Below are 288,358 nucleotides of genomic sequence, written 5' to 3'. Positions count from 1 at the left end.
TTTATAATATTATCATCCACTTTTATAACATTAATTTATTGTTGTTTACAGATGCAGTTTGTCCCTTAGTTTGATATTACATGGCTGGGAGAAGAGATACTGCATTTGGGAGGTGGCCCCGTGCTACAAAACGTGCATGTTCCTTAAAAGACAACTTCGGGGGCATATACCTAAGATTGCCGACATAACATGGACTCCCGAAGGAAATATTTATTGCATTGATAAAGAAGCAAATATATATTCAGTTAGTCTTATAATCACAAATATATATTCTGTTAGTCTTCTAATCACAAATATATATTCAGTTAGTCTTCTAATCACAAATATATATTCAGTTAGTCTTCTAATCACAAATATATATTCAGTTAGTCTTCTAATCACAAAATTGAGACCATTGAAGTTATTTAAGTTACATATAAAATAATCTTTATGTAATCGTAACCGTCACGCTGTAATATTATTTTAAGTACCTAAGCACTGATGATGGATGTGGGATTACTTCTATTCTAATCTGCTGCTTAGAATAGAAGCTGTTTGTTGACTGACCGGCTAGTAGCTGAGTTGACAAATGTGTCAGGTTCCCATTGTGGCCTCAATTCCCCGGCTATCTATGACCTCAATCATTGCTCAAGCAATATTTTCGATTATATTAAATTATTATGGTATTAGGAGTTTTTCAAACATTGTCAGGTTATTTGTAATCCGGGACTGTTTCAAATATTGTCAGGCTATTCATAATACAGGACTTTCAAATATTGTCATGCTATTCATAATACAGGACTTTCAAATATTGTCAGGCTATTCATAACACAGGACTTTCAAATATTGTCAGGTTATTCGAAATACGGGATTGCTTAAAATATTTCAGGTTATTTTTAATCCGGGACTGTTTCAAATATTGTTAGGTTATTACTAGTTGTTTCGCAGAAATTCACGTATGACAAAGTCATCGAAAATCCATTCAGTTCAATTCTGTTTTTTTGACAGTTGAAAAGTTTCCGATAAATGTCGATTAAAGCCAGTGTCGCTTTGTTACGCTTGTTAACTTATACCAATTTGATATAAAGCTGAAACGCACCTAGAATCGGCTTTTAACTGGGACCTCTTTAAAAAAATATATAAAATGGCACTGAATAGCCAACATAATGATACATTTGAATTTCTGCGAAAACAAGTGAGCCTAAGGACGGGTTGTTTCACAGAATTTGAACAATTCATCAAGTTAAAATTCAAGTTCTGTGAAAGTTTTATTATTAATTCATCATGGGCCGGTTGTTCCACAGTATTTAGATACTAACAGAATTTGATTAGGACTTTAATATTAGCTTTGAAATTTGATTAATAATTGTAACTAGTCGTCTTTCTTTTTAAAGAAAATATCTGAGGTTGGGAGAGTAAGTTGTGAAGTTATTTATTTGGGTAAAATGTTGTTTCTAGATATTAAGTGATGGTATCGGAATGATAGTGGTAAAAGAATGGACAGCAAGCGGGATTGGTGTAATCCCTCCCTCCATTGCGTACTTTAAAAATGGATTGGTCGTTTACGGACCTGAATTAGAACTAAAGGTAACTAATTACACTAACATAAGCGTATTATGACTAAAAAGCAGATATCTGTTTATTTGTCTGAAGGAGCAAAAACTTTCAAACGGTGGAATTCAATTATTTTTAGCTTGCATAATTATTTCCATCATGAGCCACAGAGCTTTGAAATTTTAATTAAATTGTAAAAAAAGAAGCCATTTGGTTTATTCCATATTTTGCAATCGTTCAATAGGAAAGCAGATAGTATAGTAGCAGTAGCATGTAGTAGTAAAGGATGTTGTTGTGGTATTTTAATAAAAATATTTCTTTCAGCATTTTATAAAAGTCAATAAGGAATGGGTTATAGATTGGAGTTATTCTCCCGAAACTACCGTATTGAAAATGACTGCAGGTGGCCTGGGAGAGACTTTAGTCATTGTTTGCAAGAGTGGAAAGGTTCTTCAAATTGATTACGATCATGATAAAGTAACAACTAAATTACTATTCTTTCGGCAACGGTTAGAAAACCTTCTCTTTTAAAATAGTATTTGCTAAGCAAAAATATTATTATAATTTATCAAGGTTAGCCTGTTTCCAACTCCATCCCATTTGATGCCGTCAAATAGACGATCAGCGCCATTTTGATTTTTTGACATTTGAACAGTCTGTCTTAAATGCAGATTCTCGGTCCGTTTCAGCTTTTGTTTTGGGAACCGTTCAATTATGATCGTCAATTTAATGGTAACAAAGTGTGAAACACTTCTACCCAATAGTGTATTGTTTTGAATTGTTTTAAAAATGTTTTCTGTTATTGATTTTCTAACAAGGTTATTTTTTAGGCATATTAGGTGGATTGGAATTTTAAATCCTTTTGGAAATACCATTGTGACTGTTAACAAATTCCACGTTATATGTTTATGGAACTCTATTACCGGCCAAGTGGTAATTATTTTATTATACAGAATATAGTTATTATATAATATTATCATTCATCTCATCTTATTTCATCTTCTTCCCCTTGTCATATTTGGGTCGAATTTGAGCTACTTAAGTGGCCTTCTTCCATTGTAGGCCCGACTTCTTGTGTTTCTTGAGGCAGCCCACTGGACGTCTTCCCTATAGAATTACAATACACGCAGGATCAATAAAAACCTCAAATGCACTGTGTTAGGTGTTAAGTATTATCAGCGCATTGGATCCTGGCTCCTTGGCAAGTCGACGCCCGGAGTGGAGTCCTCCAATTGCCCTGCAACAACCGGCCCTGAGTACAAATATAATAACATATCGTTGACAGGTCGGCGGATGAGTTGACATCGCGTTTGGGTCCCACCCAGGCGTAGTGTGTTCAGTTCCTCAGCTGGCTAAATCCTCCATCACAACACAAACAACATTTTCCGCTTACTGTGGTGGTATTAGGAGATTTTAAAATATTGTCAGGTTATTCGTAACCCGTGAGTGTTTGTCTTTATATATATTATAAACTGTGTAACTCCGTTTTTCTCGAACATAAGATTTTTATGCCATTAGTCCCACTTCGAATAGTAAGTAAGTGTCCCTTGTACCATTTTGTAGAATTAATTAAACTTCCTAACTCCGTTTTAAAATAGAAAGCCAGTTAACTTACAAATGTTTAATGATCGAAAATAAACAAAAAAAAAATTGGTTTTTCTGAACATAAATAAAAATTATTTAACTACAACGTTTTTTGGGTCTCCTATAAAATTAAAAAAATGGTAGTTACGAGTTCTACGAATTAAGCTGACGATATTATACATTCTCATTACTCTAAGATTCAATGATTACCAACATTGGTTCCCATTGGCTTCAAATTGCTTGTAATGATGACTGTGGATAACACAACGTAGGCTCTTTAACTGTGTCCAATCAGGCTAACTATACGAGGAGATACAAAGACCAATTGGCCACTCACGTAACATGTTTTTTTCTTTCACTTTGTAATATGTATTTTGTGTTTACGTATTTAGTGATTACTTTATAATGTGTAAATTGTTAACCTCGATACTTGCTATTAGTCATAGTGATGTGAAAAATTATGGTTTATCTTTTATAAGAAGAAATAAATAAATAAAAATAATGTTTATTCCAGTTTTCAAGAACACAAATGAGCAATCCAGTTAATTGCATTAGTTGTTCGCCGGTTGCACCTCTGATTGCAATGTGCATCAGATCCGTACAAGACTATGGAATTTGTATTATGCACGGTGAAACTCAGCTCAAAGTAATGTGCTCCAAAAACCTAACTGAGGAAGTTCTGGACCATGTGGTTTGGTCTGCTAGCGGAAATGAACTGGTTGCTTCAGCTCTATCGACTGGTCAGATATTCTTTTTGAAGGTAAATAGATGGTCCTATTATATTAGCGCCTGATAAATCTTCATCATAAAATACCTATATTATATTACGATTCTTTAAGATTTTTTTTATTTTTTTTTTTTATAGTGAATACCTCACAAGAGTCCCAACTGCTCCCGTCTGGAGCCAGTGAGACTATGGCATCCCCAATTGGGGGATGTTGTGAGGCTGAAGGTATGTGGGGAAGGGAAAGAGGAAGGTGGGGAAGTACCTGGCTATTCAGATCTAGTCACTAAACACGGCTAAAGCCATTTGGAGCAACGTTTCAATTCTGAATGGTGGTCTTACACCAGGGCGATACTGGTAGTATCTTCCACTCTGGAACGTGCCGCAAATATACTATATATTATTTTAATTAATTAATTGTGAAATAACACAAATTAATCAAATTAAATTTATTTGCGCACGCCGGGTTCGAACCCGCGACCTTCGGAATGGCAGTCCAATGCGTTACCACTGGACTATGCCGGCCGTCATAAGATGGTCATAATGAAGGTTAATTTTCAAACCGATGACCTACCGAATTTTTAATGTTGTGTTTATAAAGCTACATATACACACAAGGAGTATAATATGTGGGCGTGGCCTATCTCATTGTATCGATGGCCATACAATCCTGAACGATATATCTGCGATGGTTGTATGGGATTTTATAGCTACACATACTATTTAAAAAATGGTGACCGGATAACTCATCAAAATGATAATTCATCACATCTTTAAAAAGGTATATAAAGTAATGGAAAATTATGAAAAAAAAACATTATTAACTGGGTTAAGTAGGTTAGGTTAGGTTTAAATTTATTTTTTTCATCGTCTAATGACTTTATATCACTTTTTAAAAGTGTGTTGAATTGTCACTGTGTTGAGTTATCATGGAACCTTAAAAAATATATTATATCCCTCGTGTGTTAAGCTACATGTACATTTTTAATGCATTATTTTTTAATTATTTTAGTACAAGAGCCCCCCAAGCATAGATATTGTGAATATGATTAATTTTAAAAACAGTCTCGTAGACTGCTGGACTATGCCAATTGGGAAAGAACTATATTTCATGGGTCTTGGATTGATAGTTAATGTTTACACAAATAGTAAGTTTGAATCAATCTTTTTAAAAATATACGTAGTTAGTTTGAAACAAAATCTACACATCACACACATAAGAGGTCGAAGATGCCCAAGGAAGACATGGCACGATCAAGTGAAAAAAATACTTTAATTACAATACAATACTATCATTTCCATCTTAAAAATACACCCAGTTGTCAGGTACTCTAGAATTCACAACCTCAAAACTTTACCCCGAACCATTTCAGTCCCGCTGGGTACACGTTAACTAGTAATATGTATATATTTTCTCTCTTTTAACAGTTCCAGAAAAAGTTTTGATATGCTATAATTTTGTATCCTGTAAAGAAATGTCTGTTTACGGAAGAATTGAACTAACATTGCTGAAAGTCGTTCATCTGGAAAACAATTTGATGATTGGAATAAACACAATGCCGAAGGAATTTCAAGTCTTCAGTGTCAATTTAGAGGTTTGATTTCGACAATACATATTTGCAACATCGTTTTATTAAGTGCATATCGCTGATATTATAATAAATACATATTATATTTTCGTTTTTAACAGGAGGCGTTTTTAAAATTGAGCATTGACAACCTCATTCCTCTGGGTTTCGAAATTTCAGGAATCTCCTTTGTAAAAGATAAAGGAGGTGTCCTAACATGGGGAATGGATGGGTATATACTTTACAAAGTGTCTATTTTTGAACCAGATTTGAGTAAGTAGATCAAAGTACATTGAATTTGACAAAAATTCCGACCCGTCTTACAAGTTTAACTTAGAACTTTATACAAAAATTTACATTATTTTGTTCTTCGTAATGCAAGATCATTTACTAACAGAATCGCAATACAAAGAACATAATATGAAACCCTTGTTCGGAGTATCCTTGAATATAGCTCCATTATTTGGGCCCCTTCTGAACAAAACCATATCCTAGAAATTGAAAAGTACAAAGAAGGTTTATGCGTTATCTATATACGATAGAATATATTATGTACTATCCATTCCTATATCCATCCTTGTTCTTAACAGGAATGCTCGATTTAAACACCTTAGAAGCACGCCGAAAAATATTTTTGGGCAAACATTTATTTAAACTAATCACTGGAACTATACTTAGGACGGGTTGTTTCAAATAATAATTCATCAAATTTCAAAGTTAATTTTCAAGTACTGTGAAAGTTCTTTTCAAGTTGTGTTATTATTTAAGTTCTTTCAAGTAACTGGCCTATAATTATATAAAAACATAATTTGAATAGGACATTCACAGAACTCGAAAATGAACGCTGAAATTTGATGAATTGTTCAAATTCTATGAAACAACCCATCCTAAATCCACTTCTATTAAAAGAGTTTAACTTATAAGTGCCTAACAAGTATACTCGTGGAAGGTCCCCTGCACTTTTCCATACTCCGAAAGCGAGGACTTCTGCCTAACAGAATGCGCCAATCAACAAAGAGACTCAACTGCTTAACGTTTCTGCATTGACCATCGACATTTTCAAAGTCACTTATAGACAGTTCTATCTTTTGACAAATGTCACAAAACAGTAAGACTGCCCCCATGACCTTTTACACTTAAATGTATCCCAAATTTGTGATCTTCTCCGTAATATACTAGTGCATAACTGTTTTATGGAGAACATGAATAAATAAGCAAAGGGATAAATAATATATTATGTGTGTACTTCACCTTCACACAAGCTTCACCATTTGAAATTTATAATAATAAGTCTCTATGTAGTAACTATAATATTTTTAGCATTATCAAATTTATTTACTAATTGGGTTGCAAACATACATATTTACAAAACGCAATTAAATCTTTTCCAGAGTTCAAAATAAAGGCCAAACATATTTTTGATGAGGGTTTAAGATATGTCTTAATGGATCCTCAACAGAGGTACGCTCTCTCTTTGACCTACAATGGGAACTTAACAGTTCACAATGTTTCTTCAAATGTCAATGCCAAACCTGCTGATCTATCGGGCAAGTTAATTATACCTGAACAAACTACTATGGATGATATCTTCGAAGATTCTGACGGTATGTATATAAAAATAATACAACCCATTCAGTAGTTGGTTGCGTCGCTGTTTGAAGACACATCGATAGTTCCTTTTTTGATGGTAAAATTAGCAGGATTCTGGACCCAGAACGCTCCTTTACAAACCTAAGGACTCCCTGTCACTGCTGGGAGATTATAAAAATCTTTAGCACCTCGCGTATTATTATTTTTCATGTATTATCTTTTATTATTAGAAACATGGATACACCGTATGGAACTAATAAAGAAAAACCAGGAAACTTCTAAGTGGGCGGAGCTAAGAAACGCTCTTCAACGAGACTTTGACACTTTACAGCGGAAACTGTTAATTTTACTGGAAGATAATATTTCTGCTCCACCAATGCATCAGCTGCCTTTGAATATATTTAATTTGCATATTGATGCGCAGACTCAAAGGGAAAAAAAAGTATGCAAATATCGTAATTTTATTTTAATCTTTACCTCAATATTTAATTACATTCAATTGACAAGCTCCATAATACAATGGTGAGGGCTTTAACTCTGGGGCCAGAGAAAGTAATATGAATAATAATATCATACTTTTTACCCACCTTCACCACCAGAAATAATAATAACCTGGGAATGGTTGGTGAACAAAAGACTCCCAAAATTGTTTTTAACCCATCCCATTCGCAGTTATATTTAGTGACACTGACCATGGCAACTGAATTAATTGATGTGCGAACGTGTCTTGAATTTATTGATGTAGTAAAAATAACATTCCTCTTTGTTTTTGGATTTATTTAATACAAATATATTTTTTAATATAAAACAAATTAAATTAATTTTTTAAATTAAAAAAAATTTACATAAGATGGCAATGCATACTACATTTTACATAAAAAAAAAAATACATTTTATCGAGAGGCTTAAATTATGGCAGCTCGGAGGGAAGGCCTTCTAAGACAGCCGCCCTAAATTGTGGCGGGCCAGACGGAATGGGTTAAACGTGCAGTAGGTAAATTACTATTCATAACTGTACTATCGCATAATATTATTAGAGCGGGTATCTCTACTACCTGATTAAAATTAAAATTAATATTTGAAATTCGAAAATATAACATTAGGCGGCTGAAGAACGTGAGAGGGTTCGAGAAGCGACGGAGGAACAAATCAAAAATCAGGATGCGGTCACCGCTTGGATCAAAGCCAAGTGTTGGGATACAATGGACATTGTCGGTAAAGAATTGCACGCAATATGTACACCGGATTTTGTGGAGAACTATGCTCTTAATCCACAAACACACGCAGACAAGGCTGCTGGAACCATAGTAGAAAGTTTAAGGCGCATTGAAACAATGAAGGATGATAATGTATTTAAGCCATGGATACCTCCGATTCCTTCAGAAGTTACGTGAGTATTTGTGGGAATTTTTAACTAATTTATTTATAAGGACGGGTTGTTTCACATAATTTGAACAATTCATCAAATTTCAAAGTTAATTTTCAAGTTCTGTGAAGGTTCTATTCAAGTTCTGTTATTATTTCAGTTTTGTGAAGCCCCTGGCCAATAATGATATGATGATAGAACTTAAATAGAACCTTCACAGAACTTGAAAATCAACTTTGAAATTTGATGAATTTTTTAAATTCCGTGAAACAGCCAGTCCTCAGTATTTAAAAAAAAATTATGTACTTAAATCAAAATGAATAATGATATTATTTTAGTTTTTTATTATTGTGACAGCTGTTTCGGCGTTCAAGGCCATTTTCAAACTGTTCGAAACAGAGAAGAAGAAAACTCAAATTTACAAGTTGTCTTTAACCTAGTGGTATAGGTGGGAAACTGGTGAATCTACATCACAGAGTACACTAAATATTATATTTATTTGACTGAGCATTTTTATTTAAATTTTTTTTTTAAACTATTTCGTTTTTTTCGGCAACTACAAAATTTCGGAGCCGGGTCTATGCTTCGACATATTTAAAATTACATTTATTTTATATTTCATCATAATTTACAAAGAGGGTCGGGCAAAATTATTTTATTAAATAAGTATAATTAACTCGCAATATGTAATTGCGAAAGTTGCTTCTAAAATCATGACTTCTGGCCTATCTCTTAATAGTATAAAAAAAAGTCGCTCTCCGCATCTGTCTGTTTGTGCACTTAGTTCTTCTAAACTACGTAACAGATTTTGATAGGGTTTTCACTATCATTTAGAGATTTTCTTCCGGAAGGTTTACATATATGATACAAGCATATAATAATTATGGAAAGTTGAGAAAAGTCGATGTTATTCAAGACGTAAAAATATATTTTCTTTATGGTATAATATGTCTATATTCCAAGGATAACCCTCAGCAACTCCAGGTACACGTCAGCTAGTATTTTATAATCTGAAACACAATTAAATAAAGTAGAACATATTATGTATTTGCTATACTTTTCAGTAACAAAATAATTATTCAGTGTGGTCAAGTATTTTGGCCTCAATCCAAATTTATGTTTTATATTAAAGAGGCCGCGCTGCCTTTCCTCTTAGTTGAGCTTACAATAATAAATGCATTGTTTTGTATCTCACAGGTTAGTTGAATCGGAATTAAGCGTTGAGAAGAGTGAAGTAGTAGAACAACCAGCTGATAATATCTCTGACGAGTTGAAAGTTGAGGTCAGTGAGACAGCTACGATAGAAGAGTTTATTTACCAGATAACTGGTTCATCGGCTCATTTGTTCATAACGCCTCTACCCCACAGCTACGTACAGATGCTCACACAGTCCAATTTACAAATGAGATGGCAAACCACAATGACGGAAGTAAGTCTCGTTAACCTTTTGTCTCTTACCAGTTGTTGACGTGCTTTATTGCTGCACCGGAATTGGTGTTCTTGTAAAGAGTTTTGTTGTATTTCCCTTGAGATAATTGTATTACTAAGTGGCGCTACAGAAAATTGAGCATTTATATATAGATACATACATACGCAATTCGTTTTGTTGACTGAGTGTTTGTAGCAAAGACCTGTTTTAACTCGACCATTTGACATTTCATATGTCTGTAAATTTGTTTGTTACGTTCAAGTTCCGGTCAAAATGGTGGCAGCTTAGCTCAAAATCATTTTTCTGTATATAAGTAGCTATTCTGGATTGATTTTTTCGTATTACTACATATGTGATATTTTTTTATAGCAAATCACTCACATGACTAAATTGTGGTTCAATAAGCAGTTCAACGAAATGATGTCGAATAAACAAAAGGAACTTGGAATGATAGAAGATAAAAATAAAAGACTGAATGTCATCATATCAGGTGAGTTTTTCACCTAATTTATTGGTTTAACATTTCAAACACGTAATAAAATTTATGGTCGATGGATTGATATAATCTGCCAATGAGAAGTTATATATTTAATTATGTTTTTAGAGTTAAACATATTGTCTTCGTTGAAAGGGAGTGATGATGTGATTGATATTTATATTAACGATCCACAATGGGCTCAGGAAGAAATCCCAACTAAACTTATAACTGTAGAGGAAAATGAGGTAAAACTTCAAATAAAAATTCAGCAAAACAATATTATTTGATAATACAGAAGAAAAGACTACAAAAATGATTTTTTTCAGGTTGATATAACTCCATATATAAGTCCAAGTCAAGTAGTCATACCGCCACCGGATTTAGGGCCGAAAGATGACTTCCGAGAAAAGGCTCTCATGTATATGATGGATGGTGTATTGGAAAAGCTTTGGCATGAAGAAATTAAAAAGCTGATTCCTAAGCCCCAATGCATGGTAAAGCATTTCCCCTTAAAATCACAATCATTTATGAGTATATGTATGTTTGAGATCACTCAATCGTGATGGATGAACAACTTTTTCTTGTAGCTTACCAAAGAACCAGAAGACTATGAAGAAGAAGATCTCAAACTGATAATGGAGTGGGAAAAGCAGGTTGAATTCCGCAATGAAGAACGTGAAAAGTACCGGAAGATGTTACGTTCAGAATATGGGAAACTTTCTGCAGCTTTGAATGAAATGATCAGTAGATTCAATCAAAAAGTCAAAGATTTTTATCTCCTTAAACTGAAAGTTGAATCTGCCATAGGACAAGAAAATTTGAAAGTTATGCGTTTAAGAGTAGGCCATTTGGACCGTATAGAAACCACTGAAAAAATGCATGAACTGGAGTAAGTATAAAAGTATATCCATTATAAATAAGTAAGCACTCAATTCATAGACCCATTAGGCCATCACCCATATTTCCGCTAATTCCCTTGACAGTAGCGCAGTTAACGAAGTTCACTAGGGCTGCCATTGGGTGTTGGATTCATAAGTTAAGTTATGTGTATAATCTAGGCTTAGATAAAGCTCTTTCTTGCATTTTAGACTCCAGATGGCTAATAATGAAAAAGATTTGGATAAAAATCAGAAGGATATTCAAGACATTCAAACCCAGCAGTCAGATTGTATTGCAGCTTATGAAGGACTGATGGCCCGCGATCGAAATCTGGATAAGAATTTCAAATCCAGCTTCAGCGATGTTTCTCCTATTGTTGCAGATTTGTGTTATAAACTTTTTAAGTGTGTAAATTTCTATAATAAGGTATTGCTTCAAAGTAAACAACCAATAGCTCATCGATTTTATTTGTAGGAAGCGTCCAAAATGGCAACAGAGGGCTTCAATGACTGCCGGAGTTTTGTATGAAATGGCATATGCATGCTTAACTAAGGAAAAGCCAGAGTTTTTGCACATCGATTGTCATGAGTTCTTAAAAGGGCAAGTGGTACTCAATAAATTAATATTATAGTATTAAATACTAATGTTAGTTACACTTTTATCTTATTGTTATTAATAATACAGGCTAGATCAACTGGATTTGATAAGTAACATGCCGCCGGTACTGGATGAAACAGTTTGGACTACTATGTGCAAGCTCAGAAGAATTAAAGTTGATAATGAAATCAAGGTAATGGCTTACTAGATTTTTACACCATTTTTAAATATTCTCTCTACAATACTTTCTGAGGCCGACGGTAAGGGGTGGAGCAGCAAACAAACATTAAATCTAATTAATTATTCGAGGATGTTTTTTAACATATAGATAAAAGCTTCGTGTGCAGAAACAGCTGATGTTGAAGCGACTTATGCATTATGGCAAAAACGCAGCTCAAATTTGAAACTAGCTGGCCAAAGAATGCGTCATGAGTTGACCCAGCATCGCATCAGTATAGAAAATGCTGCAAAAAATATTTCAATACAGGTAAATTATTTCAGAATCCTACTTACATTATTTGATCATACATTCATACATGGATTATGTTCTATGTCACAAATTGAAATCTTTAATACCCTTATTAAAATACTCCCGGTGGGAACGGTAGCTACCTTTTCTTAAGCCGGTCCTATTTGAATGGCGGAAAAGGCATTGATGTCCGATAATTTTATATCATCTCTTTGTAAGGGTCCCAAAAATATGTATTTAAAAATGTGTATCAAGTGTTCATTGAGGAAGAATATTTCATCAAAAATAAACTAATTTAAACCCGTAGAACGGGTAATACATCCTTACACTTATCGCATCGGAGATGCGGAAGTTTTTTTTAAATTGATTTTAACAAAAAATAAAAAATTTTATAAATTTTTTACAAATGAATATCACCTACATGGCCCAACACTGACTTTAGCTTCATTATAACAAAATTAGGCTTTAATTTCAGAAAGTAAATTTATAGTTGGGATGTGGTGAGTACTACGTAAAAACTTTCATGCAAATATACACATTATTTTAAAAGATCTGTTTAAAAAAAAAACAATTTTCTCGAATGGGACCCTTGTTTTCGCCCGCGTGAATTTTGTTAATAGAAATATTTCAAAACGTCTTTCATAAGAAGCTATCTCGGTTAATATTATTGTCTTATTTAAGATTGTAATCAAAAGCGGATTTGTCGAAACGGAAACATCTGGACATGCGGAAGATTTTGACAGTGCAGTTTTAATAAAGCTGGATGAAGTTGATGCTGTGAATGTGAAAATATTGGTATCAATATTTTATTACAATTTATTATTGCACATATATACTCATTTAGACAAGTGCTCATAAAGTAGTTAGTAGCGTTATTTCAGTCTATAAAAAGTAAACTTTTCCAACTCTTTACAGTAATATTATTTCCACCTTACCCAGTTTTCAGGTACATTAGGATTCATAACTTCAAAACTTTACTCCAAACCATTTAAAACCCCGAGCAACAGCTAGTAGGAACCAAGACTAATTTATTAAATTTATAAAAAATTAATTATATATTTTAGGAAGCGGGTCAATCAAAAATTAAAGCCATGCGTGCGACAACAAGCTTCAAAAAGCACATTTTGTCGATGGAGTGGGAACACGCTAGACTGAAAATGAAGATACGCCATCTTCAGCAAGATCTCTACGACTTGGAAAGAATTAAAGTAAATTATTGTACATGTAAATACATATTGGTCAAGAGCTTCTGGCAAACAAAAATATGTCTAGTTGTTGGAACCTTCATAACATTAATAGCACAACCGATATGTTTACACTAAGGCCTAATCCTAGTTTCTTTTCCAACCTTTTGGAATTATTATCCACAGTTTTTTGGTCAAAAGCTTATTCAACTCTTTGGAAAGCAAAAGTAGGTCTAGTTGTTTGAACCTCTTTGACATTAACAGCATGACTGTTATGATTACACTAAGGCCCAAGTTTCTTTCTCAACCTTTCTTTGGGATGTATCTAATGTGTTTTCGCAGTCAATATAATAGTAGTACATTGTTAATTTAACAAAAAAAAAGAATAATTTAAATCTATTAAATACCAAATTTCGCATTTCAGGTGACTAAAGAAATCAGGAGTTATCTTCAAGAAAAAACCAAAAAAACTCTTTTACGTAAGAATAATGCCAGTATTGAGAGTAAGATGGAAAACACAAAAGTGTCTTTCAATAATCAGGTGTATGGTTATATTCAGCGGGTAGAGGAACTAGAGGTTCGCATTTTACATTATTTGTTAAATTAGTTACTTCTTTTAGGTTAGAATAAAAAAATGTTTATCATTCTTTATAAATTTGGGTTTTCTAAAGATGAAGGTGGGCTCGTTCAGAACCAACATTCAGAACACTGATGAATACATTGAACGTTTGAAGATAAAGGTATCTGAGAAACACCACGCCGAGGATCCTGCAGCTACGAAAAAGAAACAGAAGATTCGAGCTACTAGGTAATGTAAAATCCCTTTGAATTTATATACATACTGAGCCACGCATTGCCGTGGCTCAGTATGTCCGTGCAAATAGAGAAACAATAGGGTGTGTTGCTTTTACGACCAACAGATGGCGCTGTTTTCCAAAAAAGCATGTTTTTACCTGTCACAGGTGATATCTTTATAATAAGTTGTGTCGAAATTTCAAAGTAATCAGTGAAGCACTTTTGGAGATTTAAGATTTTGAACAAATGAACATTAAATTTTTTATTTATATAGACAGATAATGAACAATGGTTTCAAGCACTTTTCCTTTTTAGGCAAATTTGAAAGGAAATTGATGAGGTTTATTTTCAAATTTACTTTCGAAGAAGGTAAATAGTTTGCAATGACTGAATTAAATTATTAATTAACAACATTTTTCTAACGTAATATAATCATCTACCTAATGGTAGTGTATTATTACAGGTAGTATTAAAAGCATTTTAGCCAAGATGTGAATTATTTATAACAATAAAATGATGTTGTTTTAGAATGGAAGTCATGGTGACACGAAGCAAACTATTGAGTGATGTACAGAAACAGCACATCGCAATAGTTTTGTTACAAACGGAGTTGGAACTTCAGCGCTTGAGGACCTTCCCAACCTTGACCATAGCCAAAAAGTGAAACATATTATGTAGTTTAGTAGATACGTAATTAATCATAAAACAATCTGTTTATAAATGCGGGCAGTAGGAGAAATCTGAGCAACCACATAGTTTTGTTACTGTATAATGTATAAATGTGTGGGATAACTCAGTGACCCTCTTAATTAGGATGTGTGTTTTGTTATTGTCATCATGTATAAATGTATGGGATAACTCAGTAATTAGGATGTGTGTTTTGTTACTGTCATAATGTAAAATATGGGATTACTCAGTGACCCCGTTAATTAGAATGTGTGTTTTGGTTGCCATTTAGGCATGTCGAAGATAAAAACAAGTATGTATTAAATTTAATAATTTCATTTATTTAATTGGTTTCTTGTATCGATTTCTTACTAAAAATTGCCCTAAGCCAAGACATAATACATAACTAAAACAGGAATAGAATGTTCAGATTTACATTCATAGAGTATGTTAATAAATGTGTTTGATAACAATAATAATTTTTAGTTTTATTACTTATATGTTTATTAACTAAGTATTTGTGACAATAATCATAGTTTCGTCTTACTAGGATGTTTAAAAAAAAGTACTTTTCCACATGCTCGCTTACACAGGTATAACTGAAACTTGATGATGTAGTGTAAATACAGAGTGTCACTTTCTAAGAAAATATATTTTAACCTCTTAAGGACCACGCCCGAGTATATGTACTCGGGCGGCTATTATGTGCCAGAATTTGGAATTCATACTAAAGAAAATTTTTAATTATTTTTTCACACTATGCACCACAACATCAATATTCAGTCCCATTTTGGGCCCGAAATGGCTTTTATATGAGGATATATATTTTGAATTCATTGATAAAAAAAAGGTGTTTTTTTTCCATTTTTAATTTTTAAATGATTACTGAAGGGGTTAAGGAAATAAAAAGTTATAAATACAGGTGGTGTGAACCTCGAGTTTTATGCGTTTACAATCTACACCGTAAAGCAAAACAATTAGTATTGTTATTATTAAATAAATAAAATTTTGTAGGACTACAAAAAATATTATGTTAAAATTCTAAAAAATTAGTTAATAATTTTAATTGTATTTAATCTAAAATGTGTAACTGCTGAAGATGCGTGTAAGATGCGTGTACCTCATCAACGATTCATAATAAAACAAAATGGAGTATTGCAACGGGGATTTCAGGCCTGATTTTATGAGCAGAACACAAAACATTCTATGGTAATGTATAAAGATTGTTGCACACATATCACCCCAGCACCAGATCAGCATCGTCTCAGCTCGAGTCGTTCCAAATTCTTTGTATAAAACTCCACACTAATCAGCATCATAACGGTATCGCCTCGCCTTGGACAAGCTAGTGAAATGAGGCGAGGCGGGGCCAATCTAATACCGAGCTGATACGTGAGCGATAAAACCTTAAATTGGAACCAGGTCAGCTAAAGTTTATAATATTTGGCATTGTAACTAAGATTATTTATTTATACGCCAAAGAGGTCTTTTACCTAAAAGTGATATGTGAAAGCATAAGTGTGATATTCTCGATATTAGTTTATGAGCTCACCCATAGAGGGCCCTAGATTAGTCTATTAGGTTACCCATAGATAGAGATAGCTAGATAGCTGTCGAGTATTGTAGAGACCGATTGGATAATAAATAAGGTGAGAACTTCAAGGTCGGGGTTCATATTATTCCTGCTAATTAAGTGTTTTGTTGAAGCCGGAGTTATATAATAAGAAAGTTTGTGAAAAAACCCTGGAGGCACAACAATAAGTACACAGGAGTGTATCTGTATTATATTATAAAGTAGAAAATTAATAGTAGTAATTAATAACAAACTTTAATTTGTTATTTTTTTATTTCTGGTGGAGACCAGTCATCAAATTGGGCAAATTTTATATTTTTGTATGGCAAAAAAAAATTCTATTTGAGACCAAATATTTTCATTCAAATAATAATAGAGGTACATACAATATTATTAAAAAGAACAGTGCTATAATTTTCCTAAAATAATAGTATTTTAATGTATTGATTTTAAAACAATTATATTATGTTTGTTAGCTTCGTCAGGAAATACATTTCAACTTTTTAAATATAAGGGATTAAAACAATTCTTAACATTTTAATACTAGCTTGTATTATGTCAAATAGTTTTTCTTGTTTATAATCTGCTAATTAATGTAACTACAAATTAACATGAAAAGTATTTGTTGTAGCTAATGATATTTACGATAATTACTTAGGTATTACATTTCTGCATTATTTTATCTGTATTATGTCTGTAAAAGCCCTACGGACATTCAATAAATGAGTGATTATTATGAATTACATATTTATAAAAATAAAATTATCGAGTGATAAGTCCCCTTTTCCTATTTGATAATTTTACTGTTGTTTGGAAAATGTAGTTTGTTCCCGTCTGCTTTACGGCAAATACTCCTTAACCTAATATTTTGTCTTGGCTGTAACAATACTTATAAGCTAAACTATTGTGTTTCTTAACCGTTTGAGTGCCAAAAAAATTCATACAGTTGCTTGTAAAATGCCACCAAAAAAACATTATTTTTTATGAAACTATATATTTTTTAAAACCCCATAAATTCTTAGAATTTTCAAGGATTTCAATGATTTTATCGGTGTTTTATTAAAGAATATTGGTTTAGAATCACGCGGAGGAGGATCCCGAAGTCCAGGCGTTTTGAAAAAATGAGAATTTTACGTACAGACGTACGCGGGAATCAGAACACGACTGACGCAATCGACGGAAATCGACGATTGGCAATCTTCGTTAAAACACGAATCGACGAAAATCGACGATTGGCACCCAAACGGTTAAATAAATTGCAGATGACAACACTCAACCCTATTTATGGAACAAGGAATAAATCATTGACACCACTTGTACAGGGTGGGTTAAAACAACATAATTAATTATTATATCTAGTAAATTTGACTTATTGTATACTAAGTATTGTGTACTATAAGGATATAACATAAAGTGCTAATACAAATATTACCTAATTGCAGTTTAAAATTGAGCTTAAAAAAATTGTAAACGTTAAGAATTGTTGTTACGAAAACTATTGTGTTTTACATTATGCTAGCATATTAAAAAAACTACCTACGCTATATGTTATCCAACAATCTAAATGGATAAATGGAGACACTTCAGAGGGCAGTCCTTTCGTCGTACACGATGACGGCGTCTGCGTTAAGACACTGGCTTTGTGATTTGCTGAGCGCAATGACGGCCGCATCGTCATTGCGCATGCGATTTCTACGCTTTTTGCTGAATTTCACCTAGAATTGCAGACATTTCAATAAGAAGTCAAATTATTAAAATAATATAAATAGTGAACATAGATTTTTACATATTCTTCTTTTTCCATCTTTTTCCACCGATTTCATGGTGCTCGTATGTTTTTAATAAGACCCATTTCATTCCACTTTAAAGTAATATAAATAAAATCAAGGAAAATAATGCATCATCTAACAAAGATAGGTATTATTAGGAAATGACCGAAAAAATGATATTAATTTAAATATTAAAAATATATAAATTTGTATATGTATTACCTTGGCATAAAGTTGATACATGTCATCCTCAGTTGAAAGTGGACGCTGTTTGGAGCGCAAGAATGCCGGCAGTGACCTGGTCTTCAGAGAATCTTCACTCCCGGCACTAACCATATCATCCAACACTGAAATCATCCTATATTGTTAATTCCTGTAGACTTGTATGACATATTATTTTCTATTCAATGAAAGTAAAACTGCCATTATCCACCAATGTAAAATGTTCAACATTAAACAAAAAACTAGTTGCATGTATCCTAATTCATTTTTAATTGCAAGCTTGTACATGTTGGTATAGATTAGTTTTATCAAATCAATCATTTTTAGATTTGTTTCTGCTCTAAAATCAAATGTATTTTGAATAGTGGCGGTTTGGCAGTTCAACATGTACTGTAACTATTAAAAATTAGTCTTGAAAAACGTTTGGTTTTGATATTTCTATGTCCAAACGCAGTTGGTTAATGCCTACAATAATCGGGACGAATCTTTCATACACTTGCAGTACCGCAAATGGCCGAATTGAGTTTCTTACATAGCTACAATTTAGTGTGGGTTTTTGGCAATGTCCTTATGTGTGCTTTTGGACGGTCTCAGTGAAGAAATTTCATTTTTTTAAATTTCAAAATAATGCATCTTGATGTGAAATTATTCTCTTTCATGCTTGCGTAAAATGAATATTTTGAAAAATCGTTTCTTTGAATACAACTAGCTATTCTGGAGAAACTACCTATGGTAGATTATTATTATTTTGTAAATATATAAACACATTATCTGGTAAGATGGTGAAATTTACAAAAACCTATTTTTTTCAAAAACAAGTCGGTTATTACGAAAATAGAATCAGCTGGCGCATCACGATAATTTAGTGCCGGCACATAGAGTTAAGTAAGAAATGTGGCTTGTGAAATGACGGAGGAATATTTAGCTAATAATTGATCCCACATCTGGGTGGGAACCTAATGGTTTAGACCACTCTGCTACTATCCGGAAATTAATATATTTGTATAAGAATTTGACTCACTATTGCTGGAAGCATATTGCGCCGTTATTTCAGAAATGGTTGGCGTATTGTTCATGTATCCATGGCTCACTATGTGCTCTTGGCTTCTATCCTGATGCATATTATAGGTGGGTATTTCAGAGTAGTACGGAGTGATGTTGGTGTGGCAAATGTGACCGGCATAGCTAACTGGCCTCGCCGGTGGTCTCGGTATCTGGAAATTTTAAATTTTATATGTACCCACCAAATTAAATTAATGGCATTATACGTATTTCTGATTTGGTTTTATGTACACATAAACATGAAAAAAATACCTGTATATCTGGTGCGTGATACATATTCCAATGTATTTCTTTAGAACTTTCCCTATGATTACAAGGCTCCACTAAAAAATAAATTTCATTGTTTTGTATATTATTTAATAAATGGATTAATTTTTCTTTTTTATCGGAGAAAACACAGATACAGAGAGTAAAAAACATTGATTGGAGAATTCGCCTCCTTCTAACTATTTCTCAAAGATTAAACATAAGTTTTGCTGGCTCGCAGCAATTATTATCTCATGGAGTGACGTAGGCCAAAGAACAAATCTTCATATAATAATATAGGGAGGCTTGTTCTTTGGTCTTAGTCGCTTGTAGTATATTACTAGCGCAGACCTGTGAAAAATAAAGCTTTCTTGAAAACAAAAAAGCGCAAACCCTTGAAAATTCTTAAAATCAGACTTTACTTGTCAAGATTAATCCTAAGAAATTTAAACAAAAGAAATACACATTTCAATTATAGAATGAAAATAATTTTCTGGTAAAAGAATTATATCATAGATAGGTAGTTCATCGCTTGTTCCAATTTTGAATATTACATTATAGGTAGGTACTTCCACCTGTATTAATTCTTGACACAACGAGTTCCAATTTTGAAAACGACACTTATTCAAAACAAATCTGATTTCATCGAAACAAAGTTACAATCATAGACAGACAAGTGAAATTATTATTTTTGATGATACTCCAGCTGGTCATAATGAGAAATGATGTGAATCAGATAATGTGGATTAGATAATAATTGTGTGATGGGGTGGTAAACGTGATTCCCCGTACTCACTGTGAGGCTTCTGGTTCTGGTGGCGAGGCATTAGGCAGCAGTAACAGATAACGAGTAACAGAATAATGACACCAAACACTCCTCCACACAGCCAAACTAACCAGACACCAATACCATTTATGTCATCCTGGAAACAAAACAAAAAACATTTCAGAACTTGTTGATTTAATTACAAAATAATCATTTAATTCTGCATGTACATTCCATGCACTTCCATACTATAGTAACTATAGAACTGTTCTACTTATATATTTAATAATTACTATGGTAATAATGAAAGAAATTTCTATAATCTGTAAGTATTCATAACCTGTGGTGGCATTTCAGAACTCAATAACGCTGACGTCTGGAAGACGCGGATATTCCGCGAATCCCAGAATGGTACATTTTCTGCAACAAAACCCCTCTTTAATTATTATAATAATTGGTATCTGCTAAATCGAACACTAAGCAATTAAAATAGGTATGTAAGTAAAAATCGATTCCATTATAAAGAGATTGAAGCGAAAATTGGAAACATATCACGGCTTTCCGTTTGTTTGTTTCTAATCAATAAAACAATAAAGTAATGATGATAAAATAAAACTCACACTTTGTAAATGGTGGATGTTTTTATCCTGAATCCATAAAAAAGGTCGGGTATTTAAACTATTTGCGTCTATATGCACAAAGGCGTTCAGTCTGTGCATCCATCTATACTCTATCCAGTTATTAGAAATGAAATTAAATTGAGTCGCGCATAGCTGACATCGCGCATGCGATTTGATGCAGATCACGCCAAATGTCAAAATCAAATGAAGATAAAACGCGCCATTGGTGCTAACTGGTTGCCAGTACTAAAAATACTTTAAAAGGAAATATTTTGTAGCAATGGAGTTTAGAGAGAAAGCATTTTGTAGCATCAGTTTACAAGGAGTATAAGCAGCAGTTAATGTTACGGGAGCTATTTTAAACATTTTGAAAAGGCAGTCCGTAAACATGACCAAGGAACCCTTGGGAATAAATATACTCAATAATTCAAAACTCATACAAAATTCTGTTTTTCCTCCTTCATATATAATCCGGGTCTCTTTAAAGGTGCCTGTAAACGATCAAATTTGTTTGTCAAATTTACGTGTTTGTCAAATTATTTGAACGTTTGCGGCCTTGTTTGATGTGCTTGTCAAACAAACTACGTGTTTGACGTGTTTGTCAGAAATTCTGATTGACGGAAAGTTTGAACGATATTTGACAACATGTTTGAACGTTTGCGGGGGTGTTTATCAAACAAACGTCAGTTTCTTCTGGTTCTGTACGTAATATATCCCTAAGCAAATTTTCATGGGTATATTTAGCTCTTAATTTTAGCCATTCTCTAGACCAGGGGTCTCCAAACTTTTCAGCCGGAGGGCCACGTTGACTACTCCAGTGAGTTCGAAGGGCCAAAACCGTTTTAATTTCTAGACACCCGTATTTTCTGTCCTAGGGAAGGGGGGAAGGTAGACAATAGAATTTTCAGGGATGAAAATATAGCTTTAGATAACGTAGCTTTGAAGATAATTTTTGATACTCGTTTCTCAGACCTTGATATCATTGCGAATCAAATAAAGATTTTTCAAAAAAATCCTCTTGATATATTCGCGCGATACTTGTGGACGCAATGTATTGGTGCCAAGTACCTCGCCAACGAGCATATTTATTAATTTGCACGAAAAAATTCGCGGAATTTTCGCCCCTTCTGAGCAAGGTCTCAGCCATTAGCTGTCGCGGGTCCTTGATGACACTGGTCATAAGATGTCGCGGGCCGGATGGAAGACACTGGCGGGCCGGATACGGCCCGCGGGCCGTAGTTTGGAGACCCCTGCTCTAGACCAACACCTTCTTTTTTTCTTTTTAAGACACAGAGCTAATGTCTACGCAAGAAATGCTTTGTCCGCATCCGTCATTTTTAACAACACAAAATATTTCGCTATTCACCCCACTTCAGACCGGATACAATAAACGTCAAAAGACAATTCCCGGCGAAAGCTGTAAATAAATGAACTAATATTTGACAAACTTCATTTGAACGTTTGCGGCCTTGCCAGGCCTTGCTCATCAAACACGTGACGAGCAAACGTAAAATTTGACAAACAAATTTGATCGTTTACAGCAGTGCTCCGCAACCTTTTCTCACCTACGACACACCAAATTTCTTCCTAGAATTCCGCGGCACACCAAAAGCTAAAATATATAGATATTAAATTGATACACAAATTTTACAATAATTTCTTGTTTTTTATTTGAAAAGTATACATACATACACATAAATATAACATATTTATTTTTAAGCAATCTTAACAATTATTATAAAATAATAATAAATTAATGAGCGATTAATTGTTAAATTAACCTGCGCTTGTTTCAATGAACACAAAAGTTTTATATTCGGCTCGATTTTTGACAGCGCAACCCGAAGTTCTTGGTCAAGACCTTTTAAGCATGACCGCTTATCATTTTTAATTAATACAAGCGTTGAAAAACTTTGCTCACATAAATATGTCGTTGAAAATGGAAGTAGTGTTAAGAATGATTTGGCGGAAATGTGAGGATATTCTTTTTTAACGTAAATCCAGAAAACATCTAATTGATCTTCGGAGAAGTGAAGTTTTATTGTCATGTCATTATTTAAATCTGTAAATTCCACTCAAATTTGCAGAGGCAGTGCTTCCGTAGAATTTATTGCATTGGTTGCAAAAGGATTTCGATTCCAATCGTATTATTCCGTATTAATGGAATGAAAATATTGACCAAATTTCTGCTGAAGCGTACTTAAATGTTGTTGGGCCAGATCCACAGTTTTCAATTGTACTAACCTTGATCCTTTGGGCTAACTTTAGTACTAACTCTTTCTGCCGAAGTTCGTTATTAAGTTCATTCAAATGCTCGAATATATCAGCCATGTATGTATGCAAGTTTGGCTATCCAGTAATTATCATCGAGGTGCTGAAATAGTTTGGGCATATTTTGATTTAAAAGAAACTCGCACACCTCGTGACGAAGCTCAAACAATCTAGCCAAAGCTTTGCCTCGGGATAGCCAACGAATTTCAGTATAAAACAATAAGGGTTCATATTCGGCTCCCATTTTTGCACAGAGTATTCCAAAGATTCGCGAGTTTAGGGCTCTTGATTTAATTTTGTTTACGATTTTAATGCATTCATTCATCGTGTTCAAAAGTTCCTCCGGTAAATTTTTGACCATCAATGCTTCTCGATGTATGCAGCAGTGTGTAAATTGTAACGTTGGATTTTTTTGTTTTACACAAGAGACAAAACCCTTTTTATTACCCGTCATTGCCGCAGCGCCATCCGTGCAAACAGCAATGCAATTGCTCAAATCATCGGTTACTTGAAAAAATTCTTCACCGGTAGTTCACTCTGGAACCTCCTTACAAAATAAATAATGTTCTTTAATAAAGTCCTCGTTAACGAAAAGTACAATAGCTATCAACTGTGCTTTATTTTTAATATCGGTTGTTTCGTTGATCTGAAGTGCAAATTTTTCAGCCAATAACAGTTTTCTAATCAGTGTTTCTAATATATTGTGAATAAGTCTTTTAACAGTATCTGCAGACAATGAAAAATAGACAATATTATGATAAATATTTTGTCATTGTGTATTAAATACATAATGAAATATTGTAAAATGTCAAATACATTGAATTTGACCGCGGCACACCTGTGTCCGGCTCACGGCACACCAGTGTGCCACGGCACACCGGTTGCGTAGCACTGGTTTACAGGCACCTTTTGATCCGCATGAATCCTTTCCTACAACCCCTACCTTAACCCGCCTCAGAAGGCTGCCCAACCGTGTGACGACATAGCTTCCCTGCCCATACAATGTAAATGTTTTTTGAACATCAATATTAACGATGATTAATATTACAATGTAACACAAAATGCTACATGGAACCAACAAAGCTTTGCTTATTTAACCTTAATTTTTTATATTTATATTTTCATAGTTTGGTTTACGTTTTACATAATCAAGAATAAATAAATTCAATTTGCCGCCAATGAAAGCAATGTCAAAGTCAACATGCTACACTAGCTTCCTTTATCTTTAGAGTTGTTGACATTGCCACTATACAACTGAAATTGGGCTTATTATTAATGTTATAGGGTAAATAAAATGCCAAAAATCTATTTAGAATGCGATTTTTATGCAAAAAATCACTCTTAAGAGAAAGGTAGCGCGGATCTTTTTCATACACACTTGAATTGAAATTAAATTTTTGGATACCTAGGTAAAAGTTATGGTCTGAAGTGGAATAAACTCTGAAAGGTAGCATTTGTGGAGAAATTTTCTTATGCGTACACATGCCAGCTTGGATTCAAACTTTGAAAGCCATTTTCTCAGATACCTACTAAGAATTATGATCTGAAGTGAAATCAATGACAAAATCTCAGTAAAGTAGCAAAAAAGTGGAACAACCTTCATCCTCACGGTCACAAATGCATGCTTGGGTTCTAACGTAGGAAGCGGTTTACTCAGGCTCAATGGGTCCGAAAGGATATGTTGGATACATACCACATATTATACATTTTTGTGTGATAAATATATTTTTTTAAAATCGTCCGCAAAATAAAGTCGCTTGCTTTGAAGGGACGATGATATATGACGGGATTACAATGTCTAAATCACTTGTATAAATATTAAATAATAGTGGACTGATTACAGACCCCTGGGGTAACCCTTTCCATAGTTTACCCTTCAATATTTTTGAGGAAGAGTGGACAGTAGTTAGCTAATTATGTAAGTTGATAATAAACTGAACTGATTTTATGGGGATTTTTATTTTTATTAATTTTTCTTTAAAAAAAATCAATTAATACATCGTCGTAAGCTGACGAAAGATCGATAAATGTGGCAAATGTGCAAAAGTTAAGGGATTGAGAAATACGGATATCTGTTGTAAACACACATAAATTATCAATAGTTGATTTCTTCTTCCGGAAGCCGTATTGATTAGGAGAGATATAATACTGTGATTTTCAAAAAACCATTATAATCTGTTCTTTGTAAATGTTCCGCTACTTTTATTAAGCCCGATGAAAGAGCAATAGGACGATAGGATGAGACTTCTGACGGATTTTTCCATGGTTTTACAACCGAGAGGATTTTTTGAGCTTTCCAGACATTCGGAATAAATCCTGTTTATTAATCCTGACATTAACAATGAATGGATCCGAATAGGACAGAGAATAAGTTAGTTCAGTACTTTTAGTTGCTGATATTATGGCATCAGAGTTTGAGGTTTCATTGGATTGAAAAAGAGATTTAATTTTGGGTACATCGAGACCGAACGATGGTCATCGTTTTCTGGAAGGAAGTGTTGTAGAAACATGACTAGCATCAGATTCATAGTTATCTCCAATATTAAATATGGATTCGGGGTCAGGAGGACGACTTTCGTCCTCCTCCATTTTTATAAATTAATTAAAGAAAATAAAAATAATACAGTCTATATGATTGACTGTACACACAACAATTTTTTTGTGTTGAAGCCGGTCGTACTATTTTTTAATGTGAAACCGCACAAGAGTCCCAACTGCTTCCAACCGTCTGGAGTCAGTGAGACCATAGCGAATCCAATGGTGGTATGATGTGAGGCTGAAGGTAGTGGGGAGGGAAGAGGAAGGTGGAGAAGTACCTGGTTATTCAGATCTGGTCACCAAACACGGCTAAAGCCATTTCATGCAACGTTTCAATTCTGAATGGTGGTCTTACACGAGGCCGATCCTGAGTATTGTTCACTCTGAAACGTGACGCAAATATACTTAATATTTTATTAAATTAGTAAATTGTGAAATATACAGGTACTGTACTGTAGTACTGCTGACCCTGCACAGATCGCAAGTGCACTGTTGAAGTTGGCATCCACCTCTGTTCTGGAGCCCCAAAATAATTTTCACGAAAAACCCTCGACTCTGTGTGGAAGCGGACGGTCCGTTTTATAGATTTCTCTATCTTAACTAACCATAACACCGTTTCAATGCAGGTATGATAGACCGCCACAAACTTGTACCTTGGCACACACTCCTTGCTTCATTTACATTCAGATCTTAAGTCATACATACTACTTTGATACTATCATCACGTTTACATTAGCCTTACATCCTTTCAGGATCTGCAGTATCTGTACGTTTATCACAGTTATACATGGATTTACAACTCGTAGGTATACCTCAGGGATCTCATTTCCAGAGCGTTCAGTCTACTTGCATAATTTCTCTGCCAGTTTCATGCCTCACTGCCATACATCCGAGTTGGTATCAGCACTCAACTCAACAACAGACGGATTAGTGATTGGTTTATTTATGGTCATTGGATCACGGACGGCAGATGGGAATGCTATCCATGTCCTACCGGTATTTCAATGGAAGATGCCCCGTGGTCTTAGCGGCACCGGTGCACAGTCGGGAAAATAGCCAAACGCGCGCCCAACACATGTACATAGTGTACAATCTTTAACAGGAGACTCACGGGTCGCTCTATGACTGGTTCTTGTATTCAACGGCTCGGCTATCGAATGATTTATTTCCTCCAAATCATCCATTCAATCCAAATCCTTGATTCAAAAAGACTCTTCATACAGCAATCTTTGGTCATCTTTGGGGATGCTGTGTGAATTTTATATATTATATTTGCCACTTGGTCTCCTGTGTGGAATTGTGCACGAAACATTATCACTGTACGCAATACTGATAATTTATTAGTATTGCGTACAACGTATGTCGTGTCACGATTTGTATCTACGATTCTTCAACCGTATTAAAAAAAATTAGCTAAAACAGGCGCAATAGCTAACTACTATCTGAGGAGAGTTATAAAATATGCTAATGTAGACACGGAGCTAAAACAGGCGCAACAGCTAACTACGAGCTGGGGAGAGTTATAAAATATACTAATGTAGACACGGAGCTAAAACAGGCGCAACAGCTAACTACGAGCTGGGGAGAGTTATAAAATATACTAATGTAGACACGGAGCTAAAATAGGCGCAACAGCTAACTACGAGCTGGGGAGAGTTATAAAATATACTAATGTAGACACGGAGCTAAAACAGGCGCAACAGCTAACTACGAGCTGGGGAGAGTTATAAAATATACTAATGTAGACTCGGAGCTAAAACAGGCGCAATAGCTAACTACTATCTGAGGAGAGTTATAAAATATGCTAATGTAGACACGGAGCTAAAACAGGCGCAATAGCTAACTACTATCTGAGGAGAGTTATAAAATATGCTAATGTAGACACGGAGCTAAAACAGGCGCAATAGCTAACTACTATCTGAGGAGAGTTATAAAATATGCTAATGTAGACACGGAGCTAAAACAGGCGCAACAGCTAACTACGAGCTGGGGAGAGTTATAAAATATGCTAATGTAGACACGGAGCTAAAACAGGCGCAACAGCTAACTACGAGCTGGGGAGAGTTATAAAATATGCTAATGTAGACACGGAGCTAAAACAGGCGCAACAGCTAACTACGAGCTGGGGAGAGTTATAAAATATACTAATGTAGACACGGAGCTAAAACAGGCGCAACAGCTAACTACGAGCTGGGGAGAGTTATAAAATATACTAATGTAGACACGGAGCTAAAACAGGCGCAATAGCTAACTACGATCTGGGGAGAGTTATAAAATATACTAATGTAGACTCGGAGCTAAAACAGGCGCAATAGCTAACTACTATCTGAGGAGAGTTATAAAATATGCTAATGTAGACACGGAGCTAAAACAGGCGCAATAGCTAACTACTATCTGAGGAGAGTTATAAAATATGCTAATGTAGACACGGAGCTAAAACAGGCGCAATAGCTAACTACTATCTGAGGAGAGTTATAAAATATGCTAATGTAGACACGGAGCTAAAACAGGCGCAATAGCTAACTACTATCTGAGGAGAGTTATAAAATATGCTAATGTAGACACGGAGCTAAAACAGGCGCAATAGCTAACTACTATCTGAGGAGAGTTATAAAATATGCTAATGTAGACACGGAGCTAAAACAGGCGCAATAGCTAACTACTATCTGAGGAGAGTTATAAAATATGCTAATGTAGACACGGAGCTAAAACAGGCGCAATAGCTAACTACTATCTGAGGAGAGTTATAAAATATGCTAATGTAGACACGGAGCTAAAACAGGCGCAATAGCTAACTACTATCTGAGGAGAGTTATAAAATATGCTAATGTAGACACGGAGCTAAAACAGGCGCAATAGCTAACTACTATCTGAGGAGAGTTATAAAATATGCTAATGTAGACACGGAGCTAAAACAGGCGCAATAGCTAACTACTATCTGAGGAGAGTTATAAAATATGCTAATTTAGACACGGAGCTAAAACAGGCGCAATAGTTAACGACTATCTGGGGGTAGTTATTAAATTTTATTATACTTGGATATATTGTTATACTTGTTATATAATCTCAATAATTGAACAAAATGCAAAATTATATCGTTGCTCAAAATAAACTCCCTTTCAACTTCAAAATCCCCCAAATTTGGGAACTTCTCCCCAGACATACCATTACTGAGTGGTGGTCAGTGTTGGCAGACGTCAGGTGCGAATCCTGTCCTTGTTCTACAGGTGTTTCGATGGAAAATGCTCCGAGGAATTAGCTACATTGAGCTCTTTGGAACCGGTGCACTGTGGGGAAACATGCAAAACGCATGTCCAACATTTGTACACGGTTAATTTTGTCACCGTGGCAAGTGACGCAAATACACTATTCATTATTTTACACAAATAATTTGTGAAATTAAACAAATTGATCTATTAACCCGCGCGTACCGGAATTTGAAGCCGCGACCCCCGGATTGCTAGTCGAGAGTCTCGACCACGGAGGCCGTCATTAATAGATATCATAAAGTATACCACATTCTTACAGTTGAAAAACTGTATTATATTTTGTTTTTATGTGAATACCGCACCTGTGCGGTAAAAACAAAGGTTGAGAGCTTGAGAGCGAGGTTGAGATAGAGTCCAAATCCCAACCGTCTGGAGTCGGAGAGACTATGGCATTCTCAATTGGGATATGTTGTGGGCTGAAGGTAGTGGGAAGGGGAAGTAGATGAGGAAGAGGAAGACCATGGTTATTCAGGTATTAATTATTGCAGGCTTTGGTTCGATCTTTGAAAGTTGTTTTCTACAGGATCAGAATGACATTTTTGATACCAAATAAGAATTATGAGTTATATAAGTGGAATCAATGGTAAAACAAAATAGCATAAGTGGAAAAATCTTCATTCTCACGTGTTTGGGTTTGAAATTTGCTAGCCGTTTTCTCCGAGAGGTCTATAGCGCAGAAGGACAGCACATTTTGGATACATACGAAACGGAATCAATGAGATTTTTCTATAAAAGCAGAAATTGTTGAAAAATCATCATTCTCAAGGGCATGCAAGCTTGGGTTCGAATTATGAAAGCTGTTTTCTTTCACTTTAATGGGCTGAACGGACTGAAATGTTGGATTCCTACTAAGAATTATCCTCTGAAGTGCAATCAATGTTAAAACCTCGATGTAGTGGTATTTGTGAAAAAAATCATCAATCTTTTATTTTATTTTTATTTTTTTATTTTATTTATTTGGGAAAATCAACAGATTATTTACATATATAAGAATAAACTAAATAATAAAGATAAAATCCAATAACATATTTTCACTTAAAATTATAATAGATAATAATAAAAAATATTAAAACAAGAAACTAAGGGTTCTGTACCCGTGGCCTGAGAAATTTACAAAAAATACAAAATTGTAAATATTAAATAAAAAATAATAACAGATCTAGGAACACAAATAAATTAAAATTTAAAGTTAACTGATATACTAATATACTAATAACCAGCTAAATTTCAAAAATTTAAATTTAACTGATATACTAATAACCAACTAAAATTCAAAACAAAATGTATTGTAAAATTTCAACACAGCAGCAATCAATAAAAGCACTACACAATAGCAATAATAACAATATAATAAATGTATACGTACAACTAAATTGAACACATGAGTATAAATTGGAAGGTAAGTAACTGGAAAGGATTCAAAGCAATAACATGATAACTTCAAGTAGAATATTTAAAATTATTTAATGTTAGTTATTACTTAATGATTAAATTTAAATTATTTAATGTTAGTTATTAAAAGTAAAGGTTCCTAAATTACTTGAGAATATGTCCATATCATTAAAATTCTTATTAAATATACTACAGGCTCTGAATATAAACGCATGTTGTCTTATATTAGTAGAACATTTATGGAGATGAAAAAGTGATTTTTCTCTAGTTCTAACGCTCGGGACTCTAAAATTAATTTCAGACAGAAGGGGAGAACAATCAATAAAGCCATTGATAATTTTATGGAGATATATTATATCTGCGGAGTCTCTTCTAGTTTTTAATGGCTTAAGTCCATAAAGGTCCATCGAGCTGTTTACGTCAAGGTTTGAATTTAGTTTGAAATTTAAATGATGGACAAATTTTCTTTGGATGGCTTCAATGCGATTTATGTAAATATTATATTGAGGATTCCATATGGGAGAAGCGAATTCAAGATGACTGCGAACATAAGAAAAATACAATATTTTAAGTGTTATGATATTATTAAATTCTTTTCCAATACGGAATAAGAATCCTAGCATTCTAAGGGCTTTCTTAACAATCATATCAATATGAGCCTCAAATGTAAGTTTACTGTCAAGTATAACACCTAGATCACGAATTTAATTTAATTTAATAAAATCTTACGGGCAATAATGAAAGACTTGTGACCAATTTAAAAGCAATTGCGCAAAATGGGCTGAAATTTTAGAATCGTGATAAGAATCACGGTCTAAAGCGAAATCAATAAGAAAATCTGCATAAAAGAACTTTAAAAGCAATTTTTCAGGTTCTATGGTGCCAAATTGGCTGAAATTTCGGAATTGTGTTAAGATTCAAGGTCCAAATAGAAATCAGTAGTAAAATCTGCATAAAGTTGCATTTTTGTAAAAATCATCATTCTGAAGGACGCTATTTCAAGACTTGGGTTTTTTTTTTTTTTTTTTTTTTATTGGTTTTCAAGTTACAATCCCGTTAAACTTCAATAAAGCAGTTTGTCAACAGGATGTTAATGATCAATTACATACATACACACATAATATTATTACTATAACCATACAATTAACACAACTAAATTAATATAAACTATCTCTATTTAGTAACCATTGTTTCAGCATATATCTCAATCTATTTGTGGAATCGCAATTTTTTATATTAATGGGTAACATGTTAAGCATTTTTGGCACGTTAAATTCTAGGGTTCGCCGTCCGTATTTATTATTATATTTTGGAACAAGCATTCCGTCATTCTTTGTAAACCTTGTATTATATTCATGTTGCACTTTCCTTTTATAATCAGACTCAGATATATGTTGGATCAATATTTTGTACCATAATAAGGCCTGCACCGGTAATATTGTTAAATTTCGATACAACAATGAAATGTTTCGTCTCTGTGAAAAAATATGTTTTTGAGCTAATAACTTCACCATAGAATTTTGTACTGATTGCAGGTGGTTTAAATTAGTTTTACAAGAGTGACCCCAAGTAGTTAAACCATACCGTAAAGTTGATTCTGCGAGTGATAGGTAAATAATTTTTAAAATATTCACCGGAACGAAACATTTTAGTTTGTATATCCTACCCACTATCGCTCTCAGCCGCTTGCAAGTTTTGTTTATTTGTGAATCCCACTTGAAATGACAATCAACAGTCACCCCCAAATAAACGTATTCATTTACCAGTTCAATACTTTCACACATACATGGCTGTAGAATGTTTTGATGAATACATATAAAGTTATGTGAAATTATTTTAGGCATGATCTGAAATGAAGCATGTGGAGACCGTATGTGCATCAATTTAGTTTTCTTGGTATTAATGATTAGACCTGCGTCATGTGACCATTTTATCAGGGACGTAAAGTCATGTTGCATATATTTAATCGCAATGGATAATTGTTCATCAGATATGACAAGAGCAGTGTCGTCAGCATATACAAAGTGTCTTACATATTTAAATAATTTTTTCATTATTGATACAAATATAATATAAAGGGTTGGACCCAAAATCGACCCCTGCGGGACTCCAGCACAGATTTTTTTTCTCCCACTCATTTTTTCTAATATTTTTACACATATATGTCTATTAGATAAATACTTTTTAAACAAATTAAGTAGGTTACCTCTAATTCCAATTGCTTCTAAGATTTTTAATAATTTTTGTGGGTCAATTGTATCAAACGCTTTGGAGTTATCTATAAATAGTACTAAAACATGTCTTTTATGGTTTAATTCATTATTAATATAATTTGAAAAATCCTCTAATAAATGCTCTGTGCTTTTTTTCTTTTGAAAGCCATATTGTTTTTGGTCTATAATGTCAAATTTTTCTAGGTATTTATTTAATTTTAAGGAAATATATTTTTCAAAAATTTTTTCAAGTGCAGGCATTATACTGATAGGTCGATAGTTTCCTATTTCTGAGTGCTTTCCTCCTTTGTATATAGGTCTAATAATAGCACATTTAAGATCATTTGGCAATTCAGCTTCTATAATAAGTCTATTAACTAAGTGCGTTATAATAGGTCCTAAAATATCTATATGTCTTTTTATGTCGTACATTCTTATGTTGTCCATTCCCAAGGATTTTGAATTTTTCATTTTCTTAACAATATTTTTTATCTCAGTGAGAGTTGCCTTTGGTAAATACATACTGTGAGGTAATTCTATTTGATTAACATTGGATGCCTTAAAATCACATCTGTGTAACATTTGGCTTATACTATCTGAGAAATAATTTACATATTGGTTTGTTACATTTTCCACCGTCTGTTCCTTTAACACATATCGTGAGATGACTTCATCACAATTACTTTTAGTTTTTCTTCCCAACAATTTATTTATTTCATCCCATGTTTGCTTAGTATTATTGAAACTACGTTTGAATTTATCTTTAAAATAACAATTTTTTCTTTTAGTAATTAATTTGTTGACATTATTTCGCATGTACCTGTATTCATTTTCATAAGTTTTATTACAAGGAGAATTTTTCCATCTTCGAAACAATAAATCCCTTTTTTTTATTAACTCTAAAATATCTGTAGTTATCCATTTTTTGATCGCATGTGGTCTTTTGGTTGGTTTTTCAAAAAATGACACAGTGCTTTTTTCATATAAATTAATGAAATTATTTTTAATTTGATGATACAAAAAGGTACTTTCTTGTTCATTGAGTAAAGAATTCCAATGTATTTCTCGGATGTGATTATCAATATGTTTTTGGGACAAAATTGTTATCTTTTTCATGTTTTTTAATGGTTCTTTTTGCACATCATATTTAATATTAACGGCTGTCATATAGTGATCTGCTATGGAAATCTCGCATACACACGCTGATAGCGAGTCCATTTGTTTAAGCCCGTTACTGTACCTAACGTATATATGATCTATGCATGATTGTGTTATGCGCCCGCTAACAATTGCTTCACGCGTCACACCGTCTATGCATTTGATCAAATAATTGCTTGCAAGAATATTTTCATATGAGTTTACTACAGGATCATTAAAATTCATTAAGTTTATATTAGTGTCCCCAAAGAACAAAACATTGTCTCGAAGGCCTATGAAATCCGTCAGAATAGATTCAATTTCCCTGATAAAAGATAGTTTGTTAAGATTCGGTGGTCGATATATCGCTAATATACTCAAACTTTGTTTATTTGGAAGAGTAATTACACCAAAAACATTTTCAAAATAATTTGATTCTAGTGGTGATTGTTTAAATACCATACTGTTTCTTATATATAGCGATATGCCCCCACCTGATTTATTATTACGACAATAGTTGTAATTTGAATAGCCCGGAATCTCATACATATTAATTTGGTCAGCTTGTATATTTGTTTCGCTAATCATTAAAATATCTATACGCTCCCAACAATTTCTTAAATAAACATGCAAAACATCCCAATTCTTACATAATGATCTGATATTTACATGAATACAAATTAATTCCCCTACATCACTTTTTTTAATATTTATCCACTGTTGTAGATCGTTAGTTCTTAAAAAATCTACTTCATTATCTTCTTCTAGATAATTACTTAAAGCAATGTTTTATAAAATAATTAGTTCAAATTCTGTGCTATTAATATGATAATTTATTACAACCTCTCTGGTTACTATACCTAAGTATTTATTTGAGTAATGATTGAAAGGTAGGTTTACATATGTCATTTTTATATTTATTTCAATTTGAATGCAGTTTGTAAGAAATATTGGGTAATCTAAAATATTAACAATAATGAATTTCTTCAGAATGAGTACTGCAACACCTCTATTATTATTTTTGTTTATTGTCGTCTGAATATATTTAAAATAAGAGTGCTGCCGCTGATAAGCAATCGGCAGTGACTCATGATTTGTAAATGGCTTGTTTAACACTATGCCGTCAGGCTGAATATTTAAATTATTGATTTTAATTAAAATAGTTAATTTATTCTGCATTGTAATCAATTTTTTGTTTGGCAACTTTTAACATATAATTTCTAAACTTACATGCTATACTATTTGGTAGGTGATCCGTAGGGAAATTTTTTTGTTTCTTTTGATTAGAATCCCAGCAGTTGGCACATTTGGGGGGGCAGTCCAGAGATTTGCATTCCCGGTATTGGTGAGCTCCGGCGCAGTGCATACATCTTGGATCCTTTATTTTATCTAGGCATTTATGTGCAGTATGGCCAAATCTTAGACAATGGTAGCATTGCGTTAAAGGGTAGCAGTCTTCAACATATATCCTCAAGAATCCTAAGTTGACACGTTTTTTTCTTATAAGGTAATCTCTCATGTTTCCATTTGTTTCGACAATTATATTGTGGGACTTATTTCTTTTGTTGTCGGTGATAGCTTTCACCTGAAATATATCAGGATTTTGATCTGTCATTATTTTAATGTCATCATTTTGGAGACTTAAGTCTGTTAAAAATTCTTCTTTTGTGTAATTTGTTTGTATTCCTTTGAATATTACACACGGTTTTTTTCTTTGTATTTCTTCTGCCGTAATGTCTTTTTTTGATATTTTGTTTATTTCATTTTTCAGTTTGGTTGCATCTTCTTTTTTAGGGCAAGTTATAATTAATCTGTTGTTAGTTATTTTTTTCATGCTGTTTACTCCGATGCCCAGAGCAGATATTTTAATTTTATTTTGTATTGTTTCCTTAAGTTGGTCTTGATTTTGGTTCGTATTTAATGATGTTATTATAATTGGAAAGTTTTTTTCTTCAATCTCTTCTTGGTGATAGTTGGTTTTTACTGCTGACGCGTACGTTACTCTTTCATTTTTCGTTTTTAGCATTTCCTTCAGCATTGTATTTTTTTCTTTCAGTTTTGCTAGGTCTATCGCCATATGCGAAATATTTTCCATAATAGAGCTAATTTTTTTCGAGATTTCTATTTTTGTTTCTTTTGTGATTCTTGATTCATCGAATAATGCGGTCATTTCAGCAATTTCTTTCTTAGCTTTGGATATGTAGTCATGCGGATCAACTTCTTCCTCCATCGCAACGTTTTATTTATCCTGTTTTGTATTCGGGTCTCAACGTGTTAGTGCGACTAACGTATAGTTACACGCGTCCGTTGCCTGCCAGGTTGCAGACTGTACTGAACTTTAAAAGCAATTTTTTCAGGCTCTATGGTGCCAAATGGGCTGAAATTTCGGAATCGTGTTAAGAATCAAGGTCCTAATCGAAATCAGTAGTAAAATCTGCATAAAGTTGCATTTTAGGAAAAATCATCATTCTTACGGGCACTATTGCAGGACTTGGGTTCGAACTTTAAAAGCAATTTTTTCAGGCTCCTTGGTGCCAAATGGGCTGATATTTTGGAATCGTGATGAGAATCATAATCTTAAGCGAAATCAGTAGTAATATCTGCATAAAGTTGCATTTCTGAAAAAATCATTATTTTTGCGGCCGCTATTTCAAGACTTGGGTTCAAACTTTAAAAAGCAATTTTTCAGACTCCATGCTGCCAAATGGGCTAATATTATGGAATTGTGTTAAAAATCAAGGTCCAAATCGAAATCAGTAGTTAAATCTGCATAAACTGTTCAATGCCTGCCTCATGACCGGGCATTTTCCCCAGATTTGGAAATCGGCGACCGTGTTGCCCTTCGCAAAGCCGAATAAAGACAGAACACAGCCGACAAGTTACCGGCCGGTAAGCCTATTATCTACGTTGAGCAAGGTATTTGAACAGATTATACTAAACAGGCTTGTCCCACACCACGACGAACACAAGACTCTGCCAGACAAGCAGTTCGGCTTCAGAAAGAGGCACTCCACGACCCACCAACTAACCAGAGTAGCGGAATTCATCGCAAGAAAATTCAACGAACACCGCTTCACCGCCGCTGCGCTCATCGACCTAGAGAAGGCATTCGACACCGTTTGGATAGACGGGCTCGTGCACAAGCTGCACCGCACTAACACGCCCATATACCTAACGAGGCTGGTACAGGAATACCTAAAGAATAGATCCTTCAGATTGTTCATAAGGAACGTGCTATCTTCAACGCGTGAGATTCCAAAAGGCGTGCCACAAGGAAGTTTACTGGGACCATTCCTCTTCATTCTGTTCACCTATGACAACCCCCGAGACGAGAGATGCAATCTGTCTATCTACGCAGATGACGTCAAACTTGACGTTTCCTCGCTGAAAGCGAATATGGCCGCTATTTACCTACGTAGGGCACTCGACGCGCTCGTATAGTACTACAAAAAATGGCGCCTGAAACTGAACGAGGCGAAAACCGAAGCCATCATGTTCACGAGAAAACGTGTAAATAGAACACCTGGCTTTAACATCGAAATGTGAGGACACAGCATTGAATGGAAAGATGAAGTGACATATCTGGGCCTGATCATGGACTCCCGCCTCAACTGGAAATCTCACCAAGCCAAGATGCACACGCGCACGCGACAAGCGATCGGCTTGATGAAGCCAATTTTCAACAGACGGAGTTCGCTACTTCCCAAAACCAAACTCCTCATCTACTACTCGCTCATCCGCCCGGTACTCTCTTATGCGATTCCCGTATGGAGCAGTATCTCACACACAGACCACACGAAACTACAGACACTTCAAAATCTCTGCATTAAAATCACATACAACACGAGACTCAGAACAAACCTGAAGAGATTACACGAACGAGAACAAATTCCAACTCTATACGAATTCACACACAGACTGACTGAACGCTTTTACAAATCACTCAGACTGAGCAAAAACACACTCATACGAGACATAGGACAATACAATGCCCGAGCGACTTGACATTCAAATACTCACACAGACTACCCAAACACATCCTCATGAACCATGACCACATATGGTTCGAACCAGACTCAGACGCGGACGAATAGCGAGCAGTAGGTATTTCCTAAACTCCCGACTTCCTTCCTAAATATATAATGTTTATATATCTTTTTATATATATTTATATAATATTTTATAATGTGTATGTATATGTATGTTTATTCTCTATCTTCCCATAAGTATATATTCACATAAAAACAGACACACACACACACCTCAAAAATGCAGGACATCATATACCGATGTTACTGAAGGCCGCATACGTTTCAAGTTGACTATCGGCCGCTCCTTCCTGGGTAAGGTTTTCTGCGGTTTCCCTTACTCCATCAGGCAAATGCGGAAGGATTCCCACAATAGGACGCAGCCGAATTTCCCCCCCGATCCCAACACAACACAAACAGACACGTATGTAGTATATGGCCACCGTTGGTCGCTGGTGATGCTGATGCTGATGCTGGACAATACATGCAATTTTAGTAGGGGTCTTAGGTAACAAATTTTTTCCCTACCGAGAAAATACAAGGCCTCTAAGTCTATAAAAGCCAGGTAATATTTGAATAAACCCATATGAGGTAAAAATTGTGAGGCGCATATGACGCCGTTCTATTTGTATAAAGAACATTAACTTTAAATTCAGTAAATTTAAATGACTCACCACTTCATGGAATATAAGAATCTAGAAAATCAAAAAAAAAACTGAATAAAGTTGCATTTTCGGAAAAATCATCATTCTTACGGGCACTATTGCAGGACTTGGGTTCGAACTTTAAGAGCAATTTTTTCTTGTTCTATGGTTCCAAACGTGCTGATATTTTGAAATCATGATGAGAATCGTGATCTTAAGCGAAATCAGCAGTTATACCGCAAAAAGTTGAATTCCTTAAAAAAATTTCATTCTGAAGGGCGCTATTCAAGACTTGGGTTCGAAATTTAAAAGCAATTTTTTCAGGCTCTATGTTTCACTCCATGTTTCACTCTATGTTTCGGATCCACATTTGGCATAATATCAGCCCATTGGCTGATATTTAGGAATCGTGATAAGAATCATGATCTTTAGCGAAATCAGTAGTAATATCTGCATACAGTTGCTTTTCTGAAAAAATTATAATTTTTACGGCCGGTATTTCAAGACTTGGGTTCGAACTTTAAAAGCATTTTTTTCAGGCTCTATGGTGCCATATGGGCTATTTTAGAATCGTGATAAGAATCATGATATTAAGCGAAATCAGTGGTAATATTTGCATAAAGTTGAATTTCTGAAAAAATCATCATTCTGAAGGACGCTATTCAAGACTTGGGTTCGAACTTTAAAAAGCAATTTTTCAGGCTTATGGTGCCAAAAATTGTGAAATTTTGGAATTGTGTTAAGAATCAACGTCCAAATCAAAATCAGAAGTTAAATCTGCATAAAGTTGCCTTTTTGTAAAAATATTATTCTGAAGGACGCTATTTCAAGACTTGGGTTCGAGCTTTAAAAAGCAATTTTTCAGGTTTATGGTGCCAAAAGTTGTGAAATTTTGGAATTGTGTTAAGAATCAAGGTCCAAATCAAAATCAGAAGTTAAATCTGCATAAAGTTGCATTTTTGTAAAAATCATCATTCTGAAGGACGCTATTTCAAGACTTAGGTTCGAACTTTAAAAGCAATTTTTTCGGGCTCTACAGTGCCAAATGGGCTGAAATTTTGAAATAAGGCTAAGAATAAAGATCCAAATCGAAATCAGTAGTAAAATCTGCATAAAATGGCATTTATGGAAAAATCATCATTCTTACGGCTTCTATTGCAGGACTTGGGTTCGAACTTAAAGAGCAATTTTTTCTTGCTCTATGGTTCCAAACATGCTGATATTTTGTAATCATGATAAGAATCGTGATCTTAAGCGAAATCAGCAGTTATATCGGCAAAAAGTTGAATTTCTGAAAAAAATCTTCATTCTGAATGGCGCTATTCAAAACTGAGTAGTAAAATCAGCATAAAGTTTCATTTTTGGAAAAATCATCATTTTTACGGGCACTATTCCAAGACTAGGTGTTCGAACTTTAAAAGCATTTCTTTCATGCTCTTTGGTGCCAAATTGGCTGATATTTTGGAATCGTGATAAGAATCATAATCTTGAGCGAACTTAGTAGAAATATCTGCATTATGTTGCATTTTCGTAAAAATCATCATTATGAAGGACGCTATTTCAAGACTTGGGTTCGAACTTTCAAAGCTTTTTTTTCAGGCTCTTTAGTGCCAAATGGGCTGATAATTTGGAATCGTGATAAAAATCATAATCTTAAGCGAAATCAGTAGTTATATCTGCATAAAGTTGTATTTCCGAAAAAATCATAATTTTTACGGCCGCTATTTCAAGACTTGGGTTCGAACTTTAAAAAGCAATTTTTCAGGCTTATTGTGCCAAAAGTTGTGAAATTTTGGAATTGTGTTAAGAATCAAGGTCCAAATCAAAATCAGAAGTTAAATCTGCATAAAGTTGCCTTTTTGTAAAAATATTATTCTGAAGGACGCTAATTCAAGACTTGGGTTCGAGCTTTAAAAAGCAATTTTTGAGGCTTATGGTGCCGAAAGTTGTGAAATTTTGGAATCGTGTTAAGAATAAAGGTCCAAATCGAAATCAGTAGTAAAATCTGCATAAAGTTGCATTATTGTAAAAATCGTCATTCTGAAGGACGCTATTTCAAGACTTGGGTTCGAACTTTTAAAGCATTTTTTCAGGCTCTTTGGTGCCAAATGGGCTGATTATTTGGAATCGTGATAAGAATCATAATCTTTAGCGAAATCAGTATTTGTATCTGCATAAAGTTGTATATCTGAAAAATTCATAATTTTTACGGCCGCTATTTCAAGACTTGGGTTCGAGCTTTAAAAATCAATTTTTGAGGCTTATGGTGCCGAAAGTTGTTAAATTTTGGAATTGTGTTAAGAATCAAGGTCCAAATCGAAATAAGTAGTGAAATCTGCATAAAGTTGAAATTTTTGTAAAAATATTTTTCTGAAGGTTGCTATTTCAAGACTTGGGTTTAGATCTTTAAAAGCATTTTTCTCAGGCTCTATGGTTCCAAACATGCTGATATTTTGGAATCGTGATAAGAATCATGATCTTTTGCGAAATCAGCAGTTATACCGCAAAAATTTGAGTTTCTGAAAAACTCATTCTGAAGGGCGCTATTCAAGACATGGGTTCGAAATTTAATAGCAATTTTTTCAGGCTTTGTGGTGCCAAATGGGCTGAAATTTTGAAATTATGTTAAGAATAAAGATCCAAATCGAAATCAGTAGTAAAATCTGCATAAATTTGCATCTTAGGAAAAATAATCATTCTAACGGGCACTATTCCAAGACTTTGGGTTCGAACTTTAAAAGCATTTTTTTCAGGCTCTTTGGTGCCAAATGGGCTGATATTTTGGAATCGTGATAAGAATCCTAATCTTAAGCGAAATCAGAAGTTATATCTGCATAAAGTTGTATTTCTGAAAAATTCATAATTTTTACGGCCCCTATTTCAAGACTTGGGTTCGAACTTTAAAAAGCAATTTTTTAGGCTTATGGTGCCAAAAGTTGTGAAATTTTGGATTTGTGTTAAGAATCAAGGTCCAAATCGAAATCAGTAGTAAAATCTGCATAAAGATGCATTTTTGTAAAAATCATCATTCTGAAGGACGCTATTTCAAGACTTGGGTTCGAACTTTAAAAGCAATTTTTTCTGGCTCTATTGTGCCAAATGGGCTGCAATTTTGAAATTATGTTAGTAATAAAGATCTAAATCGAAATCAGTAGTAAAATCTGCATTAAATGGCATTTATGGAAAAATCATCATTCTTACGGCTTCTATTGCAGGACTTGGGTTCGAACTAAAAGAGCAATTTTTTTCTTGCTCTATAGTTCCAAACATGCTGATATTTTGTAATCATGATAAGAATCGTGATCTGAAGCGAAATCAGCAGTTATATCGGCAAAAAGTTGAATTTCTGAAAAAAATCTTCATTCTGAATGGCGCTATTCAAAACTGAGTAGTAAAATCTGCATAAGGTTTCAGTTTTGGAAAAATCATAATTTTTACGGGCTAATTCCAAGATTTTGTTTTCGAATTAAAAAAGCATTTTTTTCAGGCTCTTTTGTGCCAAATGGGCTGATATTTTGGAATCGTGATAAGAATCAAGGTCCAAATCAAAATCAGTAGTTAAATCTACATAAAGTTGAAATGTTTGTAAAAATATTTTTCTGAAGGTTGCTATTTCAAGACTTGGGTTAGATCTTTAAAAGCATTTTTCTCAGGCTCTATGGTTCCAAAATGCTGATACTCTGGAATCGTGATAAGAATCATGATCTTTTGCGAAATCAGCAGTTATACCGCAAAAATTTGATTTTCTGAAAAACTCATTCTGAAGGGCGCTATTCAAGACTTGGGTTCGAAATTTAATAGCAATTTTTTCAGGCTCTGTGGTGCCAAATGGGCTGAAATTTTGAAATGATGTTAAGAATAAAGATCCAAATCGAAATCAGTAGTAAAATCTGCAAAAATTTGCATCTTAGGAAAAATAATCATTCTAACGGGCACTTTTCCAAGACTTTGGGTTCGAACTTTAAAAGCATTTTTTTCAGGCTCTTTGGTGCCAAATGGGCTGACATTTTGGAATCGTGATAAGAATCCTAATCTTAAGCGAAATCAGAAGTTATATCTGCATAAAGTTGTATTTCTGAAAAATTCATAATTTTTACGGCCGCTATTTCAAGACTTGGGTTCGAACTTTAAAAAGCAATTTTTCAGGCTTATTGTGCCAAAAGTTGTGAAATTTTGGAATTGTATTAAGAATCAAGGTCCAAATCGAAATCAGTAGTTAAATCGGCAAAATGTTGAATTTTAGGCAAAATCATCATTCTTACGGGCACTATTTCAAGAATGGGTTAGATCTTTAAAAGCATTTTTCTCAGGCTCTATGGTTCCAAACATACTGATATTTTGGAATCGTGATAAGAATCATGATATTTCGCGAAATCAGCAGTTCTACCGCAAAAAGTTGAATTTCTGAAAATTTCATTCTGAAGGGCGCTATTCAAGACTTGGGTTCGAAATTTAATAGCAATTTTTTCAGGCTCTATGGTGCCAGATGGGCTTAAATTTTGAAATTATGTTAAGAATAAAGATCCAAATCGAAATCAGTAGTTAAATCGGAAAAAGTTGAATTTTAGGCAAAATCATCATTCTTACGGGCACTATTCAAGAATGGGTTAGATCTTTAAAAGCATTTTTATCAGGCTCTATGGTTCCAAACATACTGATATTTTGGAATCGTGATAAGAATCATGATATTTTGCGAAATCAGCAGTTATACCGCAAAAAGTTGAATTTCTGAAAATTTCACTCTGAAGGGCGCTATTCAAGACTTGCGTTCGAAATATAATATCAATTTTTCAAGCTCTATGGTGCCAAATGGGCTGAAATTTTCAAATAATGTTAAGAATTAAGATCCATATCGAAATCAGTAGTAAAATCTGCATAAAATTGAATTTTTGGAAAAATCATCATTCTTACGGCTACTATTGCAGGACTTGGGTTCGAACTTAAAAAGCAATTTTTCCTTGCCCTATGGTTCCAAACATGCTGATATTATGGAATCGTGATAAGAAACATGATCTTTTGCGAAATCAGCAGTTATACCGCAAAAAGTTGAATTTCTGAAAAACTCATTCTGAAGGGCGCTATTCAAGACTTGGGTTTGAAATTTAATAGCAATTTTTTCAGGCTCTATGGTGCCAAATGGGCTGAAATTTTTGAATTGTGTTAAGAATTAAGATCCAAATCGAAATCAGTAGTAAAATCTGCATTAAATGGCATTTATGGAAAAATCATCATTCTGACGGCTTCTATTGCAGGACTTGGGTTGGAACTTAAAGACCAATTTTTTCTTGCTCTATGATTCCAAACATGCTGATATTTTGGAATCGTGATAAGAATCATGCTCTTTTGCGAAATCAGCACTAATTTTTGAGGCTTATGGTGCCGAAAGTTGTGAAATTTCGGAATTGTGTTAAGAATCAAGGTCCAAATCGAAATAAGTAGTTAAATCTGCATAAAGTTGCATTTTTGTAAAAATCATCATTCTGAAGGACGCTATTTCAAGACTTTCAAAGCTTTAAAAGCGTTTTTTTCATGCTTTTTGGTGCCAAATGGGCTGATATTTTGGAATCGTCATAAGAATCATAATCTTAAGCAAAATCAGTAGTAATATCTGCATAAAAATGCATTTCTGAAAAAAATTTAATTTTATGGCCGCTCTTTCAAGACTTGGGTTCGAACTTTAAAAAGCAATTTTTCAAGCTCTTTGTTGCTAAATTTGCTGAAATTTTGGAATCGTGTTAAGAATCAAGGTCCAAATCAAAATGTGTAGTAAAATCTGCATAAAGTTTAATTTTTGTAGAAATTATCATTCTGAAGGACGCTATTTCAAGACTTGGGTTCGAACTTTAAAAGCATTTTTTTCATGCTCTTTGGTGCTTAATGAGCTGATATTTTGGAATCGTCATAAGGATCATAATCTTAAGCGAAATAAATAGTAATACCTGCAAAAAGTTTCATTTATGAAAAAATCATTATTTTTATGGCCCCTATTTCAAGACTTGGGTTCGAACTTTAAAAAGCAATTTTTCAGGCTTATGGTGCCAAAAGTTGTGAAATTTTGGATTTGTGTTAAGAATCAAGGTCCAAATCGAAATCAGTAGTAAAATCTGCATAAAGTTGCATTTTTGTAAGAATCATCATTCTGAAGGACGCTATTTCAAGACTTGGGTTCGTACTTTAAAAGCAATTTTTTCTGGCTCTATTGTGCCAAATGGGCTGAAATTTTGAAATAAGGCTAAGAATAAAGATCCAAATCGAAATCAGTAGTAATATCTCCAAAAAGTTTCATTTCTGAAAAAATCATTATTTTTACGGCCGCTATTTCAAGACTTGGGTTCGAACTTTAAAAGCATTTTTTTCATGCTCTTTGGTGCCAAATGGGCTGATATTTTGGAATCGTGATAAGAATCATAATCTTTAGCGAACTCAGTAGAAATATCTGCATAAAATTGCATTTTTGTAAAAATTTAATTCTGAAGGACGCTATTTCAAGACATGGGTTCGAACTTTAAATGCATTTTTTTCACGCTCTTTGGTTCCAAATGGGCTGATATGTTGGAATCGCAATAAGAATCATAATCTTAAGCAAAATCAGTAGTAATATCTGCATAAAGTTGTATTTCTGAATCAGTAGTAAAATCTGCATCAAGTTGCATTTTTGGAAAAATCATCATTTTTACGGGCACTATTCCAAGACTTTGGGTTCGAACTTTAAAAGCATTTTTTTCAGGCTCTTTGGTGCCAAATGGGCTGATATGTTGGAATCGTAATAAGAATCATAATCTTAAGCAAAATCAGTAGTAATATCTGCATAAAGTTGTATTTCTGAAAAAATCATGATTTTTACGGCCGCTCATTCAAGACTTGGGTTTGAACTTTAAGAAACCATTTTTTCAGGCTCTATGGTGCCAAATGAGCTGAAATTTTGGAATTGTGTTAAGAATATAGGTCCGAATCGAAATCAGTAGTAAAATCTGCATTAAGTTGCATTTTTGTAAAAATTTAATTCTGAAGGACGCTATTTCAAGACTTGGGTTCGAACTTGAAGAGCATTTTTTTCATGTTCTTTGGTGCCAAATACGCTGATATTACGGAATCGTCATAAGAATCCTAATCTTAATCGAAATCAGTTGTTATATCTGCATAAAGTTTCATTTCTGAAAAAATGATTATTTTTACGGCCGCTATTTCAAGACTTGGATTCGAACATTAAAAAGCAATTTTTCAGGCTCTATGAAACCAAAAGGGGTGAAATTTTGGAATTGAAAAAAAAAAAATTCAAGACTTGGGTTCGAAATTTAATAGCACTTTTTTTTTAGGCTCTATGGTGCCAAATTAGCTGAAATTTCGGAATCATGTTAAGAATCATGGTCCAAATCGAAATGAGTAGCAAAATCTGCATTTAGTTGCATTTTTGGAAAAATCGTCATTTTTACGAGCACTATTTCAAGACTTGTGTTCGAACTTTAAAAGCATTTTTTTCAGGCTCTTTGGTGCCAAATGGGCTGATATGTTGGAATCGTAATAAGAATCATAATCTTAAGCAAAATCAGTAGTAATATCTGCATAAAGTTGTATTTCTGAAAAATTCATGATTTTTACGGCCGCTCATTCAAGACTTGGGTTCGAACTTTAAAAGCATTTTTTTCAGGCTCTATGGTGCCAAACGGGCTCAAATAATTGTGTTAATCAAGTTCCAAATCGAAATCAGTACCAATATCTGCAAAATGGTTCATTTTTGTATAAATCATCATTTTTGCGGGCACTATTTCAAGACTTGTGTTCGAACTTTTAAAGCATTTTTATCGTGCTCTTTGGTGCCAAATGGGCTGATATTTTGGAATCGTCATAAGAATCATTATCTTAAGCGAAATCAGTAGTTATATCTGCATAAAGTTGCATTTCTGAAAAAATTACAATTTTTACGGCCGCCATTTCAAAACTTGGGTTCGATCTTTTAAAAGCAATATTTCAGGCTCTATGTTGCCAAATTTGCTGAAATTTTGGAATCATGTTAAGAATCAAGCTGTTTTCTCGCGCTCTACTGGGCTGAACGATCTGAAATTTTGGACACCTACTAAGAACCATAGTTCTTTGATCTTAATGTTTATCAATGGTTAAACCACCATATAGTAGCATTTGTGGAAAATCTTAATTTATCCTCGAGTGCAACTGGAGCAGTCCGCGACTGCCCCGGCACTGATAATACCTCACGTAACCAGTGGCGGCTCGTGCCTGTTGAGTGCTTAGTTCGAAAAATTCGACATTATTGATAATCTTTACACAGAAAGATTTCTTTTTTCCTAAAATTGATGATTTTCAGGAAATTCCAGTTTTGCAGTGCACTGCACGATTTCCCTAAAATCTTAATACAGAAAACCGAAATTTCCAAAAAAAAATCCTTTTCGGCTACAAATAATACTATTTTTAATTTTTAAAACTCGAAACACACCTTAAAGCCCCGAGTCGCCTCTTCACCCAACACATTGCTCTTGAGATGTCTTTCCATTAAAACGGCTCCACACTAAAATAAAGTTCATCCAAATAGTATAGTTTGCAGTGATTACCTACCTATGCTTCCCTAGTTGTTTTGACAAGGCGTGCTAAAGTTTTACTTGCGCCAAGCACCGTTCGGTTAAGGGCTTGCTCTGTTTATTACAACTCCTAGATTAAACAATAATTACAAGGAAACAAGAAAATAAGTCTTTGTCTTTTACACATCTTTGAAATGGTTTTAAATCGTAACACCAAACTAGTTGAAACTTCTTAGAATTAGCTTCTCCTGGAAGACAAGCCCTCATCGACTCCAGTCCAATCCGTATTCAGAATACAAATATAATCCCTTCTACGGAAATAAAATTTCTAGCTTTCACTTTAGACAATTGTCTTTCTCTTGAATCGCAAATTTCAAAAACTGTAAGTGCTGGCTTTTTCCATCTAAGGCAGATAAAATCAATTAGGAGATGCCTTCCCTCTGATGGAGCAAAATCACTCATAAATTCGTTCGTTGTCTCACGTATGGACTACGTATTAGTGTCTGTCTCACGTAATAGTGCATATGCTGGCCTACCAAAAAAACAATTCAACAGAATCCAGTCCGTTTTCAATGCTGCGGCGAGAATGATTTTTGGCGAATCTAAGCATTGTCGTATAACCCCGCTTCTAAGGGATCATCTTCATTGGCTTCGATGCCCTGAAAGAATAGAGTTCAAGATCTGCTTAATGACCTTCAAAGCATTGCAGGGAATGGCGCCAGCCTATATATCGGAATTATGTGTCCGACAAAACCTAAGCGATAGACAGCTTACTCTGAGGTCAGCAGATCTAGATGTTACCAATCGTTTAACCCATTACCTTCATGACGATGTCTATAGGCATCAAAAAAATAGATGAAATGTATTATTTTTTTTCACTGTGAATAAAGCTAAATCCCACCAAGTTATTATGCAGCATTTACAGATTGGTATGTTAGCTTTCAATAATTAACATAATTCAATAAATTTTATTATTAATTCTATTTTTAATTATTTTTTTACTAAAGGCCTAAAAATAGACCCATTTTGAAAATGAAAAAAAAAAATTTAAACGGAAAAAAATAAAAAAAGTGTGAATCAAATTTTGTTATCAAAAGATTAAATGTTCGGCAACACTGTTTCAACATAGTATTATACGAATAAGATGACCGCTAGATGTGACTGAAATCAGGTGATGCCTGCGCGCAACGTTTGGAGGTTAGCTGTGAGAGTGTTTACATACTTTTTTGCTTAGCTTGCCTTCAAATAATATGGTTTTGTAGTGTTTTTATGAATGATTTTTAGGATTAAGAAGATCAGTCATGCCATGACGAGCATGAACCAGATGAATTCACTAATGACCTTGACTGGAATCAGCTTTCGACATCGTCTGGTGCGAGTCATAATACCTTGCAAATATCTATTTCAAATTCACCACCAGCCAAAAAATCAAAACTACAATATAAAAAGAATTCTCACTATAAACAAAGTGGTCAAAGGCATTAAAAAGAACCACCAGCCATATCTGTTGCGTTCCTAAACCGCTGAATGTTGTGCATTAAGATATGTACGAAAAACTGAAGTCTTATAATGCTTTCTAATTTTTTTCATTATTCTTTGATGACGAAGTGCTTCAGTTCATTCTAACGATCAAATACGCTCGATTTAAAAACAATACCGAATTCCAATTAGATAGTTGACCGGCTACAATACATTGCCATCTACCACAGATTATAATTCATCTGACCCGACATTGGGTGTAAGCATCATCAAAATAGGAATCAAGTTTCGAGCTTACAAAGCGCTATATACATTTTTGCGATAACAACACTGTAGATAAAACCGAAAGAATGGCTAAGGTATAGTAGCCATAACATAAACTTTTTTATATTTATTATTCTTCGACTAACGTTAATCGTTCCATCTTTCTATCTAGGTTCGTCCATTGTTCAACATGCTGAACGTGAAAAATATTCAATTTGGTGTTTTTGCACACAAGCTTTCCATCAACGAGCAAATGGTGCCATATTTCGGTCCTCATTTTTGCAAGATGTAAATTAAGAATAAGCCAATCACAGACATAGGAATTAATAGACGAGAAGATAATGGCGAGGGGTAAAATCAACTGTTGAAGAACGAAGGGAGTAAGGCTGACTGTGATTCGTCAATAAATCAATCTGACAGTAAATAGGCATCTCGCATTATAATATCACCATTTACTTCTTAAAAGTAAAATCTGCTTTTGAATGAATAGACATTTTTACATGGGAGCGCAAATTACTCGCCACGTTATGAACAAATTTGCGAAGTCCAAATTCGGCAAAAAAATTCGGTTCCCTTTTCAGAGTCGAATATTTCGTTTAAGTATTTAGTTAAGACACTTTTATAAATGTTCATAATTTACTTCCCAGCAACCAACCAGCTTTGTGTTTCGCGTCCAGACGTTTCTCGATGTGATAGTATATGTTTCTAAAACTGATCTATATTATACGATGTGAATATGCTTAAAATAAAGTAAAATAATGCTTATATATGGAATGTAATACGACAATTGGGTTTATTCTCTTTTTCAAATCTATTTTTACAAGTTTTCATAGTACAAGTCAACATTTTGCCGTGTTATTTCGTAAAATGAACCGATGATGCCTCGACCATAGTTCGCACAAGAATGATGACGTCACGTTTTCAAATTTCACTTGAGGCCATACGCAAGCACAGCCGGCTCCAATGGAACCGGTATGGGGAGTGGGGATAATACGCTTTTAATCACTTAGGGCAGGTCTACTAATATTCATATGTCTATGAAGCCAATCAAATTTGGCTACAAGATTTGGTGTTTTTCTTCCTCCGAAGGCTACCTGTTCCAAGCAATGCCGTATTCCGGAGCATCTGATACATATGACCCCTAATTAGGTTAGGGATCATCCGTTGTACTGTCTATAATGGAATATATAGAGTTCCCCGCACGCCATGAGCTATTTATGGACACTTTCTTCACATCTCACCGTTTGATGTGTATCCCGAAGGATAAGAGAATGTGCGCTACTGGCACATGTAAGCCAGCTCGCTTCCCTAACCTTGAAGCTTTAGGCAAGTTTTTCAGTCAATATTTTCTTTTATATTTCCCTTGCGCATAGCGTTCATTTACCTAGCCAATGTGTAACTCTCACCGCTCTTATAATTACAAGTGAATTTGATGCGGTGGTAGACGTAGAAAACAGAAAAAAGACAAAAAAGGCAATGTTTTGAAGGACGCATGCAAAAAAAATCGATAACCAGGCGCCAATACGAAATTATAATTTGGGAATGGGTGGAGTAGACCTCCATGATAATGGTATACAAAATTATCGGGTCAACGTCAACGTCAAAGAAGTGGTACTGGTACCTTTATTTGTTTCTTGCCTCAGCAGTGCTCTTATAAATGGATGGAAGTTGCAATGCTTCTGGAGGAAGTACGAGCATGATATGGGAAACCAGATGACTAGGCCATAGAGAAAACCTTCCCAGAAGGCATTCCGTGTGGGGGTTACCCGTACTCTTTTATTGTCTTTTCCAAATCAGGTCAATGCCGAATTCGGAGAATCTCGGGTGAAGGAAAAAGATCATGACGCAGAACATGGGAATCGTGTGCCTCGAATGCAAGAATTTAATTTTCCATATCGTGGCGAATCTCGTATTCGTTGTGTTCTCTGCAAAAAAAATCCAATTTTCTATCGGTGCCGGGTCTACAACCGCGCCCTTCATTTTGACTTCTTCGAAGGGTATGACTTAGAATACTTTGCTTAGATTTGATTAGTTTTCATCATTCTACAATTTTTTTTTAATATTGATTTTTTTGTAATTTTGCGTATTTTCCATTCATATTTTTTTCATTGAATTATAAACAAAGGCAATTATGTTATATTATCAATATAAATCACACAGTTGAATGCATTTTTTCCATAGTTGACATAAATTTTGCTTAGGGGGGGTTACCTCCAAGTGTTGCGTTTAGGCATCAATTTTCTAGACGCTCCGGTGAGAGGGTGGGCGGGCGGAAAATTCTAAAACTGATTTTGGGCTCTCCTTTAAGTCTATACTATCGGGTTATAATGATGATTCAAGTTTATAAAAATAAAAATAAATTCATGGAGGTAATGGGTTAATCGAACTTTCTCGGTCAAATCGAGCTGTTTACTATGATCGCTCTTTTCGTGTAGCTGGCCCACTCATTTGGAATAAACTTCCCCCAGCCCTTACCAATATACTAAATTTGGCTGAATTTAAACGGGTTTTAAAAACAAAATTATTCAAAAAATCATATCATTTATATTCTCATGAATCTAAGCTTCTTTTCAATATACTATAATAAGCCAGGTTTTGAAGTTTCCGGTAATTGTTTGGTTTCGGTTTCCTCCTTATTGTACTTTTATGTTTAATGTCCACCTATTATATAATATTTTAATGTTTTCCTGTTTTATATAATATTTTAATTGTAAAGTTCTTATTTTTCGTGCACTGTTATTGTCTTTTATTGTTGTCCTTTTATTTTAGAGGTGGTGTGATATGCCACACGCCCAAAGGACCAGTCCCAAACTACTCCGAATGATAGGTATGGGACGATATATGCATCCGACAAACCCGATGGACAGTGCAATAATCAAAGGTATAAATCTGGGCTTCTGGAGCACAAGATAAGCCCAGATTGGAATGCAGGAAAGATGGACTCACCCGTTGATGACTATCACACGTCTCCAGGAGTATTGGTTGATTTCACTTCACAAAATATATGTATTATCGCCCTGTCTGATATTAATTATCACTCCGAACTCTGATAAGCAACTGACACCACTTGTCAGATTTTACATGTGTCGCAACAATATTTTTACTATGGTGACATTTTTGGGATGGGTAAAAGGGTAGGTAGGACATTTGCAGGATTTTGTATTGATATTACACTTGTCCATTAAGCCTGTGGATGCATACCTAACAATCCCCTATATATTGCGCAAACATTCTCCCGGCGTTGAAAGTACCTTCCGAAATTTTAAGTACTTTCAAATAAAGTAAAAAATTAAATGTAAAACGAAAGATGAAATATAAATATTCTTATCAATACGCTATTAATATTGCAAAGTTAAAACGAAAATTTATAAAATAATGAAATAAAGAAATAATAATTATTGTGTAGGCAAAGGACACAATTTTACGATTGGTCGTTTAAAGTTCCCGGAAGGGGTCCTTACGCGTGCGACACGAACCACTCCGTCTTTACCAGGGAACACCTCCTCAACAACGCCCACCGGCCAATAAAGTGGAGGCGCATCCTCTTGATGCACCAATACTATGGTACCTACTAGAATGTTATTCGCGGGACTATTCCATTTTTTTCTCATCTGCAGAGAGTGAAGATACTCTATATGCCACTTCTTCCAATAAGATTGAACGAGGTGGTCCAAAAGCTCTTTCCTTTTCAGTAGACTAATGCGTTCATTAGTCAAATCATAAGCAGGTAGATGCTGAATCGGGGTAGACATCAGAAAATGAGCCGGAGTAAGAGCTTCTGGATAATGAGAACTGCTTAATAAACATATTGGCCGTGAATTAAGTACAGCCTCTATTTGTGTCAGAACTGTGAGAAGCTCTTCATAACATAAAAGTTGAGTACCCACAACCCTATACAGATGCGATTTAATGCATTTAATATTTGACTCCCATAATCCTCCAAAGTGAGGAGCGCGGGGTGGAATCGTCTTCCATTCAATTCTCCGAATGTTAAATTCATTGCGAAGAACTTCTTTAGTTGAATTTGCCTCTAAAAAATTATATGAGTCATCCAGAAAATTCTTTGCGCCTATGAAATTTGTCGCATTGTCACTGTACATACACGAAACCGGTCCGCGTCTTTTTTTTTTTTTTTTTCCCAACTGCTCCCGTCTGGAGCCAGTGAGACTATGGCATCCCCAATTGGGGGATGTTGTGAGGCTGAAGGTAAGTGGGGAAGGGAAAGAGGAAGGTGGGGAAGTACCTGGCTATTCAGATCTAGTCACTAAACACGGCTAAAGCCATTAGGAGTAACGTTTCAATTCTGAATGGTGGTCTTACACCAGGGCGATACTGGTAGTATCTTCCACTCTGGAACGTGCCGCAAATATACTATATATTATTTGCGTCTGGATAGAAAACGCTTAAATGCGTTTAAAAAATTGTCCGTGCTTAGATCTGATACCACTTCCATATGTATAGCCTTCGTTGTTAAACAAATAAATAGACATATATATGCCTTTTGACCTTTTACCCCACGACGCCTAGAAAGGGTTATATTTATTGGTCCGGCAAAATCTACACCCGTATGTGTAAATGCCTTTGCTTCCTGAACTCTAGCTGTAGGTAAATCTGCCATTAGCGGTATAATATTGGAAGGTGCAGTTTTAAAACAGAAATTACAAGCATGTACTCTTTTGCGTATTAGATTTCTCCCCGATAAGATCCAATAACGCTGTCTAATTATTGACATAAGGAGATGTGCACCAGTATGACAATTCACACGATGGTGAAAGTCTATAATTATATCGACAATATGATCCTGTCTTGGCAAAAGTACTGGATGTTTGTTTTCAAAAGGTATATTCGCGTTTGTTAATCTACCACCTATACGTAACAAGCCATTATGATCTAGGAACGGGTTTAGTTTTCGGATTGAAGGTGAGCATAATTTATCCCTCTGTATTAATTGTATATCGGCACTAAAATACCTATTCTGTAAAGCTTTTAATACATTCATTTCAGCAATGTTTAATTCCGTGGAACTTATAACTGTTGAGCGTGATAACTTTCGCATAAATCGTAAAATATATACCACAATTCTCAGCAGTTTTGGCCATGAGGAAATTTTTAAAGCGAGATTATATATCGGAGAATTTTCCTCTATTGACGTTATCGTAAATGTATGCGATTTTTTCAATTCCAAAGTATTCTCCTCCTCTCGTGAGGGGGAAAATCTTTCGACAGGCCACTCGGATACTGGGTTCGCAGCCCAGGGCGGACCGTGCCACCAAAGAGAATGATCGACCAGCTGAGCAGGCAGTAGTCCTCGAGATAAACAATCACTAGTGTTATGTATGGCCATGTTGGCAGTCCTGATGATGAAGAAAAAAAATGTACGATCGCCCAAAGATATAAATTTTATAATCGTCAGCAACAGTCGAACGAGGGAATTGATGATTACATTTCCGAAATAAAAAGTCTGTCAATATCATGTAATTTTGGAGCATTTCTGGATGAAGCCTTGAGGGATAAATTGGTGTGCGGTGTGAAAAATGAAGCCATGACTATAAGATTACTGTCTGAAGATGAATTGCTGAGTTTCGAAAAAGCAAAAAAAATTGTCAAGAATATGGAGACAGTAAGTTGTTCTGCTGAAATATTACACAAAGAAGATCTTTCATCGGGAGTTTTCGAAGTAAAGCCGAAAACGTCACGTCAAAGGAGTACTAGTCCGCAACAAGGTCAAAGGAGTTCAATGTCATCAAGTCGTCTTTCATCTCCATCACGTGGAAATCCCAGAAAAAGATGCGAGAGGTGTTTTATCAGTCATCAACCAGAGTTATGTCCGTCTAGGAATTGGAAATGTTACAAGTGCAATACATACGGTCATACGTCAAAATTTTGTTCTAGTGCAAAATCAATTGTTATTAATCATGTAAAATGTGTGAGTAATATAAATGTTTTAAATATGTCCGTGTCTGAAACAGCTAATATTGATTTGTTTGTAAACGGTAGGAAAATGTCCTTCATGATTGACACAGGGAGTTCATCGACCTTGATAAGTCACAAAATGTACATAAAATTTTTCAAAACTTGTAAATTAAGTCAGTTCTATGGTAATTTGTTTACAGCAAATAGTCAAAATTTAAATTGTTTTGGATTTTTTATGGCAAAAGTAAGTGTAAGAGATGATCCTAATATTGTCGTGGATTTACCAGTATTAGTTATTAAAAATCTATCGTCTGAAGCTATTCTTGGTAGGAATTGGATAAATGTTTTGAATCCGTCTTGGGAAAATACATTTATAAATTCTTTTATGTCAAATATTGGTAATGATAATACTGTAAATTCCGTGTCTGTCAGTGGAAAAAATAAATCAAACATTGTCGAAAAATTGTCACAAAAATATTTAAATTCTTTTTCTAAAACAAATAACGACTTACCAATTAAAGAGTTTTCGGTAAATTTAAGTTTAAAAAATAATTCAACTCCTGTTTTCCACAAAGCATATGAGGTCCCTTATGCACTGCGTGTAGAAGTATGCCAAGAGCTAGATCGTCTTGAAAGCGAAGGCATCATTTCTAAAGTTAAATATAGTAGTTGGTCTTCTCCAATAGTCTGTGTACCAAAACAAAATGGAAAAATACGTTTATGTGCAGATTTAAAATCTACAGTCAATCCACAATTGAGAATTGATCAATATCCTATTCCACGTCCAGAGGATATTTTAAATAAATTTTCAGGTTGTCAAGTATTTTGTAAATTAGACTTAACAAATGCATATTTACAGTTGTCTGTGTCAGATTCTAGTAAAGAATTACTTACAATTAATACATGTAATGGTTTATATGTGTACAATCGTTTACCTTTTGGGTTGTCATCGGCTCCTGCCACATTTCAAATGGTCATTGATACAGTCTTGGGAGGCATAAAAAACTGTGCTGCATACATTGATGATATTTGTGTAGGTGGTAAAGATGAAACGGAGTGTTGTAATACTTTAGAAAAAGTTTTGTCAAAGTTAAATGAGTTTAATATAAAAATTAATGTGTCAAAAAGTGAATTTTTTGTATCTTCTTTTGAATTTTTAGGTTTTACTTTGTCAGGTCAAGGCAAAAGTCCGTCTTTGTCGAAAGTTGAGAAAATTAAGTCTACTGGGTGTCCAGAAAATGTTACTCAACTAAAATCGTATTTGTCAATGTTGAATTTTTATAGGAATTTTATTCCTATGGGTCCTACTGTGCTAGAACCACTCCATAATTTATTAAGAAAAAATGTAGAATGGTGTTGGTCTGATGAATGCGAAAAAGCATTTATAAATAGTAAGTCTCTCCTGTCAGATAAAACTATGTTAGTTTTATTTGATCCGTCAAAACCATTGTGTCTTACAGTCGACTCCAGTGCATACGGTGTCGGATGTGTCTTAAGTCATGTCGTAAAGAATCAAGAATTTCCTATAGCTTTTGAGTCTGCAACGTTAAATTCAGCTCAAAGAAATTATAGCCAATTGCACAAGGAAGCCCTTGCTGTTATTTTTGGAATCAAGAAATTTCATAAATATTTAATTGGTCGTCATTTTACTATATATACTGATCATGCTCCATTGTTGTCTTTGTTTGCCGAAAATAAAAAAGTCCCCGTTTTAGCTGCATCACGTCTCATAAGATGGTCTATAATATTGTCCGCGTACAATTATAAATTAGTTTTTAAAAATGGACTGAAAATTCCTCAAGCTGATGTGATGTCACGTTTGCCAAGTGAACAACAATTTAATGTAGAGGAATGTAATTTTGTATACATGTCAACACCCTTAATTCCATTTTCAGAAGTTGAAAGTCATTCTGAAAAAGATGAAATGTTATCTAAAGTCATTAAGTATGTTTCAATCGGTTGGATTGAAAACTTGTCAAGTCCAGAAATTAAAAAATATTTCAAGTTCAGAAATTTACTGTCGGTCAAGGGAAAATGTCTTTTATTTGGTGACAGAATTGTAATACCAGAATCTCTTAAGTCTAAAGTCTTAAATTTAATACATTATGGTCATCCTGGTATAGTCAGATCAAAAATTCTTGCTCGTTCTTATGTTTGGTGGTTAGGTATGAATCAAGATATTGAAGATATTATTTCTAGATGTGAAATGTGTCAGTCGGTACAAAAAGCTAACAAAAATGTGCGTCATAATTGGCCTATTGCTGAAAGTCCATGGGAAAGAGTCCATTTGGATTTTTTTGACTTAAAAGGTTCCAAATACTTGTTAGTTTGTGATTCATATTCAAAGTGGATAGAATGTTTTTATATGAAAAATACTAAATATTCGGATTTGTTATCAAAATTAAGTGAAGTTTTTTCCAGATTTGCGTTTCCGAAAACTATTGTTTGTGATAACGGTCCTCCATTTTCATGTAAAGAATTTTCTATTTTTTGTAAAGAAAAATCTATTAAATTATTATTTTCTCCACCATATAATCCCGAGTCAAATGGATTAGCAGAACGATCTGTTCAAACATTCAAAAAGATTTTAATTAAATTTATGTTTTCAAAAAACTCTAAATTTTTGTCACCAGCTCAACGTCTAATAGATTGTTTGTATACTTATCGTTCCACTCCTACTTCTGTCACGGGTTTGTCTCCTATGGCTAAAATATTTTCGTATGAGCCACGTACACCTCTTCATATTTTGACAGAAGAAAATATTGTTAATAAAAGTAAGCAATCAAGTCAAAAAGCATTGAAAGAGTATGAGGAAAATGATAAGGTATTGGTATACTTAAGACATCTGAAAGGTCCTATGAAATGGGTTCAGGGAACTATTAAGTTAAAATTAAGTTCATGTGTGTATTTAATTCTTTTAAACGGAGGAGAGGTAAAAAAGGTCCATGTTAACCAAATAAAAAACAGTTGTATAAAGTTAAAATCAAATTATGAAAATCCCGATAAATGGTATGACTTGGGAAGTCAAGAAAATAAAAATGTTAGTGAGCCTTTACCCAGCACTAGTGGGAAAACTGATGTAGTAACTAGGGCTGGCAGATTGGTGAAACCCCCTGTCAGATTTAGTCATAGTGATTATGTTTAAGTTTTATTTGGTATTGTAAATTGTTTGAAAATAAAAAAAAAATAAAGGAGGAAAGGATGTTATGTATGGCCATGTTGGCAGTCCTGATGCGTCACGTGGGAGATTATAACGAGTGTGCGGGCAGTCAATAAACGTCATAGCTCTGAGTCAACAGTCTTTTATTTTTAATAATCCCCGATATAATAACTAGGATTGGTAACGCCATCTATGTGATAAAAATGTTTCGCGGGTAAATTTTCCTGAATTTCACTAACTCGATTAGCTACAAAAGTTTGCCACCGGTGCGGGGACGAGTGAATCCAAGAAAGTGCTATTTTTGAATCTGAAAAAGCAAATATATCGTTTATCGAAACGCGATTTCTATAAGTATCTATAATAGATCTAACGAGTCTAGATAAAATAAGCACAGCGCATAATTCCAATCGAGCGAGCGACACTGTTTTCAGAGGGGCCACCTTGGATTTAGAACATATCAAATTAATTGTAGTGTTGCCACCCTTATCCGTTACATGAAGGTATATTACACAACCGTACGCTTTCATACTCGCATCTGCGAAGGCGATAATATTTATCGTGCAGTCCTCCTTTACTCCCAAATATCGAGGTAAATTTAAATTAGAAAGCATCGGTAATTCTTCCTTGAATTTGACATATCTATTAACAATACTTTGGGGTAGTTCCTCGTCCCATCCTACTTTCTCTAACCACAGCTCTTGTAAAAGTAATTTGGCATATAAAATTACCGGAGCAACCAAACCTAATACATCGAATAAACGAGCTATTGTGGAAAGAATTGATCTTTTACATATAGTTTTTTCCTCCGTCGGACATATCATAAATTGAAAACAATCAGATATCGGATCCCATTTTAATCCTAAAATGCTACATTTATCCGAAAAATCCATTGTCGCGCGGTGCGACTCTGGTAATTGGGCCAGTAAATGAGGAGAATTACTCGACCATTTGACTAATTCAAATCCTCCACACTTGAACATCGCCATTAAATCTGTAGCCAAAGTGATGCCTTCACTTATAGTATTTACAGAATACACAAAATCGTCCATATATAAATCATTAATTGCAACTTCCGCCGCTTTCGGATAACGATTTCTTTCATCGCTCGCTAGCTGCCGTATAGTTCGCATGGCTAGAAATGGTGAACAGTTCAAACCAAACGCGAGTGAATTAAATTGATAAACTCCAATTTGTTCATCTTCGTGAAATCTATAAAGAATTTTTTGATATTTACGATGGCTTTCCGTTACCATTATACGTAGATACATTTGCTTAACATCTGCGGTTAATGCTACAGCGAATAAGCGAAATTTAATTAAAAGTGTAAATAAATTAGATTGAAAATTTGGACCTGTATACAAAGTATCATTAAGTGACAACCCTGAACTGGTCTTTGTACTTGCGTCTAATACAACACGAGTTTTAGTTGTTGATTTATCTTTACGGATTACTGCGTGATGAGGAATGAAATATCCCTCATCAATATTAGATGAAGACGGAACTTCAACCCTCATATATCCCTTTTCCAGATATTCAGAAACTACTTCATTATAACTGCAATGCAATTCTGGCGAAGTATTAAATTTCCGTTCTAAATATTCATATCGACGCTGCGCGACACGGCGCGAATCACCTAAATTATTAGGATCTATCTTAAACGGTAAAGATACAATATACCTTCCCGATTCATCCCGTTGGACTGACTCGAGGTACATTTTCTCACATTCTGCATCTTCAGCACTCATCAACGACTTAATAGGCATGTCTTCCATCGTCCAAAACTTGGATAACGCATTATATAAATCTACATTGGTTATGGGGCCGAACGTCCACGAAACCTCCGGCGTACACGTAGGTATTTCACCCATTACAATATACCCGAATACTGTCTGTATAGCCGGTGGTGCATTCGTATTATGTTTAGATAAAACCTTATTCCCCAGGAGAATATATGGAAATAACTGTGCACCTAATAAGATATCAACATCGGATGGAACGTTCCAGGATTCATCCGCTAAGTTTAAACCCACTAAATGCTCACATGACTTTGTGTCAACATGTTGTGTAGGAAGCTTATCAGTTATTTTATCGACAACTAATAGACTAATTTTATAAGTATCTTCTGAAACGCGGGATTTAATTTTTAACGCAACGTGTCCCAATATTGGTGTCTCTACTGAACCAACACTTTTAACTACTGAATTATTTAAAGGAATTATTTTAAGATTTAATTCATTACAAGTGTTTAAACTGATTAAATTTTGTTGCGAGGCGCAATCAATTAAACACCTTACGGTTACTTGATTATTTTTATTGTCATAAGCAAATAACTGCGCGGTTGACAGTAGTACATTCGTAGCTATATTACCCGCAGAAAAATTATTATGATGTTTATTATTACGCGCTATTAATGTAATGGCTTCGTTTTTCGATTGACTTTCAGTATTCACCGTGCTCTCAAAATGCAGAGCGGTGTGATGTCGTTTTTTACAAATTCTACAATCCGATTTAGATGGACATTTCACAGTTTTATGTTTATCGCTTAAGCAATTTACACATAAATTATTTAATTTCACAAACTGAAAGCGAGCATTTGGTCTTAATTCGTTAAATTGTTCACATTTAAACAATTCAACATGATCAGAATGATTACATTTCCGGCACCTATTACGATTATTATTACTTGACTTCAGTTCGACCACAGCGAATGAATGCGTAACTTTGTTTTTATTATTAACAACTTTATTATCATTTTGCCCAGTTCGTTCTAGGATTTTGACATGCGACCGAATGTATTCTATTAAATCGGTATATGTAGGTATAGCTTTCTCCCGTATAGACATTTCGAAATTTTGCACCAACTGTATATCTAATTTTTTCAGTGCAACATGTAATATTATAAAATCGGTTAGGTCATCAATACCTAATTCCTTGAGTGCAGCTATGGAAGACGCAAACCTTTCGATAAAATTATTTAACTCATTTGGGTTACTAGGTGCCAATAATTTTAAATTCAAAATATTGTTCAGATAAAAGGTACCTAGCACGCGTTTGTCCTGATATTTCTTTTCGAGAGCTTCCCAAATTAAAAAATAATTTTGTTCGTTCGGAAGTATTCCCGCAAAAACTGATAACGCCTTTCCTTGGAGTTTCCCTATCAGATATTGCATCTTTTGCGACGTATTCAAATTTTCATTTGAGTGAATGTTTAATTTAAAAGCTTCATAAAATATCGACCAATTCTCTTGATTACCATCGAACGATGGCATCTCGATCGGTGGGAGCTTAATTAATGGTGAATTATTTAACTTCTGTCGATCGCGTGATGAATCTTGCTTTGCTATAATGCTTTCGCGTATAGAAACTACAAAACAGTACTTATTTTCGAATTTACTCCATAAATCGAAATTCATATTGTAATTTGAATCCTTTTTCAACTGAAGTGTATGAAATTCATCACAAAATGTGTTAAATTGTGCATAATATGTAGCTATATTAACCGTTTGTTTAAGAAAATCCTCCGAACTTCTCGTCTCCCTGTCCGCAATACTTTTCGCTTTCTCGTATAATTCATTAACACGATTATGCATCAAATTAATCTTCGATTCTACTAACTTGATTTTAATATCCTGAGTACTATCGCTAGTCGCCATGATTAATTGTATGTAGGAATTTAAACACAACAATAATTACAAATGCAACCTAGTACATACAAATTAACAAAGTATAAAGAGGAAATAATATTTATTTATAACTTTAAATATGTTAATTTTAAATACCCCGTTGGTAATCCGGCTCGAAAGAACCAAAAATGGTGTCGCGAAGCTGCGACTCCACTATATATTTTAGAGGTGGTGTGATATGCCACACGCCCAAAGGACCTGTCCCAAACTACTCCGAATGATAGGTATGGGACGATATATGCATCCGACAAACCCGATGGACAGTGCAATAATCAAAGGTATAAATCTGGGCTTCTGGAGCACAAGATAAGCCCAGATTGGAATGCAGGAAAGATGGACTCACCCGTTGATGACTATCACACGTCTCCAGGAGTATTGGTTGATTTCACTTCACAAAATATATGTATTATCGCCCTGTCTGATATTAACTATCACTCCGAACTCTGATAAGCAACTGACACCACTTGTCAGATTTTACATGTGTCGCAACAATATTTTTACTATGGTGACATTTTTGGGATGGGTAAAAGGGTAGGTAGGACATTTGCAGGATTTTGTATTGATATTACACTTGTCCATTAAGCCTGTGGATGCATACCTAACAATCCCCTATATATTGCGCGAACAGCACTGTTATTGTTAAATTTTATTCTCTGCTTTTGTGTAAACCGTTTATTCTTTATTTCATATTATGCTATTAATTTTTTTTTAAGGAACACAATAGGAAATTTTATTTTTTAAGCTTATTATAGTTAAGCGCACTTGAAGTGAAACAACACAAAACTGCGCTATATAAATGCTATGTTATTATTATTATTATAGTACAATGCAGGGCCGGCCCTTTGCAGGCGCAATTGGAGCAGTCCGTACTAGGCTAAACTTACCTACTAAATTACGTACTTGTCAAGGCGCAACGTAGCCAAGGAGTCAAGGCACTGATAATTCATAACACCTTTTATAACACCGATGAGGTTTTTACTGGTTCCTGGCGCCGTTTGACTCGGGGCTGTAAGGGAATGATTCCAGATCTTTTTCTAAGAAAATTCGATATTATCGTGATTATATATATTTATAATAATTACAAAACTGTATCAAGATAATTTAATATGTCAAAATTAAAAAAAAAAATCATTTGGTAACATGGAGCCTGGGAAGACGAGTTTTAAAGTCCGACGCCAAGGTTGGGAATTGGTCCACAAATCGAGTTTTTTTTAGTCGAATTATTTTGGAATCAAGTTTATATCATAAGAATTTTCACATATCCATAATTTCAGTTAATTTGATTAGATAGAACCTGAGAAAGTTTTTAGAAGAAATAAAAATTTTCAGGAGAGAAGGGTTTTTTCTTTCTACCGGAAATCCTTTCCAAGGGAGCAGTCCACTATTAAATAATAATTTATTTATTTATTTAAATTTTATTTGGTACATTATTTTTTACAATTTATGTTTTCCAGTAATGTAGGCCTCACTGGGTGGCTTGCCCGTGCTGAGGCCTTCATTTTATAATATGAAAATATAATCTACATATTACATTTAAAAAGAAAATAATACATTTAAAATTAAAAATACGAAATACGTAATAATACATTTAAAATTAAAAAATAATACAATGAAAATAATCTTGTGTGTTTGTGAGTGATGTGTGTTTATATTGGTTTTGTGTGTTACGTGTAGGTTTTATTTTTATTTTATGCTATGACATTTTGGTAATATTGTCTTTTTTGTTCTTTAATCCATTTTGTAATTTTGTGTGTGAATTTATTTTTACTTTCCTCAATTTTAATTTCAAGTTTTACACTGTTGAAAGCTTTTATAGCATGGTATTGGTAGTGTCTTTGTCCAAAGCTTGAATTTACTGTCGGAGTTTTTATGTTTTCTTTGTACGCTTATCTAACTGGTCTGTTAGTGTTATTTTGTGCATGTTGAAGTTAATTTTTTTGTCAAAAATGTAGTTTAGTAGTGTTTTAACGTATAATTGGAGTATATCTAGTAGGGGAGACCTAGGAGAGTTGTGACAGAGGAGAGTTGTGACAATGACAATTTCTCCCCACCTATAATAGTTAGCGAGATGGCAACAACGCTCGTTTGCCGCTCTAGAGATGCGCTACTTCACTCAGTACACGCCGGTGGCGCACGAGAAGCGGTCGCGTAGTTACGACGTCTGCGTGTAAAAAAAAGCGAAAAGTAAGTTTTTATTCAAAATTTTGATTGTATTTATAGCATGTCTTATTACATGTACGTTGTTGTGTTATCTTTTCTTAAGTTGTATGGTTATTTAAGTCTCAAAGCGTTACATTGATATTTTGTGTTTGCATCGTGTTTAGAAAATATGAATCATTATTCGGACCAAGTCGGAATTTTGAGCACCTAGGAGGGTTGTGACAGCATGTCACAACTCTCCTATTTGACTTAATTTTTCTGCTGGGTTATTTCGACACTTTTTAATTAATTTGCGATGTCTGTATATGTGTTTGTGCATTAGTGTATTAAGGTCAAATCTTGCAAGTACAGTCCGCAATAAAATCATGTCTCTAAAAATTCATTTTCGATAAAAAAATATTTCGTCTTGTGGTGTGATATTGCATGCTAAATGACTACTTTTTTGTTACAGAATGCCTAATAACTACACACGAAATACTGATAAAGGCACTGCTAGTGTCGAAATATACGAACTTGCCTTTGAAGAGGTTACGTTAAGAGGTAAAAGTCTAAGAGATGCCGCGTCCTCTTACAATCTGAACTACATGTCTTTATCAAGATATATTAAGAAGAAAGTTGATTATCAAGCAAACCCAGTAGGCGAGGCTCCATCTATGGGTTATACCTATACCAGTCCGACGATATTTACACAAGAGGAGGAGAATATATTAAGCAACTATTTGCTAACATGTGCAGCAGCTAATTATGGACTGACAACTAAAGAAACTAGAGTCATTGCATATAAGTTAGCCAAAAAATATAATAAAAAAATTCCAAAGTCATGGGAGGAATATAAAAAGGCAGGAGAAGTGTGGCTTAAGCTATTTATGCAACGACACCCCAATTTATCTTTAAGATTGCCTCAATCTACTAGCATAGCTCGCGCTACCAGCTTCAATAAAACAAATGTGGCCACTTTTTTTGACAACTACACAGGGGTCTTAAGCAGATATAAACTTGATGCCAAAGATATTTGGAATGTCGATGAGACTGGAATAACTACCGTCCAAAAGCCTGATAGGATAATTGCGCGACGCGGAGAAAAACAAGTCAGTGCCATGACATCGGCAGAAAGAGGGACCTTGGTCACACTGGCTTTATCTGGAAATTCAATAGGTAATTACATACCACCTATGTTTATATTTCCTCGTAAACGATTCCAAGAGCATTTCATTCGGGACGGCCCAATTGGTTCAGTCGGAACAGCTAACGGATCAGGCTGGATGCAAGAGGATGATTTTCAAGTTTTCCTTGAGCATTTTAAAAATCATGTTAGACCATCAAAAGAGCAAAGAGCTCTGTTGCTCCTAGATAATTATGCCTCGCATACAGCTCTAAAAAACATTGAATTCTGCAGAGAAAATGGCATAATTTTGCTCACATTTCCCCCACACTGTACGCACAAGCTACAGCCACTGGATCGTGCCATTTTTGGACCCCTTAAAAAAGCAATTAATACAGCTTCTGACAATTGGATGCGAAGCAATGCCGGGAAAGTCATGACAATTTATGACATCCCATCTATAACAAAGTCTGCATTTGATGTAGCAATCACTGCAAGGAATATCAGTGCTGGTTTTGCTGCAACTGGAACATGGCCGGTTAACACAAACATATTTGGAGAAGCCGATTTCCTGCCAAGTCAAGTCACTGATCGTCCCAACCCAGAACTAGAGCAATCCATTTCAGAAATTTTGGACAATCCAGCAGAAAAAACCATAACTCCAAATCTCAACACCGGCACAGTTGATAACGTTGAAGCAAGATCCATTACTCCAGGTGCATCTATAGATCAGACCATGCCATCTAGCAATTCATCAGTTGTTAACAATAATGCCAATGAACCTGTTGCCTCCACGTCTATAGCCCATACCCCAGTTCTGAATAATAATGCCATTGAACCTATTACATCCACGTCTACAGCCTATAGCACAATTGTGAAGAATAATGCTCATGAATCTGTTGCCTCCACTTCTTCAGCACATAGCCCAGTCCTGAACAATGATGCTAATGAACCTGTTGCCTCCGCGTTTACAGTCCATAGTCCTCTTGCCACTGTTTCTAATGTGTTCTCGCCAGAATTAGTTAGGCCGTTGCCAAAAGCTCCGCCACGAAAAAACTGCCAACCAAACAGACGCAAAGTCAAATCTGCTGTGCTTACTGACACACCTAATAAGGATGAAATAGCTGCTATAGAAGCCAAAAGGAAGTCGAAGAATGTGAAAAAGCGTGTCTTAAGCGACGATAAGGAGAATCCTAAAAAAGCCATGAAGACTAATAAGAAGAAGAGAACAGGTGATGACGAAAGAAATGCCGAAGAAAATAATTGTGTTTGCTTGGTTTGCCTTGAAGCCTATGCAAACAGCAGATCGAATGAGGAGTGGGTGCAATGCCTAGAATGCAAAGGCTGGTCACACGTAGATTGTACTGGAGGTGAGCTGCAATACATTTGCCATAATTGCCTATCAGTTTAAATTAAGATTTTTGACTGTTTATAATATGATTGATCTCAAAGCCATGCCATAATTACTTATAAGATATAATTACTTGTTATGGTAATGCCATGTGTTGTTTTTGTTGGTACTGAATGTACTAAAATATGATTACATTACTTTTTGCAAAAAAAAAACATTTTTTATTTATTTATAATATGTGTAATGGTATTTTTTAATAACTTAAATAGTCTAAATACAAAGCTGTCACAACTTACCTCGGTACCTGTCACAACTTACCTCGGTGATAGGGGAGTTGTGACAGAGGGAGTAGTTTTTCTTTTTGTTGATTTTCTCGGAAACTGTAATACTTTTATTAATTTTGATAATTGTTTTGGAAAGGGAAGGAATGGTGCTACATTAATTCACAAAGGTCATAACTGTGAAACGTTTATTGAGCGAGATATATCCCTTAAATTGAAAATTGTCACAACTCTCCTAGGTCTCCCCTACGTCACAGCTGTTGAATATTTGGTCTGTATCAGTCAGTCTATGTTTTTTTAGTATTACCTTTAAGATCGTTTTCTGTGCGGTTTCTATGTGATTGATAGCCGAGTTTGTTGCTCCTCATCAAGCAATAATTCCATATTCTATTATTGATTGGCAAAGTGCAAAATATATTGTTTTCAATTGTTTTATTTTATAAATGTTTCTTATGTTTAGGAAAATGTGTATTGTTTTGAGAAGTTTATTTGTGATTTGTTTGATGTGAGGTATCCATCTAAGCCTAAGGTTATGGTCAATTACGATTCCTAGATACTTTATTTGTTCTGTTTTTTCTAGAGGAGGGCAATCGCAGATGTTGGTGTTTAAACATTTGTATATTTTTATGGTGTTTGTGTTGTTTTTTGGCTGTCCCGTGCTATTTATATTGAAATTGAAAGGATATTTCATGTCACGTTTAGGGATAATGATTGAATCATTTCTATAGCGACGTTATCGTGAGAAAATCACCTCAAGGGTCAATTATCATAATTCGACACTGGAAAGGATAAATAGCTAGTGAGTCATATAGCTCTCTGGAGCTTTAGCCATTTTTACTTTCTAGCATCGATATTATTATTTCAAAATAAAACCACGAAATTTATTACAAATATTTATTTATTTTACATTTTTTGCGCTTGCATACTTTCAGTATCAATAATTTAATTAAGTAATAAATCTAGGTATCGAGTATTATATGATTTAACCTAATCACATTTATATTTTACATAAATAACATAATAAAAATTACCAAATTTCATTTTCCAATATATTGTTTTTTCTATTGGATGCTCCCGATTCGCATATGAACATTTTAATCTTTACAGGAAGCTTTAGGTATTCCACATCCTCTCTATCACAGACTGATTTTAAGATGACGGCTCTACAGCGATGTTGTAAGCTGAGGAATTGGTATTTGGTTCTGCCGAGAGCCATTTGAGTTTTAGCAGCGGTGGAACTGATCATCGGATATATGGGTTCCTTCACCTTTTCTAATCCCCTAAAGGCCACCCCCAAGTTGACCCCATCCTTGAAATACGTCAAAGTTCCGAGTAGTCCATCGAAAAGAATTCCCATGTTAACTGATTCGTTTTCGACGAATGGCTTTGTGTAATGGTGCCACCTTCCGCCATGCCAAGCAAGTCCTTTGTGCGATAAAGCCCACCCGTTTCTGTCTTCACCGATGATATTGGTGAATGTTTCAGATTGAAGACGGACGTTTTTGGTACCGATTCCGAACATCATGCTGGTGCCGAAGATCCTGCGGGAGACCATGATCTCCCAGTAGTGGCGGCCGTTGTTGAGGATGCGGGTGCCTCTGATGGCCGCGGTGCCGCTGCTCCAGTTGGGATGGAACCGGACCGTCTTCATCTCGTTGTCCAGGATGTGCACCTCGGGGCTCCGCTCCCGCCGGTCCCAGGTCCAATCGTAGCGATCGTAGGGTTCCATTCTTATTTTTTCTCGCCTTGAAAAAAAGAGTAATTATATATTTTGTGTAATTATTTTGAATGTTCATTCATTACGCACATTCGGAAAGTTATTTAGAATTTTATAAACAAAGGTTGACAATATTAAAAAAGATCAATCGTCGTAATGAAAAAAGTCATTAAGTAATAATAATTCTTCTTTTTTTTATTTTTGGAACAACTTAATGAGTAAAGCCTCAAATTATAATATTTAATTATTTAAGATAATATTAGCGACGTTTAAGCAAAAATTTGAAACAAATTTTTACTCGCTGCTATCTTTATGTACGACCCCAAGATTAAATAACGTCTTGGATAACCCAAGATTCGATAATGTATTGGATAAATACATTAAAAAAAAAATTATGTGCGGCATCCATAGACTTTTCTGCAAGTCTAGGACAAACGTATATTTTTATTTTTGGAATAACTTAATGAGTAAAACCTCAAATTGTAATATTTAAACAAATTAAATATAAACAAACTAATATGTAAACATTCTTGCCGCGGGCCGTTTTCTGCACGAAGTGGAGTAATTACGAAACAGTAACATTGTCTCAAAAAGACAGGTATTTTTGTTTTTCAAAAATCTAGCCTGCAGAAAAATGATATACTTATCATAATATGAATAGGTAAATACTAACCATCTTCCCGTCCTAGACGAATGCTATCGACAATTGACTACCTGACTACTTGACTACCTGCTCCCCGCTCCCTAGCCGTGGGTCAAAGCTACCTTTTATTTGTACCCCGAACAACTGAACTACTACATTTTGTTAAAAGCACACGAAACAAAACTAAATTATTAATAATTACAACACTCGCGTTTGTAGCATTATTTACTATTTGCAAGGTATTATTTTATCTAAGTCACCAATAAAAACTTAATCCACAAATTAATACAACGCTAGAATAAATGTATAAAAATACTGCTAAGTACAGCAGAAAAACTCTGAAATATTTCACAGTTCACGACATTGTAAGAATGTAAGTAAATAATAATCATAATATGTACATTTATAAAAATACTTCTTGATAATTTAATTTAAACCTGAGTAGAATAGAGTTGTTTTTAGCTTTTTATATATCGTTTTATAAAATCAAAAATATATAAATACGTATATAATAAACAAATATTGTATCCTGTGCGTTCAAAATCGTCCTGGCAAGTCAAATAAGGATTAATTTATGCAGTTAATTATTAAGTATCTCTCCATTTTTGGAATAGGATAATGCCTAGCAAATAATATTTGTACTATTCATGTGATTTTTCGTAAAAAATACGGCAAACAACAAAACTGTAAAAAATACTATTATTTATTTGTGTAAGACGTATCGCACATGAACAGCTGTGGGCCATTTTTTTGGTTCACTCAACTTGACAATCAATATCAAAAATACCTGGTTCATTATATTTTTGCAATTCATCTGGAATCGATTTAATCGATCCACGACCTTAGGATCCGAAGTCGAGTATCTTATAGGTTACTAGTTACACCTTGTATGGGTATTTTACCTATAATAACATTATAACTCGCTACAATTTAAGTTGTGATGAAAGAAAGAAATTGATAAATATGTTATACCAAATATAAAATATATGTATTTGAATATCGCTATTCAATACTAATATATTGAAAACTTATTGGAAAATTTCAAATATTAAAGAAAGGATTTAGATGAATGTGAGACAAAAAGCAATAATATTTATATTTACCTTGCTGATGTTGATACATCGAATGCATCCGGTAGTTATGGCGCCAGTCTGATACACAGGAGATTTAAAATGTCTGGTCCTAGATTGGTGGCTTCAGCACACCAATCTCACTAATAATAACAGACCATTTAATTAAATATTGTTGCTTAAAATGCATCCGAATTGACTAATTCAACACATCGCAGTCCCATCTCCAATATCACGCGGATCTGTGTCTCCCACGCAGCACGCAAGCGCGCGTTGTGCGATGCAATTTTTCAAAATCAATACTCAACTAACTTGTAGATTCACCCTCGCCGACTTCACTCTGCTCTGAAAAATACACTCTCACACACACATGCACACAGACACACACACCCTCACACGAAAACAACCCTTACGACAATAATAATAATAATCGGTGTAATAATTAATTGCGTGGAAGGGTGGAATTGCTATTCCTGCATATTCCTTCAAACTGCCCTCGCCAGATTTAATTTAAAGTTTTAACGAAAATTCAAACAGAAGTAACACTGTAGTACAAGCCAATTCAAAATCAGAAGGCATTCATGACTTTTTTACATTAGTTCCACACAAGAAGACAAAAGACAAAAAAAATCCCTTATGGCCTATGTCATCTTTGGGGATCAAGTATGCCGTTTAGGTCGATTCCTTACATACCGACATGGGACGATCATTTTTTTTTTATAGTGAATACCTCACAAGAGTCCCAGCTGCTCCCGTCTGGAGCCAGTGAGACTATGGCATCCCCAATTGGGGGATGTTGTGAGGCTGAAGGTAAGTGGGGAAGGGAAAGAGGAAGGTGGGGAAGTACCTGGCTATTCAGATCTAGTCACTAAACACGGCTAAAGCCATTTGGAGCAACGTTTCAATTCTGAATGGTGGTCTTACACCAGGGCGATACTGGTAGTATCTTCCACTCTGGAACGTGCCGCAAATATACTATATATTATTTTAATTAATTTTTTAATTAATTAATTGTGAAATAACACAAATTAATCAAATAAAATTTATTTGCGCACGCCGCACAGTGGACGGAATGAAGAAAAAACACGAATTAATTGTTTGATGGCTAAATATTAGTGCAATATATTTTATAATCTTATTAATGAATTATAACTATTTTTAAGTAAAAATATTAATTTATTATTATAAATGGCTTTTTCTCCATTTCGTCATTAATTGTAGTGAAAAATTCTTAATGTTTTTGTAAAATGTAGGGCTCAAAATGTTAGAACCTGCCGCTATGTGGTATTTTTGTGTTACGTAATTAATTAAAAACTATTTTGATTTCGCAGAAGTGGCATTTAATATACCCCGTTTTTTTAATGCCTCGAATAATTCTCTCCGGAGAATGCATATAGGCCTTCCTGAAAATAACAAAATTGTTCAAGGAAGGACAAAAGATGATCACAATTTATATATGACATTAAAGGTGAGACTTTAGTCAACAATACTTATATATTCATAAATGGGAACAAACGATGTTTTGTTTCTAAATGCTAATTGAAATATGCATTTTAACAGCAAAAAAATTCAAAAATAGTGTAAAATTAGATGTTAGTTCAAATCTCACACACATGATATATTGATATATAGTTTTGTAAATTTAATTAAAATACCTTGAGGAATGTCAGCCATAAGAAACTTTTGTAAATATATCCAAAAGTCACTTATTACACAACCGTCTCTGCTCACGCGTAGGAATGAACTGAAAAACGCGATGCTGAACATCCAACTTACGACACACTTTGCAGCGTTGCCAAACTTCCATCAAGTCCTATTGACATATTTAAATTAACACATAAAATGCAGAAACTATTGTACTACACTAAAAAAAATATAAATATTAAAAAAATTAACGTATGCAAAAACCACTTAATTCGCGTTTTTTTTCCATTCCGTCCAAAGTGCGCCGGGTTCGAACCCGCGACCTTCGGAATGGCAGTCCAATGCGTTACCACTGGACTATGCCGGCCGTCAGATCATGAACGCAATAGGCCGGGAAGTCGGGTATGCACTCTGTAACTGCAAAGGCCTCACTCTTTCTCGACTGGAGACTTTGGTAGCGGGTCTCAGAGAGAAAATCCACAGTTATACTGATTATAAAAATAATGTCATGTGATAGGAAAGTGTTTTCAACAAAATAAATCGTGAAAAAAGAATCGAAACACGAAACATAGCAAGATCCTATTGGCCCAAGCGACTCGGGTAAAAAAATCTTTCCCCAATAGGCCACTTGCAAGGATTTTCTAATGACTTGGAAAAAAATGAGTGGATAGATTTCTCTACTAAGATTACGAAAATGTTACTCAAAAAATTTTGAAATGTATAGTTTTTTTTAAATAAAATAAATAAATCTGTTATTTTTGGCTTGTGACGTCACCACTTGAAAATGTTCCGTCTCCAATATTATTGAATTAATTTTTGTAAAATTCCACACTGATTATTTTTTTTATATGGCAACACCTTGATTTCCGGCGACTTGTGAATTTGAATATTGACACTTGTTTGGGGTTTGGCTGTTTGTATTGTAGTCCGCTAACTTTGTTGAGAAATTAAGCATATATTATTTGGAAATGATTGAAGTAGGTTTTGTTCAGGGTCAGTCTGACAATTTGCCGAACATAGATTCATTTATGATGGCTACTTTTCTAAGTAATAATATGAATTTCATTGGAAGCGAAATTAGAAATGTCAAAACAAAAAGGTTAGTATTTTTTCTGTATCTTCTAATATACGAATATTATGTTATATATTTTGACAACATTTAATATGTACTTATATATTATGTTTCCATCAATTATTATTATTAAGACAATTGTTAACATTCAGTTATATGCAACTGTCTTTTGTTTTCAACGTGTTATTATTATATATTTTAAAGGTCTGCACGTGAAAGTTATGGTGATAATGCTATCGGGTATGTGCAGGTAAAAAGAGAAGGTCCTATCTGCACAGTGAAAGCAAAAATAACCCCCGAGCACCGTGTCCGCCAAAAAGCATACTCTGTTGTACTTTTGTGTGATGAGATGGAAGATGAAATACAAGTCTTAGAATGTCAAGACTGTGCAGCTTCTAGAGGTTAGTTGAACTGTATGTCGCTATATTGTAAAATATGTTTCTCTCCTCTAACCTCTACACTCTTCTACCCTATGGAGATGTGGGGAAGAGCAAACTCTTGTGTGATGTAACAAACACAGAATCATTGCGAGGGTCTCTGCCAGCTACCTGTTGACAAATAATTTATATTTGGAACATTTTGCTTTCAGGTGGCTGTAAACATGCACTGGCATTTCTAACATGGCTCCATAGGAGAAGTGAAGAACCAGCGTCGACATCTGTCGACTGTTATTGGAGAAAATCAAAGTTATCGTGTGTCGGAACCTCCCAAAAGTTCATTCTGGCATCCCAAGTTGGCAAGAACGCAGTAAAAAGCGTGGAAAAAGGTAATGGAGATTTCCTGGCAGCAGTACTCCAAAGGAGTCTTAAGGAGGGGCTTCGATGCCAACTGACTCAACTTTACATGGATCCGAAGCCCACTGACTGTTTGTCCATGCACAGGATGATTTCTGCTTTTAAGAAAACACGAAACCTGCACAATACAAGTGCTACAGATTTCATCAATTTTATTACATGTGATCTAAATATTCCTCCAAATATCTTCGAGGAAGTTTTTTCATTAACAAGAAAGCAGGCTAACTGCCCGTTATGGTACGAAATGCGATATGGCAGAATTACTGCATCCAAACTATACGAGGCAGCTAACTGCAAAACATTGGATGGAACATTGACTGAAGTCATCTTAGGGGCAGCCAAGATTCCAGACACAAAGGCTATGCAACGAGGTCGGCTTTTAGAACCTTTGGTGTTAAAGGTACTAGCAAACCAACTGGGACACAAATATAAAGAATGTGGTTTCAAAATCAGTTGCAAATTACCAATTATCGGTGGCTCCCCGGATGCAGTCACTGATGATTATATTGTTGAGGTCAAGTGTCCAGTCAAACATAGTACAATGAAAAATTACTTTTTTGAGGGTGTTGTTGCCAGAAAGTATTATGCACAAATGCAAATACAAATGTTTGTACTGAACAAATTCAAGGGAGTGTTTTGTGTTGCTGAACCCAACTTTGAATCATCTGGCAAAATAAATGTTTTCCACATCGATTACGATGAAGAATTCTGTGTCGAAGCTATTAATAAAGCCATGCTGTTTTGGTCCAGAGCTATATTTCCTGTACTTAAAAAAAATGTATAGGTATACATTATTTGAAATAAATCACGTATTTACTGCACTACACTCGCTTCTTTATTCATAATAATACATGATTATATTGATTATGTACAATAGCATCATATTATTTTCATCCCATCCACCATAGTATAATATGTATTTGTATAAAGTGACAGAAAAACAAAAACAAAAAGTTTACATAAGACATATTTTTACATTTATACCTAGTATTTATTTGATAATACGTACACATGTTATTGTATTATCGCATAGATTTTTTTTGTATTTATTATTGGAAGTAAGAAAATGATTACAAAGTGGAAATTCTAACACAAATAGAAATGTATTAAAAAGTGGAACATGATCACTTTGCTACAACACAACTGTATTTATATAAACTTGATGTAAAAGTAAGGCGTAATGAATGAATAGCAATCAATCCACTCTCAGTAAAATATTGGAAGCATTATTATAGTCAGTACTTGCACTGACTGGTAACGCTGGCCGCTAGATGGCGCTAGTGTAGCATGTTGCATTTCTTCGGGACAATACAAACCTAATGGCGGGCTTTAATATTCTTTTTACGTGTGAGCATAAGAACAGTAAGGTCGTATGTAGGTTACTAAATATTTTATTTTCGACTTATATAATTTATTAACGTAAAATAAAGAAAACATTTCAAATAACATGCATTAAAAAAAACCAACCCACAGAAGTCACGGGGCTAGGAGGCGCTAGTATAGCATAATCAGAATGTATGGTAAATGTAAGAAGTTGAAGGTGTTATACATAAATTATTCTACAGTATTTGATATTATCCCTTTTGGTGGCTTCATTGCCTATAAACTCTAAGTAAAAGCTCCAACATATGTTTTTATAAAAAACACATACTGGCGCTATAATTACATAATATTATACACTTTAGACTTATTCTATATACATTACATGAAGGATAAACAAAATTACACTGGTACATATTATGAATATTTATATTCAAGTTAAAGTTTATATGATAATGAAGCGCACATAACATTTTAAACTAAACATTAGCGTAGAGCACAAAACACTAAAAGACTAATAATATTAATAAGACTAATATGATCAAATTATTGGTTTTTGTAGATTTATGAGTCCACATGCAATCATAACAATATGGTCAACTTGTTGAGTCAAATGCAAGTCTATACAAGAATGTGGCTTTAGAATATTATACTCTCTGAGCCGGCTTATTACACGTTCAACGTGTATACGCAGGGCTGCTATTTGCTTGGATAACTTCACCTCTCTTTTAGTGCTATTTACACCTGTAACAACACTTGGTGGACGCACAAGTTGACAATGTTTGCCTTCTAAAATAGTAGCTAGTTGCTTAAAACCTCTATCTGCCATTACCGACATGCCTTCAGACAAGTTGTCCAAGAAGCCGCACTTTTCCACAATCATCATATCTGTAGTACGTCCACCAAAGCCCTTTGAAATGAAGTTAATAAAGCCATCAGGAGTGATTGATATTAGGTACTTGAGTGTATTGCATTTTTTATATTCTGACCAAGTTAGTGCCTGCTGCAGTGGATTTGATGGCTTCTCTATCTGAATTTCAAAACAGTCTATGATTGATACGACATGTTTGTATCTTGCTCTGAATGGAATTGGTAGTAAGGCTTCTATTGCTTCTGACTTAGGCCAAAATACCAGTTCTGCAAGATGACGAGATAACTTCGGTAAACTTTGCTTAAAGATTCTTGAAGCTTGAGCCTCAGAAAGGCCAAATTCATCACCTAAAATGCTGAAACTAGAGTTTAATTTAATTTTTTTTAAAACGATTAAAACATTTAAAATGTTTATATTTTCAAGGAGTGCTAGGGTTTTAACAATCCAATAAAAATCTTTAAGGATTCCTAAATACAGCTTTGGTTTGTTTTCAATATGCTGCAGAGTTAATTTCAATGACAGACTTTTGAAATCACTATTTGAACTACTATCAACGTACGAATCTGACGTAGCTTGTTGGGAGTATTCTGAACCAGATGCCGATTCCGAGGCAGAACTGTCTGGCTGAAGAGTGACATGCTTTAGTTGTACATTCTTGGTATTTTTATTATGCTTCACAGGAGAAGTACTTACGTCACGAGTAGTTAAACACTCGATTGGACCCCTACTGTGTTCTTTTCCTGTATTTGTCAATTTACTTTTGAATTTCTTTTTCAAATTGCATTGAATGGCTTTCGAATCAGTTGCGTTCTCAACTATCAACATGTGAAAGTTTTCTTCGGAGCTTGATGTATCTTGTGGTCCATCCACATGTTGTTGAAGTATTTGGAGTCCAGAGCATTGAGGCTTCTCGAGAGGAAACGACACTTCCAGTTCAACGTAGTCTTGAGGTTGATTGATGATCTGTTGTGGCACAGACTCATCCACATCAGACAGGCAAGGAGACATTGGCTCGAGACTTGCAACAAACACTTCACCGCCTTTAGATGAGCTTGGATGCTGATCCACCACATTGAGTAGATCTCGCCCATCAGCTCCAATTTGACATTCAAATTTATGAGGAATGGTTCCTTTTTTTAAAAGCACCCTTTTACTTAGATGTTGGGGCCATTTCCGAGCATCCACGCTTAACTGAAAATAAAAATACAACTTATCAAGAGACATTGTATTTATTCAATACAAACTTAACAATGCAAATATAATAAGTATCTTCATTTGAGAATAGCCTGCAAAAGTGTAACAATATTGTAATGTGTGTAGGCTTGTTGTCACTAGGTAATAGACCCACCTACTCAACCTACTGTACTGCACAGCAAACTATTCGTGAAGCATGCAACAAAGAAAAATATGTATTTTTTAAATATTGTGTTCAAACAATAATATTGTAAAAAATATACTTACATTAAAATGATCTTCACAGACATATCGTACGGTTTTATTTGACAGTTCACCCAATTGACTGGACCTATGAATTGCAATACACCATTGTTTTCTAATTGCTGAAATTCGCGGTACAACGAAAAATCTTTTTTCCTTAGTAGTCGCCGAAGTATTTGGGCACAAAGGAACCATACAATATTTATAATTATTTTTACGATCTCGGATCCTACGGTTACTACACGAATCCATGTTTAATTAAATAACAAAACAGTAACAAAACGCAGCGTTAGAATTGGAAGTACTTCGTTTTGACATGACAGATATTATTCAGAAGTGACAGATGTTATGATGTGAAAATCGTACAGATTATCCTTCCGTGGCGGCTGTCTTAGAAGTATAATGGTGATGGTCCTGATTTTAACAAAATCAAATTTAATAATATATTATTATGAGTTTATGAGTACAAGAATAATTTAAATCGCAACATTTGGATAGTATCAAACAAGAGGTACAATATCAAGTTATATGTTATATAACTAGAATGTGCAGCTGTTAAAAATAGTCTCATTGCAAAAACAAAAACCAACCTTGGTACATATAGAATATATAGGTACTTCGACCAACTAAATATATTTTATGAGAACCTTCTTTATACTTGTTTATATATTTCATATTGTTGATAAACCTTCCCCTTTAATTCATTTAATTTTATGTACATTAGGTTTTATTGTAAAATATTTGGATTAAGTGACTGAACATTATAATCGTATATATTCATCAATCCTATAATATTGTGTATAAGTATATTTATATTATATGTCATCTCATTTAATATGGCAGACTGAGATTGCAATATCCTCCCAGTACTGCTGGAATAAAACTTTAAATAAATTAATAAGGATTAATGATCAATAAGAAGGTTCAAGGAAAAAAATATTTATGAGATGTAATATTTTTGGTATGCCTCGTTATTCTCCTCTGCCATTCGTGTGAAATGCGTCGTTTTTTTTTTAAATGTTTTTGGGCTATGTAATTATTTTGTTTTCGCACCCATAAATTATGTTCCGTCTTTCCGGTTTATGAAAAAATGGTCCGATTTTTCGGATTAAAATTTTCAAAAAATCGCCATGGTTTCAAAAATACGATTAAAAAAAAAAAAAAAATACAGAATGTCTTAGAATATTTGCCTAAACCGGAAAATAAAATAAAAAAATGGGATGCAAGAGGCCTATTGACGTTACAATACATCCTTTTGCCCAATCGTAAATAATAACATTTTACAATTGTAATGTTATGTATATCAACTACTCACCGTGAGTGTTTTTTTTCCTTTATTATTTCCAGATTTTTACATTAATTACATACAATATTAAATCCCACTATTGGAACCCACTAAGGCGCAGCCTGTGCGTGGGTAATATATATAAGTTATTATACAAAATGAAAAAAAAATTGTTTTAAAAAAATTTTAAAACAAAAATTTTTTTTCATTTTGTATAATGTCAAGCCACAAAGTGTTTGCTTTCTTCGATATTATAAGTTATTATATTATTTTACCTAGAAATAAACAAACTACGGGCATATAAAACAAAAATAAGATTACATTTTGTTTAAGCGGTTTGTATAAAAAGTGTTTACAATAGTGAATGGTGAAGTTATACCTAAGTGTTTAGTGTAATATATGGTGAATATTTTATGAGAAACATAAATTGATACAAATTAAATAAAAAAAAGTTTCGACTGCTGTATCGAAAAGCCATAATTTAATTCAAAACTCTTTTAAAAATTGAGGAACTTTAGTAATCACTTGAATATTTTTATTTATGATGAAGACGATTGGCTCTTATTTTATGATGTATAGGTAGGTATAGACAAGATGACTCAATATTTATACGAGATTATTTTATTTTTAATCTTATTTTAGAAAAAATGGGATGTCCATAATAATATTATTTTCGAATTCTTATCTTTCATTATAATATTATGATGAAGATTCCGATGACCATGTACCTATTGTATTTAGCGGAACATAATAATATTTTCTGCTAAATTATTATTACTATTATCTACTACGTCATCCGAGGTTTTACTGTATCTTTCGAGATAGTGTTGTTTACAATATCGATCTTTCTCTTTATAATTCGTTTTTACAATTTTTCTCCTGTTTCTCGCATTAGAATATCAAATTAAACTACATTCTAAAATAATTTTGAAAAAACTTATTCTATTATCTCAGTCAAAACAGTTGGCTGAAATAAACTTTGATTAATTTAACACATCTTGGAAGACACAATGTAGTTTTATAAAAATCTGTTAAATAAATCTGTAAATGATTATTTTAATTCAATGAATTTATCACGTAAGCGTTTCTTTGAAAATAATAATAATAATGCAGCATTTGAAAATAAATTTATTGATGATTAATTATTATTACACAGATTTAGAAAATGAAATTAAAAGAATTTGGCATTCTCAGACTATATATATAATATTTGTTATTTCGGCTACGGGCATTATACCTCTCTCATTCAAACTTTAGGCGTATTAGATCTGTCAAAGAATTTATACATAAAAATGCAAAAATCAGTCATTTTAAATACATGTAGGATTACGAAAGATTTTTTTTAAATATTTATATTGAGGGATCAGTAGAATTTATAGGCACCAAACGAAAGAAGAAGAAGAAGGATTTATAGGTCCAATTAGAAGTTCTACCGAGCCGAATCCTCTGATGTGAAAATATCCGGAGTCGGTGAATTATTTTCCCATTTGATCTCTGGTGATTTGACGTGTTGTTTTTTATTATTTTGTATTTATTATGCGTATATAATGCACTTGCATAATGTGGATTTAGTAGATGATCATTTGTGGAAAAGTGTATGGAAGGGTTTAGTTTTTCCTGTGGGTAAGATTTAACCCGGACATAAAGTCGGAAAAAAAAGATTCATAGTTATTGTATTACGAACTTATAACATTAATTACACAAACGCACTGTACCTGTACAGTCTATTCCCCTTCCAACCACAAGCTTCCAAAGACTTCCATGGAAGAGCAGTATTCAAATCTCATAAAACCACATGTAAATACTATTTTATATTTACTAATCTAATTTCTTTAATAAAAAAAAAAATTGTTCAATCTAACTGAGAGTCGATTTGTCAGAAGATCGATTAAAAATGTCCACCTCTAGTATGAACATCTGATTGTTTTGACGCATGACAGCTTACTGCTTAGTTATCAAGTTTTTTTGTTGATTGCGAATCATTAAATTATTGTATCACAGCTCAAAAGTATTCATTTAACCAATTTTATGTGACACGTTATTGGAAATTAATTAATAGTGATTAGAAAAGTGCTCTTAAAATATGAAGTTGACAGCTAAAAGTTACCTAGTTTTCCTGTTTTCTATTCTATATTATGAGTTAGTCAAAGCAAAATCTCCAGTAATATTAAGTATGTTTACATGTTTTTTTTAATCTTATTAAAACGTTCTTCATAATAATAATGTGTAAAGCAAGTTGTTAATGCAATACGCTAATAACCTAAAATTTGAATTAATTTTCAGTTCCTGGAGATGGCGGGAGTCAGTTGGAAGCCACCTTGAATAAGTCAAGTGTTGTGCATTACTTGTGTGAGAAAACATCGTCAGATTTTTTCACAATTTGGCTGAATAAAGAGTTGCTCGTTCCTTTGGTGATTGATTGCTGGATTGACAACATGAAGCTCCATTATAACAATAGTACAAGGATGACAGGAAACCCTGAGGGAGTCACAACCAGGGTTCCTGGCTGGGGGGACCCGGAACCAGTAGAATGGCTGGATCCTTCGCACGCGTCTGCTGGAGCATACTTCAAGGATATAGCTAATGCTCTGGTTGGCATTGGATATGTTCGAAACGTGTCCATTAGAGGCGCTCCATATGACTTCCGAAAAGCTCCAAGTATGTTCTTATTTCTTGATTATTCAGTTTTTAGATTTCTTATTTAAACTGTTAAATTTTGTTTTACCTGATGTGACTTCAAGTAACTCTAACCTCATAGAAGTTCAAAACGACAAACAAAATAATTTATTCATAATGTTGACTTATCTTTCTATCCTCAAAAAGACCCTCCACACAACATCCCCAAAAATGACATAGAACCTGAGAGAAATTATTTCCCTTGGCCTCCTTTGTGGAGTTAATGTAAATATTAAATAATAAAAATTGCTAAAAAGTCTTCTACTCCAACAAAAAAAGTCGGAAACAATTGTTTTTCAAAATAATTAATCAGAATTTAAAAAAAATCATTTGAAGAATTTCATATAATCAATTCATAGTTCATTTGTAGTTATGAAATTGTTTCATTAAAAAATTACAGATGAAAATGCCGAGTTCTTTGTCAAACTGAAAAGTCTAATTGAAGAAACATTCTCCATAAACAATCAGAGCAAGGTGACCCTGATTACGCACAGCATGGGCGGACCCATGGCACTTTACTTCCTTCAGAAACAATCCAAGAAGTGGAAGGACACTTACGTAGAGAGAATGGTCACCCTCGCCGCCCCCTGGGGGGGAGCAGTCAAGGCCATTAAAGTATTTGCAATCGGTAAGTAAATTATATTATTCTTTATTTACAGATTAACACACAATTCATTCTATTTTATTAATATGATGTTCACCTTACTAGGCCAAACATGACTCGTCAAAGGTGATATGAATCGTTCATTTATTTACGGATCGACCCGCAATAAATTCGTTCTAATTAATTAGTTCGGTGTTCACCTAAGTAGGTCGAACTTGACCTGTTCTAAGGTTAACAAACAATTTTTTTTATTGTATTCAAATTCACTCGGTACTATTTTTATTTACATTGTTACGCTAATATAAACCTCATTGGTTGATCTATGTTGACTTTGGGAGGGAGTGTTTGTTTGTGTATGTATTTGTCATGAGAACATCCATTAAATATATCGAATGTGTTTTGGTAAAACCATAGACATGAGAAACAGTAGACAGGAAGATAAGGATGAGGGGAACAAACCATATTGCGGGGAGCGGGGAGGTGACGTGGGATTCACCCTTTCAATGACTGGTCAATTTTGTTTGTTTGTTTTTTTTAATTTTTATATTAACTCCATACAGGAGGCCCTGAAGAAAATAATTTCCCTCAGGGCCTATGTCATCTTTGGGGATGCTGTGTGGAGGGTATTTTGGTGGAGAGGAAGGAGTGAACATGGGTCTTGAAGAGTCCCATGTTGTAGGAGGGAGGAAACACAGAGGCCGGCAGTTCGTTCCACAGCCGAGCTGTTGAACTTCAGAACGAATCGTAGAAGCGACCCGTTCTCATGTGACAAATGTCAACCGTGTACAAATGTTGGGCACGCGTTTGGGTGTATCCCGACTACGCACCGGTGCCGAAGGGATCAATGACGCTAGTTCCTCAGAGCATCTTCCATTGTAATACCGATAGAACAAGGACAGCATACCTACCTGACGCCTGTGCTCTAAAGATTGCAGTCCGTTTGTTAAGATTCGGGAATCTATCAAACGGACCGCCCGTTTTTGCACAGAGTCAAGGGTTTTTTTCAGGTATTTAGGGGCTCCGGACCAGAGATGGCTGCCAAATTCGACAGTAGGGCACACTTGCGATTTGTACAGGGTCAGCAGTTGTGTACTATTAAAGTATCTGCGGGCCCTGTACAGTACGCCCAGCTTCTGAGAGGCCAACTTTACTCTGGCTTCGATGGAGCCCCCGTACCTGAGCTGGTCACTTATAGTTACACCAAGCATATCAATGGAAGGCCTGTTCGGAAGATTGCTTCCGTTGAAGGAGACTAGATTATCATTTGGATCCCTTTTAGACGTAATCAGACAGGATTGGGTCTTTGAAACATTAAATTCTACGAGATTATTTTTACCCCAGGAGGAAATTCTCTCGGGATAACCGTCCATTCTCAGCTTCAAAGCCCTCCGAGCCGTTGGAGTTTGTGTGCCCTTTGGGGGCTTGTCAAACAAAAAGCTATCATGAACTGTACTGTCATCCGCGTAACAATGAATCGGTGACAGTTTTGAGGCAACTCGCATCCCTATTAACATTAGGTAAATTTAAAAAAAGCATTTTGTGGCTAGAAGGATTTTACCGAACCACAGTCGAATGTATTAAAACCTTTTTCTGTACCATTCTTTGTGCGGTTTTCTAGTACGAGTTTCGTAATAGCTTTTTGCGTCATACAAATTTTATCAACATGAGTATTTGCTGCTCTTTCCCCGACTGCGACATAAATCAAATAACTGACAGGGCGCTTAATACATGTGTTATTTTTTGTTGTTTCACTTAAATAATATGTTTATAATGTTCAGGAAAAGTTATTTGAATCTACGTAAATAATAACAGTGGGTACATGAATAATTCATTATATTTATTACATTCCACATCCAACCATGAAAATGCAACCATGCAAACCACGACCAGTGCTAAGTTTTATCATTAGCGTTACACAAGCCAATGGCTCTAATGATGTTCTTATCAATGTTTTCATTTTTAAACATGTTATTGCCAAACGTAATCAGTAATAAATCATCACACAAATTATTATTTTTTAATTCTTTCTACAAATGGTGAAATACTATTGGCTAGCTAGCACAAAGGCACTCCAGCATTATCAATAAAAACATAATAACCGTAATATGGAGCAACTTTTGAATCGTGGAGGGGCGACTTTGATCATCATGAATATATTATTTTATTTATTTCTTTTATGTTAAGCTATGTCTCCACTCGGTTGGGGAGCATTGTGAGGCTGGTTAAGATAGGGGCTGTAGGAAGCGATTTATTAATGCGGGTCTTGAAAAGGCCCTTTATATTTGCATGATTCTTTTTACTGATTTTTTTTCTGGCAATGTGATACGATGATACTTTGAAAATAAGTGTCGAAATAGTTGGTTTCTAAGTTATATTCAAACATATTGATGGTTGAATTTATTGTGAAGCTGTGTTTTGTTTTTTTTTTTTTTATATTTTCGAAGAGAGAAAAATGTAAATAAGTTTTATAAATTCTTCAAATATTTTAATAGATTTGTGTCACTTATAGTGTAAAGTATATCATCAGTGTCTAACTATTTTTTTGATTCCCCAAACAGATACAATTTCTAAAATATATTTCGATACTTAAAACATAAGGAATAAAATATAACATAAAATTTTCCAACACAAAATGATTTTATAAAAAAGTTATTTAGTTCCAAAGTTGAAAATTGATCAAAGTCACCCGATTTTAACAAATACAGTATTTATATTTTTTGTAATCAATGAAATGTGTCAATTCATAAATAGCATTTTATTAATTAGTAATTGTTAGTATTTGATTCGCAGAAATGAAGTTCATAATGTCAATGATTTGATTTCAGGAGATGATTTGGGATCTTTTGTACTCCGCGAAAGCATTTTGAAAGAACAACAGATAACGTCACCTTCCCTATCATGGTTACTTCCTTCACCTCTCTTCTGGAAGGAATCAGAAGTTCTTGTTCAAACAGACAAACAAAATTACACAATAAAAGACTTGGAAAAGTTTTTCAGGTTCGTTGTTCATCATATAAACTGCTGACAAGATTATTTACTTTTTTGTAGGAAACATTGTTTTTATTTGAGGTAAATATTTATGTATGTTATTTATTTTTTAGCGATATTGAATATTCAACTGGTTGGGAAATGCGTAAAGATACTATTGAATACACTATGGACTTCTCACCTCCCGGTGTAGATCTTCACTGTCTGTATGGAACTGATGTGCCCACTGTTGAAAAGTAAGTTTTAATTGCAACTATAATTTGTAATAATATTTGAATTGAATAAATAATTTACTTATAAATTCACAGTTTACAAATACGAGATACATATTTAAAAAGCAATCGTTAATAGCTTTCATACAAAACAATAAACGAGAGATTTAGTGGATCTAACCAAACCATTAAATTGGTAGTACCAAGATATCATTGATAGAAATCAAGAAATATATAATATTAAATCATTGACGAAGATAATATCAACAACTCTCAATGAAAATATGAAGCAGAAAGTCACAGAAAATAAAAAGGTAACCTTCGCAACTGGGACACGAACCAGGTCTTTTGGTCTTACCGAGAGTGGTTAATCTTCGTCAATGATTAAATATTACAATGAGGTTTATAAGCTTCCATAAGTTATCCTTAATAAAATATTAAAAGTTTTGTTCATAGTTTTTGGTTATTAACCCATCGGCATACCTGCCGCCAAGATTGGGGGCTGCACTTTTTTCGCATCGGCATATTGCCCTATTCCCACATACTTAGATAGACTAAAACTATTCCCACATACTTAGATGATAGTTCACAATAAAATTATAATATATATAAAAGCATAAAAAGTGCTTAATTTGGGAAATACGGGGTGTAATACTGCATAGTAATAATCCTTCTCAAGTATTCACAGAAGTCACAAATAAAAATTAGTATGCCGATGGGTTAAAGCAATATTCCTTACCTGTAATAATAAAGTAATTGTTTGCAGATTGGTATACAAACCAGGAACTTGGCTGGATGGATATCCAACATTGGCCAATGGCGACGGGGACGGAACTGTGAACATCCGCTCCCTGGAGGGCTGCCTGCACTGGTCGGGCAATAAACGGAGAAAATGGGGTCTCAAAACTGGCGGATTTAAATCGGTCAAACACTTGCCTCTCCCCAAAGCAGATCATTTGGGAGTTCTAAGTGACGCCAGGGTTATAGATTATATTAAGACGATATTTGGCTAAGCGTAATATTTAATACAATGATTAAATTTAATCATTTAGGAAACCATTTGCGAGGAAGAATTCTATGAGCTTGTTCCTTACTCGCTCAGTTCTGATAAAAATATATGTAGTCAGTTAGGTACAAATAGATTGTAGTGTAAAGGTTTATTATATATCCGTTTATGTGTATACATTTAGCAGTTAAACTTTAAGAAGACATTTGATAAAATTACTGTGAAACAACTGGTGTTCTCCTGTTGCAGTTTTTATCGTGTCTAAAGCCTTGCTCACGTGAGAAGTAAAATGTATGGCGTCAGCTTTTCGCTGTGGGTGTCGCAAATAGGTCACTCATACCGAAAGTGCATTTTGGCTGCTTTATAAAAATAGCCGAAACTGTTTTGCAAAATTGTTTAAAAATATGTTTTTTCCAAGTGTTTTCTTTGCTATAATATGTAATCTCTTATTCAATGTATTAGTGTTTTCTCCTATCGGAGGTCGGCAATCATAAAGGCTATCCCCATTCTGACTACTGAGGTTTTTTGGCACCTATTCTTGTCTTATTCCTGATCTCCTTCTTTTTGCATAATATATTGTAATACTCAACATTTAACTGTTTCCTGGTAAACATTTAATACGTAAATTATTAATAGAAACCGATAATAATATTCTCTCCATGACGCATGTATTTTACTACAATTACTTATTACTACTTTTAGAAATTTACAGTTCTTATATATAATTGCTCTTCCCATTATGTAATGGGATGTTTTCCGTGCAGCCCTAGTGGACTAGTATTTTTTTCTATTCAGTTTCTTATTACGTTTGACAACATATAAAACAATAATTCGATTGAGAATGTTATATTAACATGAGATACCATCTAAACGTTATGCGCTAGCTATTAAAAAATATATTTATGTATAAGGGCGTGAGCACACAGAGAGCGGTCAGAGTTCTGCGTTCTAGTGACCGTTGACCGCTCAAGAGTTCCAACGCACACAAGCGGCGTTCAAATTCTCGCGTTCTAGTTTCGTTTGGGTCTTTGCATATGCAACATGTCACTAGAAAGTTCATCATCCGTGAAAATATATTGCTCTTGTGGAGCTTAACAGCTTCTAAAAAGAAAAGAAAGTATTGGGTGCACCTAATCAACACAACGCGAGAAGAACAAGGCGAATTTACTAATAATAAAATTTACTTAAAATTTAAATTTACTAGTAGCAATTTCAAACCAAGCTTCGACTTTTTTTCGCGTTTTTTATAATTTACATCACTTAAATCGTATAACAAACTCCTTTCCCTAACCAATTCAATTAACTTTTCTGTGTTTGTAACCTCAAACATCGCGGCGTTCTGGCGTTCTCTGCCTCGGCGGCAAAAGAACTCTTAGAACGCGGCGTTCCGTTTTGACCGCCGGGGTCTGACTGCCCGCTGTGTGCGTTGTTGTTATAGTATCAGTACATTCTAATGAACGCCGAACGCAGAACTCGGAACTCCTGACCTGAAGCTCTCTGTGTGCTCACGCTCTAAGGGTTGTTGAACAGCGTTGCGCCTATTCTTTTTGAGACAATTGTCTTGCATGTTGTCCTGATAAAGATCACTGCAAAGGGTATCTGTAATATTAGCTTAAGAAGAAGTAAGCACGCCACAAAAAAACAAACATCGCAAGCGCTCTATCAAATTGTTTTTTTTTTTCAGCATGTTTTCTGAAGAACCACCATATATTTTTGTAAACAAAGTATGATTACATTTTGATTTTGGGACTGATCTATTTGTTCTTGCCTTAGTTAAAGTTAACAATTTTTATATAGTTTTAGTGTTATTTTTTTTTTAATTTGCAGAGATAAGAAGTAATAATATTGAGCTGTGAACCCTGTATCTGAATAAACATAAATATGTATGTAGTAGTGTACTTGTCACTATGCAAACAATTAGTCGATTATTTTCTCAAAATGTTGCTATTAACTGTTTTCTGTTTATATTATATCGACTGTGGTTTGGTAAAACCCTTCAAGCGACAAAATTAAATCATTACAGGAGACGACAAAAACGAATATTTACAAATTCGATAAGAGATTTGAGGATTAAGTAATTTCATCTAAAGTTTTCTCGAAATTATCAAAAAAAATTTACGTATAAATGTTATTGAAAATTCCTTAACCCTCGGCCCCTTGCCTCTCATGCGGGAGCCAACTATAGTTATTTCTCGGTTTGAGACCTCGCTGTATTACGTACAAGCACGATACAGAGCCGAAATTCATTTGTAAAAATTCCCCATTCGTGTCTCTAGCGACATCTCTAGAAATATGTTCAATAAATGTATTTGTTTTATCTTGGGTAAGGATTTCAAGCGCACGAGACAGGTTTTCCCCTTCAGCTCCTTTCAAATTTGCCCCGTGGGTTCAAACGATCTTGCTTGGCGCGCATGCGCAATATTCATTTACTACGATGTTAGTGGAACCTTGCGCCATTTTTCATTTTAGGCTGATTTTGCTATGGTTTTTTAGCAATTGTGATTTTAGGAATTTCATTTGACAACCTCATTTTGCTGGAATAAAAATAAATACATATTATAAGAAAAATGTTAATATAAAAACGCATTAGAACTGTAAAACCTAAAAAAAAATACACTTATTTTTTGAGATTTGCAACCAGTTTGTGTTACGCTGCATCTTGTTACGTGTTTTAGAGAATTTACGTATTTGTACACAATGTGTTTTAATATAAATATAATATTTTCACTAACATAGTGCCCAGAAAACAGAATTTTTAATTGATTAATATTTTTAAAAACTATGATTATTCTTTCGTTATGAGGGAAAAAATTTCATCATTATTCTCGAAGTTTAAAAAGAAAAATGTTTGAAAGATTGCATACCGTGCAAAAAAGTTCATAAACAAATACTTACTAATTAAAAACGCTCAGCGCAGTCAAATAATGTGATAAATAATCAAACGCAAACAGACGTACGTACTGCCTGGTACGGCCCGGCCGCCTTGATTATACAATAATGTTTTAACTGTTCCGTAATATTTCATTTTGTTTATTGTATAAACATCGCCCCAAAACAATTATTTATGATACATTGATGCGTAATTTGAGTAAGGTTTATATAAAGAATAATCATGGGAAATATGTTTAATTTAGTTTTAAAAAGTATTATTGGTCGGCGAGACGAGTTGAAAAAATGTGCCACGTGGAGGTGAAATCACTAATACATTTGAACGAAGCCTAAAGGTTAATCAGCAATAATTACTTTACTATGTTGTACTATGAAAACTATTCCATACGAAACCACTGAAATGTAGCTTGAAGGGTTTTACCAAAATACAGTCGATATAGTATGTATGGTGACCGGGTATCTCATCAAAATGACAGTTCAACACACCTATAAAAAGTGATATAAAGTGATGAAACAAAAACTAGGTTAATTACTCTATATCACTTTTTAAAAGTGTGTTTAATTGTCATTTTGATGAAATATCATGGAACCAGTATGTATGTATTTATAAGTTTTTTTTTCTTTCAACCATTGTGATATTACGAGATTTTGTTCTAAATGAAATATGTTGACTTTTTAACTATTTTTTATTGATCTGTTAACTGAAATAGAGTTCTCACAAGATAAACTTTTTCTTTGGCACATATTATAAACATAACAATATTGCTATTATTAAAAAAGTATAGTAAAAACTTTAGTAAACAGATTAAATACTTAGCCACCTTCAACTTGTAAAAGCTTCCTTAAAATGTTAATTTAAAAAATCGTACAAATAAATATGATATATGTAAATTGAAAAGTTGCATACACTTGCAATAAGACATGTATTATATTGTCTGATTAGGTGTGCTTATTCATCACTTTTTCAAGATTTTTTTAGTTCAACCCAACAAAGGTGATGTTCTTTAGTGAAACTCTGATTGCTGAAAGACGTTCTTCAAAAATTCATTGCTCAATTTTGATTATTTGACTGTCCAAATTAAAATGTCTATGGTTTGACTGCCCAAATTAAAATGTCTATGGTTTGACTGCCCAAATTAAATTATTGCCAATGGTTTGACTTTCCACTGTTCGATTTTGGTGATTCTAGAAAATCAGAAAAAAGAAGTCATCTCAGTTTGCTAATGGTTTGGATTATCCACGGTTCCACATAATAAATGATTTGATGTTTTGGGAACACAAAAAATTGTAAAATGTATATTAGAAATTTGTGATATTTATATGGGTTGCTATTTTAAGATGTTTCATTGTTTTACAAATGAGGACAATAAAGGTTTATATGGAATATAAAAAAAAAAACAAAATTTCATTTATACTGTAATTTTTATAAAATATCCATAATCACAATCATGTGTAACAATCAAATTTTATGACCGTGGGGTACTATTTATAAACAAAGCAGTTTCAATTAGGTCAATCAAATTAAAATACAGTGTTGTATGACTAAAGTCTCTAATGACAATATTTTTTCAAAATATACAACAAAAACATTCGGTCGGGGCCACATTGTTTTTTGTTTTCCATCGGCCACATAAAACAAAAACATTGCGGCCCTGCCCCAATGATTTTATTTTTGTTGGAAGTTTTGAAAACATTTTGCCGCAGGAGATGCGCCTTAAAGTAAAATGTAAGTGTAGGTACATACATAGTTTTAATAGTACGAAAGTTTGCAGTTAATAATAAACTCAAAAGACTCCTGATTGATCAGGTATAATTTTGAGGGATTTTAGATATCAAGTTATATTGCAGTGCAGTGCGAATCCAACAAATTGCTTACAATGAGATGATGAGGGCACGCATTGCGTGCTAAATCATAACTATTATAAGTATGTAATTGACTTTTAACACTTAAAATTTGCTATCAATGTTTTAGCGTACAACATAATTTAAGTTTAATTTAATTTAAGTTAAGTTTTTTATGGTTTACAAAAACAAACATATTTAATTCAAAATTTAAACAAAGCAGTGTATTTATTTATGAAAAAAAAACAAGGTTGCCGGGAGAAAATATTATGAAATTTAAAGAAAAATTAGGTACAAACATTAAAAACTATTTTGTGAAAAGCATAATATTTTTGTTACATTTATACTTCAGCACCGAGGCCAAGTAATACATCATTGGTAAGTGAGTTAAACTACATAATATACAAATATAAAACACATATACATAAATATACACAATTACATAATAAACTACATACATACATAGAAGCTTTCTTTAGATTACTTTTCAATACAGTATATTTATACAATCCCACATTATTCCATGGATTGCCTAGAGACTAATTTAAAACGGTTCCATGATGATATTTCATCAAAATGACAATTAAACACACCTTTAAAAAGTGATATAGAGTCATTAAAAATGAGGAAACAAAGACATTTTTTGTTTCATCACTTTTCATGACTTCATATCATTTTTTGTAGGTGTGTTGAACTGTCATTTTGATGAGATACCCGGTCACCATTAAAAACATGAGTCCTGGGCAAAATAATAAAATTAATATCAGCCATTCATACATAAATTGAAAACGAGTAATTGTGTAATACAACCTTTATAAAACTTCCTATTATTAACCGTTTGGGTGCCAATCGTCGATTGTCGTTGATTCGTGTTTTAATTCGCGCGTACGTCTGTACGTAAAATTCTCATTTTTTCGAAACGCCTGGACTTCGGGATCCTCCTCCGCGTGATTCTAAACCAATATTCTTTAATAAAACACCGAAAAAATCATCGAAATCCTTGAAAATTCAAAGAATTTATGGGGTTTTGAAAAAATATATAGTTTCATAAAAAATAATGTTTTTTTGGTGGCATTTTACAAGCAACTGTATGAATTTTTTTGGCACTCAAACGGTTAAGTTTAGCAAGCCTTTTACAATATTTTTTAGGTAAAAAAAACTTGTCATAGAACATTGTTTCCCTCATTGTAGTCTCCAATCAAATCCCTCTTTTAAACTTCAACCCTCTGTTGACGTGAGGTTAACTGTCCCACCAATGGAAATAAATTAATGTTTTTGTCAAGAAACTTCTTAAAACTGATTATCAAGATGACTTTGCTAGGGATACAACATAAGCTGTGCAAGTTTTAACTGCCTGAATAAAATGATTTTGTTTTTGATATTTGATCTCTCGCCCGTGGATAATGAGACATCTCTGTAGTTCATAAACAGAATTGATAAGTATCCATTTTTATGTTTATTGCAATAATAATCATAAATGTTAATACATAATTCCTACACATTTTTACAAAGTGGTCTCAAAACATTAAATTTAAAACAGTTTTTTTCTAAAAATTAGGCTTTATTTAATTAATAATGTATTTTCACAAACTAAGAATACTGTTAAAAATCTGTAGAAGATTTAAAGTTTATTTTTCTGATTCTATAATTGTACTAAAAATGAGCAATTTTAATATTTTCTTTCACAATTACTGATTTTAAAAACTGCACATTTTGAAACGGTTCCAACTGGCTACAATGTTATTTTGACATAGAAACCGCCACTGGCTGGTAAGATGGCTGTCACCAACGTTGCCTAGTGTGACGTTAATGCCGCCGAATGCACGAATAAAAACGGACATGTCATTTTGGCGGCAAAGAAAACGGCATATTTTATTTAAGTTTTATAAAATTTATTATCAACATAAAAATACCTTAATTATTTTCGAGAATAAAAAAAAACAATGAAAATACCCTATTGCTAGTCACAAAGCTTATTCTACCCAACCACAAATAATACAGTGAAACTCGCTTAAGAAGTTTGTATTTTTTTTTCGGTCCTGAAGAATGAATTTGAAAAATGGCCCAATTTATCCCACATACAAGATTTTCAGTGAAGAAGTTTATTTTCCGGTTTTGGAAAACTTTTTAAGAGAGTTTCACTGCAATTACTACTCCTTACAAAAGTTTCAACTAGCCCTGGTTTCTGAAACCTAGATGAATTTTTATGTACCTATTCTAAAACAATCGTTATCAACATCCAAAACTATTACATTAGTATTATTACTACAGCTACAATTTAAGGCAGTGGCAATTTGGGAATAATTCTGTATTTCTGATGTGTTAAAATAGTTATGCAGTGAAACCCCCTTATAAGGTTTCCCACATAAGAATTGTTTTTTCGGTCCTATCAAAAACTCACAAGGGTTTTACTGTACATTGCGTCATAATATTATGAGCCGTTGTGAATGTAGTGGTTATATATGTTTATAAATTCTATTACTTTCAACAATGTCATAATCAAACGGCTATTCAAAACTCAACTACATATTATGTACATACATATGAAAAAGAAAAGAGTTAATCACCAATCAATTAGTTAATTCTTTGTTTCATTGTTTATTGATTATAACATTACATATTAGTTTGTATTTATCTGAGGGAGTTCCTGAAGTTGCAAAAACATTTAAATTACTTACATTACATTTGAGGACCTTATGACCACAAAACTAGGCACATGCCCGTATTACGGTGGTTGAATTATCTTACAAAAGCACACATCTGATCATGCATCAATCTAGCAGCAGCCTGTTGACCTCTGCAAAAATACATAATATATTAATATAATACAGATAAATATTTAAGTAGTCAGATATAACAAGTATGCTAAAGAGATATGATCTAAAAATAAATATCTTAAAATTACAAACAGTTAGTTAACATACCGAGGTGTTCTATTCACAAGAAGGGAATAGGTACATTTTGTATTGAAAATACTTTATGAAAATTCGTCAAAACAAATTCAAGAAAGAATGTACCTAATTGTGAATAAAATTAGTTCCTGCTTTTTTCGATCTTTATTTTTAATAATATCGGAGTTAATTGGTTATCAAAACACAAAGGACAGTTTTTATGTACAATAACTCACAAAAGTGCACTTTAATAGAGATTACGGCACTGAAATAAATTACAAAAACCATTTTTTAATCATCACACTAATTAACTCTGTACTATTGGGAACAAAATGTAAAAAAATATGTCGATTAGTGCAGCAACTGGCCTTAAGTCTAGGAGTAAAAAACAACTCTTCTGTATCTATGACGGATCTTGCTTTCTTGTTCAATCGTGTTCTTAAATAAGTATTAGGGTTAAAGAAATAACTAAATGGTGGGCAGATCTTTAATTAATATAAAAAAATTTCAAAATGAAGAGTTACGGATTTCTGCAACAAAAATAAAAATTAATTATTGGAAGTTTAATAACCACGGCGCTCATTTTAAGATATAAAAGAAATTTATTGAAAAAACTGGAAAAATTCAACGTCCTTTAATCAATTTGACAGCCATAAAGTACAATTAATTATTTTAGAGCTATTTATTGTACAGGTTTTTTAAACCAAGCAACTTACATTTTCGCAACACGCTCAACTTGCTTTCTAATGCCTCAATAATAAGGAAAAATTAATAAAAGCAGTAACTTATCAATATTAACATAGTAAGAAAAGACTAGACATAAAATTATCAACATTCTATATAAATATCATAAATTAAAACACAACATTCTTCAATTATTTAGAAATACTTCAATTCTAGCTTCTGAAAAAAAAGGTTAAGGAAATTTGTTTTGCAATTATTATTAGCTTCATTACTTCATAATATTAGCTTACAATAAGATTTTGTTAAGAGAAGCTAGTTTAAATGCAAAATGCAATAGTCTTTTTCTCTAGCATTTAAAATAAACTATTTATTTAATTTCAATCATTCTCTACAATCATGTGTTTCTTGAATTTTAATTAGAGCCCAAAACCAACGTAAAATTTAAAATCAGCGCAAGAGAGTCCGAAACATTATATAACATTTTCGATACGTATTATATTTTGAAATAGGTGAAGCACTTTCATTACACACGTTAACAATAATTTAGAAAGCATTTTAAATAACATTTAAATTGACAACTAGCTTCCGATGGTGACCTAAATTATCTACCTACAAAATAAAACGACAGGTGTCACAAATGTTAACTTTACCAATGTTCAAAGCAAAATATATCACTATAAGAAAGTTAATTTGTTCAATCTCTTAACAGCAGTGTATTTGTATGTCATTAATTATTATGTAATAGTGCAGACCTGTGAAAAATTAAAAAAAAAAATTAATAAATAAATGTTTTCCTAGTTACGTGATTTAAAAAAAATACTGTCACTGAGAAATAAACGTTTGTAATAATAACCAAACGGAAATACCCAATCATATTTCTGTGCTCCAGTACTTTGTTCCTGTTGGCAGGTTCACATTTTGATGTTTATTATTATTTTGTATCATTTTATGTATAATTGTGACATTGGCAGAAATTTACACAAATTAACCCCATGACACTTCTGTGTTCTTGGTATTTTGTTCCTGTCAACATGATTTTATTTATAAAATACCTAATGGCAGACCCGTGAAAAATCACAGATCGTCATAAAGTGACACAAAGCTTAAGTTCTATAGTTCTTGAACTGGAGTTACAGACAGACGGAGTCACAACCGAAATTAGTATTTTTAATAATTGATTTGGACTGCCATTCTTTTATAGTAGAAATTTTCTTTAAGGCGAATAAATAATACAGTAAGACTCGATATAAGCTTCCCGTATAAGAAGTTTTGTTTTTAAAACTGAAATTTAAAAAATGGTCTAATTTTGGAAAAAGTTTTCCAAAATAAATAGATTTTTTTATCGATCCCTTGAAAACCTTATAAAAGTGTTTCAGTGAAAAATGAAATGCATTACAACGATAACATAAAATGAATCCAATCTTCATGTTTTGTAGGTGGATATCTATAAATTCAAAACTGTTAAAATTAAACTCAAGGAATGACCAAGGTCCAGCTTCTGCTAGAACCTTAGAAACACAATCATGTAGGAATGTCTATGCTATCTGATGTAGTTAAGATTTGAGTAATCGCATTTGTACATGGCGTAAGCGCCAATGAAAAGTGTTGCCGTGGCAAGGAGGGCTCGGTAGCGCGCCGGCACGATGGCGAGAAGGGGAGTGTCGTGGACGAAGCGTCGGATCTGCTGCAGCTTCACGGTCCACACCGGGCGCGTTCCCGCAGCACCGGCACGTCGGGCAATCTGCCGCTTCTTGGCTCTCTCTTCATCATCCTTGCGTTGTTGCTCCCTGGGAACATAAATATGTTCACGATATAACGCCAACTTCATTCAGGAGATAAATAAAATTTAATATAAAATCCAATAATGGACAATAACTCATAACTGACATGGCAACAATAAAAACAAGTAGTAATAATTTAAAACCGAAATTTCAGATCACAACCATCAGTTTAAAAACCCATGAATATTTCATAATTTCTCAAAGTTTATGAATATTTCTCATAATGTTTTAGTATATAAATCTATTAATATCTCCTGATTTCTCAAAAATTCTTACAATTTCTCTAAGTTTATTAATACATCTCACAATTTTTCTTACTTCTTATACATCCTTAAAAATTCCTAAAAATCTGAAAATATCCAAAAATATTGGACAAAGAAATGTCCAAATAGACAATTTTGTACACAGGAATAGTCCGGTTGGACAAGGAATTGTCCAAAAAATGGACAAATTTGAGGAAATATTCTAACCTTGGAGGTGTTGTTTTTGCAGAGTGTTTGGAAAGCTACTTTCTTGACGCACTTGAATTGAACTAGTCCTTTAAGACCACCCATAGTAATCGAGCCCAATTCTGAATGACTCAAGGTCAGATGCATCGCCTCAAAGAGCACTCGTTTGAATGCATTTTTGCAAACCAATAGTGATTCAAATGTGTTCAAAATAGTTTGGAACACTCGCCCGTATTCTCCTCTTACCCCACAGTAGTTCTATCTCGTTAAAATGATTCTACTATACATTTTTTTAGAAGTATGAATACTTACTCTCTCTTTTCCATCAAGATAACATCCTGTTCAATGTCTTCTGGTGGGTGTACATCATACAACTCGGAAGCTTTCACTAGAATATCTTCAAACGGAAGATCTTCGGGAAGCTGCAATTTAAACATATTTTACAATGAAACTAAACATTTATAATGATTATTATTTTTTGGTAAACTAATGTTTTAAGACAAGATTTTTTATGCATAGCACAAAGGGTAACAATTATTTTTATAAGCAATAATTATTAGCCTGAAATACTCATCCACATTGAAAAATCTCCTGATAAAAGATACATGTCCCGTTGGCGTCATGTATCTTTTATCAGGAGATTTTTCAATGTGGATGAGTGTTTCAGGCTAATAATTATTGCCTATAAAAATAATTGTTACCATTTATATTGATGGTATTGACTTTATGGAAATTCATTTATCTTTCTATAAATGTCTTTTTTTAAAACTATGTTATTTATGTGATAGTGTATTAGGCGGTTTACAATATACCAAGGATAAAAAAAGAAGGAGATGGCCAAAAAAAAAAAAGAAGTTGCCAGCATCATAAACCGATACTATAGCAAAATATCTATGTACAGCAACGCCCCGCCTTTGTACCTACACCAAACGCATAGCTTTCATTGCATAGCCGAATCGATAGTCTGTGCATTAAATAGTATTATGTATTTGTAAGTAAATTAATAATGTACGTATGTGGAAATAAAATGTGTGTAGTTAGTTTAAACGTGTTTAGTGTGTTTAGGCGGCGCTGAGGTGAAACATGATTTTTTTTATATGCCTCACTTTTTAATATTATAGCCATATCCTGCGTCGTATTGTATATTTATGTGTTTTAACATAACGCAGGGGAATTAATAAACTTTTTAAGATAAGCAATTCATAAATCTGTTAAGAAACAAGAGAGTTATAACAAATGTCAACGAGTGCTAATGAGTATACACCAAGAATGCGGTGAAAATGTTAAGTATGGCCTACCTGAGATAGGAAGCAGTGTAAGGTCGCCATGTCACAGTCGAGGTCGAAGATTTCCGTAGACCTGTGCAGGACAATGGCGGCCGTCACGTAGATGGGGAACATGGGCGGGGCGCAAAGGAAGTAGTCATAGAGTCGCACCACGTCCGTATAGCGGTTCAGACTGTGGCCGAACCAGGTCAGGTACCAGGGCAGGGCAAACATTGTACCCACTGTTGACCTGGATAGGAAAATACATAGTATGAATACTGGTAAGTTAGTTGAAAGCGTGCACTATTGTTCGTGGCAACGACGGCTCGGAATCACTTATGCATGCTCATGGTATGCCTATGTGTTTTGTTGAAAAAACTTGTTCCAACTGATCTGTAGTAAGACAATTTCAACTGTAATTCAGAAGCCTTTGTCTTTGCAGAAAAAAATGTTCCATGACAACTCAGGACAGTGACAAATCAACACACTTTTTAAAAGTGATAAAGTCCTTAACGTCATTTTTAGAAGTGAAAAAAGGTAGCCTAAACCTAAATTAATGTAACCTATTTTTTTTTAAATCATCGCTTTTCTTGAGTTGTCCGGTTATCACGCCCTGCACACTTTCCAACAATAATATAATTTATATTACATGCATATGAGTACATTAGTAGCACTAGAGGCACAGATTATTCTTATATGTATGTGTTAAAGAATACATAGAATAATGTGCACTGTTTTTAAAAATGCTCATTTAAGGTTTCAATGGTTGTCTGCAGAGATGTGCAAAATGGGTACCCAAAACCATTTGAAATGCAAAATGGAAATGGGTCAAAACTTTTCTATTTGAAAATGCAAAATGGTTTTTAGAAAAGCATTTCAAATGCAAAATGCAAAATACCTATTTTCAAAATGCATTGAAAATGCAAAATAGTTTCTCAGGTCAAACAATTAAAATAATAATAGAATTTTTTTTTAAATTTGTCATTTAATAATGGACATCAATGTAGAACAAACATATTACATGATGGTAAATCAAAAAACACCACGACTACAGATTATGAAACCACAAAAAATTATAAAACCATATGAAATGATTATGAAACCATAAAAACATAGAAACTGCTATCTAACATTTAATATTACAGTGTCATGGCCCCATGTTCAGTACCTATTTGAATCAGTATTTTTTTTAATGGTATCACTCAATTGCCAGGGAGCAACTTGACAAATGTAAATTATCTCTCATAGCGAGGTTGAGGACCGACTGATATTTGGGGCTTATGAAAAAAAGATGAATGGATATAGTAGGAAGAATGTTGCAAAAAAGCATTTAAAATGGAAAATGCATTGAGAAAAGCATTTAAAATGCAAAATGGTTTTTAGAGAAGCATTTGCATTTCCATTTGAAATGGATTTATTTGAAATAAAGCACATCTCTGGTTGTCTGCAATAACATTAAAAAACAAAGTTACAAACTTATAGAGAAATTCAGCAAGCTGGGAGTCCTCCGTATTGATGAGTGGCTGCAGGTAGTTGAGGCGGTGCTGCGTGGGCTGCATGGTGGCCTGCATGAAGGGCTCCAGGGGTGCGGCCTCGCCTTGGGACAGGCGGCACAGCAGCGGGAAGGAGGCGCGCTCCCCGCACACCAGCAGGAGGGTGATGGCCACATCATGGTAACCCTGGAAACAAACATTATTTTTTCAAATGTGAAATATTTTTTATAAATTGTTGAAATAATAATATTCTTGAATATTCCAGGGTCCATCACGGAAACTGCATGTTTTTTTTATTGGCTAGTGGGATGGCCTTGATTTGTCTGTTAGAGTGGGAAGTTTAGTTTTCGCCATGTCATGGAACCTTCAGCATCGTACCTTCGCTCTGCGGAAAAATATTCCTCAGGAGTTACATGAGTCCCCTCTACACAGCCCAAAAGTAACAGTATGGTATATAATTGGGGAGAAGGGCATGTTTGGATCGTACTTTTTGCAGGAAAACAACATTATTATGAGTGTTAATTCGGAGTGCTACATTACGATGCTCTAAACATTCTTCTTGACATGAGATGAGCAATGAGGAGGGTATGGTTCCAACAAAATGGTGCAACTGCACATACAGCTCGTAATTCAATGGGTATCTGACGGGATTAGTTTCTATGGTTATCAATAGATACTAATTTGAAAAAAAAAATCAACAATGTATCTCAATAATTCATGTCTCTGTGATCAATAATCTCTTGTAAGTGAAGGTTTCACAAAAAATATGAAAAAATATCATAACTTTTTTTTTTTTTTTTTTTTTTTTTTAATTCCTTTATTTTTCCCAATTTTTACATTAATTACATACAATATTATATAAATCAATAAGAATAATGGGAACCCACTAAGGCGCAGCCTGTGCGTGGGTAATATATTTAAGTTATTATTTTATTGTACCTAGAAATAAACAAATTGTGGGCATATAAAATAAAAACAAGATTACATTTTGTATAAGCGTTTTGTATAAAAAGTGTTTATAATAATGTATAGTGAAGTTATAAGTGTTTATTGTAATATATGTAATATATGGTGAATATTTTATGAGAAACATAAATTGATACAAATTAAATAAAAAAAGTTTCAACTGCTGTGTCGAAAAGCCATAATTTTAATTCTTTTAAATATTGAGGAAGTTTAGTTATCACTTGAATATTTTTTTTTGTTTACTTTTGTTTTTGCTTGTTTTCAAGTTTTCTACGAAAAATAGCAGAACATACATGGGGGTGATTTGAGTAGCCCTAAACTAACTACCTCTGGAATTCCGCTTGACACTATTTTTTGGGACCCTGTATAATATACGGGGTGTCCGGGGGTAAAGTGCACTAACTTCGGAAGGTGATTCTACAGATAGTACAAGTTAAAAAAAAAAGAACTTTTTCTGGCTTACTTCTCAGGTAAAAAAGTAAAATTGGTTTGCAGTGTGTGACCGGCATTATTATTTTGCGTTGTTGCCAAATCTAGAGTCCCGCACCCACCCGCCACCAGCTGCCGATTCGATCAGTTAACATAAAATTTGAATGAAACGTATTTGTAGTACTTGCCGTGCGTCGTATCAATAACTTTTATTTTATGCATTTTATGTCTGTCTTTAAAAACTTGATTGTTATACTTACTTAATCACTCAGAACATTAGAACGTCAAAAGACGTAAATATGATAATGGCGGTCAAGACATTAGAACGTCTTTTCACGTAAACGCGCGAGATTTTACAAAAATTGATTTATTTCCATCACTAGTATACGGATTGCCATGATTTAAAAAACAGAGTATCGATAATGAATAACGCTACGCGTCTGTATTCAAGAATATCTATGGAACGTAGAGGTGCATTATCTAAGCCGATTGAAACTGTCAAGATGTTCGTTAATAATTTATTGCGTTTCTAAATAATTTATTAAAAATATTTTAGTTTGGACGGTCAATATTTTGAGGTGACTAATAGTTTTTAAATATATTTCTTCAATATATAAAGTGTTATTCCTTTACGCTACTCAGAAAAAAGTACATTTTTCAAGGTTTTGAAATAATGGTAAGCGATTTTTACATATTTTTGACGTTTTCATAATGTATATTTAGAAACGCAAATATTTACGTATAACAACACAATGCGATAGTGGATTTCATAATCTTTCCAAAACATTTTTTAGAATGAGGCTACGTTTCCCAAAACGTGAGTTATGAAGATTTTAGTAAAACTCGTAAATAACACAAAAATTATCACATTCTGACAGTTCTCAAAGGGACACATAGTAAATAAAATTCTATGTCTGAGAGGTTAAAAGAACATCTTTACTGCAGTTCTCTTTTTGAATTTGGTTTAAAACATACGATTTTATAAACGTCAAACTCTCGGTCTTATGTTATTATTATTATTGTTTACATGCGGTTTCCATGGATACAGGCCAATCATAAATATGCATCGTTGCCACTCACTCTCGACAAGCTCACAGCAAATTTATCGGGTAAGTTTGTACCTCACACTAAGGATTTTTAGTAGGTATGTGTTTTTGTATAGAAAAAAAGTTATTTATCTTTTTTACTCCTACAAACATGTAGAATTACCTTCCGAAGTTAGTGTACTTTACCCCCGGACACCCTGTATAATAAATACATAATGAGGGAACTATTTGTAAACCGACTCAGTTTTAAATAAAATAAATAATAATAATATTTGACAAGAAAGCAGTAATCACTTAAAACGTCCGGGTGGCCTAATAGTTTCATAAGGGAATGTTAGTATAGTAAATTGTTTACCTGATAATACCGTAGATGCGGGTATTTAATTATAACCCTGAGAATGAGGACTGTGAGTTGGTCCTGGAGAGCTACTCTTTGTTCATAAGGAATACCCGGGGGAAACCTTTTTAGGGACCTATTTACATCTAGTACAACTTGGTGGTATTCCGAATGCTCGGAGAGAGAAGACAGAGAAGGAGCTTCCGATATTTCCTCCTTGGTAACACCCACCAGTGCTGGCCATATTGTACTTCTTATTTGATCTGAAAACAAATTTTAAAATATTGCATTATGTATAATGTCACATTTATGATTTTAAACAGGTAAATGTTTTTTGTAAGCATGCTTAGTCATTCTTCCCGGGAATTTATTTGGGGGAATATTTCTGAAATGGGGAATATTGTGGAAATTTTCATCTAAATGGTGAAATCCCCAGACTAACCGATGGGTTTATCTCGTAAAACGAAATTTCATGTTATTTACAAATGTATCATTTTAATTAGAGTATGTTGAGGACAGAACTTTTTTTTTTTTTTTTTTTTTATTGAATATACAAACACATTACAATAATTTATAAATGTAGATATTTCGAAGCTGATTGCGAAAAAATTAGAATTTTTTAAAGAAAACTGCCCAACTCAATTGAGAAATTATTTCTCGTGTTTGAGTTGGGGAGTGTTGAGAGTCATTATGGTTTATAGGTTGTAAAAATTCACTAGTTGATGAAGCTAAAAATTAACAAATAGTTATAAAACTAGATGATAAATTTGATAACACAATATAATTAAGAAAATAAGAAATTTAATTACAAACTAAAAAATATAACTTAAATAATATAATAGTTATTAAACTTAGAAAAAATAAGATATAAAAATAAAAATGTACTTATTGGGTACGATATAATAGAAGGTAGGTACAGTACTAGCTAGTACTAACTATTTCAATTATTGAAATATACCAAAGAGTAACGAAGATATAAGCAGTAACAATGTTGAATTTTGCAGCCAACCGTCTAAGTGTGGTGTCGTGGTACATACAATGACCATGTCAGCAGTAATTCAGCACTCTCATTTGAATTGTGACTTCACAATACACAATTAATTGTAAACGTTTTACCTGACTTTGGGGAATTTATTAATAAGACAGGGAATAATCCCGGGTGTGCATCACCATACTTAGTAATTTAATTAATAGAAATCCAACTTCAAAATAAAAATAACTAGTAATTTACCATGTACCAATTCTCCCATCCAGGTTGCTCGCAATCAGCTTTGAAAGTACATACGAATCTCGTCAAAGGTACTTACACGCCAAACGTCAAAAGTCATTGCATTCGAACAACGAGTGGGTCGAACCAATCGACGCTGACTTGTCTTCGACAAAACTGTCAAAATCTACCATATTGTATCGTGATCTAAGATTATTTCCTGCTCACTCTTCGAAGAAAAGGCATCTAACATTTTTTTTAAAGTTGTTTTAAGGTTCCATATAATGGCAGATTTTCCCGTTATGTTGGCTGCAATACATAATGTAAAGCAAGCTGAAGCGGTTGCTTTGAGATTAACAAAGAGCCTAGATGAGATATGAGAGTGCAAAAAGATGCAAGAAAAGTCAAGGCAAGCCAAGAAGAGGCAATAAGAGTCGAGAAGAACCCGAAAGAGACAACAATAGCAAAGAAGAATCAAGAAGAACCAAATTGAAAAGATGCAAGAATAGTCAAGGCGTGCCAAAAAGAGCCACAAAGAACCAAGAAGAGCCAAAAAGAGGCAAGATGAACGACATAAGCAAAATAAAAACTACGCTCAATCAATTCCTTTATTCCTACCCATCCTAAATTCCAATATTTGTTTATTAGGTTGCCATATACACCGGTCGATTGAACTTCAACATCCTTCGTCTCCTCAGAGTGCGTTCCAAGTCCTAACAAATGAGTGCCCCCTGGTGTACCAGTCTGATTAGGACAGGAGTGCTCCTGGCTGGGGTGGTACTTGCGTACCGTATTGTATGCAATGTCACTATGCAAGTGTTAGCAGCAATAAATTTAATTTCCGCGGATACTAGCTGTTTTTGATTTTTAGTAACATATCCGCCAGCCACTTCTAAAAAAGGTGGTAGTAAATGACGCGGTGATGGACGTTGTGTTTTTGACATTTCAAATTCACACCATAGAAAGGTAAAAAAACATAAGAAACATGTGCCGCCAATATAATCATCTCTTCAACCCTTCGAAATTCAAGAACACTTATAAATTAAACGTTCAACAAAGGATAATTTATAATTTGTACATGGCGCATAATGATAACTCTTGATCGCTATTGGAGAATTGAGCACAGGGCTTCGTCCGAGTTTCAACATTTTTATTAAACAATTTAAATATAGGGAACAATATAATATTATGGTTTTGTCTTATTTTTGCCAGATATATTTCAAAACTGTAAATTAATGTTGAAAACTGACAGTGGGAACCAAAAAAAGTAGCGTTGACCTAGATATTCCTGATAGAAAGTGTTCACCATTTGAGGTGTGTTGGTGCTTCCCACACAATTTTCTGATATGTAATAATAATTAATAAATAAGTGTGTTTTACAATAGTAAGTAAATAAATATCTGTAAGTGATTTGACAAAATTTAGTCACAGGACTCGCAAATCACTTAAAACGCTGGTATATTATGTATATATTTGGTATATTATTATGAATTATTTTTATGATATTATTACTCGAGGTAGCTCTGTTGTTTATACAGGAAAGATGAAAAAAATGAAAAAATTATACAACAACAACAAAAATCCATATTACAGCAACAATGACATCATTTTTATATTTGTATTGAACTTTCTATCCCCAAAGAAAAGTACTTTTATTTAGATTAGTAGAAATAATTTTTAAATATTCTCCGAAATTAAATGGAAGCGTGCAAATAACTAAGACAGTTAAATATTTAACCATTAATGAACATTGGTTTGAAGTTGTAGCAGTTACCAGTTAATAAATTACCATTTATAAGTCCTCCGGGACTCTTTGCATATTTTTTCCACTGGTCAACTGGTATGTTGGGATTTTTCAACGCAGCTTCTAGAATGCTCTGTTTCAAAGAATCTTGTACATTTTTCTGAACTGCAAAAGAGAAAGGATGGGTAAATTAGAGTAATCAATTTTAGTGACACAGAAATGCGTGCTATTCCATATAAAAGTTCAATAAAAGGCCATTCGAATAAAATTATTTACGGGACAAATTAACATCGACAAAAATAAAGATTACCATTATCAAATTTTAAATCGGATGGGGCTGCAATGTCATCAATATTTTTTCGGTCATTCACATCTTTAAAACCCGAATCACTTTCTGATTTACATGTTAAATCCTCTGAATGAGAACTTTCTTCGTTTTCAATATCCATTTTGATATTTTGTTATCATTCCCTCAATCAAGTATTCACTTTTAGAAAATTTATCGTACAAATTGATTTCACTGACAGATTTTGACAACTGTCATTGGCACAAAAATAAAAATATGCATTATAGGCTGCTCCTCGGTACAAAACACTGCTGTGTAAATAATTTTTGATATGGCAAGTTATGATGGGGCATTTTGGAACATAATCTATCGGTAGAGGGGGCCATTTATACAGATTAAATTTGTGATTAAAATGTTTTTGCTAATAACAATATTATTATCGATTTCATGACTTATACCAATTTATTTTAGGGCATGATATATAATATTATTACGTATGGCACAGGTTAATAACCTGTTTAGTTTTGTAACTTCTCTCAGTAATGAAATCTATAAAAACATCAACATAATAAATCTTTGATTTGCTGCACAGTTACGACTGATTTTATAATATTATGTACTTTAGGTGAAATAACCTATTAAGTCTATTATTATTTCCATTTATTTCTATTTTTTAATGATAGGTATAATACGGTGACAGCTTCAGAGGCGGATTTGCAGTCTTGGCCGCCCTAGGCCCCAGACCATGTAGCCGCCCCTTTCTCAGTACCCATCATAGGTGTGGCGAGGGCGGCTGCGGGGCGTGGGGGCGCGCTGTGTGCTGTGTGTGAACACGCTCTTGCATATCGCTATTTAATATTTTGGTACTTAGGAAGTAATTTCTTGTTATCATCTGTGACTTTTATGTCACGATTGGCCGCCCCTAATATCTGGCCGCCCTAGGCCCGGGCCTACATAGGCCTAAGGGCAAATCCGCCTCTGGACAGCTTTGAATAGACTGATTATTTTTGTGTGACGACAATGTGATGTCTTTAATTTAACGGTTCTCACTTTGAAATCATAAGTTAAAAAACGCTTTGTTAAATTTCCGATATTGACGTTCGCGAATGAATCGAAATCGGTCATGGTTCATAATGGTCATTTTGTCCCACTAAATGATGATATCTGATTGTCGCAGTAAAATACCAACAGAACTTTCATATTACATGGTGTTCGTCTGATTGCTGACAATAAGGCGCACTTTTGTTTACAGAAAACATTTTCAGACATTCATTACAACAAAATAATAATTTAATAAACAGGTTTTTTATTTTTATTTAATATATAGGTAAAGAAATTGAAGAATTGCGTAGGTAGGGCAGTATTATGTATAGATTTTCGAATTCGCTGGAAGCAAAAGTTCAGGAGCCAGTATATTTTTAAAAGAAAATATTCACGTTTTATTCATTTGTGTTGAAAGAGCTCGGTTGCTTGGCCGATCACTATTTTGAGTTCCAGTCTATAACTTTAATAATAATGTTTAATAAAATGTCGTAAACGTTAATGTCGATAGTAAAATAGATTTACACAGCACCACAAGAAGTAAAGGCACTTTTACAGGGCGCTAGAACCAGATAATAAAATATACGGTTGAATAGCGCGCGTCACCCGATCAATTTCAACTACTTACAAATTATCTGATTTCACGGACGACATAAATGGCGAGGGGTAAGGTTCTCGACTAGCAATTCGGAGGTCGTGGGTTCAAATCCCGGCGTGCGTAAGTAAATTTTATGTAATGAATTTGTGTTATTTCACAATTTATTATTTAAATTTTTAAATAATTCATAGTGTACGTGCGACACATTCGAGCGTATCGCCCCGGTGTAAGACCACAATTCGTTGCTGTAACGTTGCTTGAAATGGCTTTAGCCGTGTTTGGGGACCAGATCTGAATTTCCAGATAATCCCCCACCTTCCTCTTACCCATCTCCTTCTCCCCCACTACCTTCTCTCCGCCTCCTGACATACCCCGATTGGGGATGCTATAACCTCGCTGTCTCCCGACGGTTAGGTTTATTTATTAAAATTTATTTTAATTTATTTTAGTTTATTATTAAAATACTCTTTTCTTAAAATGTGAATACCGCGCTTGCTAATTTAAGAAAAGAGTAAAAAAGGTACAGTTTCTGATTGTCTTTATAATTGACACTGTCTGATTCTGAAAAGAAAGGATCCCGAGGCAGATACTTTCAGCTTCACAAATCCGACAATTACAATATCGAACGATATAAACGAACTTTTACAAGTTACATACAAAACCGCACATAAAATTAATGATGGTACCTACTTACTATTTTATTGGTACAATGAACCTAAGCAGCTTAATGTTACTAGTACATTTCAACTGTTTATGTATAGGTACCACGTGCAAGACGTGTACCCCCCACGTACTCACGTACCAATATGGTAACTATCTTATGGTGCGTGGGAAATAATATGTTAGTTGGTATAGTAAAACAAAACCAATAATATTGTGTACACCATGGGAACAATGCTAACATGGTTACCCATTTCTTGCAGAAATCGACTTAACAGAAGATAATAGGCCGTGCAGAATAAATCATGAATTTATTTCTCAATCGAGTTTTATGTACAAGGTTAGGTAGCTACTTATATAATAATATATTGCGATCAACCAAAGAGAAAAAAAGTTGTAATTGATCCACATTTGAAAATATTCTGTCAAAATACGATTCGCAATGGGTTCGTAGTTTGCTGTTTCGTTTCCTATATTTTTTACCATAGTTATAATTATTAAACATAAAACAGTAAAGTTTGGAAAGCCTCTAGTGATGGAAGGTTTATTAAGCGTGGAATTTGAGGTTTTTGGAAAGGTCCAAGGCGTGTTTTTCAGGAAACACACCGTTCGAAAAGCGACGGAACTTGGGTTGAGAGGTTGGGTCAAGAACACTACAGCTGGAACTGTTAAAGGGAAGTTACAAGGTGGAAATCGAGCTTTGGCACTTATGAAGAAATGGCTCCAGACTACTGGAAGTCCAAACTGCAGGATTGACAAGGCTATATTCAAAAATCAACATCCCATACTCATATACGCCTTTAATAACTTCGTTGTTAAACAACATTAAGTTTATTTACTGATACCCATCACAAAAGGAAAGTAATAACTAATGGAAGGATTAATACACCCACACAATATTGCTCCATTCGAAAATCTAGGTGACTTGCGGAAATAATTCAACTAATAAGATGAAGGAATATATTTTGTATAATTGTGATTAAAACGGAAACCAATACAAATCAAAGTGAGTTCCGCAGAATAAGTGCTTTCACAATATAAGAACAATGCAGACACGCTGTTTAGATATTATTCAATAATTTCTTACTTAACCCAGACTAACCTAACTTAACCTAACGTTACTACTATATCTAACTACCCTAGTATATCTCAACCTATATAATTCAATCTTACCTAATCGAACCTAACCTAACTTAGCCTAACGTTTTTCAAACTAACCACACCTAACCCGACCTATCCTATCCCTCTCAAAAATGCATTATTTTTTTTCAGATTTTTTTAAATATAATTATGTACGTCTAAAAATGGTATATTTAGTTAGAGCGTTTCAAAAAATACTAATCATAATAATATGGGTGGCGGAATTCGCCAAGTATATTTATTGGAAAGTCATTTGAATTGTGCATTCATCCAATATTATGATTATGTACATTTTACTTCTATGTTATGACGTTAAATCTACCTAGTTGAATCTTCATTCAATCAATTTGCAAATATTCTCACATTCGAGTAATACGTACAGGTACTATACTGTAATGGGCAATGCCCCTCATCATTGCCAAGTTCAACTCATTAAGAATCTAGCCAGAACATGGTCAGAAACTTGTCAGCTCATCGTCAATCAAAGTGAAATTTCTTGTTTTGTAAGCGCGTGCTCGGCTTAACTATATCAGCTGGGAAAATAAAAAAATGCTAATAGAGTAGTTATCTTCTATGCAAATATTTTAATAATTTTTCAGATTATAGATATTTAGAAATAAGGAGCAGTCAGAGAGTCTCCTTCCTTATAATAATATATTTCTCTAAATTGTATAATGCTTCTTATATATTATGGTATTTTTTTTAATATTTATCACAACTCATTGTAATCTAATAATATTATTTTAATATTTGTTTTTTGTCATGTTTTTTAAATCAAATAAACTGTGTTTACTTACTGAAGCTTCTGTTTTTAATACAATATCATATATTGGGTGTGAAAATTTGCCTAGGTAATTTTTTTACAAATTTATAGTTTCTTTACCCGAGAAAAAAACAAAATATCAATTTCAGCTATCAATGAAAATATTAGTGACATTAAGGAGAGATTTGATAAAACCACATCCTGCACTCCGACACTCCAGAAAATTTCACAAAAACATCCTGCATTCCGGCACTCCTGAACACTTCGTCTTTTGGAGTTGCATCCGTATGCTTCTGGGTTATAGAGATCTGTATTTCCGACTAGTTATCATGTTGACTTCCAATTTTGGAAGGTTTGTCGAATTTACTAATTTATATTTTACGTCATATTATCAATATAATACTTATTACCAAATCCATGTCAATATAAATTTTGCGTGCGGCGGGAATCGATCCCTCGACGTGTGTTTTTGGTTTGAAAATTAGGTCGCTTTGACATAATTTAGATGCTTTAATTAAATACTGCGCCCAAAACACATCTTGGCCTATGAAATAATCGAGCATTTTTTGATAATTTTTTTTACAAGCCCAAAAAAATAAAGCATCAGGCTTATAAAAACTGCTTTAATATTCAAAATTTCTTACTTACGAACCCCCTTTTCGGTTTTTGTTCTATTGTGTAATTGTGTAATCTATTTAAAAATTAATAAAAGTAGTGTTATTGTTAGCGGCGTGTACCAAGTGTTTACAAGACATGCGTCTTAAGTTCAATGTGCAGATCACCACGGTAAATGTTGCATGTCACTATATTTGATAATCAAAAATAATGTTACGAAGGTGGAAAACAGTAAAACGATTTTCTGTTGTTGTATGAGAATCTAGTTAAAAAAATTATATATAATAACTGTATCAGAAATGCTGGCCAATACTCGTCTAAAATGAATCGAGTATTGTAGAGTTCAATGATTTTAGACTATTATATTATAAGGAAATTGGTTGAAGACTTTCCATTTTTACGTTTCACACTTTTTAGATTTGATGAACGCGTTCTTTTATCGGAATATATCGGAGCTAGAATCATTTATTGCATTCACCGAAGTGTGTGGGTATATTAATTTGTAGGTAAGCATACATAGAACGCCAATCAACACATCGACAATTCAACACACCTTTAAAAAGTGATATAAAGTCATTAGAAACGATGAAAAAAATTTAACCTTACCTAACCTAACCTACTTAACCCAGTTAATAAAGTTTTTGTTTCATCACTTTCCATGACTTTATATAACTTTTTAAAGATATGATGAATTATCATTTTGATGATTTATCCGGTCACCGTATTATATGTACAAGTAATGCGCTACGCATTTAAAACCAGTTTTCATAAACATTTAAATTTATTTAACGAAAGCACATGGTTGTGTATTTAACACATTTACCGAGGTATACTGAATATTATTACTAATAATAATCTGTTGTCATATTAACTCGAATTAAGAGTTTCATGGAAAAATCATGAAACTTTTAGCTAATTATTATTTTTAAATTATTCGTTAACATGTTTAGGTTAATCAACACTCATAATCAATTAGTCTTACTTATTACGTACTTACATAAAACTATTATATAAATAACTATTAAAATAGTTTTATATAAATAACTATTTATAATAAATACGTGCTTGTGTGTTCCATTTTACGTTATGTAGGTAGCGAAAAATCAGAATCAAGTGTATAAATTCAAAATTCAAAAAAATATTTATTGCAAAAAAATACAGAGTACAAAGGGTATAGCTTATGGGTTACATCCTATTTCTTCCAGCTAACCCAACAAATACACATTATATTACAAAACCCAACAATTCCATGCTAACAAATGTATGTAAATAAAAAATAAAAAACAGAGGTATTTAATTTATGTATGGTATTCATTTAAGGTGTAGTGACATTTGTTTAAAAGAATTTTTTTTAGTGATTTATAACTAGTTTACATAACTGCAAACGTAGATTCCCATCAAAACTGTAATAACCCATAGAATACTTATTTTTTTTTCAACTTGATCATCTTTAGTGTTGGTGAATAGAATATACATATCTATTAATAACCACAATAACCACACTATTATTAAATCTATCCGTAAACGTAACAAACTCCACAAAAACGTTATTAACAATCCTTATGATATACAACTTCGAAACTTTTATAAAAGATATAGAAACATTTGTACCCAAATAATAAGAAAGGCTAAAGAGATATATTATAAACAGAAAATAGAGAACTGTAATAATGATCCTAAAAAACTTTGGAAAACACTTAAAGAAGCCACTCACTCTCAACCTAATCCTACGAATGACTTAAAACAACTAAAAGTAAATGATAAAATATTTAGTTTTTCTAGTAATCCCGATATTATTGTTAATCATGCAAATAAATACTTCTCAAAAATAGGTGAACAACTCGCAAAAAATATCGATGTAAACCATACCAAATCCAGTTCACTAAGCTGTAATACAAATTTGCCCAACAACTTGCATTTTAGTCTAAAACAAATTTCAAATGAAGATACTAGATTGATCATAAACTCACTAAAAAACTCGTCTTAAACTGGCTTGGACGATATATCAAATATTGCCTTAAAAAAACTTGTATCAGAAATAACCACTCCCTTAACATATCTTATTAACCTAAGCATCCTAAAAGGCCGATTCCCTGACAAACTAAAACACTGAATCATAATCCCAATACATAAAGGAGGCTCTAGAGCGGACATAACTAACTATCGTCCAATTACATTACTAAATTCACTATCTAAAGTCTTTGAAAAAACTATTAATAATCAACTAATCGAATACCTTGAACAAAATAACATACTATCACTCAACCAGTTTGGATTCAGGAAAAATAAAGGCACCTCCGAAGCCCTGGCAACAGTTACCGATTTTCTAAATGAAAACTTAGACAAGGGATCAAAATGCATATCAATATTCTTAGTCCTGTGCAAAGCATTCGATACTATCTCTCACTCTAAACTTTTACAAAAACTATCTAATATTGGTATAAATGGTGATGAACTTACTATTATTAGCGATTACCTGTCAAACCGAAAGCAAAGTGTGAAAATCAACAACTGCAATAGCAATCAATTACCAATTAGCTACGGCGTACCTCAAGGAAGTGTTTTAGGTCCTACCCTGTTCTTAATATACATAAATGAATTATGTAATCTTCAAATAGATGCCAAAATTGTAAGTTTCGCTGTTGATACGATTCTCCTCTTCAAATTAAGTAATTGGAATGATGTATACATAAAAGCTAACAGGGGCATAACTGTGGTTAAAAGATGGTTAAACAATAATACACTAAAAATGAATGTGACCAAAACTAAATACATTGAATTTAGTATTAATCCTTCCTTAAGAAACCCAGAAAATCAAATTAAAATATGTGCTTGCAACCTGACAAATACGATAATATGTGATTGCCCTTATTTAGAACAGGTAACTAAAATTAAATACTTAGGTATTATTTTTGACAGCAATTTAAAGTGGAAACAACATATAACCACTACAGCAAACAAACTTAGAAAATTCATTTACTTTTTTAGACAAACTCGCAACTTTCTCAACCTAAACCAGCTCAAAACAATCTACTATGCACTTTGTCAATCTTTAATAGAATATGGTATCATAGCATGGGGAGGAGCAAACGTTGCCGCCATTGATCCAATATCTAAAGCTCAGAAACTTATAATAAAGATTATCCTCAAACTACCAATCACAAGCAGTTCGGATGAAATCTTTAGGAAAATCTGTGTTATGGACATTAGGCAACTTTATGCCAAAAACATACTAACATACCTCTTCAAACACAAAACTACTTTTGACAATATCCAAACTGCTCGTGATACTAGAACCAAAGGACATAATTTCTTACAAATCCCTTTCGCTAAAACAACTTTTGGCCAGAGAAATTTTAGATATTTTGCAACAAGGCTATATAATGCTCTCCCACTAGCCATTAGACTGAACGATTTTTTTTTGAAATATAAAACAGACATCAAGTCTTGGATCATCAGCCAAGACAGATCCATGATCAAAAATTTTATAAAAATCCCTAAATAAGTATGTACTCTAACTAGATGCTGATTAACAAATTTATCATTTATTATTATTATTTATTATTTTGTATCTTTTTCACAATATCATTTAATGTAATGAAATATTTTATGTATCAAAAAATATGTACACATTAATTCATGTATCAAATACGTCTGTCTTGACACAGGTTTATCCTAGTGAGACAGACATCGAAAAAAAAACCTGTAAAAAAACTTTATATTGATAATAAAAAAAATTAAAAAAAACTACTCTAATGGGAAGGGTGACATTATTTATCAATATCTTACCTTTTAAATTCCACACTGGACAGAGAATGTGTACGAAGTAACTTTGGCTGTTCCACCAAACCAAATCAAATGCGAAAAAATAAACAGCACGCAATTAACATTTTCCTTCCATCACGATACAGCATTAATTACGATTGCCTGCTTCAATAAATTAAACCAATTTCTGACAGTAATATATGTAGGAAGTCTAAGTAGGATGCTTCTTGTACCTACATAACTATCAAAACTCCTTATATCTGCAAAATGTTGTTTATAATATACGATTGACCTATAATTTTTAAAGGTTCGTTTAGATATGATAATCCAGCTCTTAACTGAAAAAATAATTTCAGAAAAATCTTAATTTTTACATGTATTATGCATTAACTTCCTTTTTTACCAAAAAGCTCATTCATAAATTATTCGTAGGTGTACAATAATTATTTCTTACACGGAAGAAACTTCACACGGGTGACACTTCAATATAAAAAACAAATAGTAACCATCATTGAGATTTTCCACCACGAGTTTCAAACTTTCATAGCAAGATGGCCGTGATAGGCTGAAACAGGTACGGTTTAACCCTTCAAGGAAGGACACTGCTAGCCACTAAAATCATATTCCATTAGAATTTCATAAGGACAGATTTGACCAGAGCGTCCACAGATAACAGATTTTTTCTATAATGCGGAAATACGTGATTTGTTCGTGGTTGGAAATAGAAATAATTATTCTTTTCAGTTGGTTTCAAATATGTAGGTAAAAACACATCTGCCCCGATGATGGACACTGTAATGCTGTCCGAAACGTTGGCTAAAGAAGGAGGTAGCGCAACACGGCGTAATACCCTAAAAATATTCACTATAATACTTTTGGCCGAGAAAATCTCAAATCATATCCAAATAAAATATAGTACATTTAAAATTAAAATACTTCGGAATCATTCCGAAATTCCATGAGAAATTTCACAGCATCGTGTCGTGGGACTTGCACGTAAAAGCATTTAAAAGCCTGAAGGGTTAATAATAAAACGTGGAATAGAGTTTAATGCATTATATTTGGCTAATATTATCTGCAGTTGACGCGCGTGAATGGCCGATGGACCGAAGAACAGAAACAGAAGCAATGGCGATGGTCGCCTTAGCCGGTGGCTCTAGTCTTTAGTCTCTAGCTAGTATCTACTGTTGGTAGCCAATAAAGTGATATCCCGCTCCACCTGGTGCCGGGGATGGCCGCAGCCATTTGCTTCTTGTTATAAGACCAGAGAAAGCAATTTCGGATTCAGTCGCCACGGGAAAGCACAATTGCCGACATCTCTAACCTGCTACCAGTGCTACCACTTCTGAAGTATCTTCGTGCAAAGCCCCGCGATGGAATACAGGTGGGTTCCAACATTATTAACGATATTATTTTGCTTGTCGTTTCTACGCGGAGAAAGTCAATTATACGACTGCTAAGACAAACATTTACGTATTATGCAGTATCACTGTACCTGTTAATGCGTTATGAATTCGTTTGATTGATTATTATCACAATACGACGATGTTTACCTTTTGTAATTATTATTGTTTGATTAATTTTACGCAATGTGGTTTTAATTAATTTGACTAGATTGATAACGGTCACGTTAATACGGTGTTATGTACGTTTCTGAATTGTTTAATTAACTTCATGCAATGAAATTATAATTAATATGACAGTTTTTATGCTAAATTAATTCATTCGATTAATTACGTTCTCTATCATACGGTGACGTTCGCATTCATATGTGGTTTTAATTAATATGACAATTTTAAGCATTGCTCGTCATATTGGAATGATCAAGTGCAGCATTTCACTTGCAAGATGTTTTTTAAACGCCTTTCTATGTCTACTGTAATTTTTTTGGAAAACAGGTAGTTCCGGCAGGCAATGCGATACTTATATAACTGCATAAAACACGAGTAAACTATAATTTCGCGTTCATTATAAACTTCCAAATAAACGTATTTACTAAAACATTTCACAAATCGTTGTTGATTAAACTTTTCTTATCTAAAATTCTATTTCGTTTTCAAATTAAATATCAAGTAATGTTATGTTTCTGATACCGGAATTAAACCAACTTAATTATATAAAACTGCACGTTGGTTCAGTGAACACAAAATTAATGAAATGGAAATTTTGTGTGAATTTTTTTGCACAACAATCGTTTTATTTTACTAAGTTCACGTAATAACCGATTGATTATTTTTTGCGCATTATGTTTTTTTTTTCTTTTTGCATCGTTACCTGCTTTGGCGTAGTCCGAGTAAAATAAAAGACCAATTTGAAAATAACCTTTTATTGATAAAATTTATTCATCGATGACCGATTATTTAAATCGGACCAATAAATAAATATTTCACATCGCATAGTTTATCACCTGTCTTTTTTTATCGGTCCTGTATTCCTAAGAAAAAAAACGCATTTTTATGATCACGTAACCATTCGGTTTGATTATATGAGAAGTAGGTAAATTAATCGAGTAGTATTTTAAAAGACAAATTAACAATGGTGTAACATTTCAACAATTTTATTACAAAATAAAATGTTAAATAATTTTATTGTAATGTCAGGTCCAATTAATCAAATAGTTACATAATATATTCTTTTAAAAAACGTCTGCATTCGAGATTCGAGATAGTCCCTACATTAAATGATTTTTCTTTTATAATATCATCAAGATTTTGATCGTATTGGGACATGTATTTTGTCTCCGATGACCTCCAAGCATTGATGTAGGTATTATAGTCCAAGGCAATAAAGGTTATGATCGTTGACTTTGGAGTTTTCGAGTTGAATGTGGAAAGTCAGTGTGGAAATTGTGAAAAGTGAATATATTTTTTGCAGGTAGTTTGGTCTGGTATTTGTGTTAGGTATTGTGTTGGTAGTTGTGTTGGAGTGTTAGGGTACATACGAGTTTACAAGTACAGTATGATGTACAACTTTTCAGGGTTCTCATTACGTCCTTCCTAAAGCTTCAGTCCCATGCGCTCGCAAAAGATTTTTTTTGTTTTACGCATTAGCTTGACGGCCTCCGTGGTTCGAATCCCGGCGTGAGCGAGTAAATTTCATTTGATAATTTGTGTTATTTAATAATTTATTAATTTAAAGCAATGTATAGTATACTTGCGGCACGTTACTGAGTGGAATACACTCTTAGATACACTCGGAATTGAAACATTGCTTGAAATGGCTTTAGCCATGTTTGGTGAACAGATCTCAATAGCCAGGTCCCCTCCTCACTACCTCCAGCCTCACAACATACTCCAATTGATGATGCCATAGTTAGTCTCACTGGCTCCATACCTTTGGGAGCAATCGGCACTCTTGTGCGGTATTTTTTTGTTATTATCGTAAACGTTCCGAGTTCCAATTGCTCGGGTCCATTAGTACTATGCAGAGATGTGCTTTATTTCAAATAAATTCATTTCAAATGGAAATGCAAAATGCAAAATGGGTATTTTCCATTTTGCATTTTAAATGCTTTTCTAAAAACCATTTTGCATTTTGTATTTTAAATGCTTTTCTCAATGCATTTTCCATTTTAAATGCTTTTTTGCAACATTCTTCCTACTATCTCCACTCATCTTTTTTTCATAAGCCCCAAATATCAGTCGGTCCTCAACCTCGCTATGAGAGATAATTTACATTTGTCATGTTGCTCCCTGGTAAGAGCCCTGGCAATTGAGTGATACCATTACAAAAAATACTGATTCAAATAGTGAACATGGGGCCATGACGCTGTAATATTAAATGTTAGATAGCAGTTTCTATGTTTTTACGTTGGCAACATTAGTCCCGCGCAAATTTTTTGTGGTTTCATAATCTGTAGTCGTGGTGTTTTTGGATTTACCATCAAGTAATATATTTGTTCTACATTGATGTCCATTACTAAATGACAAAATTGTTTAAAAATTCTATAATTATTTTAATTGTTTGACCTGAGAAACCATTTTGCATTTTCAATGCATTTTGAAAATAGGTATTTTGCATTTTGCATTTGAAATGCTTTTCTAAAAACCATTTTGCATTTTGCATTTTCAAATGGAAAAGTTTTGACCCATTTCCATTTTGCATTTCAAATGGTTTTGGGTACCCATTTTGCACATATCTGGTACTATGGCATCATCCCCAATGCGAGGAACGTTGTGGGGCTGAAAGAAATGCGGAAGAGAGCGAGATGGAGCATTTAAAATTGAGTAGCATCAGAATATTTAGATTTATTCAATAAGCCCAAATGATGGTTTTTCACCTGGGAGATACTGAGAGTATCTATCACCCCGTGGCTATCATTTAAAAAAAAATCGTTTAATCTATGTGCTAAATGAAATGTATTAAATTTTAAAATACATTTTAATGTAATCTATTGTAAAAATGCTTTCTAGTGATTTTCCGCTGTCAGTCAGTTTTTTCTTCCCTTTGTCATTTATAATTTTAATAACGCAAAAAAATGCCGGTATATTATTAAAATTCTTTCTTGTATTGGTAGACATATTATTCAAGAATAGGTTTTTGCGAACTTGTTTTGGTGTAGGTAACAACAAAGGTAATTTCCATTGGAACATAAACCTATTATCTGGAAATTTATGAAAAAGCTGACGATAAATCGATTAATCATGCCAATAGGTACATTACGCTAAGCTATTTATGAAACGTGTTTTATTTAAGATTGAATTAAAATTCAATGTCACAATAATTGCAATCGAAAACACATTTATTTAATAAATAGGCTGAATATATATAAATATATTATTTAAGTCGTTTCGCGGTCATGTTTTGATTTCTTTAGGCGAAGCCAAATTTCATTCCGGAAATAATAACAGAACTTGAAAAAATATTTCACAGAACTTGAAAATTAATTTCAAATTCTGCGAAACAACCCGTCCTAAGAAATGTATTTTTTCATTACAAGAATATGAACACATATAAGAAACAACTTTTAAAATGTACTCTTTTATGGGTAAGATTATCTGTGACAGTATTACTTGATTAACTTGTTTTCGTTCTTGTAAAATTATTCACAAAATATATACATATTTTTGCGCTGAAATCGAACGATTCTAGTCTCCGTTTGCCAAGCGATTTTTATGCCTATTTCCTATATTTGTGGAGATATAAGGCACACTAAGAATACACACATTTTTCACTTGTTACACAAGAAAATAAACTTCACTTAAGAAAATATTTACGTCTGCATAATATGAAAAACAATCAATAGTGTTTATTTATCTTTGACTCTAAACTTAACTTATTGTATACATTTAAAATGCAAAGCTTTTAACACCTCGATTTCCTTAAAGTTAATTGATTTTTATTACCACTTTCACGTATATGTTTATGTGCGATATATGACTAACTACTTTTTAAAGTTTGTTTCAAACATAAGTTTTAGTTTACTTATCTATATATAATTTTAGGTAAGTTATAATTTTAAATAATAGTTTATTATAAGCTTTCAAATTGTGTTATTACTTAATCGACCAAACATTAAAAAGGTCACATTAGAAAACATTACAGAAGATTTTGTGGTGTTTCTTGCCAAATAACTTTTTTGTGCAAGGTAATTATTATGTAGGAATGATTTATTTGATTTTTAATTGTAAATGCTATATTTACTTAATAACTTTATATGTTTTTAAATATAATAAATAATTATGGTAAAAAGTTACAAAAACAATAAAACGATTTGGAACTGAAACAATATTCTAATTTATAAAGCGTAGTTAATTTTTGTGGTATATTTTTCGTAATGAGAAACATCAAATAACGTTTAAAAAATCATTACGGAATATTATTAAATAATATACCTGGGTGGTTTAATCTGTAATAAATCAACTCGTTTATCTATAAATTGGGTGCCAGGTTTATATCGAGATGAGAAATCGCGCAAAGCTAACAGCTATTTTTTAAGGAGCTATAAATCATCTAGTTTTTAGATATTGTTGAAAAATTGCGACGATCATAAATTTTAGAAATTTATCAAGGACAGCATTTATATAATAAATTTACACATACTGTTCCGTTATGCATGGATAGAGTTTTCAAGTGCAGGTAAGTAATTATCCAAATCAGCTGTCTCTTTCTACGCGTTCATAACCAATTATTATTCGCGTAATACTAGAGATTCCTGTGTAGTTTATAGGTGTAGGTATAAATAGGTATAGCATCTTATTATGTCTTAAATTTGGCCGATGAACAGTGATTAATGACACAGGATGCAGTTTGCCAGGTGGCCAATCTAAAGCGTATGAAGTAACAATATCGACCTGGTACCTAATTATGTTGCTCAGCTGTACATGTTCATAATATAGACCTATCCTTATTCTCAATTATGACCACAGACATAGGAATTAATAGACGAGAAGATAATGGCGAGGGGTAAAATCAACTGTTGAAGAACGAAGGGAGTAAGGCTGACTGTGATACGTCAATAAATCAATCTGACAGTAAATAGGCATCTCGCATTATAATATCACCATTTAGTTCTTAAAAGTAAAATCTGCTTTTGAATGAATAGACATTTCTACATGGGAGCGCAAATTACTCGCCACGTTATGAACTAATTTGCGAAGTCCAAATTCGGCAAAGTAAGGCAGCTTCTATTTTCAGAGTCGTAGTTAGTTTCAGAGTATTTAGTTAAGACACTTTTACAAATGTCTCATAATTTACTTACCCCAGTAAACAACGATGAGCACACTTGAGAATCGCTACATTGTGATGTGATAGTATATGTTTCTAAAACTGATCCATATAATACGGTGTGAATAAGCTTAAAATAAAGTAAAATAATGCTTACTTACGGAATGTAATACGAAAATTGGGTTTATTCTCTTTTTCACATCTATTTTTACAAGTTTTCATATCACAAGTCAACATTTTGCCGTTTTATTTCGTAAAATGAACCGATGATGCCTCGACCATAGTTCGCACAAGAATGATGACGTCACGTTTTCAAATTTCACTTGAGGCCATATGCGAGCCCAGCCGGCTCAATGGAACCGGTATGGGGAGTGGGGATAATACGCTTTTAATCACTTAGGGCAGGTCTACTAATATTCATATGTCTATGATTATGATGTTATTATCCAACTGTTATACAACTTAGAACTTTAATTTATTGGTGTGCCGTAAGTGTCTTTTAAATGCATTAATGCCTTATTTTTTGGTTCACATGTGATGTAGATGCATGATTGTACACACGCACATCTAGTGAACCGTTTACAAAATAAAAGGCACATTCTAGAACGAATACCAAACATGTAGGCAAACATAAACAAACAGGTTATGTTAAGGTTTCAGCCTAGATATTTTTTTATTATTATCGGAGAAATGATTTCCTTATTTCTCGACTTTTAGTAACGGTTTTATTATGAAATACTGACCATTATTTGCTTTGATGAATTTCCGTATAAAAAGAATTTGGAAATGTTAAAATAAACCTGCCAACTTATTCATTTAATTTTGAATCAAAAGCTAAATAGCAGTACTAATTAGATCTTTACAAGCCCGTTAAAGTTGGCGTGGTAAAGCCGGCCTTGAGCCTAGTTTAAGACCGTTTTAACCAAACAAATGTCATGTTAATAAGTCAAGTTTTTCACTGTTCTGACCTTACTTAGTAGTAGATTTTAGTGGAATCGAATTAGGTACCTACATGATTTTTTTCTACAGAGTAGCTGACGCGTACCCAGCTTTGCTCGGTGTTATGAATGTTTGGAGTAAAGTTGTGAATGTTAGTGTAGACACCAGAACATTAGGTGCGTTTTAAAGGTGAACATAATATTGATGTAAAGAATTGAAAAGCTTATTTTTTTATTTATTTTATTTTCACTTGATCGAACAATTTCTTTTTCCGGGCGTTTCTTACTTCTTCCACCATCCTCTTCCTCGTCACACATTCTCCTTACAACCTTTCTTCGATCATCACGTACGCCTCGTTTTACCACAGATAACTATTTGATGCACGTATGTCTCGTGCGTTCCAAACTTTTTTACCATTCACTTCATGTAGTATAATTAAATCCACAGTGTTACTGTAAAAAAATGCATTATAGACTTTAATTCGTCTCCATGTCTCATTCCAGTGAAGAGATAATGCGTTAAGTCTTCAATGGACATCCCCGTCTATATTCTACCATTCTCCATACTGTTACTGTATAAAATCTAGATTTTATTGTCTTTAGTTCGATTGCGTATCTCAATTCAGTGCACAGATAATGCATTAAGTCTTTCTCGGGCGTCCCCGACTTCGTCTACTGTTCTAACTACTATTTAAACACTCCTAGCACTAATAATAGCGAACAAACTTTTTTAAATTTTCAGTGGAGATTCAGTTTTTTAGTCTTGCCCTAGCACACACACACGGACATTGCCTTTTATTTACACACATTTATTAATTATATTATAATATCATGCGAATATAACTTTAAAAAATTATAATCAAATGAGAATACATTTTACAGTAGTTATTGCCTAATAGGAAATATTCAAGGCCAATGTTGAAAATGTAAAGAGAACTAGAGATATTTATTTATTTATTTATAGAATACATGATAATACAATAATACATTTTCTTACATGTGATACATTAAATCACCACACTAGGCGACTGCCTGTCTCGTGGCGATCAATGGTATACAATAGTTAGTATGTGAGGTCTAGTGTTAACATATGAATTAAATATTTATACATGTTTAAAGTATGAAAGATTATATTAGAATGAATTATAATGGAAATAGAAAATATAAAAATTTTAAAGTAGAAAGCAGAAGACAAAAAAAATAAAAAGAATAAAGAAGAAATAAAAATAAAAAAAAAACAAAAAAAAAATTTAGAAGTCTAATATTATGCAGGAAAAGATCAAATACATAACTCTCTTTTCTGGTTGTGTAAGTGTACATGCATGTATGAGCGCGTAAATACGCGTGTACACGCATACATCCACACACACACTTATTCATATTTATAGATGCATACATATTCATACAAAGATATACAAATATATACAAATATATATGTATACATACATACATACACATATATATATATATGTATGTATGTATACATACATACATACACATATATATATATATGTATGCATACATACATACACACATATCATTTAGCAGCCCCCAACCTCTTGTCATGCTATGCTCGTCCGTTCTGACGCCGTGATTTAAGAATTTACAGCTTTCCACGATGTCAATAAAGTAGTCTATTATTTTTAATTCTGTTACTGCAATAGCCACATTCCTACTGGATTGTTGACTTTCGTAGCTCGTCTTAGAAAGAAAATCCATACGCTATATGGATCGCGGGTAACTACTCGCCATGAATTCACATATAAAGATACATTACTATGTATATTTATAACATAACATTACATTTGATTACTGACAATGAATGTGAACCTATTAACAAAAGTAGTATGCATTAATCTTTCTAATTTTTCAGTCAATAGTAACAATTTATCAATATCGTACATATTACATGTGTATTTTATTCAAATGTGTACAGGTGTCGTGATTATGCCTTGTCGGGGTGCCTAGCACAGTCGATCGGCTAAGGATTTATCAATAATGTCGATAACTTGTCATTGTCCCCGAGCACAACTGCAGATCACTAACGTACAAACAACGGTGACCGGATAAATCATCAAAATGATAATTTATCACATCTTTAAAAAGTTATATAAAGTCATGGAAAGTGATGAAACAAAAACTTTATTAACTGGGTTAATTAGGTTAGATTATGTTAGGTTAAAAAAAAATTTCATCGTTTTTAATGACTTTATATCACTTTTTAAAAGTGTGTTGAATAGTCACGGTGTTGAGTTAGCATGGAACCACAAACAACAGTTGACAGCGAATAAAATAAGACCACAACAGTCTTTGTGAACTGTCGTTTGTTGGTTGGCGGTCTGTAGTCGGCTCGGGAACGATGACAAGTTATCGACACTATTGACAAATCCTTTGTAAATCGACTGTGCCAGGTACCCAGGTCGATATTAGTGCCTAGCTAAGCAGATTGCCTGTTCTACGGAAACTTTTTTGTTTTGATTTGTTCCAGTAATACATAAGTAGTAAATAGTAAAATGAATATCAATAAATTAGTTTCGACGCAAATTTATTACAAATAATTAATTTACTTTACAAATATCAAGATAGACTTTAAATCACTGAAAAAAAATGGTTTCACATCTAATTTACCTGTCAAATAAAATCGCATTGCAATCTGTGGATTTATTGTGCTATAGTGTATATTTTGCTTACTTATGCTGAAGAATATTATCGTTAAAGCCCTTCTTAGCAATCAAAGTAAATTTACAAGAGCTATTTACTTACTAATGTCTGAAATTATATCTGTGTAGTTTACCTTTCGAGATCTTAGATAATGTGGCGCGCAATTCACTACGGAATTTATGAGATTTCATCAGAATTTAATAACTGTGCACTTCCCTCAATTTAGCTGATGTTGGGAGTAGGTAGTCATCACCCACCACCCACCGAGTATCAGTGAATATCTCATTAATCAGAAATGAAATGTGCAATGCAATTATCCTTTTTTTATTCCGGCCTTACCTTAGAACATCAGACCATCGTGGTACCTTCCTACTACTCTATTTATACCTTCACTGGCAATATCCTATATTTTTAAAATGGCACAAAACATTAAGTTTAGCATCATCCGGTAGTCTAGCACAGTAAATCACAACTTTACAATATCGGATCGATCGGCAAAATTATCGACGATTTTGTACCGATTTCCCGAGCACGGTCTCGCTTTTGATACCCAGACCAATATTGTTAATTCAAATTGACATACGTTGGCAACACTGGCGCATCTGTCTTTGAATCGACATTTCTAAAAGTCGACGACTACGTAAAAGTTAAAAATGCTAATACAGAGATTGACAATGTCCAATTAAAATAAGAACTTTAATATACATCGGCAGTTGGTGCTTTTTTACACTAAAAAGGGAGTTAGTTCATGAGGTATTTAGTTGTGTTATAAGTATTACGACTAACAACTTTTGTTTCTCCAACTTGGAACGGAATCAATTGATCGCGTCTTAGATTAATTATTATTTTTTTTTTTTAAAAGAAAGACAAACATTCCCAGGTTACGAATAACCCAACAATGTTTGAAAATCTCCTACTACCACCACAGAAAGCCGAAAATGTTGCTTGTGTTGTGATGGAGGACTTAGCCAGCCGAGGAATCGAACACGCGACGCTCGGCTGAGACCCAAGCGCTATGCCCACTCAACCACTGACCGGTCTTAATTGTCAAAATTAATTGATTAAATCTATGGATCGTGTATATGATTTCTTTCAATTCTAAGGGTGTAGTTAGTTCACCTCAATTCTTTAATACGCCTGTTATTTTGCATAACGAATGACATCATGAGGCGGGGCTGAAAGTAGCGGTATTTGTCTACCGACTGTCGGAATCATATTCTGACCGTGCTTGCAAATATCGCTAACTGACCATGGATGCTATCGTTCGATCGTTCATGCCAGACGTTATACTTCACTATAAATGTGTTTTCTTATTTAAGGCGTTAGTTACTGATTCGATGAAATATTCAGATATATTTTTGAATACTCACCACACACGTAGACAATTATTATATTGGATGTCATGCTTTCAGAAAGTGTTTGGCTATGTGTTTTCGCTGAAATTAATAATAGCACCGGTTTTACCAATATCACTTCTCTTCAAAACAATAAAGTGTGCATATGAAGCGCTTATATATTATTATATTATTTTCTACTCTCGTGAGTTGCCAGGTATTTTAGGTATCGTATTCTACTTTCCACCAGGAAGGTAGGTTATTAGCTTTTTTTACTGCATTGTTCCGTTCCTATGAGCCCTTTACTTTTCACGTGATACCTGGCCACTTTCGTGAGATTATTATTATTATTTAATAGTAACAATCATCCGATGGTAGAAGTAGATTATTTGTGAAATCACAACCCGCTTATTACAACATCAAATATTTGCAACCCATTTAACCGTAAAGAATATGATAGAATTTTTGTTTGATTGGAAACCTCTGTCTCATCAGGTTGACTATTTTTTAAATGAAATACAAACAATAAATGGTCCTTGAAAACACTAAAAAGTGGTCCGTGGTCCCGCTAATATAAGACAGCACTTTCAAATAATTAAAATTAGAAATAGCACGTTTTTAACAATGATTTTTAATCATTCAAATTAAGTGGCGATAAATTGAAAATGATAAGGTTTCCAATGGGATTGGCCACGGCTCTAAAATGCATTTTTACTTTGCCGAGGTACCTAATTTAGTTTTTTTTGTCCTATCACTTTTTTATCCTGCAATATGTATTTATAAATAATTTAGCAAAACACGACAAATTTTCGATTACCATTTTTTCGTGGGGAATCACATATGATGTTTCTGGGTGCGCGGAATTTTTTCTCAGCGAAGTTCCGTAACAGCCCCCCCCCCCCCATGGAAATAGGAACCGTCAGGTATTCAGTGGCCCGCCAGTGATTCAAAATCGTCAATTTCGCCCAACTGTTAAAAAGGTTGGGCAGCCTTGAGCTATACAATTAGATGTGCTATTGCATACTAATATCTCGTCGAAACGTGTTCTACTATTATTAGAACGCGATAAGCGGTCCGCGTAGACCAGATTCGGTAGTTTTTTTAGAGCCTTGGGAGCGCTGGAGGTCAGTTGGAGGTAAAAAAGTAGAACCTATTGTTTCGCTTCGTGCCTCATCTAAATATAATACATCAATGAATAGTCCTACTTTTAATAGACAACAGGAAACCATTTGCACTTAAATTTATAAACTTAATTACCTACTCCCAAAGCATCGTAGGGTATAACGAAACCAGCACGTATAAAAATGAGTATTGCTCATTTATTATAGTAAATTACGAATCTATTATCACGATGTCGGAACACGTGTTTAAAAAGCTTATCAGGAAACCAGTAAATTCATTCGTTAAAGGCCTGCAATTTCGTTTTACCCGGATTACCAATAATTTAAAGAGATTGTTAATAAATTAGCAATACTCAATATTCTCCGTGTGGTTGAGAAGTGTAAATAAAATATTGAAAGGTACCAATTTAAATGGAAATTATAAAACATTGGAGGGCATGGGAAAAATGTACGATTTTCGTGAAATAATTATTTAACTTCTTTTATTAGAATATCGTGCACCGGGTTTTGCCACGACAATCACGAGAGTAAAAAATTAACGTTTTATTACTCATTTTCAATACCTACCGTAAATTTTGAAGATCTTTCAACGAGTGGAAAAATAACTTTCGACGAACAAATGAATTGCATTTTTACCAGAGAAAGTAAATAGTATTATCTACAAAATAATCGAATTTTGGTCTTAAATTTAAACCGATATTAAGCATCACGAATTTATTGATTTCTTTTAAATTGTAATGGCATTTTGGGTGATGTTGGCATAATGACGCATAACATCGGAATCTTTTATTAATTCTGGCCGTTATGTAGAAAATTAACTGACAGTTAAGACCTGTTTTCGGACTTTTGAACTGGGTTTAGCCAAAATCTCCAGATTACAAGGCCGGGACACTCATTCAAAGCAGCCTCCTAATTTGTATAGGATATTGCAAAAAGTGTCGTTTTAAATTATTTTTTCAATTTATTCTATACATTAAAACATCTTGAAATGTTGTAGATAATTTAAAAAAATAAATAAAAATACATTTTTTGAGGTTCTCATACAAGTTAGGAGGTTGATTTGATTCAGTGACCCGGCCTTGTGATCTAGGATGTTTTGGTTTAGTAGGGTTTGGTACTAATCCCCGCTACTAATTTATACTGCTATATACACTAACTCCGGGAAAAAGTCCCTTTAACCGCATGCTCTTTCTACAGCATGATAATGTTGATTAAAAGAAAAACAGAAAGCACAGATAAAATTTCAAATAATATCATTAATTTTAATCACATGCTCATTTTAATTTCGCCTAAAGTATAAAATCATGTAAAATATTCAAACTAATATCGAGCAGTGAATAAAAAAAGGTTTAGTTGATGTGAAAGTTTGCGGTCTGCGTTCACACTCTGTTTGAGCTTGCCGGTTCATTGGATACGGTGGAATACAAGTCACTTACCATATTCTGCAGAATACAAAAAATGCATTTCAAATATACTCTTTCCCCAAACCACACGGAGAAAAATGATCATTGCTGATACAAATCCTCCCAAATTGAAACTTGGTTAATTTCCACTTGTCAGATTCCATTTCATTCATCCATTCATTTATTTATTCATTCAATCAAGAAAAGAAAATCGAAATTCAAATAGATCTGATTTAAAAAGATTTTTTCATTTATTTATTATTTTTACAAACCTTACCATTACTGTGTTGTTTGGGGTAATGTCTAGGGTAGCTACGATTTGGGGCACTTTCTTTATTGGTTGAACTCGTAGAATAAAGAAGAAAACTATAAGCGCCTTCCATACAAATTTTACTTGACTTAGTACCTTCGATTCTAGAATATTTAGCACGCGGTCTGTCTCTCTTACAGTTGACATGATATCAATAGTAGGAAATATTTTGTTAAGATTTATGGGGTTATTTATATTGCCATGTTATCCTTCTTGAAGCATAGTTTCGTACATCCTTAAATCATCAGGGAGATTTAAAAGATTCAAATAAATTTTGTGTACCAATAATACAATGTCACAGAAGTTGATTGCCGTGGGTTGGTTGGTAATTTTTAGAAATACCCACAATTTTATTCTCTGTCAGGCTTGAGTCGCCGCAAAAAAAGGCACCAATTTTTCTTCGTCATTGTTACTATGGGCAAGGTTCTTTAAAGGTGAAATCACCATGTGACTTAATGTTTACATAACAAAGAATTCATTTCATTGTTTTGAATTATCACTTATCAATCGTACCCAAGTCAAAACTAGAACTACAAAAAAATGAAGGTGATTTCGACTGTTTTCCAAAATTATTTTCTCATTTCTCTTATTTTTTGACGAAAAGGTGTTTTCCAAAATGATAATCCATAAAAAAAAACGATTTTTTACTTTTGAAAACTATTTATTCTACAAATGCAGAAATCGTAATAAAAGCAACGTCACAAGTAGGTACCTACCGCCATTTTAATAGTAGCGGAAATTTCTCTATCCTTCCATACGTGAAGCATTATGAAATTTATCTAAACAATATGCAAGTGCGTAGGCAGTAGACGTGTTAGGTGGTAAAGTTTATGACATTGAAAGAAAGTAACGATGAAAGTATGTAAAACACTTTTCTTTGTTGTGCATCGCTTGTTAATACGGAACAACTTTACTTTCATCGTGATTCAGAACATTAGATTCATCTATTTAAATGACTATGCAGATTTATTGTTTGATGCGTGGCTAAATTACCAGATACGAAAATTAGTCTGAATGAAGTGTTGCAATAATTCATAAGCAGGTACCTACCAACGTCGATTTTCAAAACAGTATGTAAAACATTCAAGTATCTACCTACTTACCAATTAATAGTGTAGAAGGTGACTATTTATTTTTATTTAACCTAGAAAGTAAGTTCCTACTTCCTTATCTAACTGCCTATTTAAGTACAGAAAAGTTTCATGGGTACCTACCTATTCAAATTATTTTTATGCAATTTAAATCAGTAATATTATTATTATTAGACAACGAGTTGTTACTTATTCGTTTTGCTGGTGTTATAATAAACTGCAGCGAATAATAATTTGTTAGGAAATGAATTTAGGAATGATTTTCTAAATCTGCGATATAAAAAGATGAAATTTGTAATTAGATTCCCATCGCGCAGGCTTTGAAATACTAAAAAAATACCTTTTTGCATAGTAGGTAGGCATTGACTCGGTAAATTATCTAGGTAAGTACAAATATCTACAATCTAGGTAGATTACACCCATTTTTCTTGTTCAAGTCACACTTCCGCAATTCGTTTTACTATAATAGGAAACTTTTTCAGAGTTTTCAGTACATAAACGCATTAGCATAGTTCAATCTATCAATTTAACACTGTCTGTTGTCTGTTCAATAGCTATTATTTCAAATAATTTAGTGAATTAATGACTCATAATAAGAGATATATGTTAGTTTTCCAGTGGGCAATGAGTTTGCTTGTTTACCGCAGCGTTGTAATGGATCGTTGACAAAACTACCAAATTATTTTATTTAATTAATTTACTATTCAACGTAGCACGCACATATCATTCTCTCTTTTCGAAAGTTACGAATTAAATTTAAAAAAATTAAAATAGTATGTAGGTAGGTATTACGTACCTACTCAGTTTTCTAATAAACATAACTATATTGTCATGTTACGTAGTATGAAAATATAATTGTTTACTTAGTTCTAGCTTTTTGCATAAATTTGCCAGAATTTGAAATGCCGTACCAATGAAAATAATAATAACATGACATAAAATGATTGAAAATTTATTTAAAAAATACTTTTTATGAATAAAAACATACTACCAGTGGTTTTTCAATCACCAATAAAATAAGGATATATATAGATAGTATACCTATATGTACCTACATTTAAGTTTGGGTACAAATAATTAAAAAGTATTAGGTACCTATACGGAGAAAACGTACTGATAAAAAATATTGCTAATTTGTTAAGATACAATTTATTACTTTTACAATTATTCCGTTAAAAACAGGAATGCAATGAATGAATGAATTGATATGTTTTCCGTTAAACTTGTAGTAAGAGAGGAATGTATTATTGCGCTGTGGGAACGCGTGTTTATAAAAATATTAATATTTTTCCTCATTATATATTATCAAAGCATGGTGCAGGTGCATGAACACGTGTTTCGATATGCTAGGAATGTACTAAAAGTTTATATAATTCTCTATGGTTATATTTTCGGGTTTTTGGGAGATGTATTTTGTCATAATTTTCCTGATTTTTTTTAACATGTTCAATTAAACTTTCAATTTAAATAGTAAACATTTCCCTATAAAATGTCGGACTTACGTCATATTTCCCTTAATGCACCAAAATTATGAAAGAAAAATGATATAAGAGGGTAATTTAAAGATGCGGAAATCTCCTTATTACTTGGCTTTTTAAAATATGGGTATTGCATGTCGATAAGAACATATTAAAGGAGTAGTACCTACCTTTGTAAATTATCGTCCAATGATTCTTGTGTATGATATAAGACATAAATATTGTTATTGCTCCCACTTCGGAGGCGAGCAGACTGCAGAATGCAGACGCATTGGAGAAGGTACCTACGCGGTAGGAGTACGTTACGTGACGACACCAGGTGGTAAACCGGTAGATATATGTACTTATTTGTACTTTACTGGGTTACTGGAGCTGCCAAGTAAGAGGGAGTTTGGTGGATAAGTACCATCTCCTCGCAGTTCAATAGGTACCTACCTAAAACATTTTTTTTCTGATATTATTTTATTAAGTTTTTTTGAAAGTGATGAGTGATGGCACAATAGGTACATCATTACTTTTAAAGTTCCACGATCGAAAGTACGTAACTATTGCACAGTAGAGAGGATTTCAAGCCCAACAATCTTTTAATTCCTCGTTTTGACCCAATATTTCCTATCATTATAATTTAAGAGAGCTTTATATTACATTTCTGATGAAGCGGCTAAGATATGAACAAAGATATTAGAAGAACGAGATATGCTATGTTGGCCGCCGGACCGTAGCCGGAGTACTAACTAATTAGGGTACTTTGAACGGTATCGGGACGTGTACGAACAGAAATCTGTTCTATGTATTAGTGCGGATACCTTAGCGATGCCTTAGCGTAAGCGAAGGTGTGCAGTAGTATTGGTGAACAAAACCGGCGACACTCGGCAAAACAATTCCACTCAGTACGAACTGCGCGTAGCACATCTCGTTCTTCTAATATCTTTGGATATGAACATACCAAACATGTAAGTTGATGTATCTAGTATAAAACCTTTAAAAAATTGTCAAATTATTCAGGTATTGTTGATCAATTTGCTCAAGCAGCTTACGTTCTAATGTTTTTCATCGAAGAATTTAAAATCAGAAAACTAAATGCTTTAACTTCTACCATGTGACATTAGAAATTTACAAAGATAGATAAAAATACATTTACAATTAAATAAAACTGCACCATAAGAAAAATAGAAATCTTTGCCAAACATCAAAAATGTAAAAAAAATGTGCAATTCAACTATAAATATCTTGGAGAAAGGTTTTTTAATACATTACCAGAAAGTATCAGAAATACAAATAACTATAATGATTTTAAATTTCATTTCGAAAACACTGAAAATATAAAGTGAATGCTTTAAGATCATTAATAAAGAAATAACATACATAATAATGCATCGCCCAGCCTAGCTCTACTATAGTGCTACATCTTATATGTAAAGCGCGCTCTACACTCGCGGCGCGAACGGCCGCGAAGGCCGTGAAACACGAGTGTGGATCTTGTTCACGCCTTCGCAATCTTCGCATTCGCGCTTCGCGCCATTCCCCGATTTTTGTCGGTTTTTTGGCCCGCGACAAAGGGTTTGCGGCGAACAAGACTGAAGCTTTGCGAGTGTGGATGGACACAGTTCACGCGCAGATCGCGGCGTATGTTCACGGCGTGAATTCACGGCGCGACTTCGCGCGCGAGTGTAGAGCCAGCTTAAAATGATTACTATGTATATTGCACCATATTTTCTGTAAATGATGAAACATATTTTTTTTAGCACAAAGGATAACAAATTATTATAAACAATAATTAGTCGTCTGAAATATCCATACAAATTGAAAATATCTCTGGAGTAAAAATAAATTCCGCCGACAGGAATTGAACCATCACCTTCTGAAATCCGGTCAGGTGCTCTGAACCACTGAGCTACATCGGCTTATTCCCAACCCGCCAAATTATTCAATATGTACTATGTACTTGAATCAAAAATTTCTGCTTATTATTTTTTTTCACCTGTAAACAACTAACTTTATTTTTGTGGGAAAGTCTTTGTTAGTGCTAAATTTTCCACTAGTTGGCGTCGAGACATTATATCTACATTTGTTGGTGATATATTTTGACTAGTCAAATATTATTATTTTTTAATGATAAACTAATATTTATAAGACAAGTTTATTAGTAAGAATAATTCAGGCGACTAATTATTGCTTATAATAATTTGTTATCTTTTGTGCTGTGCATAAAAACCTTGTCTTATAAACATTAGTTTATAATTAAAAAATAAAATTATTTTTTTACTATAAATATTTAAAAATAAGTCGAGGAAGAGGTAATTTCTTGTTTCTTTGGATATGTCCAAGTTATTAGCAACATATTAAATACTCTAAATACAGGGTTTTCCAATAAGAGGTGTTATTTTGATAATCAATCGTAAAAGATCAATGGTTTCGTTGCTTGTGTGGCACGTAGCGCCCTTTTATTGAAAGTAAACGTTGTCCAGATCAATACCATTCAATTCAAAAAATTAAGGTCCAATGACTCCGCCGGACCATAAACCGCTCCAAACAGTCACACGGTGAGGATAGAGAGGCTTTTCAACCATAACTCTTGGATTTTCCGAGCCCCAGATGCGACAATTTCGCTTGTTGACGAAGCCACCGAGGTATAAATGGGCCTCATCACTCAAGATGATTTGCATTTGATTCACTCAAGTGAATTTTAATAATTTCAATGCATTGTTGAAGCATGTATCGTTCTAATTTTATTAATGGCGTAGTTTCTACTTGTCAAATAACAAAAAATGACAGCTTCAAAAGTAACATCTACCGAAATAACGGGCTATTCAAAATAACACTTATTATTGGAAAACCCTGTATTATGAGAAATTGTGGGTTAATTTGTGAGCAGTTGAAATACAACACAAAACGTTTTCTCCGCATATTGTGTGACCGGAGAAATTTTTTATAACTGGTCTATGGAAAGGATAGAAGTAGAGCTAATATGTGGTGGAGTAAACAAGAATATTTTGTTCGTGGGGAAATTAAGTTCTTCTTTAGTAGATTCTGGCGCAAATCAAAGACTCAGAGGGCAGTTAGTTCTGCTTGCACTATAAAGGTAAGGATGAATAAATTGTAAATGGGAATTTTATAATCTCTCGCACCGTTACACTGATATTTAGGAAACAGGACAACGGTGACAAATCAACACAAAAGTCATTAAAAGTGATGAAAAAACTTGGTTAAATGGGTTATGTTAAGTTAGGTTTATAGGTGAGTTTTTTCATCTCTTTTAATTACTATGTATCACTTTTCAAAGGTGTGTTGAGTTGTGATGGAACCGATATTTATTTTACGTTTGAATTTATTGCTACCTATTATCCATACACGTCCAATGTCGGGAACCCTGTTCCCATAAATAACCAACTCTCCTGTTCCTTCGTTTTACCTGATCAACTTTCATTGAATGACAAGATTTCTAAATAAAAACTTGATCAAATTTGTCGAAAGAAGGTGTCGAGTTAATCAACTAAAATTGACACATCTGAACCCGCTATAAATGTCACGGACAAAAAATAATTTATGTGATCTTTAAAAAGTGTTGCTTGTTATATAAAAAAAAGTTAAAAGTGGCATGTTGCATTTCATGCTACGCATTTCGAGTGCATTGTCTTGACATTAACTTTAATGCAAATGGGTTTTCTCGCGGTGCCTTTACAGCCCGTTGAGACCGCCCTGCAACGCCCCGGGACACATGTGGACTCGTTTATAAAACCTTTTCACTTTCATTTTATTTTGCAATACTTACCTACCTTAAAAACGAACCAAACAAGGTGACACACGCTGAATTATCCCAGAACTAGGTCTTAACAGAATCTCTACGTGTGGCTGGTCACAGGTGTGACTTTGTCCATACTTCAATATAAATCAGATCATTAAACGATTTGTAGCATGACTATTATTTTTACTTATGAAACCATTACATAATTATTTTGTAGACGCCCATGACGGCGTGATATTCTTTGACATGTTTTAATCTACCTAATGAATAAATAAATACCTAATTTATTGGATGCGAATTGTACTTAACGCAAACATTGATTCATAAAATAGGTCAGCATAATAGATTGCGTAAATTATTTTTTGTGCATATTTGTTACATCGTGTGACATAACTAGCTGATGTTTTAATTATTATGAATCGAGCATTCATTTTAAAAACGACAACGTTTTGTCGTACCTACTCACTAACGTCAGAGTCGTAGGTAGGTACTATACAGTATAATAATAATTTGTCGTACCCTGTTACATATTTTGGCGAAATCTTTGATCTTACGATATTCCAAATATAAAACTGCCAAAAAATCAGTAGCTACGTATCGCTAAACAACCGACATGAAACAAAACAAAAAATTATCTGCACACAAAAATAACTACTGATTCAAGGAACTAGAACTCCGTTCCAAAAAATCACGGCCAAAGTAAAAAAAAACTTCAAAATATCTTCATCATTGAATTACGTAACTACGTCAATAACAGAAATCTTTGAACAATTCGAAGTTCCAAGTATACAAAAAAGCTATGCCAAAAACATTCTGGTTCATCATTTGAAAGGTTCTATGATAAACTCAACACACCCTTAAAAAGTGATATAAAATCGATGAAAAAATTATATAAACCTAACCTACGTAACCTAGTTGTATTTCATCACATTTCATGACTTAATATCACTTTTTGTAGGTGTGTTGAATTGTCATTTTAATGGGTTATCTAGTCACCCAAAATTAAAAAAAAGACAAAAACATTTCACATGATCATAAAACCAGAGCAAGATAAATAGACAAGTTAAATATACATAAATGTAACCTTTGGACAAATAAGCTCTGAATTGGTTTGCTGTGTAAAGTTAAACAGCAAACTCCCGCCTAGTATCAAACAAATTAAATCAATGAATAACTACATTATGTCCAGCAAAGGAATTATCCGTAAAATAACTAGCATTTAAAAAAAACATCGTTACTGAAAATACTCTACCCATACCTTGAAGTTGAACCATAGAAATTGCTATAAATCCTCTATCCAAAACCTAGTTAGCCTCAGTCGTTCATTTATGGCCTCAGTACAGGATACTAGCGAGGAGATTCTATATTTTACAAAAAATTTTAAAATGTCAAAATAATATAGTCATTATCATAAGTAAACCACTCACGTGGTTAAAAAAACTAAATGCATGTATATAAGATCACCGAGCTTGAAAATGTGGAACTTACCTAAAATAACTGCACATAATTTTGATTGTATACATAAAACAATGGATAATATTTGCTGCTGTGAAAAAATTGATTTTGCTAACGAAAGTATATACCTTGGCATAATCGTAGACAATAACTTTAAATGGGACAAAAGTGTGATCAAAATTTGTAACCAGCTCCGATGTTTGGCGAGTAATTTTTATAAATTAAAATTTGTATTGCCTCGATGTACTCTCAAACTTATATATCATTATATGGTCGAATCAATACTTAGATATGGAATTCGAACTTGGGGACACTCGAGTAATATTAATATTAAATACATTCAAAATCTACAAACTGCTATAATTAAAAAAATTGTTAAACCTAGCATTTACAAACATAGAAACAACTTAAAATTACTGTATGGCTCTGAGGGCCTACTCCCAATTAAAGGGCTTCTCTGGTTTATTATAATTATGGATAATGCGGGAGAAAATGCGTACAAAAAGCCATTGGTGCATAGTCACAAAACAAGATTTACTGAAAAAAAGGCCTAAAAATTCCACTAATATCAAATAAGTATTCTATCAATGACTCTTCCTCTATCAATGACCCAATTATTAACATTGACCAACTCGAGGAAGTTCAGGACTCTGGACTTGCGCACATTCACACAATTAAACTAACGGAAAAAGAAGTGCAATCGAGTCTAAAATCGATAAACATAAACAAGGGTGCGGGTCACGATGGAATACCGGCGTTTTTCCTTAGATCTGCTGCGTCGTCACTGTGTGTGCCGCTTACCATAATATTTAATAAATGCCTGAGTGATGGGGTTTTCCCTGATAGGTGGAAGTTGGCCTATATTATACCGGTCCACAAGGGTGACTCGCGTCAAAGAGTGGAAAACTATAGGCCAATATCCATTCTCTCGGCGATCCCTAAACTATTGGAAAGACTTGTCCATGACAATATATATCCCCAGCTTGCTGCCAAAATTACTGAACAACAACACGGGTTTGTAAAAGGCAAATCTACCACGAGTAATTTACTTATTTACTCAAATTTCTTATTTACTAGCATGGATCGAGGCCACCAGGTAGATGCAATATATTGCGATTTCAAAAAAGCTTTCGACAAGGTTGACCACCTTATTCTTATTAAAAAAATTATGTACAACGGAATTAGAGGAAATTTATTACGTTGGTTTATCTCATATTTAACAAAAAGACAACAAGCCGTATCATTACGAGGACACACTTCTACATGGGAACCAGTTACTTCTGGCGTGCCACAGGGGTCAATCCTGGGTCCGCTGTTGTTTATTCTTTTTATTAACACTGTAACTAAATGTTCCATGCATTGTTTATATCTTTTGTACGCTGACGACATAAAAATATTTGCCATTGTTCGAAATTTAAACGATTGTCTTCTCATACAAAGCGACTTAGTAAGGTTCGAAACGTTTTGCAATGAAAACAAAATTTACCTAAGTTACAATAAATGTAAACAAATAAGTTTTACTAAAAATCACAACGCTATCAAACACAACTATTGTATTGGTAATTATTTACTCGAGCGCGTTTACTGTATAAGAGATCTAGGCGTACTTTTAGATTCCAAACTCCACTTCGATGCGCACATAGATAATATTGTGAATAAAGCTTACAGCATGCTAGGATTTGTCATCAGAAACAGCCGTGAATTTCGAAAACCTGAAACATATCTTCTTCTTTACCACACTCTGGTCCGTTCTCAACTTGAATACTGCACCTCCATATGGAATCCACTTTACGATATCTATAAACAAAATATTGAAAATATTCAAAAGAAATTTCTGCGATGCCTCAATTACAGAATGAGCGCACCCAAACGTGGGTACATAAATATGCTCTCGAGTTATAACGTCTCCACTCTATCTAACCGGCGAACATACCTTGATCTCATGACTCTGTATAAAATCTGTAACAACGTTATTGACTGTCCCGACTTACTGAAATTGATAAACTTCAAAGTACCACCCAGAGTAACAAGGCTTAACGACTTATTCCACATTAGCAGGACGCGTACAAATGCTGGTGTCAGAGATCCAATCAGAAGAATGTGCGAATCACTTAATCAGAATCAAAACCTCAAGGACTCTGACTTATTTTTTGATACACGCACTACTTTTAGTAGGAAAATAAAGACTGTTTTCCTACAAAGTTCAAAGTAAACAACTTAGACATACTTCGTTTAAATATATTTATATATTTTTTACTTTCTGTTTAACATTGTTTATCTATTTATATATATATATATTTTTTTTGTTTTACCCTCTAAATTTTTTCAAAAATAATTTGTAAATTCTTAAAAGGATATTGCGCATTTCTTTCATATCTCTATTTGTAAAATAATATTCTTATGTATATATTTTTTCCCCTATTTATAAGTGAAAATATTTGTAAATGTTTTCTGCTGTTTAAGTTAATTCGTGAGAAATAGTTTGGATGCAGGTGAATTCTCTAGTTGATGTTTCGTATATATTTTTGTCAATTGATATCTGTATCTGTTTTTTCTCCTTAATAAAAAAAAAAAAAAAAAAAAAAAAAAAAAAAGTATGGTAGCAGAACACTTGACTATTTGATACCTGTGATTTATAACAAATTTAACGAAAACTTTAACTTGAAAAATAATGAGGAACCCTGCCCTAAACTGACAAAAAAGTGGTTAATAAATGAACAAAACGTTTATCTATCCTAAACATTATATTTGGTATTAATATTTAAACTTAAGCTAATGTGTATTATGTTATAACATTAAATGGTAGAACCTACAGACAAGCTGATTGTCACAGCTTTGTGGGACTACCCATATCTTATATTGTATTAAATTTAATAAATAAATAAAAAAAAATAAAAAAAAACGTCATTATTGAAAAATGGTCATATGGGAAAAAAACGTGTCAAATATACCTCCTTCAATTAATCTATTTTTTTAAATGTGAAAAACTCAATCTAATGTAATTGAAGATGGAACTTTAACAAAGCTTCAATAAGTACTTTATAATCTAACTTAAAATTACTAAAGTGTTCGACTGACCATATATTTTATGTTTTATTTCCAGGTGTTTAAAGATTGCCATGATGGTGACGACCTTGGCTGTAGTGGTGTCAGCCCAATTCGAAGAACTCCAACAGAGACAACAAATTCTGCCTATTCCACAGGTAGTCATTTTAATTATTACCATATTGTATTTCGTCATCATTTCCCCGCGGCTGCATCTCATTTCCTCAATTGTTAACTCACGGAGTGTAACAAATCGCAGAAAAAACGCTAAATGCAATATTAAATTTGTAGAACACGTAAGAAGAATATTCGCAGTGATGAACACATCTGTGGTGGATACCTTCTCTCGAAACAGCGGTTTCTCCTATTATCGATTTTATGCTGGTTTTAAAAATGCATTGTTTCGTTAGAAAGTATGATAACATTTTGCAGTGGGTTAGAACACTTTTATTGTCGCAGCGCTTATATTAAGAGATCTTGCAGAAGTAGCTACCTACTGACCTACTTTTTTTCAAAATAACTGCAATAATCAGAAAACAGTTATTGTTACTCTTGACAGTTTTTATCACAAAACCGTTGGTACCTACCAGAAAACGATTTTAACGAAGTAACAAGTACCTAACCAGCTTCTTCAGTCAATATGTAAAAAAAAATCCATCTTGTGTTTGAAAAATGGAACATATAACTTTTTTTTTGATTGATTTAAGGAGTCATAAATAAACCATACACGAAGGAGTTTTAATTTATTTTAGACGCATTAAAATTACCTACTCGCTACTTGCCAAATATTACATTACCATTGTGCAATATCTGGGCTTAAATAGTACCTACCTCAAAAAGTGCATTCGTTCGTTATTTTGCAGTAGGTGTAGGTAGGTACCTACGTACTAGGATGTAGCCTAGATAAAAGGAGCACAACATAAAAGTATGTATTAGAATGCTAATTAGTAGGTACCTGGGGCCTTAGCATGAGAATCGATCGAACTTAACGATATCGGATTGCTAAGCGTATCTACCGACCATTTTATAACGACTTCCCTAGCATGAGAATGCTATTGATAACTCTAACGACATCGATAAGGCAATAAATACAAATCGATATACGCTGGCAATACTGGGACGGAATTGTCTATGAATTGAATAGACGTCAAACGTCAGATTTCAAGCGTGACCATTTTAACCGCCGTGTTTGTTTTAATATTTTACGATGTCGCAAGCAATGGTAGCTGGGTAAGTTATTTATTTATCTTTTTATGTGAAAGAATTTCCATTATTATCAAAGAGATATACTTACATTCTATTGTGTCAAAATTTTGAAGTTATTTTTACTAATATTTCAATCATACGCAGTATTTTAAGATATTCAAAATGCTGATATTATGATTTCAGGAAGAGAGTAAGGTCGACGACCAGTCAAATTATCATCTCTTGTTTCAGAGATACACGGCAGTGGAACGTGAAAGGGTTTGTTTACTCCAACGACAGTTGGCGAGGTATTTATTTGCTATACATCTATACAGGCTTTTAAAAACATTTAATGTACAAAACTGAACAAATTAAATTAAATATTGCATTATTTAATATGTCACTTGAGAGATTGCGAAGTATGTTCACAAGGGATGGAACACGATTATTAACAATTGTCCTTGGAGAGGCAAGCAGTCCAGCTAGGAGGTACGATGAAAGTAGAATGAATAAGATCTCTAATAAAACATTTCTAATTCTAGACGAACTCAACCATCGAAACAACGGTCAACATCATTTGCCAACTCGCCCAACTATACGTTGCAGTTGGAGTCAGAGGATGAATACGATTAGTACTATTGAAGTTCTTTTTGTGAAATATTGCATGCAGCGCTTTGCATATATGTATATTTGATTAGAAGCATTTCTTCAAACTCTTGCAATGTCTCTGTGAGGCGTGAATTGTTTTTACAATGTAGGTACATACAATACAATGTTTTAAAGTACTATTGAAGTTCTTTTTGTGAAATATTGCATGCAGCGCTTTGCATATATGTATATTTGATTAGAAGCATTTCTTCAAACTCTTGCAATGTCTCTGTGAGGCGTGAATTGTTTTTACAATGTAGGTACATACAGTACAATGTTTTAAAGTACTATTGAAGTTCTTTTTGTGAAATATTGCATGCAGCGCTTTGCATATATGAATATGTACTTGATTAGTAGCAGTTCTTCAAACTCTCGCAACGTCTCTGTGAGGCGTGAATTGTTTTTACAATGTAGGTACATACAGTACAATGTTTTAAAGTACTATTGAAGTTCTTTTTGTGAAATATTGCATGCAGCGCTTTGCATATATGAATATGTACTTGATTAGTAGCAGTTCTTCAAACTCTCGCAACGTCTCTGTGAGGCGTGAATTGTTTTTACAATGTAGGTACATACAATACAATGTTTTAAAGTACTATTGAAGTTCTTTTTGTGAAATATTGCATGCAGCGCTTTGCATATATGTATATTTGATTAGTAGCATTTCTTCAAACTCTTGCAATGTTTCTGTGAGGCGTGAATTGTTTTTACAATGTAGGTACATACAATACAATGTTTTAAAGTACTATTGAAGTTCTTTTTGTGAAATATTGCATGCAGCGCTTTGCATGCATGTATATTTGATTAGTAGCATTTCTTCAAACTCTTGCAATGTTTCTGTGAGGCGTGAATTGTTTTTACAGTGTTGGTACATACAATACAGTGTTTTAAAGTACTATTGAAGTTCTTTTTGAGAAATATTGCATGCAGCGCTTTGCATATATGTATACTTGATTAGTAGCAGTTCTTCAAACTCTTGCAATGTCTCTATGAGGCGTGAATTGTTTTTATAATGTAGGTACATACGATACAATGTTTGAACATGATGAAGCACTATAAGTCAGTTTCCTTGTTTAATATATTATCATTCGTGGGAGAAGTACTTTCGCACTAGTTCGTCTCTCACTCTGCGGGCTGCAACAACCCTGCTGACATCTTCAGGCTGGTGCAGCAGCTCAACCTCTCTTAACTCTACATTATCATTATAATAGTCTGTTAATCTGAAAATAGAGAACAATTTATTAATATTTTGTACTGTTGCCTTACTTTTTTAAATGCATATAGTTCAACAAGGAAACTGACTTATAGTGCTTCATCATGTTGTATAGTATAGCACAAGTAATAATTATTTGACCAGCAGCATCGGGCTCATAATGGAGAACTCTGTCTTTCCTGAGGCAACGGAATATAGCCTTCCATGCCCCAAATAGGCGTTCTATGGAACATCTCGCCTCACAGTGCGCCTTTGTGTATCTGTATTGGGCACTCCCCTCGACTGCATTCAATATTGGTGTCATCAGATAAGGCTCGAGTGTATATCCAGAATCGCCTGATTGAAACAAAACACCCATTATAATAGGTACATATAACTACTAAGTTATGATTTTTTTGCCTTTTTTTAAAATGAGTTGTTGAAATACATACCTAGCAAGAAATATGTCCCAATTCTCTGATTGTATAGTCTGTTCATTTCAGTTTTGACTAAACTATTATTCCAAATGAATTGGTCATGGACAGTACCTGGGAAGCGTGTGTTGATGCTCAATATTTTCAACGTAGCATCGCAGACCTGTTTATCAAACATAAAAAACCTTCAATAAAATTTGAAAACAACAATCCGGCTGTTTTATTTCTGAAAAAATATTTACCACTTGAACATTCAGCGAATAAAATCCTTTGTGGTTTTTGTACTGCTCCTCGTGTCTGGAAGGGGTGACGATGGCGATGTGGGTGCAATCGATGCATCCCAGAACATGTGGAAAGTTTAATTTTTCCCTAAAACTACTCTCTACTTGCTTGCGGGCTTCATTTGTAGCCGGAAAATGTATCCATCTTCTGTACAGATGTTCTAAAACTGCTTTCATAAACAGTTTTATGCACTTGCTAACGGTAGTTTGCCCTATCGCCAAGAAGTGATCTTGGCCTACTCCACGTTGGTAGCTCCCTGTAGCAAAGAAGCTGATGGGTGCGAGTATCTGTCAACATCATAAATAATACAACTAATTAACAAACTTCACTTTTGATCATTTTAATCACTTTATTGTGAAAAATTATCATCAGCAATCGAAACAAATTTATTTATTTCACGTGGTCGTTCCAGTGGTGGATAGATTTATATTGTGTTTTTGTTTTACTAAGATATCAATAATGTTTAATACTCTCACTTTAATGTATACTGGAAGTCCTAATGTATTTTTTGACACTAGAAAAGGAGTTAATTCATCAATGAGATCTCTAGCCATAATGCGAGATATTCGAAACAATTGTCTGAATTCCGTCTCTGCAAGTTCGAACGGATTCAATTGATCGCGTAAAAGACGCCTTTCAATCCTACGATCTTCCCTAACCTGCCTCCTTTCATTGAACCAGAAATTTTGCATAATGAACGACATTATTAAAAAAAATATGTATATCGACAGCCAACCAAAGTTTTAACTGACACTCAAGACCCCACGTTATATTCGGCGGGCTTTTAGCAACCGTCGGTCGGAAGTTATCCTATCGATACATTCTCATGCTCGCAATTTTAACGATACCGTCGCTACTTTGACCATAGACAAGAAATTTTAACAATCGTCGGTTGTTATATTTTGATCGTGCTAGCATATGTCGTTAAGTGCTCATTGATGACGTATTTTAACGATATCGTATTGCTATAGGGCTATATCGACTTCTCATGCTAAGGCCCCTGACAGCATCTAATCACATGACCTGCAGGTTCGATAGATTATAAATAATAACTCTTGTAAGGCACCGGAGGCTGTTTAAAGTAGTTTGGCTAGCGTGTTGTGTGTTATACTTACCTGTATAACAGCCAATTAATGTGTATAGTGTAGGTTATGATAGAGTGAAACAGATGTAGTTGATAATTTAAGTTTATTGCAAACACGTTACACTATTACACGATTAGAATATCAGAAGGATTTAGTAGGAATCAAGAAATGTCGACCGCCGGGTCAGATCAGAGAAACAGGAATGCTCGTCGGTAATGGATTGGCAGCGAGCTCTGTTTCACGTCGGGTTGCCATCCGTGAAACAGTGTTTCCGTATTAAAATATTATTTTAGGCTGGCAGACAGTTCTTGCCCCCACATACCTTCCCCCCAGTGTCAACGATACATAAAAGAAAAAATTAGGGGTTCTAGAAAAAATATATACATATCACAAAATTTGCATGACGTCGGTTACATAATATAAACAAATTCGGTGTGTGACGTCATCGCAAAATAACATAAGCCTATGCGTTCAGAAAGATATCTCTTAAATGGTGAAGTTACTTTATGAACAATACATTTATATGTTTGTGAACGCATAGTCATGAACAAATTCCTAATAATAACATTATTTGAAAGTTAAATCCTTTTTTTAAAAATGTGTTGATATAATTACATGTTCGGAGCATGTACTGCATCTACGAACTGTATGTTTTTCTTGGAGCATTTACTGCATCGACAAAATTTTACATTTATAATTGGAGCATTTACTGCATCGACAAAATTTTATATTTATAATTGGAGCATTTACTGCATCGACAAAATTTTATATTTATAATTGGAGCATTTACTGCATCGACAATTGTATGTTTTGTATTTATTTTCAAAACCAAAAGTTGCAAACAGAGTGCATTTAATACTTTAATGTTTGAAAACAATAAATGGTATTACAACATTTGACACAAGTGGTTATTATTTAACTTATCTAAACCTTTTTATATGGTAATGCATCTACGAACAGTGTTGTCGGAGCATATTATGAAATTAAGCATAAGTTAATTATAAAATAAAAAGTAGGAATCTATTTCCATTTGTATATATTTTTAATAATGCGTCTACAAACAGTGTTCGGAGCATGAGTTGTCAATTATTGAGTTATTTTAAAGTTGATTATTCTAAATATTATTTATTACATATTTAAATAACTACAAATTTGTCTTATAATATAGGAACATGATATCAATGTATAAAGTATGAACATAAGTGTTTCTTCAATCTTTGAACAAAAGGAAACGACGATTAATGTCACTATATTATAAAATTATTTATATCCGTGTTATGGAAAAAAGGTGTAAAAAAGGAAAAAAAAATACATATTTAAATGTTTTTGTAAAAGTACATTTAGCAATAGCATGGCTGTGAGTACATAACTCTAAATGTTTATCTTTGAGATTACAAGGTAACTAAAAATATAACAAAAAACAACTGTCATATGTTCGTAGAATGTGTTTGTATTGATAATATTATCAAATGGCTATGTTTTCTTACGAACAAATGACAATGGTTCAATTCTGTAAAAAAATTAATAATAATACATATAGGTCTCAACGACATGTTACATCAGAATGCGTGATCAGTACATTTGATCTAACATGGTTAAAAGCATTTATATTTATAACAGAGTCATCACATATAGTGGTAAGTTATTTCTGAACAAGATTTATACAGAAGTTGTCGCATATAGCAAAATGGATAATTTCTCCTAGAAAATATATGTACATGAGTTTGCACTATAATATGGTAAGTTAAAAGTTAGCTAGGTAACTTTGTGCGATTACATGGTATCACTTCATGGTTTTAAAGGATGAAAGTATTCACCGTAATAAGGTTTTTTATAAAATTGTAAAAAACGTGGTAATTTGCAAAGTAATTATAATATAAAGGTCAGGTTTTCATCAAGAACTTGAACGCTTAAATATTATGTATGTAACATTAATTTAGAGAATATAAATGTTGGTATATGGAATTCAATCTTTAAATCGATAGCAAGAGTAGATTCTTAATCATTGTTTCTATCATGAGTTACAGAAAATTTATATGTTAAAAAAGTTGTGTCTTTTGTGCATTAGTATGTACCGTAACTTTTTGGAAAATGGACTTGACGACCTGATCTTGTTGTTGTTTTTGCTTCAGGTTGGTCTGGAACAGATGTGTGATTATCGCAAGGAAGTCTTCCATTAGTTAGTTCGGCTGGCGAACATTTCAATTCCTCGCGAACAGTAGATCTCAGGCTGGTAATATAAGTGGGAGGGTTTCCATCCAGTTTTGCTCACCACTTGCCATGAAAGATGCTTTTAAACTGGTTATTGCTTGTGGGTAATACGCGGTAGTCGTGCTGAGAGATGATGTGACATATATAGAATTCTCCGGGTGCGGGCGATGGTTTGCTTTGCGGTTTGTTGGTCAAGCGCGGGTCAGTGTGTCGACGCCGGGCGCTGGTGACCGGACTCGATGATGATCAGGCACTGGGGAAGAACGTGGTTCTTCAAGTACGCCAGTGCTGACGGAAAGGCCGAAGGTACAGTGGACCTTGCAGGCAATTGAGCGGGAGTTGTTTGGACCAGTGAGGGTGTTGCGTGTCCTCGTGGTGGTCGCGATGTATGGATGAAGCGCTGGTCAGATTGCTGGAACCAGGGCGTTCAGATCCGATGTAGGCTGGCCAGGGATGAATCCCGGGACCTGGGCGCTACAATGATGTCCCGATGGAGTCCATGAGCAGAGCCGGGAATATTGTCCTTCGCGCGATGAAGATGCGCGGGTTATTGCTTGTGTTTCTCTCTAATTGTAGACGGCTGATTGATGACTGGTTTGATTTGTTCCATTTGAAAGGGAAGCTTTAGTATTTGTTTTTGTAGGTAAAATACATGATGTACATCTGCTTCCGAATGTCCTGCGCGTTGGTCTTCCATATTGTTCGACTTTTCTTGTGAAATTGTTGCAGGTTCTTGAAACGATGAAGGTATGTTTGTTTCTTCCGATGAGGTCATTTCCAATAATATGTTACGGGTATGTTTGTTTCTTCCGATGAGGTCATTTCCAATAATATGTTACGGGTATGTTTGTTTCTTCCGATGAGATCATTTCCAATAATATGTTACGGGTATGTTATGCAAGACATAAAAAATCCAAAAAAAAAACTAGAGAATACTGTGTAAGAATCTATTCCATCTACCGGATATCTTAGCAAGTTATTAGCAAGTTCGCGTTTGTATTGTATTTTAGTGAAGACGCAAACCGCGTCACGTAAGTTATTGTGAAATACCGATATGCAAATATGGCGCTATTATTATATAGTGCAATAATAATTTAAATTTGTTATTACAAAATAGTATGATGTTAAATTACCTCAAAGTAAGGTTTGGCAATTATTGGACAATAACCTTAATATCACTACAATAATGTATATCTAAAACATGATTATGTGGGTATGCTGAACAATTCATTGTTTTGCGAAATGGCAATAAGAAATCGTGATATAGGTTACTTGATTGAGATATGTGGGTAGGTTGGCTTGTTCAACTGCAGGTTGTCCACGTGGATTGTTGCGTCATCTTCCTTGTCCGGGGAGTAGATGCTGCCGTTGTAGGTTGTAGTGGGTAGGTTGTAATTCATCGCAAGATTATGATGCCATGGTTAGCCACGTTGTTGACAGCCTGATTTCAGGATCGTTCTCACTGAAATTAATTTTAACACGCACTTAATTTTCATAAAAATAGTAAAACATTTCAAGCTAGGGATTGATTGACAAAATAGGGTATTGATGGGAACTATACCACGTGTATATTTCCTTAAATTACCGGGACATTTACTAGCATTTATATTAAAAAATTGATTTGTAAGAGATATATGAATTGGATTTTACTTACTGATCTTGCCCGGGATTGCTGTTTCTCTTTTCTGATCCTTGGCGGTGACGGAATGTTGCAAAATGATTTTAAAATACTAAAGTCGGTATATTGTTCTGAGTCGATGGGTCACCAATTTGGCTAGCGTGTGATGCGTTATACTTACCTTGTAACTGCCAATAAATGTGTATAGTGTAGGTTATGATAGAGTGAAACAGATGTAGTTGATAATTTAAGTTTATTGCAAACACGTTACACTATTACACGATTAGAATATCAGAAGGATTTAGTAGGAATCAAGAAATGTCGACCGCCGGGTCAGATCAGAGAAACAGGAATGCTCGTCGGTAATGGATTGGCAGCGAGCTCTGTTTCACGTCGGGTTGCCATCCGTGAAACAGTGTTTCCGTATTAAAATATTATTTTAGGCTGGCAGACAGTTCTTGCCCCCACAGTAGGTTCAAGTTATCAGAAGCATTTACATGAAATAATTATTCCAATCACCTAATTTGACGGTTAGACCTACAACATTGATACATTAACGAGGATTCGATCATATTTTTCCATTGAAAATTTAGGATGAAAGTAAACTGAATGCTGTAAATGAGATCCCTGAAGCGTATGTGATACGCAAAGAGTGTAAGGCTGATGTAAGCGTAATGAGTAAGATCAAGAAAGGGACGCTTAAATGGTTTGGGCATGTAGAGCGAATGAGCGAAGAAAGGAGTGTAAGGAGAATATACGATGTAAATTTGAATGGTAGCAGAAGTCGGAAGGAAAACGTGGCACGGCCAAATGAATCGGTAACTTGAGTCGGGCCATGTCAAGAGTCAGCATAATAGAAGAGTATGAGACGATGTATAAATGTGAATGAGGCAATGAGTGAGTGCCAAGACCGAGTTGGTTGGCGGTCCGTCCTCTCTGCCTACCCCTGCGGAAACGGCGTGATGGTTAGTTAGTTAGTTTTCGATTGAAGCATGCATTTTAACCTTCTAACGCTCGATTTGCGTTCTACATATCCACAGAAAAAATATTTATTTTGTACTACACAAAGCAAAAAATGCGTCAGAAACCGAAGTTTTTAAAATAGGTGTTTATAGTTTTAGAATTTGGAACATCCCTGTACAAAAAAATAATATATAATTATTCTTTCAACGTTTTGCTACGAGAAACGATAAGACTTGAGAATTTCACTTGACTCGAGTTGATGGCATGTTGCACGTGACTGCCGATGCTGTAAAATCTTCGATTCCAAAGTTAGGTTAGAATATTAATTATTAAATCATTATTTATTCCAGGAGTCGCGCAACATTAGGCCAAGGGCTTACCAGAGCGTCCATCCCCCCCAGAACCAGGTGGGTGCGGGCTTTCGCCAGCCCAGTGAGGACACCGCGCACGCCCCCTCACAGCAGCTGAGGCGGCCCCTCTACCCTCAGGAGGCGGATGGATTCCAGAATAACATCCCTAATCGCCCCCAGGCGCATAAGAGGCTTAACCCACAGTTGTCTCAGGTAAATTATAGTTTCGAGATGAGTTCATACTTCTTTTCAAGTGTATATAAGAGGAGAAGTTAGAGGATTCACTCCCCTCCCCCATCAGCCTCCGTATTGCTTAGGAAAAAAGAGAGCAGTACTCGTATATTACAATCCTGGAAAATACAACAATATTTTTTGCACCACCTCTTTTATGTACGTGATGTAAATAATAAGTTGTGGTAAGTGGATGTCCCAATACACTTTCTAATAAATAAATTTTTCGAAGAAAATTTCTTCTGTAAGCTTATCACTTTGTGATGGCATTATTAATTAAATTTAATCAAAAAAATAACTTTGTTTACATCACTTTAATATATTATAACCACTACACTTTTCATGAACAAAGTTCAAAGTATATACAAAGAGTAAGTACAAAGAGTACCTAAGTATAAGGAGTAAGTGTATACTTACTCCTGATGAGGTGAACTTTGTTTATTTTTTTTTTTTTTTTTATTAAATATCAAAATAATATACAAAAATCAAAAAGTCCCAATAAACTACTTTTTAAACAGATTATATCAAATGTATACATTCATATCATGAGAGGTGTAATACAATAAAAATAAAAACAAAAAACAATTAAAGCGTATGCAGTTAGAAATAGTTTGTATTAGAGTCTAGTACAAACTATTTCTTTCAGCTAGCCAATTTTTCAACAAAAAATTTCTTTTTATATTTGTACATTTTTTGATTTCTGCAGGTAACATATTTAAACAATTTGGTATCATGTAGTCTAGCGTTCTTTTTCCATATTTGTTTACATGCTTTGGTACGATTAGTCCTTCATTTAATGTAAATCGAGTAAACATGTAGAGGTTATATATTATACTAAAGTGATGTAAACAAAGTTATTTGTGTTTTAATATAATTCTAATAAATTTAACCCCCCATATATGAATGCTATTGCTATGATGATTTTTTGAGATGATTTTTTTTCCAAAATATTGAATTCCTTTTTTGTTTGTGCTGGTCACAAGTTGTAAGCCATTCTGAATGGTGATCTTTCTCTCTGGCTGTGCGCCTGGCGATTTATGAATATTTTGCAACGTTATAAAATGTTCCTTACTGACTTTTCGAAACAGGCTGATGAATAGGAAAATATCATTCTAGGTGTTGTGACATTTATTGTTTAAACAACTATGGTTTTACAACTGTAGTGGGGAACGTTGAAACCGTGGGTACCTACTACCTGCACAGATAATAATAAAACTTTATTCATCAGGAATTGAAGCAAAGACTGGAAGATGAAGAGGATGAGCTGGAAAAGGAAGAGCCCGACAAGCTGTCCCAGCTGTTGTCCAACTCAAAGTTCGACTGCGGAGGCAGGAACACGGGCTACTACGCCGATGAGGGTCTGGCTTGCGAAGTGTTCCACTATTGCCAGGAGAACACTAAACACTCGTGGATCTGCCCAGATGGCTTCACTTTCCACCAGGTTCTTATTAAATGCAGTAGTTCGTTCAATGATTATTTGGCTCTAAATTAATTTACTTTACCCCTGTTGTTTTTCTTTGCAGGTTCATTTGATTTGCATGCCCCCATCAAACGACAACATTTGCCAGAAATCTTCTCAGTACACATTTGTTAACGATTATTTATACAAAGCCCTGAACAAAGAAGAAGCCGAGTCCAGGCCTAACGTAACCCTCCGGTACTCAGAACGTTACTATCCATCCGAGGTGTACCACGACGGCAGATACGACGAGGACGAAGAGTCCGAAGAAACTGATAGGGTAAGAAATGGAGTTGAAAAATAAAAGGACCTAACACCTAACAATAACTGAGAGTACTGTGGTTGAACTGGAAAGAAGTTCAGAAGGATTGAGATGAATATGGTGGTGGAATTAACCAATTATAAACACCAACAAGACCTTTTGAGACAGATCAGAAATGGAAAAACTAATGCATGAAACAAATTATATATTTTGCATGTTTTTGGATTGCAGTTGTATCACGAATCAATCTTTTAACAGGTACAACATCAGGCCGCCTCGAGGCGCCCACTATCAAGGCCTGCGCAAAACCACGCCAGCCCTTCTCCGGCACCCAACAACATTCAACGACGCCCTCAGGTGTTCCGTTCTCCCGAGGAAGTGGACATTCCTCTGCAACAGCGTCGACCCCTCCACGTTCCTCAACCATTCCATCCTTCCAACAATCAGGAATTTGAATACGAGAAGTGAATCAAATAAAATTTAAATTTTTCAACCTTCAAAACATCATTTTAATCGTGCTATAGATTTTGTGTAAATAAAAAATAACCAAAGCATAAAATCTCAAAATTATATTGAAAAGTCATCGATATAACTTTTTTCTTTAGTTTATGAAATACCGCAGTCTCGTTTACTTGTGTCATCTTCGAAAGAGATACTCAAAACAAATTTATTGATAAAAAATACATACCAATGTATTCTCTGAATGACGACAAATATGCGATAAAATGTTTTTTTTTAATACACTTTATCACGCAATGAAAAGTACAGGGGGTCATTGAATGACCGAACTAGACTCTCTGTCATTGCCGCAAGTTGCACTGAAATAGTATAATAATTGTTTGAGTAAAAATCGCCAAACATGAATATCTAGCTTTATTTTTGTATGGAAGATCATTTTTGTCTGATATGTGATTTTTTTATTTGTACGTTGAATAAGATATAATTTATTTTGTATGTGTAACTGTTCTATTTTGTGTTATAAATAAAATTTACCCAAAATAAGAAATTAATATTCATTTTACCTATAATTTTACCTTTTTATCCCTGCAAAAAAGTATTATTATTATTACTACTCGTGAGAGGTTCACTTTATATCCAATTTCATGATCAATAATATTTCACTAGGGTAACACTAAACGCAAATTTTCACAACTCACAAGTGATGTGATGTCTAGGGTAATTTCCCTATATCTAGGGGAGAAAAAATATTTCTAGGAAAAAGGGAAAAACCACAAAAATCTCCGGAAATTCTGGCAACGAAATTGGGGCAAATTCTGGGGAGATTTTAGAATAATACAGGAAAATTTTGATATATTCTGCGAAAATTACGAAATATTAAAATTTATTGCAAAATTTTTTATCCGAAACGCTCTATTGAAAATATTGTGGAAATTTTTTGTTTCAAAATTCCCTAGATACCGCACCAATGGATTACAAAAGAATAAGAAAAAATAAAGAAAATGAATTGTGTGGAATCATCCTTCGAAATTTCATTTGAAAATTTTGAGGAGGTTTATTCTTGGATAATCCAGTACAGAGCAAATAGAAAATATTCCACACAAATACACTTTGAAATCTATGGCAAAATTATAGGTAATTTAAATGTTTTATAACATGTAATGGCAAAAACCAAAACTAATTTGTGAGTGGTTTATTTATGACTCATTGTAATTCAGCAAGTCATGGGACGTCTCCCAAGTCTCTGGCTAAGGTGGTATCTCAGGAATCTAGGGAAATTTCGGACCAAAATGTAGGGAAATAATTTTTTTGGGCATACCATCACTGTACTTTATTTATTTTTTGAGGACTTCTGTCATAATTCGTTCTCTCGATTATAATTTTATTAATTATTACTATTGCTATAAATAATATGATGCGAAGACTCTAGTAGTCATAGTTGTTTCTGCTATTGCTATGAGTTTTAGCTTGATCCAGTAGGTAAATGCGTATTTTAATTCAAAATTCATGCAAGATCTTATCTACATTTTCGCTAATGTGTCATCCTGATGATTATGTGTACTTTTTAGGACATTTTCTCGGCGTACTGCACCATGACTGAACCAGTAGTAATTGAATCGGAGTACAAGGCTTTCCATGAGAAATTTATGCAAAACCACAACGGCACAACTGCAATTGATGCCTTCATAACCATCGTGCCCAATTTCTTCACCACCTGTATTCTGAAACAGATCATACTATGGTTGGGAGTTAGCAGTGATTTTTACAAGCTATGTTTAGAGTACGTAATTCTCATCATTCCAATAATGCTAGGAACTACAATATTGGCAGAATTTAGATTAATTTGGCTGTTTATATCTATTATTGTGTTCGTCTTGTTGCATTCCAATCAATTCAACCTGAAATTAGCTTGGAGTTCTAAAATTGACCGCAGGAGGAAATGGCAATGCATTTCATACATTCGCTCTCTCACACTTCTGGTGACTGCCTTCACCATACTGGCTGTGGATTTCAATATATTCCCGAGATATTTAGCTAAGACTGAAAAATATGGATACAGCTATATGGACATTGGAGTTGGTCTCTTCATATTCTGTAATGCATTGGTTCCATCAAAGGTTTCCAGGCACAGTCTAATGAAATCCCTCGAGTTTAATTACAAGCAATGTGGAATTCTGCTGATTCTTGGGGCTGGAAGAGCATTTGTGACAAAAGAAATTGACTACCAGCAACACACCACAGAATACGGCGTTCACTGGAATTTTTTCATCACTTTGGCAGTAACTAAATTGGTTGCCATTATTATAATGTGTATTTTCAAAGAGCGAAATTCCCTGTTTTGCGGGCTTGCTTTGTTAACCATTCACGAAGTTGTATTACAATATAAACTGAGCTCATGGGTCTTCAGAGAAATGCCTCGCACCAATTTTTTGACTTCTAACAGAGAAGGCATTGTATCATGTACAGGCTATATAGCTTTATATTTAATATCCTCATATATTGGTCAAGTTATAAGAGAAAAATATAGTGACACGAAGGAAGGCAGTGTAATAAGTAGTCTGCTTCTAATAACTTGTGTGTCGTGGCTCAGTGTTTACTTTAGTCCGTATTTAGGTGTTTCTCGATGTTTGGCTAACATGGGCTACTGCTGCTTCGTCATCGCTGTCGGTACAACCCACCTCACATTGTTTTATTTATATGAGATTAATGAGATTGCAATTCTCAAGAGAGAAAGTAAATCAAAGAAACCAATCACTTTGTGCAGCGGTTATGCCATGCCAATTATTTATTCAGCGATCAATGACAATGGGCTACTGTTTTTCTTACTTTGTAATATGACGACGGGACTTGTGAATTTGAGTTTCCATACTTTATATTTAGACGCCATAAAGAGTTTTACTGTTTTGACAGCATATATGATTTTTGTTCTATTGGTTATCGTGGGTTTTCAAAAGAAAGGTGATTCTCTAATATACATATTGCGTCACTAGATCGTTTCTTTTTTATTCCTTTTTTTACATTCCCAGTTTATGAGTAACTTTACAATATTTACGTTCCTCCTACGTCCTCCATTGTAAGCGGCAAATATTGCTTATGCAATGATGAAAGACTTAGCTATCAGTTGAATGAACCCACAATGTTGCAGTGGGAACCTGAAGCATTTGTCAACTACAAAGTTAGTCAGTATTATTTGATGTAGTGTAGTGAACCTATTCCGTCTAGTCAACCTTTAAATTATTATTGTGTAAGATTATTCTTTATTATAAGTGTCAAGTAAATAAATAGATGACAAAAACAAATTCTTTTATTTTTGATATTCACTGTTTTTTTTAAACACATCTTAAACAAAATTCATCAATCATTGAGATGGTAGTTCAGGTCATAGACAATTTTTTTATATCAAGATGTTTTGTTATTTTTTTATATGTCAATTGTCTGAAATAGAGATTCACCGGGAAATATAAAAAATAGTTGACTTTTTATATTTCAATTTATGCAATTTTTTATAAGCAGTTTTGTGAACAAGAATTCAGTCCCATTTTACACTGTTTAATCATATATTTAAGATCACACACATAAATATATTATCTATAATAAGCATTAACTCCTAAAAAAAAAAACAATAAAATATAGTAAGTAAACAGTTGTAAATAAATTCATAAAACAAAACAGTCCAAATATATTTAGTGAGATTATTTTTCAGACAAACCAATAAACAATTGGTAGACATTCCATCATATTTGTATTACAGATTTACATAATCCTCTTACAATACACATGACATCATTTACATAACTTAAAATATTTAAAAATTATATATTTTAGAGTCTAAAATGACTCTTGAAACCTTTGTGGCCAATGTTGAAAATGTCAAGAGATCTTGAGACTTCATTTAGCAGCACCATAACTCTTGTCATGCTATGCTGGGCCAGAACGTCTGTTCTGCCACGTGGAATATAGAGCAAGTCGTAATGTCGACCCTGTCGGTAGTTGTTCAGTATGAACAATTTATAGCATTCCAAGAGGTACGGGCTGTGAATGATGTAGTTTATTATTTTAAAAGTTGTTACCGTAAGGGTTCCTAAGGGTGCGTTTCAGAGAGCAAATCCATGTAATACATGAATTGCGAGTACTCACCATGCATTCTCATATTAAGATACCTTAGAAACTTTTTTGAATTTGTTACAATAATTCTACATATTTTTGCTAATATGGGGCCCAAACAGCAGAATCGTATTCTAGTTTTGATCGTATAATGCAGTTGAATATCGATGTCATTGCTTCGGGCTTGGAAAATTGTTTACTTGTTCTTATCACAAACCCAAGAAGTTTCTAACATGAAACGCCAACCCCACCATACGATCTGAGAAGGTAAGTTTGGGATCAAATGTATCCCCGAGGTCCCTTATAGATTTCACTGAAGACAATATCTCATCATTTAGAAATAGAATTTAATTGGGTTTTTGGAACGTGTATATGTCATAGTGGCACATTTTTTTACATTAAAGATAAGTTTATTCTCATTGGGCAATGTAGATATTGCGTCTAAATCAAGTTGTAATTTAATACAATCTTGAATATCGTATATCATCTTATGAAATTTGTGATCGTCAGCAAAAAGCAAGCAGGTGGTACTTTGGATGCATTCTTGGATATCATCAATCAATATCAAGAAGAGTAGAGGTCCAAAATTTGACCCTTGAGGTATTCCTGAAAATGCAGGAAAATCCCTGAACTAATGACCGATGCCTACATAATGTGTTCTGTTTCTTAAATATGTCATAAAAAACTTTAGTAGAGATTGGTCAAAGCCTATTCTGTGATTTTTTGTAATATTATGTCGTGGTCTACACAGTCAAATGCCTTTGCAAAGTGCATATAAATTCTGTCTGTTTGATATTGAACATCCAATCCTTTGGCTACCTTGTGTGAGAGCTCAAGGAGATTGGATAGTTAATTATTTTTTTATATGAAACCATGCTGATTTCCCCCAAGTAATGGTTTTATTTTATTAGTCAATTTTCCATACAGTAATGTATCAAAAATTTTTGGAAATGACGATAAGATCACTACCGGTCTATAACTTTGTTCTTCTGTTTTGCAACCCAACTTGTATATTGGGCTCACCCTGGTCAGTTTCCAATATTGGGGAATTGTTCAATAACAAACTAAAAAGAGATGCATTTTATTTCCAAAATATAATAAATAACTCAATTTTTTGCATATTTGTTTCAATATACTTTCTACCTCAAAAATTGGCACAATATTATTTATATCAATTTGATTTTTTTAAATTTAACAGTTTGTAAATAAGTGTTCTTTTTATAATATTACATAATTAATTTTGTATACATTTTTCATCCGTTGGGGGCAAGATGTGCACAAATTAAATACAAAATCTAATAAAAATTAGAAAGAAGGGACTTATAAAAACAAATAAGTAGTAGAAGAGAAGCAAAATAATAATAATAGGTACTGATATTACTTATCACAATCTGTCCTAAAAAGATGGGCATTTTTTACGGTTAACAGATTACATGTAATTGTAATTCAAACATCATTCAATGGTGTCTTTGGTTGGGCAAAAGAAACAGAGGTTCCCCATAAATTAGATAAGCTAGCAACATAAAGAGAACCTTCAGATTCAGTTGGATGAAACAATCTGTATTCAAAATGCACCATTTGAAATGTTATTTTTAAATCGACAATCTAACAAATACCCAATTTTAAGATAATCTTCTTTTGTTCCATAATATTTATAATTGATAATTTATTACAAACAGAACAGATTTTTTTTTAAATAAGATTGTGCAAATAGAATCTGTGTAAAGAATAGAGTTTTAATAACTAGGTAAGTAAATATAGTTGTCCCAGAGAAAGGTTGTAAAGGATGTTATCATCTTTGTAGTATCTCTTGTCTTTTTCGTTTTCATACAATCCGTGTGAGAAGGACGATTTTTCATCGATGAAATATGTACAACCTCTCTCTGACACTATTATAATCTTTAGTTAAATGTATAAAAATGTTTTACAGTTTCATAACTTACACAGAGGAATATATTTATTATGTTTTTAATTACATTAAAATCATGTTATGCCATCATTTGTATGATTATTACAAATTTTTTTACAGTAAGTAGTGTCGCCTTACGATTAATTAATTTGCAGGTTATTTGTACTGATAAAAATTGCATAAAAAACAAAAATAAATATTTTTTGTAAATAGAATACGACTTAAAAAGTAAAAAATAAAATATCTAAAATAACATTAATACCTTGAGTTTTTGGCAGGATGTTAGTCTAATGACCTCAAATAATTATTGTTACTAAAAATCAATAAGTTTAAGTGTTATATTTAAACTTCAAATTAATATAAACAATTAATAATTATTTTAATGGCCTCAGCAAACTAACTACATTCATAAATCAAATAAAAAATTCATGGTCAAAATTTCTAAAAGCATTTAAGTAAATATAATTGTTAATGCAGCAATTCTTAACCCGTGGTTCCGAAAACTGGGCTCTATAATGTTCTCTCGGGAAGTCTGCAGGGGTTAAATAACCATAAGATTAAACAAACAACCCCTCGCCAATAAACCAAATGTAAATTTAAATTTAATTTAAAACTTCCGGCAACGAACAAAAAAACATTGGCAAAAGCTCTTAAAAGCTATTTCCTTAGCAGTTTTATTAATGACTAACACAATCATTCTCTGGAACTCCATAAAAACATCTGCGTTTATTTATTTTAATGTATTTTATTTATTTGTCTTGTCCTTAATCTAATGTTGTCTTTCCCGAAATGAGTTTTATAAACTCACTGGGAATAATACATTATTACTTTGTTATCATTTTGTAATGTATTATCTTGTAATAAAAATAAATAAAAATAAATATACTATCAACTTTATATAGTTTTAAATTTTAAGTTACATTTGGAAGGTTTTTTTTTATGCACACCAACTGCTCTCAATCTTCTGGAGCCAGTGAGACTACTGTATCCCAAATTGGGGTATGTTGTGAGGCTGTAGGTAATAGAAAGGGGAAGGAGATGTGGAAGCGGAAGGTGTGGAAATACCTGGCTATTCAGATCTGGTCGCCAAACATGGCCAAAGCCAATTCAAGCAGCGTATCCATTCTGAATGTTGATCTTATACAGGGGTGATACTGAGAGTATCTTCCACTCTGGATCGTGCTGCAAATATACTACATATTATTATAAATGAGTAATATGTGAAATGAAATGCCGGGATTAGAACCCGCGACCTCCAGCTTGCTAGTCGAGAGCTTTACACTTCGACTACGGAGGCCGTCCTAGGTCAAAGATTCATGACATAAAAAACCTCTGCCTTTAGTGCTGTACTGCCATGGTAAGTAAAAACACAGTATCTTCCTTGAGAGTCTCAAGTATGAATGCTTTTTTTTAAGTTTGTGAAAAAAAGGTTAAGAACCGCTGCATTATTACATGAATTTTTAGGTACTTGCTTAGTATCAAAACATTACTTGCTTACTTAGTGGTACTTGCTTAGTATCAATTATAAGTTCTTAAATATACATAATCAAAATTCATATAAAATGTAAATATCATCATAAAAATGTGATGAATTTCATTAAAAATATTTAAGTACATCTTTGATAAAAGTCTCCCTGTCATTGTATTGAATACAAAAATGATTTATGATATTAATAATTAATGATTTATGATTTTAATAAGTAATGATATTAATTTTCTCCTATTCCGCTTCACTCTTAATACGCAATATTTCACTTTCAAATAAATGGATTTAGCTTTATTAATTCAAAACATGATTTATTATGTCGGGGGAGACGGTAATGTACGCACTTTTAATTTTAATTTCGTTTATTAAGTCACTTACGCGATATGTCAATTAGTATGCGGCGCCGCCGAAAGCGACTATGTTCATATCAATAGTTGGATTATATTCATAATATCGTAATTCATACCTACAAAATATTTCATAGATATTGCTGCCAACCAAAAAAATTAGTATTGCCATATTAAATAAATAATATCATCGTGTATAATTAATCCATATTAATATGTAAGTCAATGTATTATTTATAACAAATAATCAACAGATAATTAAATAAAATAACCCGAATAACAAACAAATAGAATAAAATGTGATTAAACGTATTCCTTTTAGGTTAGGTTAGGTTAGAACATGGAAAATAGGTATTAGAATTAAATCACAAACCAGTCTATACAAACCTAGCGTAGCCAACATACTATTTGAAAACTGGGATGTAACTCTAAAGGGGACGCGAGCAGGCGTTATTAAAGGGGCATTTTTTGCTATAGAAAATCACAGTTAGATTAGGTTAGGTTATATATATATATTAATTTAATATTTTCAAGATTTTATTTTCTTTAACTGAATTAGTTAGTAGGTAGGTACTGTACCTAACCCGCGCACTGGCTAGGTAAATAACTAGTTGTGGTATTTCCGGCAAATGTCACATTATTTTGTTTCTTTGAAATCTCGTGTGACATATCGCGTAAGTGACTTAATAAACGAAATTAAAATTAAAAGTGCTTATTTTTCCGTCTCCCCCGACATAATAAATCATGTTTTGAATTAATAAAGCTAAATCCATTTATTTGAAAGTGAAATATTGCGTATTAAGAGTGAAGCGGAATTCGTAACCTTTACCGTAATGATTTATGATTTGAATAATTAATGATTTATGATTTTAATAATTAATGATTTATGATTTTAATAATTAATGTTTTTTGTATTCGATACACTCAAACAAAATATTGCACTATGAAAGAGGGGTTAATTTGTAGATCTGTAGCAGTAAAAATATAGACCTCAAAAAGCAAATATAATTTTTATAAGGATTTCATTAAACCTTTGAATAAGTGGCACTTACGCGACATGCTCGAGTCAGGGCTACAGTTTTACTTATAAATAATACAAAAAGATACAAACACAATACAACAAGGGCTAGCAGGTAGAGTTTGAGGTGGTGAAATCGAAGTGGCGACCATAACACAGCAAACTGAATCTTCTGATTGGCCGTATCTAAAAATACAATAAATCAAACATTATTATTTAAACATTTCATGTTATATGAGGCAGTTGACAATAATAAAGTTTTTTTTGTGAATCAGGTAATTCACTCTAAAAAGAGTGCTTAGTGCCGTTAAATTTACGATAGATGGTTATAATTATAAGGGGACAGGACATATCAAATATTGAAGTCATTCAAGTCTATGAACTTATATACGTAGATCTGAAAAAGCGCGAGAATTGTTGAGAGACATCAAATACTAAGGGGAGACTGGTGATTTTAGTAAGCAAACGATATATGCCTTTGAAGGAAGAATAATTTTTACAATTGAAGATGACATGGTCAAGAGTCTCCTCCTCCACACCGCTCTGGCAGAATAAACTATGCATCTAGAACTCGGATTTTGAACAAATGAGCTGCAAACGGGCAGCACCCAAATGTCATTCCAGAGATACGGGAAATAAATCTTTTTGATTAATTTTGGCCGTAGAATCAAAGTTATATTATATATTAATATTCAAAGTATATGATTTTGTATTCCAGTTTAGACAACCCAGTTCAGTATCTGTCCAATTTTCTTCCCAGGAACGAGACATGTTGGATTTAAGAACAGAGAAGACATCGGATATAGGAATTCTAAAATCTAAATGATTGTTCCAAGTTTTGCGAGAGAATCGGCTTTCTCGTCAGATAACAAAAGTTGATTTCTTCCTAAATTTATTTAAGTTATTGAATTATCGTTTGCGCTTTCTACATTCACGCACTAATTGGTAAGTGCGTCTATATAACTTTCAACGCTAAGTGTAAATCCGGCAACAGTTTTCATGCTAGCCATAGGGCATAGATTCAAATGGATCAAAAATTGTTTTTGACTACCTACTCCAGTTTTAAATATGTGTGTTGAATATGGGTGACAGAGCTTCCCATGTTTACATATTGGAGTTTTCCTAGCCCTCACTGCTCAAGGCTGGCAGTGAACTTGTTAATATAACAAGCACTTATTCATGAAGAAATGAACACAAAAATAGATATTGAATATCACGAAAAATGTAAGAAAGTAAACAGTTTTTAACGGGAAAATCAGATTTTCAAAAAAATAGTCTATAGAAAATGTCCTACTTCATGGACAATAGTCTTATGTTGGGGGTTTAGGATGAACCATATTATCTTTCTTCAGTCAAAGTTTGCAGTGTCCATCAACAGGAAAAATGTGTTGAATACTTATTCTTGGGTTTATTTATGTATCGGCAGTATCTCTTCATAGTCATATGTTGTAACGCAGTTACTTCAAGAAATGTGGATGGACCTTGTTTTTGTGCAATGGCAAGTTAAGCCTGGCGGAAGTGGAGACAGAGGAAGCGGGGAGGTGACGTCGTTCATCATTCCCCCGTTGACGGCGTGATCTCCTGCGTTCATTGTCTACCAAAATGATGAAAAATGGCTGCCATGGTTGGTGCGGGCGTTTCCTTTGTTTAGTGCGTGATCCGTGTTGAAAAGAACCCCTGATAATTATGGCGAGAGCCACGTTGTCATCATCACGCTCATGTGTACGCAGTTCCGGACACAGGGATGGACCTTGTTACCTTCATTTCAGAATAAATCCTGTAAGAACATGCTTGGAAGAGAATGCTACCTTCAACCAGAAGAACACGCGTTTGTAAATTCCTTTCTTTTTCTCTCTCCCTGATTTTATATGATAAATATATTGATATTTGTTAGAAGCATTTCTTCTTATTTTTATACTTTCATTAATCAAAGAGATGAAATCTTCGCCCCTCTGACTGAAAACAGTATCGACTTGTTCTACGGATCCTGAGTTTAATTTGCTTCATGCTCTCGTTAGATTTATCACACGTAAAAAGATGAGTGACATTTTTCTACGTCGCATTATTATAAGTGACATCCTCATTAATGTGGCTCTTTACTTGACTCAAGAAGGAGGGGGAGCGCAACACATCACAACATCCTAAAACATAACCAATATGCAGGAACATACCAATAACTGCAGCGCCATATCCAACATCCCTGGCTCCCATTCTATAGGAACATGTCGGAATGATGAATTCATGAAATTCTTCGGGTTTCAATTCAATTTCCATAACTTGGTTGTCATCTTGCGGTCTTAGAATCTTAATTCTGTTCTTCTTGAACAGATTATCTATTGTGGCCTCCAAGTAAGAAGCTAAATGTCTGTGGCCAGAGAATATGACTGCCGGTTGAATGCTGGTCAAAACCTACAAACAAATCATAATATCAAATCCATAACTTTTATGTATTAATATTTACTATGTATTACGTAATGTCAATTAATGCTTTTAGTTAAATACGCAGATTCCAAATACATTATATAAAGCCTAAAGTAGTTTGTAAATAAAACAATATGGTTACAAGCCTACTTATTTCAGGCAGTATAAAAGGTATGCATATTTTCTAAATAAGCTATAAACCCATGGTTTTTACTGCATTTACATACTTATACATTTCAGTAAGCTTATCTTATGATCTGAAATGATCATAAGTCGGTACCTGCTCCGAGTATCGAATTCAAATCAGATTGTTAGCTGAGCGTCTTACCCACAGTGTCGCACAGGGCTCGACCATCTCTATACTGAGCAAAGGGCTAGGAACTACAAAACTATAATTATTTGAAACATATTGTTTTTTAAAACAAAGCTATTCCTACGGTCTACTTAAATATAAATACATGTAACTAATATTCTATGTGTTTCTAATTATCAGAACAGCGTACTAATTAAATCAATAAAGCACTTAAATTAAGTAATAGAAAACATGTCTTACGTTTGCAGAGAATCTGTCGGGAGTAAGGAGTAGAGGCATGTGCGAAATTGCTACTTTGGTGACGTTTGATGATGGATAGCTATGCGGTGAATCGGGAAGCAATTGGGTGAGATAATTGGTTTTGTATATGTCCACGTACTTGACACTTATCACATCGGGCTGGTTGAAAGCCGCATTGAACATCTTTATCTTTTCAGGGTGAATTGGTTCATTTTCTCCGCCGATATCATTGTCTCCTGGTATCCAGACATGCTGACAGATAAATTATTAGGTCCATTGTAAATAATATTGAAACAGATACTAAACTAGTCCCAGCGAAAGCTTGTACGTACGTCATCGGCGTTCGTCCTATTCATTCTCATGCGTCTTGTTTGAAAATGAAAAAGACTGAAGATACTACAACTATGACACCACGTACAATCTCTCGCTAGGACGGTATAAATGCATTCTTGTAGTACAAGCAGAAAACTAGTGAATCTACGTCATACTTGGAGCCGATTTTGTGATATAACAATTTTTGAATTGAGCTTTCGGTTTCGAGTAAATCGAGTCCTTTTTGAGATTTTTTTAATCAAATATGTCGCTAGGGGGTTAATATCGGCCATTTAATATCTTCTAAAATGCGTGGAAGAATAGACCCAACTTCAAAAGTCTTTTAACCCTGTAGTTCAAAAAAAATCAAAATACTCAGATTGAAAAAAAAAATTGTTTTGGGTTCTTTTTGTGATTTAGATTCACCAGTTTCTCGCTTATACTACGAGTTTCTGGACACCATGTATATTATATAAGAATCCAAATCAATCAAGTGAATTTGGGTGGTTAGATTATGTAATCACTTAATAGATATTTGAAGCTAGTAATTATGTCATACTTTTATAGGATACTCCGTGTTGAAGATGTGAGGAATTCTCTTGGCATATCTGTAGAACTCTGGCCTCGAAGCGTAAGATCCTTCATCCATCAGGTCCCCGAGAAACACAACAACATCCGGCCTGAGGTATGACACCACTCTGGCGTATGTTTTGGCAAGAAACCTGGAAAAATAAACAAATACAGATGTAGGGAATGTGAAAAGGATGAAGAGACTCTAATATCCCGCCCCGGTCCCGGGAACACATATTGTGGAACCAGGAGACGGAACTTCTTAAGACGGAACATCTTATGATCACACTTAAGAAGTTTTGTTTTTCGGTACCTTGAATATTCATACAAAAAAACTGCTTCCCGCCTAAGAAGTTTTAAAAGTTCGGTGGTGAATCTATTACAAACGAAAACTATTGGCAAAATATAGCTGAAAATGTTTCCTTTTTCCTAAAGTCACAAAATTTATCACTTTCTTATTGTCTTTATCCCATTTAAGAGGTTTTAGAAGTTCGGCAGTGCAACCATCATAAACCGAAACTAGTGTCGCAACGTAGGTACCTGGAATGAACCTTTTCTCAACAGTTATAAAATGTACAACTTTATTAAGCTGATCAGCGAGTTACACAGTGGCAACTCGAGATTTTTTTGTGATTGTCATGATTGATAAAATACAAAATTATTGATGTTGTTGTAGCCAGAAAAAATAAAATATTTTTATTTCATTTTACCTACGAAATTAAAAAATACATAATACTAACTAAGTATACAAGACTAGAAAAAAATCATCCTTTAAAAAATTGCAAAAATTGGATCCCACCTAAAATGTTTTTTTTTTGTTCGGTCCCTCGGAAAACTTCTTAAGAGAGTTTCACTGTAACCAAAGAAATCCATACAGCAGAATGCAACACTATAAAACTTAATGATACCGGATTACTGGGATGAAATATAAAATATGAAGTATGCAATTTTTCACCTAAGTATCATAATTGGGTGGGAAAAGGGGATGGAGGTGGTTTTTCGAAATCTAATATAGACAGTGACCTTCCTCTAGTTTTGAAGGTCAAGTGAACAAAATTTCATCAATCTCAGATTAAAACTGTAGATTTATATAAAAACAAAGCCACCCACAAACATTCTTCTATATATATCGATAGATAATTTAGGCAAATTATATTATGATTTTTTAAATGTCAGTCAGTTTGTATAGGTAGCAGCATAACATAATGTGTTTCTATTGTAAACTAAATACTCTTAATATATTGTTTGCGATTTCCTCAGCCAAAATATTATTATGATTGATTTTTGGGTTACTATTATGTTGTAGTGCGCTTCCAGCATTTTTGGGTTACAATTATGTTGTAGTGCGCTTCCAGCATTTTTGGGTTACTATTATGTTGTAGTGCGCTTCCAGCATTTTTGGGTTACAATTATGTTGTAGTGCGCTTCCAGCATTTTTGGGTTACAATTATGTTGTAGTGCGCTTCCAGCATTTTTGGGTTACTATTATGTTGTAGTGCGCTTCCAGCATTTTTGGGTTACAATTATGTTGTAGTGCGCTTCCAGCATTTTTGGGTTACAATTATGTTGTAATGCGCTTCCAGCATTTTTGGGTTACTATTATGTTGTAGTGCGCTTCCAGCATTTTTGGGTTACTATTATGTTGTAGTGCGCTTCCAGCATTTTTGGGTTACAATTATGTTGTAGTGCGCTTCCAGCATTTTTGGGTTACTATTATGTTGTAGTGCGCTTCCAGCATTTTTGGGTTACTATTATGTTGTAGTGCGCTTCCAGCATTTTTGGGTTACTATTATGTTGTAGTGCGCTTCCAGCATTTTTGGGTTACTATTATGTTGTAGTGCGCTTCCAGCATTTTTGGGTTACTATTATGTTGTAGTGCGCTTCCAGCATTTTTCTACAGAACCACATTTCAAAGGTGTCCTTGCGCTTTCTTTTGTTTTTGTTATTCGGCTGTCAAAATATTTTCAATTGGGTTTCTTCAATGTTTTTGTTTTTGTTATATAAAGAGATACAAATGAGAAAAACCTATGAGAAGTGATGCACGAAGCATTATTCTCAAGATTTTGGAATTCATGGACTTTGATAATTATTTCACTAAAGTAGCTAAATACATTTGACTATAATTTAACTTGATTGGTGACTGTATTGTTCAAAGAATAGATTTATGGATTTTAATGTTCTTATTATAATAATAATAACATAGGGTTATTTCACTTCAAGTGCGCTTTATTATAACACACTAACAAAAAATAGTAATTTAGTATTAGTGGTCATATTCTTAAAATTATTCCTACAGCCTTACCCAATACAGATCTTATTTTATAACTAGAATAAATTAATTATGAAATGAACCTACATGCAACCATATATTTTTCTGATTTTTCTGTTTGAGAATTGCTAATATTGTCTCCAATGATTAAATATTACAATGTGAGGTTTTACTCATTAAGTTATTCCAAAAATAAATTGAATAAATTAGACTATTCAGATATATGTCCCGTCAGTGGCTGAGTTGGCATCGCGTTTGGGTCCCACCCTGGCGTAATGTGTTCAATTCCTCGGCTGGCCAAGTCCTCCATTACAACACAAGCAACATTTTCCGCTTACAGTGGTGGTAGTAGGAGATTTTCAAATATTGTCAGGTTATTCGTAACCCTGGAATGTTTGTCTTTCTTTTAAAAAAAAATTATTTTATGAATTAATTTATCCAAGGAACGTCCAGAGATTTATTTGGCACTGATATCGTCAATGTCTACAGTGGCGAGGCCACTGACTACAAAGTTAACTGTGCCTGACTTAATTCCTGTAGTGCCGGATTAAAAATATTCAATTATAGGTTCAAAGGAAGAAGTCCAAATACAGGCTGTCATAATTAATTATAAGTAAATATTCATACCCATCACTGTCCCAGTTGAAGATTAGTGTCAATAGCGGATTTTCACTTTGCTCTCCCAATATCTGAGGATCAGCCACTAGGAGAATTTTAACACAGCCATCTTCATTAGGACACTCCAATGTTGGCCATTTCAAAGTCTGCAGATAATACGTTAACCATTCATTGTAAATTACCACAAGAATGGCTGCCAGGAGTATTATTTTGAAGTGATATCTAAAATTTAAAAAAAAATGCAATGTATAAAATGACAAGAAATGTGATTTTAAGAACATGGGCTTCCTGCCGGTTGGCAAGTCCATAAACATGTTGGCATTACTATGTTTAAAAATATCTCTAAAATCAGACTTACTGAAAAATTAACTGTAAAGATGCTTCTAAAATTATTTTAGCCAGGCTGAAGGACCAACATTTTTTTACAGGTGTAAATACAATGAGGTTATCTCCTAATTTATTTTTATTTTAATATTTTTTTACATTTAAAGAGTTATTAACCTCTAAGGGAGTTTTTGAGATAAGAAAGTGTACAAAAGAGTGAGATTTTTTAGTTTTATATAATATCACAATAACCCAACTAATCTGATATTAATGAATAAAAAAAACTATTTAATTTGTTTAATAATTGCAAATTGACTTTGTGGCTTCATTTAATTATATGAAAATAAAATACTTTGTATGCACCACTATTTAACCCCCAGCCGGCGGGAAGCATCTATAATCATTTCATCGCGCTTGTCTCTCATGCGGGAGCCAAATATAGTTATTTCTCGTTTTGAGAGTTTGCTGTATGGCGTACAAACACGATACAGAACCAAAATTAATTGGTAAAAATTCCCATTCACACCTCTAGTGACATCTATAGAAATATGTTCAGTAAATTTATTTGTTTATCTTGAGTAAGGACTTCAAGCGCCCGAGGCAGGTTTTCCCCTTCAGCTCTTTTCAAATTTGCCGCGTCCGTTCAAACGATCTTGCTCGGCGCACATGCACAATAGACTATCACTGCCATGTTAGTGGAACCGTGCGCCGCTTTTCATTTTAGGCTGATTTTGAGACGGTTTTTTAGCAATTGTGAATTTAAGAATTTCATTTTACAATCTCATTTTGCTGGAATAAAAATATTTTTTTTAATATATAAACGCATTAGAGCTCTTAAACCTAAAAAAAATACATTTCTTTTTTGAGATTTGCAACCAGTGTATGTTACGCTACATCTTGTTTCGTGTTTTAGAGAATTTACGTATTGGTTTATCTTATGTTTATTTTATGCTTTATCAATGTTTTTTTATATAAATATAATATTTTAACTAACATAGTGCCCAGGAAATAGATTTTTTAATTGATTAATATTTTTTTAAATATGATTGTTTCGTTATGAGGGAAAACATTTCATCGTTATTCACAGATAAAATAATGTGACAAACGCAAACAGACGTAAGTACCGCCGCCCTATACGGCCCGGCCGGCATTGATATTCAGTAATGTTTTATCTGCTCATCTTTCATTTTGTTTATATAAACATCGCCCCAAAACAATTATTTTTAAGTTATTTATGATTAGTTAAGATATGGATCCGTAATTTGAGCAAGGTTTACCTAAAGAATGATCATAGGAAATATATTTCATTACAATTTTAAAAAGTATTATTGGTCGGCGAGACGAGGTGAAAAAATGTAGCGCGTGGAGGTGAAATCACCCATACATTTGAACGCAGACTAAAGGTTAATCAAAAAGGATTGACATGTTTCAACAACATGTCAATCCTTTTTGATTAAGTAGTGGTGTGCACAAAGTATTTTATTTTCTTAAAAACTATTTAACGTTATTATTAATAACCAATATTATTAGTAGGGGGATTTCTAAAAACTCCGCTTTATGGTGTTTTTTGCTTCCTCTCCTTCCTTTCCTTTTTTTTTATTTGTTGTAAAGATTAACTTTAAAAATACCTAAACAACATTCCTTTATGCATATTTTTTTACAGACATCTCCTAGAGGTTAAGAGGAACGGCTGCGGTGCCTGTTTCATACAAAATTTTAATTTGGATTTACGGCTAAAATACTAGAGTAAACTGTTTTTTTTTTTTTTTAGTTAAAAGACATGGTAAATATAAAGTACCCATATGGATCAGATTTTCGATTTTTGCCTTAAATTATAGAATATAGGCCCCAGAAGATGACGATTTTACATGATTTTACGAGGCATCTTTGGCAATTTTTTGTGACCAAATGGAAGATATTTTTTGAAAAAATCTCACATATCCCGTCTCAGGCATATAATGAACTATACAATAAAATTTGAATCTTCACTGAAAAAAGTTTTATTTGCTTCAAAAGCCGAATTTGGTGGCCACAAATTCAACGTATATTTAACTAGCTTTTTTGTTATTGTCTCATTCGCACTTTCTTGAGTCGGGCTGGCTAGAGTAGGTGAAGCACGGGCCGGGGGGCAGGGGCCCCGGAGAGATCGCCTGTCTAACAAATACATGCATACATACCTACGTCAATCGTCCTTCATTTTTTATTATTATTGCTAGTGTATGTATATGTGACATTCGCAGTCAGCCCGCGCGGACATATAATTGACGAATTTGTTACTTTGTTTACGAATAATATTATTTTTAAACTCCACAGTTTTTAACCGAAGCATCCCCAAATAATTTATTTCATTCAACATGGGTAAGTAATCATTATTTGAGCATTTTTAACAATGATAATTAGGTTATGAATTAGGGTACTTACGTTATTGATTTTTATAAAATGTTATTTGTGTTTTAGGTCGAAAGTGGATACGTGGTAAGCCACCCAGTATGCACCGGAAAAAGAGGAAGTGCAATGTCAAAAAGACAGAAAGAACTCGGAACAGGTGAAAATTAAATGCAATATTTATTATAAGTATTTATTTTTTACGGTAAAAATGTAATGTTTTTTTGTTGTTTTCAGTTCCGTAAATGATGTTAAAGATTGTCAGGCTAAATTTGCCAACAAGGATTTTTTCGATGCTAAAACATCGATGTGAATTGTGGGATTTTGAGCAAACGGTAAGCAAATAATTTTATTTTCACAAGAACAAACTCTCGAAAATGTACACAATAACATCAAGATACCATCTTTTGGTTAGTAGTGAGAGTTTCATTTTATTGCCGTTCAGCTTTTAGTTTTGATGACAGTGTTTTTACACATTGGTACAATTCAATATTACACCGACGATCTTTAATTAAAAGTGATTAAATTTAAGAATAAAAACCGTCCTCCATTTTTGCCTATAATTGCTTGTACTATTTTGTCGAATTTGTAAGTATAATCACTACACATATTGATCATACCTTGACAGTATAATATGCGGTCTTTTGTTTTCACGGTTTGATGCCTGATTTTTTTTCTTTTAGTACCGATGTGATTGAACCCGAAATATCGTCGCAGAAAATGTCATACGTATCACCCGACATTATATAACATATAAGTAATGCCTTTAGTTAGAAAATTGAAATTGGAAAATTTTGTGGTTGACTGACAAATTTTATGAAATTAAATTTTATTTATGTAATTATTTATTTGCTTATTTATATTGGAGTCTGTTCTTACTATACAACTACTACCTGTCCGACTTTTTTTTATTTTTCACCTTGTGCACATGTATTGTGTAGATTATAAAATAGGATTTTTTTCAGTATAAAAAATCTGGGACTAACTACCATAAATGTATTCCTCACTGCCTAGAATGGACGGAAATAATTATACCGATTCATTGAACATTTTTTAATAAAATATTCTTGTTGCTATTATTCTTGCTGTTATTGTGCTGCTATTTTTATGGTTATTTTTATTTATAGTTGTATTACTTAATTTTGTTGTTCACATAATATTCTTCTTACACAACACTTAAAAATATTCTCGACCAAAATCCCAGTGATAAAGTCAGTGCGTGTTCGGAATTATATACACAGCGACACGACTTTATAACTTTCTTCCAGATAAAATAAAAAAAATGTGATTCACAAAAATTTCAAAGGTAATGTAAAAATTAAAAAATAAAAGATTATGTCAAAGGTAAGGCCTTTACCGGTGCACTTACACAAATTTTAAGTAAGTGTATATTTCTATTCTCTACAATTATATTACTTACTGTTCATATATTATTTACTGCTGTTAATTCTATGTACTTATCTAATTTATAAACTTATACACCTATTATTACTATTATTATAATTTCGTCTGTGGCCACATGTACGATGCACGTGTACAATTTCCGTATCTCCTACAATAATACACGTATCTGCTAATTTAAATGAACTAAACAAAAGGGTGATTCCCCGTTTAGATGCAAATATATTCACGCACAAAAGAAAAAAAGCATTTCTCTTTTACTGGCCTTTTATGCGTGATATTGTCAGTGCCTAACGTGTACATGCGCATATACCAATACTATTAAAGAATAGGTCGGAAGCCCTTGTATGTCTGTGCTGCTAATGGAATGAACTAAACGAAAGGGACATTTCACCGACTTCGTGCAAATATTTAAGCATTGAACTTAATTTCTTTTTTATTTAATCTCATATTATCTAACTTTTTTTGATCGCTTGCAACGTCAGCCGTACTAAAAGCCAGGTACTCCCTCTCCGTTCCCCGCTGCACGCTCCGTTAGAGAGGGACACAGGACAATAATTATTTTTGCGGGAGTCGAAATTTCGTCCGCGAAAACAACGCTCTTAACAACAGTAAAATTAGTTTTTCGAAATCTCCACAAATCACTAAAATATGAGCTTTCAAAGTGAACTTGGATAAAACATACGCAATGGTGTCTCATGACATCACACAAGAGACGATTCAGTACAATTTATAATTCAAATGGCAGTGCTGCAGTACCGCTGCCGACGCCATAAGCTTTTCAGCCCGCTGCAAATATCTATATTTTGATGGCCTATATCTTCGGTACTATTTGTTATTTTCCAAACATTCTAAAAGTATTAATATTAACTAGCAGTTAAAAACCCGGGCACTTGGTTGGGCTTCGCCTAGTTTAAGTGATACTAATAACAGTTAACCTATAATAACCCAACCTAACCTAACCTAACCTATCATTTTATTATACATATATGCACATGTCAGATTAGAGATTTGTTGGCTAATTTTACAATCATTGAAGCGTTTCTAGCTTCCGATTGTGTTTCACGTTTTTTATTGGGTTGGCAGTGCCTACACTTCCTACAAATGCGCAAACTTCATATCAGTATTCTGTCAAAATGGTGCGAAATTATTATTAAATAGTAAATGCAAAGAGTTGTTGTTTATTGTCATTAAGTTGAATCAAATGCTTGTTTTCTTTTTAAATGCGTATTAAAACGGTTGTTGTTACCTAAAGAATAACCGTTGTTTGAATAAATTAAATTGTAGGTATTTGTTATGGATTATTTCAAATGAAACACTATAATTCGCTGTTATGCCGCCAGAGGTGCGCTCTGTCGGCCAATAGGGAAACTACTCCAGCGGCTGGTAAAGGAGGAATTGACATTTTCTAGGAACTTACCCGAAACATAAGATTTGAATTTGACCAATCAGAGGGCCGAAACCGTCCAGACGTTGGCGAAATAATACTATCAGATATTTGGTTGATATATATAGCATTAAAAATCACCTCAAGGGCACTCAGCATGCATTAATAAGAAATTTCACTGAAGGAGACGACTTCGCCCGCACTTAATTTATTGAACATTTGAACTTACAACTTTTAAAAATTACTCCACAAAATTTATTTATGTTAAATAATATAGTAAAAAATAATAGTGATGGTACTAACCTTTTTAAATACCGCATGAATATATTTTTCAACCGAGTTGAATGGTGGAATTTTGCCTGTTTCGATAGACCAATTTTAATCTTGGTATTTGTGTAGGTGAGTTATCATGGATTATTCATAGATTATCCATAGATTTATGAATTCACATGATAACATTATCTTTTAGGGCTGGGAAAACCTAAAAAAAAAATCTTTTCTATTATATTTGGAATATTCACCAATAATAGTTTAGACTGGCACCTCTGGAATGTGAGGAAATAATCGGTGCTAAATGCTGGCATGATAAATGCAGGTAAAACAAAATGAATTTGATACAGAGTGATGTAAAAATATCTCATTGCTGAAAAAACATTTTTTTTTAAAGGATGAAAAACAACATTCCCAGTGTACAAACTACCTGGCAATATTATTTTTAAATGTGAACAAAGTCTTCCCCATAATTCTTTTGTGGCTTTTTTTGTGTGGAAGAATATTTTATCAAATAAAACTATATTTAAACATACATCGAAACTATATTTAAACACATAATACATCCTTACACTTATCGCACCGGAGATGCGGAAGTTTTTTTTTGTAATGTGATAAAATATGTACATTTTTATTGATTTTAACTTTGTTTATGGAGTCGTTTTACAAAAGTATGCTTTAATTTCAGACAATTTTTTTATAGTTGGGGTGTGGTGGGTAATATGTAAAAATTTGAATTGAAATTTGTGTATTATTTTCAAAGATATAGCTGTTTCAAGGAAAATACATTTTCTCGAATGGGACCCATTGATGTATTAAATTTAGATGAGACATGTGAAAAATAGGTTCCGCTTTTTTACCTCCAACTCTCCCAATGCTCTAACTAAAACTCCGGTCTACACGCACCGCTTATCGCGTTCTATTAGTGGAGATATTAGTACGTAGTAGCGCCTCTAATTGTAACTCTATGATGGGACTCTTGTTTTCGCCCGCATGAAGTGTGTTAAGAAAACAATGTAAGTAGGTAATTAAAAAAATGTTATTAAAATTTGCATTGCATTTAATAAATTAAGTATTTTGAACATGTTTCAATTATACACGGATTTCGAGCTATGCTTATTTCTCCATACACTCCGAGATTCATGTGTCGCCCTGTACCATAGTAATTAAGGTCAAATTATTTGACCCTCATTCTAACTCAAATTTTGAGACTGAAGATTAGTGCCTTAAATAACAGAGCTTTTGTTTGTTGCATCTATAATAGAAGGTATATTTTCGATATGTATTTTACATACCATTGACTTTTCAGCTAATAGGCAAGGAAAGTTCTACAAAAATTAGTTGTTAGGTACTGGTTTGTTCTGGCGCAATTGAAACAGTCTGCTCTGGGCGACGACTTGCCAAGGTGCCGAGTAGTGCTGAGCAATGCCGAACACTGCCGAGCAGTACCGAGCAGTGCCGAGCAGCCAAGAAACTAAGGCACTGATAATACCTAACACAGTGCCCTTCATATTTTTACTAGTGCCAGGCGCTGTTTGGCTCTGGATTCTTGCTAAGCAAGCACCTGTTGTAGTACCCTTATGCAACCTATGGTGCAGGGTTATTTTTCTGTAATATATGTATATTATATTTTTACCGATTTGGGGAAAAATTAAAATACCCATCAGGGTAGACAGATAGAATCGTGGTATATTTGCTAAAATAAATATATTTAAAAGGGCAAAATTGACAGAATTCAATTTGAAGATGAAAAATATCATAGGACAGGGCCGGCCCTACGAGGGTGCAATTGGAGCAGTCCGCTCAGAGCGTCGAATTGCCAAGGCGCTGATAAAACCTGATAAAGCCTTTGAGATTATTTTTCATAAAAACGGGCTACACAAAAAAATACAAATCATCCGAATATTATTGATTAGTGTTCACCTACCAAGGCGTTTACTGGTTTTGACAAGGGGTGCCAAAACCGGCTCAGGGCCGGCCCTGTGCATATCATCACTATCAGTGGTAGTGATAATATCAACCAAATAAACAAGTGGGTAATCCCTACTACGACACTGACATAGATATACCACTCACTAGAGGTGAAGCGTATATACTAGAACAGATTTGTCAAAGATACTTTCACACTTAGTATTTGTTCTTAAGTATTGTGCGTAACGAGTACTGCACGTCTTGCGTATTCATAACAAGGGCGGAGGATTACTATAGGCATCTCGCTTACTCGCCTACATAAGAAGTAATTGAATACTAGGGAAACACTCTTCTTATGTAGGTGAGTAAGTGAGAAAGGATATGATACTGAATTTAGAACTAAAAGTCTCAGTACTCTTTCTCGCTTACTGGCCCAAATAAGAAGAGTGTTTTCCTAGTATCCAAATACTTGGGACACCCATAAAGTTTTTGACGTTCGAAGTACAAGTATTTTAATAATAACTAGTAAAGAAGAATAAAAAGTATTTTACTTTATTAATCTGCATATTCAGAAGTCGGACGAAACTCGATACAAGGTATGAGTTACCTACATAACGTGCATCTTTATTTGGGAGATTCTCAAAGTGTTAAAATATCGCACAGACTAGGGCTATCGTAAATTTGTGTTTTTGAGTGTTTAATAATATACTTTGTCAAGATTTCATTTAAATATTAGTTTATAAAAATGGCTCCATTTCGTAGTGTTGCATGGCGTGGGATCATTTTTTGGATAAGTTTGAATATTGTGCTGAATATATTTATGTAAAAAAAGACATTCTTTTAAGGCTTCAGTTTAAAATTTTATGCATTTGCAAAAATATATATATATAATTTTTTTAAAACGTAATAATATAATGTTTGGTTTATTATCAACCACAAGGGTATTTTTTTATATTAGCTCCACACAGGAGGCCCTGAGGAAAATAATTTCTCTCAGGGCCCCTATAATCTTTGGGGATGCTGTGTAGACTAATTATTTCACAATCTTTTAAATGGGAATATTATATAGTACGTTTGCGGTACGTTCCAAGTGGAAGATACTCTCAGTAACGCCCTGGTGTAAGACCACCATTCAGAATTTAAATGTTGCTTGAAATGGATTTAGTCGAGTTTGGTAACCATGTCTGAATAGCCAAGTACTTCCCCACCTTCTCCCCCTTCCCACTACCTTCAGCCTTACAAGATACCACAATTGGGGATGTCATTGTCTCAGTTTCCAGACTCAGTTTTGATGCAGGGAGCAGTTGGACGGTATTTGCATAAAACATTAAGAAGCCTTCCAAATTCATATTTTTTCTATCACATATTGATCTATTCCCAAATATTTTTTCTATCACGTATTGATCTATTCCCAAATATTTTTATCCCGTCAGGCGCCAGCACACGTCTCGTCGCAGTACTTATTATTACGGGCGACGTGCATGCTGGGTAGGTAAGTAGGTACAAGTGCGAAATACCAGGGAATTGGTATTTGGAATAAGTATTTATTCTTACTCGTACTAGTTGTTCCAAGTATCAAGACGAGCTAGTACGAATCACCTCTACCACTCACGACACTGATAACCATCTGATAACTGCTGATAACGAAAACATAAACATGACAGATGATGGATGACGGATGACGTAAACAATGAACTGCAATGAACCAAAAAAATATATTCTATGACGTAAATAATTTTGGTAATGTAAACACTCGTAAATTTTTAAAACATGAATACACACTTGAATCCACGTGTAAAAAGCATTATTATGGCATTTTTATTTGCACAACAATGAGATAAAAATGTCGATAACGTAATTATTTTTATACCACCTAAAAAATTCCACGTACATTATTATTATTGTAAATCCACCATAATCATGTCTTTTAAATATTGAAATGAGAACATACACCGGGGATATAATTAACTTTTCAAATCTGAGAACATTAGGTGATCGTAGTTTTTAGCATGAAAGCACATGGCATAAAACTTGCTGTGAAGTCGAATCTAAAAAAACATTGTTTGATTAATAAGTATTCTTCTGGAAATGTATATTTTGATTAGAACAAAAAATTGAAACAACTTACTTGAAACAATTGAAATAATTTACTGATTATATGAACGTATTTATTGATCATTCAAAAACTTTCATTCACGTACTGAGCCAATGAATATTTTTGTTATGAGTGAAAATAGAAAATATTCTACTTCAATATATATTTTTTAAGCTGGTTCTGCTACGCAAAGGGACAATCAGATTGGACATTTATCAGCATTGGTTCTGCTAAGAAAAGGGGCAAATCGGATTAGACATTTTTAGTATTGGTTCTGCTAATTAAAGGGGCAAATCGGATTGGACATTTATAAGTATTATAATAATTTATTATAAAAATTAATCTTTGCGATCATTTTAAATTTTCATGCAGTATGATAAATAATATTACTTATTATTTATTGTTATTAAGTTAAATTTGTGGAACTCCTTTTTAATTATTTATGTTATTTGGTAAAAATTATAATACATTTTTATTTTTCTAGTGGGAAGGCGAAGAAGACGAGGGAGAAAAGGGTGGGGAAGTACCTGGCTATTCAAATTTGGTCACCAAAGACGGCCAAAGCCATTTCAAGCACCGTTTCAATTCTATAATAATTTAAGTATTGAATAAATGAAAGAAAAACTTTAAAAAATAATTTTACTATCGATGTATTATAATAATAAAAAAATATTTCTCCGGTTCCTGAATTAGTTGTTCCTTTTTGTAATTAAACTGGTAGGAAATATTTTAAGAATAATCTAAACACATTTTGTAATCTAATTTCTCTTATGAAAATCGACATTCAATTGAGAAAACACGATATTTAAAATAATTTTACAACATTTTTTCATCTAATTTCAATCCAGAATATCGACGCGTAGATATATCATAGACAAAAAGAAAAAGATACAAAAATACCATAAATACCATTGACCGCAACATAGAGAATATAGAGACGAGCGCCATGGAAAACGTCCCGGTAAAAAGGTATGATAAAATTGACAGTTGAGTCCAGAGTTATGAGTATTTTTCTATTGTTGCCTTTTGACAAATATCATGCAAATAACGTGAGCAAATTTGTGCTTTGTGTCAAATGCGTTACACCGTGTTCACAGTACTGCGTTGAGCGTTATTGTTTTATATACTGCCGATAATGGATGTTGATACACCGAACACATTGAAAAGATGTAGTAGTGCACCTCTGATAAACGAAGTCGCCTCAACGATGTCTTCCTCACCGTCAACGAGTACCACTCCAAGGTATGGTTTATATCGTTGTCCTCGTAGGTTTAATTCATTACATCCGATTACAAATACCCAATTACTGTATTTGCCAAATTGCTTAATTTTGATTTTAGAGAGACATCGACATCACCCTTTAACATATTTTCCAATCACAACCAGCAGAGAACTCGAAGATTTAGTGCCAGCTTTAGTCCACACATTCACTCGCCGGTAAGTTTATCATAACTTCTTCCCTAGTATCGAGGTTACTTGACAATTTCGTATCATTATGTATCACATTCGGATTTAGCCATTATTGTTTATTTTTTCTTATTTTGCTGTCAAAATATTTTATTAAAGCTGCCTGTTGTCATGCAAATAATTTTATCGTATCTTCCTTAACGTTATTTAACGTAATGTATTGACAGTTTCGAGATTGCAGATTGGGCATTTTGGAAAAAAAAAGCTTTCAAGATTTCTGTGAGATTTTCCGAAAAACTTTATTTCATGAATAATTTGTTTATCGAGAACAGTATGTCGGAGGCTGTGAGAGTTAGAGGTGTTTATGTAATTAAAAATATTCATTCATTCATCATCGGCCACTGTTGTTCAATGGAAGGCTGTGTGGATTTTCACACTATGCTTATTTTACATATTTGGAATTATAATGGACATTATCATTTCCAAATAACGTCAAATTGTTTTGTGGGTAAATATTTCTCTAACCGCTGCACTTTTAATAGGCACATATTATGGAAATTATACTTCGTTTCAACATAAAACTACAATTTACATCGGGATAGATGGTAAAAGATGCATTATAATTCCATTTTTATTCAATCAAAGTTTAAAATTACATTATAAAACGATTCCTTTGCCGCCATTTTGTGCCTTTGTATGAAATGAAGCCTTTTGAAGTTTCGTTTCAATCTAAGTACGCATAAATTACTTAATTAACTCAAACTAAAAACCTATTTTGTGCTTGTAAATAGTTGTTGCTTGTAGTAATTGTTGATACAAAGTGTAATACCCATAATCTGTGCCTAAAAGTGCGGCGGTTAGGGAAATAGTTACTGTTTTGTGCAGTAAATCTGAAGTTAAAAAAACTGACCGGTCTATAGCAGGGTACTCATCTAGCCGTGTAACGTAACTGATACTGTATCAAGTGAGTACGTAGGCGCGAGCCTACTGCGAGCCGCTCGCGGGTGGAGCGCAGTGTGATTGCAGCGAGCCGCCGACGGCGGATTCACTGCGATCACACTGCGAGCACTAAAGGCGGATCCGGGAGCTCGTAGCTGGATACGCGGTTACCGTGGACGAGCCGTACCCACTTGCAGATTGATACAGTATCAGTTACGTTACACGGTGCTACATTCTTGGTGAGTACCCTGCTTATTGTCTGGGAGTGCAAAGATAACTGGGCATCAATTTTTTTTTGCAATTGGAAATTGCACAATTTTATTAATCTAAACAATGTTTTAATGAATGTACAAAATCTCTTTGGCGAGTTAGTGAAGAGTTCCTTCTAAAGGGGACATAAATATTGTTGCCACAATAAATACATCAGCGACATTTGTAGTGGTGGTAAAAAGATGCGGGGCTGCTGATTAAAGTTATAACAAAATTAATTTTAGAATGGAACGGGACCTCGAATGACACCTAGAGTCAGTCAGCTTCGTCAAGAAGAATGCGCCGATGTCACAAACGTCAGGGAGGTGGCGCACGAACGGGAGACACACAGCGCCATGCAGATGAGTCAGTCGTGGGAGGACTTGACCCTGATGGGGGGGGCCTCCAACAGCTCCAGCGGACCCATGTCGCCCACCCGGGTCCCGCATTTCTCCCCCGGGGTGTCTCCTTCCCCCACGAGGAAGGCCTTCACCACGCGGCGTAGTCTGTCCCCCATCGCCATGCGCCCCTCCTGCCTGAGTCCCGTGAGTCGGCCGTCCGGGCTGGTGTCCATGAAGCGAAGATTTGAGCTGGAAGACGCTCCGGCCGCTAAGCGCTGCTGCTGGTCTACCGACCGTCTCACCCCCTCCACGCCTGACTCCAGTGTGGACTCGTCGTCGGGCTTCACTTTCCGGCCCGTGTCCCCGCGTGCCCCCTCGCTCCCCCCGGCGCTCCCCACCCCACTGCCCACACCGCAGAACCGCACCTCTCAGAGTCCCAGCTAATACAACTCTCACATCCGGCTATCTCTTATAGCTCCGCAGCCAAAGGAACATTTGTATATATGCATCACATTTAGCTCTTGTAGAATTAGAGCTACGTACGCAATCCAGTTGTAACTGTACGATTCTTTTTCCATACAATTTATTTCCTGTAAATTGTGTCTAATATAATATATTCTGTACTATCTTTAAATTTCCTCATCTTATGTTTGAGCTTTCTAAACTTAAATATGTTAAAATACAAAGGTACCTATCTAAAGTTCCCGGCAGTAGACCTCGGACGCTGTCGGGTTCACTCTTGCTGTTTATTTACAGATCAGAATATTGCCATGTAAAATAAGGTGTTAATTTTGTATAGACTTAGTTGAATTTAAAATACTGTAAATTAATTTTAGTGTTTGATGTTTGTATCGGTAGATTGTTTAACATTTCCTTTGAATACTATGTATGTTCAAGTTATTAGCGGAATCTCATTAGACATTTTTAATAAAATGGAGAAAGACCTAACCGTAGATAGAAAAACAATATGCAACCCTGTTGCTGAAAGCATCGGAACTGGGAGTGGAACTAAAGAGCAATGTGGAACTGGGGAATACAGTTCTTTAATATTCCTTACTGGGGGTCTTAAATCTTCTTAAATCTTGAATTATTATGTTCCTAATATGTATTTTGAATAACTTGCATCTTTTTCCTTTCTTCATACTGTTCTGTTCTGACAATTTGTGAGCTTCAAAAGCTAAAAACAAACATGTATTCTAATAATAATTCTTCTGAAAATGCAACAGGATCCAGTTCTAAATATAGCAAATGTGCCTAACAAATATTTATAATTTAGCGTTTGCTGAAATTAATAATGTGTAATCAATAAACATTTCATATTTAGTTCAATTAAACTTCCTGGATTTTACCAGGAGTTATCGAATCAGTTTTGATTGCTACAAATATCAAGGCCAAAAATTTGGTTATCTCGAAAAGTATTTCAATTGTATAAAAAATATCTACTCTTTTGGTCATCTGAAGGTAACTTATTGGTTTATCTTATGATTAAGCAAATCATCAATGCTAATTATTTATTGCCACGTAATTCTTATCTGGCCACTGTTTAGTATAAGAAACTGCTATATATCCAGTTTACCACAAAATGACTTAGGACGGGTTGTTTCACAGAATTTGAACAATTCATCAATTTTCAAGTTCTGTGAAAGTTCTATACAAATTCTGTTATATTTCAGTCCTGTGAAGCAACTGGTCCATAATGATATAATAACCGCACTTGAATAGGACTTATACACAACCTGAAAATTAACGTTGAAATTTTATGAATTGTTCAAATTCTGTGAAACAACCCAACCTTAGTATTTGAAAAGAGCTTGAGGATGTGACACATGAGCTGATAGATTTGCACCTTATAAAACGGTTTTATTGTCTTTTGGAAGCAATCACAATATAGAGTTTCAGATTTTTAAAGAGAAAAATCAACTCATTGAAAGTTTTCTGAAGAAATGTTATATCCGTTGTGTCGTGTATGTAATACAAAATCTAACTTAACTTCAATACGGGTCGGCTGCTTTTGGGGATTTGGAATTAAGTGCCACGAATGATGTTAATTCAGCAGGATAATATGAACTTGTGATATTTCAAAGTGAAGCAAAAATAAATAGTGCATACAAACTTTTCTTTAATAATATTTTTCTTTAGTTAGTACATATTTAAATGTATCTTTTTGAATAATACATACCACTTTCATATCTCTTCCAAATATTGTATGTGTCATAATAAGTGCTTATGTTTATTAAGCACATTTTATTTAGATTAGATTTCACCAGTGCAACTTAAGGTTTATGTTGTAACAGTAAAGAATAGACCACAGTGGCATGTTTAAATTAAAAATCAGATTTTAACCTCTTACCTCTGTAGTGTACGATTTTGATTTGGGAGGTTGCAGGTTTGATTTGTGCCAAAATAAAAATATTCATTACTCTATGAATTTCATGGTCCTCTGGTCTAAATTACTTTCTTTACTGATGTCTAGGAACAAACCCATTGCAGAATTTTTAAACTTGTGTCACTGTTTTTCATTCTCCAATCATAACAAAAAATTGTGTGCCACCATTATTGTATCGATGTTTGTACATATTTCCTTTAATCTTTTAATTGTTTCTGTAATCTATAGACATCCCTGATAATTGTTAAGCAGTCAATAGCATCGTGTTCCCACTGACACAGGCTAATTCGCTTTGTTTATTATGTAGCGTAGGTTCATACTTTTACTAACCCAGTGAAAAAATTATTTCATATTTGTAAAATGCATTAACATTGTGGATCATTAACAATGTAAACACATTTGTTTGGTTTCGTAAGAACCCTTCCTTCCGTCGGGAGAATATTAAAACTAACTTAAGATACGCAATACTGATAGATATATTTAAATGTTTGGGTGTTGGAGTGGGAGGTGAACAAAGGTGAAGAGGTAATTAGGGGATTTCTGGAAAGAACAGCGGTTTAGTGGAAATATGTCTAGAATAGGACTAAAAGATACATTTATTTGATTATTCAATAAACTAGAGTTTTCTGTTTTCAAGTGCTTTTAATTTCCAGTAAAACGCAGAAATTCTTCCCAGAAATCCCCTTCTTTCCTTCATCTCTTGTTGAAGGAAGGTTTCTTCCGAAACTGGTTGAGAGTAAAAAATTAAAGTGGTTTAAAAGAAATTTATGTGTTCGTATTGTAGAAAATTATTTGTTTGGCTGCAATTGAACTGAAGGCCTCACGTTGATTTACAACAAAATGCAGTTTATTGTTTATCTGCACATAGATTTGAAGATCTACAAGCTTGTAAGTTTTGTATGAATTACAACTTAAAATGGCTATAATTTTGAAAAAAAAAGTTTATTATAAATTTAGTTATTAAATGCTACTTGTATGTGGGGGCTTAGGTTCACAAGGTGTTTTTACCTATAAGATAGGCCCCTGTGATCTGAAGCCCCCAATGCGTGAGGTGATGAAACAGCACACTGTATTTTCATGAGAATCCATCTGCACTACATTATTAGTTTGCTAAACACATGTTGAAGGTCTTCTCCTAGGTTGAAAATGCAGGTCAGGTACTGACTTGTCCTCACTATAATGCCTATGTGACAGACCACGCTGTATTCTCGTAGCTTGGCCTATTTCAGCAAATCGCTCACCATAAATTCCCCTTGGGAACGTATGACGAGGGACATGCTGAAATAGGCTAAGCCACGAGAGTGTAGCGCAAGGGTGTCAGACCCATTACGGTATGTTTACCTTTGACAGTAAGGGTTGTCTATTATTATTTATTCCTCATTATATTTATTCATGAATGATCAGCTTATGATATTTTTTGAAAAATGAAAATGTTTTTATTTAAAAATAAAACATCATTTTGAACTAATACCTTTCCTTGTCATCACATTTTTATGGGGGTTGAATAAAAACTTGTGTCTTCAATAATCTGACTTTTATTGCCAAAAGGTTAATTATAACAACAATCTCTTTTGTGTTTCGTTTCAAAGACAGTTTTGTCATTCAACTGACGGTTGATCCAATATATATTTCAGCAAGGACTTGACTGGGTGCGCTAGCTAAAGCTAAACTAACCTAACCTAACAGAAGACTTCTAACAGCCACAGAAATTATTGTAAGAACAGGTGTTTCAAAATTTTAAAGTGGTCCATTTCTTGATTTTTTTTCTGACCTATTTTGTGGTCCTTGGATGATTGCTAGGCTTCTTTAACTAGATAGATTATTTTTAGGAGTAGCTGATGTGAGAGTCAACTGGCGATGAGAGTGAAGCCGATGTGAGAGTCAACTGGCGATGAGAGTGAAGCCGATGTGAGAGTCAACTGGCGATGAGAGTCAACTGGCGATGAGAGTGAAGCCGATGTGAGAGTCAACTGGCGATGAGAGTGAAGCAGATGTGAGAGTCAACTGGCGATGAGAGTGAAGCCGATGTGAGAGTCAACTGGCGATGAGAGTCAAGCCGATGTGAGAGTCAACTGGCGATGAGAGTGAAGCCGATGTGAGAGTCAACTGGCGATGAGAGTGAAGCCGATGTGAGAGTCAACTGGCGATGAGAGTCAACCCGATGTGAGAGTCAACTGACGGGTTGACTATTCTAGTCGCTTTGCTATAGCATTCACATGGGTAGTTAATTTAGGTTGGGTTGATCAAAATGTAGACATATCTGTGGCAGTAATTTTTAGTAAGAAGGGCGCACACCCCTGAATAAAATAAGTATGGTATATACAGGCTGTCCAAAAACTCGTAATGTAGCCGGGAAACTGGTAAATCTACACCACTTTTGGAGTCAATTTTGTGGTACAAGATTTTACAATTTGAACTATAATTTTCGAGTGAGAGTCGGAAGTTGGAATTTTTTAGGCTAAATTTGAAAAAAATCGGTTGCTAGGGGGGTAATATCAAATATTAAAATGCGTTGAAGCATAGAACCGGCTCCAAGATTTTTAACCCAAAAAATTAAAATTCAAAATGCTTAGACTGAATTTTATTTTTTGAATTCTGCATGATGTAGATTGAGCAATTTCAGGCTTGTACTACGAGTTTCCAGACACCGTGTACAAATGTGATGTTATAGATTGAAAATGGTGATATAGCAAAAACACATATAATTAGCGATATTTATTTACAACGAAAAACCACTTGAAACACATTACAAGAATGAACATATTGTTAAATATAAATGGCCATGAGCCAATAAACCTCTAAATTTATACTTTTCTATGTTTAAATAAAATTGTCTTAAATAGTGAACATAAAACAATAAAAAAATATAAATTTCTAGCAAGCGTAATTTGTCAAGTTGCAACAACACCAGTCTGCAAATATCTGCACTTCCCGAGGCAATTAGAGACGGCCGTGATAGTCTCCAGGATCCCATTACGAGGCAATTAATTCAATAATACAATTTGAAAGTCAATAACGCGCACTGTACATAAATACGCTTCATACAAACAATTTTTCTATCTTAATGTTTTATTAATTCATTTTTTTTTTCTTCTTAAAAATGTTAAAAAATCCAATCATTTCTTTTATTCCTTATGGCACATAATTTTTTAGAAATAATCATGACCGAAACAGGTCGTTGAATAGATTCCGTGAAATGTTATTTTTTGAGATAACTTCACTCCAACTAGATACCTTTTGCAGAAATAATGTTCTATAATACAATTGTACATAATAGAAAAAAAAAACTTTAATATTTCTAATGCTAATGATATATGTGTGTTATATATTGAACAGGAAACAACAGCTATTGAATAAGAAGTTGTATAGTGAAGTTTAAATAATAAATTAACGGTGAGTTTAGGCCCAATTTAACCACTTAGAATCTTGCATGGAAAACTGCATAAAAAAAATTCCGATCTTATTAACATCTTAAATACATTTGTAATGTTTTAAAATTGAATTAAAAATAGAATTTTTATATTGAGCACAAAATAATATTATTTATTTAATAAGAATTCGCGTTTGACAGATTTGATGGAGATTTTGAACAAACATAACAAACTTTGTGCCTCCAGACCGAAGAGCATCTTTGGTTCATTTTGGCATATGTGCTGTTAATCATGTTTTCTAATTGTTATGTAGAGAGGACTATGAATGGAAAGCTGTATGTAGAATGAACTCTTCTATTGTATGCAGATATGTAGATCAGGTTTATGTATTTGTATTTTCATGAGAAAGGAATATCTCAATTATATTACAAATGGGTGGAGAGCATTAAAATAATTCTCATTGAAACAATGTGGTTTATTGTTAACAGCAAATTACTTTAATAATTACAGACATTCACAGGTAAAATACATAACTAATGATTTTCAATACCACCAGTATTTGTTGTAGATATAAACAGTAAATCCTTCAATTTCATAAATAACTTGATAAAAATGTTACAAACTGGACTTAAAATGTTCTTTCCCTATTTTATTACATTTGCACTGCAAACAAAATCATGCGCACGACGAAAACGGTTACGTCCATTTTTGTGTGTGGATTTGCAATACTCGACAATGGCTTTCGATGCATCCAAAATAACCCACTTTAATCAAGAACCACCCATTCGCTGTTCAAATATTGGCAAAATGGGAGATTTACTTGTTATAAGAAAAAGTTATGGGTACTGAATTCAATTTGATTGTGACATTTGATTCACTTTTTGAATTTTATTTCAAAGTTATGTGCATTACGGAAATGTATACCGAGATGTTAAACATAAGCGTTTTCTAGTTAAAGTTTATTAAATTTCAACATATAAATTAAGTGTAAATACTCGGTGAGTTTATCAAGAAAACCAAGTCAAATTATATTGACTCACTTAGACCGCTTCCAAAATACCAGTCCATACTAAACATAGTACATAAAAAATATTTAAAAATACAGCATTAGAATGTACACATCTAAGATTATAAATTACCTATCAACTTAATACTATGTTAAGGAAATGATATGTGAGCTGACAAAGGAAAATAACAACATGTAGGAATATCTTATTATAGGCCGAGGTAACTGAGGAATTGGAAAATAATAGACCTTATTCTGTTCTTGAAATGGATAAAAGCATGAATAACAAATACAGTGGAAGCTTTGCTTCTTTCTAATTAATGCCTTAATCTTAATTTGTATGGTTATATCATATTGTGTGAAACTCTCTTATTAGGTTACCCAAGGGACTGAACAAAACAAAACTTCGAGGCCTAGTCCGCGGGTTTCACTGTACCACCATTGATCATCCCTGAAATAAGTCCTCTGGGTTTTATTGTTACAGATCGTTTAGCCAGGTTGAAATCTCTTTAACCTTTCCGGGAGTAAGTTATGTAATTCTGGCTGTGCTCTGGGGAGTGAGTTTTTTTTACATAAATAAAGATTTATATTTTTTGATTAAATTTTATGATAGTATGCAAAATAAATAACAGCCGATATCTCTGTCGATAATGATGTAAAATGTTTAAAATTGGTGTAAAGTCACAGGAATATGCCCATAGATGGCAATTCGATGCATATTTACAGGATACGCATCGAATATGAATATGCGACCCCTGTCGTCCATACTCCTTTGGCGAAAGTGTGTACCGTCGCTCATTCGCGTCCATACTCCCGGAAAGGTTAAAAAGACAACAACGCTAAAAATGCCTTTTGATTACACAAAAAATTATTTTTGTATGAATCATTTTTTTCTGCTTCTACTAATATTCTTAACAGCAAATTTGTATTGACTTAAAATAAAGGTAATGCGTATCTAATCGTAAGAATTATAGAATGGCAGAAAATCATTTATTTGACGAGTATGGCAATGTGCAACAGCGCTTAAACCTAGAGATGATTTATTGGTAAACAATCACCCAAACTCAAAGCAATTTTACCCTGTTTTCAGTAATGTCTTTGTTCTGAGCATAAACTTGGTCCTACTTTATTTGCTTCCATTTTTTAATACATAGATTTCCAAACTATAATGAATACTAAGACAAAACATAATAGAAAATATAAATACCTATTCTGTCACTCTTCGGCAAACCACTGTTACATATAGGCATTCTATTCAACTTTAAATTACTTACAAGCTACCTTCAGAGTTAAATCAAAAGTCATAATTCCCCAAAGGCCGGAAAGTTTAAGGAGAACAAATTAGAATTTAAAAATAAAGTTTCAATATAATTTCTTAAAAAATTAAACTTTCAAAAATTCATTTGTTGTAAAGTATTTTTTAAATGTGATTATGTTTTTACAGATACTCATTTATAGCTATCATCATATCGCAATCAGTTCTTCTACATGTTAAAATTTCGAATATTGCATCACTGTCCAAAGTTAAACTAAATATTTTTGAAATACCACTTAAATTTTACAATTTCAACAAAATTAGAGTGAAGCAACAGAAACATAAAATATTATGTATAATATTAAGCACATACATATTTCAGTTAGAATCACCGATTAATGGGAATAATAATGATCCTTTGCTTGTTTTTCACTTTTGATAGCTCATTTCAGACACATCACTTTTATAAGGTCACCCGGGCAATTATCATGAACTGCCAGTGAAAAGTCAATTGCATTTTGTACTTACGTTCAACAAGTAATTAATTTAAATTTGGACGGCCTACGAAGACCTGTTGAGAGAGTCATTATCTATCAACGGTACTTTGGCCACCTCAAAGAATATCTTGTGGGAGTACTTGTTCCGCACGGTGCTCAGAGCTTCCTTGGGCTTCTTGTGGAGGCACATGTTCTGCACTCGGGCCACGGGGAGGATTTCTTCAAGGGTGAACCCTGCAACAATACAAGGAATGTTAGGATCATAAAACAATGTGGAAAGATCTATGAAAACCAATATAATAATATGTACAAACCCATAAATAACCTAAATGTTTGAATCAAATTGCAGGGTGACTTAAGTAGCGTAGCTGTCTATTGTCAGAATAACCAGTTGTTTTTAACCTTTTAAATGCCAGTAGGTAGAAGTGTAGCTGTGCACAGCAGGCCAAGAATGCGAGTTAACTCGCTCTTGGCACAGAAGCGGTTAAATGGTTCGAAATGTCACCACGTCATGTTACGTTGAAAATAAAATTGCAACCAGCTCCAATATACGTAGGTTGTGATTCTCGATAGAAAGTTACAATACAAATGTCATATTAATCAAATCACAAACATGTTTCATAATAAGAAAAACAGAAGAATTCACAAACATTGTCATAATCAAACAGCTATGCATTACGTATGTAAAAAGCCATCTAGAGTTTGCATCAATTGTGTGGTCTCTATTTTATGCATTACATATAAACAAAGTTGAATCGATTTAGAAAAAATTCATAAAATATATTTCTTACAAATACACATGTATTTTTCAAAATTGATTCATTGAGTGTGCGTAGATAATTTTCAGATGTTGCTATATAAAATTAAATTATTTTTATATACCTATATTATACAGATGTCACCTGTGACAGGTTTTTTTTTTAAAAAAACAGCACCATCTGTTGGGCGTAAAAGCAAAATGCGCTATTGTTTCTCTATCTGCACAGAAAGACTGAGCCACGGCAACAGGTGGCGGGGTACAGCTAGTAATAAATAAAAATATAATTTTTGATTTATTACAATTTTGAATACAACGATAAAAAAAATTAAAAATGGCCCACCTTATGTTTATGGTTACAAAAATTATTGATAATGAAAAAAATATAAAACACACATTTTTCATTAGACAAATGTACTACAAACGTTATTGTCACCTCACTTTTTTTGTCGTTTCATATAAAAATTATTAATTTTTTTCAAATTATAAACCTTTGGTTTCATAAAGGAGCACATTTTAATTCTTCTGTGGTTAACTTCTAGATTGGAATATAAAGCATGATGTTTTCTCTTTCTAACACCATTTAGATCATATTTCTCACCATGATGGCAAGGGAGATACAACAATTTCTATGAGACCATTTGAGTTGTTCCCAAAAGTAAAAAAATTAGCTTAAAAGGTAAAAATGTATTCACATCCCAACTAAACTAAACTAAACTACATAAAATATAAACATAATATATATATATATATATATATTTTTAAAGAAAGTCAAACATTCTCGGGTTACGAATAACCTGACAATATTTGAAATTCTCCAACTACAACCACAGTAAGGTAAAAATGTTGCTTGTGTTGTGATGGAGGACTTAGCCAGCTGATGAATTGAACACACTACGCCTGGTGGGACCCAAACGCGATGTCAACTCGGCCACCGACCGGTCATATTATGTAATTTCTGTTAATTTTATAAATATACTGATTCATTGTTTAATTCATAATGTATAAGTATAACGAGGAAATCTATAATTGGTTTCTCAGTTAGGTAAATTGCACTTGTTAACCAAACACTAACCAGCCATATAGGAAACTGTTGATTTCGCTAAAAAAAATAAATAAAAAAAACCCCAATGAAAGGCTTAAGGATTGCTTGTAAGGATGCATAAAATCGACAAAGCAGTTATTGTGTTGTTCTTACCTGTGTAATAAACATGTGTTGGAGTCCAAGTTCCTAAGTTCTTCATTCGAATGGCCAAATATAAAGCTGCAGCAGCCATTTTGCTGTCGGACATGGAGATGACGGCGTATTCCATTAAGCAAAGTTCCAGGACGAATCGGGCTAATGTTAGTGTGGGCATTGAAACACAGGCGCACTGGAAAATACAAAAACAAAAGGTAATGTACACGTACAAGTCTCGCAATCTCACTACATATTATTTCGGTTGTAGGTTTGAGGGTTTCACTAATTGTGTACTGCTAGCTTTGGGTTTCTCTATTAGTTAGTAAATAAACTCACCCTTGCATAGCGCCTCAGGAAGCGGTAGGACAAGGGAATGCCAAGGTCAAACCCAATAACCTTCAGGACATTAATCTCCATGGTCAACAGCTGCCTCAGGTTGTATGCTCCATCACAGATGTATAGGAAGTCGTCCACTAGCGGGGGTATACGCTCCTGAAATAACATTTTCAATTACCCATTTGACTCAAATACATAAAACATAGAATAACGCCTAAGAGAATAATTGAATAACTTGATTATTATTGCGCTTGAACAGCAAGCAGCGTCCAAATTATATCATTATTTTTTATGTTGAAAACATTATCGCTGTACAATTATTTTCATCACGGAATCTGAGTAAAATGGTAGTAAGTTAATCTGAGATATTTGCGTGCGAATCTGTAGGATAACAGCAATGACTTAGATTCAAAAGGGTCAAGGAAACTTGGTTCAAAGATAAAAGACGGTGTAATTTAACCCGTTTGATCCCACGAGGCTGATTCATCAGTCCCACCAGTGTGCGAAAAATTCCAGGGATTTAAAAAAAAATTAGCTTAACTTGGTGATGCGTGTTTCAATAGTTATAAAAAAATAAATTTTTAATTTCTGCATTTTATTTTGAAAATGTAAAATTTGGGTGATTTGCAAGCACTGGTAACACTGGGATGAGTGCATGTATTAGGACTAATGATTTATTTTAGACAAAACACTTACCTAAGCATTAGTGTCTAAAACTTTTTTGCAAAATGTCTACTTATGCATTTCGTTTTTTAATGCAGCGTGGTGCATATATACTTATTACTAGAGATCGGATTATATGCATTTGCATATGCAAATATGCAAATGCATATTTAGACCCTTTTCAGCGGTAGTTGCATATTTTAGCAAATAATTTGAGATCTTGCATATTTACGCTTGATATCGTTCAGATGCCTCACATAGCGACACTATAGACGTCAGATAGCAAGGCGCGCGGCCAGCGAAGCTTAGCGAAGAACTGATAACTGATCTTACTGATCGCTACGGCCGGCGGCCGGAGCGGGGGGGGGAACCTCTCTCATCTTCGCCTGCGCTCGCCTCTACTCGGCTAATTGCCGAAAACAATTCATTCATTCGTATGAGGGGTGATTTGGTATATTTTTATGGTAATTCAGTGAATTGCGAATTTTGTTTTTGACTGGTCGCACGCGCTGTTCTTTAGAGTTTCGTCTAGTGTTTTGTTTGTTTGCACGAAGTTGTACATTGTGAAAGTGAACCATGCCCCCTGATAAAAAAAGTGCCCATACGTGGATAGCTGAATATCCTGGAATATTTACATACGACGGAAAAGTTTTATACTGCCGAGTTTGCGAGAAAAACATTTCTAGCACAAAAAAGTTCCAAATAGACCAGCATGTCAAAACCAGTGTTCATATCGCAGGAGTGCAGAAGAAGGGCCCACGACAACAAGTTTTTACAGTGGCAAGTAGCAGTAACAGTGAAGTAACCTCCAAAGGTAAACAACAAAATCACTTTAGCATGGATCTATGTGAAGCATTTCTTGCAAGCAATATCCCTCTATACAACTGACCTGCCTTGAAGGATTTTCTCAGAAAATATTGTATACATCAAAATATACCGGATGAATCTACTTTACGTAAAAATTACATACCATCAATTTATCTACATGTGCTGGAAGAAATACGCAATGAACTCAAGGATAACATCATATGGATTTCAGCTGACAAAACCACCAACACTTGCGGCCGTTACATTGCAAATTTGATTGTTGGTGCATTAAAACTTGAACCTTCACCTTCCTATTTGGTGGCCTGCAGAGAACTTGAAAAGGCAAATCATTCTACGATCGCCAGATTTGTGAATGAGGGTATAAAAAAAATATTTCCTGAATCTTGCTTCCTGAAAACTGCCAAATATCCCTTTACCTCCTGAGCCAGTAATAACACGTTGGGGTACATGGATCGAAGCTGCGATGTTTTACCATGAACATTTTGAAGCCATCAAGGGTGTTATCAATGACTTCGATAGTGCAGAGGCTTTGGCAGTTTTCCAGTGCAAAGAATCGTTTGACGACGCCAGTATTAAAAAAAAACCTAGCTATGATTACCACTCATTTCGCCTACATACCTGCAAGTATAAAAACGCTTGAAACTCATGGATTGGCGTTGAATGCATCTATTCAGGTTATGAAGGAAATTCGCCTTATGAATTCCTCGTTGCCAAAGCTATTCCCGAGTAAACTCAAAGAAAAATTTGAAAACATACTGAATAATAACCCAGGGTTTGAACCTTTGTGCCAAATTGATAACTTCATCAACGGGGCAGGTGAAATTTTGCCCGGAACAATAAGTTCAAAAATCGCACCCAAATTTAAATTCTGTCCAGCCACATCAGTAGACGTAGAACGTTCCTTTTCCGCTTACAAAAATATATTAAGCGATCGTAGATACAATTTGTCTACAGAACATTTAGAACAGTACTTAGGGCCGTCTGTTTCAACGCTAGCTATAGTAAAAGTAAGAATAAAAGTAAATGCTAAAGTTAAATTTCACCAAAATGCGTTTTTCAATCAATTTAACTCCTGGTTTGACGTCACTTTTAACTTTTGTTTTAACTTCCCGAAATCCGAGAGTTACTCGCGAGTTATTCGCGATTCTCGAGTTACTCCGCCATTTTGACATATTTGACAGTTCTATACGCAAGGTTCTTCTGTTGAGTGTTGTTACGAAACGATTATCATGATTAATATTATCGAAGATGACAGTAGTGAAGATGAATTCGTCATGCAATATGTTTTACAGCGAAAGCCAAAAACATTTCGACCCCGTGTTAATAATATGGTCATTTGGGATGATTCCGAATTTTTGGCACGGTATCGCATGTCGAAAGAGCTTGCAAAATTTGTGACGGATCAAATTGAGGGAGATTTTACGACTACTGGAAAGTAAATTATATTTTTTTTCCGTGTAATATCGTATATATTATAACAAGTCGTCATTTATTTTTAAATACCCACAGAAATATTTTTCTAGGAACAAAACAATGTAATAAAAGTATATCTTTTTTCATAAACTTTGGTATAAAACTTATTATTATATTAAACCCTGTATATAATGTTTCAATATACATATTATAATTGAAAAGAAACTATGTAATAAATATATAACTTTTTTTACAAAGTCTGGTTGCAATTATTAATCAAAGGAAACTAGCCCCTCCAATACTCTCAAGAAATTATTCCTAAAACTATAAATCGATCTTCATCATGTAAGTAAAAATTAAATTCTGAAATAAAATATTCGTACACAATAACAAACAAGAAGTCAGAAGAGGTTATAATGACCCACAACAAACTTCTGTATTTTGACTGATTTTGACAGTCACTTAACCAGAGATCATATTTAATCTTCGGTGTGGCCGTACCAAAAAATAATGCCGTACGTTTTTCCACGTAATTTCGAGGAATATTCTGCTTTTTAGACTGGCCACACAAGTAACTGTTACTTTTGCATAAAGGCACTTGAAACAGCGCGCGGTCCGATTTAACATGCTTGTTACTTTAACTAACAGTTAAATTTTTAACTTAGCTCACGATTTAGCATTCTGTTGAAACAGACGGCCCTTAGTCATATACGTTTTTAAAGGTAAATTCTAAATTTTATTGTTAAATACATTTTATAATTGATATTTTCGAAAATATAATTGTTATCCTTGAGAACTAATAGCTTACTAAAATAAAAAAAAAATATGTAAAAATACGACTTCCTGTATTATTTCATGTTGCATATTTTGACCCTTTTTATGGATTTTCGTGCATATTTTAGCTATTTTTATTGCATATTTGCATGCATATTTTGGGCTATTTTTGTTGCATATAATCCGGTCTCTACTTATTACGTATGTTAAACGGTATTCTGTGAAATGTATCCCCCCATCCAAAAACAGAATTAAGGTTATTACAATTACATACATTAGAACAGATGTACATAGTCCCAGAGAGGGGTTGTACATGACATCATCTTTTGAGTATCTTGTCTTTTTCATGCAAGGAAGAGGACGATCGTAGATGAGGTAAGTATGACCTCTCTCCGGGACTACTTTAATATAGTATTTTTACACATATCAGCAGTTTTACACACAAAATCCTGAATCAACTTGTTTACATGCATATGTTGATAGGTTGACATTTTGATTGAATCGCAGAAAATAACACTCACATCAAACTTGGAAGCAATGAACAGCGAGGCCGCCCCGAGAAGCTGCAGGTCCTCCTTGCCAGTGACCTCCTTGCAGAGGAACAGGTCCACCAGCTTCACGGCCAGGTACAGGGTCTCGTGGTTCAGCTCAAAGCTCTCCTGGACCTCCACCATCCAGTCCACCAGCAGGGCCCGCATGCCCCCCGTCAAGCACTTCTGGCGGGACATATAGTCTTCGATGACAAAGGATACCTGGGAAATTCAAGATGATATGAGTAAAACTACAAAATTATGAGACTATAATTTCAGGTTATTTATCTGTACTTCTGTATGAAATTAGTAATATGTTTGAATGCAAACAAACAACCGCTTTAACTAATCAAACTCAGCGACCACTAAGTTCAAATTTGCTCACATACAATTTCCTTATCGCCAATAATGCAACTGAGCATAATTTTAGTGTACACTTAGGCCATCCGCTCACGAGGCTACTAACAAAACTAGCTAAAAAGCGGTTCCCACACTACGCAACTTATCAAAGACCAGTTTTTAATGGCGACGCACCTCGGTCTCTTGCAAGTCGCCGTATTGGCCCCCGGCCGGTGGGTTTCAGTTGCCAGTTGTATCTCACAAGCTACCAGTTTTCGAGAAATTTGTGATATGAGGTTGAATAAATTACCTTGCATTTTTTTAATATACTGCTGTGCTAAGTAAATACAAAGTAATTCACACGGGAGTCATTCTCCAGAATCAAAGGTCAAAGTTTTGCAGTTTTGTTCAACCTTTTAGCATACTAATTACCATACTTAATTACCTTTATAATCTTAAAAAATATTATGTCTAAATCTCTAATATGTTAAATTCTTAAGTTATCAATAAGTTGTCCTCTCCTAACCACAAGCGTCAGCTTTTGTAGGAGAGTGTATAAAATATGCTTAAATATGTTATATTTTGTAAAAAAAAAAAACTTATACTTGGCCTAAGGTACTGATTTTTTGTCAAAACACTTGTTCTATATTATTTGTTTTAAAAAGGTTTTTAAAATATAATAATATCTGTTGAAAATATGCGATTTTCTGTTTTTACTTACCAATATAAATAATATATTTTGAAAGTAAGTGAAAAAGCAGTATAAATAGAATACGTCACAAGAGCAAATAAATAATATAAGAACGGTGTGTTCATCATGATTTGATTCTGTAAACATTTTTGAATGCGAAATGACAGTGATGGCTGAAGTGTTCTCATTCATTCTATGGTTATTTTCAATTTCTTATGGGTATCGCCGTCATAAGCCACCCCAAGTGGTTCGCTACGTTTAGTGACTCAGCAGGGTGTACGGGTTCATGGGGTGAGGTATGTCTAGGTCTTGGCGGCAGATGCGTTTGTCCACCTACTGCGTGGCGAGCCAGAACGGGAGAGACTGATTGAGGGGAGTCTTTTGACTTTTCCAGCCGGACTCTCCATCCATCCTACCTAGACACAATGACCCTCACCTAACCACCCTTTATACCTTTTTCCTTCCTTCCCAGAACTTCCTCTCCTTCCATTCCATACAGCATCCCCAAGGATGAAGTAGGCCCTGAGGGAATTTTTTTCCCTCAGGGCCTCCTGAGTGAAGCTAATTTAAAAAAAAAAAAAAAAAAAAAAAGCCGAGATAATTGGTGAAAACTTAAACTTGAGTTGCGTCGATAGAGAAGTTTCGGTATACCCATGAGCGAAAGGCCTTGAATTTAAGCAAGTTTTTGCAGTGGATTTAACATCACGAAATAATGTTGAAATATCAAAATATATATACAGTGGTAAAATACATACATATTTATTTTTTATTCACACAACGAGGAATTCAGGCACCATCGTTAAAAGGACTACTTATTTTATTTTCGAAGAATAAAATAGTGATACTACAATGCGAGTTACTTGTAGACTGTCAGATTCATTTACTGACAAATCAATTTATTTTTATTTATTTATTCAAAAAAACAGTTTTTAACATAAAAAACGTACTCTGCACATCTCACTAGGGCATTCCTGTATCAAGATGTGCAGCTTTACAATTATATCATTTAAAACAATACAAATATGTAAACTTAATATAATAATAACTTTAGATTTAAACCTAAAAAAGAAAAGTTTATGACACGGTCGTTTCGTGACCGGTAGACAAAAATAAACAAAATTTTAGTAACAAATGTATGAAAAATAAAAACAAAAATGTCAACAAAAGAAGCACTGGTAAGTAAGTTGACAACAATAATATTCTTCTGTTAACTTAAGTACAAGGTACCTGTGCTGGCTTATCAGACACAAGCATAGGGTAACCATACTAACAATTACAACATGGATAGTATGAATAATAAATTATAAGAAAAAATAAAATAACTAAATAAAAATAGGTAAATAATAACCGATAGGTGAGTAAATAATATAATAAAAAGTAAGTAAGTAAATAAATTAGCTAGATAGTAATTAAAGTAAATAATAATACGAGAATTAAGTATATAGTAATAAGTACATAAATTATTGTTACTATTATTTACTTATTAATATAATATTAAGTAAATAATAATAACAATAAGAAGTAGCGATTTTTGGACTAAAATTTGGAGTAAAGATATAAAACATAACGAGTCAAGTCCCTGGATAGAAAATGAAGCACTCAATTTTTCAGGCATTGAACAAATGAGTTTTTCTAATATATCGGTTGAATTGTTAACCAAAATTATTAAAAATACTCATAATTGGAAAGCCACGGGTTGCGATTGGATACATAATTTTTGGTACAAACGTCTAACTACTTTACATCCTCTTTTGGCAAAAAAATCTTTCAAAATTTGTCAGTCAACCACAAAATTTTCCAAATTTTCTAACTAATGGCATTACTTATATGTTGCCCAAAAGCGAAAATATTAATAATCCCTCTCAGTACAGACCCATTACATCGCCGTCATAGGCCAATACATGTTTACCGACAATATACAAAATTTTAACCTCTTGCTTGACAGATATAATATATACTATATATACACAGCGATTCACTATTTGAAGAGTTACGAGTTCTAGATGTCAGACAATTATACATGAGGAAAATAATTTTGAACACTCATAAAAACCGTCATCTCTACCCATCTATCGACCACTCTCACGACACCCGACACTCACGGAGGAATCCAATCGTACCACCCACAACCAAAACTTCACTTGCTCAAAGACATTTTTCATTCCTAGGCCCAAAACTTTACAACTTTATACCTGATGCTTGGAAAAAGGAAAGCATAGGTGCTCTTCGTAAATCGATCACTGTCTGGCTTCACCAATTAGGGAGAAAAGAGTGTGAACTCACACTTTTCCAAAAATAAAACAAACAAAATATCAAACACATTAAGAAAACAAGAAAACAAACAAAACTAAACAAACCAAACAACAAGTTAACATCAGTTAACTTTATAACTTTTTGCTTTTAATCTTTTATAATAATATTTTTCTTTTTAATGTATCATTATTTTTTAGTTATATATATACAGGGTGTATCGGCACGTACCCGACAAACTTTAACCAGCTATTCCTTAGCATATTTGGAGTAAAAAATCTTATGTGCACTTTGCTGTCCGGTAACGTTTTTTTTTAATAAAAAATTTATTATTCATATTTTCACCACATGTCACCACTGTTTTATCCTTTGACAGAGTTTGAAAACCCATCTGGCAAATATTTTATTCGAATTCCGTTGAATAATGCACGTGTGTACCTATATTGGCGCACGTTTTCAGTCACAACGAAATAGTACGGCACCATTCGTCTCATTTTTAACTATTATTATTTAGTGTGTGCGAAAGAGCGAAGACGCTTTTTGACATACTTGCTTATAACAGCTGTTTAACACGAAACGCAATGCCAATGACAGTGATGTAGTGTGGAAATTTTAATTTTTTTTATTTTTAATTGAAAAAAAAATGCTACCGGACAGCAAAGTGCCCATAACATTTTTTACTCCAAATGTGCTAAGGAATAGCTGGTTAAAGTTTGTCGGGTTAGTGCCGATACACCCTGTATATTTTTTTAGTTATGTATATATTATATTACTTTTCTTTTTTTTCCTTTTTTGTTTTTGTTCTTACAAAATATGTATGCGTGCATGAATACTAACTCAATTTTGACTGTCCTAAAACGGGAATTCCTCCTAGTTGGGCAGTCAAAGTATTTTTTATCTACATGTGTCATTGTATCATCACCTGTACTAAATAAATAAATAAATAAATAAATAAATAAAATAAATAAATAAATAAAATAAATAAAATAAATAAATAAATACTCATTTAGATGAAAAAAATATTTTATCTGAACACCAAAAAGGTTGTCGCAGAAAACATATGGGATGTAAAGAACAATTAGTTATTGATTCTGTAATTCTAAAACAGATTCAAACTCGAAAACGTAATTTACATACTTGCTATATAGACTACCAAAAGGCTTTCGATAGTGTCCGGCACTCGTGGCTGATCAAAGTATTAAATATATATAAAATTAACCCCATTATTATTAGCTTTTTGGAAAATATTACGTACTTTTGGAATACCAATTTACTTATCAATTTAAAAGGAAAGAATATAGTAATACCGGGCATTTCAATTAAAAGAGGAATTTTTCAAGGAGACTCATTGAGTCCTCTTTGGTTTTGTTTAGCATTGAATCCTCTATCTAAAATGTTAACACATTGTAGTCGGGCGCTTCAAACAATAGACTCTAGCCTGTAGCGGGTGTTTTTCGCGATTAGCATAAAAATATATCGCTTTCTTAAAATTGATACAATTTCTAAGGACGGGTTGTTTCGGAGAATTTGAACAATTCATCAAATTTCAACGTTCATTTTCGGGTTCTGTGAAAGACTTATTCAACTTCTGTTATTATATCATTGTAGGCTAGTTGCTTGACAAAACTGAAATAAAAACAGAACTTGAAAAAATCTTTCACAGAACTTGAAAATGAACGTTGAAATTTGATGAATTGTTCAAATTCTCCGAAACAACCCATCCTAAATCAAATAATATTTTCGATTGAAATTTTCAAAAAATCAAATATGACACTCGATCATCAAAAATAAATTATACTTGCTTTGATTACATCATAATTTCACCACATTTCAAAGCTGAATATAAAAACCTGATATTAATTCAGTAAATAGCATTCAATATTCAATATTTGAAAATTCCATGTAAAAGATAACATGTTTATTTATATCATATAGTTATATAATAAATAATAATATATATTTGCCATGCCTGCAATTTTACAATCGCTGGATGTGTGAAATCTGATCGCGTAAATATTGAACAGTGTCGCCTAAGGCCGAATGCGAACACTGAATTACTCATAAGTTTAATTGCTTCTTGTCAAAAAAGAGTCGGTTGCCTCGCCTAATTGAAGAGCCAATTCCACTTATGAATGATAGTATTTATTCTTTCAAGGAATCAGTACACTTCATATGTTGATAATCCATCACACACCAAAAGTACACGTATCATTGGCTTGTAAGGACATTTTTGTTAAAGATAAAGTCCTATAAAATGCTAATATATTCAAATAATAAAATACCAAACAGTAAACAAAACATTGCGAGCGGTATGAAAAATAGTCCAATACGTGACTATTTTTGATGACTCAAACTAAACTGAAGATTGAGATCGCATAAAAACTGTAGATTTCTGGCGATGCCTTTACAAGCGGCACACTAGCCAATCCGGACAAGGCATCTCAAATAACGTCGACAGAGTGTCGCCTAGAATCCAGGTAGCAAATTACCCTTCAAGACGTTTTATTTCACGCTGATAACAAACCCGTATAATGCCGTTTCCCGCCAAAAACCGACAGTCGACAAAAACGGCATTTGCCGTGTCCCGCAGTTGACCGACAGTCCGCGAAAAACGGCAAATGCCGTGTCCCGACGACAATGTGTTAATTAAAAGCAAGGAAAAGTTTGGAAAAAAGTTAAGGGTAATACAAGGGAGAGTAGTACAATTTCGCATTTATTATTTATGGATGACATAAAATTATTTTCGAATTCTGAACAAAATTTAGAGAAAATGATCGAGGTAGTTAAAAACTTTTCAGATGATATCAAAATACTCTTGGTTTAGATAAATGTAAAACGATCCATATAGAGAAAGGCAAAATTGTAGATGGGGACGAGAGTATATTTAGAAATTTCCAAATTACTAGTATGAAAAGGGATGAGGTATATAAGTATTTAGGATACCCACAATCAAATAGATTAGACCATACTAGTATTAAAAATTAGATTAGGATTAAATTTCAAACTAGGATCAGGAAAATTTTAAAATGCAATCTATCTGCTAAAAATTTAGTAAAAGCAATAAATACTTGGGCAATACCTCTATTAACGTACTCATTTGGCATAATTAAATGGTCTAATACAGATTTAGATAACTTAGAAAGATTAATTAGAACTACGCTAACAAAGTTTAATTGCCATCATCCAAATTCAGCTATAGAACGTGTACGGGACCCAGTTAGTGAAGCCCGCACAAATACTGCAAATTCAATAGGGCACCGGCACACATTGACGACACCTTGATCTGAGAGTTTTTGCAGGGGCAGTAGGAAAACATTAAATTAAACAAGTATTACTTTTCCGAGTACTCTTACTTACTTACTTACTTACTCTTACTTCTTTACTTCTCTATTTATTGGACACAATTATACATTACATTTCACACATGTTCAATGAGAGTAATTAGCGATCACCCTTATCTCTTCACTGTGTTGAACAAAACAAAAAAATAGTTTTTAAATGTATGGTGGCGCCGAAAATCCATTAATATTAACTATAGCAGTCGCACATTAAGGATGTGGGATAAGCATTGAGGTGTGGAATAATATTATAGTATCATATTTATTTATCATTCATTATATTTATTCAATATAATATCATATTTGTTTTATCAAAAATATTAAGGATATCGTAAAAACTTGAGATCTTGTTATCTCATAATGACTTTGGCTCTGTACGTCCAATATAGAGAGTTAATTTACCTAGAAATTTAGGAGGTAGAGGTATAGTCAAAATAACTTCTTTGAAACATAATCAGGTAGAAATGCTAAGAACTTTTTTCCATAGGAAATCTCATAGCTCAGAAATGCACAAAATAATTTGCAAGGCAGATAGAAATATTACACCTTTAAATTTATACGATGAGAATGCCAACATTTTTATAAATCCCAACCAGGAATTATTAGATTCCTGGTCAAATAAAATTTTACACGCAAAACACTTATCTCAACCAAACGTATGTTGACAAATTTTCGTCAAACAAATGGTTGAGTATTGGAGAGTTGAGCGCAGAAATAGAAGGATTTATGCTTGCTATTCAGGATAGAGTCATTAATACTAAAAATTATAGAAAGTATATAATCAAAGATACAAATCAAATTGATGATTTGTGTAGAAAATGTTTGGCTTTTCCGGAAACTATAGAAGATATTATATCGGGATGTTCTATATTAGCACCGCCCGAGTATACATTTAGGCACAATCAAGTTTTAAAAATAATTCACCAAAATTTGGTAATTAAACATAACTTGATTGACTGCCATAATATAGTACCATATTATGAATACGAACCAAATTCATTTTTAGAAAACGAATTTTATAAAATATATTATGATAAAACTATACTAACAGACCGAACGATTAGTCATAATAGACCCGATCACAGACATAGGAATTAATAGACGAGAAGATAATGGCGAGGGGTAAAATCAACTGTTGAAGAACGAAGGGCGTAAGGCTGACTGTGATTCGTCAATAAATCAATCTGACAGTAAATAGGCATCTCGCATTATAATATCACCATTTACTTCTTAAAAGTAAAATCTGCTTTTGAATGAATAGACATTTTTACATGGGAGCGCAAATTACTCGCCACGTTATGAACAAATTTGCGAAGTCCAAATTCGGAAAAAAAATTCGGTTATATTTTCAGAGTCGAATATTTCGTTTAAGTATTTAGTTAAGACACTTTTATAAATGTTCATAATTTACTTCCCAGCAACCAACCAGCTTTGTGTTTCGCGTCCAGACGTTTCTCGATGTGATAGTATATGTTTCTAAAACTGATCTATATTATACGATGTGAATATGCTTAAAATAAAGTAAAATAATGCTTATATATGGAATGTAATACGACAATTGGGTTTATTCTCTTTTTCAAATCTATTTTTACAAGTTTTCATAGTACAAGTCAACATTTTGCCGTGTTATTTCGTAAAATGAACCGATGATGCCTCGACCATAGTTCGCACAAGAATGATGACGTCATGTTTTCAAATTTCACTTGAGGCCATACGCGAGCACAGCCGGCTCCAATGGAACCGGTATGGGGAGTGGGGATAATACGCTTTTAATCACTTAGGGCAGGTCTATTAATATTCATATGTCTATGGACCCGATATAGTTTTACATGACAAAATTAAAAAAATAACTTATATCATTGATGTCGCTATTCCAAATTCCTGTAATATTAAAAAATCTGTTAATGAAAAAATAAGAAAATACACAGATTTAGGAAATGAAATAAAAAGAATTTGGCATTATCAGACTATAATTTTTTTTTTGTTTTTTAATGAGTTTTATTATTCACAATGTACATTTGTTACGTATAAATTTTATTAATTAGCGACCGGTTTCGACACGTTCGTGTCATTAACTAGCTATTTTAAAACTGAGTTTTACTAAAAGTTCGTGTCATTAACTAGCTATTTTAAAACTGAGTTTTACTAAAAGTTTTAAAATACATAGCTAGTTAATGACACGAACGTGTCGAAACCGGTCGCTAATTAATAAAAATTATACGTAACAAATGTACATTGTGAATAATAAAACTCATTAACCTCTCAGACAAAGACTTTTATTTACTGTGTGTTCCTTTGAGAACTGTCAAAATGAGAAAATTTTTGTGTTATTTACGAGTTTTGCTAAAAGCTTCATAACTCACGTTTTGGGAAACGTAGCCTCATTCTAAAAAATGTTTTGGAAAGATTATGAAATTCACTATTGTATTGTGTTGTTATACGTAAATATTTGCATTTCTAAATATACATTTTATGAAAACGTCAAAAATATGTAAAAATCGCTGACCATTATTTCAAAGCCGTGAAAAATGTACTTTTTTCTGAGTATTGTAAAGAAATAACACTTTATATATTGAAGAAATATAATTTAAAACTATTAGTCACCTCAAAATATTAACCATCCAAACTAAAATATTTTTAATAAATTATTTAGAAACGCAATAAATTATGAACGAACAAGATGACAGATCCAATCGGCTTAGATAATGCACCTCTACGTTCCATAGATATTCTTGAATACAGACGTGTAGCGTTATTCATTATCGATACTCTGTTTTTTAAATCATGGCAATCCGTATACTAGTGACGGAAATAAATCGATTTTTGTAAAATCTCGCGCGTTTACGTGAAAAGACGTTCTAATGTCTTGACCGCTATTATCATGTTTACGTCTTTTGACGTTCTAATGTTCTGAGTGTTTAAAAAACAAAAAATGTCTAGAAATTGTTACATAGTGAATGCCAAAGAAATACAAAAAAAAGACTATAAAAATATTACAATTTGTTATTTCGGCTACTGGCATTATACATAGCTCTCTCATTAAAAATTTAGGCGTATTAGATCTATCAAAAAATTTATATATTAAGATGCAAAAGTCGGTCATTTTGAATACATGTAGGATAATGAAAGAGTTTTTAAATATTTATGTTGAGGGATCAGTAGGATTTATAGGCCCTGTTAGAAGTTCTACCGAGCCGAACCCTCTGATATGAAAATATCTGGAGTCGGTGAATTATTTTCCCATTTGATCTCTGGTGAGTTGACGTGTTGTTCGTGTATTGTTTTGTATTTATTTTGCTTATATAATGCACTTGCATAATGTTGATTGACTAGATCAGGGCTGTCCAAACCACGGCCCGCGGGCCGCATGCGGCCCGCGATTTAGATTATTGCGGCCCATTGAACCTTTTTTTAACCGACTTCAAAAAAAAGTCCGGAAACAGGAATTGATTTTTTTAAGCTCCTCGCTGAACGTTTCCCGAAACTGACGAATTTCGGGCAAAAAATGGGCTCGATGATGGGCAGTACCTACCTTTGTGAAAGTGCATATTCAACAATGAAGTTTATTAAATCGAAATACAGGTCTTCATTGACAGATACTTCACTTAAACATGCACTGCGCTTAGCTACCACTAGTATTGAGGTTGATGTTGACAGAATTGTAAAAGACAAATTAATGAAAAAGTAGATAATAAAATAACGATATTACGTATTATTACCAGTATTTTATTTTTATAAATATTTTGCGGCCCACCAATGTATTTAGTCTTTTTTATTGGCCCTGGGTCCCATCTAGTTTGGACACCCCTGGACTAGATGATCATTTGTGGAAAAGTGTGTGGAAGGGTTTAGTTTTTCCTATGGGGAAGATTTAACCCGGACAATCAAATCGGAAGTTAATATAATAACAAAAAGTTATTTTAGAAGTAAATAAGTACATGCGCAGTAAGTAAATAAGGATTGTATCGAAACAGAGCTTCCACACGGAATTATGATATAAGCGACAACATGGGTGATCCAAAATCATCACTCTCATCTAGTACAGAGATTTTGACCATTTTCTTGAATGAATTTAACGTACCTATAGTTTTTATATTTTCTCCAAGCATATTATATAGCAACGGAGCTTTATATGAGAAACTCCTTTGTCCGAAGGATGTTCTGGTATACACCGGCTGATACATAGAAGGGACACGCCCATGCCACTTCCCACGCAAGTTGGTCTGTTTCCTCACCCTTATGGGCAGCTCCGTCTCTTATTTAATCTATGGTTACATGCCATAATAAAAAAAAATGTTACAGTGGAGGTCACTCAGTTTTATTAGTGAGTGTTTCGTTTAGTCTTTAAGGATGATTTATGGAAAACACTGTTCACTGTCATAATCGAGATGACATTAAACTCCACAATATTAACATATTAGCTATCTACTACCTACAGTAGTGATGTGACATACTTGACAATAGTGATGTGACAGTGAGAGCAGCAGAAAGTATTTAATTTGAGCGGCAGCAAATCAGTTTACATGATATTTAGCATCTCATGACACTAACTTGTAATGAAAATATATTATGCTTTAAGATTTAAACTTAAACGAAGACTGAATAAATATTTTTACAAACCTCGCGGCTTTTCAGATAATTGAAAATATCCATTGCATAGTGAGACACCTGGAAAGGATCATTCCAATTGACCTTATCAAAGTCAGAGACTCCTTCCGGAACTATTGAGATTTCTTCAATCTTGTGGATAGCCAGCTCCTTAATTTTGTTGGCAACCTTTTCTGCACTATTGGTCGTAGTGTTAACAGTGGACCTGGGAAATACATTTTGCTACATTAACACAGTGAATAAATAATGGAATGCATCAAAATAAGAACTAATGTCGGTCAATAGTTTGTTGGATAACCTACCACTGCCCAACTGGGTGGCGATATATAATTAAAATTTAATTGCCGGCAACCCGGGCATTTATTGAGATAAAAAAAACATTATTAAATAAGTCGGAGTTGATAAATTTTATAGAAAAAACAAAGCATATAAATCAACAGAAGAAAAAAAACCACAAAATATCTTGTTAATAAAAAGGTATGTAAAAAATTTAAGATATAATTACGGGTATACAGGGGCGTTCTTATAAGGCGGAACAATAAAAATTAAAACATTAGTGAGACCAAATGTTAACCATAAAAGATAGTTAAGGCCACGATAAACAGCGAAAAGGAAGACTTGTTCAGGATAGATTTATGGATACTTACATGTCTTCAACAGCCGATACGTACAGTGATACTTCACTGAATTCATCACTAAGCCTCGAGGTTTATAAAGGTAAACTTATGGATACTTACATGTCTTCAACAGCCGATACGTACAACGATACTTCGCTGAATTCATCACTAAGCCTCGAGGTTTTGTTGGAGTAAGCACTCTTCACAGATTCATTAGATCTGTAGGCCTTGGTATTGTTGATTTCGGCTTTGGCATATGGTAAGGGCTGCAGTTTAGCAGCCTCTCTGGTGGGTGCGGGCTGCACACTCTTCACAGTGTTTTCTTTGTTAACAACTTTGGCACCGCTGTGTCTTTTGGTTAGTGGAGCTATGTTTTCTTGACATTTCTGCTTCAAAACCTAAAAAGAAAGAATATTAATATTGACTAACTTCCCTGACTACTTCCTGTTTCATTAATTATACTGAAAGTATAAATAGATGTAAATAATATGAAAAGAATGAAGAATTAAGTAATGGTGTTAATTAATTTGCTGCAGGCTAAAGCCTCGACAGAAAATACTATGTGATAATGACATATTTATGCAACCTTCTTTGTTATTGTTTATTTATCCAATTAATATGTTCATACAACTAGGAAGTGCATAACATATAGCATACATGTTCACTGCCAGCTTTGTACTGTGTAAGATTACATGGCACTTTTAGTTGTCCATGAAAAAGTATTTTGGCTTGGTCCACCCATGGGAATAAGTAGCAATTGGGAAGAGAATGATACAACTCCCATGGAGTGATTGGAAGCAAATGTGTTAATGTCCGACCTTGACTCCCTAGTCTGCATATAGAGTGTAGCTAGGGCGATCCTAGTAGACATAATTAAAGGGAGAGGGTTGCTGTCGAAGGAATAGGTTGAAACAGGGAGAAAGCACAACAGCTTTTGGCCTGAGTGATGAAAGTGGGAGCTATGCCGTCTGTACCAATAACAATAAAATCTCTCTGAAACAAAAGACTCTTAAGTAGATGTGAAACAGGGTTCCAGGGTTAACTCAGGAATTTCACATGAGTAAACAAATCAATAAAACCATAACAATACATGAAGTATTTACCTTCAATGAGGGTAGAGTCTTAGCTTCCACAGTCACTTTCTTAACAAGGATATTCTTGTTGTGTTTGTCGTTCAGGAGACCTTTGCCCACAGTGTTGTTGGTAATGTCTCCGAAAGCTGCCCTCTTGGCTGTGGTTTCCTTCAGGGGACTGCCGGCTTTTCGTTTCCCCACAGCTTTGACTGTCTCTTTGAGGGTCTTGGTAGGATTTCCATTGCGACTCCGCGTGCTGACCCCGTTTGTGAAGATGCCGTTGATGCCGCCCAGGGAAGCCTTGCTCGCCAACTTGATTGGCGCCATCTCGTATTTTTGTTTATTATAGAGTTATCTGCAAATTACCAAAATAATCATTATGGAATATTATTGATAAAAGCAAGATATAATGAAATTATAATAGTAAATTTCCCTGCACTGTCTGTAAAGATTAGATTTAACAGTCATTAGAAGAGATTTTAAGGAAATTCCTTATCATTTTTGGTTTGTTCCCCACATAAAAAACAATGTTAATGGACTTTGCACAATGTTAGAATTAGTAAGAGAAACTTAACAGGGTATTTGAATGGATATTATGTAATAGGAATAACAGGGTTCGACCCCCCGCGAGCAAAGTCACAAAACAACAGTAAAAAGTAAAAAGTAAAAAAGTAAAAAAAGTAAAAAAAAAAAAAAAAAAAAATTAAAAAATTACGCATAATCCGGTGGAATATCAAGCCCAACATTTGTAGCTAGGTTAATCGACAGTTGATGAGATAACTTTGGTGAGATAATCATTATAAAGTTATAGAACTCCAACTGAACAATTGCTCTTACTGCTATATAATGGAATTTTATAAGCAATAATAGTATAAAAGAGTGAGATATTAAGATCGCACGTATTGAGTGAATTCTCTATATTCCCAAAGTCCCAAGCCTCCCAAGAATTTGTAGAATAAACATAGAAAAACATTTACGGAATAACGGGCATCCGAATAAAATATGGCGGTAAACTTCATACCACTTCGATGGAATGTTGTTTATAAAGTTCCACGCGAAAACATTTGACAAATATTAAATCTAATGCAGTATAGCGATACTCAACGAAAAAAGTGGTGAAATATCAACGTAATTAACTGACTAACATATTCAAACTGTGGTGTTGCAAAGTTTGGTTAACGATTAACGGTCTACCTACATAATAAACATTTCTAGGTAAAATTATTGGTTATTATTATGAAACCACGTTTTGTCCGTAATATTCCGAGAAAAATATCATTTTATTTTGGATAGGCAGGCAATCATTCATTCTGAAACAAATGCAACCCATGTGATGCATCACCATAATAATCGTTACCTAGGTATCACGTAAGGAGGGATTTCACAGTTGCAAATATAACAAAATATGTTCCTACACAATACGATCAATCTCAATAATTTAATTATAAGCCTAATTACAATAAACGCACAGCACGTAGTACAATTTGCATTGTAAGTTATATTTGTTGGTGGAAAATCAATCGGGGCATTCTTCATAACATGGTTGTATGGGAACCTTTTTGAATCGAGTTTATAACAGTTATGAATGAAAACTATTCCTGAACAGACTATAATTATTATATTATATTACACAAACAATAATAAAGCGTACTTACCAAAAGGTTCAGGTTATTTACACATTAACTACGAAATAAATAACGATAAAATACTGTCTAAAAACCGTTTTTTATCAAGCGCACGTAAACTTCCGAATGTTTCAATGACCGTTGCTCTGAAACGATATGATTGGCCACATTCAATTTTCATCCACCAATCAAAGCAACCTTTGTGTTGCTATCTTAGAAAAATACATCCTCTATTGAAGGTAGGCGTCAGAATTATCCGAATTAATATTTTATTGCAGTTAAAAAACAGTCTGGGTTCAAACCAGTATTTACTATCAACCATATTAAGTAAAAAATATTAGTACTATTTAAAATTGATAATCGTGTGGAATGCGAGAGTAATTCTTTAAAACAATTTTTTAAATAAAACATATGCTTTCCTCGACATGGTCACACCGACCACTGAGTGTCAAACGTCAGATGTCAAAATCGGTCAAAAGTCAAATCAGAGATATGATGAAAAATAATTAATTTGTGCTTCCTTCGATGAGTTTTTAAGTCTTTGTTGAATTGAAAGTGAAATATTTTGGAAGTGGAGGTATTTAACCAAATTGGATCAGTAAATTTGCAAATATTTCTATTCAAAATGTACAAACGCGTTGCTGTTGTACAATATGTGCCATCATACGATTGTTTTGCTCACATACATCGATTGCAACCTGAACTACAAAGCTTAAATGTAAGTTCCCTCGAGTTTATTGCTTACAAATTTATGATTTATCACTTAACCGTACACATTTTGAATAAAGTTTTCATTAATATTAGTATTTTAGGTTAATTCATTGTTTTTTTTCAGGGGAAATGCATTAAGGTTTGGTGGGAGGATAAGACTGTCGTGTTATGGTGTGTTGAAAGCAACACTCTGGAAGGATGCATTGGATTCAATTCCTTATTTGCCCAGAGAATCGGACTATCTGAAGGAACAGCGGTCACCATTACGACCTGTCCTCCTCCACCAGCTCTACGTCAAGTTGCCATTCATCCAGATTCTGAAGACGATTTGTATATTCTGGTATATATTTTAAATAATCTGGATAAACTTTGTGCAATTATTGCTGATTCTACAACAGGGGATATTTGAATTACCAAACCTCTTTTTAAATTTTAGTATTGCCAAATATCTGAAAACAGTATCTTATTAGAGAATAACGATCCACGTATGTATAAAATAAATTTAATAAAATAAAAAACCACCAGGGACTAGCTACAAGTAATATACAATATTATTGCTGCATTTAAGAATGTGTGTTTGTTTACAATATAATGAATAGAATGCATGTAAGTATACAATATAATGAATAGAATGCATGTAAGTGTACATACAATGCATGTGTCTGATAAGCCAGCACAGGTACCGTGTACTTTAGGTAACAGAAGAATATTATTGTTGCCAACTTACTTACCAATGCTTCTTTTGTTGACATTTTTGTTTTATTTTTCGTACATTTGTTACTAAAATTTTGTTTATTTTTGTCTACTGGTCTCGAAACAACCGTGTCATTAACTTTTCTTTTTTGGGTTAAATTTAATGTTATTATTATATTAAGTTTACATATATGTATTTTTTTAAATGATGTAATTGTAAAGCTGAACATCTTGATACAGGAATGCCCCAGTGAGATGTGCAGATTATGTTTTTTATGTTGAGAACTGTTTTTTGAATAAATAAATGAATGCATGTAAGTGTACAATATACTGCACAGAATTTACATAGAATGCATGTACAATACAGTATTTCTTATTACTTATTACTTTTGCAGATGTTTCTTGTAAGATGATGAATGCATAATTTTATGTTTGTAGGAATCAAATGCGCACATGTTACAATCTTGTCTACTGGATCAGATAAGGATAGTTACCGCCAATCAGAACTTGGTGATGTGGGTATCACCTTCCTTGTCTATCAATATCCATTCATCGGAATCTTGTTTGCTACAACAACACACTGAAGTGGTGGTTTGCCTCTCAGAAGAGAAGCGGGATAAAGTATTTAATGGATTGGAATATATAGACCTTCCTCCCTCACCTACTATAATCAAAAACCCACAAAATAAACCTCACGTATATCATATCACTGATATTAAAAGAATTTTATCAAAATATGATACTGAGAGTGGTGAAAAGCAATCTTGTATGAGAGCTATTGTAATCAATAAGGCATTTGAAAAAAAACTGAAAAATATCCTCAAGCCTTCGCAACCATTTTTTGTCTATATTAAGGAAGATACACCGGGATACCAAGAAAATAATATTTATAACTTGAAGTGCATGGACAGTATTGTGGTCAAAGAAGACAGTCAGGAAAATGCCAACGCCATTCCTAAATCTGTTTACGTAAAAGTTAAGTTCATGCCCCAAACTGTTCTATTGAAAGAACTCGACGCTGATATTAAATACATTCCAGTTATTATTCCAAAGGGTTTAAGCGATCTGTTAAATATTGATTTGGGTCGAAAGATTATAATGACGAGCGTACCTCAAACACGCACTTTACCAAAAACCATTGAAATCACTCTAGTTGAAAAAGATGTTTTTATAGATTTGGATGATATTTCATCATTTTTCCAAAATTACGTCTCGCAGTTTACAGAAGTAGAACCATTATTATTGAATAACGGTTCAATAATTAATTTATCTCCACTGCAAAATATTTGTTTGCAAGTTGCGCTTTTTCCCGAAACATTGAAGTATACATTAATATGTGGCGCGTCTCTTCCAAGCTGTAAAGTTTATGTCAATAAAGAGACTGTACAGCCTTACGCAAATATTGTCAGTACAAAGCAGTATATTGCTGATGTTGAAGACATCTCGAGAAATGTGGAGTGTTTTGAATCTATTGTTAAAAAGTCTGTTGATGTAATTAAATGCAATATACTTTTGAAAGAAAATTTATCTGGACAGAATTGTGGATCAAACAAAAATCACATCTTTATTACTGGTGAGTTCTATTTGACATTTTGTAACTTATTTGTAAGAAATAATATTAAATTAGGAATAATACCTCTATAATACCTCTACACGAAGATGTCGTCTCCCACCCGGCATGCCGCTTGAAGTCCCGAAAGCCCTTCTGGGCGGAAGGAGAGAGGCTCCTCCGACTACCTCTCACCCCAGAAGATAGGTGGAAACTTGAGTGGCAAACGGCCAACGTAGGAAATGCCCATCTCATACAGGACCCCACCGAGAGACAGCCTGGGTTCTCACTGCCTCGCAAAACCTGGTCCGCCATCAATAGGTTAAGGTGCTCCCATAGCCGCTGTGCCCACATGATGCACAGATGGGGCCTTAAAGAGTCGGCGATGTGTGAATGTGGTGCGGTGCAGACTACCGAACATGTGGTCAACGAATGCCCGCTCCATTCATTCCCCGGCGGGATTGATGAGGTTCACATGGCGACGCCTGAGGCCCTAATATGGCTCGCAGATCTAGATGTCCCCCTCTGACCCCCCATCATACGAAAGAAGAAGAAGAAGATTAGGAATAATGATTTGAATCATTGCCATGAGCTTGCACTATTTTGGCATAACGTATTCATGCAGGGATATGCTAAGAACGGGTTGTTTCGGAGAATTTGAACAATTTATCAAATTTCAATGTTCATTTTCGGGTTCTGTGAAAGTCCTTTTCAAGTTCTGTTATTATATCATAGGCTAGTTGCTTGACAGAACTGAAATAATAACAGAACTTTATCGATTCCACTTGCCCCGAGACCTATCGGTCTTCAGCCCCTTAAATAGCGGCATAGTTTGTAGTTGGAGGCCCACTTAATTTGATATCTGCTTCACTCACTGCACTACCTACACGCGCGGTAACAATAACGTGCTGGTGGCATCGCGAACAGCGCGGCGGATACAACCGTTGCGTGTGGCAGTTGGCACACTTCTGGACGGAAGGAGGGAGTCTCCTCCGATTACCTCTCACCCCAGAAGCTTGAGTGGCAAACGGCCAATGTGGGAAATGCCCATCTCATACAGGACCCCACCGAGATACAGCCTGGGTTCTCATTGCCTCGCAAAACCTGGTCCGCCATCAATAGGTTAAGGTGCTCCCATAGCCGCTGTGCCCAAATGATGCACAGACGGGGCCTTAAAGAGTCAGTGATGTGTGAATGTGGTGCGGTGCAGACCACCGAACATGTGGTCAACGAATGCCCACTCTATTCATTCCCCGGCGGGATTGATGAGGTTCACATGGCGACGCCTGAGGCCCTAGAATGGCTCGCAGACCTAGATATCCCCCACATGAAAAAATCTTTCACAGAACTAAAAATTAACTTTGAAATTTGAAGAATTGTTCATACTCTCCGAAACAACCCGTCCTTAGAAATATGCTTATTTTGTAAAAAACATTCTATAATATATAAAAAAAATTTTGAACTACTGTTTGATTTCTTTATCAGGTCCACCAGGATCAGGGAAAACTACAATTTGCTCAACAATTGCAGCAGATTTAGGCATTTGGTTGATGAGGATAGAATGCCGATCAATTAAGGGAAGAAAAGATGTCATTGAGCACTTCCAAAAAATGATCCAACTCTGTGAAGAACACAGTCCCTCAATATTGATTTGTGATGATATTGATGCTTTGATTCCTGCTGAAAATGAAGGTGCATCACATCAGGATACCGTATTTTATGATATGTGAGTGGATCATTGTATACATTTTATTTGATTAAATTAAACAATAAAATAATAACACGTTTGTGTAATTTCAGGTTAGTTTTCTGCATTAGAGAACTATTATATCAGTGTGAAGGGGTCCACGTTTTGATAACTGCAACAGGATTGGACTCTGTAAACAGTGGATTCAGAATTACCAAAGGCCAAATGCTGTTCCCATTTCAGTTTAATATTCCTGAATTGTCGATGGTATGCATTTAAAAAAAATTTCAAGGTTATTGTTGGAAATGGAAGTGAGGAATAACCTTTTATATTTTAATTTATTTGACAGGTTGTACATGTCCGCTTACTTCAATTTATTACACAAAACAGTTGGTACTTTACCTCACATATTTATTTGACAGGTTGAACATATCCGCTTACTGCAATGTATTACACAAAACAGTTTGTACTTTACCTCACTTATTTATTTGACAGGTTTAACATGTCCGCTTACTTCAATGTATTGCACAAAATAGTTTGTACTATACCTCACATATTTATTTGACAGGTTGAACGTGTCCGCTTACTGCAATGTATTACACAAAACAGTTTGTACTATACCTCACATATTAGACAAGAAAACTATAATCAAATGGCCAATGAAACAACTGGGTTTACCGTAAGAGACCTAGTGGACTATATAAATAAGAAGATTTATCGAGCCATTAAAGAAGCAGGTAAGTTTATACAATATATTCTTATTAAAAACAAAAGCTTACTATAAATTGATGATAAATTTCAATAAAGTGATGTGCGCATATTTAAAAAATAACAATTAATTAGATCAGAAAAAGTGTTAACGTCAAGTCGAATATAATTAACTAGCTGACGTGAACCCGGCGTTGCTCGGATTTGTGAATAATTTGAAGTAAAGTTTTGAGTTGTGAATTCTAGGATAAACATTGATTTTTCTTTATTTTCTATAAATGCACCTGCACCTGCCGAAAGTTCTCTAAAAGGTAGTAAAAACCCTATCAAAATCCTTTGAATACTTTAGAAGAACTAAGCGTGTAAACAGACAGTCGCGGATAGTGACTTTATTTTATACTATTTGGAGATAATCAGAAAAAAATTGTAAACAATCCTCTATTCAATATTTCCCCACTTACTAAATTTCACCCTTCTAATGACCATGTCCATTCCCTAATTAATTCCCCCCGCTCCTACTCCTTCCACTACTTCATCAGTCCTTCTGCCGATTTGGGATTGGTCCTCGAATTTCTCTCCAAATGTTAATCTATATTTAACATTACTAAACAACTCATCCTGATGAAAAGGACAAGTAGATTTTGTAACTGATAAAGTGGTGTAAACAAAGTAATTTGACTTTAATTTGTGTTTTTCAGCAATTAATAAAAGCAAAACGCTTTCTCTAGAAAGTAAGGAAGATCAAATACATAAAAGTGATGGCAGCAATAAAGACAATGAGAAAAATCCCATTTGGGATTCTTTAGGGGGCATGGAACATATCAAAACATCCCTGGTAGAAATATTGTGTTGGCCTTTGAAGGTAAGCAAAATGAAATGTTGGATGTTTGAGTTGTTTTAACCCCCCGGGCCTGGACAACATAATATCACGTCATCGGTCAAATAAATTCGGTGTTTTTGAATATATCTCAAAATAAAACACAGCTTTTGAAAGCAAACTTTCTTTCAGATTTTGATTTTACATACGGATATAAATATGAAAATTTTGAATGAGAAGTTATATATAGAAGTCATAGTTAAAGTTTTTAAAATCGCTTAACAATGGTTTTCTTATTTTTAAACAGTTTTTAACACTTTACATAAAACTAAAAATATCATTTTATTGAACAAATGTACTCGTATTATAAAGGTTGTTGTCACTTCATTTGTTTTCTTCATTTTATGTAAAACTAATTATTAAAAGAATTTGGCGTTTGCCCAAGTGAAATTTTTGGCCATTTTCTATTTTATTGAATTCCTTCTAATTATATGGGAGAGTCTATGGTAAACTTTTAAAAGTAGAGAGAAAGTTTGGTGTTCTCTCTTTCTAAATCTGTTTATATTATATGCCTGACCATAATAGAAAAGGAGATATAACGAATTTTGTGAGGAAGTGTCCTTTGATTAGCACTATTTTTATTCTATTTTATTGTTAACGAAATAATAAATAGTTTCTGTGATACATGATGAGTCGTCTTATATTTATATACAGGGTGTATCGGCACTAACCCGACAAACTTTAACCAGCTATTCCTTAGCACATTTGGAGTAAAAAATGTTATGGGCACTTTGCTGTCCGGTAGCATTTTTTTTCAATTAAAAACAAAAAAAAATAAAATTTCCACACTACATCACTGTCATTGGCATAGCGTTTCATGTTCAACAGCTGTTATAAGCAAGTATGTCAAAAAGCGTCTTCGCTCTTTCGCACACACTAAATAATAATAGTTAAAAATGAGACGAATGGTGCCGTGCCATTTCGTTGTGATTGTAAGTGTGCTCCAATATAGGTACACACGTGCATTATTCAACGGAATTCGAATAAAATATTTGCCAGATGGGTTTTCAAACTTTGACAAAGGATAAAACAGTGGTGACATGTGGTGAAAATATTAATAGTAAATTTTTTATTAAAAAAAAACGTTACCGGTCAGCAAAGTGTACATAAGATTTTTTACTCCAAATATGCCAAGAAATAGCTGGTTAAAGTTTGTCGGGTACGTGCCGATACACCTTGTATATATATATTTTTTCTTTTAGTATCCTGGTCTATTTCCCAAACAACCAGGAGGCATCTTGTTATTTGGACCCCCGGGGACAGGAAAATCGCTGATAGGATCGTGTGTAGCGAAATTCTCACAACTTTCATTCATTTGCGTGAAGGGGCCAGAACTTTTGTCAAAGTATATCGGCCAAAGTGAACAAGCCGTTAGAAACTTATTTGAAAAGTAAGCATTCTATTTCAGTGTATAAAAATAAACTATATAATGCAAGAATGACTCATTGTATCACACCTTTCTCTTGTTTTCAGGGCTGAAAAATCAAAACCTTGTGTCTTGTTCTTTGATGAATTTGACAGTTTAGCTCCGCGGTAAGTGCAATTTATTTAATTCTTCATGATCAATCAATCAAAGCAAGCAAATTCTTCATGTTTAATCAATCAAAGCAAGCAAATTCTTCATGTTTAATCAATCAAAGCAAGCAAATTCTTCATGTTAAATCAATCAAAGCAATTCTTCAATAATTTTGTGTTGAAAATAAAATAAGATTATACTGTTATTATTTAAATAATAATTATATTTCTTCAACGTTAATAATTGTAAATTTAGTTTGTGGCATCATTTTAATTAAATTGGTTTTATAACTCTTTGGGATTGCTATGCAACAAGAAATAAAATAATTAACTTAGTTTAAACTATTACGGGCTGACACACTGCGCTATTCTGCCGTCATAAGCATAAAGGCAGCTGGAAATTTTCAACAGTCATATTCTGATATACGAGACCTTTCATATTTATCAACCTATTATAATAAAACGTACAGAAGAATGTGACCGTTGATAATTTCCAGATGCCTTTTTGCTTGTGATGGCAGTATACTTTCATGGCTTGGCCTATTTCAATGCCCATCGTCCAATGGGAATGTATGGCGAGCGATATTTTATTTTTATTTTATTTATTAGCGTTATAAACAGTCTTTACACATGCATATATGACAGTGATCAGAGTAGTTATGTCATTGACCAATAAAATAACGACAAAACAAACCATAACAGAAAAATACATAACAACATACCTAATACAAACAATTCTGATAAAGTACATCAATTATCAAAAATGTATTAATCAATTGAAATATTTAAAAAAAAAATCAATGAAATATTAAGTTTTTTGGTTAAATAAGATGCAGTATCACTTTTTTACGGATGCTTTGAATTTAGCTAGGTTCGTGTTAAACACATCGATGTTTGGGCATAATCTATTAAATTTGCTACAGCTTATAATATGCTGGAATATGCCAAGGCACGAGAATACTGCGCTTCTATAGCATGGTCCGTTACAGACAAATAAAATAGTGGTTTAAACAAAGTTAATACAAATAGCTCTGTTTTTGTGAAAATCATCTCTAGACGTTTTACATGATGTAGTCCAATAACCCAAAGAAACCTAACTAATAAATCACACAAGTTATAAATTTTGGATGAGTTATAATTTATAATCATCACTAGAATAATCACTAAAACCCGTACAGCAAATCGTAACTACTATGTAATCTGTTGCTCAACATAGTCTCGTATTAAAATTGGTTCTTTACCTGATAGGTGACATATAAATACGTGTAACTATCAACGACTACAATCATTTTATACCTAATAACTTTAATCTTATAGCTAATATTAAAATAGGGTTAATTTTCTTTCATAATTATTTAATGTTTCTTATGTCATCGACAGCCGTGGTCACGATTCAACGGGTGTGACAGACCGCGTAGTGAATCAGCTTCTTACTCAATTGGACGGAGTGGAAGGAGCTGTAAAGGGAGTCACGGTCATGGCCGCTACTTCCAGACCGGACTTACTAGATGGCGCTTTGTTGAGACCGGGAAGGTTCGATACCACCATCCATTGCTCCATGCCTACCTTGGTAAGAATTGTTACAAGTGTTTTTAATTTTAAATATTGCATCTGTAATAAAATTCATGTATGTGTATACTCCAATGTAAACAAAAACAAAAATAAAATAAACAATAAGAACAGTAAAAACAGTAATAATAAGCCTTTAAAATTTTTGCTTCAAGAGATGGATTCAGCCAGTTGAAAATGTCCACATCTCTCGATTGAAGGTATTTCGCAGATATTGAAATACAATAATTATTATAGATGTCAAATCAGTACTCAGCACCGGCAAGGAAGGGTTAGGGTTATATTAATTATATTTGTATTACTTTATATTATATTTGGTAATAAGAACCTGTTTTTAAAACAAATGAATGTTTTGTTTTCCATAATATTTTTATTACTTTATATTATATTGGGTAATAAGAACCTGTTTTTAATACAAATGAATGTTTTGTTTTCCGTAATATTTTTATTACTTTATATTATATTGGATAATAAGAAACTGTTTTTAATACAAATTAATGTTTTGTTTTCCAGGATGATCGTTTTGAAATATTTAAGATTTTGAGCAACAATCTAAAGTTCTCGACAGATGTTGATCTCCAAGAAATGGCCAAACTGACGGAAAGCTTCACTGGAGCTGATATCAAATCAGTGTTGTCTACAGCCCAGTTGCAGTGCTTGGAAGAACATTTGGTAAGTTTTTTTAGCTCCATAATTATGTATAAATTGTATGTACATTTTTTTAAAACATTTTATTTTTATTTATTTTTGCAATGTGTATTACAGATTTCTATAATACTATAACTATCCACGTGACATAATTTACATAACTTTGAATATTTAACAATTATATATTTTAGAGTCTGCCTGAAGCCCTGAAATGACTTTTGAAACCTGCTGCAAATATCGAGAGACCTAGAAATTTTATTTAGAGCACCATACCTCTTGTCATGTCAAAAATGTAATATTTTTAATTGCATATGTCAACTTGTAATACTAAAATCAGAAAGAGTCTTTCGTCTGCTTTTCAAATAATATTTTATTTGAAAATACATTCAAAATCAGCGAATTTATCTCGAATCGAATGCAATGCTAAAATATTTTCGCGCAATATGCATTCTGACAGTTCACAAATCCACGAAATCTACTCTAGCAATCCATTGACTGCAAAACTGCTAAATTAACCTTGCGAAGCTGTAGGTACCTACTTAACTATTTGCTTTGTTCTAATTTATTCACACACACATACAAATTCCAGATTTAAAAATCGAATAATCCATAACTTATTAATTTTCTCCGATATGAGTCAGCTGCAGTCAGCTGTTCAGTATGTCCTTTTCAACTATGAACATGTCCCTTGTTTCCACGTGCCTCCGGCAAGGTGCCTTCTGAAGTCGTGGCTAATGACAATGTTAATTACACTATCAGATTATACTTCACCTTGCTCGAGTGTGAGGCCTATAGTGGCGTGATTGGCAGAGGTGGCCAACTGTACTCAAATTCAAATCTGTCACTGGAAATAAGGAAGTGATTTGCGAAAGAATTTACGAAGTTATTATGATTATTTAATAATAATAATTTTTAATTTTTGGTACAAAAACAATAAAATCATTGACGCAGTAGACAATTTACTGTAATCGCTCGGAGTTAGCTGCGCATTACAGAAGTGTCTAATTTAATCGAAACGTAAACCACAATCCACAATTGTTTAAGACGCTGAGAATGTCTAATGTTTTGAATAAATCTTTAAAGTTTTGTGCAAATCTACAAAAAGGGAGTCTAGCACAACGAAATCGATAACTTTGCAATATCGGACCGATAGGCGTAACTACTGATTATTTTATAACGATTTCCCTAGCACGGTCGTGCCTTTGATAGCGGGACCGATATTTGTAAGGCAACAAATAAGAAGACGACATACGCTGGCAACACTGGCGGTATTATCTATGAATTGACGTTCCGAAATGTCATACAGTTACTTAAAAATATTAATAAATTGGCAATGTTGAATTGCAATACTGACCTGAATAGGGCTTAATCGATCGTCCGTGCTAGACCTTCAGGTCTAGATAGTCCATAAATCAACCAGTCTCCCGATTAAACTGCCTCAATCGCTACTGTTGATATTGTGGATTTTTATTCGTTAGTTCCATTTTGAACCGCCTGTACAGATGCATGCCAATCGATTTTTATTATTAGTTTCATAATTTTCCCGCGATTTTCCTCAGTTACGTAGTATTAGTAATATCTACCTAAAAGTTAACTTACCTACTGATGAAAAATCAAGTAATCTTTTTGAAGTGAAACTTCTTTACGCGCGTTATGCATTTTCGAGGACTGGAGTAAAACAGACTCATGACCGTCACGAAAAACCGTGATCATTTCGCTATAGGAGCCTAGCTAATATTATATACCTAGTTTAGTTCACTCTCCAAACTCAGCTTCGCGGTCTAGAGGCAGAGCGCCCGACTGTCGTCGTGAAGAACCGAGGTTCGATCCCCGCTTTAACTCATTTTTTTTTCTTTTTGTGATTTTTTTAATACGAGGAAAAGTGATAAAATGCTCTCGAGCTGCGACTTTGTCAGGCATACATATAAGAAGATATCTACATGATTTGTAATAATGTAGTAAAAAATTACATAAATTTGTTAATTTTAACCGAGAGTCTCCCGAAATGTCTAAATCCATTTAGTGAGACTCTAAACCGGCAGGTGTTCACTCGAGTAATTGGCTAGAAGTAACGGTCGGTACCTATATGATATGTTGGTCGAAATATAGCTTACAAATCGAGCCGGTAGATTCGCTCGGTATTTTGAATAATTATTTTTATTTTGAATCATTAAAATTACTAATCAAGGCCGATAACGCGACTAATTACCCTCGCAGACGTGCGTGACAAGTTTTTTTTAGTAAAAAACACAGCCGTAAGTGAGTTTTTCAAAATTTAGAAATGTTTTTCAAATTCAGGCTCCATACGGGTATGAGACTGTTAAAACACGGTAGATCTTTTCCAAAACGGACAAATATACGGAAATATTTTGAAAAACGACAGATATGACTTCACACTGCCGATATATCTTCGATTCGACCCTATAAATATAGACCCTATATATAAAAATAAAGCGTTAACGAGACGTTATGTGATATTATTCATTTGCCGTGTTTGAAAACGAAAATTTGCGCGGGACAAGTCAATTGAGGAGTACACGTTGTATACGCGGTTCTCGTCGCGCGAGATACCTCTCCTCGCGGTCTAGAGGCAGAGCGTTCGACACTCGTTATGCAGGACCCGGGTTTGAATCCCATATTTTTATAACTTTTAATTTTTTTTATCACATGCTACTTATAAATATGTCAATATTAGGAATATAGTTAAACGTTCATTTGTTAACAACACGCCTATAAATAAATTTATGATTTTTAAAACTATAATGTACAGCATTCTGAATAATAATAATATGAAATGAAAAGAGAGAGAGAGAAGAATACTAAAAGTTTCACTTCCGTCGTGCGTAGGCTTGCCACACACTGTATTTTTATTTTATCACATGCTACTTATAAATATGTCAATATTAGGAATCTAGTTAAACGTTCATTTGTTAACAACACGCCTATAAATAAATTTATGATTTTTAAAACTATAATGTACAGCATTCTGAATAATAATAATATGAAATGAAAAGAGAGAGAGAGAAGAATACTAAAAGTTTCACTTCCGTCGTGCGTAGGCTTGCCACACACTGTATTTTTATTTTATCACATGCTACTTATAAATATGTCAATATTAGGAATCTAGTTAAACGTTCATTTTTTAACAACACGCCTATAAATAAATTTATGATTTTTAAAACTATAATGTAAAGCATTCTGAATAATAATAATATGAAATGAAAAGAGAGAGAGAAGAATACTAAAAGTTTCACTTCCGTCGTGCGTAGGCTTGCCACACACTGTATTTTTTTATTTGAGAAAAAAAAATGATCGAAAAAAAATTAAATATTTATGCCTGAACATCCACAAAATAAAATAAAAGGCACTTTTTGGCCATGTTTTTTTCTTACATAAATCAAAACAGGCGGATGGTGTTAAGCGGGAATTTAAACCTTATCGCCATCTACGTAAGGGTTGTTATTGATAGCGGCTCAATTTAAAATATTACACGACGTAGTGCATCGCCTTAAGCCTGCAGCATGGAATCAGTTGCCATCGATCTTAATAAAAGTAACCGTTTTCATTTATTCAATTTTCATGTATTCTTCTTTCGATTGGTTGCTACATATGTCTATGGTTGCCAACCACTGGAAGTAGACCTTGTTTTCTCTGGGTTATCTAATCTGGGCACCGCAAGCTCGGCTTTAATTATTCTCCTCTATCCATTATTCTATCATGCATCTCCACTTGCTCCTGCTCCTTCTCCTACTCCTGCCCTCCTGGCATTTCAATATCTTGATACGCCTCATCTATGCTTTATCTTTTATGTACTTACTTCATTATTGTCGCCGACGGGAAAAGAGTTGCCTCTGAAATGTCCGATCGTAATTTCTATCAAAGAGAAATTACTTTAAAATTTATACATTTAAAAATGAATGTTTTTTGTTTGTACCGTACGCGTTCCTATACCATTGGATGAAAATTTAAATATTTGTTCTTATTACTGCCAGGAGTGTTTAGATTGTGGTTTGAATAGTAGAATAAGTCGGGGACGCCCGAATAAGACTCGACGCATTATCTTTGAACTGGAATCAGGTTCGTAGTCGAATTAAAGTCGATGTAATATAGTTACAGAGGGCCTGGTAGGAGACAAATGTCTTGGCTGCGAAATATACGAGAGTGGACCGGCATTAGAAGTGTGGAGGAGCTATTCCGGGCAGCGCAAGACAAAGAGACATTTTCTAGAGTGATCGCCAACGTCGGGGGGACCTGATACGGCACATAAAGAAGAAGAAGTAATATAGTTTTTTAAATGTAAAATTTGGTATTCAGTAATGAATGGTAGAAATAGACGGGGACCTCCGAGGAAGACTTAACCCATTATCTCTGCATTAGAATGAGATACTAATCTCATTCTAAGATACGAATTCAGTCGAATTGAAGTCGATATAATTACATTCTTTTAACAGTAAGAATGTGGATTTCATGAATGTCCAATGAAATGGAAAACGAAACAAATTTATAAAAATAAACAGCCATTCACGTGAAATGAATAGGTAGGCATTGAATAAACAGATCAGCCCACATTCTAATCCCTTACCCTTCCTCCAGGAGGTCCTGACCCAAGATGCCACGGAGGCCCCTCCTGAGATCCTGGTAACCAGGAGTCACCTGCAGGAAGCCCTGGAACACACCAGACCATCCCTCACCCTCCAACAACTTAATTTCTACCACAAAATGTAAGTACCTACCTAAATGTTTTTATCCATTTATAAAATGATTTCGTTGTTTTAAAGCTTTTGCGAACTAGGTAAATTTCTAAATTCATTTGGACCTATATTTTATGAAGTCTAATTATTGTGGAAAATAACATATTTCGTGTTTGGGGGTCATTTTTCACGAAAATCAAAGGGAAAGTGTATTTTTGTTCATTAAAGCTAAACAAATGAGATTGTTTTTTTATTTGCGACCGGTTGATAATATGTTCTTATGAACTTAAGGAATGCACCACCCCCATTTTCCAGATGTTTTGATAAAACGCGCTACCACTATTGGCGTAACCTTAGTAAGTAAAAAGTAAAGCTAAGCTCACACTACTGACTTCGACAGATTATAATATATTTAACAATTTAACAAAAAATTTAATGTCTTTTTTTTATCGAAAAAAAATCTCTCATTTTTTTTTCTTGAAGATGAAACTCTTTTATATTTACTTGTAATTTCCTCTTAGATACGCCCGCTTCCTGGACCACACTGAGCCAGAGGAAAAGCAGCCCTCAGAACAAGAATTTGGCACGCGCCTAAGAGCTACATTGGCCTAACTAATAAATCCTCTCAAATTAATAGTACATAAGGAAATATTTTTATATTGTTTCGCATGTCAAACATACTCACGTGTGATAAAAGTGTTTGTTGTTATCGTAGATTAGATGGGTAGATAGGAATAAATCTTTTGTATTTTTTTAAATGTTGGAAATAAATATATTTTAAAAATAAACAAAATACCGTATAATTGTAGAAAACAATGGATGACTCTGATATTTACGTTGCTTTAAATGCCAACACTGAGATGGTTAAAAGGTAAATGTTAAGAGGAAACCGGGTGGTGTTTTTTCCATACAAACGTATTCCTCATTTCCCTCTCTGGATTTTGACACTAGAGAAAATATTTTTTTTACATAATATGAATATTGACTGCAAGCGTGTCGGTACGTTTTGATTTTTTTGATAAGTTACTTTTTATAGGAGTTATAACCCTTCAAAAATTGTTAAAATTGCCTTTTTTAACGCCATCAACAAACGTTCAGTATACAAATAAGACGATGTATTTTTAAAAAAAGCAAAACGTACAGACATAGAATGTTTTCTTTCAATACATTTGGTAAAAAAAATCTTGGAAATCGGTTCAGTTTTGGAGTAGAAAAATGAGGACTACAAAACCTCGATTTTGACTATTTTATTTAGGTATTATCAGGCTGAGGTGCATGTGTCCCTTTCTCTCAGTATTCGGGGGTGAGGGGGGACGGAGAGGGTTTTGTTGAATACGTATACAGTCAACGAAGTGATGTGACATTCTCAATAATTATATCGATACACTAGTCCACTAGTGTTGTCATGTCCCGAGTTATCGATGTTTTTTTTAAATTATTTTTCTGTTTGGTGACTTATCTTGAGTGTGCCAATACTTACCGAGCTTATTTACTAAAGATATTGTGACAAATTTAATTTGTTTACGTCAAATAAATTAATCGAAAAAAATTGAAAAAAAAACACCTGTTACAGAGAGACCCCGAGATGATTCCGTTCCGTATTGCCGAGTTGGATATGGAACACAAAAATTAATTAAAATATTTTTTGATAACTTTTGAAGGTTGTACTCAACATAATATTATCTCTTTGTAGGACACTTTTTTTTAAGATACAACTACCGAACCAAAAAAAAACTTTTATATTTGACTATATATATTGTTCTAGATTTTTTTTTAAAATTATATTTTACAAGAAAATGTGTGATGGTAAGTAAGTACATACACCACTGATCGTTTGATGGAATGCTGGTACAGCGTATGTTCAGTGGTACATGCATCTACCACGTGTTGTTGAATCGATTATGTTATTATAATATCATATTATACAAATGAATATTGAAATATATGTATAAGAGGCACCATATTGTTTATTGTGCTACATATTAGGTACATACACATAACTAGTTTAGTTTTTATTTAACTTTTTTAATACGTTATATTATTACAGAAAAATGCACTTTTGGGAATACCTCCTACATCACTTGACATTTTCAATCTTCTTCAATGATCTAATATTTTTTGTTTTTAAACGCTTTATTGTAAAAAAAAATACTGTTTAACATCTACACAATGAAATTAAAACAATTTATGGTCCAGACCTTTCCCTCGCCGGTAAATTTCTTGGTATGCGACCGTCAATTATTTCTGGTAAAAGGCATTGGTGGTAGAAATTTTCTAACAGTGGAACGATTTTTTGCCAGATTTCATCGTCCCCCTCAATTTTTTCATACAGCAAACCTTTTGGACTCCACACAACAAAATAACAATAATTACGACGAGTAATATGTAACTGGCCTTGTACTTGGTAGAAGTAATTATGATTCCGTTTTAATGTTAAAGAATGGTCTTCCAATTTACAGTAATCAATTATCTTTTGTGCAATTCCCTCTTCTGGTGACATATTTGCTACACTATAAGGGCATTTAATTTCAATTATAGAATCCTCACCGATAAGGCCATCCGGACTTGCCGCTAAAAAGTTTTTGGTTTTATCGATAAATAGCCCACAAGCGGATACCTGCAAACTTGTTTTTTTTTAAAATTGCTCTATTGCTAGGCTTTCATTTTCTTTTCCATAATTTGTGGCCATAGTTCCTTTGAATTGTGAGTACAGTAAAGAGTTTAATACTCCCGTAACTGAAGTTTTTTACCGAAGCTTATATATTTTTCCAAAGTTAGACGCCGTTATCCGCTTACGTCTTTCAATTGCCCACAGATTGTTATTGCTTTGGCCTACCGTATTCCGTTCGAGCTCTTCCTTATTCGTTGAAGATAATTCTTTGAGAAATTCCTCTTTTTTCGTTTAAAATATTTCAGGTGGCATATCTGGTTCTAATTCCAATTGACCATAATTTTCATCGGGCCCTGTAACTTTTTTTCTTTTTTCTGTCGTATTTTCATTATACTTTAGTTTTTTTTTTCGACACATTTGTGTATTCTCCTTCGAACGTCGTTTTCTCTCTATAAAGTGCTTCGTGTATTTGCCGGGACTGTGGCCTTGGATTTTCTTTTATATTCTTGAATGGGTTGCCAATTCACTATTCCACGAAGGTACTGCTCCAAAACATCTTGCTTGGTAAGATCCTCTTGTAGTAAAATTTACCCTTTTTCCACCTATAAATTTGGCGATAACGTTGTTGAATTGCTCCACAGTGTTATTTGTCACGTCAATAATAAGACTTTCTGCATTTGCTATTAGAGACAATAAGAATTGTTGGATATCAGTCCATATTCCACAATCTCGAAGATCGCTTACTAAATTTGGATCATCAGTATACTTCTCCGGCTTGCAATAGTACGATGCACAATTTTTATGATCACCAAACACATGATTTGCGGTATTTTTTATGTCCATTTTCAATTTTTTTTATTTTATCACTTTGTACTGTGTTTTCTTGCTCTTTCCTGTAATTTACTGCTCCAACTACAGCTCTTCTCATGCGTAAAACGTTTGCTTCAACCTTTTTCCTTATATGAACTGGTACAAAGCCTTTAGCGTTGTTGGTTTTTTATCCAAGTGCTTTCATTTTGTTGCAAAAATTGCGGAGTAAGTGATTTTTGCACTCTATTTGTTGTACTATAAGGTTAGGACCATATGGCATTTGTTGCATTATTTTTTCATGATGCTGGAGTCGCCATCACCAACTAGTTTGTTAAATTTCAATCCATGCTTCTCGAGAACCCTTCTGCTATAATGTGGGCTTCCATGGCATGAGCTCGGAGCAGGCAGTCACATGTATATACCTACGCACAAGTTGCGATGTGACTGAGATGATGAGTCAACAGCAGGCGCTCTTGTTGCGAGTTGCGACATGACTTTTTTATGTGTGCAGCAACCTGTATACACGCACCCACAAGTCTCATTTACTTGTGCGTGTGCAGAAGATGAGCTCGGAGCAGGCAGTCACATGTATATAACTACGCACAAGTCGCGATGTGACTGAGGTGATGAGCGAACAGCAGGCGCTCTAGTTGCGAGTTGCGACGTGACTTTTTGTATGTTAATACCGCACAAGAGTCCGAACTGCTCCCGTCTGGAGCCAGTGAGACTGTGGATTCCCCAATTGGCGACTTAATTGGACTAGTATTACAAAACCCTGTAAGCTGATTTGGCCGTAACTAAGTCGCCGCGTGTATCATTATTTCTCCAGACAATTATTTTATATTATATTTAATTAATATTCTTTTTAATGAATATTATTTTTAATATTGTGAAACAACATAAATTAATTAAAATCAATTTACTTGCGCACGCCGTGATTTGAATCCGAGACCTCCGGACTCGAAGTCGAGAGCCTTACCCCTCAACTACGGAGGCAAAATAAATGTATCTACGTACATATTTGTAGTAAGTAATAATAATAATAAAGTTAAGTACAATACAATATTAAATAATGTAGACATCACTATTTTATTACGAATATGTACCTAGGCACCTACTTAATTTTTGGAATAAATGAATAACAGTAAATGAAATAATAAGAACTGATCGCGATAATTTGACGCGAAGTCGCTATCGGGCGCGGCGCGACGTTTCGTGCTTCGAACACCTGCAGCCACGCACACACACGCATTGGGGTTCACCAATACACCGATAGCGCTTTTGCTGTCTCCGCTGAGATGAACGAAATAGAAATAATTTTTACAAATACCTATCGTTAAAATTTCTCGGCGCTCCTGCGCGCTCTTAATTTCGGTAGTTATCTCTGTAAAAAGCACTATGATGCAGGATTCAGGTGCATATTTTTTTAATGTAAACTGGGTGCTAAGGGACATACTTCACTTACTTTAACCAGTGATTCCTGATATTATTTGGAGTAGAAAATGCAATTGAAATTTTGGTCTCCGGTGACTTTTTAAAAAGTTTATTTAATTTTTTTTTCTGCAAAACCAAACAAATCAAATTTCTTCCACTGGTCGCTCAGCCGAGTAACCGTTCAAGCCGTCATCTCGGCTCTAACTGTCCAATACCTACCGATTTCTTCCACATGTCATCACTGGTCGCTCAGCCGAGTAACCGTTAAACCCGTCATCTCGGCTCTACCTGTCCAATACCTACCGATTTCTTCCACATGTCATCACTGGTCGCTCAGCCGAGTAACCGTTCAACCCGTCATCTCGGCTCTACCTGTCCAATACCTACCGATTTCTTCCACATGTCATCACTGGTCGCTCAGCCGAGTAACCGTTCAACCCGTCATCTCGGCTCTACCTGTCCAATACCTACCGATTTCTTCCACATGTCATCACTGGTCGCTCAGCCGAGTAACCGTTCAACCCGTCATCTCGGCTCTACCTGTCCAATACCTACCGATTTCTTCCACATGTCATCACTGGTCGCTCAGCCGAGTAACCGTTCAACCCGTCATCTCGGCTCTACCTGTCCAATACCTACCGATTTCTTCCACATGTCATCACTGGTCGCTCAGCCGAGTAACCGTTCAACCCGTCATCTCGGCTCTACCTGTCCAATACCTACCGATTTCTTCCACATGTCATCACTGGTCGCTCAGCCGAGTAACCGTTCAACCCGTCATCTCGGCTCTACCTGTCCAATACCTACCGATTTCTTCCACATGTCATCACTGGTCGCTCAGCCGAGTAACCGTTCAACCCGTCATCTCGGCTCTACCTGTCCAATACCTACCGATTTCTTCCACATGTCATCACTGGTCGCTCAGCCGAGTAACCGTTCAACCCGTCATCTCGGCTCTACCTGTCCAATACCTACCGATTTCTTCCACATGTCATCACTGGTCGCTCAGCCGAGTAACCGTTCAACCCGTCATCTCGGCTCTACCTGTCCAATACCTACCGATTTCTTCCACATGTCATCACTGGTCGCTCAGCCGAGTAACCGTTCAACCCGTCATCTCAGCTCTACCTGTCCAATACCTACCGATTTCTTCCACATGTCATCACTGGTCGCTCAGCCGAGTAACCGTTCAACCCGTCATCTCAGCTCTACCTGTCCAATACCTACCGATTTCTTCCACATGTCATCACTGGTCGCTCAGCCGAGTAACCGTTAAACACGTCATCTCGGCCCTATCTGTCCAATACCTACTGGTTTTTTCATGTTTTATGATGAAAACAATAAAAAACATCATAAAGTCACCGGAAACAAAATTTCATTAACATTTTTTTACTACAAATAATGTCAGGAATCACTGGTTAAAGTAAGTCAAGTATCCATTAACACCCTGTATATTTATTGCGTATAGACGGTGTTCAGAAGTTTGTGGTACTTTCTGAAAAGAGTTGGTTCTATATCGTAAAATAAATAGATTTCTTATTCTATGCTTTATAACATATTCTAAAGTAATTTAATATTCCAACTCTTTTTACACTCTGTAAGCGAGATAATTGCGTGGGAAAGCTTTTTTAAATAATATGCGTACATAAGTATATTATGGATGCAATTCATTAGATGTTGATTTTAAATCAAAATCTATGTGGAATGACGCGCACTTACAGCAATTGAAAAATAAAATTGAGATTTGTTTTTTTTTCTGTCTAATAAACTGTTAAATTGGGAGAAACTATCTACCTACCGTAAATGTTCTAAAATCGACATTACTCGGTGTTGATACAGTAATAAAAAAAAATTGTTCAATTTTCTTGCCAAACTTGCTCTTTATATTAAATTACTTTTAGGTAGTTAAGTACTGCGTACAATCTACCGGTTCTTCCCCATCCTATATTCATGTTTCTCCATGTTCTTATATCCAGCCAATCACTCGGCAGTTCATATTATGAATACATTATGTGTTGTAAACTGGCAACATTATGCCGCATCCACAATCTGTTCATTAAGATGGCAATAAATTAGGCAACCTTTTCCGACAGAGCGCCGTTGATAAGTGCTCTTCTGGTATGAAAATTATCCCAAAGTTTGCGCGCCTCTCGGGAAATCCGCGAGCGGAATGTATCGGAAGCCGAAACTTTCGGTGAATAAATCAAGCCGATTCAGCCGATTATCTCGCCATGTTTAAAGTGTGTGAACTCTGCTTTAACTTTGGACGGCTTTCGATCGACTGCCGCGATAAAAAATATTCCGCCAAATTGTCAGGTTTGTTTGTGTTGGGATCCCAGACGGAACATTCCAGGGCTTCTTAATTTATTCTAAATCCTCAAAATGTGTTTTTTCAGCCACCGAATTTATGGGTTGATTGACATGTTATTTGTTCATTTTTATATTAGGCTTGTAATAAAGAGTTATTAGGTATGTCAAACTGATCCGTTAGGTACGCCAGAGCCTCTTAATTCCATTTCTTCAAAACCTAATTGGTATACCCACGGAACGTATGTGTTACTTTGAGCGTAAAATGTATTTGTTCATTTGGACCCATGTGTTACTTTAAACAAAAAAATATTTGTTCAGGTCAGACGGAACATACCAATTAAATATCTCCATAATAAATTCTTACACCCATGGAACTGACGTGTTAATTTATTTCTTAATTATACGTATTTTGTTATAGTACCTTGAACGCGATGATATTTATACATTAAATAATAAATAACCTATTACCAAAATACTATTCAAACAAAATTATATACAACAAAGACATTCACAGACATACCACAAGAACGTGCGATTAAATTAGTTTACCAAAAAGGAACAAAGCCAATACACAAAACAGTTAACTATGCAAAGGAATGCAGTATTAAAATGCGCTTCCGGAGACCATAAATTCTGCACCAATTGATAGGTTCAAATTAGATTGTAGAAGCCATACTAATCGAAAGAAAATGAACGTATGTATGTAATTAATAATAAATTAGATGTTTGTAAACTTGGGAATCAATGGGCTCATATTATAAACCCACTTTCAGTCCATATAATCTATATTAATTGATTCCCTGATTTTGCGTAGGTACCACAGACATAGGAATTAATAGACGAGAAGATAATGGCGAGGGGTAAAATCAACTGTTGAAGAACGAAGGGAGTGAAGCTAACTGTGATTCGTCAATAAATCAATCTGACAGTAAATAGGCATCTCGCATTATAATATCACCATTTACTTCTTAAAAGTAAAATCTGCTTTTGAATGAATAGACATTTTTACATGGGAGCGCAAATTACTCGCCACGTTATGAACAAATTTGCGAAGTCCAAATGCGACAAATAAAATCGGTTCTATTTTCAGAGTCGAATATTTCGTTTAAGTATTTAGTTAATACACTTTTATAAATGTTCATAATTTACTTCCCAGCAACCAACCAGCTTTGTGTTTCGCGTCCAGACGTTTCTCGATGTGATAGTAACAACTGATTCATATTATACGATGTGAATATGCTTAAAATAAAGTAAAATAATGCTTATATATGGAATGTAATACGACAATTGGGTTTATTCTCTTTTTCACATCTATTTTTACAAGTTTTCATAGTACAAGTCAACATTTTGCCGTGTTATTTCGTAAAATGAACCGATGATGCCTCGACCATAGTTCGCACAAGAATGATGACGTCACGTTTTCAAATTTCACTTGAGGCCATACGCGAGCACAGCCGGCTCCAATGGAACCGGTATGGGGAGTTGGGATAATACGCTTTTAATCACTTAGGGCAGGTCTACTAATATTCATATGTCTATGGTAGGTACTTATTTATTTTTGTATTGTTGGGCGGAAAATGCCCGGGATTCTTAATAGCAATCTTGCTACCCTCTCCCTTAGAGATAATAATTATATAAGTTTTTAAGGAGATTTACCTTATTCAATGATTTCGCACTCTGGTGGTCCGTGCAATACAAAAGCTAAAATAAAACGCCAAACCGATAAACAAAGAAAATCAACATACAATTATTAATTACAGCAAATTATCTTATTATGTCTTCAGAAGACGAAACAGCTATCACGAGTAAAAATAACTGTAAAGCAATTAAAATTATTTTTTTAGACATTCATAAATGTTAAGTTTGGTATTACAAGATGCTTATTATTATTACGTTGGTAGACTTGGTAGTTTGGCGTTTTGTTCCGTATTCATTGTCCATCTTCAGGTCAGGTGTACCGTATACCTAACATCTGCCTCGACGATACTACAGAACTTATCACCCCAAAACTCAGCCAACGTTTTTCTATTGTCCAATAATACTTGAATTATCAAGACGCCAACATAATACTCGTACACACATGAAATAACAATGAGGGAGATTTCGCTTGTATCCTAAACCAATTCTAAGTAAGAAGATGTAAAATAACATATTGTTTATAACATTTTGCACGAATATATGAGCTGTGCCATCTCTGCTGTCCTGCTCCCACAATAAATTTAAAATGGTTCAAATTAAAAGGATCTGGCTCAAACACCCTTATGAAGCAGCTCATAAAACACAAAAAAATCCTGTAAGACTCCATCAAAAGAGTTTTTTAAAAACTTTAGTATAATAAAACCCTACTCAAAAAATGCTCTGCTAAAATTTAAAAGAAAAATGAGTACCCTACTGACCAGCACACCTACACTATAAGGACGAAAACCTCAAATCTACGATCCCAAAATTAAATACATTATTTAGCCAGAAAAACCATAATTTCTATGCTTCAAAACCATGTAATGCCCTTTCAAATGAAATTAAAATCACCAAGTTTAAGAACATCAAAATATAGTTGACTAAACACGAAGATGAGGAAATCATTAAAATTATGAAGGAATATCACCACAACTTACAGCCAACACAAATGAAGATTCTTTATTTTGTGGAAATCAACATTCATGAAGATGAGGAAATCAACGAACACGAAGATGAGGAAATTAACGTACATGGAGATGAGGAAATCAACGTACACGAAGATGAGGAAATCATGATGTAACACCCATACAACAAATTACAGTTCGCCCCGGAACAGGAATACCTAGTGATGAGTACTGTGAACAAACTACTTTACTTTGTATTTTTAAAAGAGTTTTTAATTAAAAATTAAATTTTATACTGTTTGAAAATATATTTATCTATTTATTACAATTAAATTATAATGAACATTCCCTGGCGCAAAATCTTCATGCACAGTTTACAGTACCGCGATTATTAAGCCTTGCAAACTTTCAAGTTATAAACTTTGGTGCTTTAAATGTGAAGAACACAATTTATAACAGATGTAGGGGTAATATATCAGAATAAAGATGCTAGCGGTGTGTTCATATTCATAAGGGTAGACTACCCCATAACCTCCCCCCGCCTCTCAGCTCCCAACCCCACCCCGCACTCGGGGGAGGGGGCCTCTCACGAGCCGAGATTAATTTCACCGTTAAATTACTTTTAATACTTCGGTGAGATAATCAAACACTGCTAATGCACTAACCACTTTTGATTATTAACTAGCTGAGTGAGTTTCATTTTGAATAATATAATCTATTGAGTTTAGAAGCATTGGATATAATTACAGAGCAAAATAATACTATCTCCAGAAATATTAAAAATGTGGAATCGTGGTGATGGAGAGATGACAGAGAGACATTATGACACCAGTGATGATGGTGATGATTCGAAACTATAAACTTTTTATTCTTAATTAATTGGTAAAATAACGGAATGTTAATTGTGGGATTTGTGAAGCTGAAACTATTTATTAAAAAAAATATTGCCCAACAAACGAATTTGGGAGTCACCTCTGGGCTGGAGCCCTACAGTATATGATAAAGCTACATTATTCTGTGCAAAGGAGGGCAGTGGAATTTAAGTCGATATAATAGAATTCGTCAACAGTAACAATGTGGATTTCACGGTACTACATGAAATGAATGGTATAAAAAGTCGGGGACGCCCGAGGAAGACATGAAATGAAATTAATCAAATACTTACAATAATATTTTTTTGTACTAATGTAGGTAATTATTTGTATATTTTATGTACTTGTTAAAATTGTATATGTATTTAAAATGTAATTGTTAAAAGAACCCGTTGACAAACTGATATCAATCAGTTTAACGGGACTTAATAGTAAAAAAATGTATTTTTGAAAGTTAATAAATGATAAAAAAATAAATAATAATAATGTAATTTATGTATTTATTTTAAATAAATACATAAATTGAATTAAAATAAATTACGTGATATTAAGTTGAAAAAGACATATTTAGGGCTTGTACATATGTACATACTACGGTGGCTTGAGGGAAATTCTCCACCTATGGTGTTGGGGCGCGCCCTGCCACTGGGCGCCGCACAGTGGGCTGAAAATCGCCTTTCATAGACATAGAGACTTGAATTTTCAAGGGTATTTTTTTTTGGCTAGAAATGGATTCTGCTGATCATTATTACTATGCTATAAAATATACAATGTTTTATTTAAACTAGACAAAGCGTACTCATATGTAAAGCATTTAAGCATATTATAAATGAATCATCAACATAAAAAAAGTTTTTTTTTTAACTTTGAGGATTAAAAAAAAAAAATCGCAAGTTGCGCCACAATATAAGTATGTAAAAAATACAAATAAATAGTAGTATATCTGTGTGTAAGGATATAATGGCCAACCTTATGATTCCAGAGATAGCCTCATTTTTAAAGTCAGTGCCAAACAATTTTTTCTTAAAAAAATGATAACTCCTTCATTTGTACACGCAATTGCTTCATACGAAATTTTATAGCATAGTAATGATAAGCAGAATCCATTTCTATCAAAAAAAGACCCTTGAAAATTGAAGTCTCTATGTCTATGAAAGGCGATTTTCAGCCCACTGTGCGACGGCTTGGACAAGGGTGTTTTCCGATCTCCGGTAATTCCATCTGACAAAATTTTCCTGCTGGTTGTACCATGTACTCAGTATATCGACAATTTGCGGTGGTACTTGTCGTTTGTTCAGTTTTTTCCACAACATATTATGATTAACACTGACAAAAGCTTTGCTTAAATCTATAAAGCATGCGTACACCGTAGTTTTCTGGCTTTGTAGTATTCGATTGCCTGTTTCATCCAGCTTTGAAGCTCATTTATGAGTCCTCTGTACTGAGTTTGTCTTCCGTTAAATTTAATATTACCTATTCGAAGATTCATGCAATTATTGGCAAGAGATATGGCCTGTAATTAACGAGCGATGTCAGGTTCAGTTGGCGGCTTTTTGGAATCAGTATTATTACGCCTTTGGACAGTTCTTTCGGAATGTGGCCGAGCCCGATCACAAGCAGTGTTGTTAAGTACCCCCCGCATGCTTTACTTCACGCTTCCTCCTGCCATGTAGCGCATTGCTCGCTAGATTATCTCATAGGTAAGGCGACAATGGACGGCTGTTGTTCTGATTGATGCGTTGGTATATAAATCTGCGTATCCATTGTTTGCGGTTGAACTGGTGTGGAACAAAAAATATTCCCGAAAACTTATATGGCTAGGTGCGGTATGTTTTGCTTTCAATACAGCTGTTATTGCTATTTTATCCATTTTATTTTGTTCGAAGTTTCTTTGACACTTCTTATACTCTTTTAAAAAGCGATCTACTTTGTTTTCGAGCTTCCATGATGGTACTCCCGCGTAGGTCGTCCATTCTGCAGACATTTTATGTGTGCGTTTTCTTGACGTTTCATAATGTAAGGCAACCTCCTCAACTGTAGCTTTCCATTTTCGCCTATTTGCCCTTCTCCCTATAATAAACGCAGACAATGCTGAGGTACGTAATACTTGTACATTTTTTTTATATAGATCATCCATTTGGGCTGCGTTTATCATGGTGCTGTCATCAGTTGCTGTGTTGGTTCCACAAATTATCTCATGTTAACATATTGCTAATTGGGCATACTTGGAGTAGGATTGCACTTGTGTTTGACTATTGGGCCTCCATTGGCATAGACCCTCTACTATTGTACAACTAGGGTTATATGCAGGTAGCCCGATAGTTCCTATGGTAGTGGGCATTGGTCTGTGATTAGACCAGTCGGACTTGTGGTCAATATACATACCTTTGATTGTATTATGTATAAATACTGCCCGAGTTAGGAGGCAATGGTCGAGCTACTTAGTTAGATTATGTCTATCGCAAACATAAGTATACGAGTCTGGCGGAAGTATGTCAACATACGCAATTTGTAGGTTATAATCTAAGCAGAATGATTTAAGCTCACGCCCAAAGGGCGAATTAATATCGGCATTAGAGTCTCCCAGAATTATGCAATTAGGGATGACTCTTTCCTCGATTATCGTGTACAATTTAGATAGACACAGAGGCGGATTTGCCCTTAGGCCTATGTAGGCCCGGGCCTAGGGCGGCCAGATATTAGGGGCGGCCAATCGTGACAAAAAAGTCACAGATGATAACAAGAAATAACTTCATAAGTACCTAAATATTCTACGTACGAAATAGCGATATGCAAGAGCGTGTTCACACACAGCACACAGCGCGCCCCCACGCCCCGCAGCCGCCCTCGCCACAACTTACCATAAGTTGATTTTTATTTAAAAGAGGTGCTGATTTCTTTTATTTGTTTGGAGACTTAATAATAACTTTTTATCCAGCCCGTATCTGGCAACCCTAATTGTAACTGTGAAACACTTATATATTATTGTATGAGAATAAACCTGAAACTAGTTAAATAAATTAAACCTAAAACTGTTTTAAATGTTTTATTCAAATCCTTGAAACCTTAGAAAGTATTACAAACTAGCAGTTATTATAGTTAACTAAATTTCTGAATCGATTTCGATAAAAGTTGTCAATAAAGTAAATTCATTAGGTATGTAGTCTATAGTCTATATCAGGGGTCTCCAAACAACGGCCCGCCAATGTCATCAATCCGGCCTGCGACAATCGACAATTATGCAGTAATTGAACTAGCGAATTTAGCGAGCGTATTTTTTTACATTAATTCCACACAGGAGGCTTTGATGAAAATATTTTCCCTCACGACCTATGTCATCTTAGGTGATGCTGTGTGGAGGGTCTTTTTAAGGAAAGGAACGATAGGAAGTTCTGAAAAGGAAAATGTATGAGGGGTGGGTAGGAATCTGGGGATTAGTGTGTCTAGGAGTGACATACGCATGAATACATCCCTCCAACTGCGGTGCAAGGCGATGGGTCAAGATAGTCCGGCTGGAAAGGTCAAAAGGCCTCCCTCACCCAGTCTCTCTCGATCCGGCCCGCCACGCAGCAGGTGGGCAGACGTATCCGCCGCCAAGACCTGGACAAATCTCACCCCATGAACCATGAATGATAATGGCAGGAAAATTAAAACGGTTTTGACCCTAGGAACTTACTGAAAAGTTTGGATACTCCTGGTCAATATGATGGGTACTGAGAAAGGGGCGGCTACATGGTCTGGGGCCTAGGGCGGCCAAGACTGCAAATCCGCCTCTGGATAGACAGGATAAAAATGCCGGTAAATTACCAGTGTTGTACACTGGCATGTATAAATACATTACAAGTAATGTTCCAGTGTGGTAAAATGTGGCGTACGTGTTGAACGAAGAAAAGGGTGTAAGGAGAATGTAGTCGAAGACGTATATAAACTATATTTATATCTTTACGACCATATTATTTCCACCTTAAAAATACACCCATTTTTCAGGTACACTAGAATTCATAACCTCAAAACCTTTGACAACCCTGAGCAACGCCGGATACACGTCAGCTAGTCATTTAAAAATAATAATGGTTTGGTAAACTTGTTGCTTATTCTAAAACTTTTATTTAGCGGAAATAAGCCTCGTTAGACGTGTCCCTAAATTGAGTAATTCCTGTTAATGGTTAAACAAATACCTCCCACAATGTTTGCAGAGTTCATACACGTGTAGGAAGATTAACCCTCTCTCTAGAAAGATACTCGAGTTAGAAACTTTTAATATCTCCCAAGAAAGGAGAACCCCGATTATAAACAAGCCACTTTTAATCAAATAATTAAATCAGAAGTGAATCTTTCCGAACTTTAAAAATAACTACTCGCGTCTAATGGAGCATTTATAATCGTTATCTTCAGGTTGAAAAAAAGTTACATTATCTGTGGATTAATACAATATAAAAACACTTGAAATCTTCGCCCCCGCACGAAGCAAAATGAGTACTACTAATTTATTAAAAATATTTTCAAATTATTGGTAATACGGTTAAAAGTGTGATTGCAGGCCCTTATTTGCTTTGGGTCATTTTCAAAATTGGAACTGCTTGTTAGAAAAATAATTCAGAGAATAAATAAAGTACTTACCCAAGGTTCGTAGAAAACGTATTTAAAAAGGTCAGCTCATCGAGGGGGTAAGGCGCTGATTGGCTAGAAAATCGTGACGTAATAGAAGACAATTTTCCACTGGGGGATTTGAATTTACTGCAATAGAATGTCAAGCGACTGCATGTGTATTGATTTATTTATAATATTATTATATTCAAACTAATGTTCGGAATAAAATAGAAAAATCTCAGGAATATTTAATGCATTAATGATGTAGAATCGAGTTTATTCATTAGCGCCTTTTACATATTGCCTTTGAACACATTCAAATTGAAAGTCTCATTTAGCAAACTATCATGACAAGGATATGACAGGGAAAGTGTTGAGAATAATTGTATTTATGCAATTATTCCTCGGATGGCTAAGTCCTCCATCCCAACAAAAGCAACATTTTCCGCTTACTGTGGTGGTAGTAGGATATTTTCAAATATTGTTAGGTTATTCATCCGGGAATGTTTGTCTTACTTTCTATAAAAAAAACAAAGAGTCGCACATGGTGGTAGAAAATCTCAGCATCGCCGTGGTGAAAGTCGTGAAATACCACCATTAGGAATCGAAGCCGTGCTTGAAATGGCTTTAGCCATATTTGGTGACTAGGTACTTCCCCACCTTCCTCTGCCCCAATTCCTTCCCTTCTCCAGACGTATATAGCCTAAACTCTTTTCACCACAGCTAAATGAAATAAAACAATTTATTCATAAAACAACAATTCTTAGGGAGGGTCTTTTTGAGAAGATGAGGTTGTAAAATGGGTCTTGAAGAGACTCATGTTGGAGGAGAAAGAAAACACGAAAATCTTTCCACTAGCAAACTGTTGAACTCAAGAACGGGACGTAGAAACGACCCGTTCTCGTGAGAAAAAAAAAGTCAACAAGTATAAATGTTGGGCGCGCGTTTTGTCATGTTTCCCGACTATGCACCGGTGCCCAAGTGATATGTTACTAGTTACTCGGAGCATCTTCCATTGAAATGCCGGTAGAACAAGAACAGCATTCCCACCTGACGGCTGCAGGCTCTAAAGAATGAATCCGTTTGTTAAGACAGTGGAACCTATCAAACGGACCGCCCGTTCATGCGATGAGTAAAGGGTTCTTTTCAAGTGAGCTCCAGACCAGAGGTGGCTGCAAGTTCAACAGTGGTTAAAAGTATGTAATGATTTGGTTAAAGTATGTAAACGCAGGAATATTTAAGACAGCTGAAAACTACGTGTAGTTAAGGTGGAAATACATAATATTGTTGTTAAGAATTTGTTTCACTTGATCGCGCCATGTCTTCCTCATGCGTCCCCGACTTTTTATACCATTCAATATTGTACACCATATTGTTTTATCTACTGTTAAAAAATATGGCGTCTAATGCGACCCCGTATATCATTTCAGTCAGAGATAATGCGTTAAGTCTTCCTTGGGCGTCCCCGACTTTTACTACCATTCATAACTGATTACCACATTTTTTATCAACTTTAATTCTACTCATATGTACAAACCTAAGTACGAGGAAATCAACTTAGATTCACCTAAAAATAATATGACATACTATAGTATGATACTAGTGAAATCTAGATCGTTCCTTTCGGACTAACAACTGGTCTTCGAGTGACGTTACGTGCTTGCGAGCGGCCCGATGCGTTTTTTCAGAAAAGTACCTGTACGAGCCAACCGTGTTAAATACATTTTCTTCGTACCTACATACCTATAATTTATAAAAATAATTATTTTAATTAATCAATAATTCAATATTTTAAATGTATATTTCTTTTGTTTATCTTATATTTGATCGTGAGGCAAATGCACATATTATATACTAGTATATACTAGTACGTACATATTTACCATCACATGAGGCATATGTATTGCCTATCTTCTATTGTCCTACCTGCATTTAAACGCCCCTCGTAAAAGAATACTTTAAGTTTATTTGAAATAGGTACCTACGTTGTAGGCGTTCAGCTTTGCCCCCACTTTACAATGTGAGCTAATTCCTCACAAACTTGCACAAATTGCTTCTAATTTTCTCATCTGTGATTCAACTAGCATTTATTTCTCGGCTTCTAGAAAATGGGCCCTCTCTCACTTTCTCTCATTGCAATATTCTTCCCTCCCCCTCTTAGAATTTCTTCGTTTGAAACGCTTCGAGGGAAACTCATTTTCCAGCAGATTTTATACCATTATAAGTGAGAAAAAAGTAGCAACCTCTTATGAAATGAAAATTTAAAAGCCCTTGGAAAATAATAATGCAAGGCGTGGAAGTTTGCCAGCTTATTCGCTTATTTTGTAGCGCGCATTTATATAGATTCACACTAAAACTTTTTATAAAACGATTGATTATTATTTTCACAGTGAGACGACATTCGAACGTTAAATTAGTCAACGTATAAATTGAACACTTTGTTTACACCACTTTCAATTAATAATGATCTACATGTTTCAAAGCCATTAGCTTCTTCATAAGGATACCCAATTAAAAAGAATTTTTCGAACAATTTCACAGACGAAATTATAAATGGACCAAATTACCCTTCGAAGTCTTTTGAATCACATATAATATATCTGTATCTACATACCACAGCTTTATTTATATTTCTAAACCATTCTAAAGTTATATTAGTATCCAAGTATTTTCAAAAACATCTCCAGGTAGTGCAAAAGTCCTCACTTTTCCTAATGCAGTAGTACCTTTGTTCGTAAGTAAAAAGAATTGGTTCTGTTTTTTGATTGTGTTTATTATATAATATTCGGGAAGCGGGTATGGGTACCGCCGCCCCGGTAACCTTATATTGGAAAATCAACACCTCTGCCATAAGTCGCCCCAAGTGGTTCGCTGCGTTTGGTGACTTAGCGGCACCCCTGCTAAGTGGTTCATGAGGGTGAGGTTTGTCCGTGTTTTGACGGCGGATACATCTGACCACCAATTGCGTGACGAGTGGAATCGGGTGAGGCTTGTTAAGGGCAACGGGCCGGACTCTCTCGACCGATCGCCTTGCATCGCAGTGGGAGGGGTGGACTCATACGTCAATCCTGGATAAGCTGACCCCAGATTCCTACCCACCCCTCATACCCTATTCCTTCCAGAAATTCTAGTCCTTCCTTCCCTTAAAAAGACCCTCCACTCCGCATCCCTAAAGATGACATAGGTCCATTTTATTTTCCTCAGGACTTCCTGTGTGGGGTTAATGTAAATAAAAAAATTACACCTTTTTTTTTTTTTATAGTCGTCAAGATAATATCGGTCGAGTTATTATCAAAGTTGATGCACATTCGGGCTCATTTCACGTTGAGACAAACTCACCGAAGGATTATCTTAGACAAACTAACCGACGGATTATTTCTCAAATTCTTTAACACTATTTTTATTCCACGTTCTTCAGGAGTATGGCTTAAAATTAAAATAAAGAAAACATAGCGATCCGTGATTTCTCATCGTCTATTATGATTCTGTTTATTATATAGATATAATCATCACATTCTAAGCTTTTCACCTCAATCTGTTTCAAATTGAGCAACGAATCACATTTATGAAGATACATTCTAATTAAATATCCGTACTGTACCGCCCATACAATGTGTAGTGCTTCCAATATTATTTCCGAGTGCAAATTTGTATACAAGTGCCCGGTGGTAAAGTGCATAAACTTCGGGAGGTGATTCAAGATGATAGCATAAGTTAAAAATTAACACAACTTTTTTCGAATTACCAACGTTTTACGGTAGTTTTCCGGTAAAATTTTAAATTTTTGACTAAAAAAAAATTATATTTTTCCATGGAAAAGTATTTTTGTATTTGAAAAAAATAATGTAATTTCGAAAAAGTTATTTATCTTTATTACTTGTATTATCATAACTGTTTCTGCACCTAACCCCCGACACCCTCTATAAAATTTTCTAATAAACAGTAAAGTGATTTGTCAGGTATGTATGGTCCTGCATAATATTTGTATCTACCTGCTGTACATAATATATCTCTCATAATATAATCTAACTTATACTTTATTGTTTTATTCTCTTTTTGTCAGAATTATTTCATTAAGTTCACTTCATGTAGTTACCATTTTCTTTTCTTTTCATCACATTATTATTACGTTTTTACTTGTTACTATGTCTATTTTTTTTTTAACTAACCCCATAGGAGGCCTTGAGGAAAATAATTTCTCTAAGGGCCTATGTCGTCTTTGTATGCAAGGAGAGGAAGAAGTGAATAAGGGAAGTAAAAAGGTATTAGGGATGGGTAGGAATCATGGGATCAGGAGTGTCCAGGAGTTATATCTATCCCTCCTGCTGCGGCGCAAGGCGATAGGTCGAGTAACCAGCTGGAGAGGTCAAAGGGTCTCCCAAAACTAGACTCTCCCTGCTAAAACGCCACGCATTAGGTGGACATGCGCATTCTAAACATCTCCTGGGTTTGTCTTCCGATGAACTCGGGCACCCCTGCTAAATAGCCAAACATATCGAACTACTTGGGGTGACCTATGGCATAGGAATTGATTATCCAATAAATGATTCCCGGGGCGGCAGTACCAAAACCCGCATCTTCCTCTATTATTTTTTTATTTATTTTAATATCAACGGTGTAAAATATACCATATACAGTAAATTATAAACAGTGACATCAGAAAATATACAATTAACAGAAACTCTAGAACTCTAGATGGATATAAAACGTTAGAGATACAAGTACATGCAAAACTTATAGGTAGACTAGGTTAGATTAGTATTGATTGAAATATATGATAATATAGACATGATATAATATATTACAATAGCTAAAGTGTATGCATTTATTTTCAGGTTTTGGTTGAAAGTAGGTAAGTGCCAATCAAGCTGTTGGTTCACCGTATTGACCCAAGTTTCCTCAGTTGCCCGGCAGTTCATTTTATATACATATTTATTTGACTTTTTACATAAGTATGCGTAGAATTACATTTTATTGGTCATGATTTAAAAGATATGATATTAAAGCCTTTTTGTACCTGTGCAGTTAAACAGATCCGCTACATCTGCGTACCTATTACTAATTTCATGTAATCTATGTATACTATTATGATGTAATTTAACTGCCACTAACCTAATATACAATAACACTTCATCCATCTTCTATCTTCGTCGAACGTCACAGCGGTGCCGCCAAGGTTTGTTATCTACGAGAGGATATTGTGTCAGCGCTTTATTAGCAGCAGACACATACCTGGATGGATGACGAACCTCGTGTTGGTACTGTCGGTGGACTCTCTCACTGCAGCAGCTGGTCCAGTTTCTTCACCACCTAGGATTCTTGCTGCAGAGTCTCCATCTTCTATCTTCATGTCACCTGTTCCTGTTCTTATTTTACTTTACTTAACTTCACTTTATTTTGGTAATATTTATATTTTTTGTAATAGGTACCTGCATCAACTGTAAATCGCCCCTGAGGTGATAACTCACAAAAGCGGCGCTATAAACATTGTCCAATATTATTATTATTATTATAAAACACCTCAGCCCAGATATTGTTAGCTAGGTTTCTACAAAAAACAGTAACTGAATATTATTTTACAACCTGCTGCCATATTTTCTATAAGGAACACTTTTTTGTATGTACAATCATAGAAATAAATTAATATTTTTTACTATTACTTTGCCGTGTTGCGCTTGCTCTTTCGTGATGCATCTGCCCTGATGATGAACACTGTAATGCTGTTAGAAACTTTAGATAAAAAGTAATAAAATAAAGTAAATGATAATACTTCTCCCCGCAAAAATATTGAATCATATTTGTACATAGTTTTTATGTTACAATGTATAGCTTTCATGACTGTATAAAAATATGTCATAATCAAATAATTGGAAACAAGAGAGGTCCATTGGCGTATGAAACGAGAAATTTAAGGAAAGGAAAATATTAAAAGTGTAAAAAGCCTCGAAACAATTCAGCATAATGGCGAAGCAACGTCCCTTTCATACTTTTTCTCCGCTGAATATGTGACTGATTTCTGAATTTGCATTAATTCTCCCCTGAATACATTAATTAGGAACAAAAATCTGAATAAGCGAACTTCAGTAGGGATGAAAAAAACTTTCAGTTCTCATTGCGGCCATTGTCGGGAAGTGTGGGAAATTCTCTTCAGCTGACCTATTCTAACAGGAAAGAATAATTTGTTTGCGATGACGTGTTCTGCGTGAACACTTTTTAAAGGCGTATAAAATTATAAAAATTAAAATAATTCTCGTAGCATTGGATGGCGGTCATTAAAGATCAATTTGTTCATGTATTTTAATTATCGTTTTTTATAATAATCGTGTTATATATATCAGGTCCCTACCTAATACTACCTATACATTTTGTTTCAGAAGAGTTTTATTTTACAATGTACACTTGTTACTTATTCGTATTGTTGGATAATAATGATAATAATTATAATCCAGCTGATGAATTCACATGAATGTATTACATTATATAAAATAAAATATTTATCGTATTTAGCAATTGTAGTACGGTGCCTTGAAGGAAATTCTCCACTTATGATCCATGGGAGCGCCCTACCACTGAGCGACGGCCTGGACGAGAGTGTTTTCGGATTTCCTATAGCGCTCTGACTATAGACTCTGACTGTGTATAGAAAGAGGTGTGTCTGTGAGTTTTTTCTTATGCAAATCTACAGTTTTTATTAAGAGGTTATTGAAATTTACATGACATAAAAACCACAGTCATTCTCTTCAAGCATCCCCTTAAAAGCGGAATAATGCTGGGGTGATGCTGGATGCATAAGCTAGTTGTAAAATAAAACTCTTCATAAACAAAATGTCTAGAAATTGTTATATTGTTATTGTCGAATACCGAAAACATTTATTTGTACGTAAAGCTAATTCGTTTTCCGAAGGCATATCATCAAACTGTGGCGAAGCCAATAACAAAAGTCATGTATTTAAAATAAATCAATATCTCGTTCATCAGTGGCTTCTCAACTCTTTTAAAATGCCTTCAAAGGAGATGCCGAGAACGAAACTGAGTAAATATTTAAGTTTTTACCTACCAAAGCTTTAAAAATCGTAATTAATTAAAATAACTGTCCAAAAATATATTTTTAAATACACTATTTCTTCTTCTTCGTATTTTCTTTTTCTATCACCAGGACAATCTGCTTCTCTGGACAGCATTCTAGACTGCGCTCGAACCAGTTATGTAAGGCCCTTACGTAAGACTGGCGTCGCCGACGAGTTTACGAAATGTCGGCAACGTGTACCTGTGTACGAACCCCCACGCAGATGTAGGCGGCAGTCACCAAGATAATTGAACCGTCGAGTATCGGATCTCTGGGAAGAAGGACATAAGTTTAATTTAATATTGTTATACATAAATGTACATGTATTGAACATACATGTATTTATGAAAAAACTTATGAAATTGCATTAATTATGTATTTCATGGTATGGTATAATATCATAATATCTGCAAGTTATCATTAATTTCTTTATTTAGATGTGGCTAATTTGTATCTGGGTCCTTAACAATTTCTTCATTAATTTTCTACTGTTTTTCAGTTCGTGTATTTGCTTTGTATGGATACTTGTCAGTAAACATATGTAATGATGTGTGATAAATAATATTTTTCTTAAATTAAAGTAGTTGTTAACACTTGGATGGGTTGTTTCACCTAATTTGAACAATCCATCAAATTTCGAAGTAAAAATTCAAATTCTGTGAAAGTTCTTTTATTATTTTATCATGGGCCGGTTGATTCACAGTACTAGGATAGTAACAGAACATGACAGCGCCCTTGAGGTGATTTTTGACCTTAGTTTTATAGTACAGTCCTTCTCACTAAACGTAACTAATTGTAAATGGCACTCGCTGTGAGTATTTTAAATTTTTTGACTGATGATGCAAGCAATGACTGCAGGCAATGACTGCAGGCTATCGGACAACCCCTAACAACAAGTGTACCACTACACCTACACAAAAACAATACTTCATAATATTATTGCATGTTATATTATCTACACTAGAACTTGTATAATAATATTAGATATCCTAGATATTAATTTAAGAGATTCCTCATAGATGGCACATAGCTGTCGGTAATGCAGGGATTGATTAATACGATTGCAACTTTAAGGACCATAATCATTTCTACCGCTTGCTAAAAAGCCATCCGAGCTTATTGTAATCTTGCACTAAATAAATGTCAGTGTTTTGGTGACCCCTGAGTTTTTATTTAGCCTTGTGAGACAAACCCGTATTATAATAACAGTATGTGGTACCTATTACTAGTACCTACGCTTGTGGTATTACGTTACTACGTAGATACCTACGTATATGTTACTATGTACCTAGTTATGTAAGTATGAAAATGACAACTTAACCCTTTAGGTGCAGTTAAGCCTTTAGCTTTTGTATGTCGGCATGACACTTGATGGCACTTGAGTAAGGCGCGACGCGGTGTTGATATGGGTAAATATAGGCTGGACTCTTAGAGTAAAAATAAGATATTCTAAGGCTGGACCATACAGAAAGTATCTCGCGTTATTTACCGGGACGAAACATGACCACCTCTTGGCACTGTCACTTGCTCATTCTAAAATGGAAATATTGGAATATACTTTTTAATTTAAAGTGTTTTTTAGGCTAAACACGCAATTTTTCTACTTCATAAATTTTCATGGATTGTTGACATTGTTCATAAATAAACTTCTCACTAAATCGATATCTTCGAGCTTTTTGTATGAAACAAATTGATTCTAAAAAATCATAGATATGCCAATATATAGACAGTAAAATTGTCATTCGGGGTCTACTTATTATACTACACACCAATGAAAAACTCTGAAAGTTTATTCCATAAACTTTAAGAGTTTTTCATTGGTGGATATAGTTAGGCAATCATATGACGTCACAATATTTCGGTTCCAACTTTCGATCGGAGTTATACCCCCCTGACACTGTTCATTAAGCTTAGAAAAAAATAATAGCCGCACTTTAAGCAGGTAATGTTTTATAGTACCTACCTTCATATTTAAGTATGAGAATGAAAGGCACCGCGATTGTAATAGATGCAATAAAGGAAGGTTATTTAAAAGGGGAAGTTCGTTTTCCCGGAGACCGTTGTGTTTCGATTGGAAACAAACTTGGAAAGCTGCCATTTTACTGCCGGACATTTTCCTTATCACATCGCTCCAACTTATTATGGGCGCATTCAAAATTCTTTAACGATTATTGCTTCTTATGTAAATTTTGTTTTTACAGAAGTACTCAACTCCGGGCGCTCGCGGGCGCCCATTGGCCCCCGTTATAAAGTCAACTTTACGACTAAATTATAAAACATCACAATAAAATAAGTGGTAAAACGTGTTGTTTTGTAAATACAATTAAGTTACTTGCTTTACTCGAGCTGTTGTGAGTCAATAATGAACTTATTAGTTTGTTTAAAGTATGACGAGAAATATTATATTTTTGAAACTTATTAGTAATGATTTTGTACCTACTTGTTACTATATTTTGTCTTTTCTTGTCTGCGTTATATTGTATTATAATTACTTTTTTTTCATTTCCAATACGCAAATCACGATAAGAACACTTTGGTTACCTTGCATTAATTAATATATCAACATATATAATACATTAACTCTCCTTTGAATATGTTATGTATTATTAATTTGTTATCTATTATCTCTGTCAAATGTTCCTAATAAATAATTGCTGTAGGCGCCGCTTACTTGCGCTAACTAGCCCAATTAGCCCTCACATCCCTTCGATCTAAACATAACATCAACTAAACACACCATAAAGTTATCGGTAAAATTTAATGCTGTAATTGTATCGGCCAATAGCAAGCCTGACATCACGTCAAAAGATATAGAGATGAACTTAACATCCAACTTGATGTAAACTTGGTGTACAAGCTTTTAAAACCGTACGCGAAACCAGCAAAAATCGTTAATTTTGAGACAAAAGTGCTGTCGTAATTGTGATTGAACTTGTTGGAAGACAAATTTTGCTCCGTGCAGGCCAACAAAGGGTAAAAGCAATGCTTCCTCCGATCCTACGACTGCGAGATAATGCACTTTGTTTTTGATAAATGTTATTTTAAACCAATATATTTGGTTTCGATGTTCATTTTAAGGTTCACACCTTTATGGATAGTAATTTGGTCGATGACTTTCTCCCTTTAAAAAGAGGAAGTTTTATACATATAACTAGTTCCTGGTTTCGTCAGAGTTTCACCACTTGTTTTTTGCCTTTATTATGTAAAAAGTTATAAAGATTTTTAATCGATAACGTTATATTAAACAATATGTAGTTCCGTTAACATGATGTTTCAAAGCTCTAAAGTTCACTATGGAAATGACGCTACGCGCTTAAAGTAATAGCTGTTTCTAACCAGAAACTCAATACAGAAAACGTTCTGTAATTTTTCTGACGTTAGAGCCATTTGTTCTAAAGTTTTCGAAAGAGTTTTTCCGCTTTGTAGATGGTATAGGATACTTTTCAAATGTGTTATATAACCTTGTTAATGTAACCCAGATGGTAATAAAAACTAATTATCGATCTGAATTGAGTACACGCAAAATTCCTCCAACGGCTACCAAAATTTCTTTCGGGACCATAGAAAATCAGTGAGAGGTATTTTTCTTTTCATTCAATGAAATAAAAACTTTGTTTTTTTAAACTTTTCCGCTAATTTATTTAAATATATTCACCTACCGGTTTCGCTTTAATAATATGACAAACCTCGGTAATTACTTTTTACGAAAAGACTTTTCTTCTAATTTCGCATAAAGGCTTGAATATTTGTTTTCCCGAAACGCGAACTCTACACATTTTCTTTTATTCGGTACAAAAAGGAAAAGAAGGCGGTTAATATCTATTCCGTTATGTCACGTCCCCGCCGCCCGCTCCCGGTCCCGGGCCGCAGGAAGCGGAGCTTGATAAGCCCTTCATAATGGCCCCGCGCGCTGATAAAGACCCTCCTTTCTCTCCAGTCTTAAGCGCGCCATCACCTTTTATATGCCAAAGAATGGAACTATATTCTCCCGAGTTCCGAACCAGAAAGTCGCACGTGCCGCGGCAAGGGAGCGGAATCCGCGACCGAAACGACGTAAGAACCGTACGCCGAACCGAGCTTTACCGCGTTCCGTTCTGGAAGCTTCCCTCTGTGTTTTGGCGTTTGGCTCGGGCGACTTTTAATGGCGGGAGGCGTGATTTTTGTTTTTACGTTCTTACCGCTCCTCGGAATAGAATGAACGTTCCGACGCTCTTGTTCGCGATAAAGAGAGAAGACACAGATAGGTCGTCTTTGTCGGCTACAAAGGGTGAGTAGATATCCATGCTCTCGGCGAGGGGGGCCTTATCTGTGCGGAGGTTGCGTTTTTGTGATGGTTGGCAATTTTTAGTGGCTCCTAGTCATCGCGGCCCTTTCATATAATTGACATTTTGACAGAGCAAACAATAAAGAGGAGCAAATCGTATTATTATCGCTGGAACGAATCGGCCTTTTGGAAGGTCGTTCCATTTTATATTTGAATTCATTTGCGCGGGTTTTGAGATTTGAAAATAAAACTGTTATCAATGAGAAGGCGAAACCATCAGTATTTTCCCTGAAAATGTTATTCTTTCAGAGTTTTACTCGATTATCTTTGATAACAAATCAGTTTTCTGGGCACTTTAGAGGTTCTGGTCATTAATTTGAAAAACACACACGCGAAGCATTACTTTGAAGTCATCAATCAATTATTTATTTAGATTTTTTTTTATAGTGAATACCTCACAAGAGTCCCAACTGCTCCCGTCTGGAGCCAGTGAGACTATGGCATCCTCAATTGGGGGATGTTGTGAGGCTGAAGGTAAGTGGGGAAGTGAAAGAGGAAGGTGGGGAAGTACCTGGCTATTCAGATCTAGTCACTAAACACGGCTAAAGCCATTTGTAGCAACGTTTCAATTCTGAATGGTGGTCTTACACCAGGGCGATACTGGTAGTATCTTCCACTCTGGAACGTGCCGCAAATATACTTTATATTATTTTAATGAATTAATTGTGAAATAACACAAATTAATCAAATAAAATTTATTTGCGCACGCCGGGTTTGAACCCGCGACCTTCGGAATGGCAGTCCAATGCGTTACCACTGGACTATGCCGGCCGTCAACTATTATACTCGTACCAGTGAAATTAATTCAATTAAGTCTGTAATTTTATTTTATTACCTACCATCGGCTTTATAATTAAGTGGTTTTCGATTTTAAAACCTGCATACGGAAATTAATTATGCCATTTGGGTATACATATTACGTACACAAAATATTAAAAATAATTTGATCAAAGCTTTGTTAAACTATTTATTATTATTATTTTAAACAACCGATAATCTATTTTCATAACCAATAATCTATCACATTATATGGTGTACCTATATTAAAAAATATATATACTTTAGTTATGTATTAAAAAAATGTAAAACTGATAAAAAAAAATTTGCCAACCATATAGATAGGTACTATTCAAATAGAAAAAATTCAGAAATAAAAGTAGGCACCCACAAGAATACTTTTGATTATTTTTTTATGTACAGAACTATCACGGGACATAAACAGATTGTCACAGCCGAGAATCAAACCCCGTTCTACTGTTTTTTGATCCAAGGCATTTTTTCTAAACATTACACCACCAAATATAGTAAGAACGGCGGCATAAATTATAGGTACAAAAAAATAATACGAATTAAGTATGAATTATTATTATAATTATATCTATGAATTTTCGAATGTTACGTACATCACAGATGAAATTATGCAGTTTAATTAATAATATATATAAAAAAAAATTTGAACCAATATTTATTTATTTATAAATACATGATATTTTACATAGACATTAACAGATAATATTTATTTATATATAGATATATATATATATTTTTTTTTTTTTTTAAAAGAAAGACAAACATTCCCAGTTTACGAATAACCCAACAATGTTTGAAAATCTCCTACTACCACCACAGAAAGCCGAAAATGTTGCTTGTGTTGTGATGGAGGACTTAGCCAGCCGAGGAATCGAACACGCGACGCTCGGGTGAGACCCAAGCGCTATGCCCACTCAACCACTGACCGGTCAAATTTATTTTTAAAAATTATATATATAATTTGTCGTGATTACATGTATTAAATCACCACACTAGGCGGTTGCTTGTTTCATGGTAACCAATACAAAATTGTTTTTGATTGTGATTATTTTATTTTTGATTGATTTTTTTAAAAACCTTGAATTTACTTCTATTAAGAAAGGTCAATTTTAGAGCCAATAAATGATGAAAAAAGTTTTTATTTTAGCTAGGCAAAATTAATAATAAATAAATAATCGTTCTTGCGAAGAAGAAAAACAATCCCTTATAAAAGCCCTTAGAGTGGGTCGAATTTACGCGGTAACACGGCAGGCAAGGCGGAATGTAAAGAAAACCAATTAATTAACAATAGGAAATTGATTACGAAAATGTGGGTTTCTTGGCTGAGAAGGATTGAAGAAAGGAAGCTGCCTTCTGGGGTAAGTTCCTACGAAGAAAGAACTATGCACGATGTGTCAAAAGGCAGACTGTGTAACTTTGTGGCAAAAGTCCTATCTTAGATTTCACTGTTTTTAAGAAAACATTTATTTTATTGTGAGTAAATATTGCGTTCCAGTGACTAACAGATTCTACTAACATTCTAATATCAGAACTTTGAGAACATAATATTAGTATGCCAACAGATTCTGCTAACTTACTTTTTATTTTTGTTTTTGATTATGTCGGCGACACGGTATCAAGCGGTTTCGGGGTTTAAGCGTGGTTTAAGTATTTCATTGAAAAATGCTGGATATTCTGGATACGTATGATACACTTACTAAAATAAAGTTATTATATTAGTTTGTCAGCAGAATCTGTTGGAAGACACCTGGTTACGAATTTTAATAATCTTTAATTCAATTTCAAATCATCATATCACAAATTGCTGAGTAAGCACAGTAAATTTAAATAATATTTACCTCATTTGCAAAAAATATAATACAGCGTAATAATTAAGAACGTGGTAAATCATTTACAAAATATCAGGAGTCAACGTGGCATAACCCTGTAGGCTGTAGGTGCTAAATACTAATTTGAGATATTACACGTGCGAAGTTTTTAGTTATGGATATGGCTTTACAATTTGGGAGGCGGGTATGTTTGTACCGCCGCCGCGGGAACCAATCAATCGATAACCAAACAATTTATCATAGGTAACTCCAAGTGGTTTGCTACGTTTGGTGATCTAGCAGGGGTGGTCGGATTCGTAGCGTGAGGTTTGACCAGGTGGGGGGACCCTTTGACATCATCTCCTTCTCCGTCGCTCTTGACCTACTGAGTCCTAGATTTCTAACCACCTTTCATACCTTTTATTTCCCAGAACTTCCCCTCCGTCTTTTCCTTAAAATACCCTCAACACAAGATCCCAAGAAATAATCTGTAGAGTAAATGTTTATAAAAGCGACATCTTAGCATAGCTGCATCCTTGTAACATCTATATTCTCTAATTGACGGAATTTAGCTACCCATCCCCGAGGCGGTAATGAATCAGATTGACTGTGATTGTTGTGTACAAAATGGTCGGGTTACCGCAAATATTTGCCTCATTTACCGTTAAGTAACGACCGCAACGGCTGCCATTGTGGCCAATAATTGGATTGGATTTTGTCACTTTCGTCACGAGAAGAAAGGCAACCGACGAACCAACCCTAACTCTTTGACTACCTACCCAACCACGGGGTGGTCGAGATTTGATGATTGAACAAATTAATTGGACAATAATTATTTGTTAGATTTGTTGTCCAAAACAAACATCCATTTATTTTATTATATCCATTCCAAGTCACTGACTCTTATATTGTCAAACTCAGCTTTATTCAGTTCTGATTAATGTTACAAACTATCACAGGTACACGGAGAAAAAAATGTATTGCTTATTTATTAAAAATCTCTCAAATAATTGGCAATCCGGTTAAAAACGAGACTGCAGACCGTTTCCTGATAACATTTTAGTAAATTTGTAATAATATCGGAACACGTATTCATGCACCCGCGTTTTTCTTAATAATGTTAGGATTTTTATGAACACATGTTCCAACATCGTGACAAAACATTGGTGTTTTATAAAATAAAATCAGGATACCTATCAATTCATTTGTTAATGGCCTGCATTTTCATTTTATTTTAACCGGATTACGAATAATTTGAAGAGATTCTTAATAAATTAGCAATAATTTTTATCAGTAGGCTTTCTCCATGAAGCAATCACTTTGTCAATTACAATCATAGTTATAATTTTTTTTTAAATCGGTTAATGAGAAATATCAAACACTCGGTTTCAGATCAGTCAAAATCTTCCCCAGGGAAATGTAACCGAAACCCGTCGGTGTTTTATATATAACATAATTATGTGATTTAAAACATTTTTTTTTATTGAAATAACAATTTTTATGGTGGAAACTATTTTTTTTAAATTAACCCTATTTTTATTTTATGCATGTGGAATGAAACGTTGGTAGCTAAAAAAATTGTGATGGCATATAAAAAGAAGAAAATGAAATATGCAAATATAATGACGTTATAGCTAACAAATCGAGATTGAAGATAATTTACTATGATCGTTTCATGACGTTATAGCTAACAGTTCGAGAATTAAGTTAATTTACTATGATCGTTTCATGACGTCGTAGCTGAGAGTTCGAGAATTAAGTTAATTTGCTATGATCGTTTCATGACGTTGTAGCTAACAGTTCGAGAATTAAGTTAATTTAGTATGATCGTTTCATGATTTTGATATTTTGTAATATTTCATTCGCCTTCATTTCGCTTTTAAATATGCCGATTGATAAATGTGCAAATCTTGAAACCACGAAAGATTACATGTTAGCAATTGAATGGTTTTATTATTTCAATAACAATCTCAAATAGATGCTAATATTCTTAAACATAGATCTATTAGTACACTACTTTTAAAAGTCTTTGTGTATTCAATGGTAGTCCCAGAGGTAGGTCGTACCTAACATCATCCTTGCATATTTTTCGTTATCATACAAGAAGTGTGAGAAGGAAGATTTTTCGTCGAATAAGGACGTACGACCTCTCTCTATTACCACCATAATATTCCTCAAAACAATATGTAGGTACCACCTAAGTATTACTCATAATAAACAAGCAGTTCCATGATAACTCAACACAATGAAAATTCAATTCATCTTTAAAAAACTACATAAAATCATTAAAAGCGATGAAAAAAACTAACACTCACCTATCTATTGTAATCTAATTAAACTAGTTTTAGTTTCATCACTTTTCATAACTTTATATCACTTTTTAAAGGTGTGTTGAATTGTCATTTTGATTAGTTATCCGGTCACCTTAAAAAGCAGACTGGTTTTCAATCACGCATTTAATGTTTCAGATGGGCAATTAGTTACAGTAGAGAATTCAACAAAATGTTTCTATGATAACTCAACACAGTGACAATTCAACACACTTTTAAAAAGTGATATAAAGTCATTAGAAACAATGAAAAAAAAATTTAAACCTAACCTAACCCACTTAACCCAGTTAATAAAGTTTTTGTTTCATCACTTTCCATGACTTTATATAACTTTTTAAAGATGTGATTAATTATCATTTTGATGAGTTATCCGGTCACCGAACAAAATAAAGTATTATTTTCTAATGATTGACTAATGTTTATAATACAAGGGTTAAATAAATACTAGTACATATTGAATTATTTGGCCGGTTTGGAATAAGCCGATACAGCTTAGTGGTTCAGAACACCCAACCGGAAATCAAAAGGTGCGCGTTCTATTCCCGTCAGCGGCATTTTTTTTTTCAATTTGTGTTAATATTTCAGGCGAGTGATTGCTTATAATAAAATAAAAGTCGTCCTGATTACTAAAAAATACATCAAAGTAGAAACCTTTATACCTAAATGTAAATAATATGTTTATTATTTATTGAATACCCTGCAATTAAGTAGGGTAGCCCAGTGCCAGTGGGTTACATTCTATTAGCAAATTGAACGTTTTGTTGCGTTATGGAATTAAACAGATTTTTAAATTGATTGGAAATTGAAGTGGCTGATTTTTAAATGAGTTTGTACAGGAAACATGAAAGTGTGATTACCTGTGGTATTCAGCGGTTTAAAAAGTCAATTTGTTTGACTCTTAACGGAATCGAAAAGTGTTTGATAATCAAATTGAATTTAAATACAAACACTGATGTTATCAAAACACCGCATATTCGTTTTGATGAAATTGTTTTCTTTTTGGACATATCGGAAAGTCGCCAATAAGGTACCCCAGTCCACTTTTTGATTAATTTTTTTTTATCAATAAAACTTCCAACTTACATGCATATGTTTTATTGTTATTATTAGTTTTAATGGTTAAAATACAGGGTTTTCCAATAAGAGGTGTTATTTTGAATAGCCCGCTATTTCGGTAGATGTTACTTTTGAAGCTGTCATTTTTTGACATTTGACAAGTAGAAACTACGCCATTAATAAAAATGGAACGATACACGCTTCAACAACGTATTGAAATTATTAAAATTCACTTGAGTGAATCAAATGCAAATCATCTTGAGTGATGAGGCCCATTTCCACCTCGGTGGCTTCGTCAACAGGCAAAATTGTCGCATCTGGGGCTCAGAAAACCCAAGAGTTATTGTTGAAAAGCCTCTCTATCCTCAACGTGTGACTGTTAGGTGCGGTTTATGGCCCGGCGGAGTCATTGGACCTTACTTTTACGAAAATGAGGCTGGAGCAACAGTTACGGTGAATGGATTGCGCTATCGAGAGATGATTAATGATTTTTTATGGCCGGAATTGGATGGTATTGATCTGGACAACGTTTACTTTCAACAAGACGGCGCTTCGTGCCACACAAGCAACGAAACCAATGATCTTTTACGATTTAATATCAAAATAACACATCTTTTTGGAAAACCCTGTAGTTTTCATAGTTTTAATTTTTCGGGTCTTCCGAAAACGCACCAAATTAAAAACGTGACCTATGACGTCACCAGTCACCAATCTTCAAAAGAATAAGTTTTTTTTCAACTGGCGCTGTATTTTGTATGTACGTAGTCAAGAAGTTTTTCATTCTTAAGATTACCCGCTTTTGACATTAGGTAAAATCTCCTCACTATGGTTTTTTAAGGTCTAAATCAGCTCTGTTGATCTAAATGAATTTAATTTTTTTAATTTTTAAGCCATAATATTTTTCACTGGTTGTTCCTTTTTGAAGCTTACATGCGAATATTTTGTACTTTGTATACCAAGTAGGTTACAGTTTGTGCGCCGTATATATTTAATCCAGGCAAATTCTTTAGTCCCTGTTTTATGCTTATTTTGCACTTTTTGAACTTAGTCCATCCGCTCACGGGGCAACTGAAAAATAAGCAGTTGACAACTCGAGTTCCTATCCTGTGTATTTCAATGGCGGTTCACACACGGCTCAACCAATCGCTTGCAAATCGCCTGCGCGTTTTATTTGCCCATAGCAATGCCAGTTATCTAGAAATTTGCTATTTGTCCATGCCTCAAAAGATGTCAGATTACGTGAGCGATGAATGCTCTGCAGTTGATATTTCATTAAATAAAAGGGAGAACCCAAAATCTTCTTTTAGAGGATTCCGCCTTGCTGATAGTAATAATAAATAATGGCGGCTTCATCATCACTTGATTCTGCAGACAGACATTTTATAACGCAATATGATAGTGACAGGTGAAGTGTTCTTCTTCATTCTATGGTTAAACAAATTTAGATAAATTGTAAAATTACATACATATTTTGTTTGTTTAATAACAATACCGTTCAAATATTTAATTTCACACTAATTTCGGTTGTTGGTGCATGAGTGTGTGATTTGAAATTGTATTCCGGCGTAATGCGTAAACTTTAAATTTTCAAAATTCTATCGGATTAGTATAAATTGTACAAGACGAGCGATATAGAGGTACCAAGATTACTAACTAACTAACTAACCATCACGCCATTTCCCCGCAGGGGTAGTCAGAGAAGACGGACCGCCAAACAACTCGGTCTTGGCACACCATTATTGCCTCATTCACATTTATACATCGTCTCATAAATACTCTTCTATATTCTGACTCTTGACATGGCCGAACTCAAGTTTCTGATTCACATTTCCGTCACATACTCTCCTTAAACTCTTTTCGTGGTTCATTCCCTTTCATGCCAAAAGATACCAGATGGAAAGGTCAAAGGGTCTTCCCAAACCAGGCTCTCCCGATCCGGCACGCCACGCAGCTGATTGGCACTCGCATCCTGAACACAATTCACCCGATGAACCATGAGATGGGACCCCTGCTAAATCAGCCTTGTATTCTTTGCAGATCTCTAGATTTCTCACGCGATCATATATGGTTTTACCACACATACGCCCCAGAGATCTCACCTCTACAGCATTCAGTCCATAATTACTGCATTCATCAATATTTTTTTTTTTTTTAATTTTGACAGATTTACCTGTCAGGTTCAGATGAATTCAGATAAACACACTTTTATCAGAAAGTTTGAGCTTGAGAAGGATCAACTTTCCACGTAGAGGACGCTACATATATTAAAACACTGTATATAGCACGATTTACAGTTGCCATTTTATCATCCACTTCTATTAAATACTTCTGTTACATTATTTAGATCTCTCTAATTTGTCAATAAAAACTACAATTATATTACAACGAGAATCGTAAGATTTAATAATTATGCAGAGGCAGCTTCATACTTAAAAATTGGTTAATTGAGTGTACGAAAGAGTGTATCACACAGATGGTTTCTTCCTGTATAATTGATTAATTGAGTTTAAGAAATAGTGTATTACATAGATGAATTCTTCCTGTATAAATTAGTTAACAATAATATTCAATGCCTAGAATTTTGAATAAGATTCAATTTAATGTATCTGCACGCTCCACACGCTCTTCTGTCCTGTTCAAAGTAGATCAATGCAAAATAAACTATAAACGAAATTCTTGCTTGAACATACTGTGTAATAATTACGATAACGTTATAACAAAAGTGGATAGTTTCTTAACTAGAGATAGAGCTTAACAAATATAAAAGTCCATAAAAGGGTATATCTTTGATTTTTCATGAGCATTTCAATTGTTCATATTTATAATTCTGTAAGGATATGAATTTGTGTTATTTACATCCTATATTTTAATAGTTAGAAAAAATGACAACCATGACTATATGAATACACTTTTAAAAGTTTTATGAATTATTATTATCATGAGTGACTTTTTGTTGTTGTAGCTTTACATAATTCTCTATTGAACTTACTTAATTTTATTTCCTGATTTATATTTATTATAATTTGATATTATGTGTTAATATGACACCTTCAATTACACTAGAATAAGCTCCATAAAATAAGTGTTTTTCCTTACTTTTCACGAGCGATTTTTTGTTTTTTATATAAGTTTCTCATAATTTTTTTTATTATGTAGTTTTATTAGAGGTACAGTCAAAATACATGTACAAACTTTCGATTGATCGAAAATAAATAATAAAACAACAATATTTGTTTATGAAAAACAATAAGATTCACAATGCCTACAATTATACTACCAATCAAGACCACGCCTTAACACACCTTACATAGTTGTCCTTAGTTGGAATTTTCTTTTAAAATTGACTTTTATATTTTCTTGTAACTCGTAAAGTTCATTGTATTCATGTAATTGTTGTTTATCTCATATATGTCTTAAAAAATAGTTTATTCCCATTAATATTGTTTATTTTTATGAATTTTTCAGACTTACTTGTATTTCAATTTTTATCTTTATACCTATTCACATATCTATTGTACAATCAATGTTTATATCTATATGGGGCGTGTGGAATTGCACTAACCTCCCCACATTCTGGAATAAAAATTATTGTTATTATTATTATTGTATTCCGTGATTTTTAAAGGATCTGCGCTAGCATCAAACAGACAATACATGTGTTTAAAATTAAAATAAAAAAAAATATTAGAAAGAAAATCAGACAAAAACAGATAAATAGTCATATTAAAGAGTGACAGTGTTTTTTTACCGATTCCAGAGCTTTTAATAATTGATAAAAGTACCTAAATATTAAAAGATATCTATAATATATTTTAAATTTTTTCTTGTAGGTATACATAAGTGTGTGCCCGAAATACCAAGTTTAGGTACAGAGGTCCGATCATATTTGCTTTATGATATTATAATAAAACCGTTTTTATTTTATCTAAGCGCATTTTAATATTACATTAAAGGCACAGATCCATAAAGTTTCCCGGCGCCGAATATAATATGAAGTATTTTACCCGTGACTAAAGTGATTTCACTTACATTTATTTTTAATGGATTTTCCACCCGACACTGGATGTAAAAATAAAATAAAAAGCTACATCAAAAATCTCATCACACAAAAGTGTAAAGGGTGCTTAAGAAAATAATTCATAATATTCTTAAGGATTTTTTTACTAAACATTTAACTGATACCTATAAGGCACTTTAATACCTACACTGGTAAATTTTTAAATTTAAACCATCCATTTTAATTATTGCCCAGTAAAGCGTCCTTCGAGTGAAATAACACCTAACAGCCTAGTACAAATGATATGTTTTTATTATTCAGTTACCTTATTGTATTTGACGAAATTAATAAAAAAGCCAAACAATGTATTAATGTACCCACTTTACAATATCATTTATGTTTAGTTACCTTCACATTTTTGGAGAAAATGTAGTTATTTCAGCGTACAAGAAAGAGGAATTAAGCGTAGTTGTACGTAGTCAAATTACTCGTACATTATACTTTAAATATTATATATAACAATATAGGTTATTATTTTTTACTAAAAATGTACCCACCTACATGTGTAGTACTCAAGAAAATTCCGAGACCTCAAACTGAAATTCCATTTGTAACGATTTCTCAAAAATATTTAATTGACTAAGCATGGCGAAGTTACGTTTTAACTCCAGCATTTGGAAGTGCATCTGTCTGCAAATTTTGTTACGTCCAGGTTCCGGCTCAAGATTGAAGTGAAGTGAAATGACACTAAACTGCGCTATATAAATTCCATGTTATTATTATTATTATTATTATTAAGATGGTGGCATTGTTAGATACTAGCTTTTTTCCCGCCAGGTGGTTCCTACTACGAGCTGTTAAATTGGAATAATAAATATTATTATGGAATATCTACCGGCCTGAAAAAGATTCATTAAAAAAATTGTCATTCATATGGTGACATATTGTATAATTACTTATTTGAAATAAAAATATTTTACCCACGTAAAATATTTATGGATTATAATTAAGTAGCTACTTACAAATCTTATGATTCAGGAAGACATATAAGATAATATTTTTATAGACGCGAGGCTTAATGAAAACATTATGTAATAAATTATGGAATACGTATTGAAAATGTAACAAAAACGCGTACATTTTATGAAGTGGTGTCAAAGTCAAATGAGTTAATACGGTGTTTCAGACATACAGCGCTCTAGCAAAGGTACTAATTCAACTTTGCACACCTTTCATATAATATGTCAAAAAATGTCATTTTCCCAGCTAATTTTTGGTTTACGAACCCGCGCCGCTTGGTGTCGGGAAGCCCAATGTTCCGGTCCGCGTATTATGACATTATTGGATTGTAGCGTGTTTTGAAATTGGGCCCAAATAAGCGTTAAATGCCCCCGCTCTCCGGCTTGTAGCGTTCGCCATTTTATAATGCGATTTGGACCCGATCGCTGCGGGAAGCGGATGGTAGAACGGTGGCAGGGAGTGCGGGCGCCGAGCGTCGCTGCCCGCCGGCGGTCTCATTATCATCTGCGATGGTCGTTTTGTACCTCCACCCCGTCGTGGGCTCCTGGTAGCCCAAATTTGTCAGCGGTACAGTGTTGCCGGAAAATGCGTCCTTTTTAGTAATTTTTCATTTTTCTTGTCAATATTGGCCTAGGATGAAGTAAAAAAAACGGTTCAATAATTGACAAAACAGAACATCAAATAAAAGTGTGACAGTTCGAGCTACATGATATAGATGGCTCTAGTGTAGATAAATCTTATTAAATAGTTATCCGATAGATGTCGGTAGTATAGAGGGTCGCCCCTCCTTAGTAGGTAGGTACCAAGATTTTGATAACTTAGTAGAGAAGACGTTAGCTTCCAGGCCGTCGATTTTAAGAGTTTTTAGGCTAAATAAGTGTTTTGTTGTAAATGAGATGTATTTATTGTAAATCATGCACCGAAGTTTAATCAGTTTAATATAATGTCTACCTAACAAATGTGATTACCAAGGTACTTCTTAATTTACAAAAATTAAAACAATGGAGGAAGTTATATTAGAAAAGCCGAAAAATAACTAAGAGTACTTGATAGAAATTCAGAGTCAATCAGAAACTCAATATCATTTTATTTGCCAATAAAACTTAAATTTTCTAGGTAATTGATTCAAAAAGTTTTTTTATTTTTCTTCTTATAATACAGACACTTATTAAAAGTTAATTTAAATAGTTTTTCATTTAAAATTATTTAGTTTCTTTCAATTTTGCAAGCAAACTTCAGATTTGTTTTTTATGATTTATACATTTAATTTAGAGAAAGGTAAAGGTATTGCATTATGTATATGACCTACGACTGCCATGATATGGACATGAGCTTAGTATGCATGGTGATCGATAGAGCTCAAATAAAATGTAACATGTGAAAAATAGATTTTATAAAAAGTCGATACATAATTTCATGGTTTTTATCACAATACACAAAAATAAAAATAGGATATTTTTTCAAAATAAAATCCCTAAATGTGTTTTTATTATAGTTCATCTATTCCCAAGGTGCCTTGTTGGTTTTGGGCCGATGTTATGATATTGTGTAGGTTTTTATTGCTTCTGTTTTCAAGCAAACATGTCAAAGAAATATTTATTTATGAATATAATTTGACATGTCGTACACTGTACACTGGACAAATATCCGAATCGTTCCATTAAGCGCAATACCTGTAACACTGTTATGTGCGGAGTAAGCATCCAGCGTACAGTGAGTCAATTAGTTATGCGATAGTGGCGGCTCTAAATATCTGCATCGCAATGCATTCCCGATTGACCTATACATAACATCGGATTTCTATATGATTTTTGAAAATCTTTTAAAAACATATTATTTTTACATATTTGTAAAAAGCATTAGTGGCTCGCCATAATTTACAATATAATAATAATTATTATTTATTGGATAATTTGTATAGCGCCGTTTTTTGAGATATCACCTCAGGGGCGCTTTACAGTTGATGCAGGTATTACAGAAAATATAAATATTACAAAAATAGAGTGAAGTTAAGTTAAGTAAAATGAAGTATAGGAACAGGTGACACGAAGATAGAAGATGGGGACTCTGTAGCAAGAATCCTAGGTGGTGAAGAAACTGGGTCAGCTGCTGCAGCGAAAGAGTCCACCGCGTCCACCAACAGTGCCAGCACGAGGTTCGTCATCCGTCCAGGTGTGTCTGCTGCTAATAAAGCGCAGACACACTATCCTCTCACAGATACCAGACCTTGGGAGCATCGCTGTGACGTTCTACGAAGATAGAAGATGGAGACTCTGCAGCAAGAATTCTAGGTGGTGAAGGAACTGGACCAGCTGCTGCAGTAAGAGAGTCCACTGCGTCCAACAACAGCGTCCAGGTATGTATCTGCTGCTAATAAAGCGCTGACACCTCACATATATAAGAGACCCTGGCAGCACCGCTGTGACGTTCGGCAAGTCCATAATTTATCTCAATGTAATCCTGTTCCTGGTAATTGTTGAAGTGGTGAATTCTGCCCGCAATAAAAAGCGACGGTCGGGATAGACACGTAGATATCTACGTTTATATTGTATATTATTTTTAATTTTAAGAATTCTACCAAATTGTGTCCCTGTGAAGGTATGTACCTATATAGCAGTGGCGTGCATTGATATATGACCGAAGAGTGCAGTTTTTCATGTTCGGGTATTAATTGTGTTATGAATGTTGCCAATTTATTATCATCTTCCGCTGAATGTTGTGACCAACTGCATATAATAATGTAGAAGTTACTTAGCAAGTTCATGGAAAAAAACATTTCGTTCATATATGCATTTATTAAATTTTCTTTAATTTCTTTTTATGGTTAGTTTTTCTTTGTGTGCTGTTTTTCAGTCATTATGAACAGCAAGTCACTGGTATGTAGGAATATAGGTACGAATCGGGAGAACATTAATTTTGTATCAGAAATATCTAGAAATCAGGCTTTTCATTATAATTTTTTAAAAATACCTAAGAAACATCTCATTCTTATAAAAAACCGTATTAAAATGTACTCCTTCACACCGCAATATTAATAATTTTTTTTCAGAAATTTAATTTAATAATTTAATCTAATGCAGTGTTGAAAGCCTTGTGTTGAAGAATATTTAAATTATACTTAAACAATTATATCAGTTGTAGCATTTATAAGTATAATAGAAATAATTTATAAACTGTTCGTTCATAGAAAACGGTAATTTTTTTTAATATATTTTATTAAATAAGTATTGTAAAATGTAATGATAATATAATATATTGTAAATGTGTAAAATCAATTTACAGAGTATAATCAATACTGCTAACAAAGATAATTCATACAATTAGTACAATTAGTTTTCACTGTTTTTGATTTTTTAATGTTCCTCTTCTATAGAAGCTGGCGCTTGTGTCTAGAAGAGTGGTGAGCATCAATATTAAGAATATTTTGTGTTTGTAATTATGAATATTAATATTGGATTGAATCACCGGTACAGTATTGTATTTGTGTGATTTTCTGCGAAGAATTGGGTTTTTATACGGAAAAACCTATTTATTCGTATCGAAATTACGTATTTACTGGCGCAAACAAACAATTCATATTACAGCATGACTTTACAAAAGAGTTTTCCCATTTTTTTTTTCACCGCCATCTATGATAGAGCAGATTATGAATTATTTTAAGTGTACCTTTAAGGTTAAACGCAACTTACGTTATAATCTACGCATTCTTAGATGGCGTTAATTAAATTATTTTTTTTTTAATACACTCTTTGAAAGTTATGCTTTAAAATATTAAAACGAATTATTTGTTGGGACCCGTATTTACTCAATATTTATGCGAATAAATAGTTTTGGCCGTATAAAAACTCAATTTTTTCGAGAAAGGCATAAACATACAATATCGTATCGATAATTATATCTAATAAAACCCACAAAACTTTTGATTCATATTCTAACTGTATGTACGGGCGCAAAAAATAATATGTCTTAATATTGTAAAGCAATACCTTTGAAAAATCGTATTTTAATAAAATAAATTAATTAAAAGCAAAGCAAAGCAAAAGTATACGAACACGTGGCATATAACAAGCCTCGCGTTTAACCTTAAACGCCACATTTATATTTTACGTACCCGGCTAGTTAATGTACTTAGGTAAAAAAGAAGTAGGTACATATTATCATCTACACAGTAAATAGACCAATAGAATTTTTTTGGTACGGCAACGTTATTTCTCACAAAATACACAAAAATATTTTAGAGTGTCGCTTGAAAGAAACTAAGACGTGTATATTTTGGCATTTCCGGCTCCGCTAGAATGGCATACCGGATATTCGATGGTCCTCCTCTATTTCCCATCCTCTCTCTCCCGCCCCCCTCCCCTTCGAGATAATCCCGAATCCACCCCTTCAAGGATCAGTAAACCCCAAGTGGACAAATCCTCCTTTTACAGTTTATCATAAACAGCCGCTTTGTTGAATTTGTTTTGTGTCTGCTTTGTAGGCACTTTGCGGAAAATTATCCTAATTTTGAGAAGCTTATCAATTTAAACGTAATAATTTCGCGTTTTGCATTTGAACGTAATTTTTCTTTTCCTTATGTACTGTAAGATTATAACATTTGTAGGATATGTAATAAATATGTTGTTTACATCATTAAACAATTGTAAATTATTCTGATGAAATAGAAATTAAATGCAGAAAAAGTCTGACAACTTTCATGACACCGTAGCTCATGCACAGATTTTAACTTTATAGCTTTGATAACACTTTGTTAAATGAGACCAAACGAATCTCCAGAATCATTAATAATCCTCTGCCATGTAAAGATAAAACGCAATTAAAGTTAACTTCTCATTCCTTTATCCCACGTGACTTAATAAAAACAAAACAAAATAGTTCTCAATTCCACAAAGATAGAACGTAAAAACAACACGGAAACAAGAAAACACACTAAAAAAATAATAGTAATACTGTTGATAAAGCTCGCATGTGAAACGTGTCGGCTCCGTGCGATCGACTTCGTATTTCCACCGAGCGGGATGTATTTATTTATTCAATAAAAAAGCCTCTTTCAAAGTAGGTTCCGTTCTTTATGTAAGCATAAAGCTTACGAATTGGTGGGAAGCGCGGATGTTGCGCATGCATTCGTGATGTATCTTTTTTTCCGAGCTTTTGTCGCCCGCAGACCGGAGCTTTCATGGAAGATTTTGTTTTCGAGTGTGAGAATGTGTGCAATTGAATTTGCGGCAGTGGGATTTTGTCAGTGCGCACATTTTAAGTCTCTTGGTGCGGGATTAATTATTTTGTAGTTTTGCCTTCACTGAAGCAATACCTATATTCTTTGAATGATCAAACGTATGGCGCCATGTTATCGGATTGTCTAATAGGGTGTGTTGATACGTTTGTTTTCATTTCCCTATTCCTTGGACACTTGTATGGCCAGTGGCCAGTCGATGGCTATTATAGAGTCGCAAATTAAAATGTCTCCTTAAAAATCCATGAGAACTGTTAGTTAAGGAAATCACTGCATCTCATAAAAGTGCAGTTCTGGTGACTTGTCGCAGACTGCAGTCAACAATATGAATATTGTTTTGGTGATAGCTGATCTCCGATAAGGGATGGCACCAAGAGAAGAAAAATAATGCACAAGTTTAATGAGACGCACGTTAATAACCTGAAATTGAACAATATGTAGGTAATTTAATATATTTATTAAATACTAATGACTTTAAAAAAATCTCGTCATTCTCATTACGTTGTTTTGATTTATTACATTCTAAATAAAATTTAAATATTTATTTAACCTCATCTACGTATGTAGATACATATTTTTAATTTGTCGTGATTAGTATTTCTTAGAAACTAGATAATTTTTTAATATATTTTCTTTTTCGACATGTGGCTTTTCAATTTTATCATTTACATTTTCAGTATTTTCGTCAAATTGAAATTCATTGGTTGATAAAACCAAGGAAACACTCAAAATGGCAAAATGGTGTTTTCTCTATATTTTTGTTCAGTTGTTTTTTTAATGATTTTTTTTACATATGTCTTACAAAACTGAGTAGTATTCAGTTTGATTGTAATCTACTTTATACATTCATTTGTTTGTACAATAGGTATTACCAGTAAGCTTTTTTATAATTCTAAGTTTACAGATTTACTCTGTACGTATTGCCGTATGAAATTAAAATTATGTTTATGTATAGTCACTAAAATTTTACGTGATACATATCGTAGTATTTGCGTTTTTTTCTAACGACTGTTTTCCATGGTATGGAATAATAATATATCTTTCTCTAAAATATTTATATCTCTAAGTTTATATTCAATTACCTATTATATATATCTAAATATGTATAAACACTTATTTTTCCATAAATATGTTTTCTTTTTTTCATCTCTTTTTTTTCTCTTTCTTATTTCTTATGTTTTATTACACCTATTATAATATGTTGTTTTACAACCGTCTATTTCCTACATATTAATATTGTAAGTAAGTTTGTATATTTTATTTTGTATTTATTTAATTATTTTTTTGTTTTACAACATATATTATAATAAAACAAATAAAAAACTTTACAACATACTATTTGTGTACATCTTAACATTGTAATTTAAAGCATTATGACATAATATTGGCACGAGCCTAGTATGGTGGTTGTAAAGAACACAAAAAATTGTAATCACTTAAAGTTTATGAATAAAGAAACACAAACAAAAAATTATAATAATAATAGTATAACATATATATAGCGCAGTTTTGTGTTATTTCACTTCAGTGCGCTTTACTAACTTAACTTAAGAATAATTCAGCATTCGATGGTCATGTTCTGAAAATTACTCCTACAGTGACCATTTTTCAATACAGATGACAAAAAAATAAAAGCACCGGACAATTTTTTAATTTTTTCTTCTTTATTCTGTGAAATGGTTAGTAAAATTATTAGTAACGCTTATACCACCAAGCTGGGCGCATCCCCGTCTTGTGGTGGTTGATTATATATACAGTAATAACCATTGATGGAATTTAGTCTATGATAATAACAATAATAACTAACATGACTATACACACAAAGCGAAAATAAGAGAACAAATAATTAATAACAACAAAAGTGCCATAGCACATGACAAAACAAGAACATAAAACTTAAACATAATATAAAATAGTAAGCAGTTTGTGCTCAGAAATGAGAACATTGTACATTCATATATACATATGTATCTGTTGATAGATGCGTCTTTTTATGTCTTTTTAATGCGTTAAACATTTTCAGAATTTTATGCCTCTTGGATCTATCTCTGTATACATTTTGTGATTTATTAATTATAAATGACAAAATTTCTTGATGGATCTTTCTACAATATGTCGAATGTAAATTTTCACCCCTTTGAAGGTCAATGGTCACATTTATGGGGAAGCACAAAGGAGGGCGGAAGGCGCGGCTCTATGGAAAGGTGTAATAGCTATTGTGGTCGGTTCTCAGCAGTACATTTAAATAAAGCCCACATACTAGCTATGCATTACATCAGTACAGATCATGCGGCACAGGCTCTGCTCAATGTTATAAACACTCTGTCTTGGTCGTTAAATCTTCCGTCCCTTTCACCAAGGGACCTCTTTAAATGTCTCTTTTATACCAATTTATTAAAATACATGATGGATTCAGGTTGTACTTCCTGAACGTTATACTTCCTGATTTTCAAACCCTTCTGTTTTTTCTGAATTCAAAATATAACCGTTATGTTCCGACTTGCATGAACTTTGATGTAAATATTTTAAATTTATTACATAATTATTAACGCCTCGGGTTCATATAAATAAAATAGTATGTATCATATTAGTTACACAATTTGTCAAATTAGAGATTAATTTTCAAATATACCTTATTGTAGCTTTTAAACGATAGAGAAAGTTTAGTGTTTCTTCGTTCTAAAACTGTTATATTTATATTTGACCATAAGCGAAAGGAAGATGTAACGAGTTTTATGAGGACGTGACAGTTATTTACATACATGTATAGCACACCGTTGCAACGTGACTAAACTGATTTTGATTTTTCGTGACAACTACAGCACTACGTGGCCCGAGTGGTTAATACAACGCACACTAGCCATCACATCCCTAGCTAAATACACTTAAAACATGTTTTATCAGCTATATTATAATATGAAGGTACATTCTCGAATTGAGTAGGCTTAATAAAATGTGGTAAATAACCAAATAAAGCAAAGAAATCAATATATTTTGACATTCTCTCCTCTCTCTCTTTGCGGCTTAAGTTTATGAAAAGATACAATTTCGTTTAGTCGCGCCTTGCAAAAAAATCACCCTTTATTGTCAATTCATGTGTGCCGCAGAGAGTACGTATTGAAGAGTGTCTTCATACGATCGTCTCATACAAAACGGGATATTTAGATGAGGCATTTATTTGGGAACATAAAGAGCCTATAAAGCTTTTTATGCTGCGATTTATTTGGTATTATGCGGAATTGATATGGCGCTTTGTCAAAAGCCTTTGAGTGGTGAGCCTCCGAGGGACGTTTCCCCAAAGGTATGCGATAAAGATGTCGTCTTAAGGCTTTTCTGTACAATATAATGTCACAGTAAAGTTACCATTGTCGAATTGAATTTCTTGCCGAGATTGGAGAGAACATAATCTATTGACAACGCTATTTTGATGAGGATGGAAAAATATTCTCGGTCTCGCGGTTAATGGTGGGTTTATTCCAAATCTATTCGGAGGGAATGGCGCTTCTGTAATATTTTAATAAGTCATCAATAACATTTATCATAAGTTTCATACTTCCCCGACCTTCTTCCAGATTTCGAAAATAGGAAGAGACGTTCTACTTGTATTCTTGATTGCATTCGCAACTTCAAAATCTCATCAATTATTTTAATAGAATTGTACCAAAAACCTTGAAAACTCACCATGAGTTTCGGAGGTATTTAGGTACAGATTTTAATGATTTGATCGACAATACAACATGTTGTGGTGACGTCTCCGAGTGTGATATTCCGGCGCAAATAGGTAGATTTGTATCAGAATCTCATTGTTGATACATAGCCGTTGATTGAATTGAAAAAATATATATAACGCAAAATATCTACGCGTTTCTAGTAAACGTAAGTTAATCATACCTAGAATTTAGTGAGATGGATGTAAATAGGGAGGCGCAAAAATAGAAAAACGCTTAAGAATTTTTGATAAACAAAATGAACACAAATTAATGACATAAACTTTACTTGCGCACGCCGGGCTTTTACCCACGATCCCGGATTCATAGTCGAGAGTCTTATTCCTCCACCACGGAGGCCGGCAAATTCCTACATTCATATTTTATAACCGTGCAAAATCCCGTTTACAATGCACAAACTTAGATTCGAGTGCATTTCGTTTGAGGTGCAACGAAAATTAGATATGTAGATATTGTATTTGGCGATTGTGGCGATGAACTTCAACCCTATGTCCTGTATACAGTGTTCCACGAATGATCCCCTACCACCCCATCCCCTCCCACAAGCTGAATCCTTCGAGTCCAGTGTCCGTTGATTGGTAATTTAATTATGTTGCTTTCTTTTCATCTGACCGCCGAGCACCGCCGCGCGCTACCCCAGACAGCCAGCTCTTCCGTGGAGTTTGTCTGTCGACTATACACAGACACCTACCTACACATACAGACAGTAGACAGTACTGTTTACACCGGTCATCCGACATTGTGCGTGGGGAACAAATACAACAATAATTAAGGCGATGCCATACGTAGTAATGCAAAATCATGTGTTTTTGGTTTGAAAATTTGGTCGCCTGGAAATGATTCAGATGCTTTAATTAAATACTGCGAGTAGAATACATCTTGGTCTTTGAAATAATAAAGATAAAGAAGAAATAATCGAGTATTTTTTAGGTAAGTCTTTTTATAAGCCCTGAAAAAAATAATGTATAAGGCTAAATAAGGAGTTGGCGAAACACGGCATAACACCCCAAAAACAAATAACAAAAATACTTTTGGCCGTGAAAATCTTAAATCATAATGTATAAGGCCTATGAAAACTGCTTTAAAGTTCAAAATCTCCTACTTACGAACCCATTTTCGGTTATGATTTTATTGTATAATGTGGCAAATTAAGTTATTTATAAAATTATGGAAAAAAAAATAAATATTTATGCCTGAACATCCACAAAATAAAATAAAAGGCACTTTTTGGCCATGTTTTTTTCTCGCATAAATCAAAACAGGCGGATGGTGTTAAGCGGGAATTTAAACCTTATCGCCATTTACGTAAGGGTTATTATTGATAGCGGCTCAATTTAAAAATTACACGACGTAGTGCATCGCCTTAATACTGTTTTTCTCATTTAATTAAAAACAAAATAATATCTTTTTCTTTTTGCAGGTACTTCTTTAGTGGAGTTTGAGACTCAATTTGTACTGTACCAAGACAATTGTCACTTATTCTTCTTTATAAACCAATTCCACTCATTTTCTATGCCAATTTCAATAATTTTCTAAAGTTGTCACTTATTGCTGTGCAAAAGACGGCCGGCATAGTCCAGTGGTAACGCATTGGACTGCCATTCCGAAGGTCGCGGGTTCGAACCCGGCGTGCGCAAATAAATTTTATTTGATTAATTTGTGTTATTTCACAATTAATTAATTAAAATAATATATAGTATATTTGCGGCACGTTCCAGAGTGGAAGATACTACCAGTATCGCCCTGGTGTAAGACCACCATTCAGAATTGAAACGTTGCTCCAAATGGCTTTAGCCGTGTTTAGTGACTAGATCTGAATAGCCAGGTACTTCCCCACCTTCCTCTCTCTCCCTTCCCCACTTACCTTCAGCCTCATAACATCCCCCAATTGGGGATGCCATAGTCTCACTGGCTCCAGACGGGAGCAGTTGGGACTCTAGTGAGGTATTCACTATAAAAAAAAAAAAAAAATAAAAAAAAAAACAATTCATTCCTTCGATTGTTTGCTGATTACATTTGATGATTACATTTGTAACTTACTATTCTGTGGACAGTCCATAACATTAATACTCTACTAACGCCATTGTCACTTATTTCCTTACAATCTAAACAGCTCATTCCTTTAATACCCTTCTAACAACATCATCATTCAATCCTATGCAAATAACTATCAAATAACCCATTCAATCGATTCTTTGCTAATACAATTGTAACTTATTCCTCCGTAAACAGTCCATTCCGTTAACCCCTCAAGCGTTTAGGGTTATATATGACCAGGCGTCCATATTTTATAAAAGTATTTTATCTTTTTTTCTATCATGCGGAAATAAGTTATTTTCTGTAGTTAGAAAGATGAATAATAATTCTTTCCAGTTAACTCACATGGATGCCATTACTGGATGCCATTAACAATATCCTAAAAAAGCCGAAATCAATTTTATTATTATTTTTATTTCTTGCTAGCAATCCCGATGAGTTACAAAACTCATTTTAGGATGAGAGGAGAATTAATAATTCAATTTGCTATCGTAACAATCGGTTTAAAAATGATTTCTTATCTTTTATTTTATGAACGAGATAAAAGTAAAGTTACAGTTTTCTTACAAATTCCCCAAACAAAATGAATGTGTTTTCGAAATACCAAGTTTTGCCAATTTTTCTACGATTAGAGTAAACATTTTTCACGTTTGATATTAAAATTTTATTATTTAGAAATAGTAATGTTTAAAATGAGATGTATGTAGCACATTTGAAATACACAGAAAACATTGTAAGCTGGACTAAAGTACTGAAGGGTTAATACTCTACTAACACAATTGCCACTTATTGCTCTGCAAATAACCCATTCCATTGATACTTGCTTAACGCAATTGTCAACTTCCACTTCTCTACTATCGACTGGCGACTGGCGAATGGCGACTGAATGTCTCACAGCGGAGGCGGAAATTCCTTCGTTTTATTTGGGTCTCAATACACTTTCATAGGAAATAACTTTACTTAGGCCCATTCTTCCCCAATAAGGAAAAGCGATATCTCTCTAAGTCTTCGATTTTTCTTTACGTCCCATCAAGTTTTCGTGCTGTATTTACGGAGAATAGAGAAAAATACTTTGGAATTCTCTTATTATGTCTTCTTAACCGAATATTTGTCTTTTTATATAGCTTGGAATAAATTCGGTTTTGATTTAGAAAATATTCTTTTAGAAAAGTATCCGAATTTATTTATTAATTTATTGTTTTAGTGTTCATTCTACAGAGCTCTGTTTGATTCTACTAAGATTAATTTTATTATTGTTTATTGTCGGCTTAGAAACAAATAAATACCGACGGAAATAAATTAAAACATAAAGTATGAACTAAAGGTTCCGGATTCGAGTCCCAGTTGCAACCGTTACCTTTTTATTTAAGGTGTCTTATTTTATTTTCATGTTTTCATTAGTTAATAGATAATATCGATAAAATATAGCATTACACTGCAAATGTTATTGGTTGTTCAATTTTGTGTGTTCTTTAGCTAATTTCTAAAGCTTTTATAATGCTATCACTATTTGTTACCTAGGAGTATAAAACTAGTCAAAAAATAAATGAAAATTTTATGAACTTACCAGGGTACCAAAAGAAGAGATGGTGAATTTTTGCCTGTGAGTAATTTTCACCAGGGTAGGACTAGACCATTTTATTTAAATAAATATATTTCCAGAAGAGGTTTTTTTTAAACCGTATTTTATTTGCGTTATTGAAATGCGCAATTACGAAATTACTTGAAAATTAAATTAAAGACACGCCCTCTAAAGTTTCACAGTGAAATCTCTCGATATTTTTTGACCTCTAGTCTACATTGTCCTTGATCTAAAAAATATTTTTGTTCTTCTTTCATTATTCACTGACAGAATTCATTTAGTCTTATACCACCCAAGAGGTAAAATTCATTGCTCAGAAAAAGTTTTTCATTTTGGCGATTGTAACTAATTTTTAAAAGGCAAACATTCAATTGAAAGTTTCACTTGCTAGTTAGGTATATTATTATTATGCTTTTACCAAATGTTTTATTAATTCACAAAATAAATGTATTTTTTGATTCCTTAATCACGTTTGTTGTTCATTTATGTATTGTATCTACGATACGTATGTATTAGATAATCGACAAAAAAATTCAATATAATTATTTAAATACAACATTTGGGCAAAAAGCTTCCTATACTATGGTAATAAACTCTAAAGCAAAATCCCACTCTAATTCAAAACAAACAACAATATTTTAACATTTACATCTAAAATAAAAATCTGGATAACATAACATAACATAGGGATATCAGAAATAGATAATATACTGTCACGAAATACAGACTGAAACCGAAACCATCCAACTGAACCAAAAAACTCCTAATAAGAACACCATTTAATACAGTTATAATTGCTTTATATTATCCGTACTACTACATTTTAATAATATGTAGGTAAATAACATCCTCAGCGCGGGAGATCCAAGTGAAGATTTAATTTTCTCTAAATGTTAAAAAAGGAAGATAATAAAACACGTAGGTATTATTATTAACCATCGATTGTGATTAACTTCATTATTTCTAACTCGAATAAATAAAAAAAATATTGTTTACTGTGTGTGGGTAATGCAATTATCATAACTAAAAAATATATATTCTAATTTTTTAAATATATTTTTTACTCGCTATAAAACAACGTTTTTTTTGGTAGTGAAGATTTTTTTACTTTGATGGGGCAAACAGGAGATGTGATAATGAAGCATCTTTGGTTTTTGGAGCCGCTGTGTGTAAAGTGAAGAAGTTATTTTTATTAAATTTATATAAAAATATTTTAATATTCATATAGTTATTTCTGAAGTATTTTAATATATCCATCAAAGAGCATTTTGAATGTTGAATCTATTAACGGATTGACAGTTTGTGATGTTTTGGACATCCACAAAAATAAACGATAAATAATAAAATAACGTGCTCTAAAAAATTTTTTGTTTAAACAACGACGGAAGATTTATTGACAGACAGGCCTTGAGTAAACAGATTCCCACGGGAAAGGAGAGACCGGAGGACAGTCAGGTTTGGAACTTGAGTGCGTTGACAGCTCCATGAAATCTATACAAATGAGAAGTGTTGTGTGAAATTGCAGTGAATTAGTGGATTCAGATGGTGTTAATAGTATTGTGGAATTTTGAACTAAAGTGAAATATTATTGAACCGGTTTTGTGCGAAGTGAAAGTGGTTGGACTCAGTGAGAAAACAATTAATAATAATGACAATAATAATAATTGGATAATTTGTAGAGCGCCGTTTTGTAAAAACCCACCTCAGGGGCGCCAGGTGTTGTGCAATCGCGATTGTGTTATAAAGTTGTGTTGATTTGAACGTGATTTCGTATACAGTTCGAACTAGATTGCTTGTCTTAAAAACATGAAAATAATAAAAATATTGATTGCGTTTTAAAATAGAGTGAATGTACTTAAAGACAGGAAGTGTTTAATCGGGCTAAGTTATTGATTTGGCGAGATGGCATTCTATCCACGGAGACCGAAAACCAGAGAATCAAATAGATTATTAACTGTGGGTTCGAATCCTAACAGATTAGGGAGGTACAATTTTATTTACAGGAATATTTAATTACCCTTTTATAAGCGTAGGGAGGAGGTCGAAAATTAAAGTGATTTAGCTATATAGTGTAACCAGGTAAGTTTCACACGAGGATTTGGAGGTGACTAACAGGGTGAGTTTTTTTTATATTATTTATTAAATTTCAGAGGACCTTTTTAATAATAGGATACAACCGAGGTACAGGAATCGAGTTTGCAACGCCTGCAACCCAAATAATCTTCCCATGAGAAGGGATACGCTAGACGCATTGTCAATCAGCTGTGAGCGAGAGACGAGTCAACGACCTTTTCATATATAGGCCGAGAGGCGCGGAGTACAGTCAGTCAAAGGGGAAGTTTTGCTAGCGTATGCCGTCCCAAATTGAAAGCGATCGGATGCGACCAGACGGAACAAAATGAAAACTTTTCTTCTGTTATTTGACTTTCTAATTTAATACTTTTCATCTATTATTTGACTTTCTAAGTTACGAATTGGGATGCACAAAAACAAATCTAAAGTCGAAAGAGGGAGATGGTAATCTCCGAAATAAAACTACCAACCGAACAACTTTTCTCAACAGGTATCTTTCGAGAGGTAGGCAGCCTCTTTAAATTAAATGCAAAAAATCAAACCAATTATCCGTTTATACCTTACCTGAGAGGATAGGTATTCAGTAGAAGTTACCCATACCTAATACACGAGGATGCTAGTAACCTCATAAAATAAATACTGGAACCAAATATTAAAATACAGACAGTCCTCATCCCAAATTTGGCATATCGAGTAGACCTTACATATATCTCACATGATAATTGGCTGAATGGGTAGGCACACAACCTATCGTTAATAAGCAGGCAGAATGTCGACAAGATCGTCGTGTGTTATATGTGTATTGACCTAGAAAGGGATGTAAATCCCCGACGGCGTGGGAGTTACAACGTTTTCTGGAGGTGGCACGTAACTTAGGACCTTGCGTGTCACATTTTCGCGACTAGATTCGTGATAAAGGGATGTTATGGTTTTCCCCTTCTACACTCAGTAAAGTAGTTTATCCTGGAGGTGTTTGAGATTGGGGCAATTCTGAAATTGGTGAAGAGACCTGGTTTTCTTTATTCTGGCGTGAAGGTTGCCGATTTGGAACAAGGGGAGACCCGGCCGGTTGTGATATCCAGACACGCAGATATCGATCGCCTTGCTCAAATTATCATCCATCAGTTTTGTTTGGTAAGCGGAGGAGCCAATCTTAACTTGAAAAAAAATTCATTTCCTTTCCTCTCCTTCTCCTCCCAAAATATATACATGGATGGCGCCGACAACTAACACCATAAATTTATCGTATGTCTATCACATATATAAAATCTAACACTTTATTATATTCACATTACCCTACGATAGGTAGAATCGAGTAGCTAGGGGGGGGTGAGCAGGCGACTTAGAAGATAAGGTTTATGAAATGGTTTTGAAAAACAGCGGTAATGGATTCAACCCACTCTATCTCAAAAGAACCAAGGGATACCACACAAAACATAAATAACTAGGTTTCTAAACCGAGAAACAAAAACCCAACACAACGTTCGGTGAAGCCTTTTTATACTGAACCGTCACGTGAAATGAGTACGTTCAAGGTCGTACGTCACGTAGACAAACTAGGATGTACACACTTGAAGGGGTGTGTAATAAAGAAAAGACGGCAGGGAGGACCTTCCTACCCCGGATATATATATAACCAAAGCCTTATGGAAAAGATTGAAGTAGAAAGGGCAGATCATTACATCTGGTGCCGTGACCAGGAGAGATAGATATACAAGCTGGTTTGAATTCATTACTGTTGTTGAAAAAAAAAAAATGGATTTCATAAACCTTATTAATTCACATTAACAGCAAAAGAAATGGTACCTATCGTCAAAAATGATAACAGAGACATCGTACTTCAAAGGCAAAATAGAATAAACAGACAGACCCGGAAAACATTGAATTCATTGTGACGACAAAAAACATCTAAAATGTTCATAAACAACGAAGCCAAAGGATAAACAAACATCGAAATCGGATTAATTATAACACAAGAATAAGATAGCTGGGACAAATCTAAAATAAACATTGCATTCAGATATCGTGAAGTATATGGCATATTTTATACCGTTGATATTTGAATAAATGTAAACAATTATTGTTTATTCCAGATCTAAAAGGCAGAGAATGTTTAAGACATAAATAATAAAAGACAGACAAAACCATCGGATCACCGCCGAGGACACAAAATAAAAACAAATCAACATGAAAATAAATAACACTCGAACATAATACAAATAACGTATTGAGGTGAAACAACACTGTTTAAACAAATAACTCAGAGTTTAAAAATAAACAAGTGTGACATGACATATTGAATTTCTACCCATAGAGACACAAAACACTTGAAAAAGCTGAGGGCGGAAAAAAAACTCACCAGTAGAACAAGCCGATAATCACGGGAACCAAAAAAATAAACAGATGCTAGGTTAGAAACGAAGAACAGGGGCGCTCAACATTTTGGAAGAATTAAAATAAAATTTAAAATAAAAATAAAAAATAAATACAGAGGTATTCGAGAAACGTAAATTACCTATAGTTATTTCTAATCCCATCGACTAACACGAGGAAGCGAGATTACCCGTTGGGCTTAGAACTAAAGGGAGGCTGTGATGTTTTGGACATCCACAAAAATAAACGATAAATAATAAAATAACGTGCTCTAAAAAATTTTTTGTTTAAACAACGACGGAAGATTTATTGACAGACAGGCCTTGAGTAAACAGATTCCCACGGGAAAGGAGAGACCGGAGGACAGTCAGGTTTGGAACTTGAGTGCGTTGACAGCTCCATGAAATCTATACAAATGAGAAGTGTTGTGTGAAATTGCAGTGAATTAGTGGATTCAGATGGTGTTAATAGTATTGTGGAATTTTGAACTAAAGTGAAATATTATTGAACCGGTTTTGTGCGAAGTGAAAGTGGTTGGACTCAGTGAGAAAACAATTAATAATAATGACAATAATAATAATTGGATAATTTGTAGAGCGCCGTTTTGTAAAAACCCACCTCAGGGGCGCCAGGTGTTGTGCAATCGCGATTGTGTTATAAAGTTGTGTTGATTTGAACGTGATTTCGTATACAGTTCGAACTAGATTGCTTGTCTTAAAAACATGAAAATAATAAAAATATTGATTGCGTTTTAAAATAGAGTGAATGTACTTAAAGACAGGAAGTGTTTAATCGGGCTAAGTTATTGATTTGGCGAGATGGCATTCTATCCACGGAGACCGAAAACCAGAGAATCAAATAGATTATTAACTGTGGGTTCGAATCCTAACAGATTAGGGAGGTACAATTTTATTTACAGGAATATTTAATTACCCTTTTATAAGCGTAGGGAGGAGGTCGAAAATTAAAGTGATTTAGCTATATAGTGTAACCAGGTAAGTTTCACACGAGGATTTGGAGGTGACTAACAGGGTGAGTTTTTTTTATATTATTTATTAAATTTCAGAGGACCTTTTTAATAATAGGATACAACCGAGGTACAGGAATCGAGTTTGCAACGCCTGCAACCCAAATAATCTTCCCATGAGAAGGGATACGCTAGACGCATTGTCAATCAGCTGTGAGCGAGAGACGAGTCAACGACCTTTTCATATATAGGCCGAGAGGCGCGGAGTACAGTCAGTCAAAGGGGAAGTTTTGCTAGCGTATGCCGTCCCAAATTGAAAGCGATCGGATGCGACCAGACGGAACAAAATGAAAACTTTTCTTCTGTTATTTGACTTTCTAATTTAATACTTTTCATCTATTATTTGACTTTCTAAGTTACGAATTGGGATGCACAAAAACAAATCTAAAGTCGAAAGAGGGAGATGGTAATCTCCGAAATAAAACTACCAACCGAACAACTTTTCTCAACAGGTATCTTTCGAGAGGTAGGCAGCCTCTTTAAATTAAATGCAAAAAATCAAACCAATTATCCGTTTATACCTTACCTGAGAGGATAGGTATTCAGTAGAAGTTACCCATACCTAATACACGAGGATGCTAGTAACCTCATAAAATAAATACTGGAACCAAATATTAAAATACAGACAGTCCTCATCCCAAATTTGGCATATCGAGTAGACCTTACATATATCTCACATGATAATTGGCTGAATGGGTAGGCACACAACCTATCGTTAATAAGCAGGCAGAATGTCGACAAGATCGTCGTGTGTTATATGTGTATTGACCTAGAAAGGGATGTAAATCCCCGACGGCGTGGGAGTTACAACGTTTTCTGGAGGTGGCACGTAACTTAGGACCTTGCGTGTCACATTTTCGCGACTAGATTCGTGATAAAGGGATGTTATGGTTTTCCCCTTCTACACTCAGTAAAGTAGTTTATCCTGGAGGTGTTTGAGATTGGGGCAATTCTGAAATTGGTGAAGAGACCTGGTTTTCTTTATTCTGGCGTGAAGGTTGCCGATTTGGAACAAGGGGAGACCCGGCCGGTTGTGATATCCAGACACGCAGATATCGATCGCCTTGCTCAAATTATCATCCATCAGTTTTGTTTGGTAAGCGGAGGAGCCAATCTTAACTTGAAAAAAAATTCATTTCCTTTCCTCTCCTTCTCCTCCCAAAATATATACATGGATGGCGCCGACAACTAACACCATAAATTTATCGTATGTCTATCACATATATAAAATCTAACACTTTATTATATTCACATTACCCTACGATAGGTAGAATCGAGTAGCTAGGGGGGGGTGAGCAGGCGACTTAGAAGATAAGGTTTATGAAATGGTTTTGAAAAACAGCGGTAATGGATTCAACCCACTCTATCTCAAAAGAACCAAGGGATACCACACAAAACATAAATAACTAGGTTTCTAAACCGAGAAACAAAAACCCAACACAACGTTCGGTGAAGCCTTTTTATACTGAACCGTCACGTGAAATGAGTACGTTCAAGGTCGTACGTCACGTAGACAAACTAGGATGTACACACTTGAAGGGGTGTGTAATAAAGAAAAGACGGCAGGGAGGACCTTCCTACCCCGGATATATATATAACCAAAGCCTTATGGAAAAGATTGAAGTAGAAAGGGCAGATCATTACAAGTTTCTGCGGTACTTTGAAGGTAGCCAAAAACAATAGAATTCCAGTTCAAGATGCACGGAGAAACCTAACTGATATAAAATAGTGTAATTTACTAAAAAATTTGTCAAATTATTAATTTTCCTGTTAGAAACGGGACTGCAGGCCTTTAAAGAACAGAGTTCCTAGAAGTGTATCAGTTAAAAGCGAATGTTTTATGAGGATGTCGGAACACATGTTCATACAAATATTGATATTGACATATTGATATTGCCATATTCCGTCATTATATTAATTAGGAAAAGAACACGTGTTCTCGATAAATTCCGATATTTTATCAGAAAATTGGCATGTTATCACTTTTTAACAGAATCTTTTTTCTCCGTGTGATTACCATAACAACCACTGGGTGAGGTTTAGTTGCGAATGCTTTTGCTCACCTGTTGCTTGGTGGGCCGGATCGGGAGAGATTGGTTAAGGGAGACCTTTTGAATCCTCCAGTCGGACTCTTTCGACCCGAAGAAATCATTGAAGAACTTAGTGTTATTGAACCAAGTTACCAACATCACACTAAATACCAAATAGTATTGGCGCAGCCGGTAGGAAATAAAATAGAATTAGATATAAATATCTTATCTTATTTCCATCCCTTCATCCTCTCCTGCTCCAGGTCGCAGTATCCTGATAGGAGCAGGAGAGTGTAATTGAATTGGCGGGAGATGCTGAAGAGGAAAATGATCTGCCGCCGGCTTCGTCTAGCGACAAAGATTAAAATTCTAATATTAAATAATAATCTAATTAAACAGCAAAAGGCCATTTTACCTGTGCTACAAGGTGCTTTGGATCTTCACAGAGGTAGTACAAGCTGACTTTTGCAATTAAGTGAAACTTCGAGAAAATTGCAGACGAAATTAAATGCACTTTTGTCTAGGAAAAGTGTTGTGTTCTTTTCTGTATAAAGCTAAGATCAAAACTATAGTTAACATTATCTTAAAATAGGAGCGTTTTCCAAAAAAAAAATTCTACACCAAAACGGTTTTTTTAATTCTTAATCTCTATGTCAACGAAAGCAATCTTCCATTGATATACTTGTCGTAACTCTGAGTGTAATTGTTGTAATATCTGTCGAAGCCAGACTCAGATACTATACCTAAAGCCTGGAATCAAAGATATTAGAAGAACGAGATGTGCTATGAGCAGTTCATACTGTGTGGAATTGTTTTGCCGAGTGTCGCTGGTTTTGTTCACCAATACTACTGCACACCTTCGCTTACGCTAAGGTAGCCGCACTAATACATCGAACAGATTTCTGTGCGTACACGTCCCGATACCGTTCAAAGTACCCTAATTAGGTAGTACTCCGCCTACGGTCCGACGGACAACATAGCATATCCCGTTCTTCTAATATCTTTGCCTGGAATGGACTGCCACATGATTTGAGAATGATCGCAGACTCGACAGAATTTAGGTCTAAACTTAAAACGCACCTTTTCAGACAGTCGTATCCATAATTTCAGAAACCTCCACTTTCACAGTCTTCGGCAAGTTAAATTAACAAAATGTAAAAAATACTAAAAATAAAATAAAATAAATAAAAATAATAATAAAAAAAAAAAATTAAAATGATAACAACTAATTAATTATTGTTGATTGACTAGCTGATCATTTGTGGAAAAGTGAGTGGAAGGGTTTAGTTTTTCCTATGGGGAAGATTTAACCCGGACAACAAAATCGGAAGCATAAAAAAAAAAAAAAAAACAATTTGTGGGCTTTTTAAGACAGTTAAAATACAGTTAAATTAAAATAAAAACGTGACCAGTGTTTTTTGATAAGGTGTCCTCTGCGTGCAGCTTTATCTTTTATAAGCATAAACTTTTTAATATAAGTGTGTTTGTCGGAAGTGACTTGCCAGGTAAGTATGTTTTGGTATCTTTTTTAAATAACAAATGTAGATCCTAGGAAATAAATTGTACATCGCCCTTGAGGTGATTTTTCACAAAAACGGCGCTCTACAAATTATCCAATTATTATTATTGTTATCAAGTTAGCCTCGCAGAAACTGAGCGTACTGTACACATACAGGGCATACTGTACAGGGCGCGCAAATACTTAAAACTTAAATACTACACAACTTCTCCATTCTCAAGCGTGCACCACTATTAAATGTGGATACTGCTGATCTGGAGGCCCAAGGTACCAATCCTGGACTGCAGAAACGGGCAGTCTGTTTGATAGATTCCCCTGTCTTAAAAAGCGGATTCCCACTTCTTGTCTGGAGTACCAACATACTCTTGGCTCTGTCCAGAAACGGACGATCCGTTTGATAGATTTCCCTGTCTTAACAAACGGATTGCAATTATAAGAGCACAGGCGTAATGTGGGAATGATGTCCTTGTTCTACCGGTATTTAAATGGAAGATGCTTCGAGGAACTATCTCCATCAATCCCTTTTTAAAATCTCCAAACAACAGGGCCAATGTCATCCACAAAATTTACACAGGCCCTGAGGGAAATTATTTTGCTCAAGGCCTCCGTGTGGAGATGATGTATATAATTATATCTTCAAAATGACTAATTTAGTTTTTCAAAAGGCAATTTATTACCGCGTTTTGTGTACCAGAAAATGTTTAATTTTCACAAAGTGAAACATCTACTTACCTATATACATCTACCTGCCTATCAAAATCTACCTGAAAATGAATTAACCAGATAGTTACATAATGTAAAAGAGCCATTATTATCTTATTTCAGTGTATCCGAAGGCGATAGTTGTACACCAAAGAAAATTTATTTCTGATTCCCTATCAAATAATTTGCCTTGGTGTTACTAAGGTCTTTTTTGTACATATATACATATATGTATCAACAAGAAACCTACAAAATTATGTTTTGTATCGATACAAGATGTAAGTAGGTACCTATTTAGAAAGATGACTCAAATGTTTAAAAATTATTTTATTGTTGAACTAAAACGCAACATATTTAACTTTGTGAAATTTTTTTTTTTCAAATACGTGGCTATTACTTTTTAATTAAAGATGACTTTTCATAAATATATTTTTTTTACTATTGATCATGACAAAAGAATGTGCACTTATAGATTATCATAAGGTATTCATTTAAAACTGTCAAATGAAAAAAAAGTTTTTTTGTTGATTTTTGTAGATTCCCTTTGTGTCTGTGAGGACGCTCCTAAATTATACTGTGATATTAGGTAATATTTAGTATATGTTTACAAATGTCTCCGTCTGTGAAAATTCTTCATGGTTGTAAGTAGTAGTTTACCCATCCATTGATAATGAATGAGTATACAGTATACACTATGTGTTTTCAGTTTACCCAACGGTATAGCGATTGTTAAGATTAACATTCATAAAATACATAACTATTTGGACTGATTCTAAATAGTTTGGTCCAAGTGAATGCATAAGAAGATTTACATCCCAAGTGAGGCGGACTATTGAATGTTCCTCACGTACGGAACGTCATTTCATATTCTTTTGCCGCCTTTCTTCTTTGGGTTTTAGGTATCAAATTGATTCAGTCCCGCCTACGGATATTTCCCATCTCCTCGCCGTAATGTGCTCGAACAGTAAATGGCTTCAAGCAAAAAAGCGAACACAAATTGTATATCTCGTTAAGCTCACCACTGTATAGGAGTAGACCTTTCTTTGTTAATAATGCGATTATACAAATCACTGTAAGACCAAGTACGTTTTAAACATAAAATCTATTCCAGACTATAGAAACTATTACATTTCTACGCAGAGCCTCATTTTTTTTGTTATATGAATCGTTCAAGTTGCGTCTTGAAGATTACATATCTTTATGAAAAGGGAGAGGTTCTTCCGTTCAATCGTAGAATCGAACGAATCAAACAAGTCAATGCTTTTTGCGAGCTTATTTTATTTTATTTTCTAAATTTGGTCTTGTCGATTTCCGTTTAGAGCTTTGAGGGTGGAGGGGGTGGAAAGGGTAACAGAACGACGTGCAAATTTACACCCTTTTGTGAGGGACGTGTGTCAGCCGCGATTTGTGATTGTTCCCTCAGGAGCGTGCTCCGCATCATGAAAAGGGTTTCCCTGGTACCAGAAGGAGGGCCCTACGGGAAGGAACTGGGCATCTAGATCTAGTATCTAGGACCTGTGGGTGGTGGGCGATTGTGACTGAAGGGCGTCATATGAACATGTATTGATACTGCCTAAGTATATCAAGCGGTATGCTAACGTTTCTTGATCATTGATGTTGAAATTTCTTATTAACCAAATAAAAATGTTTAAAAAAAACTTTTCTTGTGAAATAACTTCATTAGAACTTAACAATAATAATTCGCCAAATTACCGAAAAGTTTATCGAAAGTATTTTGTACATCTTATGACTTATTATTGAAACCCAACCAACAAGTGTGCTATATTTATAACCAGATATGTGCTTTATTTCAAATAAATCCACTTCAAATGGAAATGCAAAATGCAAAATGGGTATTTTCCATTTTGCATTTTAAATGCTTTTCTAAAAACCACTTTGCATTTTGCATTTTAAATGCTTTTCTCAATGCATTTTCCATTTTAAATGCTTTTTGCAACATTCTTCCTACTTTCTCCACTCATCAGCCCCAAATATCAGTCGGTCCTCAACCTCGCCATGAGATATAATTTACATTTGTCAAGCTGCTCCCTGGTAGGAGCCCTGGCAATTGAGTGATACCATTACAAAAAATACTGAACATGGCAATGACGCTGTAGTAATAAATGTTAGATAGCAGTTTCTATGTTTTTACGTTGGCAACATTAGTCCCGTGCAAATTTTTTGTGGTTTCATAATCTGTAGTTGTGGTGTTTTTGGATTTACCATCATGTAATATGTTCTACATTGATGTCCATTGTTAAATGACAAAATTGTTTAAAAACTCTATAATTATTTTAATTGTTTGACCTGAGAAACCATTTTGCATTTTAAATGCATTTTGAAAATAGGTATTTTGCATTTTGCATTTTAAATGCTTTTCTAAAAACCATTTTGCATTTTGCATTTTCAAATGGAAAAGTTTTGACCCATTTCCATTTTGCATTTCAAATGGTTTTGGGTACCCATTTTGCACATCTCTGTTTATAACAAACAAAAGTCATTTATTACTCAATTTTTGTAATAGTTAACGTATTAAATATTTATTTTATTTCATTTATTTAACGCCCATAGGGCTTTTACAAACATGTCGAAAATTGACAAAACATCATATAGAAATATCATTTAATTACAATAAATACTTGTCATTTTACAAACATAAAACATAGCTATATTTTGAAATATAGTTGAAATTATAAAATAATACAGAAATATATCAGTTAGATAAACAAGCAATTATTTTTGCTTTGATAATAGAGTCTGCATATATATATATATATATATATATATATATATTTATAATGGCTACTTTTTTTACATTTTTACAAGAATATGTATATTTATATATGTGTATAAGAGATTTTGATTATATTCGTAGTCCTCCTCACTAGGAGATCCTATGTTGAGGGGGACTAGGTTTTGGAAGTTTTTCAGCGACTTCTATGATTCGACTTTATGTTTCGGGTAAGGATTTCCATAAACTTCTACGACGATGTTTTAAGTATGCTTTATCCGGTAGTTCCTTAAGTCAAGATATAATGTCCGTAATGTAGTTATTTTTTGTTTTGAATTGTTTGATACTAAGTGGGAGTTACTGGTTTTATGAGAATGTAAGGTCTGTAAATCATTTTTGAGGTGATGTACCAGAATTTTTTTGGCAGAGATTTTCTGTATATTTGGAATGTCTAAGTGTTGAAGTCTTTATGGGAACTTTTATTATGGGATTGTGATGAAATTCAGAGTTACCTTCAGTTGTTTAACGTGTTTTGATGCTGCTGAGCCCCATCCTATTATTCCATATTCCAATTTAGAGTGGCATAAAGCATATTACCTATACTCTCTTTAAATCGCTAGTTGACAAAATGTTTCGTAATTTTCTGAAGAAGTAGATGAGTTTTGTTAGCTTTTTTGAGGTTCGATCAATGTGTAAATCCCAGTAGATTATCGTCAATTTCGATCCCAAGATATTTGATGCTTTTGGTTTGTGTTATATGCGGGCAGGAACATTGAGGAAAATTGTTTTGACATTCATGTAATTTTAGCGTATGCTCATTCATTGGTTGTCCTCTTTTGTTTTTGGAGAAAGTTAGATATTTGGTTTTATTAACATTTAATGAAAGGGAGTTAGCTTTAAGCCAGTTTTGAAGAACAGCTATGCCATGTTCAGCCTCCTTATAGGTTCTTGTTCAATCTTGTTTGTGGAATATAATAACGGTGTCATCTCCAAAGCTCATTATGTTTCCTTTGATAGGAAGATTCATAAGGTCATTTATATATATTAGAAATAGTATAGGTCCTAATACGCTTCCCTGGGGGACACCGTAATTAATTGGTAGGATTTTGCTTCTTCTTTGACCAATTTGAACAAATTGTTTTCTTCCAGTTAAGTAACTTCTAAGTAGGTTGAGAGATGTTTTGGTTATTCCATTTTTTAAGTTTTAATACAGTATTTCATGGTCAATTGCATTGAAAGCTTTTTGAAGATCAATGAAAACTGCTAAACATTTTTATATGTATTGACAGTTCGCTGAAATTGCGTTAGTGTGGAATGATATGAATAGTGGTTGATAACTATGGTTGTTACATTGAAAAAGATGATGAAGTCGAGTTGATTTAACATGGGCAAGAATATTAATAACTCTTAAAATTTGAGGACAGTCTATGAAGTTAGTTTATTAAAGAAGTAAATGTAATGTAACATTTACTGGTACATTTAAGGACACCATTACGAAGTTAGTTTATGAAAGTAGTAAATGTAATGTAACATTTACTGGTATATTTAATGTAATTTGTCAATAACCGTAAATGATGTTTTTAAGAATCTCTTTCATGTCATCCAATTTCGTAAAAACCGAAATTTTCATGCGATATGAAACCGTACTAGGAAAATTAATTACAAACCTATCCCAAGTCCCCAAACAGTCTACAAATATACTTGAGACCATGAAACTTTTTTCTACCAACTGATTTTTTCAATGAGTATTTTTTTCAGAATCGTTTTTCGCTATATTACATAGAGCCAGAGGAAAGGGGATTTTAAGTAC

At 34.0% G+C, this 288,358-nt stretch overlaps 12 protein-coding genes and 1 pseudogene across 17 annotated transcripts; 7 read left to right on the top strand and 6 right to left on the bottom strand.

The window, feature by feature from the left end:
• The first annotated feature begins 2,245 nt into the window (after positions 1-2,245).
• On the top strand, positions 2,246-16,853 carry LOC149424030 (cilia- and flagella-associated protein 43). 2 transcript variants are annotated; one of them, XM_089631134.1, is made up of 22 exons: positions 2,246-2,466; positions 3,632-3,877; positions 4,854-4,989; positions 5,270-5,436; positions 5,532-5,682; positions 6,801-7,013; positions 7,230-7,441; positions 8,103-8,389; positions 9,563-9,794; positions 10,164-10,284; positions 10,399-10,517; positions 10,599-10,766; positions 10,860-11,161; positions 11,361-11,555; positions 11,626-11,751; positions 11,836-11,941; positions 12,077-12,235; positions 12,899-13,012; positions 13,282-13,425; positions 13,826-13,978; positions 14,073-14,209; positions 14,725-16,853. In XM_089631134.1, the coding sequence occupies exons 1-22, from the start codon at positions 2,323-2,325 to the stop codon at positions 14,858-14,860; spliced, it is 3,768 nt and encodes a 1,255-aa protein (XP_089487260.1). In that variant the 5' UTR covers positions 2,246-2,322; the 3' UTR covers positions 14,861-16,853. The 2 variants fall into 2 exon arrangements, with proteins under 2 accessions (XP_089487260.1, XP_089487261.1); XM_089631135.1 differs by lacking the exons at positions 2,246-2,466; positions 3,632-3,877; positions 4,854-4,989; ... (2 more) ...; positions 6,801-7,013; positions 7,230-7,441 and adding an exon at positions 7,937-7,989.
• A 211-nt stretch (positions 16,854-17,064) lies between these two features.
• LOC149424029 (uncharacterized) lies at positions 17,065-21,293 on the bottom strand. Of its 2 annotated transcripts, XM_089631133.1 has the most exons (7): positions 21,121-21,253; positions 20,841-20,920; positions 20,531-20,657; positions 19,741-19,811; positions 19,448-19,640; positions 18,427-18,551; positions 17,065-18,150 (listed from the first exon to the last, which is right to left on the bottom strand). In XM_089631133.1, the coding sequence occupies exons 2-7, from the start codon at positions 20,850-20,852 to the stop codon at positions 18,019-18,021; spliced, it is 660 nt and encodes a 219-aa protein (XP_089487259.1). In that variant the 5' UTR covers positions 20,853-20,920; positions 21,121-21,253; the 3' UTR covers positions 17,065-18,018. The 2 variants fall into 2 exon arrangements, with proteins under 2 accessions (XP_089487259.1, XP_089487258.1); XM_089631132.1 differs by lacking the exon at positions 20,841-20,920 and having other exon boundaries at positions 21,121-21,293.
• Positions 21,294-67,502: 46,209 nt separating this feature from the next.
• Positions 67,503-70,190, bottom strand: SP555 (SPRY domain-containing SOCS box protein SP555). The gene is made up of 2 exons (XM_089631131.1): positions 70,000-70,190; positions 67,503-68,281 (listed from the first exon to the last, which is right to left on the bottom strand). The coding sequence occupies exon 2, from the start codon at positions 68,263-68,265 to the stop codon at positions 67,564-67,566; it is 702 nt and encodes a 233-aa protein (XP_089487257.1). The 5' UTR covers positions 68,266-68,281; positions 70,000-70,190; the 3' UTR covers positions 67,503-67,563.
• Positions 70,191-75,337: 5,147 nt separating this feature from the next.
• Positions 75,338-76,675, bottom strand: LOC149424027 (uncharacterized). The gene is made up of 2 exons (XM_089631024.1): positions 76,426-76,675; positions 75,338-75,933 (listed from the first exon to the last, which is right to left on the bottom strand). Exons 1-2 carry the CDS (start codon positions 76,673-76,675, stop codon positions 75,338-75,340), a joined length of 846 nt encoding a protein of 281 aa, XP_089487150.1.
• Positions 76,676-80,311: 3,636 nt separating this feature from the next.
• LOC149424026 (lysosomal phospholipase A and acyltransferase-like) lies at positions 80,312-87,245 on the top strand. The gene is made up of 6 exons (XM_089631130.1): positions 80,312-80,560; positions 80,673-81,047; positions 81,466-81,693; positions 84,495-84,666; positions 84,771-84,893; positions 85,636-87,245. Exons 1-6 carry the CDS (start codon positions 80,473-80,475, stop codon positions 85,880-85,882), a joined length of 1,233 nt encoding a protein of 410 aa, XP_089487256.1. The 5' UTR covers positions 80,312-80,472; the 3' UTR covers positions 85,883-87,245.
• A 149-nt stretch (positions 87,246-87,394) lies between these two features.
• Positions 87,395-105,440, bottom strand: LOC149424025 (TBC1 domain family member 20). The gene is made up of 7 exons (XM_089651216.1): positions 105,209-105,440; positions 104,944-105,063; positions 101,966-102,210; positions 99,153-99,355; positions 97,710-97,926; positions 96,724-96,833; positions 87,395-95,968 (listed from the first exon to the last, which is right to left on the bottom strand). Exons 1-7 carry the CDS (start codon positions 105,345-105,347, stop codon positions 95,722-95,724), a joined length of 1,281 nt encoding a protein of 426 aa, XP_089507342.1. The 5' UTR covers positions 105,348-105,440; the 3' UTR covers positions 87,395-95,721.
• Positions 105,441-108,018: 2,578 nt separating this feature from the next.
• On the top strand, positions 108,019-108,312 carry LOC149424024 (acylphosphatase-1 pseudogene; annotated as a pseudogene).
• A 6,662-nt stretch (positions 108,313-114,974) lies between these two features.
• On the top strand, positions 114,975-151,921 carry LOC149424023 (uncharacterized). Its single transcript, XM_089651215.1, has 6 exons — positions 114,975-115,150; positions 139,072-139,171; positions 148,982-149,194; positions 150,441-150,653; positions 150,736-150,951; positions 151,192-151,921. The coding sequence occupies exons 1-6, from the start codon at positions 115,140-115,142 to the stop codon at positions 151,399-151,401; spliced, it is 963 nt and encodes a 320-aa protein (XP_089507341.1). The 5' UTR covers positions 114,975-115,139; the 3' UTR covers positions 151,402-151,921.
• An 807-nt stretch (positions 151,922-152,728) lies between these two features.
• On the top strand, positions 152,729-154,668 carry LOC149424022 (uncharacterized). 2 transcript variants are annotated; one of them, XM_089631128.1, is made up of 2 exons: positions 152,729-152,867; positions 152,961-154,668. In XM_089631128.1, the coding sequence occupies exon 2, from the start codon at positions 152,985-152,987 to the stop codon at positions 154,380-154,382; it is 1,398 nt and encodes a 465-aa protein (XP_089487254.1). In that variant the 5' UTR covers positions 152,729-152,867; positions 152,961-152,984; the 3' UTR covers positions 154,383-154,668. The 2 variants fall into 2 exon arrangements, with proteins under 2 accessions (XP_089487254.1, XP_089487253.1); XM_089631127.1 differs by having other exon boundaries at positions 152,735-152,871.
• A 5,421-nt stretch (positions 154,669-160,089) lies between these two features.
• Mppe (Metallophosphoesterase) lies at positions 160,090-176,358 on the bottom strand. Of its 3 annotated transcripts, none has more exons than XM_089631123.1 (7): positions 176,232-176,358; positions 172,800-172,977; positions 167,009-167,221; positions 164,102-164,264; positions 163,231-163,482; positions 162,428-162,665; positions 160,090-160,442 (listed from the first exon to the last, which is right to left on the bottom strand). In XM_089631123.1, the coding sequence occupies exons 2-7, from the start codon at positions 172,814-172,816 to the stop codon at positions 160,264-160,266; spliced, it is 1,062 nt and encodes a 353-aa protein (XP_089487249.1). In that variant the 5' UTR covers positions 172,817-172,977; positions 176,232-176,358; the 3' UTR covers positions 160,090-160,263. The 3 variants fall into 3 exon arrangements, with proteins under 3 accessions (XP_089487249.1, XP_089487251.1, XP_089487252.1); XM_089631125.1 differs by having other exon boundaries at positions 176,238-176,355; XM_089631126.1 differs by lacking the exon at positions 160,090-160,442 and having other exon boundaries at positions 162,534-162,665; positions 163,370-163,482.
• Positions 176,359-177,717: 1,359 nt separating this feature from the next.
• Positions 177,718-183,605, top strand: LOC149424020 (uncharacterized). Its single transcript, XM_089631122.1, has 3 exons — positions 177,718-178,014; positions 178,113-178,209; positions 179,613-183,605. Exons 1-3 carry the CDS (start codon positions 177,908-177,910, stop codon positions 180,150-180,152), a joined length of 744 nt encoding a protein of 247 aa, XP_089487248.1. The 5' UTR covers positions 177,718-177,907; the 3' UTR covers positions 180,153-183,605.
• A 1,218-nt stretch (positions 183,606-184,823) lies between these two features.
• Positions 184,824-209,384, bottom strand: CycB3 (cyclin B3). Its single transcript, XM_089631121.1, has 8 exons — positions 209,276-209,384; positions 207,651-207,975; positions 206,668-206,945; positions 205,943-206,135; positions 194,696-194,926; positions 190,497-190,652; positions 190,179-190,353; positions 184,824-188,457 (listed from the first exon to the last, which is right to left on the bottom strand). The coding sequence occupies exons 2-8, from the start codon at positions 207,945-207,947 to the stop codon at positions 188,288-188,290; spliced, it is 1,500 nt and encodes a 499-aa protein (XP_089487247.1). The 5' UTR covers positions 207,948-207,975; positions 209,276-209,384; the 3' UTR covers positions 184,824-188,287.
• A 321-nt stretch (positions 209,385-209,705) lies between these two features.
• Positions 209,706-224,769, top strand: Pex1 (peroxisomal biogenesis factor 1). The gene is made up of 13 exons (XM_089651213.1): positions 209,706-209,963; positions 210,081-210,296; positions 211,088-212,222; positions 213,684-213,924; positions 213,999-214,152; positions 214,454-214,622; positions 215,292-215,455; positions 216,673-216,860; positions 216,944-217,003; positions 218,366-218,555; positions 219,068-219,226; positions 223,796-223,923; positions 224,415-224,769. The coding sequence occupies exons 1-13, from the start codon at positions 209,871-209,873 to the stop codon at positions 224,503-224,505; spliced, it is 2,988 nt and encodes a 995-aa protein (XP_089507339.1). The 5' UTR covers positions 209,706-209,870; the 3' UTR covers positions 224,506-224,769.
• The last annotated feature ends 63,589 nt before the right edge of the window (positions 224,770-288,358 follow it).

Source organism: Hesperophylax consimilis, chromosome 4, assembly GCF_061612785.1.
Source record: "Hesperophylax consimilis isolate HC1 chromosome 4, BYU_Hcon_1.0, whole genome shotgun sequence".
NCBI lineage: Eukaryota > Metazoa > Arthropoda > Insecta > Trichoptera > Limnephilidae > Hesperophylax > Hesperophylax consimilis.
This window is presented reverse-complemented; position numbering and strand designations above follow the sequence as displayed.

What these genes read in the sequence shown, in the direction of transcription:
- LOC149424030 (XM_089631134.1), top strand. Translation starts at nt 2,323, where the DNA reads ATGTTTTCTGTTATTGATTTTCTAACAAGGTTATTTTTTAGGCATATT. An exon ending in TATCTTCGAAGATTCTGACG is followed by an intron (nt 7,014 to 7,229) that starts GTATGTATATAA and finishes TTTTATTATTAG; the next exon opens with AAACATGGATACACCGTATG. An exon ending in AAGTTGATAATGAAATCAAG is followed by an intron (nt 11,942 to 12,076) that starts GTAATGGCTTAC and finishes TTTAACATATAG; the next exon opens with ATAAAAGCTTCGTGTGCAGA.
- LOC149424029 (XM_089631132.1), bottom strand. Translation starts at nt 21,219, where the DNA reads ATGCACAGACTGAACGCCTTTGTGCATATAGACGCAAATAGTTTAAAT. An exon ending in CCAGAACCAGAAGCCTCACA is followed by an intron (nt 19,812 to 20,530) that starts GTGAGTACGGGG and finishes TTTATTTTTTAG; the next exon opens with TGGAGCCTTGTAATCATAGG. An exon ending in GCAATATGCTTCCAGCAATA is followed by an intron (nt 18,552 to 19,447) that starts GTGAGTCAAATT and finishes GGATGATTTCAG; the next exon opens with TGTTGGATGATATGGTTAGT.
- SP555 (XM_089631131.1), bottom strand. Translation starts at nt 68,265, where the DNA reads ATGGAACCCTACGATCGCTACGATTGGACCTGGGACCGGCGGGAGCGG.
- LOC149424027 (XM_089631024.1), bottom strand. Translation starts at nt 76,675, where the DNA reads ATGTCTCCTTGCCTGTCTGATGTGGATGAGTCTGTGCCACAACAGATC. An exon ending in TTTGAAAAAGAAATTCAAAA is followed by an intron (nt 75,934 to 76,425) that starts GTAAATTGACAA and finishes GTCATCTTGCAG; the next exon opens with AACTGGTATTTTGGCCTAAG.
- LOC149424026 (XM_089631130.1), top strand. Translation starts at nt 80,473, where the DNA reads ATGAAGTTGACAGCTAAAAGTTACCTAGTTTTCCTGTTTTCTATTCTA. An exon ending in AAAATCTCCAGTAATATTAA is followed by an intron (nt 80,561 to 80,672) that starts GTATGTTTACAT and finishes ATTAATTTTCAG; the next exon opens with TTCCTGGAGATGGCGGGAGT. An exon ending in GACTTGGAAAAGTTTTTCAG is followed by an intron (nt 84,667 to 84,770) that starts GTTCGTTGTTCA and finishes TTTATTTTTTAG; the next exon opens with CGATATTGAATATTCAACTG.
- LOC149424025 (XM_089651216.1), bottom strand. Translation starts at nt 105,347, where the DNA reads ATGGATATTGAAAACGAAGAAAGTTCTCATTCAGAGGATTTAACATGT. An exon ending in CGATTTAAAATTTGATAATG is followed by an intron (nt 105,064 to 105,208) that starts GTAATCTTTATT and finishes TCTCTTTTGCAG; the next exon opens with TTCAGAAAAATGTACAAGAT. An exon ending in TACACTGCTTCCTATCTCAG is followed by an intron (nt 96,834 to 97,709) that starts GTAGGCCATACT and finishes TTTAAATTGCAG; the next exon opens with CTTCCCGAAGATCTTCCGTT.
- LOC149424023 (XM_089651215.1), top strand. An exon ending in AAATTCTGCCTATTCCACAG is followed by an intron (nt 139,172 to 148,981) that starts GTAGTCATTTTA and finishes TATTTATTCCAG; the next exon opens with GAGTCGCGCAACATTAGGCC. An exon ending in TTAACCCACAGTTGTCTCAG is followed by an intron (nt 149,195 to 150,440) that starts GTAAATTATAGT and finishes TTTATTCATCAG; the next exon opens with GAATTGAAGCAAAGACTGGA.
- LOC149424022 (XM_089631128.1), top strand. Translation starts at nt 152,985, where the DNA reads ATGACTGAACCAGTAGTAATTGAATCGGAGTACAAGGCTTTCCATGAG.
- Mppe (XM_089631123.1), bottom strand. An exon ending in ACACGGAGTATCCTATAAAA is followed by an intron (nt 163,483 to 164,101) that starts GTATGACATAAT and finishes TTTATCTGTCAG; the next exon opens with CATGTCTGGATACCAGGAGA. An exon ending in CCGACAGATTCTCTGCAAAC is followed by an intron (nt 162,666 to 163,230) that starts GTAAGACATGTT and finishes ATTTGTTTGTAG; the next exon opens with GTTTTGACCAGCATTCAACC.
- LOC149424020 (XM_089631122.1), top strand. Translation starts at nt 177,908, where the DNA reads ATGGATGTTGATACACCGAACACATTGAAAAGATGTAGTAGTGCACCT. An exon ending in TCAACGAGTACCACTCCAAG is followed by an intron (nt 178,015 to 178,112) that starts GTATGGTTTATA and finishes TTTTGATTTTAG; the next exon opens with AGAGACATCGACATCACCCT. An exon ending in GTCCACACATTCACTCGCCG is followed by an intron (nt 178,210 to 179,612) that starts GTAAGTTTATCA and finishes AATTAATTTTAG; the next exon opens with AATGGAACGGGACCTCGAAT.
- CycB3 (XM_089631121.1), bottom strand. Translation starts at nt 207,947, where the DNA reads ATGGCGCCAATCAAGTTGGCGAGCAAGGCTTCCCTGGGCGGCATCAAC. An exon ending in ATTATCTGAAAAGCCGCGAG is followed by an intron (nt 194,927 to 205,942) that starts GTTTGTAAAAAT and finishes TGAATTTCCCAG; the next exon opens with GTATCCTTTGTCATCGAAGA. An exon ending in AACACATGTTTATTACACAG is followed by an intron (nt 188,458 to 190,178) that starts GTAAGAACAACA and finishes GTATTGTTGCAG; the next exon opens with GGTTCACCCTTGAAGAAATC.
- Pex1 (XM_089651213.1), top strand. Translation starts at nt 209,871, where the DNA reads ATGTACAAACGCGTTGCTGTTGTACAATATGTGCCATCATACGATTGT. An exon ending in GTTAGAAACTTATTTGAAAA is followed by an intron (nt 216,861 to 216,943) that starts GTAAGCATTCTA and finishes TCTTGTTTTCAG; the next exon opens with GGCTGAAAAATCAAAACCTT. An exon ending in TTTGACAGTTTAGCTCCGCG is followed by an intron (nt 217,004 to 218,365) that starts GTAAGTGCAATT and finishes TGTCATCGACAG; the next exon opens with CCGTGGTCACGATTCAACGG.